This window comes from Scardinius erythrophthalmus (genome assembly GCF_964197995.2).
Source record: "Scardinius erythrophthalmus genome assembly, chromosome: 9".
NCBI classification, from domain to species: domain Eukaryota; kingdom Metazoa; phylum Chordata; class Actinopteri; order Cypriniformes; family Leuciscidae; genus Scardinius; species Scardinius erythrophthalmus.
This window is the reverse complement of record NC_138229.1, coordinates 23,334,271-23,590,316: the sequence shown is the minus strand read 5'-3', so window position 1 is coordinate 23,590,316 and position 256,046 is coordinate 23,334,271. Positions and strand designations below refer to the sequence as shown.

General features: G+C 37.0%; 18 protein-coding genes across 28 annotated transcripts in view; 10 read left to right on the top strand and 8 right to left on the bottom strand.

Moving 5' to 3' along the window:
* The first annotated feature begins 3,551 nt into the window (after window positions 1-3,551).
* On the top strand, window positions 3,552-7,731 carry agxtb (alanine--glyoxylate and serine--pyruvate aminotransferase b). Of its 2 annotated transcripts, none has more exons than XM_081373907.1 (11): window positions 3,552-3,890; window positions 4,562-4,754; window positions 4,840-4,904; window positions 5,032-5,132; window positions 5,453-5,523; window positions 5,615-5,699; window positions 5,816-5,914; window positions 6,006-6,075; window positions 6,638-6,733; window positions 6,826-6,954; window positions 7,042-7,731. In XM_081373907.1, the coding sequence occupies exons 1-11, from the start codon at window positions 3,636-3,638 to the stop codon at window positions 7,147-7,149; spliced, it is 1,272 nt and encodes a 423-aa protein (XP_081230033.1). In that variant the 5' UTR covers window positions 3,552-3,635; the 3' UTR covers window positions 7,150-7,731. The 2 variants fall into 2 exon arrangements, with proteins under 2 accessions (XP_081230033.1, XP_081230034.1); XM_081373908.1 differs by having other exon boundaries at window positions 3,577-3,890; window positions 6,826-6,965; window positions 7,042-7,480.
* LOC308695725 (F-box only protein 15) lies at window positions 7,334-13,716 on the bottom strand. The gene is made up of 10 exons (XM_081373906.1): window positions 13,550-13,716; window positions 13,358-13,462; window positions 12,049-12,153; window positions 11,755-11,988; window positions 10,440-10,637; window positions 10,230-10,356; window positions 9,075-9,157; window positions 8,841-8,974; window positions 8,337-8,458; window positions 7,334-8,059 (listed from the first exon to the last, which is right to left on the bottom strand). The coding sequence occupies exons 1-10, from the start codon at window positions 13,666-13,668 to the stop codon at window positions 7,793-7,795; spliced, it is 1,494 nt and encodes a 497-aa protein (XP_081230032.1). The 5' UTR covers window positions 13,669-13,716; the 3' UTR covers window positions 7,334-7,792.
* Window positions 13,717-16,406: 2,690 nt separating this feature from the next.
* Window positions 16,407-19,019, top strand: thap4 (THAP domain containing 4). Of its 2 annotated transcripts, none has more exons than XM_081375276.1 (5): window positions 16,407-16,562; window positions 16,823-16,976; window positions 17,057-17,166; window positions 17,255-17,358; window positions 17,519-19,019. In XM_081375276.1, exons 1-5 carry the CDS (start codon window positions 16,538-16,540, stop codon window positions 17,633-17,635), a joined length of 510 nt encoding a protein of 169 aa, XP_081231402.1. In that variant the 5' UTR covers window positions 16,407-16,537; the 3' UTR covers window positions 17,636-19,019. The 2 variants fall into 2 exon arrangements, with proteins under 2 accessions (XP_081231402.1, XP_081231401.1); XM_081375275.1 differs by having other exon boundaries at window positions 16,808-16,976; window positions 17,519-19,011.
* On the bottom strand, window positions 18,838-23,164 carry bokb (BCL2 family apoptosis regulator BOK b). Of its 2 annotated transcripts, none has more exons than XM_081375274.1 (5): window positions 22,989-23,164; window positions 22,529-22,788; window positions 21,887-22,015; window positions 20,204-20,367; window positions 18,838-19,562 (listed from the first exon to the last, which is right to left on the bottom strand). In XM_081375274.1, the coding sequence occupies exons 2-5, from the start codon at window positions 22,761-22,763 to the stop codon at window positions 19,443-19,445; spliced, it is 648 nt and encodes a 215-aa protein (XP_081231400.1). In that variant the 5' UTR covers window positions 22,764-22,788; window positions 22,989-23,164; the 3' UTR covers window positions 18,838-19,442. The 2 variants fall into 2 exon arrangements, with proteins under 2 accessions (XP_081231400.1, XP_081231399.1); XM_081375273.1 differs by having other exon boundaries at window positions 18,840-19,562; window positions 22,529-22,801.
* A 5,992-nt stretch (window positions 23,165-29,156) lies between these two features.
* Window positions 29,157-38,949, top strand: stk25b (serine/threonine kinase 25b). Its single transcript, XM_081375267.1, has 11 exons — window positions 29,157-29,570; window positions 29,980-30,210; window positions 31,205-31,261; window positions 31,390-31,498; window positions 31,622-31,779; window positions 32,075-32,260; window positions 32,727-32,872; window positions 33,047-33,155; window positions 34,183-34,254; window positions 34,412-34,548; window positions 38,403-38,949. The coding sequence occupies exons 1-11, from the start codon at window positions 29,541-29,543 to the stop codon at window positions 38,440-38,442; spliced, it is 1,275 nt and encodes a 424-aa protein (XP_081231393.1). The 5' UTR covers window positions 29,157-29,540; the 3' UTR covers window positions 38,443-38,949.
* Window positions 38,950-39,434: 485 nt separating this feature from the next.
* On the bottom strand, window positions 39,435-55,144 carry septin2 (septin 2). Of its 4 annotated transcripts, none has more exons than XM_081375268.1 (13): window positions 54,987-55,144; window positions 53,864-53,905; window positions 53,584-53,698; window positions 50,453-50,539; window positions 50,137-50,260; window positions 45,875-46,009; window positions 45,626-45,743; window positions 45,446-45,547; window positions 44,392-44,537; window positions 44,007-44,129; window positions 40,932-40,995; window positions 40,748-40,839; window positions 39,435-40,477 (listed from the first exon to the last, which is right to left on the bottom strand). In XM_081375268.1, the coding sequence occupies exons 2-12, from the start codon at window positions 53,885-53,887 to the stop codon at window positions 40,774-40,776; spliced, it is 1,104 nt and encodes a 367-aa protein (XP_081231394.1). In that variant the 5' UTR covers window positions 53,888-53,905; window positions 54,987-55,144; the 3' UTR covers window positions 39,435-40,477; window positions 40,748-40,773. The 4 variants fall into 4 exon arrangements, with proteins under 4 accessions (XP_081231394.1, XP_081231396.1, XP_081231397.1 ...); XM_081375270.1 differs by having other exon boundaries at window positions 44,046-44,129; XM_081375271.1 differs by lacking the exon at window positions 54,987-55,144 and adding an exon at window positions 54,034-54,837 and having other exon boundaries at window positions 44,046-44,129.
* A 6,446-nt stretch (window positions 55,145-61,590) lies between these two features.
* On the top strand, window positions 61,591-62,268 carry LOC308695603 (transcription factor Sox-14; the record flags this gene model as incomplete). The annotated part of the gene is made up of 1 exon (XM_081373788.1): window positions 61,591-62,268. One exon carries the CDS (start codon window positions 61,591-61,593, stop codon window positions 62,266-62,268), a length of 678 nt encoding a protein of 225 aa, XP_081229914.1.
* A 1,987-nt stretch (window positions 62,269-64,255) lies between these two features.
* Window positions 64,256-65,723, top strand: cldn18 (claudin 18; the record flags this gene model as incomplete). Its single annotated transcript, XM_081373787.1, has 5 exons — window positions 64,256-64,472; window positions 64,838-65,002; window positions 65,150-65,294; window positions 65,396-65,494; window positions 65,612-65,723. The coding sequence occupies 5 exons, from the start codon at window positions 64,256-64,258 to the stop codon at window positions 65,721-65,723; spliced, it is 738 nt and encodes a 245-aa protein (XP_081229913.1).
* A 519-nt stretch (window positions 65,724-66,242) lies between these two features.
* hfm1 (helicase for meiosis 1) lies at window positions 66,243-81,527 on the bottom strand (the record flags this gene model as incomplete). Its single annotated transcript, XM_081373786.1, has 39 exons — window positions 66,243-66,861; window positions 66,935-67,023; window positions 67,188-67,218; window positions 67,464-67,518; window positions 67,657-67,929; window positions 68,005-68,088; window positions 68,218-68,318; window positions 68,423-68,505; window positions 68,668-68,774; window positions 71,883-71,969; window positions 72,302-72,466; window positions 72,568-72,671; window positions 72,764-72,921; window positions 73,179-73,262; window positions 73,436-73,521; window positions 73,689-73,823; window positions 73,983-74,080; window positions 74,188-74,235; window positions 74,329-74,435; window positions 74,540-74,631; window positions 74,790-74,870; window positions 74,978-75,025; window positions 75,111-75,244; window positions 75,376-75,470; window positions 75,786-75,931; window positions 76,045-76,146; window positions 76,251-76,294; window positions 76,649-76,737; window positions 76,825-77,025; window positions 77,127-77,282; window positions 77,380-77,457; window positions 77,535-77,686; window positions 77,815-77,947; window positions 78,025-78,095; window positions 78,528-78,569; window positions 78,829-79,079; window positions 79,218-79,437; window positions 81,224-81,336; window positions 81,457-81,527. 39 exons carry the CDS (start codon window positions 81,525-81,527, stop codon window positions 66,795-66,797), a joined length of 4,281 nt encoding a protein of 1,426 aa, XP_081229912.1. The 3' UTR covers window positions 66,243-66,794.
* Window positions 81,528-82,449: 922 nt separating this feature from the next.
* Window positions 82,450-99,635, top strand: znf644a (zinc finger protein 644a). Of its 4 annotated transcripts, none has more exons than XM_081375263.1 (6): window positions 82,450-82,698; window positions 86,081-88,703; window positions 89,509-90,036; window positions 97,420-97,545; window positions 98,333-98,435; window positions 98,630-99,635. In XM_081375263.1, the coding sequence occupies exons 2-6, from the start codon at window positions 86,105-86,107 to the stop codon at window positions 98,820-98,822; spliced, it is 3,549 nt and encodes a 1,182-aa protein (XP_081231389.1). In that variant the 5' UTR covers window positions 82,450-82,698; window positions 86,081-86,104; the 3' UTR covers window positions 98,823-99,635. The 4 variants fall into 4 exon arrangements, with proteins under 4 accessions (XP_081231389.1, XP_081231388.1, XP_081231391.1 ...); XM_081375262.1 differs by having other exon boundaries at window positions 89,506-90,036; XM_081375265.1 differs by lacking the exon at window positions 97,420-97,545.
* A 620-nt stretch (window positions 99,636-100,255) lies between these two features.
* Window positions 100,256-105,771, bottom strand: lrrc8da (leucine rich repeat containing 8 VRAC subunit Da). Its single transcript, XM_081375266.1, has 2 exons — window positions 105,451-105,771; window positions 100,256-104,186 (listed from the first exon to the last, which is right to left on the bottom strand). Exon 2 carries the CDS (start codon window positions 104,182-104,184, stop codon window positions 101,698-101,700), a length of 2,487 nt encoding a protein of 828 aa, XP_081231392.1. The 5' UTR covers window positions 104,185-104,186; window positions 105,451-105,771; the 3' UTR covers window positions 100,256-101,697.
* A 1,769-nt stretch (window positions 105,772-107,540) lies between these two features.
* On the top strand, window positions 107,541-115,026 carry gtf2b (general transcription factor IIB). The gene is made up of 7 exons (XM_081375261.1): window positions 107,541-107,694; window positions 108,711-108,817; window positions 108,917-109,050; window positions 109,135-109,281; window positions 113,306-113,435; window positions 114,002-114,283; window positions 114,380-115,026. Exons 1-7 carry the CDS (start codon window positions 107,678-107,680, stop codon window positions 114,511-114,513), a joined length of 951 nt encoding a protein of 316 aa, XP_081231387.1. The 5' UTR covers window positions 107,541-107,677; the 3' UTR covers window positions 114,514-115,026.
* Window positions 115,027-115,092: 66 nt separating this feature from the next.
* Window positions 115,093-140,793, bottom strand: pkn2a (protein kinase N2a). The gene is made up of 22 exons (XM_081375260.1): window positions 140,379-140,793; window positions 136,039-136,330; window positions 126,567-126,721; window positions 125,453-125,582; window positions 125,218-125,363; window positions 123,521-123,749; window positions 122,761-122,943; window positions 122,534-122,643; window positions 122,294-122,437; window positions 121,988-122,063; window positions 120,530-120,689; window positions 120,316-120,433; window positions 119,925-120,061; window positions 119,761-119,848; window positions 119,009-119,100; window positions 118,735-118,911; window positions 118,584-118,646; window positions 118,144-118,220; window positions 117,926-118,068; window positions 117,088-117,195; window positions 116,924-117,004; window positions 115,093-116,811 (listed from the first exon to the last, which is right to left on the bottom strand). Exons 1-22 carry the CDS (start codon window positions 140,397-140,399, stop codon window positions 116,608-116,610), a joined length of 2,934 nt encoding a protein of 977 aa, XP_081231386.1. The 5' UTR covers window positions 140,400-140,793; the 3' UTR covers window positions 115,093-116,607.
* Window positions 140,794-142,122: 1,329 nt separating this feature from the next.
* lmo4 (LIM domain only 4) lies at window positions 142,123-146,152 on the bottom strand (the record flags this gene model as incomplete). Its single annotated transcript, XM_081373785.1, has 5 exons — window positions 142,123-143,326; window positions 143,479-143,575; window positions 144,390-144,642; window positions 144,846-144,856; window positions 146,040-146,152. The coding sequence occupies 5 exons, from the start codon at window positions 146,150-146,152 to the stop codon at window positions 143,162-143,164; spliced, it is 639 nt and encodes a 212-aa protein (XP_081229911.1). The 3' UTR covers window positions 142,123-143,161.
* A 7,420-nt stretch (window positions 146,153-153,572) lies between these two features.
* Window positions 153,573-164,502, bottom strand: hs2st1a (heparan sulfate 2-O-sulfotransferase 1a). Its single transcript, XM_081375351.1, has 7 exons — window positions 164,038-164,502; window positions 158,115-158,347; window positions 157,689-157,774; window positions 157,169-157,307; window positions 155,766-155,863; window positions 155,527-155,684; window positions 153,573-155,444 (listed from the first exon to the last, which is right to left on the bottom strand). Exons 1-7 carry the CDS (start codon window positions 164,159-164,161, stop codon window positions 155,218-155,220), a joined length of 1,065 nt encoding a protein of 354 aa, XP_081231477.1. The 5' UTR covers window positions 164,162-164,502; the 3' UTR covers window positions 153,573-155,217.
* A 470-nt stretch (window positions 164,503-164,972) lies between these two features.
* On the top strand, window positions 164,973-169,834 carry selenof (selenoprotein F). The gene is made up of 5 exons (XM_081375350.1): window positions 164,973-165,099; window positions 166,055-166,222; window positions 166,481-166,544; window positions 166,782-166,831; window positions 169,183-169,834. The coding sequence occupies exons 1-5, from the start codon at window positions 164,989-164,991 to the stop codon at window positions 169,312-169,314; spliced, it is 525 nt and encodes a 174-aa protein (XP_081231476.1). The 5' UTR covers window positions 164,973-164,988; the 3' UTR covers window positions 169,315-169,834.
* An 8,719-nt stretch (window positions 169,835-178,553) lies between these two features.
* Window positions 178,554-229,975, top strand: fam110b (family with sequence similarity 110 member B). 2 transcript variants are annotated; one of them, XM_081374107.1, is made up of 4 exons: window positions 178,579-178,684; window positions 209,231-209,321; window positions 227,443-227,624; window positions 227,707-229,975. In XM_081374107.1, exon 4 carries the CDS (start codon window positions 227,770-227,772, stop codon window positions 228,961-228,963), a length of 1,194 nt encoding a protein of 397 aa, XP_081230233.1. In that variant the 5' UTR covers window positions 178,579-178,684; window positions 209,231-209,321; window positions 227,443-227,624; window positions 227,707-227,769; the 3' UTR covers window positions 228,964-229,975. The 2 variants fall into 2 exon arrangements, with proteins under 2 accessions (XP_081230232.1, XP_081230233.1); XM_081374106.1 differs by having other exon boundaries at window positions 178,554-178,684; window positions 227,443-229,975.
* A 23,305-nt stretch (window positions 229,976-253,280) lies between these two features.
* Window positions 253,281-256,046, top strand: part of cyp7a1 (cytochrome P450, family 7, subfamily A, polypeptide 1) — a 3,146-nt gene continuing 380 nt past the window's right edge. The window contains exons 1-6 of the mRNA XM_081374188.1: window positions 253,281-253,413; window positions 253,892-254,132; window positions 254,216-254,820; window positions 255,064-255,194; window positions 255,295-255,473; window positions 255,596-256,046. The exon at window positions 255,596-256,046 is cut by the window's right edge and continues 380 nt beyond it. Coding sequence (XP_081230314.1) covers window positions 253,331-253,413; window positions 253,892-254,132; window positions 254,216-254,820; window positions 255,064-255,194; window positions 255,295-255,473; window positions 255,596-255,895 — 1,539 coding nt within the window. The 5' untranslated portion in view covers window positions 253,281-253,330 and the 3' untranslated portion in view covers window positions 255,896-256,046. The remainder of the gene's footprint in view (window positions 253,414-253,891; window positions 254,133-254,215; window positions 254,821-255,063; window positions 255,195-255,294; window positions 255,474-255,595) is intronic.

Here is a 256,046-nt window from a genome sequence, read left to right as displayed (position 1 = left end):
CGGGGACATGCTCCCCCGCAAGAAAATTTTGTACATTTTAAAGTTAAATGCATCAGTCTGGTGCACTTTGAGAGCTCAAAATTAAGAGCTTCAACGGGCTACAACCATAGACTGTAAAAAAATGGCTTCAACCCATGAACTGTGCACAAAGAAAAAGCATTGACTTGTACCTAGACATTAAAGAGGGCTCAAACATATTTTTTATTTATGATATAGAGTCTCAGTCTACATTAAATTATCACTGGTGTTTTAGGACGCCAAACAATTAGTATAATAATATAATAATGATTTATATAATTATTCCTATGACATAAAATAGCCTATAAACGTACTGTATTAAATGAAAATGAATATTTCAAAAGTATATTTTACATTACACTATAGGAAAATTACAATACTTTTGTCCTAATGTCTTCTTCACTTGCAAGAAATAAACTCTTTGATCGCGTGAGCAAAGTGCGCACTTTTCTTTAAATCACGCAGCACAAACATAATGCCTATATAGGATACTTAAAGTCTTGTGCTGTTTTATAAAGCACAAAACCATATCACGGTTTCGATTTTAGTTCGTTGGCAAAATATAACGCTAGAGACCTTTATGTTAGGCTATACATTTTACATCTCATGTGTATTGGGAAAAGGGAGAAGAGCGAGTTCGGCAAAAGGCGGATTCGAACTCGAGTCGAACGCGTCAAAACTTTGTTGTAAGCACCTCACGCATGCTCCAAGCCCCGTTCACTGTTCTACATTCTCGCAGCAACATGAATTGCAAACACACATGTGACGTGGTTTAAACGGCTAATTAATCATTCAGAGAGCTTGAAATTTTATTTTTGAATACAAAAAAAATTACCGAGGTCCGGACCTCGGTGAAATCATAGCTGGCTACGGCCATGACTAAAGCTAATGCAAGGGCTAGAAATCTATTAATCTTTTGCTGATACTTCCTTGTCATCATGGCGATCGGAGTTCACGGTTGCATAGCAACGACAGACGCCACGGGACAGCAAGCGCTTGTGGAAAGGAGAGAGCGGCGCGCTCGCGCTTTCCACTTGTTTTTACACATCTAGAGAGACGTTGTTGATTGTTTGAGCATGTGACTGCACGTTTCTCCTTGTTTTCTGTTGTTATGCGCAGCATATTTCCCGCGCGCACAAACACAGCCACAGACAATTAATTGTTCGGTTAGCGAAGAAGACCGAATGTATGATGCATAGGCTAATAACCTTTAGATCCCCCCCATGTGACCCATGTAAGCGGTGGAATTCCCTCCCAGTTTAAAGAACGAAATTCAGGCCCTGCATTTATTAAGGCAAACCTAGTAAAAACTAATGCAGTCTATACACTGACTTGGCAGCTCTGTGAAATGTAATACAACAGTGCCACCTACTGTCTAAATGCATTAACACTAAAAGTCTGAGTTGAAACCTAGACATAGGTAAATGGGTTTGTCAATTAGCCTGAAATAAAAAAAAATTAAAACAATTCAGATCTTGTACATCCTCACCTTGGAGTCACGAGTTAATGTACAAAGTTTGGTTTCGATACGTGACAGCGTTCCTGAAATATTAACTACTTCCTGTTTTGGCGACTACGCCGCCGATTTCGTTTGGCTGTGATGGGCAAACGCTTCCAAAAATCAAAAATCCTTCTAGTAACTTTTGTGAGGCTTAGTCCAAGGAACATGTACGTCCAGTTTCGTGAAGTTCGGACCAAATTTGTGACCTGTGAAACTTTAGTTTCGCTTTCTGTTCAATCCACTATGGCGGACGAACGACATGGACTTGTGATGTCATCTTCGCGAGCAACTTACACCGGTACTGACCGAACGTTTTAAAGTTGGAACGGTGTCTCTGTCTCAAAGGGCCTAGGCGCAGGAGCTGGCCAAAATTTTTCTCCCGGGAATAATAATAATAATAATAATAATAATAATAAGAAAACTTAAGAAGAACAATAAGTGTGCGCTTTCAGCAAGCACACTTAATAACTTCAATGGACTAAAATAGTTTTAACAGGACAGCCCCATCTACTGGGCAGCTGACATCATTCTGCTCACTATTGCACAAGTGGATATCAATGTAAAATATACTCAATTTTTGAATTAGCATTTGAAGGTCAACCACGTCAATATGGTCAATATGCATTGCATACATGTCTTGTCTTTCACAAAAGCATGGCAAGAGTTGCATCTCTCTTACTCTGGCTTGTGAAGTGGGTGTTGACCCCCACCACAGTGCAAAGGGCACACAAGGGTAAACATTGCGTTTCCACTTATTTACTGTGCAGACTAATTATTTACTGCAGGATAAGTGATGGGGACCAGTGCTCTGGTCAAAGTCCCTGTTCTGACATCAGCATCTGCTTCCTATGACACAAGACTGGTGTGTTTTTGGAGAATCAATGTGTTCTGAACAGCTAGTTTTGTACAGAGTGAGCATTTTAGTACTGAATGGGAACAGCACCATCTATTCATGTTAACACTTTGCTCATTCATTTACAAAAATGATAAAAATTAAAAATAGCTGAATATTAAATATATTTAAACTCACAAAATGTAGTAACTAGATACATTATTACATTATATAAATTATTCAAATGCAAATAATATGGAAAAACTAGTTTGCAGTTATATACTAAGTCTTAATGTCGTGTGAACTTTCTAAGTAGCGCACCAGTTGCCCTTCACTGTACTATTACAGACATTTGTTGAAACAATTCTGAAAAATTGTAGTTTCTTTTAAACACTGAAATAAAACCACATTAAAAATTGAGCATCAAAATAACAAAATTGCTTAAAGTTTGTAAACTGAAATATCAGAATTATATGTGCACCAGCCATATAACATGCTCTGAAGATCTAATGCAATGTGCTGCACAGACCAAGTGAGAGACAAATGAGATGATTGCAATGTTGTTCACGTGTGTTTGTTTACAACCAATCGACTGTACTGAGCTGGTAAACAAGCGGACAATGAATGAATCAATAGAGCACTTTGTAAAGGATGTAAACAAAAACTCACTTTTGTCTGTTTGATAAAACATTTATGGGCAAATATGGGCCTTATTACTTCTACATATTTCTCTTTACCTGAAGAGGGTATATAGAAGTTTTAAACTAACTAAACCAGCATCAAACTCACTTATCTCTAATCTAACATTCTGAATAAATATAGGCTAGATATCCATTCAAAATATAAAATACTGCATTTAAATCCCTGTCCACCCATTGACTGCAACATTGTAATCTCTCAGTACAGTGCGGTTCAACTTTGTGAAAAAGTTCAGATAAACACCTGTGCTCTGTTTGCGTATTTGTGTGAGGTTTCAGGACACTAAGGGTTCAAATATCGAATCAAAGGACGAAAAAACTCAACTAAAAGACACACAGCCTTATATAATAATACAGGACAGCTTCTCGATCATTGTGCTACTACCACCCTGTTCTATTTTGTTACGCTGTTCAGAACATCCCTACCCCTAAACCGTTATACCTTGTTTGGAAGATGAAGGGCGGGGGGATTCTGTGCCAAAAACATGACGCATGTTGCTCTGAGTTCCAGGGGTCAGAGACCCGTTAGTTTAAAATGGACGAACGCAAAGTTTTGTACTTTTAACGAACTGCAGAGAGAAGAAACATGATGCCAAGGACTGTCCTATCCAGATGCGCGCGTTTGGCGAAGAAGGTGCCTTTGGAATGCGCGCGGTCCACCAAACACAGCGTCCACCGCGGGATGTCCTCCGTGACCATCCCTCCACCGGCGTGCATGCTCCGGCCGCTCGAGGCTCCATTCCGGTACCTGTTTGGACCAGGACCCTCCAATGTGCCGCCTCGTGTTTTAGCGGCAGGGGGGAGACCTATAATAGGTCATATGCACTCGGAAATGTTTGAGGTAAATTTTACGCTGCGTTTTTGCTCCAACGCATTTTATAACTTTGATATGGGCCGATGGCAAATAAGACAGTCTAGGTTTAAAACGCTCGTTTAAAGTTCTTAGAAATGTATTTTTTGTAATCATGTTGGTTTCATACATTTTTATAAATCGTTAATACCATTTAGCCTAAAACTAATAATTTATGTTTAAAATGATTTCATGACTATAAAAACAACTTAAGCATTATTTTCAAAAACGTATTTAAAACATTTTTCAAGTAAAAAACAAAACAAAAACATCTTCAAATATTTATATTCAAAACGTCCTTTTATAAAAAAATACTTTATTATATAAATTATATAGTATTTTAAAACACAAAAGCAATGAAGCATTTAAGAAATGATCATTTAAAAAAAAAAACATCCCAAACTACTTGTGCCAACATTTCTTTAAGAATGTCAGCCTGTTAAAGAGACTTCTGGACAGAATCTCTGGGCTGCTTCACCACCTATATCTTTTACTTTTGTTTGGATTTTTCAAAACAAAACAAAAATCTAAATAATCAAGTCATTTTAATATATTTTTAATCATTGATTCATAGATCTGAGCTGCCTTTGTGGAAACTATTGAACTCTATTGAAACTATTGTTTTGAAGATTCTAACAGTCAATGCACACATTTTGTCATAGATAATGAATGATATGAAGAAAGGAATCCAGTATGCTTTTCAGACCAGTAACAACATGACTCTGGCCATGAGTGGCTCTGGCCACACGGCGATGGAATGTGCAGTGTTCAACATTGTGGAGCCTGGAGAAAGTGTTCTCGTTGCCATCAATGGAATCTGGGGAGAACGAGTTGCAGAAATCGCTGAGCGGATGGGTATGAATCTAATAATAATGTCATCCCATTGTTTGGTTCTTTATCTGTTGATGAGAGCACACTTTAAACATCTTTCTTTCCATAGGTGCAAAGGTTCACACCTTGGTAAAAACACCCGGAGGACATTTTACAAATGCAGAAATTGAACAGGTTAAAATGCTTACTTCATACGTAAATTATAAGTTTCCATTGCATATTGTTTCTATTATGGCCACCGTATGTTATATGACTAGCAAAGCAAATCACTGCTCTTTAACCAACATTTGTCATTCTACAGGCTCTGGCTAAACATAAGCCGGTTCTCTTCTTTCTCACACATGGAGAGTCATCATCTGGACTGGTGCACCCAATGGACGGCGTTGGTGAAATGTGTCACAAGTAAGAATATTCAACAATCATTTAGCTTAATGTCTGACTTCTATAGTACTATTTTTCTAAAGATGTTAATGATTCTTTTTGAGGTCTGTTCTGAAGATTTTATGATTGGCATAGGCTTCACTGTAGAGATTCACAAATCAACTGTCAGGAGTGTAAAACAACATCATAAACATAAATATCTGGCTACTGGGAATAAATGAGGTCCGAGGAATGTTAAAATAATGTAAAGGGAAAATAAAAGGTTAATTAAAAACACGATTAAGTAGTTTTGTGTTCTGTATTGTCCACTGATGTGCTCTTGTGTGGTTTTGTTTATACAGATACAACTGTTTGCTCTTAGTGGATTCAGTGGCATCATTGGGAGCTGCACCAATTTTAATGGACCAACAAAGTGAGTGGAAGACCATTTGATCATGTGCATATTCTAAATCTCTATGTAAAAGCCTGTGGATTAACATAATGAATCCTCTTTTTCTTTGTAGATATTGATATTCTGTATACTGGATCCCAAAAAGCCTTGAATGCTCCACCCGGCACAGCACCAATTTCATTTAGCGAAAGAGCATGGTGAGGAGAGACGTGTGAATATATATACATACGAGTATGTTTTTGCACACATAGAATCATTCTACCAATTAGTGGAATCAACTTATGTTCTTTATTTCCCCTCAAATGTGATATAGCCATAAGATGTTCAACAGGAAAACAAAGCCAGTATCCTACCTCCTTGATATGACCTACTTATCCAATTACTGGGGCAATGATGGCAAGCCAGACAGAATGTAAGTATGGTAAACACAAACAGTTTCTCTTGCAAGACTCAATAGTTGATTGAGTGAAGGATTGCGTAAAACTAACTGAACTATGTTTCAGATATCATCACACAGGACCTGTGTCTGGGTTCTTTGCCCTGAGGGAAAGTCTAGCCATCCTTGCTGAAACGGTAGGGGCTAGATATATAACACCTAGCTGGACATAATTAATCTTAGATGCTTGTTTTCTTTACTATAACAATAACAGGCTTGGTGCTTAGATTTATGAAACTATGATATTACATGCACTGCCATTCAAAAGTTTGGGTCAGTAAGATTTCCTTTTTTTTTCTAATGCTCACCAAGGCTACATTTATTTGATCAAAAATACTGTAAAAACAGAAATACTATGATATATTATTAAAAAATTCCAGTCTTCAGTGTCACATGATCCAGTTCAGAAATCATTCTAATATGCTGATTTGCTTCTCAACAAACATTTATTATCAGCTCCTTATCAGGATTATTTGATAAATAGAAAGAGAAATCTTTTGTAATATTATAAATGTCTTTACTGTCACTTTTGATCAGTTTAACATGTCCTTGATATATAAAAAAAAAATCTTACTGACAGTAAACTTTTGAACAGTAGTGTTTATAGGTTACAAAATATGGCAGTTCATACATTTAAAGGATCTTTAATGAGTAGTATGTGATGTCATGGGGTTCATAATTCTTAAATGCCTGCTCAAGGGTCTTGAGAACTCGTGGAGGCATCATAGAGAAGTTGCAGAGTATCTTTGGAAAGGCTTGGAAGACCTGGGCTTGAAGCTGTTCATCAAGGACAAGGTAACTTTTGTTGTTGAATTCACTTGCTAATTCTGAGAATAATAATATACCCTAAAAGAGAAAGCAGTTAAACTATATTCCCATTTCCAAAGGATTTGAGATTACCCTCAGTAACCACCATTGCCATCCCTGAGGGATATAACTGGAAGGAATTGCTGGCTTACATCCTGAAGCATCACCAAATAGAGTTTACAGGAGGGTTAGGGCCCTCTGTTGGCATGGTGAGTAAAAGGTAGTCAACAAGACATAAGTGCACAACAACACATTCAACTACATACTGAATAATTATCCGCTGAACTGATTTCTAGGTAATGCGGATTGGACTCATGGGATACAACAGCAACAAGGCCAATGCTGCGATGGTTCTTGCAGCTCTGGAAGACGCTTTAAAGCATTGTCGAAAGACCAACGCCTAAAGGCAACCTGTTTACCTGTTCATTTTTGCAATTTCTAATGGTGATGCTTGTAGTGTGGATATTACACATTAATGTAAAGGGAGAGCTATTATATATGATGTTTTCATGACGGCTGGTATAATGGAGAAGATTTTTAGCTGATTCTAAATTGTGCCTCCATACATCAATCAAAACCAGCCGTTTTGAACAGTGTTTCTCAATGTCCTTTTAAAGTTTTCGAAAAGCATCACTCCAGCACTTGAATGACCTTCATAAAAACATTACTGAGAAATAAATCATTCATACAAATTCAAAATTTGATTTTAGTTACACAGTAAACATGATGTTCACACACCATTGTGTTATTGATTGTCTTAACTGAATTTACTCTACTTCATGAAACTATGAAAAACTGGATGCCAAAAATGAACAACTTTTACCAAATTTAAATTTAGCACTCTGGCATTTCCAGACTAAACAACAGTCCTTGAAACTCAACAACAACAAAAAATGTCAGACTTAAACATTAACAAACTGACAAAGAGGCACCATTTTCATGAATAAGAAACGAGAAATAAAATCATCTTTGGATATTTACAACTCAAAGCACTGGCACAATCATTCCAACTTTTCTAAATGGAAACAACCAGATATTGCAACATTTTCAAGATTCTCCCCCAAAGCGCCTTTTCACTTTTGCTGCTGGGAACGAAGTAATTAACTGCACCAAAAAGCACTGCTGAAGGTCTTCCATCCACACAAAGGTCATTTTGACCCTTCCCTCCACATCGTCGTATATGATGATGAACTGCTCACCTGCGTATTCCAAGTCCACCAATCTGAGCTTATTGCACATCTTAACAGGAGAACTCACACACCAGAAGGGACGCTGAGCCTCATCCAGAACCGTCAAAGTCATCATACAGCAACGCTAGATGGGTACAGCAAGTAAACATTAATACTTTTCGATAAAGAAGTAATGTTTAAGACATGCATATCTAAACAAAATGCATAATAATAAACAGGGCACACTTGTCTATTACAACGCATACAGTAAGTCTTCAGCATTTTGCCCCATTCACACACAGCATGATACCTACCCATCTCTTAATAGAAAATATCCAAATAATAGCATGTCAGCACTAACCAGTCAGTTCCAGGGAGAAATACAGTCTTGAGTGTAAGAATTAGGAATCAATCATAGGTACCTCAACATCTCCCTGCAATCCCTCTGCTTGCCATGGGACGCTGATCTTTGCCACAGGCTTGTGCTGAGGCACATCAGCCAAATCAATGGCGACCAACTGCACATAGTCCCCTTGAAACGGCGCTGTAAAGCACAAGAGCAAATGTGCAAACACTGATATTATTCATATCATCTTATTTAAATATCAAAATCTTGATCATAATTCGTTGAAAATACATTTTTTAGCGCAGTTTCGAGTTCTAGCACATCAGACACTCCAATGAAATTAAATGCGTGACCATAAAATGGCGTGAGCTTAAAAATATTTAGAAATATATAAAAATATTATTGAAAATAATATTTAATGATACGTTTTGATGATTATTTATTTATTTACTATGGTAATAAAACATTACAATTATATCATTTTATTTAAATATCAAAATGTTGATCAAAATATGAAGTTTTCAGTTTTAGCACACTTTTTGAAATTGTATATAGTTACAAAAACGAACTATATATTTACCTCTGCTGATGTAAAGTGGGGAAAAGCGCTGACACATGATTCGCTGAAGTGGATTGTGAAGCACAATGTGCAGGGTGTATCCATGTCGTCCATGGTCAGAGTCCAGAGCAGTGTCAACCGTGGGGATGTAGGGACTATTGATGTGAACGAAGAAACTTTACATGTTAAGGGACTATACGTTATCAACTTCAGCAGCATACTAAATAACCCTAATGCCCATTAAGAGTTCAGTACCAAAATGATGACCCAAGGAGGCTTCTTTCAATCAGTTTGTTGAAGTGAAGGTTGACCATGACAAAGGCAATTTTCCAATTGCCCTGCAAACACCACCAATGAACATAAAATAAAAACAACATGGATAAAACTTCCATATAGACGTGAAGTTAAATAATGTTTGCAATAACAATATAAAGTTTATTTTCTAAAAGAAAATCTGAATAATTTATATTAGGGATGCACCAATCAATCAGCCAATAGATAATTATTTTCATGTTATGCGTGATAATGGCTGATATTCAAATACACTACGCTATTTTGTCTAAATGACTGATTTTAATTTTAATGCTGTAAGTAAATATAGGCATCACAACATAAAAAGGTACAATGTAAATAATGGACATACATTTTTTGATTTGCTATGGATTCTATTTAACAGTGTTATTAAATAAGTTAAAGCTGCACAATTCTGGAAATTTTGTTTAAGATAGAGGACTCAATTCTCCCATGATATTGAATGGACAACTACACAAAATAACTTGCCATTTACTAGGTTCTGACAAAATGTTGATGTCTATTTTAAAAAAATATTTATTATTTAAAATAAATTAATCAGTTTGAATAAACTGAATGAATGATTCAGTGACTCATAACATAAAGGCTTAATACAATCTTAATCTTGCATAATTGATACAATCTTTATTTGAAGCATCAAAGTACTATCACAAACTGATTTACTCTATTTATCCCAGTACTTCAGTAATAATTTGAATTATCTTAACACGTAAATAATGATAGTTTGTGAAGCTGTTTCAATTGCAATTGTTTTATCTGGGTCAGCGGAAGCGCCAACACATATTCATGTGATCGTACTTGTTGTCAAAGGTTTAATAGACATTGCTGAATTGTAGTAAATTAGGAATAAGATCTTATGGGTGTTTGAATCAAGATCACAATCTTTTAACGATTAATTTTGCAGCTCTATTATCAGTATTTTAATAATCACCTTTAAGTGAGCTTAGATGATGGCATCTAAATGTAAAATGGGAAATGCATAAATAAATATCAAATATTAACCAATCTGGTAAAAAATATGGTACAGAAATACTGTACTGAATTGTGCATCCCTAATATACTGAAATTATCTGAATTTTGCTAAATATATCACCATACCCGCCAGACTCCGACAATGATCCCATTATTAAAGCGCAGCAACTTCACAAGCTTGTCAGCACCAAGGAATGACCAGTGTACACTTTTATCAAAACTTGTCTTGTGAATCAGAGAGCGCCACCTTGGCCTACACATAAGAGGCATTAGTCAGATGAGGGTATGAATGTATGAGCGTATGCATGCTTCAGATTTTTCAGCTGTGTTCCTTACTTGTCTCGTGAAGCTGGTAGAGATGGACCCATTATTCCATGAAGCTTCAGGCCATTAAGACTGCTCATGAACGGCCAGACACCACGGTTCCAGTACACCGTAACCGATGAATCTTCAAAGAAAGTGTGCGTCTGCTTAAAGACACTTTCACGTCCATTCTTACTTATGAGTGTGATCTCCCACTGAATGTGTAATCTCCTGTAAAACAAAGTAACCAAATATGTAGTTCCTCGTTTTTACTAAGGACGTTCCACATGTCAAGTCTGACAGATGCTCTAAACTTTATAGACAGACTAACAATTGTTTTAATCAATACTTTTTTTAAACTTGTATTCACCCTTTTCTACTTCAATAGATTTACTCTATTTAGGTTAAAAAAATGCATTTACTTTTATTTGTCTCTCATATCATAGCAAGCGCAATACAGCATAGCAAGACATATATTTTAAAATAATACATAACTTGCAATGCTATATGAGGCATTCCAAAACAAAGGAAATAAATGAAAAGAAACAATGAAATTAAATGTCTGACCATTTAGACAAGTTTTATTTTACTATACAAAAATAAAAAAGCTGACAGGAAAAAAGCATACACTGACTACAACATAATCAGTTATTTATATTTCACTGGTTCTCTCTTGTTTTTGCATGTGTTTATTAAAAAAAATATTATGACAGCCTGGCTAAAATGATGTCCGCACAACTTGGTATGTTTATTGCATTATCACAAATAAAACAAATGACTCCAAGCGCAACTATGCAATATGATTACAAAATCTATAAAAAAAAGTTTTAATAATATTTAAATAAAACGTGATTATGTAAATGACTTCACTTTTGGCCACTACTGAACAAATAATATTTAAAATATTTAATAATACATTTTATGTTTTTGTGGTGAAGCAATGCTTATTTATTATTGTAATAAATCATATTAAAACGATTACAAGTATTCTGCATGTTTTTATATCTGTTATTGGACATACAAACATTAAACAAACAAACAAAAAAATTCCAATAAAAATTGGAAAAAAATTATATTACTCAATCTCTACTAAATTTTAAATAACAATTTGTTGTTTCATAAATGCTTTGCTTAATGTGTGTTACTTTGTGCTATTCCCACTTGGTTTGATATTTTGAGGCATTCATACAGTTTAGGTGTGGCTAAAGTGCTCAGTTACTTTTGGGGTCTGCTTTAGTTCTGGGTAATATTAAATATGTTATGCAGGTAATGAAACATGCATTTGTGGTTCCAAAAGATTTCTTTTTCTGTCCTGTTCAAAGAAAAGCAGTGAGTACTCATTTCCTACCTGAGAACATGCTCTGTAAGAGCTGGCATGCCCGTGTGCGGGTTCATGTGTCTTAGCTCCGTTTTCCACGTGGAGTCCTTGCAACCAGCCATCTCCTTGAGTAGCAGCTTCTTCCAGTATCCCGCAGGTTTCTCTTCCACACTTGTGCTGCTCACGGCTTCTGTCATCACGCTTCCTCTGGGTCTCCAATTTTTCTTCTCAAGCTGAGAAGCATACAACACAGACCACAGAGCACTGGACATCTATGTTAATATATATTATTCCTTATTCAAATTCTTTATATCATGAACTCACTTGCTGCTAGCCAGATCATGAAACCGCTTGTTGACAAAGCTGATATTGAACAGAGAGGAGGCATCCAGAAAAGAACAAATCTTCAGGATTATCTCAGAAGGCAACCTGGACAAACAAGGAATAGTGCAGTTTTTTGTATGATGAAAGACTTATAGGCCTGGTTTCACAGACAAGGCTTAGATTAAGCCAGGATTTGGCCTTAGTTTTAATAAATGTGCACTAGAAACAATGTCAGTGACAAATTTTAAGATATGTCAGTGCAAGTTACTTTCAGTTTAAGGGGGCCTATTATGCAAAATTCACTTTTACATGGTGTTTGAACATAAATGTGTCAGCAGTGTGTGTATACAACCACCCAATAATGGTAAAAATCCACCCACTCCTCTTTTGTTAATCCACATAAATCATAAGCCATGTCTCAGAACAAGCTGTTTGCAGATTGTAGCTTTTGTGATGTCACAAATGCTTAGGCCTCTCCCACAACTGCTGACGGTCCCTGAGTGAGCTGTACACAGTCCTCCATGTTTATCTCCTTGATAGAGCATTTAACAGCGGCATTCAAGTAAGACATTTATTTTCATTAAAGCTACTAAAGTTATTTATTTGATTTTCTGTTTTTCTTTTGTTTGATTCATTTTAACAGCATATTACACTGCTTCCACTTTAATACACAGATCTAATATACACTTGTGATTTCTTTACTTGCTGTTTACATTCACATACATATTTTGTCATCATATGTTTATGTGAACTTTGTGTGTTTTTGACATAACCTTGTGTGTATTTCACAATTTAAGTGCAATAACACTTGAAAGAACTAGTTTAATACTCACAGGATGCGCCGCCTGCCATCCGCGTGCTTCGGATGTGTGCGCTCAGAAAACCATAAATAAAGAAGTTTAGACTGATATGGCTTTAAAACGCATGCAGATGATAAACTTTCATGATGATGAAAACTGCAATATCATGTGAGCGTGACTGTGATAGAGATGATAATAAAAACCAAACAGATGTTTTGTTAGTTTTTGACAGAGTATCAGAGGCACGAGCTGTATAGGCTCCGCCCTCTTCTGGTAAAAAAACAACAACAACTAATTTGCATTTTAAGTTATGAAAACAGCATGTTTTTCCTTCCACTCAAAAATGACAGACACATTCTGGGGACACCTGAGACTTTTAATACATCTTGTAAAAAGTGGCAAAAGGGCAAAGGGTCCCCTTTAAAAAAAAAAAAGCTCAAACACGCATTTTAACGGACTTGGTTGTCTGTGAAACTGGGGGAATATGTATAAAATATTGATTAACTTGCCTATCGAAGTAATTTCCACGGCTGCCCCAACCGCACTGTTCAAACTCAGACACAGTTTTACACGGCTCACGTTGCAAATACGTCGAGGTGTTGCGATCTCTCCGCCTATGCCAAATGGAAAATAAGCATTCAGTCTATGCCATTAGCGAATTAGTAGCCCAAAACAAGTTTGTAAATAATTCAGCTGTCTACCTTCTTGCACCTTCAGCACGAGCAGTTTCCCCTTCCTGAGTCTCTCCGAGCGTAGTTTCTTCATCTTTCCCGTGGCCTTGTCTTAAACGTCGGAGAAAATCACTAAGACCAGTAGCCATGATGACTTCGAGGCGTTTGAACTCACTCGCATTACTGATAACCCGACTGATAACTTAACACACTAGAGGGCAATATAATATATTGAAGAGATACCGAAGACAATGTTTTATTTTCAGTTCAAATGTAACTGATGATTTTTTAATTAAGTTAAAATTAAGATATTAAACTAAAATATAAAATGTAAGATCAAATTAAAATCAGTTTAACCCTTTCATGCATGAATTCTGTTAACCTCCGGATTTTCCCCGTGTTTTTATTGCTCTTAGGGCATGAAAAACAAGATTCGAAATTTAATTTTTACACATATTTTTCAGAGAGATTTTCAGATGTCCACTTGAGTGGACAGCATGCGTTTATGGTTTAAAGTCGAGAGATACTGTATTAAACACAGTAATAACACAGCAATATTGTGTGTATTTAACAAACCAATCAATACAATTATAGGCTATATCCTCCTGAGACCCAGGGGAAAAAAATATTTATTTATTTATTTATTTATTCATTCATTTATTTATTTATTTATTTATATGCATCACATTTAGAGCTAGAAACAAATGGTTAAAAAAAATTAACATTATATTTTATTCATATGTTATGCTATGTACTATGTAGTGGACACCAGGACTCCGTTGTTTAAAAAATAAAATGACATGAAATTATATATATTTTTTCAATTATAAATTATATAGGCAAACATTATTATTTTTTCATTCACCAATCAATTTTTTTTTTTTTTTTTTTGTATAAAGATGATTTCTCAACTGCAGTGCTTGTCAGAATTATTTGCCTCCTTGGTAAATATCAAGGATGGCTGTAAAAAATAAATCTGCATTGTTTATACTTTTGATATTTTATTAAAAAAAAAAAAACGCAAAATCTAACCTTTAATCCAATCTAAAGTGTGTGTGTGTGTGGGGGGGGGGGTGTCACATTATGAAATAAATGTTTTTCTCCAAAACACATTGGGAACAATTATTTGCCCCCCTTTTTTAAATACTTTTTGCAACCTCCTTTTCCCAAGATAACAGCTCTGAGTCTTAAAAAAGTACCCCATGTGTAAAATGAAATACCCTGCTGTATCTTTAATGCTGTGGGTCCAATTTTACGCCAGAGGTCCTGGACATCTTGTTCAGATACATGGCATCATGGATTCGATCAAATACCAACAGATAAAAAATCAAAACCTGACAACTACTAAACATACCAAACTCTGATTCCATCAGAGATCTCTACATGCAGCCTGCCGAGGTACAACTGTGGAAACCCAACTCAGATGCTCCCTCCAGTGAACCAGAGTATGTCAATTTACCCTTATTAGCTGATAATTCTGATTATGTTCAAGATACATTTCTAACATAACTCTATCATACCTCTGAGAAAACCTAGCGATCAGGTGTTTTCAATCTCATCTGAAATGAACAGTGCATGTCGGGGGTAACGCATTACAAGTAACATCCATTACGTAATCAGATTACTTTTTGATCTAACGAGTAAAGTAATGCGCTACAAGTAACGTGCATTACGTAATCAGATTACTTTTTGATCTAACGAGTAAAGTAATGCGCTACAAGTAACGTGCATTACGTAATCAGATTACTTTTTGATGTAATGAGTAAAGTAATGCATTACAAGTCACATACATAATCACATTACTTTTTTATGTTAATGCAAATTACATTCGAATAGAATATTTATTTACAGTCAGAAAAGTTACAGCAGATTAAGTATTTTCAAAAACAACAGTCACAGTAATAGTATGACTTGCAGCCGAAATATAGCCATTATGCATGAGGTCTAGATGATTAATCAGAATATTCCTCCAATCTAAAATCAATACCTGAAAAATTTAACTGTGGTATGACTCATTAGATATTGCTTGATGCTACAACATTTTATTTATTTATTTTTAACTGCAAGAGTCTCCTAGGTTAGAAGGAATGGGTGGATATTCTGGAGCAACTTGGCATTTCTGACATTGGCCATCTTGGTTGGGGGGGGGGGGGGGATCCACACACAGCGGCTTGCCATTTGGTGACAATGTAGGCCTATAGGTCAGGATGATGCACCACTAGAGGTTGATGTGCAACCATCAAAACCCATGCTAATGCAAGAAAAAGATTTTTGAATAGTTGTCCACTGTAGTGACATATGAAAGGGTTAATGGTTTTAAATCGTGTGTCTGTTATATTGGATTCTCACAGTTTGATATATTAATGACCCTCATATGTTTTAAAATTACTGCATTGCTTTGTGCTACAGATATGTTTCTTCTATAAACAACACATAAACAGCTTTGCTTTCTTTTATTTTATTTAAATATTTTCTTTTCTTTTTCCACGAAGAAGCCTTTTAGGGCTGTCATCACCAACCCCGTGTTTTAAAAGTAAAAAGAAAAGTAATAGTAAATTACAATTATTTTAAAATTAAAGTACAAATTAAAGTAAATAAAATGTTTTTAATTTCGTTATGTATATTTTTACGTTTTAGCTTGACAGCTCTATTTATTGGTTTTTAGTCTTTTCATTCATTAATTCATTCATTATTTTTTTACAATTTCAGCTATTTGCAGACGAGCCTGAATCAAATTGTATTACCAATATAATATGTAAATATACATACATTTTTACTGTGCTGTATGAATTGCGTAGTGGAGGAAATGTTTTCTCCAGTCTTCTTCAGCTTGATTCCGCGTCATCATCAGAACGCCTAATAATAACTACATCTCCCAGAGTTCTTAGTATCTAATCAGGAAGTAGATACGCACTGTGATGGCAAACAGATATAGTAGTTCAGCAGCCGCAGCGAGTAATACATTTAGTGTCAATTATACAGTTAAAATTTAAAGTTATTTGAAATTATTCAAGCGGAATGTCATGCCCATTCAATCACTCTGGTAGGACAACATGACGATTACATTTAAATTAATAGACACCTGATTTTTGTCTTATTTCTAATGGCTTATTTCTAATGGCTTATTATTTCCGAGCGGTCGTTTGTAGATCAAACGTCAAATTTGTTATAATTAAAATGAATCAAGCATTAAATAAACTGCAGGTGCATCAGAATGTGACCGTGTCCGTGAACATAATTTACATGCAATTTACGGATAAGCGCTCATCGATCTGATTTAACCCGCAGCCTGTGTTTCCGCAGCGGAGCTGAACCCCGCAGTGCTGCCGCTGGACTGGCTCCTGGGAACCTGGCAGTCCGATGAGCCAGGAGAGGGCTCCTTCCCCTCCATCGCACCTTTTCGTTACACAGAGACTCTTCATTTCTCACACGTAGGACAGCCCGTGGTCAATTTCATGTAAGTAACAAAATAAACCAGAGGTATTGCAACTCAGAATGCAGTGCAGACAGTCAGCAAGTTGTGAACTTTTTCTTCAGGTTTAATGCATTCCATGCTGAGAGCAAAAGGCCTCTTCACAGGGAGTGTGGATTCATCAGGCTTCAGCCGGGCACCAACAGGGTGGCTTTCATCATTGCCCAGAACTCAGGTGTTTGATTCATAAAAACGTTTAGGTTCATCTATATTACGGCATATCTTTTCTTTTTTTTTTAAATGTGTATCAATACCTCTTTCAGGTCTTGTGGAAATTGAGGAGGGGGAACTCACTGGACAGCAGCTGACTCTACACAGTGCTGCCCTGGCTAGAACATCTTTTGCCAAGCAGCCTCATGTTCAACAGGTCTCATAAATCAAACTGATTGACTTGTGCCTTGTTAGATCAATGAAACACTAAACTCTACTGTAGCAATATTTTTATACAGAAAATGTGGCATGAATTGTGCTGAACTAGTGTACCTATTAAAACAAATGTTTGATTAAGAATTTTGATTTTTGATCAGATCTCCAGGCACATCCAGTTGAAGCCGGATGGAAGGCTGGAACAGACCGTCTCTATGGCACTGGAAGGACAGCCTCTGACGCAGCATTTGCACATCACTTACCGCAGGACTGATTAACTATCTGTCACATGGGAGGAAGATGTATTTCTGAAAAGCACTTGGAAGTAATGTACTCATTTGACCTAAAATATTGATGGCTTATATATAGCAACCTGCAGTTGATGGCAATATATTTGTGACTAAGAATGTTATCTAAAGTTATAGATGTGATCTGACCTGTCTTACCGACAAAAAAAGCTTTGCAAATATTGTTACAATAAATAAAGGGGTATAATGTAAAGCAACCACATTAAAGTCTAAAAAATTCTTTACAAATTTAAATTGTTTAGAGGTAGGTCATGGCAAAGTCTCTGAAGAAAATGCTGTTCGTTTTCACGTCTATTTCACAAATTGAATAATAATCAAAATATGTCACATCACATACATTTTCTCTCCAGTAAAACTTAACACTAAATGTCTTCTTTGATATGTTTAATGGTAATTCAGGGGGATGCATTAATTCACTTAAAGACTCAATAAAGCTCTTTACCTTTTGATGAATTGTCATGGCATTTCTACTAATCGTGAACAATAATTTAAAGAAATCAGTTAATAGAGATTGCACTCACGATGATAAGGTCAATAAAAACATCCACTCTGTAATATCGTTCAAATGTTTAGGGTTGTACATTTTTGAATGAATGTAATACTATCATTCAGCAGGGATGCATTTATTTAATCAAAAGTGACAGTTAAGACATTTATAACATTACAAAATATGTCTAATTCAAATAAATGCTGTTCCGTTGAACTTTATTTTCATGAAAGAATCCTAAAAAAAAAAACTATCACAGTTTCCACAAAAATATTAAGGTACACAACTGTTTTCATCATTGATAATAATAATAATTGTTTCTTGAGCAGTAAAACAGCATATTACAATGTCTCTGAATGATCATGTGACTGAAAACTGGAGTAATGATGCTGAAAATTCAGCTTTGCTAACACAGGAATAAATTACATTTACAATTTTAATACAATAGAAAAGAGTTATTTTATATTTGAATAGTAATATAACTGTTTTACTATATTTTTGATCAAATAAATGCAGCCTTTGTGAGCATAAGAGAATTCTTTCAAAAACAAAACCAATCCGATTTCACCAATCAAGTGAAATTAAAATACTATTTTGTGACTTTAGTGGTTCCTGGGCACAAAATAATTTCCAGGCTTTTCATGACTTCTGTAACCACCTGTGTGTAAAAACTTTGAATTTCTCTCTCAGTGCCAACATTAAAATCTTTATTTAAAGATGTATACAGCTGGTGACAACAGTGTTACACACACACACACACACACACCACACAAACTGTATAAACCGAAAGTGCAAAGTGTCACTCCAAACATCATCTTAAGCAGTTTTGTACAAATAAAAAAAAAATCTGAACATTGTCAAACATTTAAAAAGTTTCACTCATGCCACAGTTATTGAGTAGAAAATCTCAGTAGAATGAACCCATGCAATGCATCTTCAGCACGAAAGGAGCTCCTTTACCTGCACACCTTATTTCAGGGTCATTTTAAATTAAGGAAGACAGATATTATGTAGCTCCACCAATGAATATAGCAGTAACATCCCCTCTACACAATATCAGCTCATAGTATTTCTTTCACTCTATGTTTAATATTTTAAGGAAAAGTATTTTAAAGAAATAATAAAAAGTAAAAGATGATTAAGGTGCAGTTAAACCTGGGTGACGTGCTATAACCTTTGTGAGGGGCCGTTTGCTCCCCAGGGCTTCACAAACAGTACAATGGTCCATTCAAATAGTTCTGGGATGGAAAGATTCAGTTCTCGGTCAACAGGATGACTTCCTGCACAAGGTTACTTCGTCAGGTAGATGTACATGGTCTTTATGAATTCCCTCCATGTTAACAGAGCTGTTGATAACCAGTGGGCATGAGCTCTAGAGTCTATGTTCACCACACATTTTGAAATGTCCCCCTGGAATGAAAGATGAAAAGAAAACATTTTCATTTGACACGCTATCACATACCATTCAAAAGTTTAGGGTCAGTAAGATTGTTTTAATGTTTTTTAAAGAAAAAAATACAGTAAAACAATACCATTATTAAAATATAAAATATATTTTCTATTTTATCAAATTTTAGAATGTAATTTATTCCTGTGATGGTAAAGCTGAATTTTCAGCATCATTTATCCAGTCTTCAGTGTCACATGATCCTTCAGAAATCATTCTAATATGCTGATTTGCTGCTCAAGAAACATTTCTTATTATTATCAATGTTGAAAACAGTTGTGCCGTTTAATATTTTTGTGGAAACCATGATACATGTATTTCAGGAATCTTTGATGAATAGAACAGCGTTTATTTAAAACAGAAATCTTTTGTAACATTATTCTTGCTGAATAAATTTTAAATTAGGGTTACTGACCCCAAACTTTTGAACAGTAGAATGTAGTATGCTATGCTCAATGCAAGTATGAAATTGCAGTAGCACAAAGAAAATAATTAGATGCACTTTTAACATTTAGGTAGCAATACTTGATTTCCTCATATGGCCTCTAGAGGTCAGGATCAATCTTGGTTTATGCAGAAGGCAGTACAGAGAATGAACACTTACCCATCCTCCCCTCTTTTTGAGCCATGGGACCATGCTCCTACGTGCAAATTCTCCTAGACTGTCCACAATGGTGTGCACCATGTCTGGATGGCCCTGTCGCACACAGTCCACCGCCAGCCCAGCAGCTACAGCGTAGATGGCCACCACTTTGCCCCATGTGATCCCTTGAAAGTAAAAGCAATTCTGTGAGAAGAAGAACCAGACGGCTACCGAGCTATGAGCACCTCAAACTCTCTCTTGCTTTCGCATTAATCATACTAACGTTTTAGAAATGAAATTCCTAAATAATTTTAAAAACAGTTTATAATGAGAATTCAGTAAAGAATCAGCAAATCCTAGATTTGCTCATATCTAATGCAAATTAAATGTCAATGAAAGAAATCAAACCATTTTTTCTCCACAAAATATAAATATTTATTTATGCTCTTTCAGTCAAGAGTGTCTTCAGAGGACATTTAAATTAATAAATAGTTTATATATACCTTAACTATATACCTTAAAGCAAGTTGTAGTTATTTTAGGAATGGCAACCTCCAATTCAACACAGACTTTCCACCATGAAACACATTTTAAGTATAAAACAGGGCCAGATCTAAGACAGCATCTAACAGTTTAGATTCGTTTCCTTGAAAATCTACTCGACTACATAGAGGCGCAGCTCTGCTGTGCTGATGATGTAACAGGAAGGCTAAAACCATTAAGTCTCAGCATTAACACACTGTCGTGCTTCACTAAAGATGAGCCAAGAGTCAATTGTTTACGTTCCTTCATCTTCAGCGTTCATTTAAGATACTCACAGATCTATACCTTACTATAGAAGATAGGTTGTGAGAAGATTGTCAGGCAGAGTAGAATGATGTTGCCATGGTTTTGGGCTCAATCACAACCACCATGCACATCAAGAAGAAACAGAACCAAGATAAAATATGTGACCAAATATGTACAGAGAGAAGAATGTGGGTATGTCCTTTTTAGGGGTTTTTCCATGTTCCGAAAAAAGACCACTGAAGAACTTGTCATTAAACCACAAGAGATGTTGATGATCAAAGTGGCCCACTCAAAATACACTACTGAAATAATAGGTTAAAGTCAATCGCTCTTCCAGTAAAGACAATTTTACTGTAATTTAATAAAAACAAACATAATGAAATTAATGCCCTGAACTGTTTTTTTTTAAGCTTAAACTCTGCTTAGGCTAACATTGCTTCATTTACATTTGGAACAAATCCAACCATCTCCAAATTCCCACCATTTATAGGAAAGATGCCCTCATGTGCAGTTTTTTTTTGGTCCCAAAACAGCCTCAATTATGAACAGAATATAATAATAGTAATAGTATAAATAATAATAACAAAAATAAAAATAATAAAATACTTTAAAGTCACCATGAAATCAAAAGAGTTTTTATGGAACGTTGCAGTATTTATTATAAATGATTTAGCCTACTCATGACATTTTTTTTTTTTTTCACATGCCCTCGTAAACTTTAATCAAAATAACTTCCCCTTCAACTTGAAACGACTTCTCTTCTCTGATGACATGTTTCTCGGCACAATTCTGGATGGACAACATTTCATATTTTCATTTCATTTATTTGAAAAAACAAAAATGCAGGGCCAGCAAGGTCATGCCCACAAACACTGCCTATGAAACACCTGTTAAAATGTCTTCAAGCTCACTTACCCATGGCTAGGATCTCTGTTGCTACAGAGAGAAACGCATCTGAAACCACAGCCTCGACTGCTACACTGATGTTCAGCTGCTTTGCGATATTACGATACACATATGGGCGCATACACTCCAGTTCATCACCTGTAAAACAAAGCAAAACCTGTCAAATGTCTTAAATATGCACAATGAGAGGGACAGGTGTTGTCATAATTTACTGATCATATCATTTTTTACAGTGCAGCCTTGATAAACTCTTGTTATAAATCACAGTATAAAATTACAACATTAAAGACAAATTAATCCAGACCCCAAATAAAATAGAGATAAACAAGAAAGAAAGAAAGAAAGAAAGAAAGAAAGAAAGAAAGAAAGAAAGAAAGAAAGAAAGAAAGAAAGAAAGAAAGAAAGAAAGAAAGAAAGAAAGAAAGAAAGAAAGAAAGAAAGAAAGAAAGAAAGAAAGAAAGAAAGAAAGAAAGAAAGAAAGAAAGAAAGAAAGAAAGAAAGAAAGAAAGAAAGAAAGAAAGAAAGAAAGAAAGAAAGAAAGAAAGAAAGACTTTTGATTTTCACATATTGATGTTATGTCAGATGATAAATACTGAAATAGCATTACACCTGTTACGAGCATCAATTCACACTCACTCCTGTTTCTCTTACCCAGTTTTAGAAGCACCACAGATACATCTATAAGAGCACCGTGTGGCTCGGGCAGATCTGGCTCAACTTTTGACCAGCTGAATCCTTCCCTCATGATTCTGGAGTGAATGAAGTCTATACAAAGTTCCTTGGACTGAGAGACGAGCTCTTTTTCCGTGTGAATCCGATCAAACACCTTCCTCTCCGCGGCGAACACGGTCACGGTGGATCGCTCGAACACGCTCATGTCCCGCATGTTTGTTAGGCACGAGCTGTGTTCACTGGACAGGTAGCCTACATAAACACCCCACAGACTCCACTAACAATACGAAGCGCATTTTTACGACGAAAGTTTAGACAAATTAAATATGAAACAGGTTCGCCGAAACGTCAAGAACCAATCAGGAAAAACAAATGAACAGCCCAAACTAAATTCCCTCGCTAACAAATTGATCAATCGACCAACTAACGCTCCGCTTACCGATTTGATCCTTTCTCATCTTCAGTGTCTTTTCCATGTTTCGCACGACAACCTACAATGTTGAAATGCACTTTCAGTTACATTTCCATCGTTCTGTCCGAGGTTGCTGTTTGCTTGTGCCCTGGATCGGACACTTGGAAGCGATTTTTCTCTCTACCTGGAACGCTTAGGTAACCACTAATGAACGGCTTAGTCCAAATATAAATGGGATCCTGGCACGGCTCACAATGCTTTTAGTCCATAGAACTACTATATCAAATAATATCAACTCATTCATATCCTAGGTATCAAATGAATACAAAAAGAGCATGCAACATTATTATTAATAACGTAAAAATCACACTCATATTAAAAGAGGAGACTTTTATCAAACAGACCCAGGCGTGAAGGCTTCCCATATAATAATGCTCATTTCATGATTCTTTCCTAAGGATCAGTGGGAAGTTCATTCATGCTTTGCTCTATAGTGGTGACCATGTAGGCTAAGTTATTATCTGTCTATGTTTAGCGAGCTAATCCTCTCACTACAAACCAACACAACAGTTTAAAGTCCTATGACTCGTGAATAGACCTCAGTGTGGATGTGCATATCTTTATCTGAGTCATATTTCACATAATGGTGACAGTGGTAATCCCAGAAGACAGTTTAAAATGTATCAGAGTTAAATTGCAAGTCACCTTCATTTCATTAATTTCATCATGTTTTATTCATAGTTGGCTTATTCACTGCATGCCATACTATAACTAAAATAATGTAATCTCACTGATAAAAGTATAGGCTACTTGTTGCGTGGATTCAGTTTATGTTCAAACAGCAACATTACACGCTAACTAGATAAAAAAGTGAAATCATAATCAACCACCCCTTTAAGCCTTATCTATTAAGACAAAAGCAACAGCAATACTGCTTAAAACAAACAGCAAAACAGAAAGACTTATTTGCCATGGATGCACGCATTGCGCCAAGGATCTGTCTTCATCCATTTTGCCACCAGTTGATTTGTGTTCAAAGAAAATTATGAAAAATCACTGAACTTCACGACACGTGACCCTACAAGAGTGATTACTAGGCTGTCTGTCAGTCTCACCCCCAAACGTCACATACTGACGCGTCTTGACCAAACGGCAATATACGACGAAAAGGGTACCCCTAAAACGTCCGTATGTGACTATTCGGGTTATGGGTAGGTTTAGGTATGCGTTAGGGTACAGCTAAGAGGCGCTGCTGGTGCGCTTATGTCTTCGTCTCATATGGACGTTTTAGGGGTACCCTTTTCGTCGTATATTGCCGTTTGGTCAAGACGCGTCAGTATGTGACGTTTTGGGGTGAGACCGGGCTGGTCTGTCTGTCACCTGCAAAAATTAAATCACGTGTTAGAGATGAAAAAAATCATCCCCTTGTAAGAACTGATTTTCCTGTTAAAACAAAACTATAGATAACAAAGGCAGAGCACAGAACCTTGTCCTGCCCAAACTTATCTCATTGTCCCCTTGTTTGACTTCAACTCATCCCCCCTCTCCCTCCTCAAGGAATGTCTATTTAACACATATGGTGCATCTTGAGAATATGTTGTTTTTCCTTTTCATGTTTGGTGTCATTTTAAAGGGCACAGTGCGATTGGTAAAATGGTCTTAATTTCATTGCAGTCATTGGTTTAATGAAAAAGATTGAGAACTTAGGGAAATCCTGTTCTTCTCTCTGGCTGATATCTCTTTAGGATATCTCCAGAAACCAGGTGCTACCCCCCTGGGGTACATGGATTGGCCCAAACAACTCTAAACAACATTTGCTTAACCCCCCTTCTGTTCTGATCTGGTATTTAAGGCGAGGGAATATAATACACTTTGGGACTCTTTACCAGGATCATCCCCCATAGTGATGTTTCAGTGCTTTCCTGTTGGAAGGCTCTGACACATTACTGTGTCTTTGTCAGGAAAACATTACTTACTTTTAGAGTCATCTTTGAGTAAATGATGTCATGTATTTTTGAATTGGCTTTTAATAATTTACTTCTGTAATTGGCATGATTTTTACCTGACAAATAAATGTTAACCTTGATTTATTCTGCATTCTTCTGAAATCATTATTTCCAGTAGATTAATGTGCAGTCTGGTGTTTCCGCAAATCTTTGTCCAGGATAGATCAAACTGAAGGCACTATGAATGGAGCATGGAGCACATCTTAGATGACCTTCTGATTTCTGACTATCTCCTGACTTAGCATGTTGTACGCTGCAACTATTATAAAAGATTACACCTATGGGTCTGCAGTGAGCGGCTGCATAGGGTAAAATACTTGTACTGCACCCTCTGACTATTTCAGGACTGGCTAGTTTGTGATCGTGAGCGCGCAGTCGCGACGTGACGTCTCAAAGCGACACTAGGTCCATATTGAACGAATAATTGAAAGTATGGGATAATCAGAATAATCAAAGATCTAAATTAATTCATAATCAATATTTATGAGTATTTTCTAATCAGAAATACGATCTAAAATTGATTATCATTTGAAATTGGAGTCAGATTACGCATAGAGCTAAAGTAATACTAAAACTAAGTTCCAATAAATTAAGTGAACTTCACTGGATCGCTGAAAAGACATACACGCTTTAAACCTTCGCCAGGCTGTTGGATTCCGTCGTTGGGCCAATGGGTGGTCCTTACACCCTGACTGACATTACTACTTTCTACTCAAGGACCTTGACAGAAATGTAGTGGAGTAAAAAGTATGATATTTGTCTTTCAAATGTAGTGAAGTTTAAGTTAAAAGTTTCCAGAACAAATACTCAAGTAAAGTACTCAACAAGTGTACTTAAAGTGGTGATATAATGCCCTTTTCACAAGATATACAGTATTCAAGTAAATGTACTTTGTTACTGTCCACCTCTGCTTTTTTTATGGAATATTGCAGTATTCTAAATGATTAATCCCTGCACTTCATCATTGTTTTAAAATTCATGTTTATTGGCTCGAGGGCGGTACAAAGTGTCACTCCTGAGATCACAGCAATAGCAAACCACAACCAACAATCCAATCAGTTCCCGATGGACAAAATCAAGTCCCGCCCTACATTTTTTCAAGTTTACAGAGATGTCTCTTTAATTCATTGCATCCATTATGTTTTATTCATTTGGCTCATTCACTGCAAGCCATACTACATCTAAAAAAATGTAATCTGACTGATCAAAAAAGTACTTTTTGTGTGGATTCAGTGGGTAGCAAAACTGCTTGTTTTGACAGATATACAGTACATTTGATATTAAATTAATGCAAACTATAATTCATAGACTATTTGGTTTATCCTGCTCATGCACCAAGTACTGTGCATAGCCTGTTTGTACTGTATTTGTCGAACATACATTTTTTATGCAATCACATTATACTGTTAAAGGAGTCCTATAATGCCATTTTCACAAGATGTAAAATAAGTGTCTGAAGTCACCAGGGTGTGTATGTGAAGTTTTAGCTCAAAATACCCCACAACTAATTTTAATAGCATGTTAAAATTGTCACTTTTTGAGGGTGAGCAGAAACCATAGCAAAAATGCACTGTTTTTGTGTGTCCCTTTAAATGCAAATGAGCTGCTTCTCCTGGCACAGATTGCTTGCGTTAACAGCTCCGATTACCTCATACAGACACGCACTAAAAATTTCAAAAACTTTTTGCTTTTATGTTCAAACCGGAGTCGGACAAAGATAGAAAAACTCAAGAAGTGACAACATGTATAATGCAACAGGACATTTCTGAATGGTTAGTTGATGAATTTATAGCTGATGTGGAGTTAACTATCTTCTAGTCATTGATTAGCATATTCCGTCATGACAATCTATAAATTGTGTTCCCGGGGGCAGGGTTTATGAAAATTTTAGGGTTAGTGATGTCACTAACCCTTAAATAAGTTCATTATAGCCCCCACCAACCGTTTGTTGTAGTCCTTAAAAAGGTTTTCTGTAAAATAAAAGCTCCCTTTGCTTTGAACTTTGAGCGTCGTAAATTTGCAGATGTTGTTTATGTTCCCGATGGATAAAATCAAGTCCCGCCCTACATTTTTTCTTGTTTGAAAAGCCGTTTCCCTCAGATTTATATCACAACAGGGAAGAAAAGGCTATCACAACCTCCATTTCATGCTGACTTTAAAGTCATCATGACATCAAAATGGACAATTCTTGTTTTTTTTTGTGGAAAATTGCATTCATTTATAATAAATTTATACATGAACATCATTCTTTTAAAAAAATGAATATGCCCTCATAATCTTTAATCAAAATAACTTCCCCTTCCTCTTGCAGCGGCATCTCTTCTCTTCTCTGATGATGTGTTTACTGGCGCGAGGGCGGGACAACCTGTCACTCACGTCGACCAATAGCAAACCACAACCAATCAATTCTAAATGGACGAAACCAAAGTCCTGTCATAAAATTGTTTTCTTGTTTGAGAAGCCATTTCACTCAGATATACTTCACACGGAAGGAAAGAATAATTGCAACTTCTGTTTCATGCTGACTTTTACGCTGGGATCCTTCTGAAGGATGCAGAGCAGCGAGGGCGACATGCAGCCACAAGGTTTGACCATTTTTCCCTTATTTTACTCTTATCATTAGTTCTTCTCTTGTTTAGAAATTATAGCATCAATCCTGATTTTGTCCTTACACCGTGATTACTATCTGCAAAATTAGGCATTTCATTCTAAATAATTTTTGCAGCTTGTTGTACATAAATGCTTAATTGTTTGTTGTCTTGCTGAGAGGAAGTTTTGAGCTCTGAAATTTTTTGTTTTCATGTTTGTTAAAGTGCCCCTATTATACTATTTTAAAGTTTGCTAATGTTGTTTTGGAGTCTCCTACAACAGGTTTACATGCATCAAAGGTCAAAAACTGTTTCATTTTCTCAAAATATACGTTTGCACATCACCACATTTTCAATGATTTTCAAACAACTCGTCAGATGAATCAATCTCTCTAAATCCCTCCTTTCCGTGAGCTACTCTGCTCTGATTGGCCAGATGGCTCAGTCTGTTCTGATTGGTTTACCGCGTACAGCGCGTGTGTCGAAAACAAAAACGCCCTTTGCCAAAACAACGTCAGAACGGCTTTCTACCCTGTAAATGACGTCGATTTTGCCATATAAATCCTAGCGTGAGTACAATGATGATGAAATACTGGAAGAACTAGTTATTCAACCCGAACCTCCATCGAGGACGACTCGAGCAGGATGTTTCTCAGTGATACACTTCTAAGTTTGAGGTGCATTATGAGATGTTGCAACTGTAATTCCTCACCATCAGCATTAACAATGCATGTAATGCACTAACACCAAGTGCATGTCCATCAACAAACCAATTATTTTTATTTGTACTTATTTATTTACCGAGTATTTTTTAAATGTATTGCGGTGAACGTGGAAACTATCAATAACAGTGCATTAGCCGAGCTCTAGCATGAATGACTGATAACAAATGTTGGTAAAACAAATCTTGCTCCATGCTTAATCTTTCCCCAAAGTAGTGAGAACGACAAGACAATCTGCATTAATTGACACAATTTTAGGTAGTAGTGGCCTACAAACTGATTAGCATAAGTATTTCAGTAAGACAGTGATAACGTGAGTTAGCCAGTTAGCAGGAGACCAACACAATATAAAACTAAAAAAAACTAAGTATTTTGAACACCATCTTTCAAGAGCAAGCGGTTTGCGAATCCTGCATTGAACTCCGAGATTTGAGAAGCAGTCGTCAGTAAAATAAAGGGAACACAGCAAAAGTTTAGGATTAAACTGCTGTGATATCATGGTAAAGATGAATTTTAACACTGATTCTTCACATGCTTGTCCTTTGGCAGTGAAAAAAAAAATGGCTTTAGCTCACATTGTACAGCGTCTTCTCGGGCGGGCAATATGCTAATGTTTCGCCTTGACGTCACAAAGAAACGGCTTATGACTCGTTTGAAAAACGATTCATTTAATTGACTCAGAGTGGACTCTTACTTTTTAAAGACAATAACTTTATATACGGTGCTCTTTCAGATTTAAAACTTTGCAGGAAGTTTTCATTCACTTAGAGCTATGTTACACACTACATGAAAGGTCATTTCAAAAATCCGTAATAGGGGAACTTTAAATTCTTTCCCTGCTGCCAGTATAACTACAACTCCCACAATTCCCCGTTCCTTGAATCAGAAGCCGCGCATGCGCTGTGGCTCCAATTATTTTGTTCTCCCGCAAGCAATAAATGAAGAGTCGCCGGAACGTGCGTTGATCAAGACAAAACAATTACAAGCGGAAAGCGTTTTTCTCGTACGCAGATACTTTCATACATGGAGTCACACGACACCTAACTGTCATTCTCGCCAGGCTGCGGGGTCCGCCATCAGGGGATTGGAGGCCGAAAACACGGTAGACGAACAGGACATGAAGAGGTGTTTTTCTATGTAAAAGCTAGCTAGCTAAGCAGGGGATCGGAGGAGGAACAGCAAAGCCTTGGAAGAGTTTTACAGCACCCCTCCTTTGGCAGAAAGGGCTACATCTGCTCTCATCCACACCGACCTGCTGTTAGGATGGCGCACCTCCGCGACATGCAGAACCAGGTAAATCCTTTGCCCAGCCGAGTCTGTTCATCATCAGGACGATTAATCTCATAATCAGTAAAACCACAGTGATGTTTAGTGAGCCTGTCATGACATGTCTCGATTTAGAGTAATTGACTAAATTGAGGGCAGTCTTGACGTTATATTGTGTCTGGGTAACTATTTTAATGCAGATCCTTTGAAAGAAACGTCTGTTTTTTGTTGTTGTTTTTTTGTTACATTCCATGTAATATCTTAAATTTAGTTGTAAATATTATTATATATATGTAAGTGGTTCATATGTTGCTCATAGTAGAGCATCCTAAAGGATGTAATGTAGTCTACAAGGGTCCATAGTAAATGCTCACTGATTTTCTTCTACACCTTTCATTGAATCTCATATCACAACTCTACTGCCTCTCTCACACAGAATTCCCGGCTTGACCCGGAGGAGTATTTCACAAAGCAAGAGCGCATTGGGAAGGGGTCTTTTGGTGAGGTCTACAAGGGCATCAACAATCGCACTAAAGAGGTGGTGGCCATCAAGATCATCGACCTGGAGGAGGCGGAAGATGAGATCGAGGACATTCAGCAGGAGATCACGGTGCTCAGCCAGTGTGACAGCCCCTATGTCACCAAATACTATGGCTCATATCTGAAGGTACACTCTCCCATTGTTTGGGATCTCAGGCGTGTACAGACAAACAATAGTAAGAGTTTTTTTTTTGTATGTCATTACAGCATCTTTTAATATCAACATGAAATCACTTTCTTAATGCATGTTGACATGATTTATTAATGCATTATTCCAAAGAAAAAAATTATACCTTTTTACAAAGGATGTAAAGTTATGTTAACCAATGGCCAAATTGCTAGGTTTCTACAAACTGCAAGGAGATCTGTGTAATACCTGGATAGAGATATCTGTTAGCATTCCCCATTCATCTCAATTGCACTTGTCTAGTATGGGCAATTTTTAAATGTGTTATATTTACTACTGGATACTCTTTTCTGCTGCCAGGTTGTTTTTAGCCATCACCTTAAGTGAAATGTCATGTTACTAATGACGTCAAGACAATGCTGATTTGCTGACACACAATCTGCTAAAATATCCTGAAATATTTGGGATTCAGTGTTGCTTGAAAAAATCTCCAATATCAATTTGAATGGCTGTCAAAAGCTAAAATATGCTCCTTGCTGCTCAATGGTGTAATAACTACATCTGCAAACATTGAGCCCTTTTCAAACTCACTTTTAGTAAGTAATGTCACTGTTTATTTATTTATTATAAATCTGCTTTATGTTGACATAGATGCAAAATACCATATCTGTCATGATTTCCGACAAATTCTTCTGCACCTTCAATCTTAAAATGTTTTCACAACAATTTTGGGTACCCCAAAAACACTTTACTCAAGAGTTAAACGTTAAAGAACCATATTTTCTCACTCTGAATCTCATTTTCTGCTGTTGTGCAATGAAAATTGTTCCATGGATGTTAAAGGTTCTTCACAGAACCATCTATATGCCAATAAAGAACCTTTATTTTAAGCCACATACCTACTGGAGTCCTATTGAAATATGAACACTAAATACAACAAATGTCATGTGACACTTTAAGAAATTGTGCTCGTTGTTTTTGCCCTTATCTATAGGGAACTAAGCTGTGGATCATCATGGAGTATTTAGGAGGCGGCTCTGCTTTAGATCTTGTAAGTAGAACAACAGTGGCTCTTCAGTTATGGGAACGTTTTCATGCGTATATTCATGTGATCATAAGAGCCTTCAGCTTTCGACTTAGAAATATAATTTGTCTTCTGCTTTCCTCCACACGTCTCAGTTGAAACCAGGACCGCTAGAGGAGACGTACATCGCCACTATACTGAGGGAGATTTTGAAGGGACTGGAATACTTGCATTCGGAAAGGAAGATTCACCGTGATATCAAAGGTGTGATAACATGCACGTCTGCCTACTCGAATCAGGCCGGCTAGGGATGGCTTCAGATTTAATCATTTGCTTTGTGTGAAATCTGAACTCTGTGCTGATGATTCATGTTGTGTCTTGTGGCAGCTGCCAACGTGCTGCTGTCTGAGCAGGGGGATGTGAAGCTGGCAGACTTCGGGGTGGCGGGACAGCTCACAGACACCCAGATCAAGAGAAACACTTTTGTGGGAACTCCTTTCTGGATGGCTCCAGAGGTCATCAAACAGTCTGCATATGATTTTAAGGTGCGGAGATCCAGATAAATGGTCGTTTCTCAGCGTGCAAAAGAACAACATGAATATTAATGTCCAAATGTGTCTGCAGAGCTGTGAAAACACACGTTCAGCACTCTGGCAGAAAGGCTGGAGTGGTAAAACTGTTCCCAAGCATTCAGCTTTCTTTCTTTTTTAAGTGGTAGGCATGGAAACCAGTCACTAACAGAGTTTACATTTTAGCGTAGTAGCAGCTAATCATATACATAATTGTATAATATCTAGTTGAGATCAGTGAAGACTATTTGGTTTGCTTTTTTGGCTGCAGGCAGATATTTGGTCCTTGGGAATTACAGCTATTGAACTAGCGAAGGGCGAACCTCCAAACTCCGACCTGCATCCGATGCGAGTGCTGTTTCTCATTCCCAAGAACACTCCCCCGACGCTGGAGGGCTCCTACAGCAAACCCTTCAAAGAGTTTGTGGAGGCGTGCCTCAATAAAGACCCTCGCTTTGTGAGTATTTTTGTATTCATTTCTTTTACCCAAACTTTTAGTCTATCACTGTTTCCACAAAAGTGTTAAGCAGCAAAAAACAGTTTTCAACAGTGAAGAAATGTCTCTGAAGGATCATGTGACACTGAAGACTGGAGTAATGATGCTGAAAATTCAGCTTTGCATCACAGGAATAAATTGCATTTTAAAATATATGAAAATAGAAAACAGCTCTTTCTTTTTTTCAATATAAATATTTTTTAACAATATTTCATCAAATAAATATACAGCATTTGTGAGCATTAGAGACTTAACCCCCCCCTGGAATTATTACTTTTGATTGGTAATGTAGCTGGAATATAGCACACAACTTGTTAAAATAAATGACCAAGCTCTAACTGTAGACAGACATCTCACGATTTTTGACATGAGGCGGTAAAAACATTGAGCATCCTGAGCAAGGCATCACTATTCTGGTTATGTGCAGCGTCCCACCGCCAAGGAGTTACTGAAGCACAAATTCATCACACGCTACACCAAGAAAACCTCCTATCTGACGGAGCTGATCGACCGATACCGCCGCTGGAAGTCTGAAGGCCACGGAGACGAGTCGAGCTCTGATGATTCTGACATGTACGTCATCCATCTGTCCATCATAATCCACATACTCTACAATCAATAACGGCCCTCTAATTCATCTTAATGTATTATTCATTTCTTATTACTTGAGCCCTGTCCTTTTAATTAGATCTCTGGTGAATTGATCTTCATGAGTTATAGCCTCTGTTTCTCCTCGTACTTGAACAGGGATGGCGATAGTGATGACAGAGACCAGTGTCCCATATGGACGTTCCCCACAGTCCGACCCAGCTCCATGAACAAGCTCCAGAAGGGCTACACAAACACAGACTCGGAGGTGAGGATTCCAACATTTCATATTTGGTTTAGAAATGCATCAGTTTGGGTTGGCCTGTCATTGTAGATCTTATTTTTTTTCTTTTTTTTAAAGGAAGAAAGTTCATAATACCAACATTTTAGTTGTGAAATTTCACTATTCATGATACAAATTTTGATATCACAGCAAAAGTAAAAAAAAGTTCAAATTAAATAATAATAAATGAAACAAAAACATTGATATGTTTCATTTTTCAAAGATGCAGCATTGCTTCAAATGTTTCATGTAATTATTCAAATAAATGAAGACTAGGTAGTGTTTTTCTTCCGGGTTTCTGCAAATATAAGGTCACAAAAAGTCTATATATGGAATTGCAGAATTCTAAATCATAATTTTGTGGGGTCTTACATTTGATGACATGTTCCAGCTACGGCTGGTAGGGACTACACGACATTCCTCCCGGGTTAGTGACATCATGAACCCGAGAATTTACATAAACCCCACCCCCGGGAATGTGACTTATAGATTATCATGACAGAATATGCTAATCAATGACTAGAAGATACACATAAGCTGCATAAATTCATCAACTAACCATTCAGAAATGTTGTCTACATGTTGTCACTTCTTCTTGAGTCTCTCCATATTTGTCTGACTCTGGTTTGAATGTAAAAGGCTTTTTGAATGTAAAAGGCTCTTTTTTTTTTTCAAGGTTTTTGAAATTTTCAGTGCATGTCTGTGTAAGGTAAAAGGACAAGAGCTGTTGTAGCTTTTATTTTATAAAAACTAAACATATTAAAAAAATTAAATATTGACAAAAACAACTAAATTACTAAACCGTACACTAAAGTTGAAATGAAACCAGAAAAAATATTACAAATAAAAAATATGAACAAAAACTATAATAGTATATCAATAATACTGAAATAACACTTCAGTGTACCTGTTTTACACCATTTTATTTTCAGCATTAACCTTGTACTGAAGCACCAGTACTTTTGACATCCTTACATGAAAGATAATCTTATGGTTTGAATTTGTTTTATAGGCGGCTGAGACGGTAAAGAGGCAGCCCAAGTCACAATGTTTGTCGGCGCTGGTCTCTCCCATCTTCAGAGAGGTAATAATGCACAATATCAAACTCATCCTGACTGGAGTTCTCTCTGCAAGCTTTATGCTTTTTATCACGGTGGCAGCAGATAATGCCGCAGTAAAGTAATAAACACTGATAAGCTCTATATTTTATAGAGTTAAATGTAAGTCAATCTGTTCTCCAGCTGAAGGAGAAGAGAAGGGCATGTGGAGGAGGAATGGGTGCCATAGAGGAGCTGGAGAATGCCTTCAACCTGGCAGAAGAGTCCTGCCCTGGCATCTCTGACCTCCTGGTCACACATATGATGGAGAGAGTGTGCAGGTGAGCAGATCTGTGCGAAGAAAAAGAACAGTGGTATAGAATATATGCCACTATTTAGGGCTTTTCACACTGCTCTTAACCCTGGGTTATCATCGTTCTAAACACTACTTTTAACCCCACATAAAGGAAAGTTTCACACTTGTAATTGAGAAGCAGGTTTAGCACCGGTGTTATGAAACCTTGCTTTGCAGTGTTAAGCCTGCATTGTGGTGCCGAAGTTTAGAATGTTACGACCAGAGATAGAAACCCAAGACTGCGACTAGGGACTTAAAGGGTTAGTTCACCCAATAATTAAATTTCTGTCATTATTTACTCACCCTCATGACGTTCCAAACCTGTAAGACCTTTGTTCATCTTCAGAACACAAATTAAGATGAAGTCCGAGAGCTGTCCGACCTCCCTATAGACAACAACGCCACTACCACTTTCAAGGCCGAGAAAGGTAGTAAAGACAGCTCTTGGATTTCATCAAAAATATAAATACATATATTTGTGTTCTGAAGATGAACAAAGGTCTTACAGGTTTGGAACGTCATGAGGGTGAGTAAATAATGACAGAAATTTCATTTAAGTTGACTTGACTTGGATTGTGACTCGAGTGAAGTGACTCTAGACTTGACTTGGAGTTGAAGACAGAGACTCGTGAAAAACAAGTCATTCTGGTACAGAATTCCCGATTACGTTCTCGTTACTACCCCATATGACAGCATGAAACACAACATTTTAATATTCATTCTTAATTCATTAATTTCCTGTCAATATGTGCTGCAGCAAACACACCAAGCCAGCGTTATTATATACGCGTGTGACGCATCTGAAGGCACCCATATTCATCACCCATTGGAAAAGAGCTGTTATATAAATGAACAACAAACAGTAACAATATTTCCAAGTCTTAAAGGTAGGGTAGGTAGGATTTTTATAAAAAACTTTTTTTCAAATTTGTTTAAACTGTCTTTATATACCAATACATAATTAAAATGTAAGTGCTCTGAAAAAGAGAGTATAAAAATCGAGTGACTGTAGACCTTTTAATCTGCAATAAACACAGCTCATTATTTCCATTCGGGACGAAACAATTTATTGGTTTGGGCGACTGTCACTCACTCTCGCAACCATGGCTACCACCCCTGTTGCTAGATCTGCCCATATGCGCGCGCACCCGTTTGATTTGAGGAGTGCAAGAGAGACGCGGAACCTACGAAGAGTAAAATTATGGCAGAGAAAGAGCATTCAAAATTCAAAGCACCTGCATATGCAGTCAGCGGAGACAAACAAGGCAAAAACTACTTCCTCGGACCCTGGTTGCCCGCACTCTTGAACGACCTCCTCTGCTTCGCCCTCGACCCCGGACCTGTCCTCAAACCGACGATGCGGTACTTGTCACCGGAGTGTAACGTTAGTCCTCATCAGAGTCAACAATGTTTTCATCATGGAAACTCTTACATGCAAAACACCATAAATGTTATGAATCTTACACGAAATTCACCTTCATCACAGTGTAACTGATGGTAATGGAAAAACGTGTATCAATGCAACCTGTTTTTAGCTTTGCCTTATAAATATAGCTTGTTACCGAATCAAACAAAGTAGGCTATATTTTTTACTTTACCAGTATCGATATGCTAGCTTGATAGTGAGTACTAAAAGAAATCTTATTTGTTTACATTCATAGTGATAAAGTTAGGTATTTTATTACATGTGATTCGGACATGATGTCACTCCCATGCACTGCGCTCCTTCCTCTCCACTCGTCTCAGGTAAATAAATGCGTCTTCCAGCTGAGCCTGAGTGTTTGGTGTCGCGCGTTCATGTGTTTTGGGGGCGTGGCTTTGGAAGGAGCTCAGAAGGGAGGGGGTGGAGTGAATGGAAATAATGAGCTGTGTTTACAACAGTCGTGAGAGGTCTACAGACAATCGATTTTTATACTCTCTTTTTCAGAGTACTTACATTTTAATAATGTATTGGTAAATAAGGACAGTTTAAACAAATTTGGAATGTTTTTTTTTTTTTTAGAAAAATCCTACCTACCCTGCCTTTAACTTGTGATAATCTGCGTGTTCGTGTCATTTAATTTGAAAAGCAATTAATCCGAAGGGGAGCTGCGGTGTTGCACATCTGTCAAGGGGCTTGCTTACTGTCCATTTTCATGCTTTTTCCCCAATTATTTACTACCATATATGCATATAATATCCAGATTTATCAAGTTAACTTTCATATGGACTGGACAGACACTTTCATTCACATTTTATGACCCTGTCCAACTCGTTTCCACATCAGTTTGTTGAGTCAGGGTGCATTATTATATCGCCTTATCACAAACAACACACAGACGGGAATGTTGTTCTTTGTGTTGTTTGCTGTAGCACTTGTTTATACATGGGTTTTGTTACCGCCGGTGCACACTGGAAAACTACATTACCCATCACTGCTTGAGAACTACAGCAAACTACGGCAACTCAAAATATACAGCACTTTTTTCTCCCGAGGTGACTGGCCCTGCTTTCCAAATGGTAAAATGTTATATGGTTTGAAAGTAATAGTTTTTGATTGTGAATAAAAATTAAATGATTTATTGAAGTGATACTTTGTGTGCTTTATTAGACATTTTTGAAGTAGAAATCAGTTTTGATAGTTCAAAACACTGGTACTTACAAAAAAGTGCTGGGAAACTGAGGCGTTTGAAGCTTTCATCAAATTCGAAACTTAAAGCTTTTAACACAGTGCGCATTAGCTACATCTGGTGGTTGGACTTGTTTTCGCCGCCATGTCTAACAAATCATTGCGGAGCAGAGGATATACGGTTTGAAAAAGCACATGACCAAACAAAGCTTCGGAAGTCCGTGACATACAAGAGTGGAATCAATCTGGGATCAATTCAGTTCTAAATTAATTTGTGCTAATGAGACCACAACTCATGTCATGTGTAGCCTGGTCAACGGATTCACATATTGATCATTTGATATAAAATATACAAGTATAATTAATATTTGACTTGAATAGTTGAAAAAATATTTTGAGTGAGCGGTTTAACCCTTATGTTCTGTAGACCCCAGCTATAAAACATGATTAAATGCAATAGAGGTGTGACGTGCATTCAGATTCTGTCTGGTGTTAAGGTTACATTTGACTCAAAACTATTCTACCGAATCCCAAATAAGTGTACACACACACAGCTGTTAGTGTGTCTGACGTCCCTCGAAGTGACGGGATAATCATTTCCCTTTTATGCATCAGGTGGGGTCACGATACAGCAATTTTTTTCAAACCAGCTCTCCCGACTTTCTGATACTACATGACGTTCGAAAGCTTCAAAACGTCATCAATCACGTGGTATTGTCATTTCGATACAAGCATCGGTAGAGTGTGTGATACAATAGTGCTTTGAAAACTGCGTCAGAGCATCGGGGCCCCCGTATCAACCATCCCATCACTAACAAAAACTAGGAAAACTATTGCTAAAAATAGACTTGAGACTTGAATTGGACTCAAAGACTTGTGAACATGTCTGGTTCCGACTAGGTGCTTAGCAACCAACAACCAATCACGTGCTTCATATTCACATGCTTTGGACAGTCACAGAAACTGTCTCAGTGTTTGAGGGGGAAATGTCAAATAGTGACTGAAAGTGACAATTGGAGTAAAGAGGAGACCGTTTCATTATTACATTCTAGTCTGAAAAGTCCATGAATACCCAGGAGTAATTGTTAACCCCGGGTAAATTAGAAGCAGTGTGAGACGTGATGCAAGATAACCCAGGATTCCTTTTACCCAGGGTTTACAAGGACACATGGTTAATTTTTGTAATAAATGTCATATTCTGCTGTAAAAAAACTCCTCTTCTTTTGTATCAGGTTTGCTCTGAATGGCAACACCAAACCATCATCACGGTGAAGCCCCGCCTCCGCTGCTGCTCCTCCCTCCTTCATCAGGACCACAATACAACTGCCCATCCTCCACCCTCTCTTACTCCCAGAGAACTTTTAATTAGTTATGATTAAATATTTTTACAGTTTTCTTTATAGAATGGAAAGTATTTAAGAGAAAAAGCCATGTCATGGAGCGAACTGTGTTTACCTGTTAGATCAAAATCCTATTATAAAGTGTTTATGGAAACAATGTGTTTGTGTGGTAATTGGTGTGAATTGTGGTAATTACACATTTGTCAAGACCTCTTTAAATATTTAATGAAAATGATACAATGTGCATCATAAAGTAAGGTTCTCAGGTGACATGGGGCATTTACAGTTATATTTATGAATACATGTAGGGGAGTCTAAGGTCTTATATTTATCTATAACCAAAACTTATACAAAACTATGTATGGTTGTGGAATATTAATGTTAGCATTGTGCAAAAAGCAAGCATAACACAACAACATTACTATTAAATAGTTCCTGTTATCAAACTGTTGAGCATGAAACTGCTCAAAGATTTTATTTTAGTTATGCTCAGATATCCTTTATTTTTAAGAAATGCTCAAATGTCCTGTTTTTACATGCGCTCAAATTATATTCCAATGGTTCTGGATCTTGTAGCATCTGTGTTCTGTTTCTCAATCCGTATCACGATACTGTCCTCATCTGAGCTCGAGCCCATTAATCCATGTACTGTAAATAGGTCAGGCCTCTCTCACATTTACACTTTCAATATTACATAACCTAATTTGATGCGGAAAGAACGATATTACTTAGAAAAACTTCATTGGTACAATGATTTGTTTCACGACCTCTAGTGGCCATCGAGAGTTACTGTTTTATAATTAGGCCACCATTTTGACAAGTCCTTTATGACCTTCCTGCTAAAATCACCAGCAAATTGATATCTGAACAACCCCCAAAAAAGTAAACCCCAAAAACTGTTTAATACAAAATGTTAATACAAGATTATAGACAATAATGGTTTAATAGAAAGTTTTCAAGTGAAACTGGAATGTGGGCAACTGCCGTTTTCATGGCCAAATATGGAAAGTAAAGCTCAACTGTTTGTTTGCTTTTGTGTAACAGATATAAACCCACATTTCAGATATTATTTCATTGTAACATTTGAATAAGAAATTATTTATGATATAGAAATTTGCTTTAACCACAGGAATAAGATACAAGTTTCAGCCATAGATCCCAAAAGAAGGTAACAACTTGGCATGCATCAATGTCAGAGCACAACAGCATATTTCAATGTATCCAAATGTCCACCAAGGAAATTTTACATTACACTCATACCAGAACAATGTCTGACAGTAAATACATGACAGTATTCACTCAGGTACAAATAGAAATAAGCAAAATGAGCATTAACATCAGAGAAAAACTTAATCTCCTTCATTAGATGACATAGGGAATGAATCACGGGTCACAGTATAATGTTTTGCATCCGTTAGGGGGCCATTCGACTGAACAGCAAATATATTTCAAGACTTCATGCAGGGAAAAGAGAAAAACCTCCTGAATAGGAACAGCAATCTCTCTGGCAATACTTACAAACAGTATAAAATGATTTCTCCAAAAACATGGTGCAACAAATGCCACTGTGACACTCAAATTCAACAGCTGCTTGTATTTTCACAGTGTTGTTTAGCTAGACAGGATAAAGTGTTCTGGAGCTACACTACTACTAAAGCTGCTCTTCAGTAGAATTTGGCTCTTGTAACAGAAGAAAAACATACTTTTATCTTAATTACTGATGGTTGTTCTTCATTTTTGGTTACTGGAACAGGAAAAGAAAATGAATATTAGCAACAGTATTTGAATAATAAAAAAAAAACGTTAACACTGCTTAAAAAAATTGGGGGAAAACCCTCATACAAGATTGAAAGAAACTAAGAAAATGGCAAGCAAGATGGGCTAAGGATCAGTCTCTCCACATTTAGCAACACTTCCTCTTCTCGTTCTGTGTCTGAATGGGTCAAGCTCGAATCACAAGTCGGCATCTATAAGAAATACAAACAAAAACAATCTCCCTAATTGCATATTTTATACCAAAAATAAATCGCCAATTTTCTCTAAGACATAAGTGACTCAATATTAAATTATATTTCAAGTTATGCAACATACATAGATTTGCATAAAAATACATTTACAAAGTAAAAGTCTAAAAGGCAATAATATCAAATATAACATCAAATGTTGAACAGCAGCTCAGATTTTTTGGCATGGCTTACTTGCTTGCTTTAATGTCTGTGTTTGTAATGTGCTCTTACCGTGTTTCTCACAGGTGTGGGCCGTCTCATTCATCTCCCTGCTTCTGCATCTGCGCCTGCATCTTAGCGATCATCTCCTGCATCCGCCTCAGCTGAGAGAGACACACAAACACAATCACACACTGAGCTTCACACTCAAGCAGTTGTTTAACAAGTTCAGCTTGTTTGGTTTGAGAGACTGTACCTCAGCCTCCTTCTCCTGCAAGATTATATCCTTGTCCATTTCCTCTGGCTGCTCCGGACCCTTCCTGCAAAACACAAAGCAGGTGTGAGGAGACGCACACACAGCTGTACTGAGCAGTGAAGTTTAATAAATTATCATTTATGACACAGATCTCAAAATTACTTTATTCTGTTGGCAAAACTAAATTTCTAGGGCTGTCAAATGTTACAAAATTATAATTGAAATAAATGCCATGTAGCTTAAATCAATTATTCAGAATATCGTTAAATATAAAATCAATTTAGATAATTATACTTTATCATAAGATATTAAATTATTGTAGCAGGCATATAATTATACACATAATATATATAAATATAATAATATACACGTTATATAAACACAAACTTTCATGTTAGAATCGATTAATTGTGTGAAAAAAAGATATAAGATATATATATATATATATATATAAAATTCTTTTATTTTTTTCACATATGTGCTGGGCAACGATTAATCGCATCCAAAATAAAAGTTTGTGTTTACATAATATATGTGTAACACACATATACAGTGAGGAAAATAAGTATTTGAACACCCTGCTATTTTGCAAGTTCTCCCACTTGGAAATCATGGAGGGGTCTGAAATTGTCATCGTAGGTGCATGTCCACTGTGAGAGACATAATCTAAAAATCCAGAAATCACAATGTATGTTTTTTTTACTATTTATTTGTATGATACAGCTGCAAACAAGTATTTGAACACCTGAGAAAATCAATGTTAATATTTGGTACAGTAGCCTTTGTTTGCAATTACAGAGGTCAAACGTTTCCTGTAGTTTTTCACAAGGTTTGCACACACTGCAGGAGGGATTTTGGCCCACTCCTCCACACAGATCTTCTCTAGATCAGTCAGGTTTCTGGGCTGTCACTGAGAAACACGGAGTTTGAGCTTCCTCCAAAGATTCTCTATTGGGTTTAGGTCTGGAGACTGGCTAGGCCACGCCAGAACCTTGATATGCTTCTTACAGAGCCACTCCATGGTTATCCTGGCTGTGTGCTTCGGGTCATTGTCATGTTGGAAGACCCAGCCTCGACCCATCTTCAATGCTCTAACTGAGGGAAGGAGGTTGTTCCCCAAAATCTCGCAATACATGGCCCCGGTCATCCTCTCCTTAATACAGTGCAGTCGCCCTGTCCCATGTGCAGAAAAACACCCCCAAAGAATGATGCTACCACCCCCATGCTTCACAGTAGGGATGGTTTTCTTGGGATGGTACTCATCATTCTTCTTCCTCCAAACACGTTTAGTGGAATTATGACCAAAAAGTTCTATTTTGGTCTCATCCGACCACATGACTTTCTCCCATGACTCCTCTGGATCATCCAAATGGTCATTGGCAAACTTAAGACGGGCCTTGACATGTGCTGGTTTAAGCAGGGGAACCTTCCGTGCCATGCGTGATTTCAAACCATGACGTCTTAGTGTATTACCAACAGTAACCTTGGAAACGGTGGTCCCAGCTCTTTTCAGGTCATTGACCAGCTCCTCCCGTGTAGTTCTGGGCTAATTTCTCACCTTTCTTAGGATCATTGAGACCCCACGAGGTGAGATCTTGCATGGAGCCCCAGTCCGAGGGAGATTGACAGTCATGTTTAGCTTCTTCCATTTTCTAATGATCCAACAGTGGACCTTTTTTCACCAAGCTGCTTGGCCATTTCCCCGTAGCCCTTTCCAGCCTTGTGGAGGTGTACAATTTTGTCTCTAGTGTCTTTGGACAGCTCTTTGGTCTTGGCCATGTTAGTAGTTGGATTCTTACTGATTGTATGGGGTGGACAGTTGTCTTTATGCAGCTAACGACCTCAAACAGGTGCATCTAATTTAGGATAATAAATGGAGTGGAGGTGGACATTTTAAAGGCAAACTAACAGGTCTTTGAGGGTCAGAATTCTAGCTGATAGACAGGTGTTCAAATACTTATTTGCAGCTGTATCATACAAATAAATAGTTAAAAAAATCATATATTGTGATTTCTGGATTTTTTTTTTTTAGATTATGTCTCTCACAGTGGACATGCACCTACGATGACAATTTCAGACCCCTCCATGATTTCCAAGTGGGAGAACTTGCAAAATAGCAGGGTGTTCAAATACTTATTTTCCTCACTGTACACACATATACATACACATACATACATACACATACATACATACACATACATACACATACATACATATACATACATATACATACATACATACATACACATACATACACATACATACATACATATCTTATAGTGATAATAAAATAAAATAACATTTTATATGCCTGACAAAAATGTAATACATCTTTTATCTCACAAAAAAAGCGTTCTGATGATAGAAAAATAAGGGGCAGTAATTGTTTATTTTTGCTAATTTTGTAAAAACAATTTATATTTATATATATATATATATATATATATATATAAATTTGAATTGACAGCCATTGAAATTACACAGCAGATTTACATTGTGATTGAACAAAAACGGTGAATTAGTAACCCACTGGCAGAGTGTTTTGCGATGCAGAGTTTAGGTAAGAAGGAAAAGACAAACCCAAGTTAGTAGTGCAAGCGTGTAACAAGCTGAGCAGAAAGTTACTTTGTGAGTATTTGTGTGAGCGAGAGTGAGACAGTGTTTTAGCAGTGCTAGCGTCAGGCTGAAGGACAGGTGGAGCTGTGACTGAGCTCCCAGCAGTACCTCCCCCTCCTATCCTCTGATGAACACAGATCCCACAGCTGCAGATCCATGAGACTAAGTCAACACAGCACACATTACAACTCAAGATTTCATCTCTCTAGAGGCCATGGAAGACAGTTTATTCAGCTTAAACCAAAGCTGCTCTTCTCCTTTTATTTTTGCTATCTGCTGACTGCTTATGTGTCTTTAGCAAAAATGAGAAGTGACTATGTAAAGTTGTGCTATTTCAATACATCTGCTTAGTCCTGCCAGTGTTGTGATTTTCAAATAATCTGACTAAACTCACAAAGCTCTGCTTTTTTATGGAGGTTGAGGGAGGAGGTGGGGAAAGACAGGCAGAGCAGTACGTACGCAGGCGACAGAGGCAGAATGTAACCATGGGAGGACAACCTGCCGCCTCGTTTGAGGCGCTCCGAGCGGAAGTTCTCATAGTGAAGGTCCTGAGTGACTTCCTGCAGGTCCTGCATGTGGGTGCTGCACAGATGCCAATAACCAGCATTAGACAATAATGACAGTGACTGAGGATAAAGTACATGATCTTAGATTGAATATGAGGCTGAGAGGGACAGAAGTACAGTCCATTTAATGTTTAAAGGTACAACTCTTTTTTTCTTTAGCATTAAGTTTTGTTGACTCCAGAGTGATTGACTCCAAGCTTCCTCACAGCCTCATTTTCATTTGTGTAAAATCAAGAATTTTAGAACATTAAACAGAAGATAACTTAAAAGTTATTCACATTAGCATGGTGCGAAGTTTAAGGAAGTCATTGTGTTCTGGGTTTTCCACCTCCACCACTCCCCATGGATACAAACGCCCTCTCACTTTCTTCCCTTTAGCCTCAATCTGCTGGTTGGATCCCACCACGGCAAACGGTATACTGGCCTACAACAGAAAGACCACAGGAAACTTATGACAGAATGCGGCCTTGCTTGGATGCTTAGTTTAATTTCCTACTCTTCAGGAGAAGAGTAAAAAAAGATGATAAAAAAATCATTTTCTCACCCTCATGTTGGTCTAAATTTGCTTGACTTGTGTTCTTCTAGTAATTCTTTTTCAACATTTAGTCTGTTCTTCACATAAATCTACAATACGACTTTGAATATAGTAAACAAATCATATGGCCCACTTTTATGATATGCTATCATTCATTGTTTTGGGGCAGCAAGTTATTTATTTATTTATTTAAGTCTTATGCTCACAAAGGCTACATTTATTACAACAATACAATTTAAACAGTAATATTGTGAAATATTATTACAATTTAAAATTAATTTTCTATTTTAATATAGTTTAAAATGTGATTGTAAAGCTGAATTTTCCTTCATTTTCCGCCACACGATCCTTCAGAAATCATTCTAATATACTGATTTGCTGCTCAAGAAACATTTATGATTATCAATGTTGAAAACAGTTGTGCTGCTTAATATTTTTGTGAAATCTGTTATATTTTTTTTTTATTTGATGAGTAGAAAGTTCAGAAGAACAGCATTTTTTTGTAATATAAACCTTTTTTGAACACTGTTGTCTTTACAGTCACTTTTGATTGATTTAATGAGTATTAATTTCCTTTAAAAAAATCTTGACCCCAAACTTTTGAATGGTAGTGTATTCATGGTGCTTTTGTGTTTTTTGAAGTTTGAAACCAGTTTTAAAAAAAAAGTTTATGCTTTTGTGTTCTATATGAAAAATACTCAAGTTTGTCATCATATTCTCACCTTAATTTTGTTCTAATTTTAAAGTTTGTCTGAACAGTCTCTTTAAATTAAATGAGAAAAATAAGACCCACATACCTTGAGAATCCTGGTCTGCTCTTTGAAATCTTCATCCTCGTCGGACTCAGCATCAGGGAGGTGATAGATCTTAATGCCGTGCTCATCAATTTCATCCAGAATCTAGAGCACGTAAAGAGATGCATATAGCCAACAAGACTTGTGATCAATCCATGTTTGAAAAGAAATCTGAATGCTTACTCTGCGCTTGAGTCTCTCTCTCTCCCTCAGCGTCAGTGTATCTGCTTTAGCAATAACAGGAACAACATTCACTTTGTTGTGAATGGCCTTCATGAATTGGACATCTAGAGGCTTCAGTCTACAAAATTGGAACATGAGACAAGGAAATCAGCCATTTAAACCCAGACAAGAACTATGCGAACACTTAAACCTACAACAGTGGAAGCTGTGATAAAAAGTGTCTCAGCCGAGTTAAATATAAGATCTCACCCGTGACCCAGAGGGGAAATGAAGTAAAAGCAGCAGTGCACACGGTTGTCCACAATGTGCCTGCGGTTGAGTCCGCTCTCGTCATGTAGGTAGCGTTCAAACTGGTCATCGATGTATGCGATGATGGTGTTAAAACTTCCCAGGAAAAGACAGAGCATCTCTTTAAACACTTACAGAGACAGTGATTTATAAGCAACAGAAACATTTAAGGAGTTTGTCAAATATAGATTTAAAAAGCTCCATCCAAATAACAAATTAAAAAAGTGCAGAACAAACTGTATGAATGATCAGGGATCTTCAACTTTAACCACTTCAGATCCTTCTGAAGGATATACAGAGCAGCGAGGGCCACATGCAGCCAGCAACAGCACATGGTTTGACCATTTTCCCCACATTTTACTCTTATTATTTTTTCTCTTGTTTAGAAATGATAGCATCTATCCTGCTTTCTCCTTATTACCACGTCGTGATTGGGTGGGCCATTTCTCATCACCCAATAGGAATCAGTACATTTCATTCTAGGTCATTTTTGCAGCTTGTTGTTCATAAATGCCCTTTACCGGGGGGAAGTTTTGAGTTCTGAATTCTACATTGTCTTCATCACTCATCTCAAAAGTTCAAGGCAAATTTGATTCCTCATGATATAACCCCTTAAAAGAGTCTCAACCTGAAAAGTACAACAGTCAGGATCCAAAAGTAAACCATCCTATTCAAAATCCCCAAGAAAAACTACTTAAATATTCTATGAACAATCAACAGTAAATAAATAGTTTTTTTTTATATTTTTCATTGTCATTGCAATGCATCAAGAGATTATAGTTCTTTCCCGATGCTGTTTATCAATTCAAAAAAACACAAAGAATGGACTTGCTAACTATATAAACAGTAAAATTAACGAACCAACTATGATTTAAACAACAGTTCAAATAAAAGTTTTACAAGTCAAGTCAAGTCAAGTATATTTGTATAGCGCTTTTCACAATACAAATTGTATCTAAGCAGCTTCACAGTATTAAATCAAAATAGCACAACAAGGTTTGTTTCTAGTGGAAAAAAACGTCCACGTTTGATAAGGCTGATCAATAGTATTATTGATTGATTAAATTAAATTAAATATCCCCACAAGTGTGTATAAAGACTTTTTTTAAATCCCACTGGGGAAAAATGAATGGGAAAAATACTTCTGGAAACAAGGCCTCTGAAAAAGTGCGTTGGGCACTGTTGCACTCTATAACATCTATGTGAAAACAACGAGACATGAAAAATGCACCAGGCCTTCAAGAAAAAAAGGCTAAAGCGATTTTAACATGCATTGTAGAGATATATTCTATGACTCTGGTCTGGTACAAAACCAGGGCATTAAAATGTCAATTTTCACTTGAATAATAGTTATGTGAGGGCATACATTTCCTTTTTCAGACATGAGCACTTGAATATCCTCTCTTTGCTGTTTTTGTGCTCAAGTGGGTCAGGGAGCAGTCAGGAAGAGGTCACACATGTTTCCTGTCTCACCACTTCCACACTAGCAGAACAGCATTCCCAGAGCTCGAAAAAAAAGAAGGAAAAAAAAAAACACACCTCTTCCTCCATTCCTCTCTCTAGTCTTTGTGTCTCCTACCAAAGACCGTCTCCAATTTACACTATCAAGCGTCTCTTGTCAACTAAAGTTCTCTCAAAGAGAAAGTTCACCCAAAATAAATCTCTAATCTATTCAACCTCACACCATTCCAGATGTTTAAAACACAAAAGAGGATTTAAATAAAACAATCCAACAATCCATCTCTGTGAATACACTACTGTTCAAAAGAAAAGTAATTTATAATTTTATTCAGCAAGGATGCATTAACTAAAAGTGACAGTAAGGACATTTATAATGTTACAAAAGATTTCTATTTAAAGCTCCAGTATGCGACTTTGGTATTTGACCACAAGAGGGCGCAGTTTCCAACAATAACAAAGGCGAAGCTTGATGACGCTATGAAGGAGGTGACGATGGGAGATGTCGTTTTTAAAGGTGAACTAAGTAACTTTTTTACCTTAACTGAACAGCTTCGGAGTCATTGGAATGGTTACATTACTTATTTCGGGTTGAATGGTGGTCTTTTCGCACCCCCCTGGTGCCCGTGAGCGGAAAATACGCACTTGCAACTTTGAGCCGGCGGGCCGCCGGCCGCCGCGTCAGGAAGTCTCGCGTGATATCAGGTCTCGCGATGTAAACAATTGCTTTACGGCCAAAAGAAATCTGCTAAAATGCTGTCATTATTGCGCTCCCTCACGCTGTCCGAACCCGAATGAAGAAGACGTTTTAAAGAATGTCCCATCTGCTTTGATGTCGTTGATCTATAGCCTCCGGTGTCCGAGAATCGCCTACGAGTTTTTACAACAGTGTTTTCAAATATCTATTCCGAAGCTGTGGGGGGAGCTCTAGAGAGAAACCTGCGAGCAAAAAGCGAGAATACAGCGAAGAAATCCCGAAGTTACTGAGCCCTGCTTTAATGCGTTTTCACCATCTAGCGATATATCTACATGGAATTAATGAATCATGATCACGGATGAGGTAATTTATTCGTTTTTGTATTACCTGTATGTCTGATCGTATTATTTTATGTCATCATAATTAATGAACAGCAAGGAACGTGAAATGTTATGCTATATTATCCAGTTACAACATACAGCTATTTGTCAAATGATTTGTTTGGTTAATGTTGTGCAGTTTTACGTTTTTATGGTTAATGCCGTGTTGTTTAACGTGTTCAAACCAATATCTAAAAGTAAATTTGAACGAACATTTGCAAGTAATGACTAAATATATTTTTTTAACATCATATCCGATTGTATTTAATTGTACTGCCATAATCTCGGTCACCACACGTGATAAAAAGCCTTACCAAAGTACAAAGAGCAATATAACTTTATTTATAAGTGCTATTATTGACAGTTGCATGTCTTACCTGTCTCAATACACTCGCGAGAGAGTCTCTGTCAAGTCCAAGATTGACGCGCAGCTCTCTCCATCTCGAAAACGCCTGGCCAATATTTATCCGGGTTTTATTCCTCAGTTTGTCACACAGTCTGCGTGTATCAGAATATGGACGCTTTCGTTTTGTTGGCACTTCAATACTTGCCAAAGAGTTCGTGATCCATAACAGCTATAACCATACAGTCTATGGCTATAACGCTTTAACCACCACTTCCGCATTTGACCATGCGATATTCCGGTGTGGTGGGTCATATTTTTTATTTTATTCTTTTTTTTATTCTTTGTCAGACGTCTTTATTGTTTATTGTGATAAGAAAAAAAACCTCAATGAAGTTGTTGTAAAAAAAAAAAAAAAATCTGGTGTGGTGGAATATCCTATCACATGGTCCACACCGGAAAAAAAGGATAGAGCGGACATTGCGTCACTAAGGCGCGACATTTCTTTTCCGGGACGGCCAGTTATTTAAAATCGGAATTTCTCTGAAATAAAAAATATTTGGATACTTTTGAGATATTGTAAGTACACAACTGGAGGAAATATATCACACTGTGCAAGTTATTTTTGGAAATTTTATTACAAAATTCCTACATATTGGAGCTTTAAAATAAATGCTGTTCTTTTAAACTAACAATTTTTATTTTTTCCCGAAAAAAGTATCAAGTTTTCACAAAAATATTAAGCAGCACAACCATTTTCAACATTGATAATAATAATAATAATAATAATAATAATAAATGTTTCCTGAGCACCAAATCAGCATATTAGAATGATTTCTGAAGGATCATGTGACACTGAAGACTGGAGTAATGATGCTGAAAATTCAGCTTTACCATCACAGGAATATTTTTATGTTGTAATAATATTTTGCAATATTACTGTTTTACTGTATTTTAATCAAATAATTGCATCCTTGGTGAGCATCAGAGACTTAAAAAAAAAAAAAAAATCTTACCGACCCCAAACTTTTGAATGTTAGCGTACATATAAATGCCAGTGAATGGACACCAAAGGTCCAAAAAGCACACACAGCCATCGTGACTAATCATTACGAGCTCAGTGAATATATCACAGTCTTCTGAAACACAACACTAGGTGCGTGTAAGAAAAATATCAACCTTTTTCTTGCATTACATGGACTTTTTCATTTTTGGGTGAATTGTCCCTTTTCAAAAAAAGAGCATTAAATGGGGAATCAAGCCAAAACCACACAACATACACAAAATGTATGATGACTGTATTTGAGCTGAGCGTATTTTTAATGACCATCAAAGCAATTCTCACCAGTCCTGGCTGTTGATGGCGTCACCGTATCCAGGCGTGTCGACCACAGTGAGACGCAGCTTCACTCCGCGCTCCTCGATCTCCACCGTTGAGGCCTCGATCTGCACCGTGCGCTCAATTTTCTCTGTACAACAAGAGCACATGTAAAAGATACATCAGGAAAGGCTCAAAAAACAAGGCTGAGGTCCAACCTTCTGTGCAAAACTGCCTCATAAATATCAGGCCACTATTTTTAGCCTTCCCCATTATAATGTTTAAAAACCTGAACAATATTCTATAACATCTGCTGTAATTTCGTCAGTGTTGAAACTCTCACCTGCAGCACCAGGAATGACCCTCTCAGGGTAGAGATCAGTGAGGAACAAGCTGTTGATAAGCGTGGACTTCCCCAAACCCGACTCACCTGAAAACAGAAGAAGTATTAATGAAGAAACATTAACTCATCATATCAACTACAAAAACACTTTGACAGGCAGATTGTGTTTCTCTACGCAACTAACAAACAGCAGAACGTCAAAGTGTTATATGCAATCATCAGGGGCCTCATTTATAACCGTTGCGTACGCACAAAACAGGCGTGCGCCACTTCCAACCGCATAAATTGTGATTTATAAAAACAAACTTGATGGAAAAATTTGCGCACCTGCACGCAAATTCTGACCCATGCTTACGAACATTTGAGACGGAGCAGTTTGGCGACACCGATGGTGAGCTGAGGGACTGACGGCAGATGAAGAAAAAACACTTAAAATCTTCTTTATCCTAATCATAAATACAGTGCATGTTCACAATAACATTTTAAATAAATAAAAGAATGATTTTAACTATGTTTTACCTCTGATATACACATTTAGATTAAATATGCCATTCTCATTAATGGAGTTAAGCACTTAAATTACATGAAATCATTACCGAGAAGTTACAACATTTTTTGTATTCAAATAAATAGAAATATTTGTAGTGGATGCAATGGTTTTGAACACTTCTCTTGTGCATTCTGTTTTTTAATTTTTTTAACTACAACGAGGATTGCTATGGTTATTTCAGGGTAGGTGACTCATGTGCGCACAATCTTCCGCTGACTGGGATTTATAAAGGGAATTTTGCGCAGGTTCTAACGCATGCATGGTTTAATAAGTCTGAATATTTTTGTGTGTACGTACGCCATTTTTGGCTTTCGGGCGCACGTACACTTTTATTAAGGATCCTACACACAGTTTTATAAGTAAGACCCCAGATCCTCGAGTCAGTGTTTTTGTTCTCTACGTCTCAGTCAAGCTGTCTTCCATCATTTGCTGAAGCTGTGCAGCAGTGAAAGGGCTCGCGGCTGAGGTTCTGCATTCCTCTGTGATTTATTTTAAGACGATGGGATGACTGTACAATGGGCTCTGCTGAGCGGACTCCCGGCCACCCTCCCCCCACAGCAGATCTCATGTGTGTGTCAACACTCACAGGGCTGATGGGAGAGTCCGATCGCCTTAAAAAAAACTACGATTCATCAGCGCTGTGCTGCTGCCAAAGACTTTTGTTCCCACAGTCACTTTCACTACACAATAACAATTACACTAAAATATAACATTTTCCTTCCAAACATGGAAGCTGCTCTCACTGATGTTTCTAAAATGAGACATTTCTCCATATGTTCACATACAGAGTTGTATTAATGCGGTCTTCACGTGTTATCGTAAAAATTTTCTTACTTCCCACTTCTGTAGTCGTGATTATGAGCTTGTCACGTTCAAGTGCTTTGTTGTCAGATAGAACAGGAATCATGGAGGTCACCAGGTTTATTGTTGCTTATTTATTGGGGAAATCTTATTAAAGCCAAAATTATATTTAGCGCCTCCGTTTGCTTACAACCATATTAATATTTACCACACTATTTAGATAGTCAGCTTGCTCACAATTCTTGAACTTCGGTCAAATACAGGCTATTTTTGCTGTGTATTCAAGGCTCAATGCTAAGGATTTTTTTCACTGACCCATTTTACTTACTCAGCCAAAATTTCACTGGCCCCACCAAAAATATAAATAAATAAATAATAAATGTTATTATTGTTTTAACCCATGTATTATTGTATTCTAATAAATAAGCCTCCAACATTTTTGACACCAGTGAAATTTCACAACTCTTGCTTTTAATTTCAATACCACAGCAAAAACTACTATAAAGTTCAAACATCAGTGCAGAATGCAGACAAGTGAAGAGTCAGTAAGAAAATAAGAAGAAGAAAAAAATACAAGCAACAGCACAAAAAAACAATACAACGCAACAAAGATACACATTTAATAAACAGTGCTTTAAGTTTTTCAGGTAGGTCTAACAGCAGTTAATAAAACTAGTAAAATAAATAGTATTGCTTAGTCTTCACTGTAAAAATTAAATATAGGTTAATCCTTGTTAATACTACAAAAGATGTTCAGTCAAGATCAGTGAGTGATTTTCTTTGTCTTTTGTTGGTTGATTATGACACAAACAGCATTTAGGTATATTAGGCTGCTGTCACAGAGACTGAGACTCGCCAAGACGGGCTTTTTGACACTTTATGTATATTTGTCCATGCAAGCGCAAGAAGACGTGGATAAGAACTCCATTCACTTAAAAAAAAAAAAAAAAAACACACACACACAAATGTTTGACTTTCTTTTACGATTCAGCACTGGCCCAATCGGGCAAGTGGCAATTGTCAAGCATCTTTTACGCTGACCCCGGGCCATCAGGCAGCCCTTATTGTCGAGCCCTGGTATACAATATGCTTCAAATTGTTATTCAAGTAAATATGCACTACTTTAATAAAAAGACAAGCCACTGCAGCTTTTGTGGGAAAAAAACTAATAAAGCATACCAGTCACAGCAGCAATCGTTCTCCCCTCTGCCATGTTTAAAGTTTATGGCCTGCCCAACTCAGAAATCCAGGTATCAAAATTATCTCAGAATTTTCCAGTATTAAATACGAGTTGAGAGGTTGTTCATGTCCAATTTCCGAAGAGAAATCTCGTATTTACGATAATTCTGATAGCATGTGAAAGCAGCATAAGCTGTAGGTTTTACATTATTATTGCCAGAAAAAAAAAAGAAAAAAGAAATGGATAAAAATGCTGTATAGCTTACAGAGTCTTCAAAATACAAATAGTATGAGCAAAAGGTATAGACTAATTATTTTAGAGAGATTCATATTTTTTACACAGTAGAAGATCAGGGGAAAAAAAATCTACCTAATTCACAACAAGTGACTTTGTTCTTAACATGAGTCACTGTATTATGGTTGACATAAACAAAAATTATTCGAAATATTTAGCATAGAGAAATTATGTAGATTATGTAATTACATTTGTATTTTCATTTTATGAAACCAAAAGTTGTTCAAAAGTCTCATTGGTGTATAATATTGGTAATATTTCCAAGTTTATCAGACAAATTCAAAACATCACATCAGTGCTACTTACCCACCACCATGAGAGTGAACTCAAAGCCCTTTTTCACCGATTTCCGGTGTACCTGGTTTGGCAAATTCGCGAACCCCACATACCCAGGAGTCTCTGGGTTTGTAAACTGTCCCTGCTGATCACAAGAGAACAGAACAATCGATGAAGACGCTCATTTAAAAAGTCTTACTACACGGCTCACTTAAATACTCGATTCTCTCAAAACCATTTCTTTGCACATCAACTCCACATAAAACCCAAACCCTGTGCAACATCCACCCGTCAGCTCTCATTTCCTTACCTTCAGTTTTTCAGCTTGAGACATTCTGAGCTTGGTCCAAACCTGCAAAAATAATATCTTTAGAAACCAGGCTTATTTACAATATGAATGTAACCACATTATATGAGAGAACAAATTTAAGTGTTAAAAAAAATGGACCATCTTTATGTCGCAGAACGAGCTGAACCTACATGTACGAGAAAGCCGTTGATAAAGTGAAAAGTTTCACAGCTCTACAGGAACAGGAAGTCAGTTCCTGTCTGCGAGCATCAGTCTCACCACAAACCTGCACCAGCCATTTTAAGAGCACTAAAAGCAAGGACTTGTTTACTCCTTTTAATTCAAATAAAGAAAGTATATTGTATTTTGTTGAATGCAGTGAAAGAAAGAAAAAACTCTTTGAAATGGGGTCTTTGAAAAGGTTATGGGCCTTTGAGTTTGAATATTATTGTGGTGGACATTGGAGGCTCTTGGAGTCAAAAAGGCTGAGCATCACTGATTTAGACGTACATATCCTTGTAGAAGTGAAACAATAGTTTGAGACATGTTTGGGACTCAAACATGATGGAGTGCTCCAGGCATGATGATAAGAACTCGAGGGCACACAGAGACCATATAAATCAATATAAATCAAACGTGCAGAGTAAAGTTAGACATTGATGATACGATTTAGAGATAAAACGACTGTTTGTTCTGTACTCTGAAGTGTAGTCTACTCTTTTTATAATAATCCACAGAAGTACATTATAAAAACATGAAATGGTTAGGACTGATATGATGCAATCAATGGCAGTACAGTTATTCGTACAGTACAGCTCTTTTTAAAGTAACGTTTCAGGTTTAAAGTAGCTTTACAAGTACCAACAAACAAACAGAAAACGACTGGCAAGGAAAAACATAACGTTTGAATCTGTAATGCATAACAAAGTGCGTTTTGTTGTCGTGGGATGATGCAGGATTGTGGTGGTTTGATCTCTTTCTCGCGCACTAGTGACGATGACACACCTCTGATAACGAAGCTCATTCACAGAGGTTAAGAGTGAGTGACACGCTAATCTTCGGAGAAGCAAAAGTCACGCATCGGAAAAAACCGGACCTGTGATCTGAGACACAGAAATAAAGTGAATAAAATAATTAGATATACCTTTCAGACGCGGAAAATCTTGAATTTGGTACTGCAGGGGGTTGAGGAGTCGAACAGCCCAAATTCCTGAGATTCCGGAACTCTCTCTGACGCCGCCAGCGAAAGCAAAAATGTGAAGTAAGAAACTTTAAAGTCGCATTGCTACAAAATAAAAGTCCCATCACAGATGAATGTAAATGTTGTTTACAGTCTCAGAATTTATGCACAAACCCGTCCCATTTAAATTGTTATTAAAATCGGGCTATTAGCCTACAGTTTCTGTGCATTTGATTTCTTCCTCTTCCAGATTTCATTATATGGAGGATTTTTAATAAAAGAAAAAAGATTTTAGCTCTAAATTTTGTTTTAATTATAAAAAGTTTTTCAACAACTGTTTCTTCAACAGAACATTTATTTCAGTAAATTCTCTGGATTTCATATTGTAAATTTTTATTTCATAATTCAATATCCAGGGACGGATTATGATTGCAAGGGCAATTATCTCCAAAGGCCACCCAATTTAATTTCACTTAATTCCTGGTGTCAGAATTATATGAAAATGTGGGCACATTTTGTCTTTGTATTCTGTGTGGTTCAGGAGACATGAAAATCGGCATTTTTCACCACTAGCACTGACATCACTTCAAGATGGCCGCCAAACAAATCCCATGGAACATTTAGTTGACCTCGACAACATCAAAAATTCTTACCTAGACACCATTAGGGTCCCAAAAAAACAGGTTACAAAAAATGTCAAATGGGTACATGGGAACCTGTTTCTCCTGCTAGACTAGTGCTGAGGAATGTGATCCTGATAGTGCAAAGGAGAGTGAGAGATTTTTCATTGGCCGGTGGAGAGACACCGGACCTCCGAAACTTCCAGGACGGCAAAAGTGTAGGTTTTGTAGTGTTGAAGAAACTAAGGAACATTTGTTCTTAAGGTGTTTGAGACTCTGAGTTCTTTTTAAGCTGCTTGATACTTGGTTTTAGGGTTTTGGTGAGGTCTTCACCCACAAAGTTTTTATTGGGGGACTCAAATACAAAGTGTCGATAGAGGAAACGTGTGTTTATTAAATTATTTAATTGGTACGGCAAGGCTTGCAATGTGGAAAACAAGGTAAAATAATGAGTTGGAACTTGGTTCAACAGATGCAGAAATAATGTTGAAGTGTATGGTAAAATCGAATTTTCATATTATAAAAAAACTGATTAATAATGTTGAGAGTTTTTCAGAAATTTGCGATATTAATGAGGTTTTATGTTATTGATGATCGAGTTTTAGTTTTTACTTTTTACTTTTAATTTTAATTGTTGTTGAGGTCAAATGATACAGGTAACAATGGTGTCATAAATCCTGGATTTAATGTAATAATAAATATCTGTTTGTGTAAGTTGAGGGGTCACAACACTTCTCATAATGGGAGTGGGGAAACGGATTTCGACAGCTGTCAGATTCCGTTCCCCCCATGTTTCTTACACAGTGAGGTTCTAATATTCATCAAACTGGTGCTGATTAATTGTCCCTGAAAGTTTAGTGGTCTGTGCACTGGTGTTTAGCATTGTAGGGCTTTGGGTGACCCAAGTTCAAATCCCGGCTCATGATTTTTCTTGATCCTATACTGTGCTATCATAATAAAAGGCAAAAACTCCCCATTTTTTTCTTTAAACTGATGCCAGTTAAGCTCCATCCACACACAAAATACAATCAGCATTTTTTAAGCCAATACATCAACACCTCTCATGATGGGATTGGGGGATTGGATTCTGACAGCTGGTTTGTTTGCCATGGATTCTGTTCCCCCCATGTTTCTTACACAAACAGGTTATAATAGGTTTATAAATGATGCTGGTTAAGCTCCATCCACACACAGAATAGAATAAACATCCATTAAGGCACTACATCAACGCCTCTCATAATGGGAGATTTCGACAGCTGGATTGTTTGCTGTCAGATTCTATACCCCCCGGGTATACCCCCCAGATTCTAAGTTCTCATTAAACACTGTTTAACCCTCAGGTGCTCCTCATTTGGCTGTAGCTCTTATTATCTTCCTGGTCAGAAGTGACCAGACACCTAAAAATTAAAGTTCCTCCACCCTTTATTCTGTATTTTGAAAGGATTTGATGATACTTATTAATAGTTATGGAGTATTTATGGTTAATTTTTGAAAATAATACAAACAATTTTTTTTTTTAAATTTTTCACAATATTTTTTCAATTAATGCAGTATTTCAGATTGACATAGAGACTAGGCCTTTTAAATCCAATTTTTTTATTATTATTTTTTTGCATCACGAAATCAGATTAGCGCCATCTGTTGATAGAAAATAAAATAAAACATGTAATTTTATGTTTTTACCACTAGATGCCTGTAAAGTTCTCTATGGAGAGGCTTGTGGATTCTCTAGTTGTTTTTGGACAAAATTACTTACTTTTAAGATGTATGTACTTTGTACTTATGTATGTATGTACTTACTTTTAAGATGTTGAATGTTTTTTTTTAGAAATTCTCAAATAATACTTTTGTCAAGGTTTATAAAAAAAATAAAATGTGAAGTGTACACGTTTTTGCATTATTAATACTACATTCAAACCTGAATACAGAGAAAGCATTTTGTTACAGGTAACATTACAATTCAATAAAAAATTTTTTACAAAAATAAACTAATGCTTTATCACAGCTTGTTATTATTTATATTATTATTATTAATAATTATAATAATAATTGTTATTATTATTAACAATTGTTATTATTATTAATAATTATATTAATTATATATATAATAATTATAATTATTAATTATGTTATGTTTTTCACTATTCATTTCCTATGGTCGGACTCGGTCATTTTTGACCGAAGAGCAAAAGTGTGACTATTTTTTTTTAGGACCACTTAGCCAGCTCGAATCATGCCCTCAATTTTTTTGTGTGTTCACATTCCTAATGCCATAAAAGTCACCAAGTTTCTTGTGATTTTTAAAAATTCAAAACAGATCATTTTCCGGTCAACACTGCCGAAGAGTACCTGAGGGTTGGCCCTGATAGCCTAGTGGTCTGTTCACTGGAATTTACCATTGTTGGGCTATTGGCGAACTGAGTTCAAGTCCCGGTTTGTGGATTTTTCTTGATTCCATAATGTGCTATCATAATAAAAGGCAAAAACTCCTCCTAAAAAATTATTCTTTAAACTGATGACAGTTAAGCTCCATCCACATAGAATCAAATTTAACCCACTAATGGAAAATGTAATTATATAATTGATTTTTCATTTTCATTTTGCACCAACGTTGCACAAATGTAATGGAAAATGTAAATTTAAATACAGAAATGCATTGCCATTTTACATATTGCATTGCCATTTGGCATATTACATTTCAAATTGAATATTGCTACCCAAATGCTTCCATACTATACAAGGTCTTGTCAAAGCAACTAAAGCTTTGACAGAAGCTTTGAACAGTCAAAGCTTCTGTTAAAGCAAAAAAAGAAAAGTAGTGAAAATAAATAAGACCTTCTGGATTGAACATTTAACTGTAATGACATGACACTGATATGTGACCACCAAAAAACTGCATCTCTGCATTCTGTACATCCCCCATCAACTCATACTGAGTAAGTATTGCAATGCTTACAGGGCACCTTTCACTAAAAAGCTCAGTTTAATTTCTTAATCTTTAGCCTGCATTTAGTGCTTTTCGCAGAAATGCCTTATTGCAAATGTCTCTAACTGACTGCTGACTGCTGTGATTTGGGGCTTGCAGATAGGCAGGCAATAATGTCCTCCCGCTTTATCTGCAGTATTAATTTCACAGGCGTGAGAGAGTGCCTTGGGATAGATCAGGACACCTCTCAGGATTTGAGCTGTCTCCTTCATTCCTCCAACACATTTTAACCACTAATATTTCCATGAAAGGCTATTAAAGCAAAGCTTGACTTCTCTCAAATATGATTAAAATAAGCACAAGCTTTATCCCCCAGAGCAGAGGAAATCTGTAGGATTGGTTTTCAAAATGCACCACTTGAAGGTGTCACCATAGTTCTTTACCACACCGGAAAAGGTCAGAGGTCTAAATATCTCTATTTACAAAAACATACAGAGAAGATGTTGAAATTGCTTGAAATAATTTTTTGTGATGTCAATTTTTTTAGATAAATCATATCAGAAGTTTTGCACCTTTGAAAATTTCCACCTATGCAATGCCACTAAAAACCAAAGTGACACTTTTGAGAGAGAAAAATAAATAAATAAACTTTATAACTATATAATAACTAACTGCATACGTGTGCACACCCCTGAACTAATACTTAGTAATACTACTCATACCCTAAACTAACTTAGTTTTAATTGCTGTGTTGACTTTTTATATCCACTGTATATCCATATTCATATATGCAGTGCATTTAATTTCTAGAAGAGTTTTTAACTTCTCTCTTTTTCTCATCTTTCCATCTCATTTCTGTAGGCTGTAACCTATCAAAAATGTGTTTTTTTTCTCAAGCGCTGCATTTTCCGCCTAATCCTTCTAAATGTCTTCTGACATTATATATAAAAAAGAAATGGTATTTTGAGTCCTATAGTGTACAGCAACACTTTTGCTTGGAGGAGAAACGGATTATGATCAATTTGTGATTTTGGCGACTAGTCTAATCACGCGTATTGTCATATGCACTTAATTTAACTCCCTGAGAGTATACAAAGCATCTGAATATATTCATATATTGAATATGACTTTTTACCTGCTGCAATGGTCAAATATTTTTAGTTAACATATTACACATTTGATTACTCATTTGAAACCTAAATCAATTACATTGTTTCCATAGATAGTTTATTTTTTGGATTTATTAAAAGATAGGTGTAAATTTAGAGGTGTATGCTAAGCTCTTTTCATCTTTGTCATTTGAGGCAATGAAAGAAAAAAGCAGGATATAGATTTGATAGCTTTTCAATGGGCATATTATCTACTTGTAAAAGGCAAATAAAAAAGCAATCAGCTTCACAGCATGACCAGTGCCTCCCTGTGTCAGAAATCCCTCAGTGCAGAAAATAAAATCTCACGCTGGACACAGCAAATCCCTAGCTGTCCTCTCTCTCATTTATCTGAACAATTCACACAAGCAGTGGGCTCGAGACATAGGAAGGCATCTTTTCCTTGATATGCCATTATTCATGGCTAACATGCTTATTCATGGCTATAGGCATTAGCAGATGTTCCTTTTTGAACATAACGCAAAAACAATCTTTAGACTTCAGTCATTCTCATGCACTTTGCATACTTACCAAATCACAACTGTAAAACAAAAACAAAAAAGCAATTGTTACCAAAAGGGGAAATTCAGGAAATGTCTTGATATTTTTGTATTTTTTCCCCCAGCGCATCAATCTTACATCAGTTTATGATGAAAACAAAATTCTGATGTAAATATGGAAAGCATTGTTGTTGTTTTTTGAGAAATAACTATCTTCTTTATTTCTAAATTCCTATTTGCCATACATGCATTTGTAACAGCTATGCGGATAAAAAGCACAATATATATATATATATATATATATATATATATATATATATATATATATATATATATATATATAATTCTTGACTTTTAAAAACAATCAGTCACTAGTTCAGCTATAGCAATGCAGGTGGAAATTCATTTGATCAGCTGTGAATTGTGAATGCATGCATGAAGATAAAGTATTATATCAATTATTAAATGAATGTAAAATTTGTGAAATGTGAAATTTTCTACATGAATTAGTTATGTAAATGAGATTTTTTTTAAATGAAAGAATATCTAAAAACAGAAAAACATTCTGTTTAGATGAGAAAAGCAAATGCTTTAAAAATGTAAGAGATTTTAATCATCAAATAATCTAAATTATTTTATCATAGTTATGCAAGTTTTATGAGCTCAAATTAACTGACAGACAACATGAAATGTTTGTACTTTTAGAAATGTATTCAGTCTCCAGAAGCATTTGAAATGAACTGACCAAGGCAAGAAGGTGATTAAAAGAAAAAAAAAAGAGCTATAAAGGAAATTGTCACAGCAACATTCCCTTATGCATTCATATAGCTTTCAATCGAAACTGCTGATAAAAAAAAAAATGTTATGCCTATGACAGCTTTTGTGGTAATTAGCACCAAGGTAAGATCAAAGTTGTGTGTGTGTGTGTGTGTGTGGCGGCGGCTTACCTAAACTTTTATAAACAGCTTTAACGTCATTTTAATTTCATTGAGTCCCCTTTTTGCAGAAATCATTGGTTTTCTGGTGTCATTGTAACTGTATTTGTCGCTCACGCGCTGATTGGGCGCGAGGTGGTCATGTGTCAGAGCGCGCGCTCCTCGCTGCAAAGCTTTCTTTGAAACTCTCTGCTCTTGACAGAGATTTAAAACAAATATCTCACAAACCAAGAGGTCGTTCACACACACACTTCACTGTAAGTTGCAAAGAAATAATCCTGCCCTTCAAACAGCGCGTTCATTCCGCTGCATCTCCGTGAAATAGACTTGCAGAACACATCTCTATTCACCAGAGGATCCCTCTCTTTCCACACATGATTTAAATAGCCTATACTTTCAAGTGTTATAGCATTTTTTCTTCCGTGACGCAAAGCAGCAAATGAACTTGAGGAACATGGTGAAGCAGCCCACGGAGCACATCAAGAGACCAATGAACGCGTTCATGGTCTGGTCGCGAGGTCAGAGAAGACAGATGGCACTGGAGAACCCAAAGATGCACAACTCTGAGATCAGCAAGAGACTCGGTGCCGAGTGGAAGTTGCTCTCCGAGTCTGAAAAAAGACCTTACATCGACGAGGCCAAAAGACTTCGCGCCCAACACATGAGAGAGCATCCAGATTACAAATACCGACCGAGACGCAAACCTAAAGGACTGTTGAGGAAGGACACGCTGTTGTCTTTAGCGCTTCACGGCGAGCGAGACTTTCAAAGCATCTCAACTTTGACCAAACCACGACCTCTCCATTCAGCTGCGTCCATGCAACATCATTTCATTGAGCCGATCCGATCCAATACTGCTTTCCAACATGAAAAACCTGCCATAACCCCTGGCCCGATGGCTTTTTCTCCAGCTTTAGGCTATCAGAGTGGACACAGGTGCATCGGGAGTCTGGGATGCCCCGGTCAGTACGCGCACACTCACCTGTCCCCTGCAAACCCCGGATACCTGCTGCCCTGTAACTGTTCGCCCTGGTCTTCTTCCAGTCTCACACCTCCACTTGCCTACATAGTGTTTCCAGGTATGAGCAAGACTGCAGTGAACTCTACAGCGCTGTGACTCAGGCATTAAGATGGGATTAATATCGCGGAAAGTTTTTTTTTAAGAGAGAAGCCGACTATTTTTTCCTGTTTCTCACTTTAAGGTCAAGTGCATCTTAACAGGCAAAATTTTCATGAACATTTAGCCTATTGAATGGACAGCACTTTGATTATGAATTGTATATGAATAATTAGATAGTAGCCTATTTGTTAGTTGTTTTGACATTTCACATTTGTTTTCATTGATTCATGAAGCCCATGTGATCATTGTAATAATTATAAATGATAAAATTACTTAATGCTCAGAGCCAAAGATTAATTTTAACACAATCAAATGCCATGATTCGAAGTCATTTGTGTTTTGAAAATTTTACCTATATATGAATGAAAATGCAGTTAAAGACTCTTTCAAAGACATTTTCTACATGCTCAAATGCCAAAAACAACATTAAATATGAATAAAAAAAAATGTGTAAAAGTGCAGTGTCTAGCAGCAGCATAGACATATTAAAACACTTGTTTTAAAAGCTGCTCAGCTTACTGTATACATAATGTTATACAACATCATGTATAACATTATGTTAATTTGATCCAATTACGAAGTCATACCTGTCAATTAATTCAATAAGCCCTTTGAAGCCGTGCATGAATTTACAACAGCTGGGGCGTTGTTAGAAACCACCTTAGCTGTTCTAAATTAACTGTAAATCATGGTTTCACTGGGCTTAGCCTATATGGTCTTATGGTTTTATGATTCATGAATTATATTCAGGCAACAATCCTCTAGTCTAAAGCTGTGATTGAAATCCTAAAGGAAAAAAAAACGTATCAATAAAAAAAACTTCTCAAATGCAAACAAATTGTCTGTTCTGTTTGTTTGTGTGTGTGTGTGTGTTTGCATTCCCTGTTTTCAACAAGTGCAGATTTGCATTTGTGTGTTTGCCATAGTTTGGCACTCTCTGCCCTGTCTATTGTAATAAATTTTACAATTTTTCGAGGTCAAAAGAACTGCCTATAGAGCTCAGAGACAGGATTGTGTCAACACACGTCAGGAGAAGACAGCGACAGTGACTGGGGGACTCATCAGAGTCAAAGGAAAGCTCAACACAGCAAAATATAGAGATCACCTTAATAAAAACCTAGTCCAGAGCATTCAGAACCTCGGACTGGGCAGACCTGGGTTCTGACCGGGGGAAATGACCCTAAGCACACAACTAAGACAATGCAGGAGTTGCTCATGGACAACTCTGTGGATGTCCTTGAGTGGCCCAGCCAGAGCCTGAGCTTAAACCCAACTGAACATTTCTGGAGAAAGCTGAAAATGAATATGCTGTTTATGTCTGGAACAAATCCAAATGATTAATTATAATAAACAAGACACAACTGCAAAATATCACGCACAATCATGAAGGTGTTCACTGTTTTTTCATAATTTTATCACGTGCGTCTTACCACATGCAATTAAATGCTATAAAACATTTTTTAAATCTTTGCACATTCCATTTATAATGTCTCATATTTTGTTTTCTGTCCTCATAAATGTAATTATTTACTCACTGTTATCAGCCTCTTTTCATCATCTGCTGATTCTTCATGCATCAGTATTAGTAAAGTATGAAGCAGAGCAACAGTCAGAGAGATGAAAGAAAAGCAAAGCAGAATTAATCTTGAATTAAATGTTTCAATATGATCTAACAATTAGGTGTGCAATTTAAGGCCTGTCTGACCTGTTCTTAGATATTACACACCAAGTGACCTCAGGTATATTTGTGTTATTAATGCTCAGACAGACTATGACTGTCCAAACTATCCTCCTTTTATGTTTCTGTTAGAGGTAGGTGGAACTATGACCACTCAAAGCTCATTACAAGCATCACTTTATGAGTGTGCAAGTGAGCCTTCACACTATAAAAAGCAGTCTCACCCTGTCCAGCTTCAGTTAAACTCAACGGTTGTCACTATCAACTTCACCAGATCTGTAACCGAGAAACGAAGACAGAAGCAGAATGAGTGCCGCCGCGCTGCAGACCACAGGTTTCGTATCAGGCGTCATCGGTACGACTGGAGTTTTTGCAGCCACGCTTATGGATGTCTGGAGCGCCAGAAACCAGGAGCACAAGGTAACTTCCATCTACACTTATAAGGGCCTGTGGAAGGATTGTGAGGTGTCCAGCTCTGGATTTGCTGAGTGCCAACCTCTCTACAGCCAACTGAACTACTCAGGTGGGTTGAGATTTATTTATTTTAGATTGAGAGATTTTCTACAAACCCAAACTGCACATCAACGTTTATTTCTAAACCTCTCAATGCACCTAACATTGAGTTAAATTTGTTCCAGAACAGGTCATTCATTTCACCAAATGTTTCTTTTTGTGTGTACTACTCAGTAACTGCTAGCCGAACAATGAAGGTAGATAAGCAACGTGAAATTATTTTTATATGAATATACACTTTTTTTTGTCTTTGATTTTGTTGTCACCTGCTCTAGTCCATATTTAACAATAATATTAGGTAGAAATCAAACTCAAAGGCACTAATGACCCTCTAACATCCTGTGGTTTTTCTTTTCCGTTTGTTTTCTTTTTCAGGACTCCTTCGGGCTGCAAGAGCTTTGATGGTAATAGCAATTTTAGTGAGTGTGATCGCAGTTTTCATCGGATTCTTCTGCTTTAAGTGCCATAAAATGAGATGTATGGAGTTATCGACCAGGGCCAAACTGATACTAAGCACAGGGATCCTGTTTATCATTGCTGGTAAACAAAAGCTTATTCATTACTCACTAACTAAACCCCACTGATCTATCAGTTATTAAATACTATTAGGTTTACAGATTAAATTGTTATTATTACAATAATTCCCATTATAATACACAAGGTCCATATAATCTTTGTTCTTTTCAGGCCTTTGTGATATTTCTGGAGCATCAGTGTATGCTGATCAAATTGTGCCTAGTTTCATGATGACCCAATACGAACAAAAGCATGGAGAGAAGGGAGGGGTACAATGTGTGAATAACCAAGGAGGAACTGATTCATTTGCTTCAGGGTAAGATGAAAAACCATCGATTTTTCACCGGCAAATGTTCAACGGGTGTCTGTTATGTGCTGATCACATCACTTCCTGTTTTCTTTGTTTTGAATGGTTAGGTACACATTTGGTCCCGCCCTCTACATAGCCTGGGTAGGAGGAGCTTTGTTACTCCTGGGAGGAATTTTGAAGTGCATCGCATTCAAAAGAATGCAAATGTAAGTTGCTGCATTTTAAAGCGTAACATAGACCTTAAATATTAGATCTATCTATCTATCTTTCTTTCACTTGACACATTTAGTTGAAATGTACTAACTAGCATGGTTCCATTTTAGCAACACTGATGTGAGAGAAGGATATATTTACAACGCCCCAGCCCAGTGCAGGACAGTAGATGAAGAGTGCCCAGAGAGTGTCCAGAGAGTCCAAGGAGAACAAAGAAATTAATGGCGGGGCGTTTTCCCAAATCACGTCATGCCTATATATAATGCCTTGCTCTGATGACCTGAAGTCAATTTCTTCTGTGCTGTTTTCGATAACTGCAGTAAAAATGTGTTCATTGTTTTTTAATGTCTCTATTGAAAAGTCTTGATTGTATATGGGTAAATTGGTTAGATAAGGTTGGAATGTCACAGGTGTTTAAGATTTAACAACAAATCACTCTAAATAATTTGCTGTTTGGAATTACAATAAACTTTTGCCACAACTGTACTTGACATGTAGCAGCTAAATTGTTTGGCCTAGCTCAGAGCAATTTCTTACATTTACAGAGACTGGAGAAGAAAGGAAAAAGAGGAGTGTCCTGACAAACTATTCTCAAAGTACCTTACAGCTAGCTAAGAAAGGGACATATCATAGACTTTTATTGTTTTTATATAGCTAATTAAAAAGTCTACCCTAACCCAATTGCTAAAAGACAAATGTGCATTGATAGAATAAAAAACAGAGACAGAGACGCACACTTTTCTCATTCATTCCTGACTTTACCATTTTGACAATCTATTTTCATTTCATGTGATATTTATAGATCAATTTTCCAATATTTTTAGTAAAATTAAGAATTTTTAATAAAAAAATAAATGTAACCTTTATTTATCCAGGTTAACTGTTTAGCTCGAAACTGAGAACCACTTATTTACAAACATGACCCGGCCAACAGGCTACAGGAATAAATAGGAACACATTGTACAACTGTACACACATGACGCATGAAGAATAAATGAAGAATATCATTTAAGAATAAGATTAAACATATTTAACATCAAAATATAGTACAACCTTTTTAAAACAGATAGAAAGCTCTCCAACATATAACAACTTGCTGAAATGCAAAAGAAAATAACTATTTTGTCATTGTCTTTTTGCCATTCTATTTCACATTAAAAATTTTGCTGCAAATTGTCCATAAAGTGCAGTTAAACCAAGAACGTCTTTACACCAGAAAATAAACAAATGGCAGAGGAACTTGGAGTCTTTACAACGCAGTGCTAAATGTGTCAGGAATCCTTCACAACAACTCTAAAAAAGGCCATCAAACATACCGAGAAAAACACTGGTCTCATTGCTGATGTCCTCTGTGTGATCCCTGCAATTATTAAGCAATGTTAACATTGTAAACTGGTAATATGATAACTAAAGTTAATTATTTCTTGCAATACCTGCTAACAGGTGTGTTTTCCTTTAAAGCCGCATCTGTCCTTGAGAAGAAATCAAATCTTCTTTGGACTGAAGGTGTTTTGGCTTGACTCTGGTTTGAGAGGGAGTTCATACAAACTTCTGAGCGCACAGCCTATGAAATGAATTATAAAACTAGCGATTTGCAACTGAAACACAATCATTGTGTGCTTTCTATGGTACCATATTCATTTTGAAAAGTTTGAGGGAATGTTAAAAGTATTTATGTATACTTACAGTCTGGGGTGTCACAGCCATTGGTAGGATCCTGAAAAAAGTAATCATATTTTCAGAGGCATAAGGCCAAAAGCAAAGGATAGTTCAGGAGATAGTATACAGTAACATAATGCACCCTCTGCACCCTAGAATGATTGCTCTTGAATCCCTATTAAACAAGCTTTTAATCAGGGGAAGTGGGTGACTTTGTGAGTGATATTAAAAATGCCCCACAACATCTATTTCTGCTGAACTGAAACGTGAATGAAGAGGGAAAAATGATCTATTTTCAGTTACCTTTGTGGCAAGACTTCAAAGGTTTGGGCTGGACATTGTGAGGCTGAAGTCAAAACTAAGACAACAACAAAAAACATCAATGAAGTTTTAGCATTTAAAATTTTACAGATTTACAACAATTTTCAACGATTTTTACAAATATCTGACATACAAAAAACATTAAAAAAAAGACTATAAAATGAGTCCAACAAACCATAATTTGTAGGTTGATCATGGTCTGTCACCAGGTTACATATTTTGGATTCATAGCACACCTCACTAGCATCAACCAGGTTACCATCGTCAAAATCATCCCAATCATTCACTCCCAGGTCAAAGGTCACATCCAGGGAACCAGACCAGAGGTTATCAGTGTCAGTACTGTGGTCTGGGTTTGCATGGACTGAATAAACAGTGGCTTTATTAGGACTAACTCTGTGCATCTGTCCATCGTTGCATGGCTTGAACTGACTGTGAAGCAAAACCCCTGAAAATATGACGGCACTATTATTATTATTATTATTAATATGAGGCAAACACCAGAAGCTCTAAAGTACCATACTTTGATGTAAAGCAGAAGGTGGAGGATGTTCCAATGCTAGGTCTCCAGTTTCAGAATAGACGTCTCCAAGCTCGTCATTGTAACCTGTAAATAGTTTGACAACTGAAAAATCAGAGTTCTGATATTTATAATTAAACTCTAACCTCACATTCACTGTAACTGCTGTATTTTCTGTCAATAAACTTGAGTGTATGTGAATCAGAGTAAACATACCATCATTGTATGATGACCAATTCTCCTGTGGAGTGACAAAACTGGCCTCTAACTCCTTGATTTCATATGTACTTTGAGTGTAACACTGACTTCCCTCAAACCTACAAGAAGGAATGTCAACTTTAGAAAATAATACAATATCAACAATGACAACTTCATCAACAATAATAGGGCAACTTTTGTTGTCAGCAGAAAACCAAAATACTTCTTGGCAGCAGGCAGTGTGTCTTTGGGTTTGTATGAGAACTGCTGCATGCTTACAGCTGCTGTTCCATTGTTCATCATCATCTAAAGGGAAACTCAAGAAAATTGGATTGAGACTTTGACACAATACAGTGTATCTTACAGAAATAAATTCTAGGCATTGAAGTGTACTATTATTAGACTATATTGAATCATATGTCTTCTGACAGTTTTGTACATGTAACCCTTGATAGTCGGAATTCTGACCTTCAAACGTTTCACAGGAGTCTCACAGAGTCTCTCATTTCTCATTTTTAGATTGTTAAGGTACGAGGAGAAAGAGGACTGAGCCCTTTTAACGACTCCAACTTTGCCTAAAAGGGAAACAAGGTGATATAGCAGCACAGACAGTATCTGTTTCCACCCACATATTTCCGATAAGAAAATCTGAATTTGAACCAGCAGACTGATATAATTATAATTATTATAATATATAATTCTAATATATTAGGCCTAATATAGACGCGCTCAATCCGAGGGGCGGATAAACGGCTGTCTTTCAAATTCCTTGCTTTATTCACAAAAGTTTTATGCGATATTCCAATTTTGCACATAAATTCACAACTTTGGATGGAAACATAACTAATGATATGGAGCTTATAATATGACAAAATTATTTGAATTTGAATTGTGTAAATTTGAATTATTGACAAGTGTAATCTAACAAAATTGAATATTGTGTGGAATTTTAAATAGTTCTGAATTTGATTCCTTTTAAACGAATATTAAACATTTGAAATTTAACGAATTGAAATGTTTTTATGGCTGAATTTTATAGACATGTTTTTTCAAACAGTTGTTGTTTTGTTCTGAATTCTTAGACTGCAAATATCCATTTTAAAAAAATACAGATTCAAGTTTTCAAGATGAAGAAGAAATTCGGAACTTCAAATAGATTTTTCTAAAATTCAGATCTTACAGAATGTAGGTCACAGGTCATCCACAGGGAAGAGTATGGCGGAAAATCAATGCCTAAAAGAATTGAGCGTACAACTGATGCTGGCGTGTGCGGTAAATGACTTCCGCGAAATGACTGTTTTTGCTTGCTCTAACACTTTTATTTTTGGCATTCGAGGGGCGGTACTTACTGTTTTAATAACCTTGAATGTCATTGGTTACTTTCTCTTTTTCCGGAAGTCAGTTGTGATTGGACGCCTGTCCCAATGACCCATAATTTACTTGACTTGAGACATGAGACATCACTTATTTTGTTTTATTTAATGTGGTTTATTAATGTGTAATGCAGGGGTCACCAAACTTTTTTCTCTGGGGGCCACATTATCGTTCCTGACTGTGATGGGGGGCCGGGGCCGGGTCAGCTATATAACATAGAATTGTGACCCAGACCAAAATGACCACCAGCAGGCCTCATTGTGTAGTAGAGATTACTAGCCTGGCACAGCCATCCCCACTACTATATCCACACTACTATATCAATACTAGTGGTTTGCAAAAGTTGTAATCGAGTCTTCACACTTTGTTTTATTTAAAGTTATTCTTCACAAATAATCGTTGGTCCACTGTTCTTTGAAAATTCTGCACTCTCTTTTAGGGGTGGAACGGTACACAGAAGTCACGGTTCGGTTCATTCCTCGGTTCAGACATCACGGTTGGGTACAATGAAGGGAAAAGCAAAACAAAAATGCAGAAGGCTTGTGCATGTCTCAGGCTAGACCACCAAAAGAAAAATAAATGTCTTAAGCCTTGTATTTTTTTAAAAATAAGTTTTATTAATAAAGTAAAGGCATAGAACCAGTTTATTTGTAGTGCACTGACAATAGTTTTATATAATTAGTTCATTAATTCAATTAATAAAAATACCTTGATATGGTTGGTAATTGTAGCCTACCTGAATTAATTGAAAATAAATCTGCTACATTTCAGATTAATATATTTGTTTTCCTTAAAAATTTAATTAACAGTAACTTAAACACTTTGCAGTTTGAATGATGTCCTGCATAAACTAAATGACGGAGTATGTTTTTATGTTTCCACTGTTCGATCTCGGCCGCGCCACACACACACACACACACACACACACACACACACACACACACACACACACACACACACAATATAAGTAAACACTTTACGACTTTCCGATAGCGCCCACACCTCTCTCTCGACATATTCCAGCATAGCAATCTTTACACCGCAGCCTGCTTCAGAGCTTCAGAGCTAAGGCGGAGCTACAGATTAGGTGTCCCTAAGAATCCGCGTATCTAACAGTAGTTCCGCATTATATTAATTAAATTGCACGCAAGTTTTATTTATTTTTATACCGTGTATTCTCCGTGTAAATGTATGCACCAAACTGTGACGCCCGTACCATGACGTACCGTCCATGACGACTTATGGGGATTGCCTCATAGGGCCGGTTCAAGTAGTGGGGGGCAGAGGGGCTGGGCTGAGTCGGCCCGCGGGCCTTAGTTTGGTGACCCCTGGTGTAATGTGATTAAATGCATTGCTAATATAGAATAGATTCTTACCAGACACTCTATTAACAGGAAGTCTTACTAGTGATTGCATTGTGTTGTTGAGAGATATTGACAGACTGTAATGACGCATTTCCATGGTTATTAACATTGTAAATCTACCAACATTTTTATAATTTTTAACGTATTATAAGTGGTTTATTATATTTTATATTAAATGTAAAAGGGGTTCTGGCTTCTCAAGTTAAGATACAGAGTACAGCATGAATTATATCTTCCAAATGCCTTTTAAGAATTTGCAACAGAATACAGAGGAACAAAATTAAACCCAGCAAATTATTAAACCCATCTTAAACCCAACGACTGAACAAACGATACAAGGATTTCTCTTTAACTACCACCACTTTTGCGCCAGAAAACTACTGCAGTGCAGCCAAAATGCTCCGTTCGACTTTTCTGAGATCCTCTACTCTTCCCTGTGGATGACCTGTGACCTACTTTCTGTATGATCTGAATTTTCCATGTTTTGAATTTTAGAAAACTGAATTCGAAGTTCAGAATTTCTTCTTCATCTTGAAAACTTGAATCTGTATTTTTTTTTTAAACTGGATATTTGCAGTCTAAGAATTCAGAACAAAAAAATAGCTGTTTGAAAATACGTTCAGCCATAAAAACATTTCAATTCATTATATTTCAAATGTTCAATATTTGTTTAAAGAAATCAAGTTCAGAACTATTTAAAATTCCACATAATATTCAATTTTGTTAGATTACACTTGTCAATAATTCAAATTTACACAATTCAAATTCAAATCATTTTGTCATAGGGCAATTCCACGCAAAACTGTCACATCCATAACGCCAGCACAATGCCATTGTATTTAGTTGGCGTTATGGATGTGACAGTTTTGCGTGGAATTGCCCCATATTATAAGCTCCATATAATGACAGCACAATCCAGGATCATCTAGAATCTCTCATACTCACAGCACTCGTGTCCACAGAGCTCCTTGTTTTTGCAGAGATGATGGCACTGTCTCGTGTTTGGAGCAAATTGATCCATGAAGAGAATGCCTACATTAAGTTAAATATAATCTTTGAAAGTGTCAAGCATTTATTTAATTCATTTAGTTTCAGCAGATTAATCAGACCATTTATATCTAGTATTAACATTCATCTCGGGGGAAGATCAATCTGATCACACAAGTGGTCAAAGAAAATGTCTTTAAGATGCATGTTACAACCATGCAAAATATTTGATGTGTCTCACCTGCCCGCTTGTGAAATGGATGCTAATACCAGGTATAAACAGGGCAACTGATTTTCTGAAGTCACAAAGTCTAGTTCAAAAACATTGTAACTATCTGAGGTCTGATTAAATTGTTGTTGTTGTCAAGAAGTCTGACCTCTGTCTGAAGAAGTGTGAGTTGTCGACGTAGGGCCTTGTCTCTTCCCTGTGTCGAGAATCCTCTGCACTTTCCATGTAGGGCTCTTTCTGATGCAGGACTCATCTCCAAACCTCTTTGCTCCTGAGTAGTAAGCCCTGTACTCCTGCTGTACGTCCAGGCCCACTACACAATCAACAATGATTAATTGTTCTAAAATATTATCAGATAGAACAGATCAATCTACATGTAGAAGTGGTTGCCAAGCATTGGCTATGGCCACTGACCATATTCAGAGCTGATCAAATGAATGCTGAGCTCCTCTCCCTTGGGTGTTCTTGTCACCTCGATTCTCTTTGACCAGCTCCCAGACCTCAAGAGCATTGTGTCCCTGGAAAAATAAATGATGCATCTCTTACATATTTAAAAAAATATTTTTTTTAAGATAACTTGCCAGTGATTATTAAATCACATAGATCTTACATGATTTTCTGCTGGAAAACTACATTATTGTCACAGTCCCCAATAATGAGAGTTACATGATGATGGTCTGGTGCTGTCCGTTTCGATGCCAACTCCATAAAATTCTGCAAGTTCACTGTGACCACAATCTCTGCTGTGGACAGACTGTATCGAGAAATCTAGAAAAAAAATTGATTATATTAAATTATATCTGAAATTTTAAAATTATGATGGCTCAATCTGCAGTTTTTTTAATCATCATTAAGATTTGGTGTGAATATGTAATGAAATTCTGCTTAAAAGGCTATTTAAAATTTTATAAGGATAAATTACAGGTTGTCAACTTTCCACAACTTTATTCCATGTCAACTACCCAAGTATGAGACTCCAATGTAATTATATATATGTATATATACTGTATATATATATACGTTACCTGTTCCAAACTAACTTCATATTTTGGAAGCTTGCTGACAGCTTCCTTAATCTGGTTCCCAAATGGAGGGTGTCGGTTCACAATCTGGCAAAAAAAAAAAAAAAAAAAAATAATAATAATAATAATAAATAATAATAATAATTATTATTATTATTATTATGTGTCAGTACAATTAGTATAACAGAAAGGGACATCATAACATCATCATGAATAAATGTATTACTTCTAAACAATATATGTAGGATATTTTGGCTTACTAGCTCTAGTTCTCTGGGACTAGTCAGCTCAATTTTGCTGAATGTTGTAAGCCCTGCATTCACCATAGCAGTAGCGAGTTGTAATCCTAGAAAAGAAGACTCCAAATATATAAACACATTCATCTGTCACAACAAATATACTCAATTTTAATCAGTAGGTTCCATTTATTCACTTTTGTCTCAATTAACAAAGACACCACTTATCCTTTTTTAATGATGATACAGTATATAACTTTTAGATGTGCTCCCTGACCTATCCTCTCAAGCTGTCTGGAGACGTAAGACGAGTTCTCCCACAGTTTAGCTCGAAAACATTTGGCAAGAATTAAAGAGTTGAGTCGAGCTGAAAAATTCGATTTGGAGTGATGACTGAGAAACTCAGTCAGATCTGGCAGAGATCGAAAACAGTATTTTGTTAATTTTATGCTAAGTAAAAAGCGGCATGAGAAAGAATTGTACATTTGCAATTACATGGCCATATCATCATCAGACAGACAGAATAAAAGCTTAAATAGAGACATTACACAAGATTATGTTAGTAACATACATCTGCTGACTCTATTTCCATTTCTGAATATTTTTCCAGTGTCCTGTATGAGTCCAAACTCCTGAATGGGGATGCAGCTGAGCTGAGCTTGAATTAGACTAGGATGAGATTATAAATGCATGCATAAATAAATAAATAAATAAACAAATATGCAGACCATGGAATAAATAGTACATTCAAACAGTAATAGCAAGCAAGACCTTACCAATTCACTTTCATGTCATTACTTTTGATCTTTCCTTCCATAGGAAACCTAAACAGAAAATATTACAGCTGACATTCTTTTTAGTCCACCTATATACAGTACGTTAACTATGACAATTAGGTAGTTAAAGACAACTTTGACCTGATGGTGTTTCTGTTCTTATCCTTGTTCAACATGTTCAAGGTTTTCTTCTCATTTACTCTCAGTTGCACATCACTAAATTCTTTACCCTTCGATATCATTTCAATCTATAAAGTGAGAAAAAAAAAATTTTTCTTTCATTATATGTTGTTATGAAAAAGTAAACAGCAATGGGTCAGGAAATACCGGAAGAACAACAATGCTTTCTTACCAACTCGGGTAAAGTCTCTGTTCCAGTCACCCTACTGAACTGACTTACTGTGTCAAAGGCAACACAGTACCTGGCCATGAGTTTTCCAATCTCTGTGTGTGAACATTTAATTTATGTTCATCTATATTCATTTATTTATATTTCATTTATGTCAAATTGGTAGAGTCATTAAAATACTTATAAAAAGAGAAATGGAGAACTATATAAACTTTTATTTTATTTTTATGGGAAAAAGAGTGTTATCAGTAACCTGTGGGCTTGATGTTAATGTCTTCATCCATGGTAATCAGGTTAAAAGAGGCCAAAGAGTTGAGGTTCTTCAAGCACAGTTCTGAAACACAGTGTAAATCGTATTTACACCACAAGTTCCTCAGTCTAGAAGGTTTTTCAAATGAATGATTATCAACTGATTTAAATCAGCTAATCGTTTTTTCATACCTTGTAATTTAGTCTCAATTCCACATTTGTCAAGCTCAGGGGGGAAACCTGTAACAAAATATGATATTAATAAAAACAGCTAGTAGCACTTTTGATGATTATAACTTTAGAGTGGACAAGGTTTAGGATTTACCGTAGTGCTTGGGGTTTTTTAAAGCACGGATGTACAGGAAGGTAGAGCGGATCCAGTCTAGAGCCATGTTCACATCAGATATAGTGTGGAGAACTATCTCTGCATTCAAGTGCTCCACCAAGTTTGTATGCAAGCTGAAAACAGTAATTCTGTTGTACTCATCACATACATAGATAACACATAAATCAACTAGCCTATATCATATGTTTTGGGAATATAAAAAATCCTCTAAGACTGAACAAAATGTGTTTTAGATGGTATACACCTGCTCTCTATGCTGTCTATGCCACTTAAGAAATGTGTGTATTTCTCCTTCGTCTGAGACCGGGTCATGATCACTGCAGTCGCTGTCGTATCAAACTAAACAAAAACAAAAAAGCCAGCATGTACTGTAGTCTCAATCTTAATACTGTAACAGCTCTATGTTTGCATTGCCAAGTGAAATGTAGCCAAATTGCTTGACTTCATATTGCTGCAGTGCTTATGGAGCAGCCACTTATTTTATATTTAATATATGTATGTTTTGATAGGTACATGTCTTCCAATTGAGTAAAATATATGTATTTTATTTCTAGATTATTATTATAACCTATACACATAAAGAGTTCAGAACACCAGGAGAGACCTCCTGAAGTCTCTACTTAACAAGTCATGCTCTGTATTTGTTAGCAGTACCTGTGGTCTGCCAGCTCTCCCAATCATCTGTAACAGGTCAGCTTCACTGTACTCTTCACATGCACCACCAACATAGTGCAATGTGGATTTGATTACTACAAGATGGGCTGGCAAATTCACACCCATGGCTAGGGTGCTGGTTGTAACTGAATAAGAGAAAAAAAGGGTTTCCTATGAAGGCTTTTGTTTAATAATACATTATGTACTGAATAATGAACAATCAAAAGTAAATGAGTGAAAATATATTTACAGAACTTACATAACACTGGCAAGTCACCAACTGTAAATGCTTTTTCAATCAATTTCCTGTCTGACACATCCATGCCAGCATGATGATATCCAATGCCACAAATAAATATATCTGGAAGAGAAATAGACGAAAAAAATATAGTTTACCTTCATAAAACAGTGACCAATGTATTCATCAATGTCGCACAGCAGAAGAAATCTCATTATCGTACACACCTCTGAGTTTTGCATCAAGCAGAGAGTTTGCATATTTCATCAGTCTATGAAAAAGAAAAGTTAAACTAGGAGATGTACACATCTCAAGAGTAATCTTAAAAGTACAGTTAATATCTGGCAATTGAATCTGTGGAAGTTCAACAACAATATGCTCAAATATGCATTTAAATCAGAAGTGTCCAAACTTGGTCCTGGAAGGCCACTGTCCTATAACTCTAACTTGCCAAAACACAACTGCCTGGAAGTTTCTAGTATGCCTAGTAGGACTTTGATTAGCTGTTCAGGTGTGTTTAAATGGGATTGGAGTTAAACCAAATATGTTTGATATAAGTGGCAATGTTTCATTTATTTCAAAATGGAAATGTATATTTACATCCTATGTAATGTGACTATAGTACCTTTGTTTGTGGTCAATACTCATATTGAACCTGGCATCCTTGGCAAGCACAGCAGCAGACTGTTGAACTCCTTTTCTTGTGGAGCAAAACTGTTAATTTCAAACAAATGTATCATATCACATTTTTATTTTAAAATACACAACCCAACACATTTGCATTCGCAAAGATTCACTTACCACAAGGGTTGGCTTTTGATCAGAGTAGGTCTGAATAATGTTGGCCATTTTGTAGTTGAGAGAAAGATCAAACTTAAATTCATTCTGATTACTTCCACAGGGGAACCCAAGCACCACTTTCCTCAGCTTCACTGGCCTGTGACTATCATCCATCTCCAGACAAGTGGCAGGCCCTGACTCATCCGAAAGCCATTCAGATACCTTCAAAATTGTAGAGAACAGCACAGGAATTATCTAAATGAACCTGAACACAGATAAACAGATTTATTTGAATGACTTTGGTACTTCATGAAACTACGTACGTCGCGGATGTTTGGGATGGTAGCTGAGACAGCCACAAATCTCACAGATGCTTTTGATTCTGGATTTACAGCTAGGTGGTGCGAGTGCATGGTTTTCATTCTGCTGACCACAACCTCAAGAGTCGCTCCACGGGTTTTGTCTTTCACCACATGCGCCTAGAGATGGTACGTAGACAAAAATGTCATGGATTAATTAACAAAAGACTGCAATCAATTTTCAAATACAGATCACATGGGAGTAAATAAATCAGACCTCATCAATGAGGAAGAGACGAACAGATGGCAATAAACAGTTATCCTTCCACCTCCTTGTCATGCTGTCCCATTTTTCCTTTTAAGGGGAAAAAAACGTTCACACCTGTTGGAAATATGTTTGATGTCTAGACTGTACCATATGTGGCAACTTACTGGAGTTGTAAAAATTAGATGAGCATCCTGGATTTCAAAAATGTCATCAATTTCTGTGTCTCCAGTTAACTCCTTGCAGTTTAGTCCAAGAGGTCCAAACTTCTGTTTCCAGTCTTCATATCGTTGACTGCAAAGAGCCTTAATTGGTGCCACTAAAGCATAAACCAAAGAATGTCAGACCGTATTTGTTATAAATTACTGAATAAAATATCTCCAATAAAAATGCTTAGTTTATAATCCTATTAATCTTAGATAATAATAATTATCGTTTGTAACTCACTGTACACAGCTCTGACATTGTGCCAGGGCTCAGAAGCCTCAATCAGTAGTCGAACAATGGCCAGCTCAAAGAGCACCGTTTTCCCAGAGCCCGTGGGAGCACAGGCAACAAAGTTTTTATCGGTGTACAGAACCTGAAATAGAGCAATAATCTGCCACATACTGTGTTTATGAACTTTATATTATACAGATATAAATGCTAGAGACTTACATCATCCAATGCCTGGGACTGCACATAGTTAAAGTAAGGGAATTCTTTAAACACATTCCTGAATTTAGCAGCTACACGTATATCAAGGAAAACAATGAACATGCCATCATTCACACTCCAAAGGTATAAAAGTACATTGAAGAAGACTTACATGAATGATTTAAAGTCCCCATGAAATTAGAGTTTTCCTATATTTCTTATTGAAACAGGAACTTTGGGTGTGACATATCAAATAACTTGTCCTGTTTAATCTGACAAAAATATGTGTAGAGCAACGTGAATCATCAAAGTTTTTTGATCTGTATTCCCAGATGAGAATCTTTTTCATGTGAATATTGTCTAAAAGTTCATTTTGTCAGTGTTTAGGAGTACACTAGCATTTAGTTAAGCTCAATGCTAATGAACATGGATTAAAAGCCAGAAAAGTCTGATTCTGATTTCATGAGGTCCTTAATAGAATTAAAACGTATTTATTATCAGCTGTGCTGAATGGAGGAGGATACGAATTTCAGAGACTGAGCGAAGTGTTCCTTTTCCAGATGACCCTTTAAAAACAGCATCAATATTAAAAACTGGACAAATATTCAGTCTAACACTAACTGTTATCTATGGAAATTTCTTTATAGTTTTTCTATGAATGCCCTAAAAGACTGCATATTTTACTTTATTAAACCATACAAAGATTTACCTTCTGATAGAATAGCTGGTTAATGTAGTAAATTTGTGGCAACATGGACTGCTCCACATAACTAACTCTATGTCATGGCATTACAGTTAACTTATAGTTCTATAGTATTATATTACCTTCAAATTCTGCAGGTTCGAAACCAAGATGGAGATTATGGTTTGTTTTTGCAGGTACATCACATGTTTGTTCTGTTTGGGCCAAGCCAATAAAGGGACTACAGGTACCAAAAGCACGTGAAGTCTGTGGGCCGCTGGTTGTCATAGCACCCTGACCAAGGAAACCAGTGTCATTTGTTGTTGACATCATATGATTTGGGATACCGTCTTCACCATTCCCTGAGATCCTTCTTGAGGGAGCTCTGAACAACCTATGTTTATAACAAGGACAATAAAGGAAGTTTGCTTACCCACTTATTGTTCTACTGCCAATATCCATTTTAAAAACAAAGAACTGCTTGTTACACCAGCAAATTTTGTTAACTCAGTCAAGATGCAGCAAAGACTACCTAGTCTTGAAGGGAGGAGCACTGGCAGTAGGTAAAGGCCTCGATTCCACAAAACCCTTCATGCCGACAGCCTGATTTCTTTCTCTAGAGGGTTCATGGGTCCACAAAACAGATTCCTCCAGCTCATATGATTTCACAGTCTGACCTTGGACATTTTCATTAGGATTGTGAAATGGTTTTTGAGCTGGAGCCAGAAAATTCTTCGATCTCTGAGAGTAACCTTCATAAATAAGGAAACAAAAACATAACAGCTTTTTTGTCATTTGAGTCACTACAATCTCTAATAAGAAATGGAAGTGATTAAATTTGCACTCTAAACTAGCAGTTAAATTTGTTGTAAAATTTGTAGCAATATAAACCTGTACCAACAAATGTAGATACAGACATTGTTTACTAATATTTGTCATGAAAGTACGATAATAACCCGTTTCTCACCATGGATTTTTTGCATATATGTATGTATGTACGTGTGTGTGTGTGTGTGTGTGTGTGTGTGTGTGTGTGTGTGTGTGTGTGTGTGAAAAAGGAAGGACACCATATTTCTATGGTTTTATGTATTAGGAGAACATAATAATTAAAATAATAATATCATCTGATCTGATCCTTGGCAGACAATTTTAATCCCTTGTCTAAAAATTAGGCAAATACAACCTCAAATGTCTGAGATCAGATGCAATGCTCATCACTGCAACCTTTCATGCCACGATCTTAATATAATGCCACATATCTAATTGCATTGCTATAATTATCATTTTTCAGGAGTAGTTAACATTCAAGTGTATTTGTATAGCGCTTTTCACAATACAGATTGTATCAAAGCAGCTTCACAGTATTAAATTAAAATAATACAACAAGGTTTGTTTCTAATGGAATTTATTGATTGATAAAATTAAAATTAAATATCCCCAAAATATCCCCATTGAGAGCAGTAATAGTAAAAACGTGCTAAAAGTTTTCGAGAGAGTTCCACATGTTATCCTAGCTATTTCATATGCAAAGCTGTCAGCCATTCACAGCAGTGGGTGTTTACACTGAAGTCTCATAGCAGACATGCCCCTTCAAACAGAAACAAGAGGGCTATTATCAAGGTAGGAAAAATGCCTTTCATTTCTAAATTATGAAAAATTTTGAAGTAAAAATCATACTAACATTATAAGTGCACCCCAGGAAACACTAAAACAATGCAGTTCATGACCCCTTTAAGTATTGCCTTTAGAATTCGAATCTAATTTGAATTTTGCTAATATTTAAGAAAGAAATTCAAATTTAGCTTTTCATCCATTTTGACAGCCCTACCAACCTCAATGAACTGAAGCAATGTTGTAAAGAAGAGTGGGCCAGAATGATGCAAGAGACTGATACTATCATACAGAAAATTATTCCTTCAGCTTATTGCTTCTAAAAGTGGCTCTACAAGCATTAATCACAGGGTCTACTTAGTTTGTCACCCATGGCTTTTCAATTTTGACTTTATTTTTATTAAATAAATAATGACACAGTGTAATGTCATTTGTTGTTGTTCATCTGAGGTTGTATTTATCTTATTTTAAGGCCTGCTAACGACCAGATGATTTTTATTATGTTCTGATACGTAAAGCCATAAAATTCTAAAGGGTGTCCTTTGTTTTGTGTGTGTATATATATATATATATATATATATATATATATATATATATATATATATATATATATATATATACATATGTGTGTGTGTGTGTGTGTGTGCGCTGTGTATAATTATTTTGTATTTATAAATACCCACATATGCATGTATATAAGATATATTTGCATATATATACTGTATATATATTTATACATATAAATATTTTATATATAAATAAATAAATAAATGTGCATTTATATATACAAAATTATCATACACAGTACACACACATAGCCTATATTATGTAAACACAAACGATTATATAAATATGTTGATTAAAAACGCACATGATATGCTTAAACTACCCAAACCTTATTTTAGCTTCAATCCAAACAAGACTCACTACATGAGGAAAGGTGTGCTGCCTCTCCCTGGATGTCTTGTGTTGCAGGTATTTGTGATAATGAGGGTGGAGCATCAAAGATCCAGGAGCCTTGTCCCTGACATAATGGTTTCCTAAACAGAGGCATACAAGTGCTGCTATAAACGTAATAACCAGTTTCTCAACATTTATTAATTCATTCTCAGATATCTGGCGTGTCTCAGATCAGGTATCATGTGTAAAGGCCTACTCACACTTTCTGAATTACTGGCCTGTCATAAAACAGGTTATCCAGAGACGAAACGCCTTCTTCAGACTCTAACATCTTGTAGGTGTCATTGAAATCCTAAAAGAACAACTTTAATATAGATAATGGCGACATAAAGCAGCTATAAACCAATACAATATACTGATGTAAAGCGAGTTATTTACTGTGAACCCTCGAGTTTAGCTGTTAGCCGGTAGGCTAATGTTTCTCCGAGTGAAACCTGCGAAAATAATTAGCTAAGTTAATCGCTTAATGTATGCGGTGGAATGTCTTGGTACACTTTGTGTGAACATAAATAGTAAAGTGACTATTAAAAGTCTAAAAACATAACATATATGTATATTTTCATGGATTGTATCTAATAAAACAACATTTTGTGAGGAATACTTTGTAAATGGCGTTCTCGTGAAGGCGGCAATCGAACCCGCGAGGCGCGAGCCAGTCTATGGGCACGAGCTGTGAACCGTCTGTGTCTCGACCAAGGTCATGCAAATCATCAGTGCGACATTAAACATTGTCGTTTTATTACAGAGACCAGATAATATCAACAGGAATACTCTTTGTAAGGCTCTACACGCTGTATTTTACGGAATTAAATAACAGAAAGCTACAATATTTTAATTAAATTAATAAATGTAACGCCTTTTACGTTCTTTAGAATGATAGCTGCCTGTCTGACTAGACCTATTTTGGGGAAACACCATTGAAGGAATTTCTTGTGTTTCCCCAGTTCAAACTTGATGTGCATATGCATTCATTATTTAAGATAAATCATTTTACTGTGATATACCGTGCTATGAGCGTTATTTTATTCAAAATAACTGATTGAGAGTGCCATTGTAATTATTTCTGCTTATCTTCTTCTGTTCACTTTACCGTCAGTACTTCTACTTGCCACCTATTTGGAATAGTCCACTTTTTGTTTGGGGGGCATTTTTTACAGGACTCATACAAATTATTAATTTTCTCCCGATTAAACGTATTCAGTATGTTTTTCTTGACTAAAGTTTTATCACAAATAAGTAGCTGCCTTTAGGCAATGATAATATCAACACTTTTTAAAATACATGTTGTCAAGTTTTTGGAGTCCCCCTCAATGAGGTGCGATGCCTTTGTCTGTGGACCATCGAGCAAATATGGCGGCTTCGCAATAGATGGAAAGCTTGAGCGAGCAAAAATGAAATGATTTCAGTTCAGTTTTATTGTCCACAATCGCACCTGCAGAAAGGTAGGCTAAAATTCATTTGCCAACAACATTGAAAGGTGAAACTATCAAAGTGTCCCCAACATTCTTCTACGGGCAAGTGTTTTTAAGCTTGATGTTGAACATAATGGGCTTGATTGCTACCTTGCTAGCACACTCTCATAGCACACTCTCATGTAGTAACAGCAATGCCTTAACAGAAAGATGTCAGAAATATATTTCAAGTTATTAATGCACGTAATTCTCGATTTGCACAGCCAGTTTGAATGATTAAAAATGACTGTTTGTGAGTAAATTGGTTGCAGGGTTGAAGGCATTTGCTGTTTTGTGAACCACTAATTATGCAATATACAGAACTTGATCCAGAAACATATAATGTGCTGTTTAAGAACTGCATCACAACAATTATATATCATGACAACTGTTAAAACTATTAACGTGTTATTTAAACTATTCATGTGTTATTTATACATTTAGGCACAGATGTTTTCCTAAAGATTATTTTCTGAGAGCATGTGATTTTGCATAACGTTGTCACATAAAGAGAAGAGATTGTAGTGATTTCCCGTATCTGTTGGTGATTCTTTGTACATTGTTGTCAGGTGTTTTATATTTTATTTATACTGTGTCTCATAATGCACATAAGCAAAGTGAATTCCTTCCTATATCTTGTGTGCACATTGTAGTGGTGTCCTTGTTCCTGCTCTGTATCAGCCACAATTTATAATGCACACTCTAATGTTATTATAGTATTAAGCTAAAACTCTGCCTATTTGTAAATGTCATTTCCGCTATCATGGTCTTGCATGCAATTTAAGCATGCAAGATCAACCAGTTAGGGGTGCTTACCACAAAAATGCATGTACAATAGGAATGGATTGGCTTACTAAACTTATACATGTTGAAATTTTCTTTGAATTTTAATTATATTGTTAACCAGCTGTCAAGAGTAGCTATAGCTACAGAAATAATGTTTTTTTATTAGTAATAGTAGTAGAAGTTTTGTAGTAACCTGGAAGTGCACTTATATAATAGCATAATATATGTATAAGTTAAATACAGTTATGATTAAGTCCAGTTATAATGATTGTTCATCACCCATGAGCAAAACTATCATGTACAAATGTGAATGGCAAAAACATATTTAGCCTCATTCAGACTGTCAGTCCTAACCTGATTTTTGTGCATATCCGATTGGAATCTGATTGTATTTAGTAAGTGTGAGCAGCAAAATAAAAATCACATGAAATGCAATTTTTACTAATCCGTTTTGAGCTGCATTCATTTGTGATTTTTAAGTCCTAGGCTATTCAAATCACATTTCTGGAAATCTGTTTCAGTCTGACCGCTCGAATCGGATTTTGCGTAGTTTGTCATTTTCTCTCACCACGTAAAAGGTAACCGTTTTGTTGTTGTTTGCATATGCCTACCAATGCAATGTAATTGCCATAGAAACCAAGGAAAGGAAAGGAAAACGAAAGAGCACCACACAGGACAAATCAGATATGAACAGTTGCAATACACAGTGTGAACAGTCAATAATTTAGATAAGATTCCAATCGGATACTCAATTAATCGGATTTGGACTGACATTGTGAACATAGACTTTGTTACCCATGCACTGTTAAGTCCATAAAGTGTAGGAAAGATTTACGTTGAATTCAGTTTACATTTCCTCTGTTTAATTATTGTTATAGAAATTATATGTAGTTATCTGTTTATTTTTAAATCGTTTACGATATCAAATTCAATTTGATCCAAAGTTACTTAGAGAGTAATACAAGCAGATGTGATTTAGTTTAATATTATTCAGTGAAAATAACTAGGCTACATCTTATTACTGCCATATACAATAGTGATATTGAAGCTGAAATGTTTGAAGCTGCCACCATTTTAACAAAAATCTAGTCTTACCAACATAGCTAGTTAATGTAATGTTACCTTGGTGACTACATCACATAAAACCAGAATTGATCTACTGCCTATGCAGATATAAGCCTTTTGTATAAATTTCTTAAACAACATATTGTGGGCTAATAAAATGCAGCAACAAATTTACGATCTCTTCAGTGATAAACAATGGCTGATGTTGATGTCTGTAGATGTGTTTTAATAGTTTTAAAGGGTTAGTTCACCCAAAAATGAAAATTCAGAAAGGTAGTAAAGACATCACTAAAGTAATCCATGTGACGCCAGTGGTTTAACTTCAATTTACTTGAGTGTTGCACGTTCACGCAACAAGGTCTGCTCTCACGTCAACACAACACGCATGCGTCGTGCTGTTGTCATGAGCGCATTGGAGAATGGAGATTAATATTTGTAAATAAAGTTTTTTTTTGTTTGTTTTTTTCGCAAACAAAGCACTCTCGTCGCTTCATAAAAGTCACTGATTACTTTTATGATGTCTTTACTACCTTTCTGGGGCTTGAAAATGGTAGTTGCATAGCTGTCAATGGAGGGAGAGAAAGCTCTCAGATTTCATTAAAAATATCTTCATTTGTGTTCCGAAGATGAACGAAAGTATTACCCTTTATTTACACTGCACACATCTTTGGCGCATTACGGCTCTGACATGGCCACCATGTGGTCGTGGCCACTCCTGTCAATGCTTGTGTTTATACCAGCCGCGCCACAGAATTTTTCAGAAGTGTCCCAGAAGCGGCTCTCCGCGCTGCTTCGCTATAGATACGTGCCTGGTCTATTTTTGACGGTTGCTGCATCCAAGCCGTACAGGCACTAATGTGAAATTTAGATACAAGATAATTGAGGATGTATTTTAAACAACTAAAAAAACACAGCTAAAATGTATCATCCATGTCGTTCATAACTGGACTTTTAAGCGTATTAACATTGCCTGTAGGCTACAGCACAACAAAATAGGACATAATTAACAATAACAATAAACACAATTAAACTGGACAAAACATAACCATTTAGCCAACTAACCCATGGTAGAACCCCAAAAATCAAGACAAAAAAACAAAACAAAAAAACAACGTCGGACATGCTAATTTCGTAGTCTCGCGAATCCAGTTGCTGTGCTTCTGAAATGCTCCTGGTGTGAGTTGGCAGTGCATGGAGCAGGGAACAAAACCTCGTCGGAGCCGTAATGTGTCGCAGACGTGTGCAGTATAATAAGGGGTTACGAGTTTGGAACGACATGAGGAATTAATGAAAGAATTTTCATGTTTAGGTGAACTAACCCTTTAAGTAGAATTTTACAGAAAGTTTCCAAAAATGTGGTAAAATGCTGTTGCTGGAGCGCTTGAAATAGTAACCAAGAGAGGATATAAAGTAGCTGTAGGGTTATTTAATTTTTAATATCTCTAACTTAACATGAATTCATTTATATATTGATTTTCGTGCTCATCTCATGTTTTTTTTTTTGTTTTTTTTTTGTCCCCAGAAACGGTCCTTAGGACTCCTAGGAATGTCTGGTTTGAAGGAGAGTGCCAAAGTAGAGGAGAATGACACCTCAATGTCAAGAATCTCTCAGGACCTTTTGAACAGCGAGACATTCTCTGCAGAGGGGGCTACACCAGGTCCATCAGTGCATTGTCCTCAAGAGACCATGGCACTACTCGGTGACCAAGGAGACCTCCTGACCAGTGTCGGTTTTATGGACTCCATTTGCTCAGATGGCCCAGCCAAGGCTGCTTACGTCAATGGATCCACCTCACCCCATATATCAGATGAAATCTTGTTGGATATTTCAAAAAATGTACCAGTATTCCTTCCCAAATCATTACAAGCTCAGAATTCTGTCACAACCAACGTCCACTTTGAAGGACCTGATCCACTCAGAAAAGAGGGGGAAATAACAATCAGGCAAACGTTGACTGCGGAGGATGTGGAGAATAGGGGTATATGGGGCTTTGATACTGAATCTCCAGAAAGTTCATTAGATAATTATGATGATGGAAATGACCTTAGCTGGAATCCCCAAAGGGAATTTATGAAGTTCCTGTGGGATGATGATAACGGTCTAGAAATGGAGGAAAAACTGTCCCCTGTTCCTTCACCCATCAACCATAAAAGACGAGTTCCGTCACCACTCAGCCGTAAAAGAAGAAAACGTAAAGAAAAATTGGTCTTAAAAGTCGATCCTTCAGAGGACCTATACTCTGATTTGAATTTTGATTCAAAAAAAGATCACCCAGGTGAAGGAAGCCGGACAGAGTGCAGTCCTGTTAAGAAGACACGTTCCCCAAGAAAACCATCCAAATTAAAGTCACCCATTGTAAAACATACAAAGTACTTAAATGGAGCTGCTGAGGCAGTCAAACACCTGTTTCCCAAACCAGCAAAAAAAACTATTAGCAAGACTCAAAAGATGGGACTGATTAAAGAAACTTTGCCATCAGACTCTAGGGAGGAACCAACTTTTTTTCAGCGTAACAGTGGTTTTAAAGAGAAATCGCTAGAAAACAGACAAAGTACAGGTAATAAAGATACAACTAGTTCAAAGCCATTCATATGTAAGGAATGTGGACAGTGTTACCATGATCATAGTTCACTGTTAAATCACGTAAGTGTTCACCGGGGCAAGCGACAGAAAATTATGGAAGAAATAAACGAGTTGCATCAAATTAAAGATGAAGGTAAAGATGCAAAGTTACAATGCCCCCAATGTACCTTTGGAACGAACTGTCCGAACACCTTTGTGCAACACGCTAAGACCCATGAGAAGGACAAACGATACTATAGTTGTAACAAGTGTGATTTTGTTGAAATGAATGAAGTTGAACTGAGACGCCATTTGCTTCATAAGCATGGCATCAGTGGTGCTGATCTTACTGTTTGGAAATCAGATGGATTTCAGGAGCGCAAAGTCAATAAATCAACATGTCCAATTTCTTACTCCTGTTCTGTTGAAAGAAAACCTAAAGACACCATTGGAAATCATGTTAAGGCTTCATGTCAACCGCATTTTAATGAAGAACAAGCATCCTCACATTCCCTTGACAGCAGTGATGAAGAACTATCGCTAACTGAACAGCCGACCTCTGTTTGCAAAGTTCTTACTTCATGTGCGAAACCAACAGCAAAGTCACCAAAATTGTCTGTGAAGCTCCGCGCACCAGACAAAAACTTGTCGTCTGATCAGAAGTGCGGTCTATTACGAAAGAAAAAGGTGTGGACGCACAAAAGTGTCCAAAGCCAATCAAGACTTGACAAATCAATTCACACACTTTTATCCAGAAAGAAACCTAGTGACCAGAGTGCCTCAGAATGCAACACTCATCCTGATGGAAGCAGTGCAACAGAGTTTCTTGACAATTCCCTCAATTACTCTGGAACAGGAACTAGTGTGTCCCCCTCTAAGTGTCTGAAAAGATCAGCTCATTCTAAAGAAGGGAACACTAAAATAACATTTAAGTCTGATGGAAACGTTACTTGTTCAGATGTTGGAAACTCATATTATACACATTTAAGTTTGGAAAAGCAAACATTGAAGAAGTCACCTTCCAAAAGGAAAATGTCAACTCCATTCCACAATATGCAGGGCCAAGATATTCTTTTAGATTTCCCAAAATGTCGACAAAATTTCAAGAAACCTGAAACATCCAAGAGGAGTAAAGAATTGATCAACAACGTTGACTTTATGTGTGATTCTAATGATGATCTTAGACCTGAAGAATGTGAAATCAACAAGAAGGCTAATGCACGTTTTGTAAGAAAACAGACTTCACCTGCAAAGGCAAGTCTTGTTGCCTCAACTAGTCACTTTAAGAGAAATCACAGTTCCCTGAGGATGTTTTCTGTCAAAGATGAATACAAGGAAGAAGAGATCTCAGAGTCGATCGCCACTGTAAAGCGTGAAGCGAGCTCAGATGTTGAGACAGATCTGAAGGCTTGTCCATACTGTCCTGCTGTATTTGAGTCAGGAATTAGCCTCTCTAATCATATAAGAGGACATTTGCACAGAGTGGGCCTGAAAGCACGCCATTCTGTATCTGCAGCTAAGGTGACTTCTCTTGACAAAGTACCTCCAGTTCGACGACGAAAATTGCCACAAATCAAAACAGGTGATGCTTCTCTTGTACTTGATAGTCTTGTTAATAAAATCAATTAAGGTAGTAGTTATGCAGCAAAATCTTTAATTATGAGATAATTGGCCAGAAAGTGGTGCTACAATAAGAGAATTCTCTGAAATACTTTTTCATACTCCTCCTAGCTTGTCATGCCAAATTGCATAAAATTGGTTGTGTATTTGGTCAATTATAATTTTAGTAAATATGTAGACAAATTGATGTTTATTGTGGGTGCAATGTCCAAATTTCAGAGTGCTTATGTATGTATAGCTTTATCATAAACACATCAAGATTTCTATAAGAAAATAAAAATGGTGTATAAATGTGTACACCATCCACAACACATTTAGAATAATAATACCAGCCTCATGTAATGGTGTGAAGCGCTCAAATCAGACATACTCATCATTAGGATGTTATAACAATTCAAATGAATGAATATAATCATTTCTGATTGAAAAGCCATTAGTATATAAGCTGTTGGCAAATACAATTTTTCTTTGAGGAGTTCCTGTGATAGCACCTTTTATTTTGCGGTTGCTGATGTTTCACTTCTCCAAGCTGTTTTTCGGTGTCCTCATGCTGGCCACATGTACTTGATTTGTTTACAGCCAGGAATGGTCGTGGTTTAAAATTCCCTCACAACCGGTGTGGTGCAAGTTAACTGACATGCAGGCTGGTTAATCTAGATGTTTTCAATTTTAGTTTGGACAAATTTAATTGGCTTTAATGTAATAAATATTTGTTGTAAATTTGGCTGATTACATGTGGTTTCCCTTTTGCTTTCTGATCCCAGCAGAGGACACATCCCAGACTGATCATTCTGCAGAGCTGCCAACCGACTGCCTACAGACAGAGCTCATCTGTCCTCTCTGTAGGGAGTGGTTTGACAACAGGACTGGGCTGTCCAATCATGTACGAGGCCACCTGAAGCGACTGGGCAAACCTACTTCCACCGCATCCAAATCTCCAGTCATCATATTGAAAGAATTGATGCGCGACAAGAAACAGTTTCAGATGAAGCTACAGGTTCTTGAGAAGAAGTGCCGTGCCACCAAGTCTTTCCATCCTATTAGTTTGAATAACGGACTAACCTTCGCCTCAACTGTCAAACGGCATAGAGATAAGGAGGAAAAGAAAAGGATAGAGATTAATAAAGGCTCACCACCAAGTGATCTGATTGGAATTTTGAAGAAAAGAAGAGCCCATGAAGAGACCAAAGCAAAGCACTCATCCCACATGGCGAGAAAGGCTCTCCTTTTATCTTCAGGCAAAGACTGTGGCCTTGAGATACAACCTTTCAAAGCAGTGCCAAATTCACTAGAAGGTAACGTTTCATTTGTTCCACTGATCAACTGTAATGAAGCTGAACAACTCCTTGAAGGGACTGTTCTTGCAAAAAAAAAAAAAGGAAATTCTGTGACACTTTGTTCAGTCTTATGTTTGACTAAACCCATATGCTTGAAATGCAGAAAAAGAACAAGCATACTGGTTTGGAACAACATGAGGGGGAATAAGTAATGTCAAAATTATAATTTTGAGTGGAACTATCTAAACATGAAGAGATTATACACTCATTGTTTAATCAATAATGAATGTTTCAAATGTAGCTATAATTATTTAAAATGTAAGTGTATAACTTTTATTTTCACTATAGCCATACAATTTTGTCTGCTTTATATACTTACTATACACTAGTGTAGTATTTTATGTAAATTACAAATATTAGGCTTCTCCAAATGTAGACTGATATGGAAGTAAAATAATGTCAAATGTTTTTGAAACAAAAAGCCTGTTGAATTGCACTACTTGGAAAAAAAAATAGGCATTGCATTAACCATGCTTGCATTTTAAGGCATTGTATTTTTAGGGCTTGCATTTTTATGGGCTGAAATTCAACATGGTTGAATATTTAAGCTGTGAATATTTCAATTAAAAACATTTCAAACACATTTTCATTATTAAAAATTCAATAATCCATATTCACCTTTCATATTTCACTTCCAAAATATTCAAACTGTTTAAAAATACAACCTATAATATTCAACAGGCAATTTTCGGTCCATTTTATTTCGTTTTGCAAATTCGCTTCCACAAATTCAGTGGTTCAAATTCGACAGTAAATTCAACGGAACTGCAGGAAAAGCAGTAGATTACCGAGCATACTCTCCATCTGCTGTTAGTCAACCTCACCAGCAGGTGGTGCAAAAGCGCTTGTTGTTGACGAAGACCAGCAACAGTTAGAGCAAGCCATTCATTCATAAAACTCATTTAACAGCAATGTAAGTGTATTTGTGATTATTATGACGGCGGTTTTATGTTAAATTCAGTGTCTTCACGGTTACTTTCCCGGTTACTTTACTTTTCTCTACCGTAAACGAGATTAATGTTATTCCCCGATGCAGATATACAGATCTAATGTTACATTTTTGAGGTTGACATATATTTCTCTTGGTTGTTTAGTAGCCTTAACTTTAGATTGTGGCGATGTGCTGCATGCAGGCTATTAGGGTTTCCCTCAATACTTAAGGATTCCCCAGCTGGACATATAAAACGCTTAACGTAGCTTAATGGACTAATTACAGTGATATAAAAGACCAAACTCGCAGGGGCAAGCAGATTGAATCAGAATAACGCGCAAAGTTAATGCTGAGCGTTTCCCAGTGATAGACTGGCATAAGTTGGCTTGACGTTGGACATTCGCACATTTAGGGACCGTCTCTAAAGTGTATACGACTTTGGTATACACGTTTCTAACTTCAATAGCATGTGAATAGAGCGACTTACAGTCATAAAGCCAACTGTAAAGTGTTCATGTAGTGTCAGGCATACTGCGCACCCTTTGGATTTTTTATATTTATTCAAATAAATTAAAGTTTGCTATTGAAGTTAGAAACGTGTATGCCAATGTTGTATGCAACTTTTGAGACGGTCCCTAAATGTGCGAATGTCCAATGTCAAGCAAATTTTACATTTATTAGGCTACATTTAGTCATTTATTTAGCAGACGCTTTTATCCAAAGCGATTTACAGTTAAACTAACAATAGGAGGACAACAATATGCAAGTGCTATGACTCTTCCCAGTTTAAGCTAATGCAATACATGTAGGCATAGCCTACTATATGTTACTATACTATATATATATATATATATACTGTAGAGAGAGAGAGAGAGAGAAAAGAGAAGAGAAAGTGTTGATTTTATGCCAGTAGGCTATATCACGAAACGCTCTGCATGAAACTTTGCGCGTTACGTTCATATTCTTAGTCCATCTAGCCAATGTAGTTAGCCTGACTTCGTCATACTCATATTCTAGTCAGAATGTGAGTCTGATACCGCTCCATAGAGATTTGATTATGGGGCGTGTCTCAACCGAACTAGGAAAAAAAAAAAACTCTGCACTCAATTGGATAGACCTACAACCAATCAGAGCAACGGAGTTAATGACGCATGTTCTTCATTCATATTTTCAACCAACAAAATGTTGCGGGCGCGGCTCTCTGTTCCTCTTTTAAAATGAATGCGCTGTCGATATCTTCTATAACAGACGCGATGGCGGAATCGACACATGATGTTTCATAAACAAAGTTCGGGAGGAGCACGTACAAATAATCAATCCAATATCAACTTGTCATCAAACAATACCATGTCTAACGTTACCGAGGAAGCATATTCACTCTGTCAACTTACCTAACAACACTCCTTGACAGTTTTTCAGCATCCCTCGGTCCCTCCACCACCCCGAATCCTCACTCTTGTCTTGTTCTCTCACAACCAGGAACACGGGGGGAGTATGGCTACCGAGCCCACAGCCCTCTCCTCGGACAGCACGTCAAGTCAAGTCATCTTCATTTATATAGCGCTTTTAACAATGTAGATTGTCTCAAAGCAGCTTTACAGAGATAAGCGTATAATTTAAGGTAACAGAGATTGTTTCGGCTTTACAGCAGAGTTAAGTTATTTCCATCTAAAGTTAGTTTTAATTAATTTGGTTCCGTTGCAATGATCATTTGTTATTAAATTAGGGGCCGCTAAGACGACACCATTCTCTCTACACAGACTTTAAACGCGAACCTGTGAGAAACGCTGATGGCGGTCACATGCGCATTTAGAATGGGTTCTATAGTTATGTGCGTTAGAATATACGCAGGTTTGGAATTCCCTACAAGCCAAGCCTAAACAAAATACTTGTCTTTCCTTATAAATTTGATAAGGAATTTTATTTTATTTGTTGCTTTGGGGTAGGACCGCAAGACGAATTTTCCCGACAACGCCTTATCTGTAGAGTGGTAGTGGGATCCTCCATAGGGAGAGACTAGTTGGCACTTCAGCACTGCGTTGTCATCGGTCCAGGTGAAGGTCCTTCGTCAGATCTGGATACGGCCTGGATCCGGCAGGCTGCAGGAAAAACCTTGGGATAAACACAGACACTAAAATTAGCGTAGATGCCATTCTTCTCGTGATGTAACGAGTACATCAGGATTTTTGGGAAGTGTTCCCGGTTCCGGCTGACCTAATCTATGCAGCATAACATTAAATTATAGAAGTCTATAATGTATTATGTGAAAGCTAGGTCAAAGAGATGTGTCTTTAATCTGGCTTTGAACTGACAGAGTGTGTCTGCTTCCCGGACAATGGTAGGAAGACTGTTCCAGAGTTTTGGTGCTAAATAGGAAAAGGATCTACCGCCAGCAGTCGATTTTGATATTCTAGGTATAATCAACTGGCCGGAATTTTGAGATCGTAATAGACGTGACGGACTATAATGCGTTAAGAGCTCGCTCAAGTACTGCGGAGCTAAACCATTCAGTGCTTTGTAAGTAATCAGCAATATTTTAAAATTTATGCGATGTTTAATAGGGAGCCAGTGCAGTTTTGACAGAACCGGGCTAATATGGTCATACTTCCTGGTTCTGGTAAGAACTCGAGCTGCTGCGTTTTGGACCAGCTGTAGTTTGTTTATTAAGCGTGCAGGGCAACCACCCAGTAGAGCATTACAATAATCTAGCCTTGAGGTCATGAACGCATGAACTAATTGTTCCGCATTTGTCAATGAGAGCATATGACGTAATTTAGATATATTTTTAAGATGGAAAAATGCAGTTTTACAGATACTAGACACGTGACTTTCAAATGAAAGATTGGTATGAAAGAGCACACCCAGGTTCCTAACCGACGACGAAGACTTAACAGAGCAGCCATCAAGTGTTAGACAGTATTCTAGATTATTACGTGAGGAAGTTTTTTGTCCAATAATTAGAAACTCTGTTTTTTCAGAATTTAGAAGTAGGAAATTACAAGTCATCCAATTTTTTATATCCGCTATGCATTCCGTTAATTTTGTGAATTGATAAGTTTCGTTAGGTTTTGAAGAAATATAGAGCTGAGTATCGTCAGCATAACAGTGAAAGCTAATTCCATGTTTCCTAATGATATCTCCTAAGGGTAGCATGTACAGAGTGAACAGCAGCGGTCCTAATACTGAGCCTTGTGGTACGCCATACTTAACCTGTGATCGATGAGACATCTCATCATTTACTGCTACAAACTGATAACGGTCAGATAAGTATATTATATATTAATATATTATATTATATTATATGTTATTATATATTAAACCATGCTAGTGCATTTCCTGTAATGCCAACATAATGTTCTAATCTATTTAAAAGAACGTTGTGGTCGATGGTGTCAAATGCAGCGCTAAGATCGAGTAACACTAATAGAGAGATACAACCACGATCGGATGATAAGAGCAAATCATTTGTGACTCTAACGAGAGCTGTTTCGGTACTATGGTACGGTCTAAATCCGGACTGGAAATCCTCGCAGATATCATTTCTTTCAAGAAAGGAACACAGTTGTGAGGATACTGCCTTTTCTAATATCTTTGACAGAAAAGGTAGATTCGAGATCGGCCTGTAATTGACTAATTCTGAAGGATCAAGTTGCGTTTTTTTAACAAGCGGTTTAATCAAAGCCAGCTTAAAGTTTTTTGGTACGTATCCTAGAGACAAAGACGAATTAATGATATTAAGAAGAGGATCTATGACCTCTGGAAGTATTTCTTTCAGTAGCTTAGTCGGTATAGGGTCTAACATACATGTTGTAGATTTAGATGATTTAATGAGTTTAGTAAATTCTTCCTCTCCTATAGCAACGAATGAATCAAATTTTTCCTCAGGGAGACTACAATGCACTGCCTGATGCGATACTGTAGTAGACGGTTGCATAGTTATAATTTTGTCCCTGATATTATCAATCTTATAAGTGAAGAAGTTCATAAAGTCATTACTGCTGTGTTGCTTGGAAACTTCGGTGCTTGAAGCTTTATTTTTCGTTAGTTTAGCCACCGTTTCAAATAAATACCTAGGATTATGTTTATTTTCTTCTAATAGGGTTGAAAAATAAGCAGATCTAGCAGCTTTTAAAGCCCCTCTGTAAGTAATTGAGCTCTCTTTCCATGAAATGCGAAATACCTCTAGTTTTGTTTTCTTCCAGTTGCGCTCCATTTTTCTGGCTGCTCTCTTAAGGGCCCGAGTGTGCTCGTTGTACCACGGCGTTGGACTATTTTCTTTAATCTTCTTTAAGCGCAACGGAGCAACTGTGTCTAAAGTGCTGGAAAAGAGAGAGTTAAACGTTTCTGTTGTAATATCTAGTTCTTCTAAGCTATCTGAGATGCTGAGATGATGAAACTGATTAGGAAGATTATTAATAAAGCAATCTTTAGTAGCAGAAGTGATAGGTCTCACATATTTGAAACACGGAGTCGGCTTTGCAGCCTTGGCTAAATGCAAATTACACGAGACTAGATAATGATCTGAGATGTCATCGCTCTGCTGCAGAATTTCAACGGCATCCACATCTATTCCGTGTGATAATATTAGATCTAGAGTATGATTACGACGATGAGTAGGTCCTGACACGTGTTGTCTAACTCCAATTGAATTTACAATGTCTTTAAATGCCAATCCCAATGCATCTTTTTCATTATCGATGTGTATATTAAAATCACCAACAATTAGTACTTTATCTGCAGTCAATATTAATTCTGATAGAAAGTCCGCAAATTCTTTGATAAAGTCTGTATGGTGCCCTGGTGGCCTGTATACAGTAGCCAGCACAAATCTCAAACGTGATTTATCGTTTACACTATATATTTTTACATTAAGCACCAATGCTTCAAAAGAATTATATTTAAAACTTGATTTCTTAGTGGTTTTGAAACTATTACTATAGATTACAGCAACACCACCCCCTTTGCGTTTCAGACGAGGCTCATGTTTATAACAGTAATCTTGCGGGGTTGATTCATTTAAAGTAATGTAATCGTTTGGTTTTAGCCAGGTTTCTGTCAAACACAGCACATCTAGGTTATTATCTGAAATCATATCATTAACAATGAGTGCTTTAGCACGTCATATACGCATTTATTCTATCTGACTTATTTGTGTGAACTCGTGACATCTCATATAGCCAACGCATTTATTCTATCTGACTTATTTGTAAATGTGAACTCGTGAAATCTCAATTCTCCAGCTGCAGTCGTCTTTGTTGTAAACTAATTCAAATCAAGCGCTCTTTGGTGACGTGGGTGATTACGTAACCGCAGACCATCTGTCCATCATCGATTAAAACCCGCCCTGGCAATTTGATTGGCTCGGCCTTCTAGGAGCCGAGCATAATTACTCCTCAATGGATCGAGTCCAGACCGAACTTCCCGACCAAAAAATGTTGTGGGCGGGGTTCGGGCTGGCACCCAGGCTACAATATAGTAGCCTACAGCCTACATCCCCAATAAGGTGCGAGTTTGGTCTTTTATATCACTGTATTAGTCCATAAACTACGTTAAGCATTTTGTCCCGACGGAAGGGGAATCCTTGAGTATGAGGTATTGAGGGAAACCGATTATAATCCTGTTCATGTAGAGAAAGCTGATGACATGTAGGCTACACAGGGAAAGTAACAATGAAGGTATTGAATGAAACAAACACAGCTTTTGTGTCTTTATCATCTTTTCCGCATATATACTGACACGATAATCATTTTCATTTTATGAATGAATGGCTTGCTCTAACTTTTGCTCTGTCTTCGTCAACAACAAGCGCTTTTGCACCACCTGCTGGTGAGGTTGACTAACAGCAGATGGAGAGTATCTCGGTAATCTACTGCTTTTCCTGCAGTTCCGTTGAATTTACTGTCGAATTTGAACCACTGAATTTGTGGAAGCGAATTTGCAAAGCGAAATAAAATGGACCGAAAATTGCCTGTTGAATATTACAGGTTGTATTTTTAAACAGTTTGAATATTTTGGAAGTGAAATATGAAAGGTGAATATGGATTATTGAATTTTTAATAATGAAAATGTGTTTGAAATGTTTTTAATTGAAATATTCACAGCTTAAATATTCAACCATGTTGAATTTCAGCCCATAAAAATGCAAGCCCTAAAAATACAATGCATTAAAATGCAAGCATGGTTAATGCAATGCCTATTTTTTTTTTCAAGTAGTGCAATTCAACAGGCTTTTTGTTTCAAAAACATTTGACATTATTTTACTTCCATAGACTGATCGCTACTGCTAAATGATCCTTTGATGAAAGGCCTGAATTTTAGTGGTTTGAACATAAAGAGTACATTAACAGTGTATTACAGTACCTATAATGACTATAAGTGTTTCATTTTTATGTGTTTTGTTTTTGTTACAGAGAAAAGTGAACTCAATAGAAAAGTTTGCGTGCACTGTAATGCCACCTTCCACAGTGGTGTTAGTCTCTCCAATCATTTGAGGGCATATGCACATAGAAAGAAAAAAGCTCTTCTGGATGGAACTAGTACGCACCTTTCTTTCCTTCTATGTAAATGCACCTGTGTACTTGCATTTGACTTCTTGTTCTACTTTCCTAGGGCTTAGATCTTGCAGAATGCATGTCACATGCTCACTTCCTTTACTAAACTTTGCTTTGACTCTTCCAATTTCTCATAAAAAGAGTAACATGGAAGTAACTTAAAGGGTTAGTTCACCCAAAAATTTAAATTCTGTCATTATTTACTCGCGCTCATGCCGTTCCAAACCCGTAAGACCTTCGTTCTTCTTCAAAACACATATGAAGATATTTTTGATGAAATCTGAGAGCTTTCTGTCCCTCCATTGACATGAACGCGAGTAATTAATGACAGAATTAAAATTTTTGGGTGAACTAACCATTTAAGTAATGTAAACATTTTGAATAGTGTTTTTTTTTAATAATAATTACTAGGATTATTCAGGTGCTTTTAGTAGCAGAGATTTATACGGACACCTGATGGTTAATCAGATTGTAGTTGCTGCACTATGCCATTGTAATAGTATTGTTATCATTTGATTATTATTATTTTTTTCACAATCAAATGCCCAATAATAGAGGGTTACTGAGATAAACTATTCGGCTGGTCATGTGAGCCAGCCACCACAAGGGTAAGACTTTATTTGTAATGTATGGAATAAGTGCTTTAACATATTTTGCTAAACATTAAAAACCTGAGAAAAAGCCTTCAATGTTGTTATAGGTTAAAAGCATATGGTGTGCTTTTTAAATATGTTTGTGTAATTTCTAATAAATGCATTGTTCATTATTGCAGCTTATGACTGTAAACAGAGAAAGCAAAGATCAAGGTCTGGGTCAAAGAAGAAAATGTACCCGCTGCTGCACAGTCCAGAGGAAATCTACAGACTTACTTGCAGGTAACCTGTTACAAATATATAAATGCATATTTAATATAATATTAAAATACATATTTAACATGAATATTATGAAATATATATTGTAAAGCATGTTGTATATTGTAAAATTATTATTGTCTAGTTGTTTTGTTTCTTGTTTTTCCATTCTTTTCACATTTGTCATTGCATCATTGTGTAATTGTTTCCACATGCAGGTTTTGTGACCTAGTCTTCCAGGGCCCTTTGTCAGTGCAGGAGGACTGGATAAAGCATTTACAGAGGCACATTATGAATACCGCTGTACCGCACACAGGGGCTGGGATGGTGGAAGTCACCTCCTTCCCCAAGGACTCTTGCTCCAACACCGTACCACAGGCACAATCTTCAGTGATGCAAACATCCTCATGAGCCCAGGAACACACAACACAGATTGTCCTTGAAATATCACTTGTGTGTACATTGTTTGGTTTAAATTTTAGATTGCCATCAGTAAGGACTTCTGGTTTTAATCTGAATGAGGATCCATTCTTACCACAGACCGCTTTTTAGATATTGTTACATTGTGCTGGTGTTGTACATGGTCAAAGAACGTACAAATGGTGGGTGAATATGTTGAGATTTCAGTGGAACTCACCTCCAAAAGACAACCTTTACCTCAGATGCTTCTCACATTGAGTTTAATCTGTCATCATCACAGACCTATGCTCTACAAAAACTGAAATGATTATGTTTATGGATTTTATAACAAGCCATTTTAATTTGAGAACAAACACAATTTTGTCTTTTTGTTGTCCCATCCACGAGCCTTGGAAGGTGCACATATGATGCATATGTGTAAAAATGTAAGTCTATATATTTACTTGATTCAAAAGTTTAACTCATGCCAACACATAAGTCATTGTGTAAAACATCCTGTTCTATTGATATTTAGCGGTTCAGACAGTATGCATGTCATAACTCCCTGTTTACACCGTTTCCGCTCTGGTAACATTTTGGTTTTTCACTTATTACCCTGTTTTGATTTTATCTTAAATCTGTAAGTTTGCCACGTGTGCAAAACAAAAAAAACAACAAAAAAAAAAAACATTAACTGTTACTTGTGTAGGCCATTTTTTACAGTTCAGATATTTTTGTGTATAAACCTTTTTAGGTAATTTATGTGAAAAATGTAAATCACTATAAACATTTTTGCTGTTCAGAATAAAATGTTTTTGTCGTCTTCAGCTTGTTGGTATGTTAAGCTATGAATGGAACTTACTTTGTAATTGTTGATATTAACAGATTACACCACATAATTTGCATATTGCCAACAGTGCTAGCAGATGAGTCTAATAACCTAGATAATCAAACGACCTTGTGAAGACACTAGTGATACTGGAATACATGCAGAAAGCAAAATCATCCAGTCATGTGAAAAACTTGTGGTTTTAACCAGAAGTTTGGTTTCAACAAGTTTATGGGTATATAAATTCTCCTAAGTAGGTTTCCCCCCATATACTTCTTTTTTCTTCAACTGAAACATGAGCAGAAGGGTCCTAATTATCACATTGAAGTAACTGAAGGGCTCTGTGTCTTGGGCAAATTTTTCCCCAGCTGTAACTACAAACATGGTTATAAAGGTGTAGAAAAGTCTTGGGGAAACAACAGCAAAGCCAACAGGAAGGGGGTGGGCAAATACTCAATAAACCAACGTGTTTGAATTTGAAATAAGGCGGCAGACAAGTTGAAACAAGTATGAAGGCAAAAGTGTAGTATTTAAATACTTGAATTTACTCAACTAGAGTGTGCCTGTTTGAAAATCAAAAATCAAATCAAATAGAGCACAAAAAGCAGAAGTCAGATTCTCGTAAATCAAGTTAATTTAATTTGTGATATTTGCAGGTATCGTTCTTTGTAAATATCAGTTTTTAGTGCTCAAACTACAGGTTGAAACCTTTGTACCATTGTACTTTTAAAACACTGTAACACATATCCAAACCTAGTTTATACGCAACATTTAATAATAAAAATCAGAAAACGGAAAAAAATAAGACATTAATAATTACATTGCAAAGGGCAGTATTACCAGATGTTCTTTGCCAAGCATGTGGCATATTCTAAGATAAAGTCATTATGACAATGCATAAGTAAACCTCGAGCAGCTTCACAAGGTCACTGTGGTTGTAATCATGAAGTGCAGCATGCGCATCCCCCCCCATCTGGCATTTCTTAGTCCTTGATAGGCCTCTTATCATCACAATACAGCAAAAAGAAAATGTATGTTTCACTGTTAACAAAGGAAATTCAAAATACATTCTCAGACTCAAAAGCGTGTTGCAATTTTGCAGTTATTGCTAAAGAGAACGTGAACTTTCATAACGTCTTTCATCATGTCAGATCATGTCTTTTAGATTTTATAAAATGTTGATAAGCACTGCTCCTAAACTAAATCGTAAGAAATACATGATACGTATAAAAGCATTTTGTTAAAAATTAAGTTGGTTTTCATAATTAAAGACTTTGCTGAAAACTGCTGCTAATAGACACTTTTGAAAATTTAGGACATTTAGGATAACTACTGACCTTTATACATAGTTCACCAAGAAATGGTTATTCTGCCATAATTCACTCAACCTTGTGTTGTTCAAACTGTATGACTTTCTATCTTTTGCAGAACATAGAAGTTTTTTTCAGTCCATACAATGAAAGTCTGTGGGGTAGAATGTTGTTTTGGGCCCCACCGATGGACAAAACAACAGTAGAAACATTCTTTGAAATTTCATCTTTTGTGTTCCACATTAGTAAGAAAGTCATACAAGGTTGGAACAACATGAGGTTGAGTAAATGATGACAGAATTTTCATTTTTGTGTGCACTATCCCTTTAAAATACACATCAGTCTGCATATTAAATATAGTAACTTAAATGTATATAAATAACAATAAACAATATACAAGTAAATGTGTAACAACATAATTTAAACTAAACATACCTGTGCTAATAGGCAAACAAAAGCAAACACAAACCTGTTATTTGCAACGTTCCTGTTATATTTTGCAACAAATGTTTTTGCTTCCTGTCTTTGAGGCCCATTTCTAGAACATATGTTGATGACATATTAGCAGGTCCTTGAAATTTCAGCAGATTTCCAAAGAATTGAAATGTCCATCATTTTTAAGAGTGTCCACATTCCGCCCCTTGCGTGTTCATTTACTAAATATATTTGGCTAGTTTGATTATGTTTTCATCAACCGATAAGAGCGAATTATCATTAATAACGCTTAAACCCATTCTGAAGAGTTCCATTAGTCACTACTGATACTTTCCTTGACCTCAAGAGGCAGTGTGTCAAAAAGATGATCCTCCACGAAGAGGAGGTTTTTCCGAAGAAGGTGACACTGGCCAAGCTGAAATGGAAGGCAATCTAAGCAGTTCCCTTTGAGCTCAAGTTGGGACAGCTGAACTAACTGCCCAATGGACTCTGGGATGGAGGTGATGCTGTTATGACCCACCAATAAAACCTTCAGTTTGGAACATTTAAACAGTTGATTAGGCAGAACTTCTACCTTGTTCCCTGTGATAGCAAAATGTTGAAGGTTGTGAAGGTGTCCAACCTCCACTGGTATACTTGAGATGGAATTGTTGCTGAGGTCAATGTGCCTCAGTTTGGGCAGATGAAACAAAGCTGGGGGAAGGGTCTCCAGTTTATTGTGACAGATAATGAGGGACTCCAGACTCTTTACTAGGCCTATCGATGGTGGAATGGCAGTGATCTTGTTGTACCACAGCTTGAGGCACACCAATCTTCTTAGGTGCTGAAAGCTGATGATTTCCTCAATGGTCCGGATATTGTTATTCTTCAAATCCAGTTCTTGCAAGTTAGCCAAGCTAAAGATGGCATGGGGGATCCTCTCCAAATCACAGTTCTGGAGATCCAAATCCACTAGGCTGGTCATCTTCTTGAGACTGTTCAGTACCAGTAACTTAGTCCCATCATTGTGAATCACCAGTTTGACGAGATGTGGCGACAGCTCTGTTAGATTTGTGGGTATTTTGTTAAGATTGCTTTTGAGATACAATGTCCGCAAGTGTCTCAGATCTCTCAGTGACTCCAAACCAATCATCTTGTTGTGTTCAGAGTTCAAGTTCCCAATCAGGTTCAGTTCCTTGAGGCTCCTCAAAAGATAAATCCACGTTGGGATTTCTGCAACATCAGTAAACTTAATGTGAAGGCATCGCAGATGGTCGCGGAGAAAAGTGAAAGCGGATTGTTCGACTTTAGCAGGGCAGTTATATAGATGTAGTTCCCGTAGGTTGGTCATCTGAGAAACTTTGGCTGAAATTCTGACCTCAGGAATAAGCTCCAACTTGAGGACTTCCAGATCGGTGATGTCAAATACTGCATTAGGGAGTCCTGACAGCATAAAGAGGTGAAGTTCTTGTTCATCTTGAGCATTGGATGTCACATGCTGACGTAGTTTTTCAAACGTCCACTCGTGGTTAAGGCTAATTTCTCGTAGTTTGTTCTCACTGACCTCGGAGAGAAATACACCAAATCGCTTGGAGTACAGCTGATCATATTGGTCGACCATGTGTAGGAGAAACGCAAAGTCATTCTTGACATCAGGAATATCGCTAAAGCTACTTTCCTCTCTGACTTTTTCAAAAGAGTACTCCTTAAGAGGTCTCCTGAAGAGCCAGTAGAGTGTATACAAACACACCAGACCATAGAGACATATCATGGCCATGAAGGTGAAGAGAAGTTTCCTTAACATGAATGCCATGTTGTGTGTGCAAATGAATCGATCATACCCGGTCAAACTTTCGATTTTAGGATAGCATATATGGCAGAAACTGATATGTGCGGCAAATGTAGACGTATAGCTCAAAATCAAAATGATCTTCAGTGCTTTTATTGCTGTCTGAGCTACATAGAGTTTGTAGATGAAGTCACTGTCTTCGATGTGAGCTCGAAATTTTCGCACTTTCTCAAAAAGCGCCTTGGCTTGTTCTCCATCTTTTTTGTCTAAGGTGGTCAGGCTGGGAGCTTCTGCAATGAGCTTTTCGGTAGGAAACTGTACCGTTGGAGTTTCCATTAAAGGAGTAGACTGACAGCTGTCCTCTGAGGATACATGTTTTTTGTAAACCGCACCGCTTGTGAACCTTTGCTTGTTTTCCTCAGAATCTTCACAAGCGGTTTCGGACAAAGCTTTCGTCGTCCATGGCGATTCAAAGCACCGTCCCAAAATGGAAACAAAGTGTTCAATCTTTGAGCTGGTCTTTGGGTATTTGAACCAAAAATTGCTGCTTACCATCAGCATTATGGTGTGTATGAGGGCAAGGTAAGGAAAATATTTGTTATACCATGGTAGGGCATCATGGTAGCACATTTGGTTGACAAAAATATACTGCTGATAGTCCAGGTTTGTTTTACGTCCTCTGGGTTCAGGTTGAGACTTCATACCCTCTCCTTTTAAGGGGGTAGATTGAGTGTTAAGAAGTTCATGTGCAACGCTGTCAGGAAGGTCTTTAGTGGGTGTGGGTGTGGGTGCAGTCTCCAGAAGTGATGTGGAACATTCTGGTAGATTTTGTGCTTCCTTAGGGTTTGTGCTTTCCTCAAGAATGGGAAGACATGCCACTTGGTCTTTGGATAACTGCATAGTCCCAGAAAAGATGGCTAACATCAACATTATCACCCCAATATAATCCATGAACACATCCCACCATGGTTTCAGAATACGGTAGGTTGGCTGGATGTCATTAAGGGAGGCAACTTCAGTGAGACTAAACATCCCTGTAATAAAGAGCAGTGCAGTCAGTGCATGTTTGAACAGAACTAATTTGAGTCTTTAACTTCATGTCTCAAATGTTAATGATGCGCAGTCACATTTGTTTAAAATAAACAAATACCATATTTTAAAGAGTAGATTTACATTTAGCAGATTCTTTAATTGAAAGAGACTTATGTACAAATGTGTATATAAATGAGTGAGTAAACCAGAGTGCATACACTGACTGTGCAGTTTGCACTATTCGTCAAATACCTGCTAGCCACATGTGGCTTCAAGTTACAACATGAAAGGTCCGAACCATCTCAAGAGTGTGTAATGTTTGAAATGGCACTTCACTGCAACGTCTTACATGTTCGTGTGGCATGAAAAACACGTGTCCATACACTTTGGATATGTTTTCTGATTCCAGGTTAAAACATTTTTAGCAGCCAATGTGGTATTAATATCCCAATTCTGTTTATAAACGTACTCCTAGTGGCATGCACACAATTCGAGTGCAGCTTTATTCGTTGCCTGCTATTTTCTCAGACTGTTGCCTGAGAAATAGAGTATGGAAACACATGACAGCTGTTAATCATTAAAATGGTCTGTGTTAACTATTTAAGGATTTTAAGAAATATACAAGCTAATCCCATTATTCTGATTACATAGCTGGTCATTCCATAAAATGAGTGCCTTATGTGCCTTTATTTTGAAGGCATAGTGAACTTTTCAGGACAATTTCAGGCTTCCTCCCTCACTTAAATTCATATTTGTTACATTTGTCAGTAGAGGGCGATCTTTAAAAAAAAAAATACAGAAAACTAGGCTATGTTTTAATGAAATGTCAATTAAATTCTCCGTCTAAGGAACACCTTGTAGTGTCATGACAGCAAAAGGACAAATGGCTAATTTAACTACAAAACCGACAACCATGTTACTATTTTTAAGTAATTAATTCATTATTTTTATTAAATTATTCTTATTATTAAACTTTTTTAAACAACCTTTTCAGAATGGAAATGGACCCATTTAATCGATGACCCAGTAAATGGAAAACGTTTCCAGGTTGTTCTCAAATGGTAATATCAGGCTATGATACGTCTTAAAATAGAAATATTCATATTCGTATTTGCACAGTAATACGATGTCAGGATCTACATTTAAGGTAGATCGAGTCTAAAACGCGAAGTGATCTAACATAACCTGCAACCCCAGGGAATAATATTTCTAGGAAGCAGGAAGAAATAAGCCTCAAAGACCCAGATAGTAAAGCGGTCTACTTACTGTCTCTGCTGGTGTTTTCACTGGGATAGAAGAGCACGCACTGTTATCGTTGTCATATCGCTGTAGACGCTAGATTTGACAAAAGTTGACGTTGAGCAGGAAACGGACTACAAAAGTCAAATACACAATCGCCACCAAACAATCTTCTTTCAGCATAGTAATGTAATGTCCGTCAAGGACTGCACACTCTGTCCACAGAAGTCTGAACTCGGCGAGAGGTTTAAAACACGCGATTCTTTGTCCGACTTGCTCCGACTTGTAGTTCAGCAGTCAAAATGACGAAGTTGTTCCGCTCGTCAACTGCGTATCTCATTGGACGGTGACTGCGCAGCGTTTACGAACCCACCGGATAAGGTGAATTATCTCCAAAAAGCCCTTTAGCCCAGAAGACGCGCCCTGTACAAAAAGCGTTGTCTTACATAAAGGTTTATTTTCAATTATAAGTGGAGTCTGTGAAATATTACAATTCTGACAGCCATTACCATTTAATAATTGAGACTAACCCCGTGAGCTCATTCTTCTTCTTTTTTCTTCTTTCTTTCTTTCTTTTATGAGGAAACTAGGACTCAGTGCAGCATTGTTTGGCTGGCACAGGGTGCAGGAAATGTCTTGGTAAAATCAACCCACCCTAAATGTTTTTTTTTCAAGTTTCAGCTAGTTTGTAAGAGGAACATAGCTTTATTTTGTCTGGCTGAATCATGAACACGCTTGTTTTTCTTCCTCTTCTGTCATTTATTTTTTCCGCCCAGTGTTTTGGATGCTTTTAATCATTCTTTTTCATAAAATAACATGATATTTATATATTTATGGCATGCACATTTATTTTCATGGACAGAAGCCCAAGGCAATGAGGAATGACATATAGATTTCTATTCTTTATGCAAGTGCAGCACATGAAGTTGCCATAAAAGTGTCACTACCTGTTTATCAGTGCATTTGCATCTATAGTGCTGTTGAGTGTCATTAGAAAGATGATCCCTTTAGAGAGATATGAGTGTTCTCACCATGGATGGTTTATAAGAGGGCCCAACCCTTGGTTTTTGAGAGCACTACAAATGGAATTAAACCCATAATAACTTTGTTTGACACATCTGCATTATTAAGCTAAATGATTCATGAATTTAGGGATGGTATATAATCCTCAAATAGGAACTTTAAAAGCCTTGCCAGTAAACAGCAGAAACGTGACCAATTGTTTTAAAATGAGACAAATCACGTGCATTTTCCATTGTAGTCAAATAAAGCCATGTGCCATTCTGCACTTGTGTTATGTTTCAGTCCATACAATGTAGTTTATTATTCTGTACTATTTAAGAACACATTAGAGGCAAATTGTAGGCCAGACTCAAACATGTCGGTTGAGCTATAATTTATGAAATTTTAACTAGGCCTATATTTTAGATTGTGTGTGTGTGTGTGTGTGTGTGTGTGTGTGTTAAACCTTAAAAGTCTAACCTGCTTCTTCTGGGACTGTCACTTGTAGTTTATGCATACTTCCTCCATGAATATTTTTTATTAGTTCGTTTTAGATTAAATTTAAACTTTTACAACCCTAATTTTAAAACAAAGAATTTTATTTGAGGAACATAGCTAATCAAATGTGAAATTTTAAAGGGATGGTTCAATTTTATCAATACTTACTCACTCTCAAGTTGTTCCAAACCGGTATTCTTTCTTCTGTTGAACACAAAAGAAGGTATTTTGAAGAATGTTGGTAACCAGACTGTTGACTTTAGCCATTGATTTCCATAGTAGGGAAAAAAATACTATAGTCAATGGGTGCCGTCAACTGTCTGGTTATAAACATTCTTCAAAATATCTTCTTTTGTGTTCAACAGAAGAAAGAAACTCATGCAGGTTTGGAACAACATGAAGGTGAGTAAATTATGACAATATTTTCCTTTTTGGGTGAACTATCCCTTTTACATGATCAAGACACCTTAATTGAATTCCTGGAATATCAGATGAAGAGGCTGCTTTATCTGAAAATATTACAAATTGAATTCCTGCATTTAAGATTTAAATTGGCCATTTGAAACTTCCAATTGTTAAATTGCCACATGTTGTTGACATGAAAAAATTGCCGAATCATAAATTCGTAAGTTTGTCACTTGTGGCTCTCCGTCTCCGCCGTGTACACGTGACTTAGAAAACCTATAAATAGGAGTAGCCGGCGTCCATTGTGTTCACCATAGAGTCACTGCCGTGGACAACAGATACTAACAGTATGGCGTCAACGAGCCGGTGAGTTTCATTTCTGCTAGTTTTGGTCCTCCTTGATATCAATTGTAAACGTATGGCATAGATGACCTTTGAATCTTTCCGGTGTGGGCCTCTATACGCTTTTTGTCGAAGTTTGTTGTCATCGTGACGTGATGCGTATAAAGGAGGTCTTGGGAAATGAACACTGTCATTTTCTGCTAGCGCATGTTGGCTAGCCGTTCGCATCTCATGAAATAAGACAAAATGAGGGCAGCAAGTGATTTTGAAAGACTAGCCGTCTGAGTTGTTATTTTAAATCTGCGTGGAAGGTTGAGATATCTGTCAAAGTCGAACCGAATAACAGTCGTCACAGAGCTAACAGCGCTAACCACACACGTACATTAGTTAACAAGAGGGACACTTGAAAACTCTCAGGAAGTGATGCCGATTGATTATTTATCCAATAAATAATGCTTTTTATCTGTGGTAACTCATGTCTGGGTTGTAGAGGCCACAACATCTGCTGTAAAAGTCCAAGCCTCCCTTTAGTCCACTTTTTTTCTTTTTTTTTTTAACAGCTGGAAGATTATATTTTGCTATTCTTTAATAGTAAATGAAGACGTTATTGTGTAGTTGTAGAGTTTTTAATTATGGATAAATTATGAAACACTCAAAACAGATTTTTTTTTAGTTTGATATTTTATAGATCTACAAATAGTAGAACAAACCCTTAACTGGGCATATGGGATATTCAAACAGTAGTAGTAGTAATAAACAGTATATTGGATAATTGGAATAAGTCTGGTTTGCAGTATTTAGAATTGCATATGTACTCTGTGGTTCTGCTGTGTTTGAAAAAATGATGCCGCAAGAATTATCTCTAATTAATTTAGCCTATATAATTAAAAAATAAACTTTTCTTTTTTTATATGCACCTGCTTTAGAAGAATGTTTGGGCATCTTCCTGTACTGTTTACTGTATCCTAATCCACAGACAAACAATTGTCAACAGAGTTCATGTAGATTTTTCCTGACCTTTGGAATCTTGTCTGTTTCAGTGGAGACTCTCTTCCCAAGGTGCAATGCCCCAATCACCCCGATGCACAGCTGGTGGAGGACTACAGGGCAGGAGACATGATCTGCCCTGAATGTGGCCTTGTAGTAGGTATGAGTTTCCACCTGAATATTAGAGCTTTGAGTGTATGTTTTTTCATCGCTGACTTAAACAATAAGACGATAAGCGTGCATTTCCTTTCTTTTGCAGGTGACCGTGTAATTGATGTAGGGTCTGAGTGGAGAACGTTCACCAATGAGAAAGCAACTAAAGACCCGTCTCGTGTTGGTGACGCCCAGAACCCTCTCCTCAATGGAGGTGACCTCACCACCATGATCAGCAAAGTAAGGAACTTGTTTACCTATTGATTTTGTGTTTTGGTGTTCCTGTCATGCTTTTTTAAATATATTTTCCTTATGCTATTTCAGGGAACAGGTGCAGCGAGCTTTGATGAGTTTGGAAATTCCAAGTACCAGAATCGGAGAACCATGAGTAGCTCTGATCGAGCCATGCTGAATGCCTTCAAAGAGATCAGCACCATGGCCGACAGGATCAATCTCCCCAGAAACATCATTGTGAGTGTTCCAGCCTACTGTTATTGAATTAGAGGGTAACGTAATTATGCAAATAATGTTAACTTAGCCTAACTAAAGCCTAAACTAAAGAATTATGAACAATAAACCCAAATAACTACATCTTAATTATGCAACCTATTTATTTCTATCACATTTATACATGGTATAAAAAAAAGTTTTTTTTGTAAATCAAAATTTGAGTGGTTAACTTTACATTTGTTGTTTATAAGCTGCTTTGTACATAACACCTTTTTCAAATTATTGAAATACAGAATGTAAATTAAAAATAATTTGCAAAATTCTTAATTTCCATTCACTATAGACTCTCTGCTTTCTGCTCACTGATCTTTATATATATAGATAGAGATATATTATTTTTGATATGATATACAGTGAGGAAAATAAGTATTTGAACACCCTGCTATTTTGCAAGTTCTCCCACTTGGAAATCATGGAGGGGTCTGAAATTGTCATCGTAGGTGCATGTCCACTGTGAGAGACATAATCTAAAAAAAAAATCCAGAAATCACAATATATGATTTTTTAACTATTTATTTGTGTGATACAGCTGCAAATAAGTATTTGAACACCTGTCTATCAGCTAGAATTCTGACCCTCAAAGACCTGTTAGTCTGCCTTTAAAATGTCCACCTCCACTCCATTTATTATCCTAAATTAGATGCACCTGTTTGAGGTCGTTAGCTGCATAAAGACACCTGTCCACACCATACAATCAGTAAGAATCCAACTACTAACATGGCCAAGACCAAAGAGCTGTCCAAAGACACTAGAGACAAAATTGTACACCTCCACAAGGCTGGAAAGGGCTACGGGGAAATTGCCAAGCAGCTTGGTGAAAAAAGGTCCACTGTTGGAGCAATCATTAGAAAATGGAAGAAGCTAAACATGACTGTCAATCTCCCTCGGACTGGGGCTCCATGCAAGATCTCACCTCGTGGGGTCTCAATGATCCTAAGAAAGGTGAGAAATCAGCCCAGAACTACACGGGAGGAGCTGGTCAATGACCTGAAAAGAGCTGGGACCACCGTTTCCAAGGTTACTGTTGGTAATACACTAAGACGTCATGGTTTGAAATCATGCATGGCACGGAAGGTTCCCCTGCTTAAACCAGCACATGTCAAGGCCCGTCTTAAGTTTGCCAATGACAATTTGGATGATCCAGAGGATTCATGGGAGAAAGTCATGTGGTCAGATGAGACCAAAATAGAACTTTTTGGTCATAATTCCACTAAACGTGTTTGGAGGAAGAAGAATGATGAGTACCATCCCAAGAACACCATCCCTACTGTGAAGCATGGGGGTGTTTTTCTGCACATGGGACAGGGCGACTGCACTGTATTAAGGAGAGGATGACCGGGGCCATGTATTGCAAGATTTTGGGGAACAACCTCCTTCCCTCAGTTAGAGCATTGAAGATGGGTCGAGGCTGGGTCTTCCAACATGACAATGACCCGAAGCACACAGCCAGGATAACCATGGAGTGGCTCTGTAAGAAGCATATCAAGGTTCTGGCGTGGCCTAGCCAGTCTCCAGACCTAAACCCAATAGAGAATCTTTGGAGGGAGCTCAAACTCCGTGTTTCTCAGCGACAGCCCAGAAACCTGACTGATCTAGAGAAGATCTGTGTGGAGGAGTGGGCCAAAATCCCTCCTGCAGTGTGTGCAAACCTGGTGAAAAACTACAGGAAACGTTTGACCTCTGTAATTGCAAACAAAGGCTACTGTACCAAATATTAACATTGATTTTCTCAGGTGTTCAAATACTTATTTGCAGCTGTATCATACAAATAAATAGTTAAAAAATCATACATTGCGATCTCTGGATTTTTTTTTTTTTAGATTATGTCTCTCACAGTGGACATGCACCTACGATGACAATTTCAGACCCCTCCATGATTTCTAAGTGGGAGAACTTGCAAAATAGCAGGGGGTTCAAATACTTATTTTCCTCACTGTATTATAAATTAATGTTCCTTTCCACCATGTTTCACATTGACACGCTCCTTATGATGTCGGCAACTCGTGTATCTAGAATTCTGAGTTTCCCCACTTGTAAATAACACTCACGCTGTGTCCGAAATCACATGAGTAGGTACTACATTTGATTTTGAATTTACTTCGTGGCTGTTAAAAAAATATGTATTTGTATATAGTTGGGCTGGGCGATATGGCCAAAAAATCATATCTCTGTATTTTTTGGTTAAATGGCGATATACGATATATATCTCGGTACTTTCTACGTTTTTCTATTTTGATAAAGAAAATATGGCCAATGATATCCTACAAACAATGTTGATATTGAAGGAAACAAATATAGTGAATGTAATGTAGGCTATGCAATATATTATGTGCAAAAAAGTGGGTGAAGCAGGTGTAATGATATGACGCAGCACCTGAAAATAGGCTACCTTCCGTCAACATAACCAACGTGACAACCTGCTTGCACAGGGAGCGTTGGAAGTTACCGAGCTGGGGACTATTTTCAGGTGCTGCGTCATATCATTACGCCTTCTGCACTCATGGTACGGCAGTAAAGTTTCTTGATTATTACACAGGAATGAGAGTATAGTTCCTAGTCATATCAGCCTAGAAAATCGCAACTTTACATTTTCCGTCGGTCTTAGTGCACGATGTAACTACAGAAGAGTCAAGTTTTAAATAGGAAAAATATTGAAACTCTTTGGTAATTTTTTTGAGAGAAATGCTAATGGTCCACTTCAATGATGTATTTTTTTTTTTTACTTTTATTACAAACTCTTGTGGAGACAACAGCAAAAGAAAACAGGCAAGGCATCAACAAAATACAAAATTAACAATGAAAAAAAAAATTAATAATAAATAAATAAATAAGGCTTTGTTCTCAAATAAATAATGTGTTACAGGATCAAAAACATTTCTGCAGCATAACAAATAGCTTCTACAGTTTGTTTGGAATCTTTAACAAGGTTCAAGGAGGAAGATAACATACGAAGTTCATTTTTAAAACAGTTTACATTTGGCAATTGTTTTTTTCCATTTATTTTTGTGAATGTGGTATTTACCCATAATGATGATAAGGTTAATCAAAAGTGAAGTGTCTCCCGTCAGTTTAGAATTATAAATAAGAATATCTTCGATTGAAAATTGTTCAAAAAGTTCCCTAATTTTATTATTCAACCAGCTATGGACATCTTGCCAAAAATTCCTACTAATTGAGCAAAGGAAAAATAAATGTTCTGTTCGTTCTGGATTTTCATGACAAAAGTCACAAGGGTCAACTTCAAAGCCAAATCTACCCCTCACTTCAATGATGTATGCTAAGCTATGCTAAAAGTGGTACCGCCAGACCTGGAGATCGGCTGAATGGATTCAAAAACGGTAAAACTCAACTGTTTAACTCTGGGGGAGTTGTAAAATTTTCCAAAAAAAGTGGAGTATCCATTTAAACTTGTTAACTGTATCTTACCAGTTATTTTGAAGCCATTAATATAAGCTTGTCATGTTTAGGACAAATTGTACTATGTACTTTCACTGCAGCAGCTCACACTGTGTCCTCCGCTATTTTTCAGATGTGCCCGTATCAAACTACTATCGATATAAATGGTATTGCCTCATTCCATATCGTTTCTAAAAAATATATCGCTACATTACAAATTCGATATACCGCCCACGCGCCCAGCCCTACTATATAGTATGAATTTGCGTAGTATGAATGAAATTTGGCCATGTTGTTACTGTAACCTGGCGTACCAGCGTCAGTTGCGTCACTTCACTTCCATTCATAAATCCCCTCCTGTTGCCTCATGGGATGGTAAAGTGGTCATCGAATGCGCACTTCAGTATCTCGGCAGAAGTAGTTGGTCATCCAGGGACTTTTCGCCTACTGTTTTTTGAATACTATGTGTTCGGACATACTACTCTTTTGGCGTACTGTTTTTCTCATACTATATAGTAAGAAAGTATTACGATTTTGGACACAGTGTCAGTGAAGTGGCTCTGTTTAAAAATGGTTTTCTTTGTTACAGGACCGAACAAACAACTTGTTCAAACAGGTTTACGAACAGAAAAGTCTGAAAGGCAGAAGTAATGATGCGATCGCTTCGGCCTGCCTTTACATAGCGTGCAGACAGGAGGGCGTCCCTAGAACATTTAAAGGTAAAACCTGCATTTTTTTTTGGTTACACTTTATTTTAAGTATTTTAAGTATATATTTAAGTACTGTGTAATATTATTTAACAACGTACTTACTATAGGGTTAGGGTAGGATTAGGGTTTGGTTGAAGGTTAGTTGCATGTAATTATGCCTTATTTACTGTTATTACTATGGTAAGTACATGTCAAATATGTAACAAGGACACTGTAAAATAAAGTGTTACCTTTTTTTTATGATGTTGGTGATTGATAGACTAATTTACTGAGCTTTTGACATGAAATCATTATATTAAGTATATAATTCTTTTCTACGTTAAAACATTTGCTCCAATCCCATTTTAATATGCAGAGACAACTATAAGTGAGCCATTTGTAGGTTAATTCTGCCAAAAAGTGTGAACACTCTGGTTTTGTAACTCCATTTGGTGATGCAGAAATTGAGTACTTTACCTTTAGGATTATGCTATTAACTGAAAATATTATGCTTTATGAAGATATTTAGCTATTAATATTTAAGAAGTTCTTGATATACAAGTTTGTTTAATAATTCATATCTCCCTCCACCCCAGAAATCTGTGCCGTGTCTCGGATCTCTAAGAAGGAGATTGGCCGTTGCTTCAAGCTTATCCTGAAGGCTCTTGAGACGAGTGTGGACCTCATTACAACCGGCGACTTCATGTCACGTTTCTGCTCCAACTTGAGCTTGCCCAAACAGGTGCAAATGGCGGCCACTTTCATCGCCAGGAAGGCTGTGGAGCTGGACTTGGTTCCGGGGCGCAGTCCAATCTCAGTGGCAGCCGCAGCCATCTATATGGCCTCGCAAGCGTCTGCCGAGAAGAAGACACAGAAAGGTAAGAGAAAACAATCCACTCGCATATCGTGATGATAATCAAAAACAAATGGGTGTTTGTGTCCTTGATATGTGAAGTTATTTTTCTCTCACGCAGAGATCGGGGACATTGCTGGAGTGGCAGACGTCACCATCCGTCAGTCTTACCGTCTCATTTACCCCCGTGCTGCCGATCTCTTTCCTCCCGACTTCAGATTCGACACACCTGTGGATAAACTGCCTCAACTGTAAACACCCATGTGCCCCACTCACCGCTCTTTGTACTTGCAGAATTTTTGCCCTTTTCTCTTTGAAATTTGCTGTGAAGGCACAAGCCTTTTGAAAAGACAATAGCAGGGATTCGGCAAAGTGCAGAAGACACATTCCAAGATTAAACACAATTACAGGCTGTACTTTCATTTGTGTGTATATAAATTGTACACATGTCCAAGTGGGAATTTGATTGGTGGTTCCAACTGGGCATATTTCTTACTGTAACATTTTCTTTTCTAGGAAATTATTTTGTTAGCTTGTTTGCATTATATTTAGTAACTTAAATAATGAATGCTTTTCAGAAAAGCATGGTGAACATCTCGGAAACCCCCAAATCAGGTTTACAAATACCTTGAGATTTGAAAGTGTAACTCACAAATGGTTTTATTTCCCTCTTTTTTTATTATATGAGGGGAACGGTATGAAGTGGAAGTTTCTGTTTGTGTGTTTCTGTACTCACAGTTCAGTTATTATAAAAGTTTTCATGAAACACCAGAGAATCCTTTTTGAAGTGACAAATCATTTCAGTAGGTCTACAAATTGTCCAGAAAGAGGCTTAAAACGTACATAATAAACATTTAATTTTTGCATTTGGGATGGCTGACAGTTTTAGCAAAACCTGTTATTTACATCATTGTCAAGTCAAACTTCACAACTGTACCATTGAAACATTTCCTTTGCATCATGCTTAGACATAAGTAGTGGATAGAAAACCTCTGTACAGTCCATTTTCCCCTACAGTTTAGATAAAACATGAATATATTAGACAAAAATTAGTGCTTCCAGCTTGATAGTGTTCATGTAGTGTGGCCTATAACACACCAGATTTCAAACTGGTATCTACCCCTCCATTTGGATACACCTATGAAGCTTCAGGTGCATGTTTGAACATCTAGGGTTATTAGTATATTCATGTTGATATTTAGTGTCTAGCATGGATTCCAGTCTGTCATGACTCATGTCCATCATTTATGAGTTTTTTGTGAACAAAAGCCTATGAAATGGAAGAATTTCAGTAGGGAACAACTAGTGCTAACTCAACAAATGAGGTAATGTGATTGCCTATTACACGCACACACTACCATTCAAAAGTTTGTGGTCGGTAAGATTTCTTTAAATGTTTTTGAAAGAAGTCTCTTAAGCTCACCGAAGCTGCATTTATTTGATAAAAATACAGTAAAACTGTATTTTGAAATATTACAAGTTAAATAAGTTTTCTATTTCAATATATTTTAAAATGTAATTTATTCCTGTGATGGCAAAACTGAATATTCAGCAGTCTTCAGTGCTATGTACATTATTACTGACCCCACACTTTTGAACGCTAGTGTAAATCCACTGACAGCTTAAGTCTGGTTAAAAAACAATAACATGAGGCTTAAACTTGACAAAAATAACTTAATGAATGAAAGAAGATACATTTCCTGTTTCAGAGCACAATGACATGTACATATATATACTGTATATATATATGACGAGTTGTTATTATGGTAGTTATCATTTGCAGTTTTCATTGTAACTAGAATCATAATGAACTAATACTGTACTGTACTTTAGGGAAGAGTATAGACTATTGCATAAAAATGGCTAGATGTTTTGGTAATGGTGGCAAATTGTACATTCACTGGATATCAGATACCTATTATCTCGGTCTATGGCTTTAAAATACTTTTAAATAATTAACATTGACATTTGACAGACTTTTTTAACCAGTCACATTGTAAATGCTTCAAATACAAAAATATCAAAATCAAGGCTCATCCTTCTCAGTGTAACTGATGAAATTCTGTGGCCTACTGACTTCCACAACACTAGGGGGTGCCAGTAAGGCACCCGATCACATGGTTCTCATGAGCTGTGGTTAGTTGTCAGTATAGTTAAAAACTATACTGGTCAGTTCATGTTTTTCTCTATCAGTGCTTAGGTCCAATCATCTCTGATGAAATGTCAAAACAGAAAAGAGGTTGTGGTATTCCTAAAATAACACTGAAAACAAAATGGGGGATATCAGCAAATGGTCTGGTTCACATTATCTGCATCTGTGTGTGTAGAGGGAGGGATGCCGACACACGGCTAACACCAGTCTGCAATATAGTCAAAGTCTACAAACAGGTCCTGCTCGTCCTGGTTTAAGTGCCGGGGTTCTCTGGGCGGTGTCAGCACTGGATCCTCTGAGGTAAATTCATCGTCAAAGTTACTAACGTCACTGGAACCTTGGATTATGGGTACAAATGGCGGCTTCACTTTCTTTGCTAATAGTCCATCCCAGTCAATATTCTGGAAAAAATAAGGTACAAATAATATTTATATTCAGAGAGAGAGAGAGAGGTAAAAAAAAAATCTTGCAAGGATTGAAACAGTATATGTAGCCAGATGTTTCGGAACTTACCCTGAAGAACAGATGTTTCTTCACATCCTGTGCGTCGCGTTCACCAGCTCCAAGTCGTCGCTCTGGATTCCTTCTCAATAACTGTGTACAAAGTGAAAAAATATTAATAACGAGACTGATACTCCTACAAAATGTGTCTACACTTGGCTGCTCCTGGTACCAACCCTTCTCATAATGGAGATGGCCTCCGTTGAGAGGAATCTTGGGTAGCGAACCTCATCATTTACAATGCTGTCAAACACCTCTTCTTCATCATCACCGGGAAACGGAGACTACGGAAACATGAATCCACTTAGTCATACAGAATGCCTAAAAAAAAACCTAAATCTACAGATGACCAATGATTGATATTGATTTCACTTTCACACTTATACATTTGCTTGAGTGTGAACATTATTTTGTTGGTTGTCTTCTTGTCTGGTTTGTTTTCATGTGTCAAGTAGTGTCACAACGTCATACACCTTGAGCAGAATGATGGTTAAGAGGTACACTACCGTTTAAAAGTTTGGGGTCAGTAAGATTATAGTTTTATACTTTAATTCAGGAAAGACGCCTTAAATTGTTCAAAAGTGACAGTAAAGACATTACAAAAGATTCCCATTTCAAATAAATGATTTTCTTTTGAACTTTCTAGTCATCAAAGAATCCTGAAATGACCAAAGAACAGATTTCACAAAAATATAAAGCAACACAAATGTTTTCAACGTTGATAATTATAAGAAATGTTTCTTGAGCACCAAATCAGCATATTAAAATATTTTCTAAAGGTGAATATTTTTCTGAATATTTTCATGCGACTGAAGACTGGAGAGAAGATTTTAAAATAAGTTAAATTATAAAACTTCTTTTAAATTGTAATAATATTTCACAACATTACTTTTTTTTTTTTTTAATAAATGCAGCCTTGGTGAGACTTCTTTCAAAGCATTCAAAAATCTTGCAGACCCTTATCTTTTACACAATAGCATATTTGGAGAGATGTACAAGTAAATGAGCTCTGACCTCCCCGACAAGCATCTCAAAAATGAGCACGCCGAGCCCCCACCAGTCCACTGCACGCGTGTAGGATGTTTCGGTTAACACTTCAGGAGCCAGAAATTCTGGAGTGCCACAGAAAGTGCTCGTTCTGTCCCGGTAACCCATTCCTAACACAGAAAGAGGTAGAACATGTGCATCTGGTGCTTGTACAGAGGGCAACACAAAAACAAACATACCCTTACCTTCTTTGCAAAGACCAAAGTCAGCAATCTTGACAAATCCCTCTGTGTCAAGCAGTAAGTTATCCAACTTCAGATCTCTGAAGAATAAATGTATTAATCCTCAAATAAATCAATGAAAAACAAACATTCTTGTCAAAATTTGAATAGTTAATAGCCCCGATATACTAGTGGTGAAGTTCTTTTTCATTCTTTACTTGGAGGTAAAAAGAAAGTGACCATACATCCTAAAGTGCATACTATTTAATACGTCATCGCCACGAACCAATGGTAGTTCGAAGGCGTTTAGCAGTTGGAGTGAACTTTTCTGGATCGCTTTGGCAAGCCGTTTCAAACTACAGAAACAAACTTGGTTTTGACCTGATTTTGTTTGAAATGGCGTCACACCAGTTTTGAAGTATATCGGGCCATAAGTACAGAGCACCACCAATTTTTCCACATACCTGTATACAATCCTGTGCTCATGTAAAAACTGCAACCCCAGGACGACACAAGCTGCATAAAACCTGCAACAATCAAGAACAACAGAAGATGTAGTGCTGATAAAGGCTTGATTACAACCATCTTAAAAGGCACGACTTTTGTGTCACTCACGTGGCCCGTGGCTCTGAAAACACATCGGCGTGAATGTGCATCATGAGGTCTCCTCCTGCCGCATACTCCATCACAAAACACACATGCTCCTTGGTCTGGAAACACGCAAAAAGATTGACCAGGAACGGGTGCCGCACGCTGTTCACAGTCTCGAATATCCTCTTCTCACACATCAAACTGGGAAAATAGGAAACAAGACAGGATCAAATAAGCTAGTAGTTGATATATGTTGCTCACAAATGATCATATATAAAACTTTGGAAAAAAGTTTTACCTTTCAACCTCATCACGGGCAACAATATCTCCTTTCTTAAGGGCCTTGATGGCAAACATTTCACCTGTAATACTGTATTCTGCTAGTAACACCTAAGGGAAAAGGGAAAGTGATACAGATGTAAGATGTTTTCATTTTCTGTGAACTGAGTTTGCCTTTCACCGCCACTATTTTGGGTATTTGTCAGGGCACCAAAATGTGTTGCTAAGGTGATTTCTGGGTGACTATGATCTGTCACAGAAAATAAATCCTGGAAAGCCTGATCACTTAATAAAAAGGTTAATAGCAAAAAAGAAGCGATGTACGAATATTAAAATTCGATTTTTTTCATGTTATGGACAATAACTGATAAATGGTCCATATTAAATAAATAAATAAATATTGTTAATTTAACAGTGTTATTAATTTATTCGTTCTTTTTTAAGATTTTTAAGTCGTCTCTTAAAACCCATTTCTTTTCCTTGGCTTTCAATTCACTGTGAGCTTCTGTCATAAATATGTGGTTTGCCCTGTGTTTCTTCGTTTTTTGTGTTGTTCAGCACTTTGGTCAGCTGTGCTTGCTGTTTTTAAATGTGCTATATAAATAAAACAAAATTGAAACTTGAAGTGGGCGTAAGATGACGATAAAGACATTCTAAAAACAGAGGAAAAGAGCATGCACAAAAAATGCCAAAGTATAGTAAATATCCAATAGTACTATTGCCTTAATCACCACTATAACAAAACAACTTTAAGCATGAACACCCTCGTACCTTTCCAAAATGTCCCCGTCCTAACACTGCAACACATTTAAAGTCTTTAAGACTGAAATGAAACTGTTCTTCCTCTTCTTCTTCCTCCCTAAAACAACAAAAGACCTTCAGTCAAGTGTCTATTTGTTAGTACAAGATAAACATATGAACTATAAAAAGTTCACCTTATTTCTGTGTTCTTTTGAAAAGTTATGAGCTGTAATGCTGACGGTTGAGTCTCACGTTCCACGACTTCCTCAAGGTCAGACTGAACAATGATGCTATTCCTGTCAATTCGGTAGTCAAATGCGGTCAAAGTGTCCTGTAAAAGAAAAAAAGACATTCTGTTTATACAAGATGAGACTGGATCTTTATGTTAATAAAAGTAACGATGAAGGGATTTCCTATTCCTTTCAAATGCAAGGGGGCAGATGAGAGACTGAACATGAATTATATGTCTGCTTCAGATCTTTATCCTCAGTCTTTTAACTGTGCTTTCAAGGAAACAGATGGCATCAATTCAGATGCCTGGGCGGCTTATCTCTACCACAACCACATGATAGCGTGTGATGTTACCTGTTCTCGCTCTTTGTTGGGGATCTGGTCCTCAGGCAGGACTTCTCTTATACTAACAGGAGAGTAAGGCTTTGGTGTAGCGTCTTTGTCAAAGTCCAGTTTTGCCACTATTGGGTCACTAGAGAGGCCAGACAAATGCAAACAGACACATAAAAGCACCACCTAGACAAAAGTGACTTGTTTACCAGTGTTAGTGTGAATTGTATGTTCATACCTCCTCAGAGCAGGGGTTCCTGGGAGACTGCTATGTCTAGTCTCAGCAGCCAGCTCGGCCACTTGAGGACTAAACGAGTTATTGGGAGAGGGAATGGCCCTCTTCACCAGCCGGCCCCAAGTACCGATGCTCATCTGAGGGGCCCGCAGAAACGTTCTCCCTACAGACATGGGAGATGAAAAGAAATACGTTCATCAGACCCCTATAAACCCCTTTACTTAGAGATCATGGTTATATAAACAAGAAGCTACAATGACAATAACATAACTTGCACCAAATGGTGTAAAGGTGCAGGAGCAGATTTGGGACTGAAGCCCTGGTCTGTTGACAGGTGGGAATAAAACACTGTCTTGCTTTATTACAAGCAGTGTAAAAAGGCACTGCATTTATAATTGGCCCATTATGAGTTATTTAGGTTGAAATAACCTTTTTTTGGGGCGATTTTTGATTTACCCCTATCAATTGATGAGGATTTCAGTAAGTGGTGTCCAGTTGTCATCTTGTAGGTTATTTAGCATTTTTAATCAAATTATGTGTAAAAACATTTAAACTTTTTACAGTTCAATCAAATAAAAAATCAACTTTATTACTTTTGTTTCATCCTTCACACTGAAAATGAAATGTTGAGTCTTTGAGTGTATTGCATTGTGGGATACACTACAATAATTGTTGAATATTACTCTTCTTGGCAAATGTAGTAGGCCATCTGGGTTTTTATTCTATACATACAAGCAGGTGTTCAAATAGAAATTTTAAATATGCACTACCAAAAAAAGGCCACAATTTAATTCTACAAGTCTGGCAAAAAGTCCTGCAAAGCTATTTTACCAATCGTTTTTGGTGCAAGAAACCGTTTTTTTTTTTTTTTTTTCTGAGGCTAGCAGATTTTTCCAATTGTTTTCAATGGGAGCGCCAGTAACGTGACAAGGCTGAGCGTTTATTTTTCTCGCCATTTTTTTACTGGTCATCGAGAGTTGAAGAATGTTCTACTTTGGGTAAAATGCAGCACTCATCCCTGTCACTTTTTACTCAGCTGTCCAATCACAGAGCAGGAGGGCCGGGACAAATAAAACAAGACCAAAGCCACATCCTGCTTGTACAACGGCAAAAGGTGACAACAAGCATAATAAAAAGCATACCAATTTAAAACAACAGCCAGAGAAAATACTTTACATTTTATCGAAATTTCTATATAGAAACAATACAGAAACAAACTATCTGTGAAACGAGATAATAGCAACACTTCCGCAGATATTACGTATCATAGCAAGCAAAGCGTCTCGACTGGAAAAAAAAAAATGCTGCGCTGCCAAAGCACTCTCAAGTGCCCACAGCTGAGCGCCTGACGTTTTCAGCTGGCTTAAAAACGCTTTGGTGGACACAAGGCCTAAAGGGTCTGATGAATTGACAATTACAAAAAAAAAGTCATAATACTCTATGTAGTGGAGATGCGCTCACCTTGTTGCTTTGAAAAGATCTTCTTTTGCCTTTGGAGTTTGGTTCTTCGCTCAATGACCGGATTAAAAAAGGTAACCTGTAACAAAAACGGCTTTTAGACCAAGCTCTTTAAATTAATCAAATTCCACTTCAGATCTACTAGGCTCAGTTTCATTAAAAAAGCAAAGGTGGGAAAACCTGCTCGGGGTTTCAGGGGCCACTGAGCGTGAGGAATTCCTCTGACTTTCTCACAGAGCTCCAGGCTGCTAATCAGAGGGCTCTTTGTGACAAAGTATTGATCGCTGAGAGACAATATTGTAAAGGTACCTCTGCAAACAGAGTCCCTTGTGGCTCAAGGTAAAGGCACATTCCATGCCGCTGGTTGTCCAGGAAGTCCTCCAGTCGCAGGAATTTCACTGCACAAAGAGACCGCCAATCTCTCCAATACACCGAGATCTCCAGCTCACGAGACTACGGCACACAAACATTTGTCAAAGCATATAGAAACAAGATGCAGGAGTGTTTTGAATGTATCGTGTTTAAATAAACATGTACTGTGTGTTTTACCCGGTCTAGCTCTAACGTAAACTTCTGGTCCCACGACTGATTACTGACGGGTTTCCAACTGGTCTGACCAACTACAGTGTTGTCAAGCTTCAGAACAGCACTAATCTCATCTGGAGTCAAACAGAAACAGATACACATATTAAGCTCCTCAACTGGCACAGTTGTATAAACTCAAATAAAAGGCGTGTGAAAAGCCACTTGAAATAAAGCACTAAGAACTACTCAACTGGACAAGTCATCATTTTTGGAGAGATTTCGAACGCTGGTTCCCCTGCGGTTCCCACGGCTCATGAAAGAGGAGCGCGTTTCACTGGGGCTCCAACCGGGCAGCGGCACCGATGTGGCTTTTGACCGTCCAGGAACACTGTCTAACAGGTCCTGACATCCCATGAGTCGAACCTCTAACTTGCCTGTTTTAGTCAATAACAGTCACCATTAAAAAAACACTGCTGTTCATGAGTTTCTGGTTAGTATGATTTTTAAAAATCTTTTTGAATGAAGTCTCTTCTGCTCACCAAGGCTGTATTTGTTTGATCAAAAATACAGTAAAAAATGTAATATTGTGAAATATAATTTTGTTTTAAAATAATTGTTTTCTATTTTAATATTTTTAAATGGCAAAGCTGAATTTTCAGCAACACTACTCCAGTCTTCAGTGTCACATGATCCTTCAGAAATCACTCTAATATGATGATTTGCTGCTCAAGAAACATTTATTATTATCAATGCTGAAAACAGTTGTTCACCTAAATCTTTTTAAGGAAACTGAATTTTTTTTTTCAGGATTCTTTGATTAATAGAAAGTTGCAAAGAACAGCATTTATTTGAAATAGAAATCTTGTATAAGATCATGCATGTCTTTACTGTCACTTTTGATCAATTTATGCATCCTTAATGAATAAAAATATGCATTACTTTTTTTTTTTAAAAGTACTGACCCCGGTCAGTTTCATTTAACATATTAAGCTAAATCTACGTGTTAGTCACCTGTGAGTGCAGCTGGTTTGGAGCTGTTCTGGTTCTTGACAGTGCTGTTGTGGTTCTGTGTGGATATGAAGCTCTGGCGGGGACTGAGGGCCGGAGAGGACATGAGCGATAACTCCTCCATGATCAGACTGCTCTTGGGGTGGTTTTTCGGAAGCTCATTGAGTCTCTGCTCCAGGGAATACTTCAACAAATCCAGCTTCTGATTGGACTCATTGAATCTGGCCTGGGCCTGGATTTCACAGAATTGCAGCAGAGGACTTAATGACAGTTATATGGATGCACAGGTGAACCTTACTTTGTATATGGTAAGCTGAAAACAATGGCAGTAAAAGAATAGTTCACCAGCAATGTTGTTTCAAACCCGTTTAATATTTTTGACATGGAACATAAAAGGAGAATTTTCATGCAGCTGTTTTTTTGCATATAATTCTGGTCCATCTGGTTGTGAAGTCTGACTTAACGCATCAACATTTCCGGGTCCAAATGCTCTATCAGATCCCAAAAGCAAACAAATGGAACTAAAATATCTCATGGTGTGCAGTAGTACTCAAAAAAGTCTAACTTTTATCTTCATACCAAAATCTCAAATGGCCACGAAACAAGAGACAGTAGTGTACATCGTGAGTTTTTAAAGCTTAGCTTAAAGGGATAGTTCACCCATTAAAACTTTGTCATGATTTACTCACCCTCATGTTGTTCCAAACCTGTATGAATTTCTTTCTTCTTCTGAACACAAAAGAAGATTGTTTGAAAGAATAGAAGATTGAAAAGAAGACAACCAGAGAGTTGTAACCAGAGAGTTGACGTTAGCCATTGACTTCCATAGTATTTTTTTCCTACTATAGAAGTCAATGGCTAACGTCAACTATCTGGGTTGGAACAGACTTTTGGATACAGGTTTGAAACAACTTGAGGGTGAGTAAATGATGACAGAATTTTCATTTAGGGTGAACTAAATTTAAATGAATTTCAATGAAATGAAAATCAATTTGAACTTTAAATGTGTGCTATAAATAATTAAACAGTGCTCATATACAGCTGTGGAGATAGCATTCTCACTTGGAATGGAGCAGAGGCTTGAACCTGGAAACAGTATTTGTTGTGCCACAACTTAACAAGGAGATAGTGACCATGTCTGTCAAGAATGTCTGTCAAATTTTATCTGATTTTTATTTCACACTAACATGCAAGCTTACAAATTAAATTAAATTATATTATATTCTTTTCTTTAATTTAATTTGTAATCTTGCTTGTCTGAAATAAAATATTTTATATTTTTTTTTTATAATTATTATTATTTTACACAATTAAGCAACCTTAAAAATTATTTTATTTTATTTCACCCATGGAAGCTTACAAATTAAATTGTAACCTTGCTTAATTGTAAGTGTCAAATAATATATATATATATATATATATATATATATATATATATATATATATATATATATATATATATATATATATATATATATATATATATATATTCAATTCAATTCAATTCAATTCAATTCAATTCAATTCAATTCAATTCAATTATATTCTATTCTATTCTATTGTATGTCAAGCTCGTACACTGCTGGTGGTCTCTCTGACCACCTTGTTTTCCAAGACTGCAAGGGTCAGGAGGTGAAAACTATAAACATGTTAAAACTTAAAAATAGTGTTAAAAGTAATGACAATACAGTTGAAGATACCTCTGAGTGCGCCCTCTTCTCAGCCAGTTTGCCAGAGCCCAACAGCTTCATGACATTCTTGGCCCCCTCGGCCACAGCGTACTCTATCCGTGTGTGATGGCAGAGCTCCTCCACCCGCAGGTCCAGCGGACTGATGATGGGTTTGGCTGCACCACAACGCCACAAATATATTTATTACTTTGTGTTTTGTTGAACTGTGACTGTTAATGCTGGAGGAACTACGTTTGAGTGTTACCAATGACATCATTGTTGTCGAAGCTGAGCTCGCTGGTTTGACTGGCTTTGAGGATCTGCATTCGGATGAACTCAATCTTTGTTTTGCTGTCTTGAAGCATCTGCTGTGCTGTTGCAAGCAGTTTCCTGTCCTGTGAAGTCAACAACATAGTCATAGAACAGAAGTCATGCAAATACAGATACAGATTTTATGTGATGAAATGTTGTTTGACAGGAAATTATCTTCCTCATGTTTTTTATTTTCACTTCACTTTATTAGACACTCTCGTGCAGGCTGGTCAAAGGCTAAACATATTCCAGGGACTGCGTCCCGTCTGACAGACTGCGAGAAGGAAAGGCTTCCATTTACAAGTCATTTCCTGGTTGACATCAGCCCTTGTTTAATTTCCCATAGGGCTGCACTGTGCTTCAGGCCTGTTAACACTCCACATCCTGACGGTGTGTGTGTGTGTAGTCAGAGGGGATAAGCTCACCGTCAGCACCACTCCTGTGGCCAAACCTCTCAGGAAAGCTGCACTCTAACATGACATTAAAAGAGAAGCAGGAGTTCTGGGGTCCGTGTTTCTAACAAAGTGAATTTAAATGTATTTTATGTGTTGGCCTTTTTTCCTTGCTCATACACTACCATTCAAAAGTTTGGAGTCAGTAAGATTTTTTTATTTGAAAGAAATTTATATTTTTTTCAGCGTCAAAAGTGACAGTAAAGACATTTGTATTGTTCCAAAAGATTTCTATATCAAATAAATGCTGTTCTTTTGAACTTTCTATTCATCAAAGAATCCTGGAAAAAAAATATGACTGTTTCCACAAAAATATTAAGCAATTGTTTTTAACGTTGATAGTAATAAGTAAAGTCTCTTCAGCAGCAAATCGGCATATTCAAATGATTTCTGAAAGATCGTGACACTGAAGACTGGAGTAATGATGCTGAAAATTCAGCTTTGCATCACAGGAATAAACGTTTGACTGGTTGTGTGTGTAGGTTGAGGGCCAAAAGGGGACTATAGTGTTCTCTCCTGTGCTTTGTAAACAACAGAGTCCTGGATTCTACATCACTGGAAAAAGAGAAGCCTCAAGCAAAAAGAGTCATTAAATAAAACCAAATGGTACATTACCTTTGAGGAGCCATTTGAATACATCTGGATCATGTTCTCAGCCCCCTGCTTCACCTTCAACTCAATGTCGTTCTGTTTTTTCAGAGCCGCTAGTCTGCTGCTGCTGGTGCATGTTCGTGCTTCACTTTTGGGGCTGTCCAGTGTAAGAGGGCACTCTGGGAAACAAATGACAGAAAGTTATCCAAGGAAAGACTTCCTGGAGCAACCTAGAGTTAAACAGATCCCAAAAATGAAAATTCTGTAATCATTTACTCACACTTCGTCATTTGTAACCTGCATGACAGAAGGTATTTTGAGAATTATTATTTTATTTTTTTAATACAATGGAAGTCAGTGGACAACAATGTTGTTTGGTTGCCATTGTTCTTCTTTTTGTGTTCCACTAAAGACAGTCATACAGGTCTGAATGACATTAGGGTGACTAAATGATGACAGTTTTCATTTGGGTGGATTATCTATTTAAGTGTCTTGCTCAAGGGCACAATGGTGATGATGGATATCCCCTGTGGGAGGCTTAAACCCATTTTGTTTAGTGGACCATATCTTCAACTACTTCTCCACACAACCACCACCATAAAGGACCAATTGAATAATGATCATTTCTTTGGGTCAGAAGTCAGAAGCTGAGTAATATGAGAGCAACAGAAATTAAGTTTCTGTAGTTTTCTGAGGCGAGTTCCAGATTTTTGGCTCAGCCACAAATAACAGGAACGATGTTGCAACAAAAGCACCTGATTCTTTGTTTGACCTTTGAGAACCTTTAAGAGTCACATTTAAAAGCTGCACTAATCCAAGTATGAATATTTATTTTATGCTTTGAATTAATTTGTCATTATTGGTGCAGCAAAGTTTAAAAAGCGGTCCATGTGGTGAAGCACTCTTATGAGTGTGACTGCATAAGTCTTGCAGTTTTCCAGGAATGTTTTTGTGTGGCTGTGATGAGGGACTGCGAAAACTGAAATTATTTCAGTGAAGCACAGCACTACTTTACATGTCCAGACTAGAGAGAAAAAAAACTCCCCCACCTCTATAGGCAAATGAAACCAGTTAGACTTCTGCTAATAACAAACAAAAACAGCTTTCACTAAGGCACTTTATGTGACTGCAAAGCTGGGTAATATACAAAATATGGTAGCAGGCAACACACACACAAAAATATATTTTTGATAGCATCAACTGATGCTATAGACTTCAACAGAAATAAAGGCAAAACAGTTTTTATTTACATGAAGCACTTTTCTCTTAAATCAACAAGGTTAAGGTTCTATGTATTAAAGGCAAAATAAATCATAAAAAAAATAAATGTTAAATAAAAATCTCCCTTCTATTCATTTAGCAAAGCCTTTTTTTACTCTGTTTTACTCCATTGTTTTGGCAACAATGGAGTCGTCAGACTGAAGAAAAAAGTTTGGGGTCATTAAGATTTTTTTTTTTTTAAGAAATGCATTTTTTTCAGATATTTATTCAGCAAGGATGCCTTAAATTGAATAGTGACAGTAAAGACATTTATAATATTATTAAAGATCCTGAAGTTGTTTTTTTTTAAGTTCTATTATTCATCAAATAATCCTGAAAATAAATGTAACATGGTTTCCACAAAAATATTAAGCAGCACAACTGTTTTCAACAGTGATAATAAATTCCTTCTAAAAAGTGTAAAAAAACCCTCAATGCTTGAAAATCATGTGCTGCATAACCAAAACATGATTACATGCCAAGATAATAGCAATCTTTTTTTATTATTACATGACATGCAAAAAAGTGCACCTTCCTCAGTGTTCACATTCTTTTGAAACATTTTATCTTTATAAACCATTTCTAACATATAAACACGTGTGTATTCAATAAATCAATAATAGACCAGTTACTCAATTGACAATTACCCAATATCCGAAAAGGAAGGAGAAAAAAACAGCTTCACAATATAAAAAAACTAGACTAAAAGTCTTCATTCAAACCATGTGGTTGTATCAAGACTAAAAATCCATTTGCTTTCAGTTTGTAATTATTTCTGTTCCATATTCGAGTTACGATGCATCGGAAATACAATACCTATTCCTAAAAAACAATTCATTAACTGTATGATTTACATCTGTGAAATGTCGAGCAACTGGTTCTATTTATAGCACTTCTGTGTTCATTAATATGGAATCCCAGCTGATGATTGGTCTTACCCACATATTGAAGGCCACAAGGGCAAGAAAGTAATTATATATCACATTTGTTGAACAACAAAAAAATAAAATGTCTGATTTCAAATTCCTGTTTTTTAGAATAGCTAAAATTCCTTTTTTTATGTCACAACAAGCCAAACAATGTTTGCATGGACCTTTGATTGTTTTGAAAGCATTTCAACAGAAGTGGTATTGGTATGTACCAAGTAATCACATAAATTTCTTCCCCTAGAATACACAAACAGAGGTCCATCATTGACCTTATTCACAGTGGCGCCATCTTTGATTTTTAATGGTAATGAAAGCGAGGCTGTGAGGGACAGACATACATCTCTTCATTGGTTTGTACTGTTATTTAATGTGTTTTTTGATTGTTCTGCTTACGAAACACTGCAAAAAATACTTTTCCGAGAAATTTCAGTAGACAAAATTCCCAGACAATATTATGAGCTGTGGAAAATGACAAAAGATCTAGGAGCTTTAAACAGCTTTTTACAGAGGATGCCATTGAAAGCACGGTAAGTCTATTCCTCACAGCCTCGCTTTCATACCTGTCATGGTGCTGCTCTGATTAAGATCTATTAAACAATTTATTACATTTCTCGCTTGTGTTTAAAATATGACTGTTTTTTTAAAGATGTTTTTGACATATATACAGTGGGGAGAACAAGTATTTGAAACACTGCTGATTTTGCAGGTTTTCACACTTACAAAGCATGTAGAAGTCTGTAATTTTTATCATAGGTACACTTCAACTGTGAGAGACGGAATCTAAAACAAAAATCCAGAAAATCACATTGTATGATTTTTAAGTAATTAATTTGCATTTTATTGCATGACATAAGTATTTGATCACCTACCAACCAGTAAGAATTCCGGCTCTCACAGACCTGTTAGTTTTTCTTTAAGAAGCCCTCCTGTTCTCCACTCATTACCTGTATTAACTGCACCAGTTTGAACTCGTTACCTGTATAAAAGACACCTGTCCACACACTCAATCAAACAGACTCCAACCTCTCCACAATGGCCAAGACCAGAGAGCTGTGTAAGGACATCAGGGATAAAATTGTAGACCTGCACAAGGCTGGGATGGGCTACAGGACAATAGGCAAGCAGCTTGGTGAGAAGGCAACAACTGTTGGCGCAATTATTAGAAAATGGAAGAAGTTCAAGATGACAGTCAGTCTCCCTCGGTCTGGGGCACCATGCAAGATCTCACCTTGTGGGGCATCAATGATCATGAGGAAGGTGAGGGATCAGCCCAGAACTACACGGCAGGACCTAGTCAATGACCTGAAGAGAGCTGGGACCAGAGTCTCAAAGAAAGCCATTAGTAACACACTACGCCGTCATGGATTAAAATCCTGCAGCGCACTCAAGCCAGCGCATGTCCAGGCCCGTCTGAAGTTTGCCAATGACCATCTGGAGGATCCAGAGGAGGAATGGGAGAAGGTCATGTGGTCTGATGAGACAAAAATAGAGCTTTTTGGTCTAAACTCCACTCGCCGTGTTTGGAGGAAGAAAAAGGATGAGTAAACCCCAAGAACATAATCCCAACCGTGAAGCATGGAGGTGGAAACATCATTCTTTGGGGATGCTTTTCTGCAAAGGGGACCGGACGACTGCACCATATTGAGGGGAGGATGGATGGGGCCATGTATCGCGAGATCTTGGCCAACAACCTTCTTCCCTCAGTAAGAGCATTGAAGATGGGTCGTGGCTGGGTCTTCCAGCATGACAACGACCCGAAACACACAGCCAGGGCAACTAAGGAGTGGCTCCGTAAGAAGCATCTCAAGGTCCTGGAGTGGCCTAGCTAGTCTCCAGACCTGAACCCAATAGAAAATCTTTGGAGGGAGCTGAAAGTCCGTATTGCCCAGCGACAGCCCCGAAACCTGAAGGATCTGGAGAAGGTCTGTATGGAGTAGTGGGCCAAAATCCCTCCTGCAGTGTGTGCAAACCTGGTCAAGAACTACAGGAAACGTATGATCTCTGTAATTGCAAACAAAGGTTTCTGTACCAAATATTAAGTTCTGCTTTTTTGATGTATCAAATACTTATGTCATGCAATAAAATGCAAATTAATTACTTAAAAATCATACAATGTGATTTTCTGGATTTTTGTTTTAGATTCCGTCACTTACCTATGATAACAATTACAGACTTCTACATGCTTTGTAAGTGTGAAAACCTGCAAAATCGGCAGTGTATCAAATACTTGTTCTCCCCACTGTATATGTGGTACAACATAACATCAACAAATTTTTCTTTGTTTTGGAATATTTAATTGAGACGTCATCTAAAATATTAACTTTCTCCAAAGACGACTCCAATCACTGATTCTTATATCCACGTGCTAAAAATGTATCATTACATTTTACTGACTCAATATCTAAGTCTGTTCTATTTGATCAAATAGGTCTTATTCTTAGGAACTGACTATAGGGTAAACCCTGTTTTAGTAGTCACTACTTGCAATGGGCGGTTTCAATCCGTCGGTTTTCTATGTACCGTTGTCGATAAGATATGCTCAACTTTAAAAACTTTAACGTCCAGACATGGGAGCTCACTATCGTTGTTTTCCATATTAAATTTAATTGAACCACAAAAACAATTCATATATACATGGAAAGACTGTAGTTCCTTCCTTGAGCCTTTAAAAAGTTTGAAAAGAAATGTTTCTTGTATGCTTCATATTAGAATTTCTGAAGGATCATGTGACAATGAAAACTGGAGTAATGATGCTGAAAATTCAGCTTTTTCATCAAAATTGTGCCTCAAAATGTGCCTCTATAAACAGTCAACCTCAAACAATACGAACCATAAATGAAATTTAAACCATTTAATCTGTAGTTAAAGGATACGGTAACATCACAACAATCCCAAAATATAACATATCTCCAAAAATGCATTGATGTAAATAAAACTGCTACATAGGCAACACATATAAATTATGAAGGTTGCTGAGGTTCAGAGAGGAAGCGAGAAGGTTGTCTGTGCTTAATAAATCTTCACAGAGCACCTTTGTGTGGGAAGCACATGTTAATGATGAACAATTGTCTTTTGTTGAGCACCTGGAGAATCCTTACACAAGGCATAAACACAGATGCCTCTGTTGTGGTTATTATAAATAGAGTCCGCGGGTAAGAGAATAACGCACACACACAGCAGATATTACTAACCTACTACAAGGAGACTTAAGAGGTGCTTAAAAGCAGATTATAGGCCTTTAACACACTGGACTAGCAATTCATTTCCTACAGGTCAAAAGACGTTTGCTTATAAAGCTTATAAAGGCTAAAATATTAAAAACTGTAATATTAAGACATTATTACAATTTAAATAATTGTTGTCTATTTTATTGTATTGTAAAATGTAATTTATTACAAATGAATTTTCAGCATCATTAGTCTTCAGTGTCACATGATCCTTCAGAAATCATTCTAATACACCGATTTGCTGCTCAAGAAGCATTTATTTTTATAATCAATGTTGAAAACAGTTGTGCTGCTTAATATTTTTTCTGGAAATTGTGATACACTACCATTCAAAACTTTAAGACAAGTACAAAATAATAATAATAATATAATAATAATAATGATAATAAATATAATAATAAATATATAAATATATAAATATATATATATATATATATATATATATATATATATATATATATATATATATATATATATATATATATATAGCACCAACAATAACTGATAACGATTGAGCAGTAAATCAGCATATTAGAATGATTTCTGAAGGATCATGTGACACTGAAGACTGGAGTAATGATGCTGAAAATTCAGCTTTGCATCACAGGAATAAATTATATTTTAAAATATATTCAAATAGAAAACAGTTATTTTAAATTGTAATAATATTCTCACAATATTAGTGTTTTACTGTATTTTTGATCAAATAAATGCAGTCTTGGTGAGAAAAACATTTAAATGTTAATTATTAATTAATTTAAATCTTAATAATCTTAATTATTGCAAACTTTGGACCGGTAGTGTAAATGCTATACGGAAAGTCCACTGTCTGGGCTCCAGTCCTTACAAGTGCTGAGCAACAGAGAGCACGATTACATCATCAGTGAGGCACTGGCACGCTGTTCTTGCAGCGGCATCTGGAAGCAGATCTGCTGACTTCTGCTCAGTGGACAGACACAGACTGAGGAGGTCAACACAGAGGTGTGACACACGGCGACATTCCTCTTGCGCTGAGTCACCAAACAAAAGCCCCTTCACATCAGATAAGGTTTCCATGCCAGGCTAAATCTTGTCCCATATAAGGATGCAGTTAGTAGAGCAAGAGATTTGACCAAACTTCTGGCAGATATCTTCACCATAATATATAATAGTTCAAAGAGGTTTGCTCTGTAATCATTCAGTTTAGATGAACTGTTACACCTGTATTGTGTTAATGTGCTCACATATCTCAAATGTAAAACCTATTTATTATCTTCAAAGCAATCAAAAAGTGCTTTGTGGACACTGTGGAGCAAGGCATTTTTTCAAAAATAGCAACAATAAGGATGGCCCACTGGAAACCGCAAGACTGCACCATTTAATATTTTTTTTTATGCATTTCTGATCAAATAAATGAAGCCTTTGAAATTTTTACAAATATTACCCGTACCAATATATTGTACAATATAAAGAAAAAACAACAACTATACTATTATAATTTAAAATGACTATGAAATGATTAAAACATACAATTGAAAAAAAAAAACATTACTTAAAAAGTTTTCTATTTTAATACATTTTTAAAATGTATTTATTCCTGTGATGTCAAATCTGAAATTTCAGCATCATTACTCCAGTCTTCAGTGTCACATAATCCTTCAGAAATCATTCTAATATGTTGATTTGCTGCTCAAGAAACATTTCTTCTTATAATCAATGTTGAAAACAGGTGTGGTGTTTAATGTTTTTGTGAAAAACATGATAATGATACATTTACTTTTTCTGGAGCCTTGATGAATAGAAAGTTCAAAAGTATTTTGAACATTTATTTGAAATAGAAATATTTTGTAACATTATAAATGTTTTAGATCAATTTAATGCATCCTTGCTGAATAAAAGTTTTTTTTTTTTTACTGACCCCAAACTTTTGAACAGCAGTGTCTATGTGTATACACACACACACACACACACGATATATAAGGTTGTATATAATGATTCAACCCCCATTGCAAATCAGGTTTATTGGCAAAATTTACAGACGTTCAGCTGTTTGCAATGAACAAATCATACAAAAGTAATTGAAATAGATCAACGCAACAAATGTTTCCCCAAATTCAACTGAAAATGCAACTTTTAATGACTTCTGCAGTCTCAAAATTATTCATCCCCCTGAATAGAATGCCTCACAACAGCACAAATCTGTAAAACAGGTGTTGTCTCAAGCACACCTGACCTGATGCAACTAATCAAGGGCTTCATTAGTTGCACCAGGTGTGCTTGAGCTAGAACACATGAAATATCTGAACTAGCTAGGGCCTTGTCCACACTAAGGCTATGTTTACACGGAAATGATCTAAAGAGAAAACGCAAAAGTGGCGTTGCGTTATCACTTTTTATCTGCGTGCATATGGTGATGCAAAAGTGTGTGAAATTCGATGTAGTATGCACTCCAGACGGCTAGGTGGCAATGTGAAACACTGCCACACAACAACACCAAGTCTGCGTACTGCGCCGCATCTGTCTGGCAGACTTTTGCGTTTTTACCCTTTAGACGGGAACGCGACGGTGGAGTGTTTTTCAGATTTCCACTCTGGAGGGTGGTTTCACTTTTTTGCGTTTTTAAGTCCCAAAAACGCCGTCGCCGTCTAAATGAAAGGCACATCTGATTAAATATTTTTACGTTTTCACCCGTGACAATCTCGTGTAAACAGGGCCTAACACGTTTTCGTTTGAAAACGCATCTTTTTCTCTACATTTTGGCCTTACGTCCAAACTAAGAGTGTTTTTAGCAACGAAAACAAAAGCTTTTTGAAAACGCTCTCCAAAGTGGATACATTTCTAAACTACATTTTCGCATTGTAATGTGGACTGTGAAAACGGAGGTATTTGAAAACAATGATGTACGTTTAGTCATGTGACACATATTGAACCCATAGATATTCATGTATATACCGGTCTTGTGCCTGTTATGTGCTGTTCAATTTCACACAGTGGCTAAAATATGTTACTTTCCACACTCTTCATATCACTCTCCTGCAAAGATGACAGAAAATTCACTCGCATTTGCTGTCCTGCGGCAAAACATGAGAGCAGTTGCGTTTTAGACCAAACAAATAATGGTGAGTGAGTGAGACCTGGACACATGAGTGAATTGTGAGATATTTTGCTAAATAAAATTATCCTGCCAGAAGAATTGCGTGATAACTTGCTGTCTTGTTGTGTCTGTATCATCTCAGTGAGCTTTTATGGGGGTTTACGCATGCGCTGTAAGGTGAATTTAGCGTTTTCCGACGTTTCAGTGTGGATGAGAAACTTTTGGAAAACGCTAGTGTGGACGGAGAGCGTTTTGAAACAAAAACTCAGTTTTCAAATCTATCCGGATTAATGTAGACGTAGCCTAGTTTTGTTGAGTGTCATATTTGACTGCATGTTAGTCAAAAGAATGGTCCAAAAAATTAAGAGAAGATATCATCATCCTTCAGGAAATCCTAGGAGAAAACTTCATGCCGTCAGTGAGGAAGCTGAAGCTTGGGCGTCAATGGACCTTCCAACAGGACAATAATACCAAGCCTACCTAAAATTCCACCAAGGCTTGGTTGCAGAAAAAAGTCTTGAAAGATTCTACAGTGGCATCACAGTCACCTGACTTGAACCCCATAGAAAATCTCTGGTGGGATTTGAAGAAGGCGGTTGCGGCATGCAAACCCACGAATATTACTGAACTGGAGGCCATTGCTCATGAAGAATGGGCTAAGATACCTCAGAAACGCTGCCAGAAGCTGGTGCCTGGTTATACATCTCGTTTGCAGCAAGTCATAACAGCAAAAGGGTGTTCTTCTAAGTACTAAAGATGCTTGCCATGAAGGGGTTGAATCATTTTGAGACTACAAAAGTCATTAAAAGTTGCATTTTTAGTTGAATTTGGGGAAACCACTTGAAACATTTGTTGTGTGAGCTATTTCAATTGCTTTTGTTTGATTTGTACATTGCAAACAGCTGAAAGTCTGTACATTTTGCCAATAAATCTGATTTGCAAAGGGGGTTGAATCATATGGGGCGCTGCAGACAGTTGAAGCTTACTTATGACAGCTTTGCTCATACCTAAGAGAAGATCCTCTGGATCCTTTACCACAATATGAGCGTTGAGTTCCTGAAGCTCTTGATGCAGCTCCTCTAACTTCTTGTTGGATTTCTTGAGCATATTATCAATATATGCCAGTCTCTTTTTTTCTGTGGTGACCTTTCTGAGGTTCTCCACCCCCTCTTTAATCTTCAGCTCTTTGCGGATCTCCCTCTTGATCTGCTCCTTGATTTCATCTAGCTTCTGCTGCACCATGGTATCAGACAGGTCAAGGTTGTGCCCCAGGCCCAGCTGCTCCGAAACCATGTGAGCCTGTACAAAATAAAACTTTTATAGTCATCACAAGTAAATACAAAGCTTTCACATAAAGGTCTTTTTTTCCCATTCGAAAAAATAAAACAATAAATAAAACATTCTTAGTCAACACATTTATTTTGATTGATTGATGATTAATTTTTGCTCACAGTAACACGAGTCATTATATATTGCATTCAAATCTCCCAGTGCACCCTGCACACAAACCCCATAAGCATGAACGAAAACACACACAGGTACACATAAACAAAGAAACACAGTATCACTGACATCAGCAGGGAGGATAACTGGTCTGAGTGGGTGAGCCAAATCCTGCTTAGCCCAGCTCTTCATGGGCTCATGACAACATGTAAGAGAACTGACACAGCTCCTCTAATCTTCCTCCAGGGGAAATTGTAGCCATAAATAAAGATTCAAAACAAAGTACTGAAAACTTTCAGCAGAATGTGCTCATTCAGGTCTAAGGGAGGATGAAGGCGAAGTTCGTCAAATATGCACAGACAATTAGAAAAACATCTGATTTTATATATTCATATACGGCCGATATTAATGTCAATAACTAGCCTAATTTTCATTTATGACTGAAAATGTTATAATTCAATACCATTTTGAAAATATACTTGAATTTAGGCATCAAATTATAATGTACATCATGAAAAATGGATATTTCATTTATTTTGAGATTTGCTAAAGACAATTTACATTAAACAATAATATGAGTGTTTTAAAAGATTAAAGGCAGGGTAGGTGATTTGTTCCACAACCATTTTTTGTTATGCTGGTTGAAAGCGTTAGCTAAGTTAAGTGGTCTAAATCAATCCATGTTGCTGATGATCCGATGCTTTTATGATGCTTCATTAAAAAATGCTTGCTGTTTTCTCAATTTTATTAGTGTGTTCATTTTGTTATTGAGTGGAAAACGTGCACATATTTACATATTTAAAGGGGTCATATAATGGTACATGGCATGCACTTTTACAAGTTGATTGTACTGAAATGTGTGTTGGCAGTGCCTGTACACAACCATCATAAAATGATAAAAATCCATCCAGTGTTTTTTTTTTTAAATCATCTTATATGTTTCCTCCCATCTCAAATCAAGCTGTTCGATTTTGTGACGTCACAAAATCGACGCCCCTCCCACGATGGTTGATTGACAGCAGCGTTTCAACACAGAACCGCCCTTGCGCCCTCGTGAGCGAGCTGTCAATCATAGCACGCGCCGACTGGCGCGTTCATTGTTGATAAGCTGGAGCACTGAGTAGAATGGCGTCTAAGTGATTGTGGTGTTCTGTTCTTGGGTTAATAACGAACACAACAGTCATTTTGATGTTCCTAAATCCGTACAGCTGAAGACGCAGTGGCTGAGTTTGTTTTCGAAGGGAATATTCCCCACGATCAACGTCAATGCTTTCATGTTTGCGCGAATCATTTCACACAGCAGGCTGCTTTACAAACGAGGGTCAGTATAAAGCTGGTTTTGCTAAGAAGCTGCTCCTGAAAAAAGGATCGGTACCAACTATTTGTGTTCCTGCAGCACCTCCAGAAGAACTGAAGTGAGTGTAACGTTTTATTGACCTTTATAATAATCTTTATATTAATCTTTGCAAATCGCTTGCATGCTTCACGATGAATGCGGCTATTTTTACACTCAGGTACATTACGGCATGTTTTCTATGTATGACGTTCTCAATATAATTCATAATCCCATGTTTATAATGAACAACGCGTTATGGTTATTATTATTTCAAACAGTGTACGCACAGATCAGAGGGGCGGGGTGAGCAAAGCTCATCATCATTTAAAGACACATGCACTCAAACGGCGTGCTGAAAACAGAGCTGTTTTTGACCAGGTAAAATTAGTGTTTTCTTACAATACTAATGAGAATTTTTAATTAAAGTATATTACAAACTTTTAATTTAGACCCTAAAGAATCATATTAGCTTGTGCAAAAATGACATTATATGACCCCTTTAAACTTCGCTCTGTGGGGTGTCGTCGGATGTTCGCTCGCAGTATATCGCTGGTCATGTATTTCGACCTTTGTTTTACCCCTAAACGAAGAATGAAGAAGAACTTCGCCGTGAGTATATACCGTATTTTCCGGACTATAAGTCGCACTTTTTTTCTTACTAAACGTCAAGCCTTAATAAAAGTAAATCTAAAAGTGAAACTGAGCATGCACATTTAAATATCCAATTTCAACCAATAGGCTACAGATCAAATAAAATCTCTCTAATATTAGCAGATAATCAATATGGTACAGATATTATGCTTCATTAATCTGAATTATGTTGATTAAGATTTTCCTGTAAGTTATAACTAAAAGCAAAACTGGGCTGAATCTTCTGAAATTTTAGATTTGGTGACCCACTTGTTTATAGTCTTCATGCATGACTTCACTGTCTAAAAAAATAAATAAATAAAACATAACTAGCACTATGCTCACACGTACAGTACTGACTCATTGGTCAACTGAAGGTCATAGAAAAGCAACTTCAGTACTTCATTTTAGTTACTATAGGAAAAAGCCAGTTGCACCTTATCTCTTCCTTGTACCGCCAGCTGTGCTACACTCAGGACAAGTCACACACACACATACAAAATCAACATTAAAACAGCATAATAAAATAAAAAAGTCATTAATAAAGTGCTTTGCTTATTAAACTCAAACTGATGGGGTGAAAATCTCCCTTCATACACTAAAGAGAGTCTTAAAGAGCACTTTAACGAACTACAACCTCATCAGACCTCTCATTCACCACATGAAACCAAATTATGCAGCATTGTCTCTTCCACTTTCCAGAATACTCTTGGACTTATCAGTTCTGGGAACAATGCTGATAAAACATGTTTTGGTAACAACGTTGTCATTTCCAGTTTAAAATAGCTGAAAAACACACAATTCTGCTCATAAACTGAATACACTCGGCAAAATGAGTCTGCATGGGCATGGTTTTGCATACCAGACAACTAAATTTTCAAATCAGATATCATGATTATGTCTGTGAACAACTACATCAAAAGTGATAGGCTAATGGGTGGATTAAAAAAGTAACTATTGTAGAAAGGGTAAAAGTCCATATCTAGAAGTCTTCCACAAAAAGGCACGTTATAATTTGAGTTATAATGGATGACAGCTCATTGCAGTTATTGAAATGCCACCCATTGCCAAAAACATTATCTTGACATTTAAGACACTTCAAAAGCAGATAAACAGTTTATAAAAAAAAAGAAGAAAGAATTTAATTGGAATAGTTAATGTATAAATTGTTTCGTTTGTTAGTTATGTTACCTAACAAACCACTTAGGGTGTTAAAAGATGTGTGTACATTGTAAACACATTCAGTTTATCTTGATAAAGTTTCAAAGTTAGAAACAAGACTGCAGTTCAGCACTAAACAAAAAGACAAAAAGCAACAACCAAATAACTACAAAATGATTTGTAGAAAACGTTTCAAAACAAGCAGAAACCACGAGAACAGAACTTCAAACTATACTTCCCAGTAAACGTTATACTACGCCTCAATTCCAGGAATGCTGTGGTGGTAATAATGTTGGAGGGCGGCAGTGGACTTAATACAATACTGTGTATTAGCTTTATTTAAATCTGTTTTAGGTTTTGTCTTCATCCCATTTTGCAGTCTAACGTTAGTTAGGCAGCTCACTGAGTTAGGTTAAGACACAGCCAGTGGTTTCAATTCCAATCCATCAAAACTCCGTGTTTTCCAGTTGGCAACGCCGCATAAACCAGTCCAATTTTAAATGGAGACGATACTATGACTGCACGGGAGAAAATCCATGCTCTAAACTCCTGTCATAAGTATTTTTCATGCCCCGTTCCCCGTTCTCCCGTGTCATGAGCTCTTCGGCGGAGGGAGAAGCTCGTCCCAAAGGAAGAAAAGAAGTGGTTTGAAAGTGCGCGAGAGAGCTGCGCTTACGGCGCATACTATGTTTGTGAAGCATAAAAGTCGCCGTGCACACTTTACATCATTCAAGATTATTTTCATCAATATTGCACAAGATAACAAACTTTTCCTACCTGCATGGGATCGGCGGCCATCTTGGTTGTGAACTCTTTTGAATCAAACTCTGGGGAAGGGGAGGTGAGTGAGTCACTCCCAAAAAACAAGGCTGTTATGTTTCCGTCTCAAGCGAAAAGCTCTTGATTTTTTTCCGTACGATCATGGCCGGGAGACGGAGGGGGTCCCATGGTTGAGCTGAGAGTTTGTTGTAAATGTAGGGGTTTAAACCCAGAGCTCATGGCGGAGATCCGCGCATTTGGGGTGAACGTAGAGTTCTGCTGCTGCTAAAATCGGAACAAGGCAAGGGGAGGCGGGTGGCAGAACGACCCAAGTGCAAGTTTCTGTTCCCGCACCCATTCAGCCACTGCTAGTCCACCCTCGATCATGTGATCAATAACAGCTTCATCACTAACACAGAGGATTCAACACAACAGTCTAGTTCTACAGGAGCAGCAACTCTAATTATATCAGGACTTAATAGAGTAAATATAAGATTTTAAGTTTTGCTAATTTTATCTCCCTGCACTTTGTTAAATTGGTCGTCAAATGCCAAAATAACGCTGCTCCCCAACCCCTTTGCAAAACAATAACAAGACAGCAAAGTGTTACCAGACCCACCACCCGAGCAGCATTAAAAGGCAATAGTATCCCTCTCCGTAGAACATCATTTGCCCAAACTGCCTTTTCAGTAAAAGAGGAGAAATTATGGAATTCTCTACCAGACCACTTGAAATGTATTCCAACATTACCCACCTTAAAAAAAAAAAAAATTGTGGCTAATTCAGGAACAATATTTCTCTCATATTTAGTTTCTGCATTGTGCTCTCTCTCTCTCTCTCTGTATATTTTTTTTCCTCTCTTTTCATTGCATTTAATTTAATTTGATCTGTATCTCATTTATAATAATGTTAGTCTGTATTTTTATTTTTAACTAAAAGCCCTGTAGGGACAAGTGTTATGAATTAGCTTTAGCTAAAAACACTATGATACATACATCAGATGACTGTTTAAGTTTCTCTATGTTTTTTTTGTATCTGTCCCTATCTAAATAAACTTTAATAATAATAACTGTATTCAGAAATAACACTTTTTTGGGTGATTTTTACTTTACTGCGATTTATTTTGTAAGAGCAGCGCAACAAACCAAGCTAGGGTTTATTTTATTGGAGAGGTATATTCATTATGCACGGACTTGTTATGTAGAAGTAACAAAAAATCGTTCTATCGCAGTAACACATTATATAATTATTTTGAAAAACAAATCGTTCTGTTTTAAATTATTCTATAGTAAATTATTCTGTTGAACTTTCTATAATGACAACTTGGGGACCAGGGTGACTTTAAATAATTTAAATATTAAAATTAATAAATTTTCCCCAAGTAATCCTATTTCCTTTTCAACGTTTTTCACCCTCAATAACGATTTTTATTCAAGAACGTACAGTTCTTGAGACTTCTGGAATTACTAAATTATGTTTGGTGGGGATGTCTTCAAATAGACTTAGATTTGACTCCTTAAAATATTTATTTGACATAACACAATACTTATTGCATAGAGACTCTATAGAAGTAACCGTCATTCTATTGTGAGTCTATAAGGCAGGGCCACATTCTTTTATTAGGACTTATTCTTTAAGGACTTATGCTTTTAAAGCAGTGCAACGCATTCCTTTGTGATTTATTTTTTAGGTGCATGAACAACATTCTGTATTATTATTTATATTTTTTAACTGGTAAATTAATGACAATATAACCAGATGTACTATATGCAGGAGCAGCAACTTTTATTTATAATGCTTCAATTTTATAGTAGCATCCAATGTATTTTAGTTTATGGCAGGACATATAAACTCATTTAAAGGACAAATCCTTACTACAGAATAATGAATCAATAATACTCATCAGAAATATGGACTGATAAGCATACAGAAGTACATCAATCATTCTTCTAGGCTGCATGAGTCACAAAAAATATCCATATTACAATAATTACAGATAAGGACATGATGGAATGGTGATCTGAATGCATAATTTAATGGATTAATCCTGCACATAGCTATCATATTAATGGTTGCTTTTACTGGAAAATTCTCTTATCTTTTAACAAAGGCTTATTTACAGGCATTTCTTAAGTTACAGAATTTCACTTCAGCCAACAGAGGGTGGTGTTCTCCATGAATTTCTGTATTCTGAACAAAGCAACACACTTTAAAGATTGGTACTTTATAGCAAGCTTAAAATTAATTAAAAAAAAAACAACAAAAAAAAAAACAACATTATGCTCTCCAAGAGATCATCTGGATTGTGGTTTTAAAAGATACAGAGTACATGGGCTCTCTGGATGCTGCAAGAATTGATTTATGGACAGGTTAATTGCAGTGATACTGTAATTGCAGACCAGGAAGAATATCCGTATCATTACCAAAAGATAAACGTCACTCACACACCCCAGTGGAGGATGATGCATTTTCACTGCCTGAAAGTGAAGACTATTTCAAAACTAACAAACACCAAAACTAAATTGCAGGTCCACAACATATAAGAAAGGTCATTCTGTGCAAAACCAATTCATAATTGATTATGATACGCAAGGATGCTCGCTGATATTGCTTTTATAGCTCCAATGGCTAACCTCATTTAAACTGCCAGATATTACCATATACGTTGAATTTCCACAATATTAGACCTTCACAAAATAGACTGTAGCTGACAAAGCAACTACTGGGTTATATGAGGTCTTGAATATGAAACTAGGAGCTCCATTAGTGTCTCTTTCTCAGAGCTCAGCAAAAAGATGAGCTCAGGACTTGTGTTCGGATATGTTGTGCTCCCTGAGTGAATCCAAGTGGTCGTTTCGGTGCACACAAGCTGTTGGCCTGTCCCGTTCACAGTACAGTTTTCCATTCGCATAGTGAAAACGGTCACCAGGTAGTAGCTGGTTATGGCAGATAGAGCATACAAAACACTACAAGAGCAAAGAAAAAAATTCAATGAAGAAAACATATTACAAGGCACGCCGCACCCCCAAAACACACTTCAGCATATAAACTAGGAGTAAAAATGTGGATCATTTATGAATGAACTATTTAAATAGGTCAGTTTAATAGAGTAAATTACCTTGACATGGAAAACATTGCCCTGTGCTCGCATAACCATTTCATTTGCTGGGATAGACTTGCTGCAAGTCCTGCAGGCTCCGCTGTTACCAAATAATCTGTAGTGAATATCATCACAGATGTTATTTAATAAGCAAGTCATTAGTCTTTTTTCCTCTTTCACAAACACAGAAAGCCATTTACAGCTTTTAAACCTACTTATTACATTCCTGTTTGAACTTTTGCCCACTCTGTTTCCCAATTTAAAGGGATAGTTCACCCAAAAATTAAATTCTGTCATCATTTACTCACCCCACTTGGAACAAAAAGGAAGATATTTTTATTTTTCAATATCATAAAAGAAAAAGTCAATGGGGTACAGTGTTGTTTTGGACCCCCATATTGTAGGGACAAAAACTATACTAAAGTATTTTCAAATTATGTGTTCCCCTCAAAGGAATACTCCACACAAAAATGAAAATTCATAATTTACTCACTATCATGTCATTCCACACCTGTTTGAATTTCATTCTTCTGTGGAACACAAAAGACGATATTTTGAAGAATGTTGATAACCAAACAGTTTCGGTTCCCATTGACTTCAATTGGATTTTTTGCCCATACAATGAAAATCAATGGTAACTGAAACTGTTTGGTTATCAACATTCTTCAAAATACTGTCTTGTATGTTCCACAGAAGAATGAAGCTGATACAGGTTGGGATCGACATCAGGGTGAGTAAATGACAGAATTGTCATTTTTGGGTGAACTATCCCTTTAAGTCTATCATATTTTATGTATAACAGTGACAGAAGACTATATTAGACATACAAAATAACTGCTTTCATTTAATCTAGTACATTTGTTTGCTCAGGATGTGAATGACGGTAAATTATTAAGGATGAAGATAAAGTGTTGTTCCGGTAGTCTGACCTTATATAGTCACTTTTGCACAGGATCAAGCCACGCTTTGTGAAACACGATGAGCCAATTTCTGCCAGCTGGGCTTGGCAGCAGGAGCACTTGAGACAGTGGCAGTGCCAGTATCCATCCAAAGCAAACAGGAGGAAGCGGTCCAAAATCTTGCATCCACATCCAACACACCTCTTCCATGCCAGGGCCCCCATTCTGACATGAGGCGGTTGTGTATTACAAGCAGTGTTTACCATAATAAATGGGTCATTACCTAGAACAGAGTGAATGTAAACTGAACAGATGTTTCAATTATAAAACTGCACAAGAAACACAGACTGTATTCAGTAGATAAGTAGGCAACACATTTATTTAACCAATGGGCCTCTATCTGTATGACACAGACAGATAAACAATCTTCTTAAAGTAAACAAGTTCACACATTTATACTTGTTTGGCACAAGCATGCGCACTTACCTTCTTCACAACTTCCAGATCATTTCACAGGCTCATAAATACAGAGCAGAGGATCGCGTTCAGTCTGTCAGCTCGGATAGACGCAGACGCCGGACCATATCTTGTCTTTAGGCAAAAAAGAAGAAAAAAAGAAGAAGAAATGTCACGAATAAAACTTCATTTACTTACATTTAAACCAACTCTCGTTGGCATATCATCATGAGGTCTTCGCATTGTAAGTTAACGGCGCTGTTTACACTGCTCGGTTACCAGACTTCAATCCCCTTTAAACATCCGTGAGCTGACGTCAGGCGCGCTTCAGCCAATCAGCAGTCACTTAAATTTTGGTCTCGCGCTGTAGCAGATGCAGTATTTTAATGCTGCATTATTGATCATCATTTGGACTATATGTAATGTACTATTTAAATTTTAATAGTAAATTACAAAATTATCTCGCAGAAATAGAATTGTCAAAGTGACTTTAAGTTTAGAAGAAGTGCCTCACATTTCTTATTCGGAGTCATTTACAATGGAGCCTTAATCACCCAACACCGGCACACACACACAGCGTCATGGCCAAATCACTATGAAAAGAAACCTTGACAGCAGTCTGATTGGGAGATAATAGAAAATCATCCGTGAGAAAAGGATCCTGCCTTTCTTATCATCTGTCTGTCATTTAGCCATGATTACCATCAGATTAAATACAATCAAAGCAGTTTGGTTGAAAAGTGGTAGTCATGGGAACCAAGGAAAACTGTTTATCTTAATTCAAACATGCGCACTCTCTAGATTACAGAGATGTAGGAGCTGAGAGGGAGGAAAGAGGGTTGTCTTTGTTGGCTTCTGTCACTCATTATGGTGTATTATGTCACTATTCAATGCAGAAAATTAGTCTCTGATGAATTAGTCTCTAGACAAAGACTAAGAGTAGCTTAGTTTTGATATATTTGCTGTTTGCTTTGAGGAACTAAAACCTAACTTCAGGTTTGCTTCTAATATCTGCAAACTGTTGTATGAGAAAAGTGCATTATACTACCATTAAAAAAACTGTTTAATTTACATTCTAAAAAAAGAAATGCACAGTCAAAGTACAGTGACAATGTTTTAGGTGTTACAAGATGGCATATTGGTGCCTGTATATTTTACAATTTTAACCATACATGTTATTGAGATATAAAGTTAATATAGGAATCTACTTGATCTGCTTTTTACCTCAACATGTATGTTAAAACAGTTGGCACAATAGAAAGCCACATGATGAATTCAAGTTCATCGTACATGGCCTGTCTACCAAACATGGCCAATACTCGTATATAGACGGTCATATACACAACGACAACACACCATCAGGGCAACACACGACACTATAATGAAATAAACAATAACTGAAAATGTAACACACACACAAAAAAAAACTTATGCACAACACTGATTATCAGAAACAAGAAGAGCAAAAATTATATACAATATAATCATAGACTGTAAAAAAAAAGTTGCTGCCTTAATTTTTTAAGTTCAATCAACTTGGATGTTTAAGTCTTTTCAACTTAAATTACATTAAACTGACTTTTGCATGCAGGGACTTCTGGGAATGTCCTTTAACTGTTTTTCACTGTAAATTATAATAGCAAATCATAGTTTTTAGTATTATAGTATTTTACAGTAAAATTACTTATCACGTGATGTTAAAAACAATTCGATTTTCAAGGTCACTAACAATTCATCAATTAACTGTTTTTTTTTCTATAAAATGTAAACACATGACCATGAATTTGCATGAAGCCAGACTAACCTCAGCACAAATGTAATTATCAATGTACATGAGCTATTATTTTTTTCAGCCCTTATTGTTGGTTTTGCCTGTCCCCCCCATCATTATGTTTTTGTAATGAGGTCACAGTCGTTGATAATGGCGGCGCGCAAAGTTTGAAATGTGTGTGGGAGAGGGGGCATAATGGAAAAATAAGTAATTTTCTCCACATCTCCATTACTTTAATTGTTTACTGAGCAGAGGCATGTTGTGATGTTCCAGGTAAAGCACAGGAGTCACATTAACAAAGAGTGTGAGCTGTCTGAACATTTACAGTTAGATAAACATCAGATGGAAACCGTGAGACAGAGGCCTCATTATTTAGAGCCGGAGACGATGTCTTTATAGCACAAGATTTTCATTATTGCTCAATAATTAAATCTGCGAAACATTTGACAATGATGTGCGTTACTGTCCTGGTGATTAGAAGAACATTTCCAAACAAATCTACTACATTAGCCTACTTTAGCTGGTTATTTTAACGAAACAATTTCCTCTAATTAATGTATCCTTTCCCCCACTGTAAAAAAAAATCCCGTAAAAAAACGGTAAATCTCTGGCAGCAAAGTTTCCAGACGGGTTCTGTTAAATTACAGCAAATAACCATTTCACAAAATTACAGGCAAAAACCGTAAAAATACAGAATTGACTTTACGGTCAAAATTAATTAAATTACAGTACATTACTGTTAATAATGGCTTATTAAACCGTGGAAAAACAGATAAATTATGTCAAATTACATAAAAAGAACATTTAACTTTAAGGTCAAACTGTAAATTTAGGGTTTTATAAAGTTATTTTATAATAATGCTCTGTCTATCTACAATAATTATCTTTTAATATATAGTTTTTCTGTGTAAAATAACTATGAAGTTATGTATAAAAATGTAATAAGTACATAAATTCAAATACAAAGTTTGTATATTTACAGTTTTAATTTTTTGCAGATCCAGTTTCACAACTTTGACCAATCTCTAATTAAGTACTTAATAATAGCAAATGTACAGTCAATTTCTGTTAAATTAACTAAACATACAAGTACGGAATACCTGCACATTTACAGTATTACTCATTAAACAAACATTGAACATCAAGATATGTGAATGATAGGAAATACAGGCTTAGTATATCATTTAGAACATGTAAAAATATCCACATTAAAAGACAATTGCTGTATGCCTTTATACTCTAATATAACTTATTTCAAACATTTACAATTACATTTTATCCAAAGTGACTTAAAATTAAGAGAACAATAGAAGCAACAAGTGCAGTGACAAATCCGAGTTAGTGTAGCACAGTGCACATTTTTTTTATTAAAACAAAGATTTAGTATTATTGGGTCAAGTGTTTATGAAAAGATGGATCTTTAGCGGTTTCTTGAAAATGTGTTGAGTTGGGCAGGTCATCCCACCAGCAGGGAACAGTCCAGGGAAAGGTCAGTGAAAGTGATTTTGTGTCTCTTTGGGATGATGGCACCACAAGGCGCCGTTCACTTGCAGAACACAAGCTTCTGGAGACACACAGATCTGAAGCAGTGAGTTTAGGTCTTGCTGCAGCATCTGGATCAGTTGCAGAGGTTTGACTGATGCTGAAAGAGCTGCCAGGAGAGCATTACAATAGTCCAGTCTGGATAGAACAAGAGCTTAGACAAGGAGTTGTGTGGCTCTGATAGGAAGGGCCGGATCTTTCTGATGTTGTATAAGGCAAATCAGCAGGATCACACAGCAAGGTTGGTTTGGCTGAAACCATAAGCAGTTCTGTCTTGGCAAGGTTGAGCTGAAGGTGAAGGTCATTCATCCAGCAAGAATTTTCCATCAGGTAGGCTGAGATAACAGTCAGATCCTCTGGCTGGAATGAAAGGTAGAGATATGTGTCATTAAGTGATAGGAAAAGTCATGTTTCTAAATGACAGAGCCTAGTTACACTACAAAAAAAAAAAAAAAAAAAAATAGATGGGTGGAATCTAACACAATCGTGGTCTTACTGTAGTAAAACCAAACCTTGTGCAGCTCCAGTGGCCTCACAAGGATCAAAAGAATATTCACATGGGAAAATACAGTATAAAACAAATTAAATGTTCTGCCACTTTTAGTGCAATCACATGGAATCAGATGACTCAGCCATTACAATATTTTAAATTACTTCTTCCCATACCTTGTTTGCCATGGTCATTCTGCTTTCCACTTGACCTGAAATCACAAAAAAAAAAAAAAAAAAAAAAAAAAAAAAATGTTTTAACAACTCAGTATTACATTTACACATGTCAGAATATGTTCCACTGGGACAATGCAAAACCTCAAACGACTATGATCTGGAAGCTGAGCAGGAAAGGCTAACAGTGATGTTTTGAGCTGAGACACCTAACGTTAGGGGTGTAACTTTCTGTTCATCTGGATCAATGCAATTTTCATAACCAATGATCAAAAGTATCCTATGAAAAAGGCTACTATGATGACCCCAGGTCATCCAAAATGTAGATAAGTTCATTTCTTCATCAGAACACAAACATTCTATCAACTTTTATTTTATAAGCCTAATATATGCACATGTATGCATTCTATAGCTAACGTTAAAACTTGCAGGTAAAAAAAAAATCTAAATGAATATATAACCGTGTATGAAAATACCATATGAAAAGATAATGCAGGATTTAAAATGTTTTAAAACGACATGATGACACCAATTTAGTAGATAAAGTGAGCGTTTCTTTGACTGCTCGTACAAACCGCTTTTTTTTCAACATCGCGTCATTTTACGTCACACAAGGGAGATGTGTGCTGTGCTCTGCCGCAGCTCAGTGCAGAGTAGGTTGGTATTCAGTAAGAGCGGTCGTGAGACAGTGTGTTTTCAGTAGTTTTTGTATTTCAATTTATCATCGTCATGGTAAATTTATGTGTTTGTGGAGCTTGCAAAAACTCCAGCCTGTCAGGATATCGAGTCCACCGGTTTCCTAACAGGAAAAAGGACGGTGCTATCTTTCGTGCCTGGGTGCGGGTTGTGCAGGTGAAGAGACGGGATTTCTCTTCCGCGTCGGCTTCGGAAAACGCGGTCGTGTGTAGCGTTCACTTCAGATCGGAGGATTATCGTCCCGGCGATATGATGGAGTTCAACATGGGATACCGAAGTAAGAACCGGGTGAGACTCAGAGCTAGTGCGGTTCCTTCAGTGCACGCATCTTCGGGTTCTCCCGCTGGATGTAGGCGCGAGCACAACATCAACTGGCGGAACGAAACTGAGCTAACAGTTACTCGTTATTGTGTTTGTGTGGACCGTTTATCAGTTTGGACCAGTGCAGCGCGAGCCTGATCAAGCAACACTGTAGCCTAACTGCGAGATCCAGTAAATAAAGAATTCGCCACTGAAGTAATAACATCGCTGCGAGATCTAGTGAGAAATATTCACATTTCTCCGTTATTAACGAATCAAACAGCGCTGACGTGAAAACCAGGAATAAACATTGTGCAATGAATGAACGAACTATCCAGTGTCCACAGATCAGCAACATTCACCATGGCTTTACTGTAGTAACACTAACTGCAACCATGGAAGTTTGGCATTTTCCACTAAGGCCCAGTATGCATCCACCTCCCTGCAACACTGACTTTCCTCAGCTGTAAACATTGCCTCGCATTTCCCACACAAGCACCTATGGAACAAAAAATGTTAGCAGGAATAAATATCTCTCTGTCTCTCCATGAGAAACTGCTAAGTTATATCACGTAACGTTAGTCTGGGCGGATATTAATGAGCATGACAAACGCCTGATCAAAGCTTAGTTTCTGTTATTGTAAGTTCCAATATGTTCTGTCTAACATTAATCCTGGCCTGTCCCTGCTCTCTTGGCAGCCTAGCAGGCTGATAATTGTATGGCTGTGGTCCGTAAACAATTTCCTCAGCGTCCGAAATGTCATTGCAATCCATATTTCCCTGTTGTTTGAATCGACCGCTCTCCCTCGTGCTACGTCACGACTCTCGCCCGTCACGCCCATTTTCAGATGCGGAAGTAAAATTTTCTCACAAAAACGACTCCAGAAGCCACTGTAGCATATTTATAAGTTTTTTTTAAAGAAAATCTAGTTCCTACATTATTTTTCTATACATTGACTTGTTGGGTCTTCTAACCTGCAAGTTGCTCTTTAACGTTACGTTACGTGTTGGCAAGCAGATGCAGCCAGAATATGCAATTTATCATGTTGTGTTCATATTCTAGTCTACTATCGCGTATTAACGAACATTTTATATACAATTAATCGGACCTGTAAACGGATATGTATAACATGTCTACGAAAGCTCGCGTTAGGTCTTTTGAGGTGTGGGTTCAACTGATCTTTCTTAAAACAGACGCATGCTACATTTTCAGTGTTTTGCCCTCCAGCTCTCGCCTGTTAACTGAACATCATTTAAGAATGCTAACGTTAGCTTGAAAACTGTAAACTTAACACAAATGGAATATAAAATATCGTTCACATCTTACCTCAGCCGGTGATCCGTTGGTATGATGTCCGCTCGCTGTGACGAACAAGGCTCACTGAAAAGGGCGTTATTTCCGAAGAATCCAAACGGACTGACTAAAAACAGCTCCTGCTCACGGCTGCTCTTGACGAATACGATTGCTTTGAACCACTGATCTCACAATCCACTTCAAGAGAGTAGACTGAATTCAAATCTCCCGCTTGCCCAAACTCGACTGATCAGCTAACGTTAACCATTGTGGGCGGGAGTAAACAGCGGAAATGAATTTGAATCTGCGTCATCGCGCGCGCACTCAAACACACACACACACACACACACACACACACACACACACACACACACACAAAGCCCTAAATGTGAAGCAACGGAGATTTGGAAAAATATTCATAAAATATACATGAAATTATGGGAGAATAAGACAATGAAATAATGATCAAAATGAGTATAAAATAAAATGTGAAATAAAAAATAATTCAGGCCTACTGTAGCCTATGTAGGGTACTGTATGTACAAATCACAGTCTATGGTACAAATACTTTTATTTAACCTTAAAAAAAAACTCACTTTAACCTCCACATGCTTAATAATCTGTAAGGAAAACATATTGAATAGATGCTGATTTCCGCAGATATACCTTCTTTTCTTTGTTTTCTAATTTCACAGAAAAAATCTGTAAAATATTACTTAATAATTTCTGTAAAATTACAGATAACTCTGTAAAAATACAGACAAGTTCCTTTTAAAAAACGTAAAATTGCTGTAAAACCAAAATACAAGCAATTACCTGTAAATTTAACAATGGACCTTTAAATTAGAGCAAATGCCTTTTATTTTACAGATATTTGCTGTATAATGACAACACGGTAAAATTCTGTAAAAAAAATACAGACAATTACCTGTAAAATTACACTTTTTTTTACAGTGTGACTATAGCCAACAATTATGATGTTCATTAAAAATGAAGGGAAGCTGGACTGTCGATCAAACACATAAAGGGATTGTTTGAAAGGCCCTTTATTTGTTGCTGTGACAGCTCAATCACCCATCATGATCTAACCGGGGGGAGGTAAAAACCCGCCAACAATGACCATCAGAGGCTACAGACAGCCCTTCATTTGAGTGCTAATTAGAAAAATTATATCTCTGAAAGGCAGCCTGGTATCTGTTCCCAGTGTGTTGAGAGAGACAAGCTAAAGAGACAACAACGAGTTAATAGAAAAATTAATTATTTACACTATTATCTAGGCCATGCCATTGAAAGAATGACTCAATAATGCTTTAATTGTGTTGCTGATTACATTTCCACTGAGATGGACTCAAAAGCATATCAGCCCTCTGATGTTTATTAATTGTATGTGCCCTGATGAGATAACAGGGATATTGCACTGGTGCACATCACTTCTTGAGCACATCTCCTGTGTTCATGTCAGCGGTGAGCTCCTCTGTGGAAGAAGAGAGGTTACAGACCATTGGGTCATACACAGTTATTCTAGATCAAAGAAGTTTATGGTGGTTAAAAAAAAGATTTTGTTTTTTTTCCTCAGAAAAGACATGCATACACCACCGTGCAAAAGTTTGAGGTCATTCATTCATCAAGGATGCATTAAAAATATTGGCCTTTGAATCTAAAGGTGACCTTGATACCGATGTCACTTTTAATACATTTGCTTGAGTGTGAACATGAATGTGATTGTCTTAGTCTGTTTTCACGCGTGTTAAATAGCGCCACAACGTCATACGCCTTGAGCAGAATGATGGTTATGTCGAACGCTATACCGTTCAAAAGTTTGGGGTCAGTAAGATGAGATTTTTCTTTTTTAAAGAAATATATTCATGAGCGATGCATTGAATTGAATCAAAAGAGACAGAAAAGATATTTATAATGTTCCAAAAAGATTTCTATTTCAAATAAATGCTGTTCTTTTGAACTTTCTATTCATCAAAGAATCCTGCAAAAAATCTTCACAGAAATATTAAGCAACTGTTTTTAACATTGATAGTAACAAGAAATGTCTCTTCAGCAGCAAATTAGCATATTAGAATGATTTCTGAAGGATCATGTGACACTGAAGACTGGAGTAATGATGCTGAAAATTCAGCATTGCCATCACAGGAATAAATTACATTTATAAATTGTAACATTTCAAGATTATACTTTCACCACATTTATTATCACATGAATACATGAGACTTCTTTAAAAAAAAAAAATAAAAAATTTTAAATGGAACCGATCCCAGACTTTTGAACAATAGTATAGGTTTAATTTGTGTTTTTAGTTACAAAAAAGACAAAGCATATTAAAAAATAAACAAATGAAGTCTAATATAATTTTCTCATATAATGAATGTACTACTTCTGATGACCCTCCATATATTTTAGCTTCTCTTGTTTTTGTTTTTAATAGAAACAGACTGTGCCATTTTATCAAAATTATAATGATAACAGAGAAGAAAAAAACTAAACAAATCAAGCTCTTTTTATTATAGCTGACATATCCAAAATCAATCTGTTTTTAAATCTACCTCAACAATGTCAGCAGAAAAGAGCAAAGCTCCTGAAGTCTCATTTATTTCAAATGAAAAAAAAAAAAAAAAAGAATAAGAGCAAATACAGGCTCACATGGTGGCACTGTGAAAGAAAGATAGTAAAACTGAAAGCTATAGTTTCATATACAGTACAGATTGGTTTTGATTATCTAAAAACATTCAAAAGATCCTGTAAAACCTCAAAATATATATATTTTTTAGTAGCAAGTGATCATTTATCACAAAGACCATATTGTTCTACTCATATTTTGTCTTGGAGATTTTAGAGGGAAATGTGCAATGCAACACCCATTTCATGCACAAACGTGTGGATAGTAAAGATCATGTACACAGAAAAACTGAAATTGTATAATAAACTCGAGAGACAAATTCCCATTTTCAAAAAGACATCAGTTCCACTCTTGTAGAACTATTAACAACGCAAGCAATTTCATATGATGGTTGCCCATTTCCACATTGATGTTGATAATGGCTATCTATGCAACTGTACCAACATTTTTACCTTTTTACACGCTGATATGTCAAGTCATATTTACACTGGCTGTGATAACAGCTCTGTGTCACAGGGAAAAAAAGGCACAGTCCCAATCAGTTGAATTAACATATTTAAAGTCTATGATCTTTAAATCATAAAGCAGCAAACTAATGGTATTTTGCCATGAGAGGCTTGACAAGTCTTTGAAATAAAGTATGTTTGAACAATATGTATAAAAAACAAAAACAAAAAACAAATTGATAATTCAGTCATAAAATATGTAAAATCTTTTCACAAATTTGCTGCTTACCAAGAACCAGTAACAGTACAACGATCCACATGCAGATCTAGTCATTTTTGTGTTTGTTTTTATCTTCAAATTCTTTATCCTCCCACATTTTAATTTTTGGTCCAACTGTAACTGTAATGACCAGTATTTACATACATATTAGATAAAAATATATTTTCTGAAATTGCTGAAAAACTGCAGGGATGAACCCCAGGCAGAAGGTTCTGATTTTAAAATGGCAAACAGCAATTGTGGATACATTTGAAAACAAAACAAATCTGATCTGCCATATTAAAGGCAAGATATATGCTAACAACGTAAAATACATACATCCACATCACATCTGTATAACATTCCATAAACCGTATTTTAAAAGTCCAAGAAAAAGTACTCATTTTACTATGCTGAAAAAAATACTATACTTTCTCAGCTTGATAAAGAACTTCAAGAATGTTTAGTAGTCATCTGTACTCTTTTTACACTTTAAAATAAGATGTAAAAAGCCCCAAAACAGCATCAATCGGTCAAAAAGTAAAAAACAAATCAAAACAATAACCATTAATGTATTAAATAAGGATCAAAGAAAGAAATGTGACAGCACCTGTATAAAACCCAAATGGCCAAATGGTTGTCTAGAATAATGAGACGAACAAGACTCTTCCCTGTGGCACATACTAGATTCAGCTGTTTGAAATGTACATATCCAGATGGAGAAGAGTCAGGCAGAATACACATATCAATGTAATGTGTCGTCCTCCAGTGTTTCCGACCACAGCATACAGCGTTTATGGTCTCAGGTAGTCTTTGGGTAGATTTTCTCGTAGAAAAAGTTCTGCGCCAGTAGGTAAAGCTCTCCGTCTTTTTCTCTCACTGCGTGAGCCCGAACGTACTGGAATTGCTCTAGTGCAAACTCATAAAACTCATTCTCCATTTTCCAGATGTCTGACTGCTGCAGTCTGGCTATTGACTCTTTAGTGGGTGGCTTCTTTTCACTCGTTTTCCTTAGGTGCGATTTCTTCCCTTTAAAAATGGACAAATAAAAGTTGATCATTTTAGTGTGAATGTTTTACATATTCACTTAAGAACTTACATTGCATCATACCTGTCCGAAAGAGCTCTGTGGCCCCTTTAAAAAAGCGAGGAAGTGCCGCCTCCAACATCATAACAAAGTCTTCCAACTCCTCTGTCACCCCAACTAGCATATATTCATTCACCAGGTTGTATTTGGCTTGCTCCAAAGCCCATTTGCTGCCAATGTTCCTGTAAAAAAATTATTAAGATGTAACAAGAGTCCTAAAAGTGACATTCCCAAAATACGCACAAAGACACTAAACGGCCTACCAGCACTCAGAGTAATGACCACAGAAGAAGGGAATCTGAAGCCACAGTTTCTCTGGAGCACAGTCAGATCCTCCAGCAGCAACACACTCATCAAACGTCTGAAACACACGCAGATCGTACAGTTTACAAATAGACTTTCTGGGTTCAATATTTCATAAGACCAAAAGTTAAGCTCAATTGACAGCTGTGACAAGCAGGACGGGGCCGAGAGCCGTGGGAACGGAGCGAGTTTCCGTTTTTCTCAAACTGACCCCTAGAGTCGCTGTGGAGTACTTGTAATTAACGTTACTGTCGTAAATACCACTCACGCAGAGTCGTCTCTGCACTCTTCCGACCGCGCTTTCTTCGGCGACTCTGCCATGATTCACGTCTGAAATGCGTGCTAGTGTCTTCCATAGAGGTATGTGACGTCGTGCCGTAAAGCAAGTCGTGATTCTCGCATAGTTAGTCGGGGTGCCACCTCTCAAACTTGCATTGCTGGTTTTGCCAGTGGCGTCCCCCCCCCCTGCTTTGCTAATGGGATGATTCGCCCTACTACGAGTTTGTTTACCATCAAAATGATTTTGGAGCTGTTATGAGCATCACTTGTGCGCCACACCAGTCTCCAGTACCACGGAGGAGCTCCAGAAGTATAAAAGGAGGAGTGACGCCAGTGAAGGATGAGAGAGGACCAGGCCTAGGACATTTATGTTGTTCTATTGTTACGCGGCAGTCGTCCATGAGCGGATGTCGCTTGACTTTCGCTTTGTTGTTCGTTTATTTTTGGGATTTAAGTTTATGTTGATGGTTCGCCGGTTCCCGCCTCCTTCTTTCCTGAACTTGAACATTGCTACACCAACAGCAAAAAAAACTGAACAAAAAAACAATTGTGGTAAAAATCATGGTTACAGTAACGCACTTAATAAGGTATTGTATTCAAAAATTAAAATATTTTAAATGGCATTTATAAATCTTATATAATAATATATAAATAGATAATACATATGTGATAAATATAAAATTATATTTTAAAATATGATTTATTAATAACATTAATATTATTAACTATATGTATTAATAATATATTAATATTATTATTTTATCATATTCTTTAACACCAGAGCTTTTGTAAAAAATCTAACTTATAATAAACTAATTTTATAATTCAATAATATTTTAATTAAAATGTATTATTAATAAGATTAATATATAAATGTTAGTAATATTTAATGTATTGATAATATTATTAATATTAATATATTTATAATAATATTACTATTATTTCATTTTTTTCAATTACTAGCACCATAACTTGTTTTGTGAACTTAAACTTCAGTACCTTATAGTCATGAAATTCAGAGTAATTAAAAATAGGCAAAACAACTTTAACTCTTGAACTCCCAATCCAAAAACACCAGACTCACCTTTTTGTCTCCTTGCTTTCTGCGTCGTAGGCCGGGTCTGTAGTCATCACCAAAGCGCAAGAAATAGTAGTAAGACACCAGACGCTCAATGGGGTCCCGGATAACATTTATGTAAATAGGCTTTTTCTTCACTCCAAATCTGATGAAGGGATGGGAAAGGAACTGTCAAGCTCTGTATTTCATGTATCATTCCTAGTAAATACATTGTATTGGTACAGTCGGATTAACAGATGTTTTTGGCATCAAGGTATGATTAAATATTTACTTTGTGTATAAAAGTATGTGAATTTGATAAGATTTGTAAAAGATACAGGGAGACCTAGAAAACAGGAAACTAGTAGTAACAATATGTTTGTTTCTTTCAAAATCAGATGCTAGAAGCGTGCTGCAATTATTTTCAGAGCCACCAGGAGTCAGCAGGATACTTTTTTTTTTTTTTTTTACAATGAAATACAATGACCCCAACAGACTGAGGGAATTTCAATTTGCACAGGGAACGACGAGAGCCCATAATACACACTTGGTGAAATCCAGGAAGGAAACATGTCCGTGGTAGAACGCAGGCTTCATCTCCTTCCATAATGTCACATTCTTTACAAACCGTACCTGAAACATTAATAAATAATGTTAAAAAAATCAAATAAATCACTTAAGAACATGCTCTGAAAAAAGAAGAAACAATTCAAAAGGTCAACCTTCTTAGAAATTCATGAAATGAAATTTACCCATTTTAAGTCCCCTCAAGCCTCATGATCCCATGAAGGCTCCATACTATAACATCTGCTGTATTGCTCTATTAAGGAAATGCTTGGTGTAATTTAGAAGATGTTTGCGAGAATTTGAATTTTGAGAACAATTGGATCCTTCCAGCATTATAATCTGTTGTTTGGATGGCTGTAAGCGGGAGGCACTAACAGTGAACATGCACAAATGATACACAACTGACCTGATCCTGAAGGGACATGACAGGATTGTTTTTGGTGGTATTGATGTGCAGCACATGGTAGTGGTTCTTGTTGCACAGGTCATAGGCGATGTTGGTGAAGGAGGTACTGGCTGTTTTGGGCACTCGGTTGTAGATGACCACCAAATCGTCCTCCTTTACCATGGCCTCCTTCGCCCCCTCTTGAATGTGCCGTTGCTCAATCTCTCGTACCTCATGTCTGGCAATGGCTCGTTCTGCAAAGTAAAGGGAGAGATATTTAAAATATCAATATATATATATATATATATATATATATATATATATATATATATATATATATATATTTTTTTTTTTTTTTTTTTTTTTTTTGCATAATTCATTTAAACAAAATACTGCAAATAATCCTGCCATATACCAGATTCATACAGGAATATTGATATCTATTTATATACTGTATTATTTTTTATAGATATTTTTCTCTTTTTATATATTATACACAGTAACACTTAAAAATGTTAAGCAGCAACAACTGTTTTCAACATTGATAATAATAATCAGAAATGTTTCTTGAACAGCAAATCAGCATTGAATGATTTCTGAAGGATCATGTGACACTGAAGAAGTAATGAAGCTGAAAATTTAGCTTTGCATCACAGGAATAAAGTACATTTCTAAATATATTCAAATAGACAACATTTATTTTAAATTGTGATAATATTTCACAATATTACAGTTTTTACTGTTTGATCAAATAAATGCAGCCTTGGTGCTATTAGAGTAATGCAAAGTACAGTGAATTCATGAACAAAATGTAGAGGTTGAAACAGAAAGGTCCTATGGCCTTGTAATCCTAGTGAGACCTTGAGATAGAACTTTTGACAGTATACACGACGCGGTGACAGAAGTGTGTGAATGTGAGCTGGGGAACGGGCAGCTGCTACCCTGAGGTGATGATGTCAAGCCAACCACGGCACATTCCCGCTCAGCTCCGACTGCTCTCGAGTCTCTAACCATCACATGTGGACAACTGGCATCGCCCATGACAACAACTGTTGCTATGCCATATTATGATGTCAGACTCTCCCATGACAACAGAGAATATCTTCTCACTCATGCAAAAAGCATTTTGTTATTTTAAAATTGAGAAAAAAACAAAGACTAAACCTAGAGAATAAGAAATTGCCTCTGACCTACATTTTTTTTACTAGTTTTTGTGTGTGCAGAGCTGTAATGGAAAATGTTTCTGAGGTAAAAGAGTCGTCAGGGTTCAAGCATTTATGGGTAGACGTGACTGTTTCACCATCTCATTACGGGTGCAATACCCAGCCTAATGTAATAATTTAATTGCACGTTAATGAGAAAAACACCCTGAACCATTGCCTATTTCCTACATGATGGACACACAACTGCTGCTTTATGCTGAATGAAAGCGCTCATTTAAAAACAGACAGGCGGCAAGAGGGCCCTCAGGCTGACTGTGTGTAACTGATGCTATGACTGTAGACATTCACTTCTATTGGCCTTCTCTAATAAGCACATCTTCACAAGTAACTTATTAAATCTTACTGTTTTTTCTTGTACCCTGAAAACATTACTTGAAATGAATTTTTGCAGTTGCTGTAGTGTTTTTCGAGCAATTCACATTTACACTTTCCCTAAGAAAAGTAATAAATATGTAACAAACCCAATACTCAAAAACACATGAAAAAAATAATGCAGTTCATACATACAATGTCTTGAATACATCTCTACTAAGATGATTACGTTTATAAATTCTAAATGATTTATATTTGGTATTTTATTGGGGACATAATGATTCATGATATTTGTGGGGGGGAATTATTATTCATTAAAATGTAAACTTTTGTCAAAAGCTTAAAAAAATCATATAAAAACATATTACATGTGTAAGCAACGATATTTAAAACTTTTTTTTAAATCAAAAATATTGTTTGCTTTTTTGTCACTGACCCACTTAGAGACAATACAACGATCTAATACAATTCATGATGTGAAATGACAGTGCAAAATCTGAGTGTCTTGTTCCAGTAAAGGTCAAAAATAATAAGATGAGCGAATGAAATTTAATATCTACAAGTGTCAAGCTGCTCAGGAGGGGAGGAGGATATATGGCAGTCAGCTGCCAAACCTGACGAGTTATACTCAGACTGATGTCTTTTCAATAGGCAACTTCAAATCAGGTTACAGTCTTTCCTTAGATAGAACAGAATAAATCCAGTCAGATTTCCCTCTGAGAGTCTCTACAACATGGAGGTCACTGTGGGGTCATTTTTATGTTCAAGCTTGAAGAAAGTGACATTATCACATTTCCAGCCTTGGTAGAGTAAAGGCTGAGTGAGAGAAATGCAGTGCGTCCCAATTCGCATACTATCCATCCTAAATAAATAGTATTTGAAAATAGAATTAGTACGTCCCAAATCGTAGTATGTTGAAATTAGTGTTCCAAAGATACCCGGATGGTCTATTATTTCCGGCTTAACATTCCGGCTCTAACGGCTAATATTGCCCACATATTGTACCATCCGGAATAGTACAGCAGCATTCACAATCACATCATGCAAATGTACCGAACTCTGACGTCAATCGAACCCGGGTGCATGCGCACTAAAAGTGCTAGTGTGAAAGCACTCTTAAGTACAAAAGAAAAACAGACATGAAGTACGTCCTGTGTACAAACTAAGAGGCCATAAAAATCGACCAAGAAATGCAGGCAGATGTATGCCTCTGGTATTCAAGGGGGCTTTGAAGTTTTAATAAACAGTTAGTAAAGCATTAAGTTTATAATCTGCCCCAGGTTATGTACCATCTGGTTATACTTAGTGAGATTTGCCATGCATAAGTAAGATTAGTATAAAGTGTGAGCACATTACCACTCATTTTTCAGTTTGTTTGACCATTAGGTTGAAATTATCATCATCACATGTAGACTAAAAGGTTTTTATATGTCTTTCAGTTGACTCATAAATTTGTACAAATTTACATAGAGGTATTAGAAAAATGTATGCAACAACTTATAACCCTGACAAAACTTAATGTCACACATATTTTAGGTTTAGGAAAGATTTTTCATTTTTACAATTGATCAAAAGTGACACTAAAGACATGCATAAGAATACAAAAAAATGTATCACGGTTTCCACAAAAATATTAAGCATGCACAACTGTTTTCAACATTAGTAATAAAAATAAATGTTTCCTGAGCAATGTAATGTAATGATGCTGAAAATTCAGCTTATCCATCATAGAAATTAATAGCATTTTAACATATATTCAAATAGAAAACACATTATTACTGTTTTTACTTCATTTTTGATCAAATATGACTTGATCAGCATAAGAGACTTATTTAAAAAAAAAACATCTTACCAACCCCAAACTTTTGAATGGCAGTGGTTACTTTATATATAATATTTATTAGTTTGATAAATTATCATAAACATAAACTTTTACATTTTACATACATTTTTAGTATGTATAAAGACTACAATAAGTATTCGTTTAGTTTACGGTATGTCATCCACTGGCTAACGTAACTTAACTAACGGTGCTTTCAAAGTCTTTAAGCTTCATAAACACATGGCTATTTTGGATCTAAAAATGTACAATAGTCAATGTGTTGGTGCCAAGCTATAAGACATGGGCTTATGTTCTTTCACAGCCTCATCAGGGCTAAAAACAAAACCAATTTGAAGCGTTTAAAGGGAATCCCAGAACTTCCATTAGCAAATGGCAAACTACTATCAGGTTAGATATCAAATAACTTTTCCGATGCTGATGAACCGTGAAAGTGTATGTCAGCTGCCATCATTAGAGAAAAACGGAAAAATAATAAATCAACATTTCAAATCGATGTGACGCATGAAAAATAGTCAGAAAACACTCCTGAAATTGAGGCACATAAAACAGTTCACACTTGATATGTACTAAAGACCCCATTTGTTCACAGTCAAACAAGACAGGATGACAGTTTCAAAAACATCATCAATTCATGCAGTGCAAAGACTGACAGCTTTCTCCAGGTCTAACCAGATGGAAAACCTTCCTCTCACCTTTCTGCCTGTTATCGGCTCTCTCATATAACTATTCATAGAGCAAAAACCTGTTGGTTGATGTAACTCAGCGTGGATGGTGGGAACCAGCTAACCTAAATAACAGCTTGCCAATTTGTAGTGGAAAGAACATTGCTTATTCGAACAAACAAAGCATTAGCCTATAATAACTTGAGTATAGCACAGATATATCTCTGTGAAGGTGCTGTGAAATATGATGATGCAGAAGTGATGTGTTACAGTCAAACTGGTGTAGCATTCAGAATAGCCCGTACAGGACATGAAATATAGCCCATATCCGATCGCTCTATAGGCATGTGCGTTTGACATGTCTCACTAGTTAGACATGTGGCCTGTGTTTGGAATTACAGAAGCACTCAACCAAAATACAAAAGCCCAGTATTGACAAGTGTACTTCACAGATTTTTAAAATAACTGATCTTGTTCTTTTCAATCGATTAGTTGTAATGAGGAGAAAACATTGTAGATAATTACAACATCGTCAAATATTTATAAATACATTTATTATAACATTTTTAATAAATCTGCCAAAATCAAAATCAGTCTTCATCCTGAAGATCCCCATCTATATTTCAAAAGTAAATGCGAAATTCTTCTTATTAAGCGCAAAGGTCTATATTTTCTGTGGCAGACACAGCCATGCAGTGCAAGCTCTGTCACATACACTACCATTCAAATTTAGTTTATTTTACACACTTTAAGCATGATCGTATCGCATATTGCATTATTTAATGGGTTATCGCATATCGCATTTTTCTTCAATATCGTGCAGCCCTAGTTTTAATGTTTTTGAAAGAAGTCTCTAATGCTCACCAAGGCTGCGTTTCTTTAAAGAATAATATTGTGAAATATGAATACAATTTAAAATATCTGTTTTCTATTTGAATATATTTTAAAATGTAATTTATTCCTGTGATGGCAAAGCTGAATTTTCAGCATCATTACTCCAGTCTTCAGTGAAATCATTCTATCTATTTGCAGCTCAAGAAACATTTCTTATTATTCATTTTAAAAAATAGCTGTGCTGTACATTTTATAAATCTTTAGTAACACATTTTTACTGTCAATTTTGGTTAATTTAATTCATTCTTGTTTAATTAATGTCTTTTAAGAAAAATATTACTGACAGGTTTTTATTTTATTTTAATTTTTTTGGAAATTCCACTCATTTTACGTAGGTCCTGTTAATAACAAGACACACCAGAAAAACTAATGGGCTGTTGGATTTAATATGCATTTATGGTGATTTTATGTAAGTTCTTCTGGCTTTTGTGACAAGAAGGTGAAATCAGTTTGAAAGCACCATGTAGTCCCAATTCATTGTCAATATTTATAATAATTAGTGCTGTCATGTTGTTATATCGGACAGTGTTATATCTGACCCATATTGAGTGAGGGGCAAGGAAAAAACGCACGGTAACTCTAGCAGGAGAATCCTGCCAAACATGTTGAATAGATGAATCCAAAAAAATGTTGCTTGTATTTTCTTCAGTTGATTAAAAGCCTGTGTTGTCCCAGTCCTCATAATCTGTTCTGATACAGTAGTTTGATAGTGCAAGTCAAGAGATACATGCTTCACACTGAAAATATCCATTGCACAGAACTAGGTGAGTCAAAACTGATATTGGATCTCGCTTGAATGAAAATGCAGCTGCTGCCTGAGACATGATGGACCATGTAGTCCAAACATACCCACGAATGCCCATTACCTCCCTCAAAACAGCACTGAGGACACAAATCACACTTTTATAAAGTTGCTTAATGATCATGTTAACAACTCGGAGCAATACGACAGACTACGCTGATTTTTAGCCAAGAAATTATTTCAAAATACTTCATGGAAAGACTCTTACCCAGCTTCCCCCGTGACTCCTCAAGCTTCTGAATTTGGTTTTCCAAAAAGATCATCGCAATGGCGAAGGCCAACAGAGCCAGGAGCTGAAACTTCGGCGGCATCTTTAACCTTAAAAGCCCCATCAAAAAATCCAGCACAGGGAGGACATACCGTGACCGAGAACTTTATGACACAGTTCTATGGATGCAACGAGCAGTGCTGTTATTTCATGATCCCCATAATCAGTCCTCGAACATAAACACAGCGAACTGCTCTACAATGGACGCTTACTATCCCAACAAAAACGGTTAGGCTTATATTGTATACTTTGCTGCATGAATCAGAACAGCTCAGACTCTACCGTACTTGAGTAGCAGCTGTAGTGAACGTTCAGTTGTTGTTTAATCATGGGAAGTAAAGGCACGTGTTAATGCGCATGCGCAATCGCCGGGTGCGTTTGACGTCAGGCGGTCAGCTGTCGCTCTGGAGAATCTCACTTCACTCCTCTACATAACAACACGTCATATTTACCTATAATATATTGGTATATTTACATATACCTGAACGTGTATACATGCAGATATTTTCAATTAAATATTTTAATATTTATTGCATATAATCAAGCAAAAGCTCACCTATAAAATAAATCCCCATAAAGCTATATTTCATTAATCGTAATGTGTTATTTCATACACTTAAGTCTTGTGTGGAGAAACAAAATATGCATATAACACATCTTTCATGCCATAAGGGCTTGTTGAATAATGGCAATGTTATGGTGTATAAAATACAGTCACGTTTGTCCAAACAATTTTTTAGCCATTGTACTGTTAAAGTTCAAAATTCAAATAAAAAAGAGGTTCTAATCTCACTTTCTTCCTTAATTAAGGTAACACTTATGATTATTATTACTAAACTGATATTCTTTGGTTATGCTGATACTTTTATTAATTAGCTGTCGGTGTAGCGTATGTGTTTGACGCACTTCCTGTTCCTGCTGAACCCAGCGACAGCGAGAGGAAAAGAAACACTCATGGCGGGGGAAGTGTACCTGCTTTGGTTACTGCCGTTATTACAAACGGTAGGTTAATGAAACACATCTGTACACTTTCATCTTTGAAAGTAGATATTCAACAGTGACAAGGAATACACACGTCTTTGTAAAATCTGGGCTACTTACGTTAAGTCGATGGTTAGCCGGCTCGCTAATGTTAGCTAATGACGTGGCCCAACTGGCCGATTCTGTAAATAATGTAAGAGAAATCTTCAGAATATCGCAGATTAAATTTCTACTCGTGACATTGACTAACTTGGCACCTATCGCAAAAAATGAGAATGTTTTTTGCATTATCTGTTATGATTCGATTTTAAAGCTGTTAACTAGTTTAACTTAACGTTACCTGCAAAAAAATGAACGAGTAACGTTACATTGCATACAGTAGCATGGTTATTTAGCTTTAAAAATTGAAATTACAGTAATGTGAAATATGTATTCCTTTATGTTTACACAATTCTTCCCTCTCTTGGGGATTTCTCGAGATCAGCTGGGCTTGCAACTAGGAAGCAAGTTCACCAAGTGCTATTCCACAGATTTGTCCTGTGTGGAGAAAAATGCCTTAAGGGCTTGTTGATTATATTAAGAAAGGACAATATTATGGTGTATAAAAAGTTCAATTCAATCACGTTCCAGGTCCAAGCTATTCTTAAGCCTTTGCAATTCTTCTCAAAACTAGGAAGCAAGTTCACCAAATGTAGAGGCGAGATGTGTCACTCACCAACTATAAACAGTACGCTCTTGTTATCATAGCTGTAGCCAAAGGTTGCAAAATTCATGCACCTGTCCTTTACCCTCCATTTGCCTTTTTCTTTGACATTGCATTTGACGGTCATTAAAATCAAAGTGAACAGCTGAGAATTTCCAACAGGTTTAAGATGTTGACATAAAGGTCAACTGCTGTTAGTGCTTAGAGAATTACATCTACTGCTTGTTTTGAGTGTAAAGTGTTTTAATTGTGGTGTCATTCCTCTCGGCTCAGCTATCTTCTTATGGAGCGGAGCTGTCCTCCGAGGCGTGCAGGGAGTTGGGCTTCTCCAGCAATCTCCTGTGTAGCTCCTGTGACCTCCTGGGTCAGTTCAGCCTGAACCAGTTAGACCTTCCATGCAGCCAGTGCTGCCAAGAGGAGGCTCAGCTGGAGTCTAGGAAGGTGAGTTCTGCTTCTGTGCCAAATGACAAGGACATTTCCAACCATGAACACCGAGTGCTGGAGCTTTAATGAAGCTTTCCTGCTGTTTTAATGAAGCTCCCCCCCGCCCCAACAATGAAAAATGGGTGAAACTTTTTGTCACAGCACAAACATTTAGATGAAACGAGCTAAAGGCCACGGTTTGCTCTCATATCACTTGACTTTAAGTCATTATATCACCCATATTAATGTGCTTTTGTTATTTGATTTCTTTGACAGCTCTACCCAGGAGCCATCCTTGAGGTCTGTGGATGAAAATTGGGGAGGTTCCCTCAAGTCCAAGGTAGATTGAGGATTTGGCCTCAAATATGAGTACCTGCTACTTCAAACTTAATATTTCTCTATGATGATTGTTCAAAAATGGCACAGCGTTATAGAAAAATAAGCCATGTTTATTTGGGTGTTTTTTTTGTAGCACCTGTTACAACAATTCAGCTGTTGTGTAGCACAGACTTGCAGAGTGTTTGCTTTTGCACACTTGTTACAAAGCAGTAATTTTTGTGACCATATTTCCCTTCAGCTTTTGTCAGGAGTGACAAGCCAAAGATGTTCAGGGGGCTTCAAATCAAGGTAATTATTTTTTGCAAAATATTTAAGTTATTAAACATGGCCATTATATATATTAAAAAAGTTATACGTTCAAAAAGTTTGGGGTCAGTAAGTTTTATTAAAGAAGTGAATGCCCCATGCCGCAAATATGCATCACATTCATCAAAACTAAACTATAAAAGATTAAAAAATCATCTATTTAAAAGGCACAATATGTAACTTTTTTGCTTTAAAAATAGCAAAAATCACTATATCTGTGTTATTTATTTTTTTTAGTTGTGTACTTACATTATCCCGACTGTTTCCAACAACTTTCAAACCAGGAGAAATTTGTAATTTAATTCGAGAAACGTCCCGTTTCTTTATTTCCGTTTTGTCGCCGCCAATGGCGTCATATCCGCGTTGTCCCTGGTTTCCGCTCGTGCTGCCATAGCAACCAGAGCTATGAACCAGAGCCGTCTGATAGTAACCAAAGCGACTGACGTGGACAACTTTGTAGTTCGCAATGTCTATTTGCACGCTGTTGTTGTTTCGTTCAAACATTATGGACCATGGCAAGCAGACTTTGGATAAAAAAAAGGAGAACTAAAACGAGAATCAATATCAGCGCGGTGTTTTCGAGATGCCTAGAGCTCCCAGTATATAACAGTATATAGACAGTATATAAACGAGAGCTCCACGTCCGAGACTTCGACCACTCCTACGTGTATTAAACAGGTGAGCACATTTGCATAAAACTGATCAATGTTTTATAGTTCAACAATGATAAAATGTCAGAATATGATCTGTATGTTATTCTAATGTTGATCTAGGTTACTGCTAGTCTCATACAGACAAACTAACACATTAATTTCAACACATTCAAATGCAGTTTAGTGTGCTAGTGTAATGTTAGACCAAGTGAAACAGCGCTGCGTTACCTCACAAGTTTAATTTGTCTAATAAACTGACCTGTGAGTAGTAATTCTGCGTGTAGTTTGGTAGAATGAAATGCCCATATTCTTTTATATCCGCGGGACTCGCGCCGCGTGTGGAGCTGATAGCTGTCTCTTAGCAATCCCGACCTGCTTCGTATCACAGTCATGATAAAAGCATCAATGTATTCAGTCATCCATAAACATTATTAGATCGGTCGGCTTGACGTTGACGACAAGATCCATAGTTCTTAGCAAATGTTGCGTCATCAATCTACACCTTTGTTATTGTAAATAGGTTAGCGACCCCTAGTGCCGAAAAATGCCATACTGTACGTTTAAATAAATGCTGTTCTTTTTGGACTCTATTCATCAAAGAATCCTGAAAAAAAAAAATGTGTCATGGTTTCCACAAAGATATTAAGCAGCACAACTGTTTTCAGCATTGATGATAAATGTTTCTTGAGCAGCAAATCGGCATATTAGAATGATTACTGAACGATCATGTGACGCTGAAGACTGAAGAAAAGATGCTGAGAATTCAGCTTTGCATCAAAGGAATAGGCCTAAATTACATTTTAATTCTTTGCCATTGATGGAAATTTTCGTCATTTGGGAGAAAGGGCGCTGTTATATGGTAGGGGGTGCTGTGACACATCTTCTGAAAGAGTACTGATTCTCCGGATCAAAACAAGTGTGAAGCAGCAGCAGAAAAAAGCAATATAGCCATATGTAAATAATGCAATCATCAACATTAAACAGCATCATTATATCAAAACTGCCTAATGTTACTGAATGAAATGTTGAACCAGGATGAGGGATAGGACTGAAAGTTTAGGAAGTGTTGAATGACTCGATCTACTCCATCTATGTTTTGATCATCGTTCTGAATCCAATCTGGATGTAGTCAAATGATTGATTTTCTCAGCTGTTTGCTCAATGTTGCTTTTTTGCAATGAAACTTACCCACATTCAAGTGTTGATAAAAAAATAATTCACAAAGCTAGAATAAAAAGTTTTTTTTTGTTAATAGTAGAGGGTCGGTTCTTTCTTTTGATATATTGCATGTTCAGATATTCATACAACAAAATATTCTGAGGGCAATGATATTTTTGTGAAAATGGTAAAAACCAAAAAAAGGCTGTGGCTGGCAACTTAAAAAACCCGCTGGCGGGGAAAGAGTCAATGTATTTAAAAAGAAATTAAGTTATTTTAATGTGTAATATTTCACAATATTACTGTTTACTGTATTTTTTTTAACAAGTAAATGCAGCCTTGGTGAACATGAGACTTCTTTCAGAAACATAAAAAAAAATTCTTACAGGCCCTAGACTTTTGAACAGTTCTGTGTATGTTATTTGGTGCAAAAATAACAATATTTGTCAGAAAAGAATATTAATATTATACGTGGCTTAAACACTGGTTAATTCTAGATGGCTTTTTTTGCATTTCTTCCAGTATGTGAGAGGCTCGGACCCTGTACTAAAGCTGCTGGACGATAACGGGAACATTGCTGAAGAGCTCAGCATCCTCAAGTGGAACACAGACAGCGTTGAAGAATTTCTTAGTGAGAAGTTGGATCGAATTTAGAGTCCCCATTTCATATTTTTCACATTTTCTTTTTTTTTATATATAAATCGCAAACTGAATCAAAGGACCACTATTCATTTTTGTGCTCAATGATGGATGTTAAAAAACATACATTTTGAATTGGTTTTGTAAAAGCCGTAGCTTCTGGTTTGGGTTTAATTTATCAGGACATACTGTACTTATTTTGAGTTGATGTTTCTGCTACATTTTGTTTTTGAATTGGTTGATGTGCTGTGGCCTTTTATACATCTTGTGTCTGAGTGAAAGAAGTGAAGCGTGTTGAATGTGCTGGTTTGGTAAAGCTTGTCTGACTCCACGTAGCTCATGCTTTTGTAGATTTGCACGTTAGTGAAGGCCTGACAGTAAACCAGTCCCTGGGATGTGAGGCCTGAAGACCCTGTGTAACTCTCTTAGCATGCTGTTATGGTGGAAATCTCCAAGATCTACCCCAGTATGAGAACGTGGAATCTGTTCATTAAATGTTTCATTAGTGCACGCACAAATAAACCTGTTTTTCATATTAATGTTTTTGTTTGACTTTATACATTTCATAAGTAAATGTGTGAATGGTTTAAGTGATATTGCTGTTCATGATAAACAACTAGATTTAATTCTTAAATCACTTCAAGTGTTGTTTCAGGGCATTTTGCGGAGGTGTTTAGGTAAATCTAAGAGTTCTACTGTGCACTGATGAATGCCAAAATGTTAGTTAACTAGATTTTATTACAGTGTTAGAGTTAATTAGTATAATTCTTTGTCAAATCTTCCACATATAGGGTGTGCCTCCAATATACAGACATTTGGAGCAGTAACATTTGTCCTGTGACATTTGTATTTTCACCACTAGATGTCAGCAGACGTTTTGGTTGTATTCTCTTGTTGGACAAGTGTGGAAGAGATTCCGATTTCACAGACTAGGCTTAAACCCAGTCCCAGACTACAACGTTTTAACTGAAAGCAACTTGCATTGATCTTATGTCAGTGCCTTTGCTTTGTCTCAAGATGTACACCAGTAATGTTTAAAAAAGCTACTTAAATGTCCTAATTGAACTAAGGCCTATGGCCTAATCTAAACTGTCTGTGAAACCAGGCCAAAACATCTAAACTATATCTAATTCTAATTTAATAGTCATTTCATTTCACATGCAATGTTACAGAAATGTCAGCCTAATCTAACTGCCAACAAAACACTAATTTAAGGACACAAAATTTTAGAACCTGTTCACAGTGGATAAAGTTTCTTTGTCAGTTAGAAAGACTGATAGGCAATAAAATATACATTTTAAAAGATATATGTCTGGTTTCACATACAGGGTTTAGATTAAGCCCGGATTAGGCCTTAGTTCAATAAGAACACTTAAGTAGCTTTTATAAATGTGCCCTAGAAAACAACAACAAATGGTGTGCTTCTTGAGCCAAATCAATGGTACTTACATTTTTAATATATGAGGTGCAAGTTGCTATTAAAACAGCTACTACATGCATTTTAGTCTGGGACTAGTTTTAAGTCTTGTCCGTGAAACCGGGGGATATAGTTTATTTATAATAGATAGATACCCATAGTTCAAATTGAAGTGTTTTGATTTAATAACTTGAATACTTAATAAATCAATACTTATTTCTGACATGACATTCTCACAAATCCAGAAATTCTAATAAGATATCCAGTAGGCCCAGATTAGATGCATATATACACTATTATAGGAGGTTGGAACTTTGAAAACACTTGATTGTTGAAAAGGTTTCAGAGCCAGCAGATGACATATAAACGAACAAATTTTTTTTTAAGCATTTCTACATAGTATAAATGTATTTGTAATTTTATAGTGTATGTGTTTATAATAATGGTTCATTCATTCATCAAACTAATAAATATTTGTACATTCCCATCATATACACTACCATTCAACCGTTTGGGGTTGGTAAGATGATTTTGAAAGAAGTCTCTTGTGCTCACCAAGGCTGAATTTTTTTTAATCAAAATTAAGTAAATATGAAATATTATTACACTTAAAATAAATGTTCTATTTCAATATGTTTCAAATGTAATTTATGCCTGTGAGACGGCAAAGCTGAATTTTCAGCATCATTACTCCAGTCTTCAGTGTCACATGATCCTTCAGAAATCATTCTAATATGCTGATTTGCTGCTGAAGAAAAATTTCATTATTATCAATTTTGAAAACAGTTGTGCTTAATATTTTTGTGCAAACCATGATAATCTTGATAACATTATGTTTTACTCTTACTTTTGCATCCTTGCTGAATAAAATAAATGATTTCTTTCAAAAAAATCTAATCTTACTGACCCCAAACCTTCTAACAGTAGTGTACATTTCTTGTAAATATTTAAAGTAAATTTGTATAGTCTGCAGATGTCAGCAAATGGAAAGCTCTGAATCACTGATTAATGCCGCATGTTTGGCACATCATGCTGCTCACAGATTTACACAATGTGTTTAGAGTCATTCTTTTTTAATGGGTCCAAACAGTATTAGTCATCAGTTAGTCACCAGTTAGCAATGAAATTACAAGCACATTTTGATAGCCTGGTTTTGGACAATTTGCTGAGCCATTCATCTATTTCCAGAATGTACCATCTTTGTTTTTCTAAATCTGAACTTTAAAAATGACTCAACATTATTACTTTTCCCAGTGTAACAGCAATCTCTTGTGGAATTTACTGTGAGCGAGTGCTTTCTGATCTACTTTTTCCTCATTCCCACTTGCGTTGCTTTGTCCATGCCAACTGTACACACATCTTACTGCTCTATGTAAAATGATTAAAAATGTTAAGATAAACAGAGTTTGTTAAACCATCAGGATCAGGAATCTCATACAAACGTCATTCTAAACTAAATGCACAGCATAGCCTAACATCTGTAAGGATTGGCCTTCTTGGTACAATAAGGTTTCATTTGTTAACTACTTTAGTTAACAAGAACTAAGAATGAACAATACTTCTACATCATTTATTAATCTTAGTTAATGTTCATTTCAACATTTACTAATAGACATTAAAATCAAAAGTTTGTAGGTAGGCTATTTGTTAAAGCTGCAGTACTTAACTTTTGGCGCTCTAGCGGTTAATAAACAGAACTGCATGTCTCTTGCGGAAGAACATTGTAGCCGGACGAGTCACGCCGGCACTGGGCTACTCCGCAGCAGTACGACTCGAAACAGTCTAAAATAGTCCGAATATAAACATTTATTATAGGTGGACCGTAGTGATCCAGGTCAGGATAAGACAAAACACGGTTTGGAAAATGGATTAATGATGTACTCGCTCATTTTAGATTTTTTGGCCCTGAGTTCAATATGGGCAACCCCCTTTTTCCTGAGCATGTTATTGGCCAAGGCTTTCCGTCCCGGGCAAGAGCTTCTCATCTATTACAATCCTCTATAATACACAGACAGCATCATAAAGCCAGTTTTTTTCACGGATGATTGCTTTTAAAATATTTTTAAAACCATGGTTTAAACCATTTTGCCCAAATAGAAAAAAAAAAAAAAAAAAATCAGGTAGGCTACAGTAGGCTACCTTTAACTTTGGGCTAGTTAATGCACCGTGAAGACACAACGACTGTATTTTTATTAACTAACATTAGCAAAGATTAATAAATAGTACAGTAATAAATGTATTGCTCACTGTTAGTTTATGTTAGTTAATATATTAAGCTAACAAATTAGACTGTATTGTAAACTTTACAATAGCCTATATAGCCGAGTCTAAATAGCTTAATATATTTATCATAGTTTTTTAATTAGGGGTAGCTACAATAAGACTTCTTGTAGCTACCCCTAATTAAAAGCATATGAGAAACTTTGGTGTTATCGAGTCCCACAAACAGGTAAGGCCTATATAAACACTGAACGTCATCGAGGGCAGGATGTTACTAAAGTTGCTCCAAAAGCATGCACAAAAGCAATACGCTGTCTGTCACGAATTATCAGTGTGCGTGGGAAAATTGAACTTATTCTCACTTTTTTTTCCCCTCTCAGGATGAGTAAAAACATGCTAGCCCTCCCGGGGTCCAGAGAGGCAGTAGTTGTGGCAGATCAAGCAACACAGCACTTCAGACTCTCCTCCTCATCTCTGATGAGTTCCATATGCGCTCCGCCTGCAGTTACTGCTTCTCAACATCATAGCACATTTCTTCCAGATTTCACCTCATTATCTACTATGCCCCTTTCATCCAAAATAATAACATATGCAAGCACACACACAAGATGTCGCTCTATCTATAACCATCCACAGAACGTTTCGTGGGGTAGGCTATTCCTGTATTTCAGTTATTGTAATCTATCTATAAACAAAATTTTAATAATTTTAAGGATTTTAATGGCATTTCATGATTTTACTCCAAAAACATAGTATATTATCAGGCTACATATATATTTGGCTTTAATATTTGTATAGCCTAATCGTTTTATAAAAGCAATAAGAGAGGTGTGCCGTATATTTGTGACCCTGGACCACAAAACCAGTGTTTGACCTCACATGGGTCAGTTTGTTGAAATTGAGCATGATTATGATTATGCATCATCTGAAAGCTGAATAAATAAGCTTTTCATTGATGTATGCTTGTTAGAATAGGACAACATTTGGCCGAGATACAACTATTTGAAAATCTGGAATCTGAGGATGCAAAAAAATCAAAACATTGAGAAAATCGCCTTTAAAGTCGTCCATTTATGTTCGCAATTGTGCTGCATTCACTCACAAAAATAAATGTTTTATATATGAACGGTAGGAAATTTACAAAATATCTTCATGTAACATGATCTTTACTTAATATCCTAATGATTTTCGGCATAAAAGAAAAATCGATAGTTTTGACCCATACAATGTATTGTTGGCCATTGCCACAAATATACCCGTGCGACTTGTGACTGGTTTTGTGATCCAGGGTCACATATTATTTCTTGTCCACTTGGTGAGATGTGCAGTCGATATAATTCTGTCATTATAAATTCTGCGATAATGTTAATGATATTCAGCAGCACCACTGTTTTCAACTGTGACAAGAAAAGTTTCTTGAGATGATTTCTGAAGGATCATGTGTCACTGAAGACTGGAATAATGAAGCTGAAAATTCAACTTTTGCCATCACAGGAATAGATTACATTTTAAAATAGAAAATAGTTATTTTAAATTGTAATAATACTTCACAATAGGCTATTACTTTTTTGATAAAATAAATGTAGCCTATAAGAGAACACTGAATGGAACATTCATACAAAAAAAGAGCTCTTTCACCCCCAGTTGCTCATTGCACTTTTGTCCAAAATGTGGAACACGCACATCACAGCCAATACTCGGAGAGGGTTTCTCTCAGAGGAACATATTTTAGGATTAAGCTACACAAAAACAGCAAGTCCCTCCAACTGATATTGGCACAATATCAACACCCCTTTGACCTCTTTACACTGCGCTGTGAGCATAACCCGAAAACGACCTTTGTTCAAAACATCAAGTGGGGCTGACTATATTCACTGATTCTGATTTTTCCTGACAAAGCCTCGCCTGTCTCGGCCTAGTCCATCGAAGTGATGCATGATGCACAGGATAAAAGCTTTTTTTGTGCTCAGTATCGCTGAATAAGAAATTCTGACTCTCTCATCCCTCACTTTTCCTGTTTCTCTATCCATCTCTGTATTTCATTGGGCTGTTTCAGTCTCCTGATGGGCTGCTGTTTCAGATAATGCTTCCTTCCTGCATGAAGGCTTGTCGGTGTTGTCTGATCAGTGCTGTTATGAGAAATGTGAAATGGAGCAAAGCATAAACAGCCAAAATGAGGCTTTCTGTCTCTAGAATGCTCTAGTTCTTCCCATTCCCCGTTTATGGTTCAGTTCAGGTCTTGGTTTCCTTTCCCTCCTGATCTTGACCTCATGCGCATTTATTTTTTGTTATGTCCTCAGATTCAAGGTCTTATTTTTTTCATTCCAGTTGTGGGAACGGTTCGACATTGAGCTCTAGCTGCAATCCCTTTGTGTAATGAGAGCAAGAGATTTTGTGGATGTGCCAGTGCTCAACCAGTCTTTATGGAGGGTGGTGGGAACTTGACCTACATAGTGTTTTGGATTGGTTGCAGATGCTGCCTGTTAAAAAGGGAACCTGCAATTGATTCAGCAAATGCTGAGGAACCACCAAGCTTTGTCTGTCAGACCTTTAAATGAATCCCAGAAGTCATTATTGATATTGATTGTTCAACACTGAGGTAGCAAATTAATCCAAAAGCATTTCATTAAAGACTGCATATAAACAATTAAGCTGTATCATATTTCATGAGGTTTGGTGGCTTTTCCAGACTAAAAGGCATAATTTCACCAATATCATTCAGTATTCAGGGATGCAGAGGAGCAGACTGGTGTCAGTCTGCATAGCTCAGTCTGTGGCCCAGAAGGTGGAACAAAAATTAAGCAAAGGAAAGCACGGCTCTTTATGGATGAAAACATTGTTCTTTTCTCCAAAAGCATGACTCAGTGAGAAACTACACTTTTGCGGTTTTCCAGCGGATTTGCCACTCAGTCCATCTTGCATGGATACATTTTCCATGGATTTAAATCACATGAGTATGACTGTTGTTGTGGTATGCACTTAAAAGTAACTTGAAACTCATCTTAATAATCAGATAAATTGGTTTTATATGTTTTATATATTATATATTTTTTGTGTGCATTAAATCGCCCTGATACATCAGATTTTTTTTAAATGTTTTTTGTTCTGTTTTCATTTTATTATTGTAGAAATAAATGTAAATTATTTTATAATTTTTCTCACTCTGTGTTATGCGATGTTGATATATATATATATATATATATATATATATATATATATATATATATATATATATATATATTATATAGATCACGTTCTATTATTGTTATTGTTCAATTTTCCCTCTCATTGTTGGTTACCATGGTTTTTTATCAGTTACTCACACCTGTTTCCCTTTAGTTCATTACCTTGTGTATATATTGCCCCAAGTTAATTGAGTTCATTGTCTGGTATTGGATGTGCTTTTGCAAACTGTTTGGTTTACCTTCATTTGTGGATATCACTCTTTTAATTAATAAAATAACTGCTGCATTTAGATCCGCTTCACCTGCCTCATCTTGTTCTTCAGCCTGAAACGGTGTAATATTTATTTATATTTGTAATTATATATATTTTGCATCATATATTGCATCATCATTCCATATCAGTTCTTTTATGTTTATATGTGAAAGTGATGACATTTTAAAACAGGCATTTAAAATTTCCTAACATTATTTCTGCAATTGTAATTTCTGCTCAAGTGCTTTTATGCCACATAATGCAGCACTAAATTGTACATCCTTTTCCTGGTATCTGCCACTTCAGATGGAGTTTCATTGCCTTACAGTGTGAAGATAAACTGCAATAAACTAATACTGTGTTAGACCAAATCAGCTTAATCTTAAAAAATCACTATGAATTTCAGGAGCTTGGAGTCAAGATGTGTGATAGAACTGGCGGCTGGTTCAAGAGTGGGTCATCTAGGGCTTTGCCTCATGGGACTGGAGGCTGAATGTCACTTGTAATCTGCTCTCTCAGTGTCAACACAATGTCTGGCGGCTCCTTCAGCGCAGCGTGTACTTCTCTTGGAACAACAAACACACATACGGAGAGCATATGCTAATGCCTCACTCAGCATTTCCAATGAGCGTATTGATGATTCAAAGCCTGATAAAGAAAGAAAACATTAAGCGAGTAAAATGAAGATACATATGGCATCATTCCATATCAGTTCTGATGTAAACTCATACAGTGGGACTTTTGAGATGAGGTTCATTTTGTTTTTTTGTTTAATTAAGCATATGCATTATTTCTTAATAATTTCATCAAAAGGATTTCACACTGTATATGATTTCAACAATTGTTGATAGGTCTTGAATTTAGTGATGTAAAATGATGTTGAGTCTGCCTCTGCCTGACAACAAGAATTCCAATTTTCAGCTCAGTTTAGCTGTTGCTTGGTAACAGGAAGGTCTGTGAAGTGAAATCCCTCAGAAGCCTGTGCTGCGAACAGTCCCCCTTTGAGAGGGAAATATCACTAATATCTCTTAATGTCAAATGTTTTTCCTCTTTGAACATGATAAGGGAAAGATAAATGATTAATTAGTTCAAGAGATTTGGTTACATGTATTGATGATTGAACTGAATGATGAATAACCACAATTTCAAGGACTTTATTGAGTAGTTCTTCAAATTAGCCAGTTAAAGCATGTGATTGGAACAACAGCAGCAAATGTTATATGACAACATTATAGATTCCTATACATTTTTCTTCTTAGTGAAATAGATTTTAGTAGCCTATATGAAGAGATACGAGTAGATGAAAAATATCCTCTAAACAAGTTTCATTATTCAGACAAGTGAACAGAAATGTTGCAGTACTTTATCTAGTCTTCAAAAATCAAGCTTTACTTGAACTTTTCATATTAAAGAGTTTATCACATCTAAACCTATAGGTGGCGTGACTCGTGCAATGTGTCTTATAGGCTTGATGCCAGACACATTACAGAAATTAATATTGGCTCTATATAGCCCTTATAGTAAAATAATAATAATAATAATAATAATAATAATAATAATAAGCATTTTCCCATTTGCAATTTCATGTTGAAATTGGCACTTAAACCAGACGTAAGTTAATTAAAAAAATTTTTAATTAAATAAATAAATAAAAGTAGCTATAGGTAACTATAGGTATAAACATTAAGGAGTAGCAGCCTAGTAGCTATATTAAACTATTAATAACTCTCTCATACAAGTTTTTTTTTTCTTTTTCTTTTTTTCGTAAAAAATATTAAAATACAGTAGACAGAAAACGGAAACACTTGTCCAAAACATTATTAGGTTTAACACGAATATTTTTACCCAGAGGTCAAGTTCATTATTTATGCTTGACATTTCATGTAACGGACCACAAACTGCGCTCATCAGCTGAATGTGGTAAACGTAGCGGTCCCTTTAAGAAAATTGGACAGCAGTATTTTGAAAACAGGGGTGAACTGTTATTTTAAACCTGAAAAGTCACTGAACAAAGGGTAAATTTATTGCATATGTAATCTTTGTGTTATTGAATGGATTCAATTTACCTTTACTGTAAAACTGAGGATCAGCTAATCATGTTAACGAAAAATTATATAGTTTGTTTGACCGTCCACCCCTCTTTCACACAACGGTCTATTCTGGATCCAAGGCTCATGATGCAGTGGGATTCAATAGGCTGATACGGTGCTGCCCAACGCAAGGTTTTCAGCTCCAGTCGACTGTGAATGAGCACGGAAATATACTGCAGCATCCTCATTCATTTTAAGTCTTCACGCGCAGATCATAAAGGTAAGTTCTTTGTAGTCAGTATCATTTTATTTCACGCTGTATTTAGGATGCGTCAGTCTCTGTTTAGACCTCAACAGCCCATTCAATAACAGTCTAGCATCCCTCACCTATTGTTCCAACTCCAGTCCAGACATCCAAATTCCATGGACATGGACACTGCCAATGACATGTTGCATGTGATTGTACTGTGCTGCGTTTATCTTCAGGGAATTTGATAAGCAGCATATCTGAAGAACCATTCTCTCAATATTGCTAGTGTTTGCATTATAATCTTCCTCCTAACTGCATTTTGCAGTAAATCTCGCTGTTGTCATGAAACCGCATGGATTACAGATCAGACGGACAATACGCTTGAAGTAACAACTGGCTTCCCCCACCACATATTACTTTATTTTCTCCATTGTAACTGTCTGATAATGTAGGCTATATGTATGAGTCTGGATTCCTGTAATGTGTTGAGCGGGCTATTGATTATCTACCAGGACTACTAATGTAGTTCCACTCCAGCATGCCAAACACATAGACACATACATTCCTTGTTCTTTCATCCCCCTCCTTCTGCATCCCTCAAAATTTGTCCTGTTTTAAGATGTTGCTTAAATGTCTTGGATCATTCTAAGCTTCTAATGGAGGTTTGAAGGGAATCAGACAAGCAGTAATGAGAGCTTGATTAAGTCATTCAGATATCCAAGTTTTGACAGGGTGCCTGTCGTTGCAGTCTAAAATGTGGCACTGGTGACCTGTTGTGTTTTTAAGTACTTGTATAAAATACAGCTGCTCAAACCACCAGATTTAAAGGCTGTTTGACTGAAGTATGCTGTCTGTTTGGATTAGGATAGCCTAGCTGCTTAAGGGGTTGGTCATAAGGTTGGCTTACACTTGCATCTCAAAATTCTTGTTTTGAGCATTAGTCATTAGCCAAAAGCTCACTATTATGCCGTCCGGTTTGAGAAACCACAGACTAATGCTTGTTTTGAGCACAAGAAACTGCCCGTCACTTTTAAATACCATCTCTTTTGGTTCCCTCAGAAAAAATAGTCAGTTTAAACTCAACTGGTGGTGGGTCACAGGTCGTGGATAGCAGGGAAACAATGCTGGCATAGTTAGGATGAAAACATAAATGCGTGAAATGGAAATTCACCCTATCTGTTTTCTGAATGCATGTTATTGAGCTTATTATGAATGATTTATCAATACGTATGTTTCATAGAAAAAAAAACCCTGGTAGTTCTTAATCAAAATGTTGATCTTCTGTTGAAACGACAGACTTCTCTCTGTTGACGTATGCTAGACTTCTCCAATCATTTAGTTTGCTTAAACCCACCCCTTTCCTACAGTCAACTCGAGCTCACATTCAGGTCTGCCTCCATCCAATAAACAATAGAACCAAGTCCCAAACCAAGTTTTTTCTTTTGCGACAAGCCGTTTCAATCGGATGTACCTCACAATATGGAAGACACAATCTGTCAATATTTCCATTACATCGCAACTTTAAAAGAGAAGAGAAAACATTTTTGAATGTGTCTTATCTTAAAGAATGTGTGTCCAGTCAGACTGTGGTATTTTGTCACAAATATGTCATATTAATATTTTTACATATTGTTGGGCTTATAAAGTTCCTGGTAATATTAAGACATTACATGTTTAGTTTAAGAATAGTTTTGTTATTTTATTTTATACGATAAACAATTTTGAAGTGAGTTGGGTCGCCAAAAGCTAGGCTTTGAAACAAAACCACTGGTTTAGGTAATGTAGGGAGTTTCTTGCACAATTCTTGATTAACTTTATACCGGTAATTAGGCTGTTGTCTCTTTTTACATTTTGATTACAAGCCACATTGCATCAAACCTATAGAATTCGGTAATAACACAACAGAAATGTAGTGCACTGTCCTTCGGCGGTGTAAAGATGGGATGTGGAATGAAAAGCTCAGAGCTGGAACAGTGTCATGGGATTGTAAAGCCATGATTATATGAGGAATGCCATGATGACTTCAGCAGAGATGCGGAAATGAACTGCGTTTAGAGGTAACAGATGAAAATGCAGTTAGAGTTTTTTTGTCAGCACTCCTCTCAGGGCTTGTGGAAATCAAGTTCTTTATTACAGTCTCCTCTTTGGCTGAGGAATTGTCTTAAAAACAGCAGAGCAGTCTATGAATAGCTGACAGATTTTGACATCATATTGGCATCTTGCATTACATGGTCGAGCCAGCTGCGATTGGATCATAATTTAAGCGGATGATCCAGTGGGTCATTCAGGGTGAGTTTTGTTGTTCACATGTGGAAAGTCTTTTCAGTCTTCTCACAGTATGAACGTGAGTCACAGGATAAATCATGAGAGTAATTAAATCCAGTAGGTATATCAGCTTTTCAAATGCCTTCCTCTTTAGCAGAGAGTGAATTCATTCAACCATGTTTTCTTCAAGACTACCTTCATTCAGCCCAGTTCATTTGTGTCTGTGCAGTCCCTTTATACCTTTATGTAAGTAGGCCTATTTGTTAATATAAAATCTAAATAACAGTTTACTATAAATCTATAACAATCTAAAAAAACTTTTACAAAAGGAAAGCACTTTCAGCCAAAGCTGCTGAAACTTAGTCAATCCCTTATAAAGAGTAAAATCTTGAACGCACTGAGCCACATCCATGAAGACCCCTGTTTTGATGTTGCGTCTGGTTAATCTGAAGAGCGGAAGATGGGAGGATGCGGACATACCCATGTGGCCATGTCTCAAATCATAATGATGTGTCTCAGATTAGATTCATTTCATGTCATGGAAAAACTTAACAACACTTTGTTATGGATATGGTAAAAGCAGTCAAACTTTCAGCAAGATGTTACGAATTTCATAAGTTTTGAGAAAAATCTAATAATTAGGACTGTTGAGTGGTATTTTTAATAATACCATATTAATTACTTGATATGCCAATTAATTAATCACAATTTATCTGTTGATTGCATACCTTTGTATTAATATTTCCTATAAGAAAAGCCACAAAATTAAGAAAATCCAAAGGTTAGCCTACTTTATTGCGGCCACAAAAGCACTGAAAAGACATTACAAAGAGCCAGTATATTGCTCTTTTATTGTTTTATTTACATATCATTGAAAATAACACATCAGCAATTAAAGTCAATATCAGTCCATTTTGAAAATGAGTTTCCAATCTGTCTGAGGTAGAATTTAAAATTGAGTAATTATCAGCAAGTTTGTTTACAACTCACTTGTCTCATATGTTTATGTCTCAAGTCCTGCTGACCCAGATTTCCCAGATCTTAATTTCATAATTCTTGTTACCAATTTCAATATCACAAAAAACAAAAACAAATACTAGCCTACTTTAAAATAAAAACTAATTACAAGCAATAGGACAACAAACTATTACAAGCAATAGACCTACCTGAAACGGTTAAAGCACTAGAAATAAGAAATACTAGCCTACATAAATTGTATAAAGTAATCAAATGTATTAAAAACACTGCATATCATCACTGTGTAAATTAAATATACATTTATTCTTATTAAAATGAGACAAAAGTGATTCAGTTCTCTTTTTTGTTGTTTGATTAACATTAATGACACTGACGACAGCAGGTTTATTAGGCTGCTGTCACTTTAAGATCGAATGCACGGTTCCTATTACATGTGTTTTCCTTCTCAACTGTTTTTGTTCATTTAAGACATAAATGACTGTGTTTATGAAGTTTCTTGCAAAGACGGGCATTTTGACACATAAGTATTATGTGAAACTGCTGAAGCCCAATTAGGTGGCAAAAAGAAGTCAGTTCAGTACACTGTCAGAAATAGGAGTAGGAGTCCATTTCTGTCCCCAAAGGTACAATCTACAGTAACGTACCCCATAGGGCTTATTATTGGACCTCAAGGTACATATATGTACGTTTTTAAGGGTCAAAAAGCATTAAAAGGTACATATATGTACCATTTCTTTCTTTTAAAGGTTAAGGTACAATATTGTACCCTTGAGGGTACAGCCCCAGTGTCAAGCCATTGTACCCCTAAAGGTACAATTAAGTACTTTATTCTCTGAGAGAGTACTCACATGCTCTATGAGCAGCGGCTTAATATGTGTGAGTCTTTCAGACAGTGCTCAGAAACCATCTTTTTGTCAGAGCGCGCACATAGCGAAATTAGTTCTCTTTCCCTGCTTATTGCATTGCAATGATTAAAAAAAACTTTAAACCGCAGTGCTTAAAAACGCATGCAGTCGATAAGCTTTCATGACCACACAGCACAGCAATGTCACGTGAGCGTAACAACGATAGAGACGACAGTCCAAAATTTCTACCGGTTAATCGTGTCTACCGGTATATCAACGACCATCCTCACACTTAAATGTGTTTTGATGAGATTTAAGACAAATCAAAAAAAAATGTACATGGCCTGTAGCTTTACTGATTTCACAACAAAACTAACTGGTTTGGATGCCCCCTGACCGAGTAGTTATTAGTGGTGATGAAACACTTTTGTGCCCAGGTTGCGTTATTGTGGTTTCATGTTGCCTTTGTATTGTTTATTCTCCAGGGGTGGTTTAGGCCCATCTGTCTGATTCTTCACATCAATAGGAGCCGCAGATGCATAGCCTGACCCCCAGCAGGCCTTTGTAATGTGCCTAGGCGTGGCGTGTGTTTGTGTCTGTGTGCATGCAAGAGGGTACATAGGCTCCATACTCGCTGTTTTGTTCAGGACATGCCACCGGTCTGTTTTAAAGGGTCCTCAGTAGGTTGCGTGTTAGTCACAACTGACAGGTGTCCTGTCAGCAGAACCACCGCTCTTTTGCGTGCATGCATTACTGTCCACAATCTGATTTTTCAGAACTTGACTATAATATTTTTTTTCCTGCTGATCCAGGTAGATCAGTAGTTTAGATTAGTACTTGACTTGATATTTTCAGTAGCCTCACTGCAATAAATGATACGTTTTATTTTTAGCAAAATATATTTCATGTATTAGAAAGAAATTTATTTAGTTTTTTATTAAATATTAAGGTTTATTTATGAATCAAATAGGGGTACACCATATATTTGTACTATATTGGTTATTGGCTTATTTTAATTAAAGGAGTACTATTATGCTCATTTACAGGTTCATCATTTTGTTTATGGGGTCTACAAGAATATGTTTACATAATTTAATGATAAAAAACTCATAATTCTTCCTATAATTTACATTGTTGCAGCATCTATTTTCTCGCTCTCTTTTAGTTTCGATTTCTTTAAAATCCGCCTTCTGAAAATCGCAGTCTGCGCTGATTTGTCAGCCGTTTATGATTGTCTAGCACTTACATCATGTATCTGAAATGTAACGCCTCTAACAATAAACGGCGAGTATCAGGTCCGTATGCTTCCTGAGGTGCTGCGAACCCTACGTTAACCATGGTGTCAGTTTTGCCGAATCAATTCGAGCCTGAGCCCGAGCCCGATAATGACAGTCAAGAAAAACAAGTTGATCAAAATGAAACAACTTTCGCAACCACGATTTGTGCAGGACGTTTCACAGTGGTAGCCTAATTCTTTATTTTATACCTCTCTTACATTACAGATGGGATGTTATAATTGTCATCTGACCTTCAGGGGCACAGGAAGTAGGGGTGCTGTTTTCACAGGTTTATAAACGCACACAGCACAATTTTTATAAAGAAATCAATACATTTTAAATCAGTAAACCTTCAGTAAGGAATTTAACTATGAATTCTTAGTGGGCTACAAACCTTTTTTCAAGAGCAAGAGTGCTGTTTTCCCCAAATAGCATATTGCAAATATTATATTGCATTTTAGACAGATACATATTGTCTGTTTTTTTGTGCTTCTTCAATGAAAGTATTTCCAAACAAAGCCACATCAGAACCATCTCTGAGTAGTCTCGCGTAGCCGACCTTCAGACTGACGGCTGAAGGTCTGGAATTCATAGCAGCTTTCTTTGGCCAAGGCCCGCCCATAAGGCCGTTTGACCGACATGTCAAACTACCAATTACAGTTCGTTTTGTTCAGCGTCACGTTTCGGGGCGTGGAAATGTCCCCACAACAACAGACCGGCGTGCAACAAGTCAGTCAGCATAGAAAATCAAAGAAGGAGAAGAAAACCAAGCAGTAAGTCATTGATCTGTTCGTGCACGTATACTACGTTTAGCTGATCTTGATAAATGCTCATTGTCACTCATGTAAACACAACAGTTTTTCTTCCGCAATCACACGTCTGCGCTTTGTTTCCCGGCTGACCGAAAATAAACGCGACACTCGCGCCCCCCGGAAATCCGATAAAATTCAACCAATCAGATGACGACTTCGACATTCCTGAAGTGTTTCCAGTTAAGTGTACCATATGCATCAGACGTTTAGCCAACGTTCCGTGGGCGTGACGTCTGAGGCTGAGACTATCTCTGAGCAACATGTTTCGTTCAGGAAAGAATCAACAATTTGAATGAATGATTCAATGACTCACTCTTTAAAACAGTGACTTGCTGCCACCTACTGGCAGGATTCATTATTGTTTATTTCCTGTTGCTGCGCAGGCTCGTTTATTGCATAGACAGTATAAGAAGTGGTCAGAGACATCTCATTGGAACTCAATTGAGACAAGTGAAGCCCATTTTTAGCGTTTTTTTTTTTTTTTTTTAGCACTTCCGTTCCTGACACGCAGACTCAAACCGACTCAAACTAAGCTGACAGATGTAAATCTTCTAGTAGCTGTGCGTGCAAACTGCCAACGTTAATCTTGCAGAGACGGCGAGCTTGAGCAAAGAGTTCTTTGGCGTGAGTGAGCAGGAGTAAGTATTCTGATTAATTATTTTGTATAGTATTTATTTTAAAATGTTATTCCCTTGACGTCCCCCCGATTGCCTGCGAGCTTCTCCTCCTGTCTGTACGGTAATCTCTCTACTGTGCGACAGAGAGTCGAGTGGTTATGACGCAATCGTTATTAGCCTGTTTTTACAAAAACTGTTTCTACGGGGCCATAAGGTAACATAGAAGGTAATGGAGCCCTTTATACATTGTCGTGTTTCTTTAGAAATAAATAATGGACAAATGGAGTCTTTAAACGCCTCAGATGTAAAGTTATTCGCTGTCAAAGTGACGCCAAAATGAATGGGAGTCAATGGAAATGCTAACGCAAGTGAAGTTCTGCTACAAGATGGCGGCACGCGGATGGCTTCAACTTCCGGTTGATGTATTACCCGCCTGGTTTATTGCCTGCAAAAAAACCTCAATAGCCCTTTTTTGAAATGGCGGATTACAAATACATTCCTTGTTGCATATGAACACAATCTTCCCGTGCCCCCTGCCTGCATCGAACAGCATGGTTCAGAATAAAAATCGTGAGACATGTTAAAAATATATTTTAACTACTGTAATTTCATCTGCCGTAGGAGGGCCGCAAAAAGGAGGTTTTGATTCGGGGTGGAAAAAAACGCATCTCTTGGACATGGTGACAACACACTACTAACGCAACTCAACCAGGCCTCGCGCAAGCTTGCAAAATTGGTTAATAGCAAAACTTGAAAATAATGTGGCTACAACCCCAATTCCATTAATCCATTACTATGGTTTATTGCTTTTCTAATGTCCTGTTTTAGGCTGATGGATTTTGCGGCCCTTTTCTTACATAACTACTGCAGACATTTTACAGGGCCTGTTACTAAATATTGCTTTGATATTACAGAATGCATCAACAAATAAAATCCTTTCGCAAGCACAGCAGATCAGGCCTTTATTGAATCTCTCAGCACTTATTCCAGCTCAGGACTTGGCGGCCTATATCATAGAGAAACGTGATTGCATCTTGTCTACAGGCTCTTGAGAAATATTTTTGCAATTAAAGTGTCCCAACGCTGGGTCAGCTGAAGGAGGATTAAGGCCACACTGCTGCGAGTGTGAATAGCTCAACAGAAGGTGTTGATGAAAGCAGCCCTATGGAGGTGCTCCACAGCAGATGGCACACACACTGGGAACTGATGTTAGGTGCCAGGTCACATTCCTTCTACCACTTCCGGAGAATTATTAGAAATCATTCAATATGTCTCTGCCTGGGTGATTATCTTTATTTGAGTCAGAATTATAATATCCTGCTTTTATTGGCTAAGAGGTGATGGATATGGAGCAGGGAATAATTGCCACTGTTGTAAAACACTTCCCTCATAACTCATTTCACAGCAGTTGCTTACATATTGGAATTCTTTCTAATATATGACAGTCACATATAAGGATGTTTCTCCAACTATGGGCATTTTCAGCCTTTGTGGACTTTTAGAAACACACTTCTCAAACTAAACTTATTTAAATGTCAACTAACAATAGCTATGTTTCCATCCACATGTTTTTATCCGAATTAAGTGATATCGAATGAAAAATGCTTTATGGAAACAGTAAAATTCGATTGAATTTCATGAATATCGACTCAAATGAAATACGTTCGGTCTCATCGGATTTTATCTTGATCGATAAATTATGCGATAAACGCTGATGGAAACTGTAGATGGCGCGATCCATTTTGTCTAGCAAAACTTTGTTCGCAAATGTTTGCTTGAATGTTGTGCGATTCAGTGCGAAAATGAATGGAAACACCTTAAAATGTCTCAAATCAATTCGATATACCAATTTGATCGCAAAACAGCATGTGACGTCATTACGCACAGGTTTTTATTCGCTTTAAAGCCGTTGGATGGAAACACACTTTCACCAGCTTTATTCGCATGATTTTTTTTTTCCAACCTTAAGATAATTCTATTGACAAGTGGATGGAAACTTAGCCACTGTCTAAAAATTTAGTTTTTTGTTCATTGCAATTCAGGTAGAGAATATTTTTGAAAATGGATTATCGGAATTAAATGGCTCGTCCTTTTCACCCTTTGTTTAGGTTATCATAGTTTTAAAAATGTTAATATTTTTATGATGTAAAGATTTAATGTCCAGGTCTGGAGAAAAATAAAATATAAAGCCATTTGAAAAGTAGCAATCAAAACAAAAGTTGTAATATAAATCAACCCCTGGGACCTTTAAGTGTCTGTATTAAAGAAGTGCTTATAAATGTTTAATCATCAGTGAAATATGAAATGTTTAATTTATCATTATATTACGTTTGAATGTGAATTATGTAAATAAGCAGAGTGCATTATGTTGAGTTAAAGTAATTAACTGCTAGACTCTGTAAGGTTTGTCTGACTGCGGGATTAAAATGTGACCCAAATCCTCTGGACAGGATGAAAAGCATGCATGAACCTGCGATTGTCTTTGTATTTAGGGAATGGGCTCTTAATTACGCAGTTAAACATACCATAGTGGTGTTCTGTTGACGGGATAAGATCCAAGCAATTTCTGAGATGAAGGAAAACATTTGGTATTGTGAGGTTTTTTTAACCTGTTATTTCCCATATTCTTTCATGTTTCAGTCTCCATTCAGACATTATCAACAATAACAATAGGATTAGCCTTACATGTGTTAGAGAAGCACAGTCACCCTCCATTTTAGGAATACTAAAGGGTTCATCCTAAAATGAAAAATCTTCCCATCGCTCAGGTATTAGTGCTGTATGTCTAGCGGAATGAATAAAATGTCTGCAGTCTACATCATCTGCCGTCTTGCATTCACATGACTGCTTTGACAGATATCAACAATAAAGGAATTTAAAAAAAGAGAAGAGGATCGGCGAATAGTTGGGAGCATTGGCAGAGGGCCAAGCACGACGCTCAAACGGTGACCTATTTCATGTCGTCCAGAGTGTGCTAGACTAGAGAAGAGATGAATTACTGTCTCTGTTGCCATCTCATTTCAGGTGCTTATTTATTTGTGCTACATTTTGGAATATTTCTCTTTCAGCAATGGGTTACGTCAACTAGTTGCTAACAGCTGCTGTACATTATGCATCGTACAGTATCCTTTTGATGACCCTCATGTTATGCTATGGGCTGTTATGTGATGGGGTGAGATTGTTAAAGTGACTACTAGCTTGTCCGCTGGGCACCTAAATACATGGTGGTGTGTACAGTTAATATACCCTGGAGTTTGTGTAGATGCGTAAATCATTTAGTTGGCTTGAGTCAATCCTGGCCAGGGTAAAATTGTGCCCAGCCCCCAGGGTCGGTTCAAGTGGCAGTGCATTAGCACTCAAACCAAATGCCAATTCTCATGGTGGCACATCCAGTTCTCTCTGGTGGCACAGTATTGGCAGAAATGCATATGTTGCCTGAGAACAAACATCCATTTTTTCTTTCTTCTATAAATTTGTGAACTTGCCTTTTTATTTTGAAATTATTAAATATTCTATACCCAATCCTTCGAAAAGAACTTGAATAGTTCCCCCCAAAAGTAGAATGGTCATAATTTCCTTTCCCCTGATATTGTTTCAAACCAAGTTGCATAAACCTCTAGTACAAGGCAGACAAAAATTCTTAAAGACGGTTCATAGCTTTTTTTTTTAATCAGTTCTATAAAAACATAGATTTTCATAGAGTTGGCCTAATTTGACACCGGAAAGTAAGACTGACTGCCGCTGACAAACTGCTAGTGGGTCATACTAGAACTTAAAGGTCCCGTTGCATGCGATTCCATGTTTCAAACTTTAGTTAGTGTGTAATGTTGCTGTTAGAGCATAAATAATATCTGTAAAATTATAAAGCTCAAAGTTCAATGCCAAGGGAGATATTTTATTTAACAGAAGTTGACTACAAAAAACGGCTCGATTGGACTACACCCCTCTACATCCTGCATTAGTGACATCACCAGAACCGTTTCTTGACTAACCTCCGCCCACAGGAATGCTCCCTCAACTCTACTGGCTACTTGCGCACTTCTTATAACTTAGCCTACTGTGTTTACTCAGCTCTTACGGTGATTTTCTGAAGTAAAACTGACGCTTCATCTTTTGTGTGGTGTACAATAAACTTTATTAAACTCATCAGTACATGTTTGATCATCATTCAGACAGCAGACTTGTAGGCTATTAATAAATAATGGATACATAGCCTACAAGCAGATGACAAATACGTTATAATAACCGTAATTAAACTACTAAACCATACCTGTTTCATCTCTATACAGCACTCTGACTCTGTAGGCATTATTGTCCGACTCGAAATGAACGCCGTTACAGAGAGTTTCTGATATTATCATCATTCCGTGAGATGAATTTTTCCTGACAGACTGAGCACGAGCTCATGAAGCTCCGCCCCCTGTGTCGTCCAGCAGCACATCATTTGCATTTAAAGGGGACACACTGAAACGGCTCGTTTTTCTGAGCCCCAAAAAATGTCAATTTAAACATGCTGTAAAAAATGATCTGTTGGGTATTTTGAGCTCAAACTTCACATACACACTCTGGGGACATCAGAGACTTATTTTACATCTTGTGAAAAGGGGCATAGAACGGGACCTTTAAGACACTGTCTTAACATAATGGCTTTGTTTATGCAACCGGTCCCTGTATGACTTTCTTTCATGAGTAGAACTCAAAAGGAGATCATTTAAAGGTAATTTTGCATTTTGCGGAAGAACATTGTTTTAGTTGTGATTCGGCTCTGCGTGACTGTGCGGATTAATATGGTTATTCTACTGCTCAAAAAACATCCACTACTAGGCATAAGATATATAACCAGTTTAGATGGTTTAGATCTCAAGCTGACTAGCTGAAAACGTTAGCTATACCCATTAATAGACATGGTACTTCCTTGAAAATGAATTCCAGCACAGCACTACAACAACCCATTATGAAATAACACTTCACAAAAGATAATGATTTACAATGAACTCAAATTAATCAGTTCTCTTTTTTATGTCAAAAAGTACCAACTTTTCATATTATATTCAGCATTTTGGTATGAAAAACATACAAAACAGTGGTGGGCGGTTCTTATCTTTATGTTTATTGCATTTTCTTCGAGAAAAATTTTACCTGCAAGTTACACTTTAACTAAGACGAGTTGATACATACCTCTCGTCTCAGTGCGTGCACTCAATCGCTCTGGTGCGCGGCGACACTTTGATAGCACGTAGCTTAGCCTAGTTCATTCATTAGGGACCAAACAGAGTTGGATGACTTTACACCATCATCACATCCCTGATTATTTTGTATATTTATGAAGCCATTTTTTCTTGTTGGTTGGTCATTAAGATGTTTGTGATTTGTAGACTTTTCTTGTGTAAACATTTGGCTGGATCTAAGGACATTACAAAGGCCTCCAGGGAGTCAGGCTATGCTGAAAAATAAATTATACTGACAGATGTTAGGCTAGGTTTCACTCAGTTTTGTTTCACAAACAAGACACTTTACAATATTTGGATTGGTTCACAAAATGGCAAGTGAAAGTTTTCAACACAGCTCCAAGTGACTCACTAGATGTTGTTAAACATTGCATGTGAATCACTGTCTTTGGGTGCGTTTACACTTGGCATTAACATGTGATCCGTGATCCGATCAACAGATCGGATCATAAGCCAATCAGGACATGGTGCGTTTACACCTCTCCACATCAAGGGCCTTCTGTATGTGGATAACAGATGGGATCTCGCATTCCCGCGAAAAAAAAAAAAGTTGATGCAAAGTCGACCTGAAGTGGTGGGTTTTCTTTTAAAAACAAATCTCGCAAAATGAGGAGGATGAAGAGGCTGCAAGTACTAATAATGTGGATAGATGCCATAATGGAAACGGTGCAGAGAAACATATGGGTCCGAGAACGTTGCCAGCTGTGGTGGGAAAAATGCGCGTTCTTTACAGAAAATGAATGGTTCTGCAACTTTTTTGCGAAGGCAAAAATGTCAGTATATTTGCGATGTACTTCACACTCGACTCTATCGCAAAACATTCCGATCAGAAGCGCGTTTACACTTGTCTTTTCAATATCTATGTGGACAACATCCGGATACAGGTCACATGTTAATGCAATGTGTAAAAGCAGCCTTTGATGCCAAATTTTTTTTTAACTCTTAACCAACTTACTCCTTTCAGTGCTTTACCTTATATAACATAATAAACCTAGAGATGAAATTGCTTAACGATTCATCTAAATCTCAGTATCTTTCCTCTCATTGGTTACCGTTTGTCCAAAGGTCATTAAAAAGTGTCCATGTATATCTGTTTTTTTTTTTTTTTTTTTACTGAACTCTCTGTGGGCAGTGAGAGCGGTGATGACACTGTAATCCCATTGAAATCTGGCCTACAATCTCCACTGATGCGATTAAGATGTTTCTCAGCTCTGTGCGGTAGGCGCTGCTTCAGAGCTACAAATAGGCAATGTTTCTGTGGGCTTAAACACGACCTATACATGGTCCTGCAACAACAAATTGCACTTTCATAAAGTCTTCGTTATGACTAGAATGTTTTTTTTTTTTTTAAGTGAAGATTAGGGTCTTCCCACTTAAGGAAAGAGGGTAAGCAGTTCAATGTTGGCCTGTGATTAAGGAAGGCAGTCAGATTGTATTAGACTAATAGCATTTGATTGAGAACTAACTGCCATTCTGGCTGGTCTATCCAGTCAGTTGTAAGATTTCATTAAGTTGGAAGGACAATATCATTCTGCTGCCACTGTTTCAGGACTAAACCCGGCAATGAAGTATGTCAAAAGATGTGTACTGTGATTCTGTGCTTCCTTGTACGCCAACTTTGGAAATGTGTCATCTCTGTGTGGATTTCAAAGGAAACTTCATCACGTGAGTATCTTGTGGTACTTTAACATACTCAGTTCTATAGTAGTATTATTACAAATGAACGCAGAGTTCCCAAAGCCGTACTAAATATTAAAGACTTTGTGATTCAGGGGTGAGCAGCAGAGATGCCTGTATTATTGTCTGTCTGGATGGATGACTGCCAGAATTAATCTCTTTATAAATGACCATGAAAGGATTATTCAGATTCAGACCCGTTTCATATGGAGAGCAATAAATCACCTCAGCAAGCGATAGGAGTTTAGCGTTTAACAGACCCAAATGAGGAAATGCAAAGTCCCTTAATGATGTATAGGGGATTTCTTTGATCGAATTAACAGCTTCTGGTTGGGGAAATGAATATCTTTCCAGATTGCCTGATGTAAATTGACGTAAAAAAGTAAAAACTATTTAAAAAATATATTTAAAAACTTTTTTTTGAAAATGACAAATGTATACACTCTTAGCACATGTGTTCATGGTATAAGGAAAATATGTTTTATACACTACACTAAAAGTTTGTGGTCAGTACGATTTTTGAAAGAAGATTTCTTTGAAAAAAATGAATACTTTTATCCAGCAAGGACATGATAGAAAAAGGCTGGAAAAAAATATATATTTCAAAATATTTATATTTCAATAAATATAAATCTATTTCAAATAAATTTCAAAAAAATGTTCTTTATTTTCATCAAATAATCCTGAGGGAAAAAAAATCCATCACAATTTCTTAAAAAATAATAAGCAGCACAACTGCTTTCAAAATGGATAAGAAGGAATGTTTCTTGAGCAGCAAATCAGCAATTAGAATGATTTCTGAAGGATCATGTGACTCTGAAGACTGAAGTAATGATGCTGAAAATTCAGCTTTAGGAATAAACATTTTAAATATAATAGAAAAAATAGAAAACAGTTATTTTAAATTGTAATATATTTCAAAATATGACTGTTTTTACTGTATTTTTTATAAAATAAATGCAGCCATAAGATACTTTTTTCAAAAACAATAAAAAGTCTTACTGACCCCAAACTTTTAAATGGTAGTGCATGTTAGATTTTCCTTTATCTTGTGCAGTCTGATTTGTCAATGACCCACTATTTCTATGTCAAGCAGTCATACAGTCTTAATGCATTTATCTTGTGGACACACTTGAACATTTTGTATGGAATCCCTGCCTGATAACACAGTTTTTCCATGTGCATGAGGACCGTTGAGTTTAGATCGTTTCTTTTAATGATGTAGGTCCTGTGATGTTGTGGAAACTTTGAAACGGCATCAAACACATCAGCAACAAGCTGCATGTTCTTTCTCTGTGGAAAATACATCCCCATGTACAAACGCTTTCTGTACTCTCAGCATGTTCACACAGTGTTCAAGAAACACGACTTGGAAAAAGGTGAAACTGCGCTTATGGAGGGATTAAGAGCTCTGACTCACAGTGGCCTTCCTCTGAGCCAACCTTCCCCCATACTGAGACGACGCGAGAAACTTCCACAGGCCCATGCACTTTATATATGTCGTTCAGCTCTAGTGCTGGATCATTTACATCTGAGTCACATTTAGTTTTATGTAGCCAAGTAAGCTACATATAGTAAGCTACAATAGTAATTGATAAACATGGCTTTATGATTTACAATTCACCATTATGAGCTGAAGTTGTAGCTTGAAATGTACTTTTTAGCATGTATGCAGGAGTAATGTCGCATGATGAATTCATACTTTGACTAAATTAGCACACACTATAATCCAGTCAACAGACTCATTTAAAGGAGCTGTAAGCAATATTAACTATTTTGCTAACCCATATGGAAGTAAAATAATGTCACATGTTTTTGAAACAAAAAGCCTGTTGAATTGCACTACTTGAAAAAAAATAGGCATTGCATTAACCATGCTTGCATTTTCATGCATTGTATTTTTAGGGCTTGCATTTTTATGGGCTGAAATTCAACATGGTTGAATATTTAAGCTGTGAATATTTCAATTAAAAACATTTCAAACACATTTTCATTATTAAAAATTCAATAATCCATATTCACCTTTCATATTTCACTTCAAAATATTCAAACTGTTTAAAAATACAACCTATAATATTCAACAGGCAATTTTCGGTCCATTTTATTTCGCTTTGCAAATTCGCTTCCACAAATTCAGTGGTTCAAATTCGACAGTAAATTCAACGGAACTGCAGGAAAAGCAGTAGATTACCGAGATACTCTCCCTCTGCTGTTAGTCAACCTCACCAGCAGGAGGTGCAAAAGCGCGTGTTGTTGACGAAGACAGAGCATTCATTCATTAAATGAAAATCATTATCTGTGTCAGTATATATGCGGAAAAGATGATAAAGACACAAAAACTGTGTTTATGTTTCATTCAATAACTTCATTGTTACTTTCCCTGTGTAGCCTACATGTTATCAGCTTTCTCTACATGAACAGGATTATAATCGGTTTCCTCGATACCTCATACTCAAGGATTCCCCTTCTGTCGGGACAAAACGCTTAATGTAGTTTATGGACTAATACAGTGATATAAAAGACCAAACTCGCACCTTATTGGGGATGTAGGCTGTAGGCAACTATGTGCTCGATGGACTAAGATGAACGTAACGCGCAGTTTCATGCAGAGCGTTTCGTGATATAGCCTACTGCCACAAAATCAACACTTGATCAATACTAACACTTTCTCTTCTCTTTTCTCTCTCTCTCTCTCTCTCTCTACAGTATATATATATATATATATATATATATATATATATATATATATATATAAGCGTCTGCTAAATAAATGACTAAATGTAGCCTAATAAATGTAAAATTGCCTTGACATTGGACATTCGCACATTTAGGGACCGTCTCAAAAGTTGCATACAACATTGGCATACACGTTTCTAGCTTCAATAGCAAACTTTAATTTATTTGAATAAATATCACAAATCCAAAGGGTGCGCATTATGCCTGACACTACATGAACACTTACAGTTGGTTTTATGACTGTAAGTCGTTCTATTCAAATGCTATTGAAGTTAGAAACGTGTATACCAAAGTCGTATACACTTTAGAGACGGTCCCTAAATGTGCGAATGTCCAACGTCAAGCCAACTTTATGCCAGTCTATCACTGGGAAACGCTCAGCATTAACTTTGCGCGTTATTCTGAGTCAATCTGCTTGCCCCTGCGAGTTTGGTCTTTTATATCACTGTAATTAGTCCATTAAGCTACGTTAAGCGTTTTATATGTCCAACTGGGGAATCCTTAAGTATTGAGGGAAACCCTAATAGCCTGCATGCCACAATATAAAGTTAAGGCAACTAAACAACCAAGAGAAATATATGTCAGCCTCAAAAATGTAATATTGGATCTGTATATCCGCATCGGGGAATAACATTATAATCTTGTTCACGGTAGAGAAAGATGCTTGTAGGCTACACAGGGAAAGTAACCGTGAAGATACTGAATTTAACATAAAACCGCGGTCATAATAATCACAAATACTCTTACATTGGTGTTAAATGAGTTTTATGAATGAATGAATGGCTTGCTCTAACTGTTGCTCTGTCTTCGTCAACAACACGCGCTTTTGCACCTCCTGCTGGTGAGGACGACTAACAGCAGATGGAGAGTATCTCGGTAATCTACTGCTTTTCCTGCAGTTCCTTTGAATTTACTGTCGAATTTGAACCACTGAATTTGTGGAGGCGAATTTGCAAAGCGAAATAAAATGGACCGAAAATTGCCTGTTGAATATTATAGGTTGTATTTTTAAACAGTTTGAATATTTTGGAAGTGAAATATGAAAGGTGAATATGGATTATTGAATTTTTTATAATGAAAATGTGTTTGAAATGTTTTTAATTGAAATATTCACAGCTTAAATATTCAACCATGTTGAATTTCAGCCCATAAAAATGCAAGCCCTAAAAATACAATGCATTAAAATGCTAGCATGGTTAATGCAATGCCTATTTTTTTTTCAAGTAGTGCAATTCAACAGGCTTTTTATTTCAAAAACATTTGACATTATTTTACTTCCATAAACCCACACCAGACTTGGACAAAGAGTGGAGGTTTTGGCTGCCTAGCATGGTTGAGTTAGCCCACGCTGGTAGATGCTGTAACTACACCATCTGGACCCAAAAAACTTTTGTTTTCCACCGACAGCTATTTAAAAGTTGCCATGTGCACTGACGGTTTTCCAAGCACCATCTAAATGGTAAATATTTCATTATATTATAGTAGATGTTTTGAGTGACCAAATTGCTGCTATTCTTGTTACAACTTGGGAAAGAAGTGATTCATTGAGATGAATGGCAATGCTAACGGATGGCTGCAAAGGTATTGCTTATACTAGTCGTCTTTGGGGAGCTAAGCTCTCTCATCCAAACACTCTCCTTTTCACTGAAATCACAAAATAAAATATCAAATATGTGACATCTTTTTGTAAGTCGAGCAAGATTTTGGCTCATGATCTCTTGCACTTAAGGCATGAAGTATACATTGGCTCATGCTTAGGTGGCGGGACTGAGTCCCCCTAAGACTGTAGCCTTAAAGTGACCCAAGGATACTTTTATCCAGGTATTACAGACCTCCTTGGACTTAGCCACTGAATTAGACCCCCCTCTCTCCAAAATCCCTCCCCGTTAAGACATGTTAGCAAAACCATACAAAATGACTGTCAGGCACAGAGCTCCACATTCTTCTGATTGGCTAAACTACAGCAGTCAGATTTTTTTTTGATGTCAGTCTTTGATATGATGCTTTATGCACTGGTGCAATTTATTTATAACCTTTTTCCTTCCAGAATGTTTTTAGCAGCATAAAACATCAGTGTCAACATGGAATTATGTTACCAGGGCAACCCAGAATGCCTTATAACAGTGACTGGTGGTGACTTACTTACAGGTGTTCTGTGCGTCGTGACAATAATGAAACCATTTTGAAGGGATAGTTTACCCAAAAATGGAAATTCTGTTATTTTACTCACCCTCATGCCTTTCCAAACCTGAATAACTGTCTTTCTTTTTTTGGAAGGTATTTAACAGAAGGTATTTGAGAAATGTCATATTTTTTTCTCTCCCGATGCAATGCATATCAATTGTCCCCAATACTGTCTGGTTACCAACATTCTTTAAAACGTCTTCTTTTGTGCTCTGCAGAAGAAAGAAAGTCATGCAGGTTTGTAACAACTTGAGGGTGAGTTTATTGGCTGAACTGTCCCTTTAAACCATACTGTTGACAAAAATGTGACAAGAAAAAAATAACACAGCTAGATTGTTAATAATGCATCATCAGTGTTTTTGAAAATGAAAATTTTTAAAGAAATATGATAGTTTCATATAATCAAATGATAGTGAATAATGTCAGGCATTGCCGTTTGATGTTAATTAACTCACTCAAATGTACCTTATATGACATTAAACAGATTATGCACAACATAAACATAATTTTTAAAACTTGGATCTGCACAAAAAGAAGCAAATGAACAAGTGCTAGTCAAAATGTGCAACTCTTGTCGTGAATGCGCTCCTCTGTAACAACATGGTAAAAGCATGGACAACTAAACAAAGAATTCAAAACAATCTATTACAATAGTGTTCTCATTATAATGTTATGTATATGACAGATTTGTGCTGCACATTTTGCACTTAACTGGAAATTCATTATCAAAGTGATTCCAGGGACAGTTTCACTTCAGTTCTTCGTTCTGGTCCGCATGCCAACGCTATGTGGACCTCAAGTTACAGCCCACAGTTGCGCCATAACCAATCAGAAATTATTTTTTTTTGAAGTCACACGAAAAAATTATTCATGAGTGGTCATCACTGTCTGTTGAGCATAAGTACTCATGCCAATTCCTACCAGTGACTTGCAGCAACAAAGTTGGAGATGGTGTAAACTGGGCTGAAGGAGTCGGTGCACTTGCTCCATGAGGTCATGGAAGAGGCTATATCTGACACCGCGGTTCATGTTTATTGTTCCTGCCATGGATTTTTAATTGGACAGAGCTGAGTATTCATTGTGTTTTCCATGACAGCGGTTTGCTCAACTGTGTTCCTCCACATTCAGGGAAGAGTGTGGTGTTGTGCTGAATGCTCTAGTTTTTGAGTAAGAAGGCATATTGAAGTTAAGGTTATGATGATGACTGTGGTTTTAGTGAATAGACTGGATGAGGTCTGAATCCACAGCGCCTTTATCCAGCCGGTCCACTTATTAAAAGAACAGCAGTATCAGGTTATCTTCGAAAGATTTAGTTTATGAAAATTTAATATGGCTGATACACGGCACCGGCCTCAGTCCTGCCGCTGCTGTCCGCCGACACAAGCAGCTGGTTGAGGGACTGTAATTAGATTAGAGAGAGGAGTGGGTGGCAATGGTCAGACGAGTGTGTGTGTGTGTGTGTGTGTGTGTGTGTGTGTGTTTGTCTGCTGGTGTCACAATCACGCACACGGCTGATGTCACGACTGGCTGGCTGTAATCCGGCACCCTGAGTTGTGCGGCCCATTCTGCTGATGCTTCGATGGTGTGTGATACATTACTCTTGCCCTCCTTTATCAGTTTTTGTCTTTCATTCGATGCATCTCGTTGTGTTTGGGTAATTGCTTTGCATTTATTATTTTCTATGAGCAAACACAAGCTGAGGAGAGATCATTTAATTCATGACTAGGGCCAAATGGAATCAGCAGACTTTTTTTTCACACTTTCACACTTTGCATTTTTCACATTTTTTCATTTTTTTTTCCCCAATACTCCTTGATACTGATTAATTTTGTATGATATAAGGTGAATTAGTGTTTGTATCATGTACTCTCACATTCTTGTTCTTTCTAACCTGTCATATTATGTTATATTTGCATTTACTTTTTCATTCTTGTCAGGGCTTAGCAAAAAGCCAAAAATATTATTTTTAATGATATTTATATGTATCATGGTGCTGTAGCATGGAGCTGATGTGGACAAAAAAAAATTGATTTACATAGATAAAAAGGTTTATTATAGCCATTTATTATTTTATACCAAAGGCATCATATTGAAATAAATAATTATAACATGCATGTCAATAAAAACATTTGTTTCTATACTACAAAATTATTTGAAATACCATAGCATAGTTTCTTGCACTTTAATGTTCATGGAATGCATTCATTTTCACACAGAATAAATAAAATAAACATTTAGAATTGATTTTATGAAAGGATTGACCAAAGACTGCCTAAATGTTGGATGTATTTCAAGATCGATCAGCTCATCCCTATTTTTAATGTCATCTGATAATTCATGTGTATAAGTAGGCTATATCAGATAATTTTCTCTTTTCTTTATTTTTTTAACCTGTCATATTGTTGTCATTTCAGTGGGTGTTTGTGTTTCTCTCTCTCTCTCCCTTTTGATATGTTATGAGACATTTTGGGTAGCTGAGAGGGCGAAGCAGGGATCGGGAACACGCTGAAGAGTTATTTTTAAAACTGCCAGGCAAAAATTGCTCTGAGTACAATTTCAATGCACTTAATTCCCATTATTTTACCCAGCATTCCTCAGTAATGATGGCGTAAAGCATGATGAAATACTGATTAGCTGGTTTATATGATGCATGACTTTTGTTTCTAGTAAACAGAGACCTAAGTGCCATTATTCATAAGAGGATGTTATCCATCACCCAAAATATCTTTCAGTGAGTTCTTGAAATCAGCCTGAATGGGCAAACACACTGAGGATTATACAGGCACACGTGTCTCAGCGTGCACACGTCGCTGTTGCATCCGGATTGTTTTGTTTCCGTCGAGTCTCCAGCTGGTTTTCACGTGGCATGGCTATTTGATATTCCATCCATCATTGATTTATCACAGCTTTACATAATACCGGCACTGTGTATGCTAATACTTCATCAAAAATGAAAAACATTTTACAAGCTTAATGTTCTCTTTGAAATCTGAGATACAGAATATTTTTTTTTACTGTTTTTTAGCTCTTTTTCACTTTGCACAGGACTCAGCAAAAATGACTACTATTATTATTATGATTATTATAGCTCAGCAAAAAAGTATTATTATTGTTATTATTATATTTATCATGGTACTATAGCATATTAACATAAACATACTAAAACTAAAGTATTGTAACAAACATTTAATGAAAAATGTAATGTAATGTATTTTCTTCTGCCATATTTAAAGGTACACTATGTAAATTTTCGCCCTCTAGTGGTTTAAAAACAAAACTACATGTATTTTGCGGAAGAACATTGTTTTGGTTGCACTTCAGCTCTGTGACTGTGTGGATGAATATGGTTCTTTCCTCATAACTAAAAGAGAGAGAGAGAGAGAGATTAGCTTACTGCTCATAAAACATTCACTATCAGGCTTAAGAGGTATAATCAGTTTAGATGGAAAGGATCTCAAGCTGAAACGTTACTGTAGCTATAGAGCTGGTAAGTCCCGCCCCTTCCGCAAAACCCCGCTGGACCTCAAAGTTGAAAAACCGTCAATGCAAGTGAATGGGAGAAAATAATTATTTTCTGGTCCCGTTTGAATTGTGCCATGAATGTGAACATATGTTGTCTGTGAATTTTTTATATAACTTTTCATGTTACGAGTTTGACAGTATATGGTATGATTCTTCAGCTAGCAGTTGTGGAAAAGACATAACGAGAAAGACTACATGTCGCCTATGTGACGTCACCCCATAAAGTTGACTTACCCGTGGTTTTCACCAACTTCAACGATTTTGTCCTCTCCCTGAAAGAAGGCGATGAAGTGCACCAAAGACACAGCCATGTTTAGCGGGATCCGTGAGCTAGTGTCCGTGTGCGAGTGGTGGTGACGTTTCAAACGCGTCGAGAGTTGTAGTCCACAAAGTGCTCTCACACAAAGTCTAACCGTATCAAACTTCTACCCGCTAAATTGTATCATTCTTTACAAGAAAAGTTATATAAAAAATTCACAGACAACATATGTTCACATTCATGGCACAATTCAAACGGGACCAGAAAATAATTATTTTCTCCCATTCACTTGCATTGACGGTTTTTCAACTTTGAGGTCCAGCGGGGTTTTGCGGAAGGGGCGGGACTTACTAGCTCTATACCCATTAATAGACATGGTACTTCCTTGAAAATAAATTCCAGGACAATGAATAATTAAATGACCCTTCACAATAGATAATGCTTTACAACGAACTCCGTTAGAGAGCTACATATGGCAATTTATCTGTTCAATACAATACCTGTTGAGTAATAAAGGATATTAAAAAAAGTATTGACCAAAGACTGCCTAAATGTCGAATGTATACATATTTTAAGATCGATCCGCTCATCCCTATTTCATGTCATCTGATAATTCAGCTTTAGGATAAAATACTATACCTATACTTTTAAAAAAATAAAATACTATGGCTGCACGATTAATCGCAATTTACATGTAATCGCATTTAAACCGTTTTGGCTTATCGCGATTATGAAATCGCAAAGGCTGCGATTTTTATTTATTTTTTTTTTTATGCGCAGCTTGTCATTGATGTACGGCTCTGTAAACGCTGCTCCATCTGAAAGCACTGTGAGTTTGAGTCACTTATAGCGTGCATTTGAAAAGCAACACGCGTCAAACATCTTTCCAAACAACATTTAATAACATGCTTCTACTCCAAACTCACTTCATAACGACAGTTGAGCATCCCTCTGTGAGATGATGTGGCTTCTTACGCAGTCGTGTGGTTATTAGTCATGTTTAATCAAAGCGTTTCAATCTTCTGTTTATTCAGCTGTATTTCCTGTAATGATGTACGTTATCGTACTTCTGCGGCGGGGCATATTTGGTGTGTGTGCGTAAGAGCACCCTCTGGTGTTCAGATGTAGCAGCATTTACTACCGATCAACCGTGCTGCACTGACAAGCTGCGCATAAAATAATCGCATTATTCGCAATAAAAGTGGGTGATTCCCCAGAGGTTAAAGATTTAGCTGCTCCATGTCAACCTTTCTCGCTCGCACACCATACGCGTCAAAACAGCCTGAGCAACTTTTCTCTATTTACGGATATGACTAGAAACGCACAGGCGAGTGATGCATGTACGCAATTTCCTGTAACAACCATCCCATCAGGCCTAATACTATAAACACCTATAATAGGCGTATAGTAGTACCATAGTGAATCAGGTTAAGACAAAAACACATTTTGGAAGATTGATGATGTATTGACTCATTATTTGAATTGTGTTGATATTGAACAAAAAGTGTTACATTGTGTACCTTTAATATATATGGTACAAATATTTTTTTACATTATTTAATTTTTTGTGTGTGTGGTGGGAATAGACTGGGCAAACAGACATTTTTTTTGAGCCCTTCCTGGATTTACCTTTAGACTTCTGTCTTTTGACAAATCTGAAAAAGGTTTTTTTTGCAGGGGTGACACGGATGGTGTTAGGTTCTTTTTTCTGAGTTACTGGAGCATTGAACAGCCCTTTAGCTGAGTTTACTATGGAAAAGCTTGTGCTGTAGTCTGTGCCCTTGGCCTGTGCATGAGAGATGAGTTAGGCCGGCTGAGCCTTGACGAAAACTTTAGAGATCGTGAGGCAGCAGACGGGCACTGCAGCGATCCTTACTCAGCACAATGTCCTCTCTCTGTCTCTCCTCCCACCCTTACATTTCCAACGTCTGCTGCTGTTCTGATCCTTCCCCATACTCCTGTGTCCAACCTAATAATGAGGAGACTGCATATCCTCGTTCTCTGTCTATTCGGACGGGACTAGTTTAACATGGAGAGGTGGGGTAAAGTAATTATTACCAGAGCTTCTCTGTGATTTTAGTCCCGTCCGAATGTGCCATTTCAGTAATGATTACGGACAATAGCCCTATTCGGACGGGACTAGTTTAACATGGAGAGGAGGGGTAAAGTAATTATTACCAGGGCTTCTCTGTGATTTTAGTCCCGTCCGAATGTGCCATCTCAGTAATCATTACAGACAATGTCAGTAAAGATTACGGCGACTTTTACCTTCGATAAAAAGGTCCGGAAAAATGACCTCAGGTAAAACTAATCCCGTGTGAATAGACCCGCTGTAAATATGTATGTAAATAATTCGTCATTTCCTGTTTAAAAGTAGTTTTTCGCGGTTTTTCCAAGTATGGAGACACTTGAAAAAGCATTCAGTTGCGTTCTAGACGCTGGGACAAGTCTGTGGCAAAACACAAATGTTTTCATATTCCATTCAGATCAGAAAGATCGAAAGCACTTGTTAGAGCCACGAAACATCTTTTAGCGTTAGGTAAGTGCCTTTTACCTACACAATCCAATCTGAAGTTAATTAATACAATGTTCGACCGGACATAAATGTTTTATATATATAAATATAGGTTGTTTGTGCACGTGATATCAGGAAGCAGCATAATACACACATGACGACAGGAGGGTGACGACGATGCGCAAATCGAGTTACCCCTCCCACTTCTGCTAATTTTACTGAGATATCTTATCCATTACTATTACAGACTACCTGTGGTAAAATTACATTACTCCATCTACCCTTGTAAAGTTAATCCAGTCCGAATAGGGCGTAAAACAAACAGCGGCTTACCTCAAATTCCTTCACTGCCCTACTGACGTTCTCATGTCAGTCTGATAGGGTTTTGTATTGATGCCATTCATGATTTTGATGGATAAGATAACGTTGTATCTTCACAAATTTACAGATGTGCAATGACACAAACACTGAAAAGGGCTCAACACATATACACGGGACGCTACCATTCAAACATTTAAAGATTTTTAAAAATGTTTTTGAGGAAAGTCTCTGATGCTCAAGGCTGCATTTATTTGATCAACAATACACTAAAATGTGATATCGTGAAATATTAATACAATTCAGAATAACTGATTTTCCATTTTAATATATTTTAAAATGTAATTTATTCTTATGATGGCAAAGCTGAAATTTCAGCATCATTACTTCAGTACAAAAACATATATTTTTAAATGAAAATGATGAAAATACAGTTTTTCCAAATTCGCCCGTCATTGGCGTAAAGGTATGTTAGAAAGTACATTTTCGACCTTGTGTGCCAGAAGCGTGTGTGTTTGTATGTATGCCGTTGCCTCCCTCTCAGTATGAGCTCTCATTAAGCTGTTCTGGGTGCCGGCCCATAGCTTGGCCTCTTTCTCAAAGCGGACCTGCTATGGAAGGATGTTTTAATGAAGAAACGCTCCTTGTTTTCAGCTTTTAACATACTTACAACAATCTTATTCATCTCCCTCCTCAAAGGAGGCCAGCCTCTCCCACACTGGCCTTGTTGGTAAACAAAAGATCCTGTGCAAAAAGCCACCACACCTCCAACCCGTTTGTCCCCATCGGGGCCTGTTTCCTCAAAATAAACCTCAGTGTGTGGCAATGCGTATGTTCTTTTAGTGGCTTGGGACTGTCCAGCTTTCCTGCAGGAGCGCTTGAATTAAAGAGAGTCTCTGTAAGTTTGTAGTATTCCTTTTTCCCAACCATCAGATGTCCCAAGCGAAGCAGGTATGGATTCCATATGAATTGCTGAATGGTTCCTTTTATGTTTTCACTGTGCAGCTGGATGGACCTTTTTGTTTCCTTGTTGAAGTTACAACAGCCTCTGCAAGGTGGAGCTTCTGATTGGCCCTCCAGCTCCATTCAAACCATAACTTCCTCTCCTTTAGTGAAAGATCTCGTCCGACGTTCTCTGTATGTCTCAGCTTCTAGATCTGTACACTGTAAAAAATTATATGATCAATAAGTTATGACAACACATGTTTTTACATCATTTTAATGCAATTCTTTTTTTCTTTTTTTTTTTTGAAGTTTAATATAATTTAAGTTGACGACTTAAACATCTAAGTTGATTGTACTTATAAATTTAAGGAAGCACCTTTTTTATGTCAGTGTAGATCAGTGGTTTTCAACTGGCATAGGTCACAGCCTAAAAATGAGTTTCAGGTTCTGGTATGGACAACAGTGATAAAATATTGATAAATGCAAATAATATTTTATTTTTATTAATATTTTTCTTTAAGATAAGAATATAATATTTTTTAAAAGAGAGGATAGTATCTAGAGGGGACAAAAGTAAAATGGTATTATTTACATTTAGAATTTTTTTTTGTAAATATAACTAACAATATTATCATTCATAATTATCTGATAGCGAATTAAACGGGATTAAATAGGAGAAACTGCTTCCCATATTTTGTTGTTGTTGAAATTAAGCTTAAGTATGAAATTCATTTATTATTATTATTATTGAAGTATTTTGTGAATATAATTTTGTATTAAGTTTTTAGTTTTGTTCTTTGACACGATAAACAATACTGTATTGGGTCGCCACATGATATCCAGAAGTAAAATCTGGGTTATGAAGCAAAACCATTTGCCAGCCACTGATGTGAAGTCTCCCTGGTGTAGCATGTTTTCTCATTAAAACTGGATGTTTGAGAGAGACTGATGCTGCTGCTGCTGGTGGCAGAAAGGCATGATGGGAGTGCCATCAAAGACAAGCAGCATCCAAGGTGAAGAGTTTGTGTGTGCATGAAAGAGACACACTGAACATAAATAGCACTTGCATTCAACAGTATAATGTATTCTTGTGTCTGGCTGATGAGCGCTTCACGGAGCTGTTTTTTAATGTCTAGAGTTTTAGTTTCCACTGACGTCTACAGATCGTCTGTAGTTTCAGGGATGTTACTACGATCGTTTGTTACATCTTTGTTCATGTTTCGCAGCATTTCATTCTCTGTTGTTCTTTAGTTTCATGCTGAAGTGGAATAGTAAGTGAGTGTTGTAAGTTAAGTTGACACTGTTGGCTGTAGATTTGGGAACTGACTCACCCACATGCTGTTGTATGTGATTCATGGCTCGGGACTTGTTTGTAATGATAATGCAGGCTTTGGTGTTTGCTCACAGATAAATGAAGCTGTGAAAGTCGGCGGTTGGCTCTGTGAAGAGTGCCGTCTGCACGGAATGCCAAATGACCACGTGAAAAGCGAAGGCTGTCTCTGTGCTTGAGTAGTAAACCAGCTCTCAGCGGGATTTATGTTCTGCTACTAGAAGTTTCTAAAACATGGTCACCCCTGACCCTAGAATGCACGACTAGTAAAAAACTATATGAATGCATAAATAGGGTCAAAGTGACCCCTGCTAGATTTGCTGGTTTTCTTCAATTTAGAAGTGAAGGCATCCTTTTTTTTTTTTTCTTTTTTTTCAGTGAAATTACCAAAGTCAGCAACACAGTCATCTTTTCTTCCATTTTGTGACGTATATCCGAATAAAACTTTTCAAATGAGGAAAAAATTTAGGGCAGGACTTGAATTTGTCCATTGGGAATTGATTGGAGTTGTTAGATCATTGGTGCTTGCTAATTTAAATTTTTAAAAATAATGATGTGTGCATGGATAAATTAATTATAATAAGCACTGCAATAAAATGAGAATTGTCCATTTGATTCCATGGTGACTTAAAATGTTTCAGTAATGCTAATTTCTAGTTCCCATATACATACAATAAAAAAATACTTATTTATTTATTTAAAAAACATATTATTAATAAGAATAATTATTAATGATTTTTATTATTATACATATTGAAATAAAATCAATAAATAAAATATTATATTTTATTCAATTATTTAAATAAACATTTTACTCATATTCATTTATTTCAATATCAGTTGTTTTCTAGAGCAAAAAAAAAAAAAACATCTGATAAAAAAAAATCTCATTCCACCAAAGCAACCCATATGGATATGTTGGTTATGTCTGGACACACAAATATTATTTGATCACTTGCAATTAATAGTGTGGACAATCTGCCTAAAAAAATCGGATTGGCCTGCAGTCTGAACAGCCTTGTTTGTTTGTTTACCAACTTCTGACTTATTTCTACTGAGAAATGGGCATTGTAGTTGTAGTCGCTAAATATTAGCATGGTTATTATTATCATCACTGTCATACAACAACCAGGTGCACTTCCTCCCGCAGTGCCAGTAGATGTCTTGCATCGTACATCTAGTGAGACACCCAGTCCTGTCATGCGTCTGGATCTGGACCAGTGAATGTCTGATGTGAAAGGAAAGGCAAATCCACCATCTTACTCCCAGGAAATTCCTAGACCCATTGGTTATAGGCCTACTCTTAATTGTTTTTGTACGCTTCTCAATGTAGATACCTTTGGGTTCAGTTGATGTCTCAGTGGTATAGGCAAGGCAAGGCAAGTTTATTTATATAGCACATTTCATACTCTATGGCAATTCAAAGTCTTCTTTACAGAAAGGAATTAAAATAATCACAAAATAAAAGCAAGGAAAATTAAACCAGTTATAAAAGAAATTAAAAGAGATATATGAAACATTTATAAAATGAATTAAAAGAGTAAAAAGATGATGCATAGATTGAGAAACTTCTCATCTGGCAAAACACCGGTGTATCATATTTTTCACAACTCCCAGTTTTACACTGAGATTTTCCCATGGTGATTACACTGTGACTGTGGCGTTCTTTCGGCAGTCTGCTATAGTATAGTTTGCTCAAAGTGCGTGCAATGTGAGGAGGATCCAGCTGACTAAATGGGTGTTTTGTTCCTTCATATCATTAATCACAGCATTAACTGCGTTGAATTCTCTTGGGATGGATGACATAATGAATATGCCGGTTTGATATCTCATCTGTGTGTCTTGATTAGTCTGAGGAAAGAATTTTTTTTTTGGAAAATGTCAACAAAATGGATCGATAATGAGGTGATTCTGTATTTCTAGTTTTGCTGTCAGGTTGTGTTCTCTGACTGAGGTGATAATGTGGTTACTGCTTCATTAAAGTGCTAAGCCCCGAGCAGCGAGTTTGTACCGGGATTTTCTCATTACTTAGATGTCCATGTCTGGTGGAACTTCCCCATAAAATGATAAACTGTAGCCATGCAAGCCTGCGAAGCTCCAACATCTGCTGCTTTCTGTAGTGTCATGATGATTCATTAACACAGTAAAAGGGAACATGCAAACACTCATCATCCACTCTCTGTATTTATGCGGCTCACTTATGTCCTTACAATCGCAGTCTTAGCTGTCTCGAAATAAGAGATCGGAATCCAGGCTGCGCTGCTCAACATCGCCAGGTTTAAAATGGTCTTTAACCCCTTATAACACTCATTTGGTCATCTTTGAAAAACTTTTTATAGAGCATTTTTAAAATCAACCTTGGTTGACCAAAGTGCTGTACATGAAAGTAAAAGGAATAATAAGAGCAAGAAATACATAAAAGTTACAGAAGATTAAAAGCACAAGAAAAAAGATGAGTTAACATGGATTTAAATGGGCCCTTAATCTAATATATTAAAAAGTAATATTTAATATGATTAAATATTAGGCTACTTGTAAATATTATTATTTATTAACATATAATATGATATGATATATATAATATGATTTGATATAAAAAAAAAAATTATAATTTATTCATATTATTTAGTGCTAATTAATATTGTATATTATTAATATAAAAAAATATTATTTTAAATAATACTAATTTGGGTAACAAGGTTAGAATGAAGACACTGTCAACAGTAATATTTGTCAAAATTCTGGAAATGTAATTAACTGATTGACTTTTTTTTCCCGCCATGCTATAGAAATTGTTCTAACTTCTAATGTATTTTTCTTTACTTTTTATTATATATAGTTTGGTTTCTACACAATTTCTTACACAACTCCTGGTTCTCATTCCTTAGTATTCCTATTTGTATTATTTAAGGTGTACATGTCACACAAAAAATCCCTCACCCTGGTTCTTTACCATTGTTATTATGCAACAACTTTTTGCATTGCTTTCTCATTATCAGAAAAACATTGAGTTTACTGTTCACTGATTTGTGATGGCAGCATCTTACCTGCTGTTTTCTCTTGCCTAGACGTCACCCCCACTGATAACCTGCAGCATCTGGAGGACAAGAGCGGCTCGGACAGCAGCTCGGAGCCTGTTAAAACCTGAGCCACGCAGAGGTTGGTTACTTCATCTTTCATCTTCTTAAATGAAGCCCTTCCATCCAGTATAACTTATAGACTACTAGTTAGTTGTAAAAACTATACTTTGAACAACACTAGCCAACCAATTGTCTATACACCAACAAACATTTCATATGATATCTGCAGTGCTGGGGGCAGAGAGTCTGTTTGCATTCCCAGGTCCTGCTAATGTGTTGTGTTTGTTGTTGTGTGCGTTAGCAGATGTTCCTTCACAGAAACACAAGAGGTACCTGAGGGAGCAGCTTTTAGTGCAGGAAAAGTTTTTCTCATGTCATTTCCTCTTAAGCGAATGGGTTGTACAAGCTGACACATTCCCTTTGATCATTAGTGCGTAAAGTGCGTAACTCAGTATGTTCATCTGGGTAAAGGCAATGATGAAATCAATGTGTTCCAGAATCCAGACTCACTAACAAGCCGGTAAAATGTAATCGCGTGATGTTTGGAATGGAATGCCATTTTTCCCATTGTCCACAATCTGTTAACACAATTGATGAAAAAGAGAATGAGAATTTGGGTGCTTGAGTCAAGTCATCTGTGGTGTGTCTAATTCTCAGCAGTTTGTTTATTATAATTAACCTGAGAAGATAATCTTTTCAGACCGACTGCCTTACAAAACATGTCTGAAACGGTCTCCACCTACAGTCATGTTAGGAACAGCTGCCCAAGACTGCTAATCCATCACATTCAGTCACACTGGACATTTGTGAAACAATACTTCATTTTTGTTTTGTTTGGTTTTCTTTTGTGTTTTGATTAAATTATGTGTAATTGCAGACTGATGTAGTTTGAAAAATATGGAAGCAGATCAGTCTCAATATTAATTGATCGGTTCATTTCTGTGTGTTTACTGAAGTTCGAGATCAGTTGAAGCAATAGTTTATTAACTGCTGTTTAGTCCACGTGTGAACATAAACATTTATTTTTAGTACTGGGGCCCGTTCTTCGTACGTCGCTAACTCAGTTAGCTGGATTTGATTGTTGGGGATTTGGCATGATCTTGGATTGTTTGGTTCTTCGACGCTCATCCTGGACTTGCTGTCATAGCAACAGGTGCGCAATCTTAAACCTGCTCGGGAGCAGGCTTATTTCATGTTAACAGGATTAGACTGCGGCTTCATAAGCGGAGCTGATACGGGAAGTCCAGCGCAGCGCGATAGTGCACTCTCCGAGATATATATTTTTTCTCGGGACTCGTGAGATTGTTGTTTACATTATTAATTTGTTGGAAAAGCACATTTATTTTCGACTTGTCGGAGTCGGGCTTTAACTAGGCTACAGCACAAACTGTTTGCATTGCCCTAAGATTATTTGCGAGTGGCTTTCCTTTACACTATTGGAGATGCGGAGAACTTGATGGAAAGTGCTGTCTGTCGTGTCATTCGGAGTTTACCTGGCGCTTTTAGGTTTAAGAAACAGTTTTAGGTTTTTTTTTTTTTGTGGAATTTCCAAGCCACTTAAGACCCAATGTTGTAAAGCATTTTTTTTTAAAGCATTTTTTTTTTTTTTAGGCTATCATAATTTTTTATGAAGATCATGCAATCATGACCATGGTCCATGCCGATTACAGTATGTCACTCAGGCTTCACTAACGTGATTGGTAGACTATAGGCTATAGACTGCCATCAAGACCTCAATAAGGGGATTATGTGAACAGAAAGAGGGTTCACAATGTAAATGTGCAGCCCAGTTACTATTGTGATTCTTAATATTCCAGATTAGTAATATTATATAAAAACAAAGAAAGAAGGCAGTTGACTAAAATCTTCCATATCACAAATGTGAAAGCAAAATGGCCAGGGTCTGTGCATGACTTAAGCATTTTCAGAGATTCACATTTATGCACATTATTTGAAAGTGGTAAGAAAAGTTACACAATTTAATATATCAAGCTCACTGTATTACATACACTTATGCTGATCCTAACAGAACTGCATTTTTTCATAGGTGATTATGACATGTTCCTGCCTGCAGACAGGTGTTTTATGACCCCATTGACCCAAACCAGCAGTTACAATGCAGCTCTAGCCAGGACAAGGGCACACAATGAAATGAACTTTGGCTAACTAAAGGGAAGATGTCAGTGTCTGAAAAGTCTGAGGGTTGCACACCTGACAGGGCCTGTGACATGTTGCATGTGCCATATTACACAACATTGCCAAAAAAACACACTTTTCATTACATGTTTAATAAAATACAAATATGCTTAGTTCCTTGAGTTTTATTTCAGTTGTTCTTTGTAAAGAAAAGCCAGTGGTCAAGTGCCTGCAACAAGTGATATTAGACACATGCCTCATGCAACAAATAAAAAGGAAAAGTTGGCTATACACTGCCCACCTGTAGCAGGCCTGCCTATGTCTCCTCTGTCTGTGCAGACTCTTCTGTAGGCCTTTCTGTAGATGTGGAATCCTGCAACTTATATTGCAGCCATAAAGCATACAAGTATATATTAAGTAAAGTTATTTATGCGCTTGCAGGTAGGCTAGTTCCTCCATATGACAGTTATCTGAGAAGGTTTATTCACTGTCTAGTGCAATGGAAACAAATGGACATTATAAAGTCTTATACTTTATTTATTTTGGAAAGTTAGAAAATGTCCACTTACTGCACATATTTCAGCCACCACTTTCTTGGGAACAGATACAAGTGTTAATATTTTTACATTAACATAACATAGGCCTAAGTTTATCAGTTTTCACTTTCACAAGTCAAAGCAATTCATCATTCAAGATTTAACAGTTGAAATGACTATACGGCCTTAATTTAATGCAGCAAAAATTATTTTACAGTGTAGGCTACTAAGATCTTTTCTTTTCTCAGCCTTTTTCTTGGTTGCTTTTATAATCTGACAACCATTTATTTAACAGTGCCTTTTATAAAAGAGACTATATAACAAAAAATACCATTATGTAGAATATTTTTGTACTTCACTTTTATTTGTTCCCATGTTCTAGTGTGGTGACTCTGACATTACAATGCACAAAGTAATTATGCAATTATTAAAATACAAAAATATAGGCTAATAAGTGATAAAAACATCTAACATGGCCACTTCTAACGGATTTAAATTGTCTGCTACTTTTTGCCAGCCCTCTCTCCTGGCTTTTGCAGACTTTGAGGTGTTCCCTGGCGTTTTAATTAAACATTAAAATTCCGAATAAACTTTGACTATTAGTTCTTGCTCTGCTAAGGAGAAAAACTGAGCGCGCTCTTTGGCCACGCCCACGCTGAGCAGCCAATAGCAGCGTTGCTGATCAATGTTTCTACTATCGATACATATCCCCTTTTAACCAGCGCATGAACGCGCAATTATCTCAGATGACTCAAACCAGCTATACTAATCATATCCGGCAAGTGTGTTCGAAGAACCGAGTTAGCCAGATCATGATTAGCACAATGATATCATCTTGGATGTCTCATTTGATCTCGGATGTTTTAAGCAACGTACGAAGAACAGGCCCCTGGTGGATTTTCATGTCCTGTCACACATTCAACTGATGATGATGATAATGTAATGACGTTCATACACAGGATACATCTATGTTTTGTTTTAAGCTGCATGTATTATGTAGTTTTATTGTTTCAGATTTCCGAGACAGATGATGTATGAAGTTGCAGACAACCAGTTCTGTGATCTTACCATTCCTACTGTAAATCTTTGAAAACAGTCATGTCAAGTCAAGTCATCTTCATTTATATAGCGCTTTTAACAATGTAGATTGTCTCAAAGCAGCTTTACAGAGATAAGCGTATAATTTAAGGTAACAGAGATTGTTTCGGCTTTACAGCAGAGTTAAGTTATTTCCATCTAAAGTTAGTTTTAATTGATTTGGTTCCGTTGCAATGATCATTTGTTATTAAATTAGGGGCCGCTAAGACGACACCATTCTCTCTACACAGACTTTAAACGCGAACCTGTGAGAAACGCTGATGGCGGTCACATGCGCATTTAGAATGGGTTCTATAGTTATGTGCGTTAGAATATACGCAGGTTTGGAATTCCCTACAGACCAAGCCTAAACAAAATACTTGTCTTTCCTTATAAATTTGATAAGGAATTTTATTTTATTTGTTGCTTTGGGGTAGGACCGCAAGACGAATTTTCCCGACAACGCCTTATCTGTAGAGTGGTAGTGGGATCCTCCATAGGGAGAGACTAGTTGGCACTTCAGCACTGCGTTGTCATCGGTCCAGGTGAAGGTCCTTCGTCAGATCTGGATACGGCCTGGATCCGGCAGGCTGCAGGAAAAACCTTGGGATAAACACAGACACTAAAATTAGCGTAGATGCCATTCTTCTCGTGATGTAACGAGTACATCAGGATTTTTGGGAAGTGTTCCCGGTTCCGGCTGACCTAATCTATGCAGCATAGCATTAAATTATAGAAGTCTATAATGTATTATGTGAAAGCTAGGTCAAAGAGATGTGTCTTTAATCTGGCTTTGAACTGACAGAGTGTGTCTGCTTCCCGGACAATGGTAGGAAGACTGTTCCAGAGTTTTGGTGCTAAATAGGAGAAGGATCTACCGCCAGCAGTCAATTTTGATATTCTAGGTATAATCAACTGGCCGGAATTTTGAGATCGTAATAGACGTGACGGACTATAATGCGTTAAGAGCTCGCTCAAGTACTGCGGAGCTAAACCATTCAGTGCTTTGTAAGTAATCAGCAATATTTTAAAATTTATGCGATGTTTAATAGGGAGCCAGTGCAGTTTTGACAGAACCGGGCTAATATGGTCATACTTCCTGGTTCTGGTAAGAACTCGAGCTGCTGCGTTTTGGACCAGCTGTAGTTTGTTTATTAAGCGTGCAGGGCAACCACCCAGTAGAGCATTACAATAATCTAGCCTTGAGGTCATGAACGCATGAACTAATTGTTCCGCATTTGTCAATGAGAGCATATGACGTAATTTAGATATATTTTTAAGATGGAAAAATGCAGTTTTACAGATACTAGACACGTGACTTTCAAATGAAAGATTGGTATCAAAGAGCACACCCAGGTTCCTAACCGACGACGAAGACTTAACAGAGCAGCCATCAAGTGTTAGACAGTATTCTAGATTATTACGTGAGGAAGTTTTTTGTCCAATAATTAGAAACTCTGTTTTTTCAGAATTTAGAAGTAGGAAATTACAAGTCATCCAATTTTTTATATCCGCTATGCATTCCGTTAATTTTGTGAATTGATAAGTTTCGTTAGGTTTTGAAGAAATATAGAGCTGAGTATCGTCAGCATAACAGTGAAAGCTAATTCCATGTTTCCTAATGATATCTCCTAAGGGTAGCATGTACAGAGTGAACAGCAGCGGTCCTAATACTGAGCCTTGTGGTACGCCATACTTAACCTGTGATCGATGAGACATCTCATCATTTACTGCTACAAACTGATAACGGTCAGATAAGTATGATTTAAACCATGCTAGTGCATTTCCTGTAATGCCAACATAATGTTCTAATCTATTTAAAAGAACGTTGTGGTCGATGGTGTCAAATGCAGCGCTAAGATCGAGTAACACTAATAGAGAGATACAACCACGATCGGATGATAAGAGCAAATCATTTGTGACTCTAACGAGAGCTGTTTCGGTACTATGGTACGGTCTAAATCCGGACTGGAAATCCTCGCAGATATCATTTCTTTCAAGAAAGGAACACAGTTGTGAGAATACTGCCTTTTCTAATATCTTTGACAGAAAAGGTAGATTCGAGATCGGCCTGTAATTGACTAATTCTGAAGGATCAAGTTGCGTTTTTTTAACAAGCGGTTTAATCAAAGCCAGCTTAAAGTTTTTTGGTACGTATCCTAGAGACAAAGACGAATTAATGATATTAAGAAGAGGATCTATGACCTCTGGAAGTATTTCTTTCAGTAGCTTAGTCGGTATAGGGTCTAACATACATGTTGTAGATTTAGATGATTTAATGAGTTTAGTAAATTCTTCCTCTCCTATAGCAACGAATGAATCAAATTTTTCCTCAGGGAGACTACAATGCACTGCCTGATGCGATACTGTAGTAGACGGTTGCATAGTTATAATTTTGTCCCTGATATTATCAATCTTATAAGTGAAGAAGTTCATAAAGTCATTACTGCTGTGTTGCTTGGAAACTTCGGTGCTTGAAGCTTTATTTTTCGTTAGTTTAGCCACCGTTTCAAATAAATTCCTAGGATTATGTTTATTTTCTTCTAATAGGGTTGAAAAATAAGCAGATCTAGCAGCTTTTAAAGCCTCTCTGTAAGTAATTGAGCTCTCTTTCCATGAAATGCGAAATACCTCTAGTTTTGTTTTCTTCCAGTTGCGCTCCATTTTTCTGGCTGCTCTCTTAAGGGCCCGAGTGTGCTCGTTGTACCACGGCGTTGGACTATTTTCTTTAATCTTCTTTAAGCGCAACGGAGCAACTGTGTCTAAAGTGCTGGAAAAGAGAGAGTTAAACGTTTCTGTTGTAATATCTAGTTCTTCTAAGCTATCTGAGATGCTGAGATGATGAAACTGATTAGGAAGATTATTAATAAAGCAATCTTTAGTAGCAGAAGTGATAGGTCTCACATATTTGAAACACGGAGTCGGCTTTGCAGCCTTGGCTAAATGCAAATTACACGAGACTAGATAATGATCTGAGATGTCATCGCTCTGCTGCAGAATTTCAACGGCATCCACATCTATTCCGTATGATAATATTAGATCTAGAGTATGATTACGACGATGAGTAGGTCCTGACACGTGTTGTCTAACTCCAATTGAATTTACAATGTCTTTAAATGCCAATCCCAATGCATCTTTTTCATTATCGATGTGTATATTAAAATCACCAACAATTAGTACTTTATCTGCAGTCAATATTAATTCTGATAGAAAGTCCGCAAATTCTTTGATAAAGTCTGTATGGTGCCCTGGTGGCCTGTATACAGTAGCCAGCACAAATCTCAAACGTGATTTATCGTTTACACTATATATTTTTACATTAAGCACCAATGCTTCAAAAGAATTATATTTAAAACTTGATTTCTTAGTGGTTTTGAAACTATTACTATAAATTACAGCAACACCTCCCCCTTTGCGTTTCAGACGAGGCTCATGTTTATAACAGTAATCTTGCGGGGTTGATTCATTTAAAGTAATGTAATCGTTTGGTTTTAGCCAGGTTTCTGTCAAACACAGCACATCTAGGTTATTATCTGAAATCATATCATTAACAATGAGTGCTTTTGAAGTAAGCGATCGAATATTCAGCAACCCAAGCTTTAGCATTTGCTCATCTGTATTATAGCTGTTTTTTATTTGTTGAACATCAATTAAATTTTTAACCTTAGTTGGGTTTAAACGTTTTTTGGATTTCCAAATTCGGGGAACAGACACAGTCTCTATATGATGATATCTAGGTGAAAGAGGCTCTATGTGATGGGATTTATCTGACCTTGGTGACGCGAGGCCGCTAGCAGACAGTCGGTTAAGCCAGTCTGTCTGCTTCCTGACCTGAGCCCCAGATTGTCATGTTTGAGCTCTAAGACTATGAGCCATATTACTAGAGAGAAGAGCAGCACCATCCCAGGAGGGATGAATACCATCTCTTTTCAACAGGTCAGGTTTGCCCCAAAAACTTTTCCAATTGTCTATGAATTCTATATTATTAAGCGGACACCACTTAGACAGCCAACCGTTAAGCGAACACAATCTACTAACTATCTCATCACTCCTGCGAACAGGAAGGGGGCCAGAGCAAATTACAGTCCTTGACATCGTACTTGCAAGTTCACACACCTCTTTAATATTAATTTTGGTGATCTCCGACTGGCGGAGTCGAACATCATTAGTGCCGACATGAATAATGATCTTAGAGAATTTACGATTAGCATTAGCCAGCACTTTTAAATTTGCTTTGATGTCAGGCGCTCTGGCTCCCGGCAAACATGTGACTATGGTGGTTGGTGTCTCTATTTTCACGTTCCGTGTAATAGAATCGCCAATAACTAGGGCACAATCATTCTCAGTGGGTGTTTCACTGAGCGGGGCAAATCGATTTGTTATGGTAATCGGAACGGAAGAGTGGTTTTTAGATCCGCGACTAGAGCGATCCCTCACTGTCACCCATTTGCCCGGCTGCACAGGCTCTACTTCAGCCAGAACCGACTCATGTAAAGTGTGCACTATTCTATGCGCATCCAAAACATCTAAAGCACTAGCACTCTTACTATCCTCAATTAAAGTTTGGATGCGTGTTTCTAATTCTGAAATCTTCTCTGTCAACCTAACTGTCTCCTTACATTTATCACATATAAATCCTATATTGTCGACAGAGAAGCCTATACTAAACATGTGACATGAAGTGCAAGTGACAATAACAGGACAAGACATTACTCACCGTGTTTGTTGAGTGATTCTTACTCACCTGAGCTTTTTATGAACTCAAAGGCGCGGACGCGCGAGAGAAAAATAAATAAATAAAATAGCTGAGCGCACGGGTGGCGCGTTAACAGGCTAGCGAATTACTAGCGTTTTGTGCTAGTAGTACTAATAACAAAAGCTAGCGATGTCAGGTTAATCTGAGATGTTGGGTAAAATGTAGTAGTATAAACAACTAGAAATGGTAGTAAAATGATGGTTCAAAACAAAGAAATATATGGCTAAGACGGAGCTTATCGCACCGAATCAAACAAACACACTCATGTTGTCATGTTGCAAGCCATCCATTTTGACAGATGTTTCAACAAGATTTTGAAAGTGATGCATTGTTACTGTATTCATCAACTAATGAAACCTTATTCTAAAGTGTTACCAATATATTAAGACATTAATACATAAATATAAAGTATAAAAGAGAATAAAGAAACAACATGCATTAAGATGTTTGTGACTGCTATCCAGATGTCACGCCAAAGGCGAGTAATCCTGAAAAATGCAGAGAAACAACAAGTGTAATAATTTAACAACATACACAAATTGCACAAATGACAAATTAACAATGGGTGCTCTTAAAAATAGGTCTATTCACTATTTAAAGAACAATCTCGATGAGGCCAATGCTAAGAGTGCTAATGCTAAGCTAAGAGCTAAGAGGTACTGGCCATCCAGATTGTTTTGCAATCATTTGCGTGATTGTAACTGAGAGAGAGAGAGCTGTCTGAGGGGCTCTGTCTGTATTCTGTACCTGCAGCTGCAGCTAAATTACAACCAAAGAAGCATCATTTCTTCTTCATTTTTGACACAATATGGGACATCTGATTAAACACAGCACTTGCTTACATCAGTTAGTAGTTCATAAACTATTGCTTCAACTGATCTGGAACTTCAGTAAACACAGAATGAACCTATCAACTGCACATACCTGGGCTTAGCCATGAACTGTGGTCAAAAGCTGAAGATGTAACATGAAGGTAGGCACGCCCTCACGTGATTATGATTGGTCGATTGATAAGCTTAAATCTAATTGGCTAAAGAGTACGACTGATCTGTGAAGGAGGAGTGGCTGCCAGGAAAGTCTAAAAACACAAATCTGAGGTGATTCACACGTGAATGGCGATTTGCACATTCATATTCAAGGATAAACTCGTACATTTTAAACATTCGAAGGTTTTTGTGCACAGTTGTATATCTATGAATTGTGTTTTGCATTTGTGAAATGTATTTTATGAATATATAATTTAATTTTGCGCATGTGAATTGCTTTTTGTGAATATATATATATATATATATTTTTTTTTTTCACGCACGTGAATTTTGTTTAATGCATGTGAAATTGTCTATGCATGTGTGAATTAATTTTTTTGCGTGAATTCATGAGACTGATCTGCTTTCATAGAAAAATATGTCAAGAGATCTTAAATATGTCTTCTTTTCTTTTCTAATCCGTTACTATCAATCTTTTTTATTTTTGAACGCAGGAACATGTCCCGTGTGAACATGTCCCGTGTGAACAGTGCGTCGAGTTTCCTGTTGTTACAGATGGTACTCGCATTGTTAATTTTTTTTAAAGCGTTATTTTTTTATTTTTCGATTATTTAACTAACCGCCCTTATAATTATCTTTAGAATATAATGCAATATCATGATGAACCATGTTAACACATACGCTGAGACCGTAAAGTGATCCAATCCACAGCATCAGGATCACCAAGCCAACTGAGGCCATCCTCAGTTCTCCGTCACTGCTGTCCTCTCGCTGCTCCTTGAGTAGCACTAACGGGATTATTTTTTTCTGGGTCTGGAACAGATAAAGCATTAAGTGCACGAGAGCTTAGGGTCTTCGCTGAGGACACCATTTACTTTTTTAATGGAGGAGTCTGCTGTGGGTTCCTGATAGTTAGTGTACAGTATAACTGCATACATGCGCTCATCATTCATTCATTATTATACGGGTGATCAAAGCCCGTAAGCTTTGGGTTGATGAGGCATGAGTAAAGTCATGAGTGGTGAGATTTGTCCCATGAGCTTTAGTACAGGATAATCTGAGTCATGGCTTTGCTCTTAACGAACCTCAGTCTGGGTTAATGTCCCTTGCATCCGTTTACATCAACTAGATTAACTTTATTCTCATTCACTCAAAGAGCTGGTTAGGTAGTTATTGCTGCAAGAAACACACACAACAAAGCTGTGCTAGAACATTTATATTCTCCCAGGGCATGTTACTCCAAGCGCTTGAACTACTTCAGATACGTAGAACAAATAGATTTGCAACGGTCGCTTTTTCGCATCCAGTGTGGACAGATTCTAGCTTTTACGGCGCAATGCGGCGGTGTTGCTTTTATTCTTGTGAACTTATGTAACCAAGGTCCAAAATTAACACTCACGGAGTGTCAAACGCTTCTCTGTTAGCATGGCCTTTGAAAGTAGTTTAAAGGCCATTCCTAGAGTGTGTCCCAGAGCGAAGGGAGCATATTTAAATGTGCTTAAAGTCGAAGTTGCTCTCTTAAGAATACAGACAAATGTGCTTGTGCTTTGAAAGGCTCACCTGCAGTCTTTCATGAGCCATAGAAGGTCATATTCTGGTTATGTGCACTTGTAATTTAGTGTTTTGTAGACCTTCTCAAAATAGATGCGCTGTTGCTACCTGTGCCTGCCAGGTAGCCCTCGACAAAGCACAGCACGTCCTGTGTTTGGTCTGGATGTCAGAATGATGCCTTTTAATAGGTTTGCTATTTACCTTAGGCTTTATTTTCAGAGCCTTTCCTCTATCACAGAGCACCTTTGATTTACTGCAGCGGCATTGAGATCACAAAATATCCTTGAAATTGCTGTGGGCCTTCCAGTGCTAGTATCACAAATAAAATTAAAGCGTCTAGGACAAATATGTCTTCTGTCTGTGAAGACATGTGGAAGAAAAGACATGCACTCCGCACAATGTAGTGCGTCATACTTAAGATTGTCAGTTCATGATCTTCATATGTTACAGGAACATTAATCATTCATGACCAAGTCATTTATTTTTATATATATAATATATTATATATATATATATTATTCCCAAAGGATTCATAAACTTTCAAATTAATAAAACTTATACATCAAATGTAACTGTCTTTGAATCTTTTTAATTCTGACATAAAACAAGAACATTTAATAATGCATGCATAGCAGGGCTTTATTCCTAGAGCGTGTACATAAAGTCAGCAGGAGGCAAATGAATACAGTAACAATGCATCACTTTCAACATCTTGTTTGAACAACTGTCAAAATGGATGGCTTGCAACATGACTGTTTTGAAAGAATTACAGTAGGAATGGTAAGATCACAGAACTGGTTGTCTGCAACTTCATACATCATCTGTCTCGGAAATCTGACACAATAAAACTATATAATATATGCAGCTTAAAACAAAACATAGATGTATCCTGTGTATGCACGTCATTAGATTATCATCATCATCAGTTGAATGTGTGGTGGACAGGACATGAAAATCCACCAGTACTAAAAATAAATGTTTATGTTCACACGTGGACTAAACAGCAGTTAATAAACTATTGCTTCAACTGATCTCGAACTTCAGTAAACACACAGAAATGAACCGATCAACTGCACATACCTCTGCTTAGTATGAACTGTGGTCGAAAGCTGAAGACGTAACATGCAGGTAGGCACGCCCTCACGTGATTGGTTGATTGATAAGCTTAAATCTTATTGGCTAAAGAGTACGACTGATCTGTGAAGGAGGAGTGCGCTGCCAGGAAAGTCTAAAAAATTCACACACACAAATCCAAGGATAAACTCGTAATTTTTAAAAATTCGAAGGTTTTTGTACACAGTTGTATATCTACGAATTGTGTTTTGCATTTGTGAAATGTATTTTATGAATATATAATTTTTGAACTTGAACTTGAACTTGAACTGAGGCTCAACAGCAAATCTGTCACATCCCGTTTAAGAGCGTCAAAACAAAATTTATTGTTTACATTTTTTTGATAAAATTTGAAAACGTGATTTTGTGATTAAAAGTTGACAGAATTTGAAAGCTGAGACTTTTTAATATAAGTATTGTCTTTTTTGTATGAGTATGCGTTATTGTTGCGTATCAACATGAGACATTTTCTTCACACAGTACACTCTTCACAGAGTCCTAGTCTGACACCTTTTTCCACCCCCCTTTGATTGACAGGATATAATCGGCCCTGATCATTGGCTGTTTTTTAAACAACCGGTTGATGGCCAATTTTGAAAATAATGTCCTACTTCCAATAACAGGACAAATGGATTTAGATAATTTGTTATCATGTGTTCATTGTAGACAAGCTTCTACACAGTCGAATAGACACTGTGTGACACTACGACTGGCTTGGTGGCTTCTATATATGATATAATTATGTAACAAGAGCTCTGGCACATTCAGACACACACACACCTGCTGTGACGGTGGGCCCATGTCTGGATGAGTGACAGGAGGGGAGAGCCAATGAGCTGCTCTTCCCTGAGGGCCAGGGCTCATCTGCTGGCTCCATGAGTCTCTAGTCCAGCCCACTGCTCACAGCACACAACCAGCTCTAATGTCACAGCCCGTGCTGCTGCTACTGCTGCTGGTGTGAGCGGATAACATATGGACACCAGAATCAACAGTACAGCTGCGGTGTAATCTTATGAAACTATTGCGAACATATGAATATTTACAATATTTACAATCGGGTCCAAAAGTCTTGTTTCCATTAAAGCTCAAAATGCTTTTAAGATAATCTCAAATCAACCTCCTCTGCATGTGCTTTTATGACACTGATAAGGGTTGTATATTTTTTTTATATATATAAAAAATTCTTTATAAATTAGTGTTTTTATGTAAAAATGGGATTTTATTAGGTTATTTATAAAAAATATTTATTGGTTCTAAATAATGCTAACAAATAATTTTGTACGTATTCTTTTATATATATGAAATATTTAGTAAGAAAATGTTTTGACGCCAAAACCAAAGCAGGTTAATAAAGCAGTTTTGCTGTGAAGCAGGATCATACAGTTCTTCTCACCCTGAGAAATGTAACTAGAGGACGAGCCTTTAGGCAAATGTGATAAAAGGATTTTTGCTGAAATTCAATCTTCTCTTTGTTTTATACATGATTTTGTAACCCAATACTCCCAGCGGGACATCGGTGCTTAATATCATCTCAGAGTTGATAAACGCAACAGACTCGTGAATCTAGTAGTAACGTAACGCACATCTACGAGTAGGATGTTTTTATATTGTAGTTTGAAGCAGTCAGGTGGCCTTAAAGCAGTAGTTTTCTTTTCTTTTTTTTGTGTCAGTTTTGGTTTTAAACTGCCTGAGTAAAAAATTGTTCGCGTGATCATCATGTGTTTGGGATTAAAAAAAAAAGTTTGGCCTCTCAGACAACAAGATGGTTTTAATGGTGGTGTTGCTACATTGCCAAACGGCTCAGCTGATGTGGCGTATTTTCTGCACATTTCTGTGATTTTTATGACCCGAGGCGCACTGGAATGTGGCTTACGTGGTCATAGAGTATAACACTGGTTCAGCTGAGAGAACATTCCTTGCATGGGAAACACACTCGTTGATACAGATGTGCTTTATGATCTGCTAGCTGTACGTAAGAAAGCATAAAGACCTCATGAAATAACAAGCAGTTTTCTGTCCTTTTGCTGAGTGCTGACATATCCTTGCCCTGTGCTGACTTGTTTCCTAAACAGCAAGTTAGGTTGTTAGGGTTGTATAGGTTATATCGGTATATGGATTTGTTTTAATAGCTTTTAATTTATCTTTTAGTTTGCCACAGCTTTGAACCATGATTAGCAGTTTGCTAGCCAGAAACGCTGATATTTGGGAGAGGGACTTTCTGATTCTAGAGTTTTTTGATCGGACAAAAATTGAGTACAAGATCAATATTTTACACTATCAGAATTCATCACTAGACCTTGCACTTTCTTTAGTTCCACTGACCTGCGTCTCACAATTTTAACTCACAGCATACTAACAGTATATTGTATCCATGCATTAGTCTTAAAGTGACAGCAGCATAATAAACTACTGTTAGACCTACCAGGAAAACCTGAAAAGCACTGTAAATTTCATTTGTATGTTTGTTCTATTGTATTTATTTATTTGTGCTATTGATTGTAGTTTGATTATTTGTTCTTTTTTTATTAATGGCCATTTACTTGCCTTTTATAATGTTCAAAATTGATATTAGTTAGTAGTTTTGGCTGTGGTATCAAAATTGGAATCGAGAATTGTATTGTAATAAATAAGATGAAATTTCACAAGGATACATGTGTCAAAAACAACAAAAAATAATAATCGAAAGTATATATAGTAATATTAGTATATATTAATATATAGTATAGTGTATATATATATATTATACGTAATAAAAGTTTAATCGAAAATCGAGAATCAAATTAAGATCAAATTAAGAATCAAATTGGGACATCTGCTTTGATACCAAGCCCTAGTGTGTATTTATATTTATAAGAGAGAGAGAGAGAGAATTTATATAGTGTGAGAATATGTATATATATACTCTCGCACTATATAAATTCACACTAAACTGGATTAATAAATGCTGTAACATATTGCTTATTTGTTAATTAATAATGCCTAATGCATTAACTGATGTTTACAAATTGAATCTAATTGCAAAGTGTTTTCAACTAAAGCCACAGAGTTCATTGTGGTCTTTTAAGACCAGAAAGGAATATTTACTTTAGTACACACATGACAGGTATGTTTCTGATAAGGGCGTAGGATCACATATGCAGGGAGGCCTGCATGTAATACTGATCGTGTAGGAAGTCGTTCTAATATCCGTTTTACAAATCGCTGTTTCATTTCAGCAGGCCAACTCACAGGGATGGTGCAGTGAGGTAAAGGGTTATTCTTACATGGACGATAAGGGTGAGCGGGTGCGTTGAGAAAGCCGTGGGGATTGTCTTTGGCTCTGATAATTCAGAAGGGCTTTGGAGGGAGATGAAATGATGTGAGATGGCTCTTGGCTGGAGTCCCACAGCTGGGCTTACTCTGTTTTGGGGGAGGGGGCTACAGCACTCAACACAGAGGATTAAAGGCGACTGGGTTTTTTTTCTTTGCGGGGGCGTTTGGGGAGATCGTTACAATTATTACTCTCTACATGACCCGTGTTTTAGTATCCTCTGTGTTCTGTAATTATGTTTGAAGAGAAAGGCCCATTCCCCATAGCGGTTTAGGTTTATAATCATTGACCCCTTCCTGAAACATATAAACAGTCATTGTTGATGGCGTTATTAAAGAACACAGTTTTCATCACAGTCTGCTCATATTATGTCTAGCTAAATCATCAATAAAGTGACTGCAAAGTTGTTTGCTGTATATTTTTGTACTAGTAGTTTTTTTGTATGTGTGTGTTTTTGACCAGAAATATTTTGATAAGCTTTATTAAGAACATCTGTATGGAAGCTTGTTTCCGCCACTGAATAATAAATAAATAATAATAATTACGACTTTTTATCTCACAATTCTGACTTTTTTTCTCACAATTGCGAGATATGAAGTCAGAATTGCGAGATATAAAGTTGCAATTCTGAGAAATTAAGTCGCAATTGGGAGATATAAAGTCAGAATTGCATGATATAAAGTTGCAATTCTGAGAAATAAAGTCGCAATTGCGTGTTATAAAGTCAGAATTGTGAGATATAAACTATTCTGCGGTTAAAAATAAATAAAAAAAAGTCCGTCTTTTTTTCCCTTAGAATTGGACTTTATATCTCACAATTGTGAGTTTATATCTCACAATTCTGAGAAAAGATGTCAGAATTGCGAGATATAAACTCGCAATTTAAAGTCGCAATTGCGTGTTATAAAGTCAGAATTGCGTGAAATAAAGTTCTGAAAAAAAGAATTCTGACTTTATAATACGCAATTGCGACTTTATTTCACGCAATTCTGACTTTATATCTTGCAATTTCGATTTTATTTCATGCAATTCTGACTTTATTTCTCGCAATTCTGACTTTATAACATGCAATTTCGATTTTATTTCATGCAATTCTGACTTTATTTCTCGCAATTCTGACTTTATACAATTGCGACTTTATTTCAGGCAATTCTGACTTTATATCTCGCAATTCTGAGAAATTAAGTCAGAATTGCGAGATGTAAACTCGCAATTGTGAGATAAAAAGTCGCTATTATCTTTTAAAATGTTTTATTCTGTGGTGGAAACAAGCTTCCATACATCTGTGACGTTGTCAATTGCCACTGAAAATAAATTGCGACTTTTTGCCTCATAGACTTCCATTAGAAGTACGTAACCTTAAGTGTGTTGACAGCATGCCACAGATGAAGTAGTTTAAGTTGTCCTTTTAAAAGGCCATCTTATGCTGTTTTCTCCAATACTACCTCTGACTTTTCTAAGACTTTGCAAAGTCTCCATCTAATCCAAAATTGACCCTGGGGACATTTTAAGTGCTTGGGCGGAAAAAAAGTGCTTTTTGGTCCAGTGAGGTTCACTTGCTAATGGGAGTTTTTGTAATTAAATTATATGATATTTCTGCAAAGCTGATTGCTGTATAGAACAATACAATCCCTTGTGAGCTTGTAATCAGTGGATTTGTATGCCTGAGGTCGGGATGGACAGAAATGAAGAACTGTGTGTAATAACTCTGATATGGGTGCCATTGTAAGACAATGTTTTTCACAAGTTTGAAGTTACCCAAACCTTGTAATGGTCAACATACATTGTACTACAAAGTGGTACAGATATGCTATTTAAATAAGTGTGAAGCTATATAAGCAAGACAGCATAAACCTATTGTGCTAAAGACCCTAGGCATGTGAAGGCTTAAAATAAAACAGGCCTGAGCTCAAAAAAGAAACTCACTTCCCATCCTAGTAATGGCTATGCTGATGTTTATTTATTTTTTAATAATCTCTGCAGCCCTTAGATTGAATCAGAAGATTGTAACAGACTGTTGTGCCATAAACTGCTTTGTCATAGCAGTTTCCAGAACCATTGTGGCCGCCACCAACACTGTTGTCGAAGAACCTCTGTAATTACTTTTATTTATGAGACCAGGAAAGTTTTCCCCCATTTTGTGTTTCTTCCTCTCTTCAATGTATTTTTTTCTTGTCCCCCTGCAAACAGCCTCAGGGTTTTGGCAGGAACACGAATCCTGATCATACGTCTATATTTCTCTGTCTGCAAAAAGAAAACATGCACAGTCACACTTAAATTGCTGAATCATTGTTTCTTTGCACTTTTATGAGAATAATTTGCCTCTTTTGACTTATGAGAATATATTCATATAATTTTGTTATGAAATAATTCTAAGCAATATATAAGAAAGATGGCTTATCAAATTCTCTTGCTTTATTGGTTTATTACACAGACGAACAATGGTAACATATATAAATGTATCATATAAGGATAAACATTGCAGTTATACATAAGGAACCACAGTGCACTAGTGCATATAAATATGTCTATATTTAAAAACTTTCTCATACACACCCACCACCACCCAAATGTGTTAATTCCACTGATATTTAGGTGTACATGTGTTTCTATTAGTTGTTTTCTCGTGCTTACATCACCAGCCAACAGCATACCAGAGTCGCAGCTCTTCCTGTTGTTGCTAGGAATGTGATGTCACCTGCTCCTTTAACATGGTTGGTCCTTGTGTGTTTCAGGTCCTCAGCCTTGGCCAGGAGCAAATGAGCAGCGACAAGGCTTTTCCCCACAATCCTCTGGTGCTCCCTCCCAGCTGGCTGAGCCTGACAGGTTGTGCTGACACTGACTGGAGTTGAGTGCTCTCTTTTTCCGTTGTGCGGGGCCTGGCTGCGTGGAGGAAGCGGGGGCTAATTAATGAGCTGTGAGTATGAGGCCTCACTGCTGACAGCCAGTGGAGACGGGATTAATAGTCCGGTCATCTGGCTTGATGTGTGTGCCTCCAGGCTGCCCCTTGACGAGAGTCCACTGCGGAATCCACCACGGCGGCCGCCGAGAGACCAGCAGAGATGCCCACCGAGACGCTGCAGGCAGATAGCAAGCCCGCCGTCCAGGGTGGGGCCTTTGCCTCTGCTGTCCCACTCCGCATCCTCAACAAGGGGCCCGACTACTTCCGACGCCAGACTGAGCAAAACCCGAAGCGGTTGAGTGCCGTGGAGCGTCTCGAGGCCGACAAGGCCAAGTACGTAAAGAGCCAGGAGGTCATAAACGCTAAGCAGGAACCCATCAAGCCACAGGTACTGGCCAAGCCCCCTGTCTGCCCAGTTCCTGTCAAGAGGAATGGCGGTGTGGGATCTGGCTTGAAGGCCTCCAACAACAATGCCAAGTCGGACACCTGCGCAACCACCACCAAACGGGAGAATCTCAACCTGGAGATCCTGAAGAACATCTTGAACAGCTCCTCCTCATCCGAGGGGCCTGCCAAGGGGACATCTTACAAAGTCGGGGCACGCAGCTGGGCGCCGCATCGCTCATCCGAGCTGACGGAACCTGGATGTCGTTCTTTTACCGACTCGCTCAAGGTACCATCTTCCACGCAAGGTCGACACAGTCCACAGGGAGGCAACTTGAACCTGAGTCGCAGGCTGCTGGAGGAAAGGTCGTGCGAGGCCGTTGGTGAGCGCTCGACGCTGCATGCCTCCCACAGCTCCTCAGACATTCGCCGCATGTGCAATGGCAAGCCACTGAGAGCGGCCCGTAGCAGCAGCTCTTCCGCACCACCACTGCCGCCCAAGCCTAGCGCTAAGGCCTTGGCTGCTTGTGACAATGCACACCGCTCCCCTGAAAGAGAGACACTGGCCAGCACTGCTACAGAGTTGGAGTTGGGCAATTCTGTGGCCCGCAGGCCCTCTCTGCACCGCTCCAAATCAGACCTGAGCGACCGCTATGCTCGGGCCGGCGCAGACGTGGAGCGCTTCTTCAACTATTGTGGGCTGGATCCCGAGGAGCTGGAGAGCGTAGGTGTGGAAAGCTTTGCCCGAGCGAACTCTGACATTGTGTCGCTCAACTTCCGTAGTGCCAGCATGATCAGCTCGGACTGTGAGCAGTCACGGCATAGCAACGACGACCTGACCGATGAAGAAGACGATGCCGGGGAGCGTGTTCCCTATGGAATTTCTGCCGTTGAACGGAACGCCCGGGTCATTAAGTGGCTCTACAGCATCAAGCAGGCGCGGGAGTCTCAGAAAGTCTCCCATGTCTAAAAGAGGGAGCAGACCTCCCCAACCCAATCTGGACTTGGTACCTGCTTATTTTTGCAATCCATGCACTGTCTTTGAAATCTCTAAAGATTACATGGCAAAGCCTTTTGAGTTGACGGCTCTTTTTAGTCGGTTTTTTTGCATTCAGTGTTCGCTGTCTTCTGAATCTGCATGACTCCTTAGACACTCAGCCTCTTTGCGGCCTCAAGGTAATGCAGCTCATGTAGGAACCTCTTTAAAGATGGTTGCGTCAATGCCATCTCTGTGCTGAGAACAACTCATATTTCCTTTTTTCTTTCTGCCTCTGTCTATCAAACGTCTTGATGCCAGCACTTTTCAGGTGCTTCTTATTTCACTTGGGCGCACTGAGCCAGGAAGCCATATTGGTATGAATGCAGAGCTGCAGTGTGTTTAGACTTCTTTTGATCCTCTCTCTCTCTCTCTCTCTCTCTCTGTCACTTTTTTTTTTTTTTTTTACTTGTTCTTATGATGGAAATGAGCTGTATGTATATAAACCTCTGTGAATAGGCGCAGCAGAAGCATGTTTTAGTCTATTCTCGACATCTCCCCTGCCCGCCTTGTCTTGGTCAGCCTTGCACTGGTCATATTGTTCCAGCAGTAACACAACACCATTCAGCTTCATGTGGTTTGTTTTCACTTTGTCTGTCGTCCATAAATTTCCAGTTTTATTTTTGTGGTACTATTGTTTCGAAAGGTGTAAATGCTGTAAGAATATGTCTATCATTTTCAGAGTTGTCTGAAAAGCATTGTGTGATGACGAGTCTGCTATGTTCCTCCGTAGCTCCTGGTCTGTTTGTTCCCCCTTTGGGCTTGCATTGCGAGGCTGTGTGAGACTTTGTCCATGAACAAATCTGTACAACACTGTTGTTGCAATGACATATATGTTCGGTATATTGAAGTTTGAGCTGTTACTTAAAGATTTCATCAAATGTTTGTTCACATTTAGTTCTTTTTCATTTCAATAAATGGCTGATTTTGCCAACTTTTGTCATCAAATTCAAATGTTTGAATGTATTTTTCTGTCATGTATATATTTGATGCTTGAAGTGAAGCATAAACATTCTTCAAAATATTTAAATGTGTGTTCCACTGGGGAAAAAAACTCATACAGGTTCAGAACCACATCAAGGTGAATGAATGATGACAAAATCTTTTTTTTCTTTCTTTTTTTTTAACCATCTATCCCTTTAAGCAGTCATTTAACCAGCTCACACATTGGCTAGATAGTGAAAAAATAACAAAGGCCAATCATGTGATCCTCCCATTGCTGACCCTGAGAAAACAGCTGTCAAGTCTTGTATTCTCACAACCCTATTTTTGCTCTCTCATTGTAGCTCTTGTCTCTTTGCAGAGCATGGCTGTCTGCAGGAGGGTAGGTGCATTTAATTTAGTCATTTGTGCTGCTTGCTTTCTTAGGGCAAGAGGAAATGATCTAATTCATCACAAATGTTTAGAAAGTCCAGACCGCTGCAGTAGAGGCCCCCTCGGTCCCTGGAGCACCTAACTCATAAACAAGCTCAAGGGATCCATGGGTCACAAGCTGGAACACTTACGTGAAACCTAATGTTTTCACCCACTTTTCTCTGCAGTTTACAGAAAAGACTCGATGTAATCGAAAGCACTGAGCTGGTCTTTGTGGTAATTGCTAAGGCAAGTCTCAGTATAACTATTTCTCATACTTATTCAACTTTGGTGCACATTTAAAGTGCAGACATGAATGATACCTTAAACTGTGTGCCTTTATAAAGGAAAGGTGTGTTTTTGCTTTATTCTTGAACACATACCTGAGCCACTTGTAATGGCCTGAATACACACTCAAAGTGAAAGGTTCTTTATTGGCATCTATGGACCTTTAACATCCATTAACCTTTCTAATGCACACAAGATTAATTTTACAGGGAAATATTATTTAGATTATTAATATGTTGACAATGAAAAAATATATATTTTAAGAACTGATCACTGAAAGGTTATCATTTTCCCAAAAAAAAAACACCCTTGCAACCACATTGCACTGCATTAAAATACACTTAAAGTGACATTTCGTAGGTTATGCTGTTATCTTGAACAGCTTTTATAAGTGGCTGTTGATTTTAGTAAACAGAATAAGGCGTGTCTGTCATTTAAGCCACAAAATGGCTGCCAACTCTTGCTGTTCTGAAATTGAATGTGTTTTTAGGGTAATTATAAATGATGTGTGATAGCATTTGAGTGCCTGTTAAACAATATTTACACAATGCACACCCCCTCCCCTACTCCCCTTACCCCAAGAAATGTAGGATTAGCAAATCCTCCCTCCGTCTTTGCATGACATGAAGATAATTTCTCAGTTTATCTAATGACTAATGGGAGGGTTTATCTGTTCATGTGAGGAAAGCACAAGACTGTCGAGCTGTGGCGGTAAAAAAAAAAAAGCCTTGCTTTTTCCTATGAGGACCTGGATTGAAACAAAATGGCACCCCAGGCAACAATAAGGAGGTGAATTTAATTTTCCATTTTGTTTCCTGAAGTTACACTAATAACATCAGACCATCTCATGAACGCCTTCATTAATTTCCATCTTGCATGCCTGACAAAAGAGGCATTGATGAATGCCCTTTCTATAGCGCCTCTCTCTCTCTCTCTTTCCCTGGCAGGAGTGGAGCAGAACATTAGGCTATGAAAGCAAGCCATGTTTGAGCTCTGTCTCTCTCGCTAGAGGGATGCTGCGACATGGTTGTGGGGTTCATTGGCTGTGATCATTCCCCCTGCACGCCTCCCTCCACAACACAAAGGCAGCAAGTTTCTTCATCCCTTTGACTCATGCTTTTCTAATGCAGCGGTTTAAGCCTAGCGCTTTGCTACAGCTGTGAACTAGCATGACATTTACCACCGATTGCCACCTCTCTCTAAGGCCAGAGGCTCACAGTCATCATGTGGTGTCATAACAGGCTGAATGTGGCCTCGTTGTCCCTCTTTTGTTTGTTTTGCTATTGTTTCGTCTGTGGCGCTGCAGCATGAATAACCAGAGATTTCATCAGCACTATGTCTCCTTATAGCAGAATTGAAATAGAGGATTTTCTAAATGGCACTTTTAGTAAATTTTTACATTTGTATTTATTTAGAAGTGTCATGTTCATTAAAAGTGAAGGGCACTCATTTTTAAATCAAGTGGATTGTGAATGCAACTTTTAAAAAATATATATATATATATTTTTTTTGATGAAGTTGTACGATTATTGTAGGGAAAAAAAACAATGGAAATGCATGCTGATCTGTTAAGTTCAGTTGCAATTTAACTTGGTTAAATATAACCAAGTAAATTGCAAGTAAATAACATATTTTATTATAAAACAGATAGCCTACTGGCATTTTGCTTTTATGTGTTACACTGTCCTTAATGTGTGTGTGACCTCTCTTGTCTCTTAATTTGTTTAAGTACACATTTTTTTCAACACTGATTTTAATATATATATATATATATATATATATATATATATATATATATATATATATATATATATATATATATATATATATATATATATATATATATATATATATATATATATATATATATATATATATAAACATAATACTGGACTTTTGCTAAGAAGCCTGATCTTTATGCAGTCTCTGCATTGTTTTAGGCTATCACATAAATCAAGGAAAACTGGGCCAAAACCTCAAATTGAATAAGAATGCTGAAATTGAATGTGATAAGACATTGTGATCTTTTTTTTTTATCTTATTTTTTATATCTTTAACTTACTTTAATGGGTAAAGTGTAAAATTACTATTTCTTACAGCAGTCCCTTGTATTTTCATTTAGATTTCTCAAATCAAATCTCAGCTTATCTGTTTCAACAAAAATGTTTATGTTTATTTAAATGTCACATGGTGGTTTAGGGCTTACTTTTGTAGGACTTTAGGTTTCTCCTATACTTTTGTCAACAGTTGTTAATCAGGTTTTACCTTGTCAAGTATTTGAACAATACGAACAGCCCGTCAGAGCAAAATATCATTAGAAAGCATGTGGCGACCCATCGTTAAAATTCCAGTAGCTTGGTAAAAGCTTTGTCAACAACCTGCATTCACTTGTGTTCAGTCAGGAGAGTAAGAGGGCTCTGTGTGCAATGAATGCTCCTGAAATTGAAATTCAAATGGCAGCCCACAGCTAACCATTATCAGCTGCTCTAAGATTCATCTAGCCTAAAATAACTGAAGATGCTTAAAAGAGGGGGAATCTGAATTATAAAACATAGCCTAAATTGTGCTTATATATTTAAACAGTGTTTCTCATGTTTTTTAAATCGGTCTATTAAAAGTGTGTTTTTTGCATATTCCATTCACAGAAGCTATATCAGATTTCTAATATATCTTTAGCAGATGTCCTAACGTCCTCCCGTTAACTGAGGGGCAACATGTATTACCAACAACCATAATCATCTGATTGAAGGGCTTTTTCATTCTGATGAGAAATGCATAAGCCATTCATTTCTGAATACCTTTAATGGACATAATACTGAGATGGCATGCAGATGTGGTCATTAGTGTGATGCATATAGTGCCTGCATACAGTAGAAAATTGAGATTAAATAAAGCTTACTTGGGTCGTGTCTTTCTGACGGATCATGTGACACTGAAGACTGGGGTAATGATACTGAAAATCCAGTTTTGCCATCACAGGAATAAATTCCGTTTTAAAATACAGGCTATTCAAATAGGATATGTTTTTAAAATGTTGTAAAAATGTCAAAATATTACAGTTTTTACAGTATTTTTGGTCAAAAGCAGCCATTAAAGACTTCCAAAAGACTTTCAAAAACATGAAATTACTGACCTCAAACTCTTGAATGTTAGTGTATATGTGGTATTTTGAATAATGATAAGCCATTTGCCTTTTACACATGCTTGATGTTTTGACAGTTCCGTAATAAATATACTTTTTCTTGCTGTGTATCTCTATGCCTGATATTAGTTGTCTATCAGAAACTCATTTGATTTGTTCTTTCAATGACTTTCAGTGGAACAGAACCATTTCACAAAAGCGACACAATGCTTTTCTCAGGGACACAATGCACAAGTAGGTTTGTGGTCACTCACAGCACAGAGAAGGTCAGTCACGCAGGACTATAATTGACCTAAAAGCTTTTATTTCAGTTCCCAGTTCTGCATCAAACTCTTGGCACACAAAGAAGGAACACAAACCATATCTGGATCCTTAGATTGTTATGATGCACTGTATGTATGTTGCTAAAGTCGTATTTTAATTATATGCCCCCCCCCCCCCACACACACACACACACACACACACACACACACACCCAGCAAATAAACAAACAAGCTGTTGACTGGTTCATTCTAGGTGCTGGTGGATGCCATTCGTGCAATCATCATGCAATAACTGCATCATGATGAACACAGACTGTCCCCTAGTGGTGCTTTCTGTTTCCTACATGGGTGAAAATATAAATAGAAAAGCCTTTTATAAATCTAATTTCACATTACTAAACTCCAATGTTTTTATCCTGCGTTTAATGTTTTTAAATGTGTTCCCTTATGAGAACAAAATGCAAAACAGTTCACAGTTTGATAGTTCATTCAAAACATTACACACAGGGCCTAAAGGGGGCAGCATACACACAGAGATGATCCTCAACATGCAAGAAAGACACATGCTGTATGTTTTGGCTATGTTCACTAAGGAATATTAGCTTACTGAAAACTGTGCAGCATACAGTTCATAAAGTTTGTGTGAATTATGCAAATAATAAATGTATTAAACAGTAGTATGCAAAACTGCAAGAATTCTTTATCCAAGAAAAATCTCAGCTGATTTTATTTTTTGTCTGATCAGCCCAGTTTTGTTGTCTCAGTCATTGTCTTGGTGCTCATGGTTTGTTTTGACAGCTCTGCTGTCATCGTGGCATCACCCCCACCCTCTTGTTATTCCATTAAACATAATTGCTCACCTGTCATCGATTGACTTCCTCATTTATTCCCCTATTTATCACTTTCTTGTTCACTGTCTTGTGCCAGAATGTTTGTGTATGTTGCCTAGTGCTCCGGCCAGCTGTAATACCTTGTCTTGTCTAGTTAAATCGTGTTTGTGTCCTGTTTCGAGGCTGTTTTTTTTCTTTTATTTTTTTTTCTCTCCTTTCTCATGCCATCTACACCACATTGCCCTGCCCTGGCTTGCTTCCTGCTCCTTGAAATTGACTTCACTCACCCCAGCCTCTCATTCCTTCGCTCACCAGCGATCTCTCCATCGGGTGCCGGGTGCCGTGGTCTATTGAATGAATGAATGAATGAATGAATGAATGAGGCATTTATATAGCACTTTCATATGTACTACTGTACACCCAACGTGCTTTACAATTATATCAGGGGATCTCTCCTCAACCACCACCAGTGTGCAGCATCCACTTGGCAGCACCCAACTATTGTGTTATGTGTTCCTCCCGTTCTCCTGAAGGCTGCCTGGGAATTGAGCTGTCCAACGCCCTCTGCTGGATTTAATTATTATTTTTCTGTTGACTGCTTTTGGCCTTGTGTGCTATTATACTAGAAATAAACTGAATTTTGTTGTGCCTGCAACTGAATCTCACCCTGATTCCAGACAGAACAGTCTAGACGGACCAGGTTCGGACAACACACATGCCAGCATGCCACCCAGCTTACCATCACTTCACAGGAGGTTGAATTCCGTCAGCTCGGGTGGCCAACTCAACGCCCGTATTGAGGAGCTCCAGTGAGATGCCCTGGGAACCAGACCAGTCATTCCTCCTGCCCAATCTCCTCTCCACCACGAGCCTGAACCTCATGCTAACAGCCCACAACCTTACGACGGGGACCCAAACTGAATGAGGGGGCCCTGCATTTCAGGTTTCTTGAGGAGCTGGATGATGACATCCAGGATGAGAACTATGAGCTGCCCTGCGACCTGGATTCCTTGGTAGACCTGGCTCTTCGTGTGGAAGGTCGGCTCCTTTGCCGGCGCCAGCATCGGTCTGGAGGCTGGCGGAGGGCTCCTTCCGTCCCGTCATTGCCTCTTACAATGGACCCCGAGCCCATGCAGTTGGGGCATCTCCGTCTCACACCTCAGGAGAAACAAGATCACCTGGCACAAGGTTTATGTCTGTACTGAAGCCTGGGCACTTCGTCATCAAGTGCCCTTTAAAAGCCAGAGGAACCAGGGAATCCTGGTGGGTGCCTCTTCCTGTGTGAATTCCCCCTCTTCTCGCACCCTGATACCTGTCTCCTTCCAGCACAAGGGGGCGCCTCCAACTCCTTCTTGGCCTAGTGGACTCTGGGACTGAGGGCAATTTCATGGACAGTTCAGTTGCCAAGGACCTTGCCCATCTCCACCATTACCCACAGTACCTCTCGTGTAAGTCTTATTGTCTCTGGCAATAACCGTCAGGATATTGAGCTGTACTTGCTGAATTCCCGGGTGCCCTGGTCATCCTGGGGCATCCATTGCCAGTGCAGCACAACCCTCACGTGGATTGGTCTAGGAACTCCGTGTTTGCCTGGAGTCAGTTTTGTTTAGTGTCTTGTCTTGGTGCTGCCTCTTCTCCTGGCTCTGTGTGTTCTGTTTTGCAGGTGGAGGTAGTAGATCACCGGAGTCCCGGCGGAATACCATGATCTTCTTCGGGTCTTCAGCAATGTCCTTACCTCCTCACCAGCCATATGACTGTGCCATTGACCTCCAGGCACTTCTCCTCCCAAGGGTTGATTATACTCCCTTTCCGTACCTCATCACCACCTGCTAGGGCGGGGTTCTTCTGCGTTGAGAAGAAGCACGGCTCCCTGCACACCTGCATTGACTATATATACCCCTATAGGGGACTAAAGTTATTGTTATTGCACAGAGCACAGGTCTTCAACAAGTTGGACCTCCACAACGCGGAGGGGGATGAGCGGAAGACAGCATTCAATACCCCTATGAGACATTTGAATATTTGGTCTTACCTTTCGGTCTGACAAACGCTCCAGCTTTCTTCCAGGCCTTGGTCAATGTCGTGCTGAGGGACATGGTAAACAAGTTTGTCTTTTGTATCTTGATGACATTCTCATCTTTTCTCCTTCTCCACAGGTGCACATTCAGCACATATGAATTTAGCGGTTTAGTCCAAATTTTCTGAAAAGACACGATTGCTTTATATGATGAACTGATTTAATTTAAGCTTTTATTCACATATAAAAATGTACTCTTCAGTTGTGGTAAACAGAAGCTTAAGCATGTTCGCTTGACGTGCGAAAACCAATGAGGTTCTCGCGTGTCAAGCAAGTTCGGTTGAGCAGCTGTTATGTCCGCTGATATAAAAGCCGTCTCTTCAGAAAATTTGGACTAAACCACTCAATTCATATGGATTAGTTTTATGATCACTTTTTGATGCGTCAAAGCATTCTGTGGAGAGTACAGAAAGCTCTCAGATTTCATCAAAAAGACCTTCATTTGTGTTCTGAAGATGAAGCTTTACGGGTTTGGAACGACATGCGAGTGAGTGATTAATGACAGAATTTTCATTTTTGGGTGAACTATCCCTTTAATATGGACTAAGCCATCAAACTATCGCTGTAGCTAAATAAAATGCAGATAGAGACATTTTGACTGATTAAACATGAAGATAATTAACACACCATATGGTTTATCTGTGCTCTTCGTCATCTCTGGTATTTTCATAAGGATAATGTATATTTATAATGCACAAGAAGCTGCGCAGCATTATTATGATAACATTATTTGTTTTTGTTTTTTCACCACACTGCACCACACTTTTTTTTTCACCACACCGTTTTGAGAGCCTCATCACATAGGGCCTACATGTTTACACCTACATCGTTACCAAAGCAAGTAAGCAACTATGTTCAATGCGGATATGTTGGTTTTGTGTGGACACACAAATCTTATTTGATCACCTGTAATTAATAATGTGGACAGTCTGCCTAAAAGATCTGATTTGAGAAAAAAATCTGATTTGTCTGCAGTCTGAACATAGCCTTAGAGCTTTCTACATCCACCAAAGTTAGAACAGACCTACAGGCTGTTGCATTACTTGGACTTGCGGTTCAAAACCCTCAGGTTGTGTTCAGGTCATTTTGAAGCATTTTGACCATGCAGGAGCACAAAAGGTGTTACATGGTTTTAAATACCACATATAGGGTTAACTAATTACCTACAGCTTTCAAACTTGAGCTTTCAAACAAACTAGACCAATGACCAATCCAATCTAAACAACTGCGACCACTCAGAGCACCTTAGCACCGTTATAGCAAAGTATAAATCTCTTCAAACTTTGTATATCACTTTAAATGGCCAGAGTATTTACAATACCCAAGACTCATAATCTTTAAACTTCAAATCTCTCTGCAATCTTCCAAAGTATTAGAAGTACACAAAGCCTAAATAACCTTCAGATTTCAAACTAACTTTCATACAAGGCTTTGTCGAGCCAAAGTTTCTTGTTTATCTTGAAGATTGTTCTGCTTGGAAGACTTACAGATAAAATGACACAACGTTCCCACATTAGGCAAATCTGCTCCTACAACAGCACATACTGACATATCTCCCATTTAGCATCAAGGGCTCATCGAGTGCTAGAGCAGACGTTGTGTTCTCCTGAGGGACTTAGCTTTCATGAAAGGCAGAGGATTGAAAATATATGAGGGACCAGTGGATGACAGTCAGCAAACTGTGTAGACAGATTGAGGAGAGACTGAAAAGTAATCACACTGAAAAGGAAGTAATTCAGAACCTCTGTACCATGAAACCAGGTGAGTTCAGGATAAGACTCATCGGTAATGATGATATGAAGGTAGTCGTGCTGAATAAGAAAAGCAGAAGTACATGCATGCAACACTCAAACAATAACTTTATATAGATCATCAACAAGACTGAAACGTAGTGCTATAAAAGGACTTATTGGCTATTGATTGTATTGCGCTGGGATGGTCAATTTTTTATGTTAAGTTCAGAGTGGGATGCTCTAGTTCAGTGGTTCCCAACCCTGGTCCTGGAGTACCCTCAACTCTACACATTTTGTTTGTCTCTCTAATCAAACCTGATTCATCTCATCAGCTCGCTAGAGACTTCAAGACCTGAAATGGTTGTGTCAGATTAGAGAGACACCCAAAATGTGTACTGTTACTTCAGGACCAGGGTTGGGAACCACTGCTTTGGTTATTGTGTGCGGGTGACGTGAGATCAAATCAAGCCTATTTCCTGGACCCCATTGACTTTCACTGTATGGGAAAAAAAAGAAGAAAAAAAAAAGTCATGCTGGTTTGGAATGACATGAGGGTGAATAAATGATTATGCAATTTATTTATTTTTGGTGAACAATCCCTTTAATTTTGATTTATTTAATTTTGTTATTGTTATTTATTTAATTCGTTTTTTATTAATTTTTTGTTTTGTTTTCCTCAGATTTATTACTTTCATCATATTATTATATTCATTACTATTTTAGAAGAATTAACAAATGCTAAATTAAATGTAAAGTATTGTACAGTAAAAACTGTACCTGTATGTATGTATGTATGTATGTTTAATTTATTTAATTGTTAGGCTTAATTTTAATGTATCCAGCATGTTGCGTTTATAATGAGTTTAATGAATTTGTAGTTTAAAACATTTTTTTATCCATTATAGCTGGCTAAATGCAGTCTTACATTCATTCCTTTTTCCTGACCTGTGTGATAACTTCTGTTGTAAGATGTGTGAAGTAAACAGACAAGTACAATGTGAGAAAAGGGGAACAAGGCTGAGACATGACCCAAAACTCAATATACAAAACTGCAGCATGCAACCCAGTGTGACACAGCTCTGACAAACTCAACTGCTTCTGGCCTCCTTCACCTTCCTCTTTTGCATCAGATCAGTGTTGCCAACTATTTTCAAAGGAAAGTAGCTAACGCCTCCCCTAAAAGTCGCTAAATGTCGCTAGATGACGTCATACGTCAATTAGCATATTCATGACGTCATCGCGGCGTATTTGCGTTCTGCCTGCCTAATGTTTTTTCTCGTTAAAATCATGCTCACATACTGTATTTTAATATAACATACTATATTATACTATAATCAGGGCCGGATCTAGACATTTGGAGGCCCTAGGCAAAATTCATGTTGGAGGCCCCCCACCCCCAATAAAACACACTTGAAACAAATATGATTCCTAACCTTTTTATTTATACAACATTTAATTTTAAATTTAGTATATTTTTACTTACACAGTACATAAGTTTGGACAAATTACTATTTGTAATGTTTTTGAAAGAAGTCTCTTATGCTCATCAAGCCTGGATTTATTTGATCAAAAATACAGAAAAATAATATAGTGAAATATTATTACAATTTAAAATAATGGTTTTCTATTTTACTAGGCTATACTTTAAAATATATTTCTGTGATGCAAAGCTGAATTTAGTGTCACGTGATCCTTCAGAAAACTTTATAATATTCTGATTTATTATCAAATGTTAGAAATGGTGCTTAATATTTATTTTATAACATGTGATACTTTTTTTCATGATTCTTTGATTATTAAAAAGTTGTTTTAAAAAAGTCTTCAATATCACTTTTATAAATTTAACACATCCTTGCTGAATATTCCTGTTTTTTTTTCTGTATTTTTGATCAAATAAATGCAGGCTTGTAGCATAATAATAAACTTCTTTCAAAAACATTAAAAATAGTAATGGGTCCAGACTTTTTACTGGTAGCCTATCAAACTTTATCTAAGCTAATCTCTTTTTTTGTTTAATGAAGATGTTATTGTTATTGTTGTTATTTTGCTGTTTTATTCAGTTTATTCACAGTTCCAGAATACCACTTCAGTAGATGAACATCATGAACGTGCTTTTATCATTTTTCTGCGTTATGGGCAGGATTTTTCCCTCCCATTTAATCAATATTGACTGCAGATATTGTCATATTATTAATATCAGTAATATGTTATTATGTATTGCATTGCTACCTTAAATATGCTATACACAAATCAAGTGGAAGAGAAAGACACGATCGCTACTGAGCAGGAAAAAAAATCTAAACTAATATTCCTATAGGCTATGATGTCAGGGTATTATCTAATCATCAGCATCAGAATATAGAAGATAGACCCATAGATATGAGATCCTTTATTTGAAACATTTAAAAATGTTGCAGTGTGTTGGTTTTTTAACTTTGAATACAAACGTCTTGTCTTTTACTTTTGTAGCTTTTTTACTAGTCAGCTCTGGACGCGATGTTATTCATTGATTGTACGCGCAAATTCAAAGCGTCGAGTCTGGGCACGTTAATGACGCTCGCGCGCTCTTTTAAACTCATAAAGCGGTGAATGGTTTTTCCAGAAATGACGCTGATCTACAGTAGCCCACAAGTTTATATTTAAAATACATTGCAATCACACCAAAATCGATGACCTGCATTACGAGCTGTGCTTCTTTGCGTGCCTATTTCTGCTTTTGCTTCGCACTCAGCACCTGATGGATGCGTTCGTTGACCGCCTCTGATCGCCTCTGACGTCCCCTCGGACTAAACTGGCTGGCGCCTCTACAGTCATGGGCTGGCGTTAATGTGACGTAATGTAACAGTCTATGGTTAAGATAAACATCGTCACTATTTTTAGTTGATTAATAGGCTACATTTTGAAATAAATTGTAGATAGGACATTTAATTTTTTTTTTTTTTTTTTTTTTGTCCCTCTGTCTGGGCCCCATCCCGCCAATCGGGCCCTAGGCACGTGCCTAGTTTGCCTTTGCGTTAATCCGGCTCTGACTATAATATAATATAATATGGCCGAATGTCCAATAAAGCTGTTTTACTATATTTTTTGTCAGACAATAGAACGAGTAGCTGTTGAATGACTATTTTTTTATATGTGTAAAATGAATTGAGAGAGTTCGGGAACCGGATGAACTAAAGCACTGTGATAGTGAGTATTACAAGTGATAAGCACAAGTAATAAAATAAAATGGTCAAACTAAATTCTTTAAATATAAAACAAAAGATAATAAGTCCGTCCGTGGAAACAACACTGCTCATTCACGTCTGTTCTGTGCTGCTGCTCCTCTCACAGCCATTCACTGAACAGGGTAGACGCAAAGAGAGGTGTGTGACGGCAAGGAGAACGCAAACCTCGCGCTCGCAGGACTGTGCTGGCAACATTTGGAGGTTACTGAGGTTTGTCCAAAAAGTAGCTAGATTTGTCGCTAGTCGCTTTTTTGAAAAAATGTCGCTAAAGGGGTCTGAAAAGTCGCTAAAAATAGCGACAAAGGCGCTAAGTTGGCAACACTGCATCAGATAGAGTCCCATCCAGGCGCGTAGCCAGTAATGGGCCAGGGCGGCACTGGCCCACCCACATAACTCACTGGCCCGCCCAGGCAAGTTTGATCAAAATACATTTTTAGTTTATTTTTATTATTCAAATGTATTTAAGAAAATATATTAATATAAACCTGATTTATTGTTGACTGGTGTGTGTGTTTAATTCTGTTTCCGAATAAAATGCGTGAAAGCCTCCCTCCGGAACGTAATTGGTTGCTATGGTTGCTAGGGGTTCCGAGTCCGACAGGCAGACTCTCTAGGCGGCGGGCTCTGGCGGCCTTTAGTTCTTTGAAAAATAACTCTGTGACTCTTTGGACTATGATGAGATCATTTCTGTTTTTAATACTAAACCCAGGCACTTGCATCTTGTTTTGTAGAATGAAAACAACAAAGGTAGGCCAGTTGTTTAACTAATTTCCTTAATTTTTGCCCGTGAAGTGATTTAAGGCGAGACACGGCAAAAACATCGGGTTTTTTTTTCACTGGTCAATTTTAAGATTTTGGGCTATTTGTCTTCTTCAATGCATTATTTCAGACTTGTGGTGAGAAAAAAAAATCCAAAATACACATTTAGGTCTTTATTTTACTACATTTTGTCTATTTGCGTCTGTATATTTCTCCTAAATTCAACAAAAGTTGGCGTTGTTAATCAATATGCTGCACCGCGATCGCTTTCTGCACCTGTCATAACACAAACACCGTTGAAAAGCTCTCTACTTTCTCCTGTACACAATGCTGTCGGAACCAAATATGGTAAATTCCTTTAATCAGCAACCAATCGTGAAAGTACAATGGGGCATTTAACTCTAAAAGCGAAATCTCATTGGCTGATATCAATTTCTGACAATATGATTCGTTCAGATGCATCACGTGACGTGCTCTGACATTTTGATGTGTGTTTTTGACTGTTTTTGACTGGGGTTCTGTTCAGTTGTTGGCCATAAATGCTGTGTTATAAGTTTTGATGTGTTTTAGGTGGTTTGTATTGTTGTTGCTGATGATTTGATAAGATATTGTGTCTGTAAATAGTTGTTTCTGCTAAAAAGTATGATTTTTTACATTACAAATCTTTAAATGCTGTTTTCTCAAAATTAGTTGTTTGTCATTCTCCAGAATAACTGAGGAAGTTTTATGGTAATATCTATTATTTTAAAATGTTACCCTATTCACCTGTCTCGCCTTAAAGGAGAACTCCGGTCAATTTTAACATTGAGCTCATTTTTTTGTACATTTGGAGTGCTGTCAATACAGAGAACAACGACAAAAATCGGTGTTGCCTACACCGAGTTATTCTATTTTTAAAATTTGCACCCTATTGACTTCAATGGGGCAAGTAGTAAGCCTGCTTTTTAGCCTCTTAACATCCTTGATGTGTCATTACAAGTGCACAGAAAATGTGAGTGATTCCTTCCGAGTGAAAAATTGACTTAAATGTTAGAAATATTAATAAAAATGAAGTTAATTCAGCCAGCGCTCATACCTCTGTTTACATCCTGTTTTCGGTGGAAGGCCATAGTAATCGATTGTCGAGTTCACGCGCGTGATCATAGGCACTAAACCTATGCGCGTGAACTCGACAATCGATTACTATGGCCTTCCACCGAAAACAGGATGCAAACAGAGGTATGAGCGCTGGCTGAATTAACTTCATTTTTATTAATATCTCTAACATCTACTGCAGTCAGATTCACCCGTGTTCACTCGGAAGGAATCACTCACATTTTCTGTGCACTTGTAATGACACTTAAAGGATGTTAAGAGGCTAAAAAGCAGGCTTGCTACTTGCCCCATTGAAGTCAATAGGGTGCAAATTTTAAAAATAGAATAACTCGGTGTAGGCAACACCGATTTTTGTCGTTGTTCTCTGTATTGACAGCACTCCAAATGTACAAAAAAATAGCTCAATGTTAAAATTGACCGGAGTTCTCCTTTAAGTTACTGGTGTGTTGTGTACTGTATAGCTGAATGCCTTATAGGCTATCCTACTGTACATTGTTTAGTTTAAATTAGTTGCAATTTTTTTGGCACAAAAGCTTAATTTCCACCAGGCTGCATTGTATATGGTTGATTTAACAGAAATTGGGGAGTGTGTTGTTATTCATTTCAAACCATGCTTATTAATATATTATTATTATTTACTTATTAATTATTATTTAAGTAATTTTTTTTCTAGGAAAAACTATTGGCCCACTCACTTTTTCACTGGCCCGCCCAAAATACAATTTCTGCCTACGCCACTGGTCCCATCTGGTGATTAATTATGTGTGACATAACATAAACATTGAATTAATTACACTGGATCCTACCACAAACATATTGGTATTGTTGTGGATCATTTCTATCATTCCCACTGTTATAGTGACAGTGCTGCTGAAATGTCCTGCAGAATATGTAGATACTGTATGCACAATTTATTAGGTTCTAGCCTTGACCTAAAGTGACAGATGCACTTAACTCTCTTGACTGATAATACTGTTGCTATAGGCAGCAATAAAAATAATACAAAACAGAGCAACTATGAGCAGATTTTTAAACGGTTTCAAAAATTTGAATCGCCACTGTGAAGGATGACAGGATAAAAATCGAATAAAATTCAAATAAATCAAATCATTTTGCTTTAATATTCCTCTATTCAGTGCCTGATAAATGCATTCATGATCTTCTTGCCAAAGTTGGATTGTAAAATCTGAGACCCTGTCATGAGTGTCTAATAAAACAGTGTGGTATAACTGTCAGAATAGGAGAATAAACTGGAATCTCAAAGTTTTAGAGATTTAGCCCTGTAGTTGAGTATTTTTGAAGAGGTCAGGGTTTACCTTTACCTATCTGCCTCATTTCATAGTTCAAACAGATAACATACTGACGTATTTACTGGATCATGAATTCAACATACAACATGGCCAGGAAAAATCAATGCTTGTGCAGAAATTCTCCAAATGTCTCTCTACTGTATACATGTCACAGAGTGCACTGAAATAAAAAGCAAACTGACCTTTAACAGATACACATGATATGGGCCGTTTTTGTAAAGAGAGTTGTTTTTGAGGCGATACGTTTGCATTGATTGTACATTTGGAGCACAATAAAATATAACTGATGTAACTGTTTTAGTGTTGAAAATTGATTTTGCAAAATTGTTCCTTATGTGTGTTATGAACGCTGATGTTGAAAGCAGGTGTTTTGGCTGATTTCAGCTGAGTATTTTAGGTTACAGGTGACAAACGTCCTTTTATCTACCATTCCAACTTCAAGGTTAGTTATAGTTTTGCTTTAATGATGTTTTCCTTTTATGGCTCTGTGAGAGTCAAAGTGCATATATGCGCTCAGTCACAGACATGAGCGCCGTGGTACGTTTACGTTTTTTTCATCCAGCAGATGCTATTATCCAAAGCAACATACAAGGAGGAACAGCAGAAGCAGTTTATCATAAGAGTCGATACAATGCAGGTTTCAAGTATAAGGTCGATTAGATCAGAAATTAAATGTGGAAAAAGAGAAAGAGAGAGAGAATTTTTTTAGTTAAATATATTTACATTTATAGTCATTATTTTATAGTTATTATATTAAGTGTCTTTGTTTATGGCTGTGGATTAGTTAAGTTCTTGCATTATAGAGCCTGTAGCTCAAACAGTAGAGCATGGCACTAGCAACGCCAAGGTCATGGATTTGATTCCCTTGGAATTAATTGAAAAAATGTATAGCTTAAACGCAATGTTAAGTCACTTTGGATAAAAGTGCATATGCATAAATAGTAAATGCAAAGTTGGACCTATAAGACATTGTAAATAATGCTTAGCTTATGGTTTTGAAATGAATTCAGTGATGTATAAATATATGATCAAATATAATTAAAATTAGCAAAAGCTTAAAGAACAAATATTTTGATAAAATGTCTTTCCTGTTCAGTTGTTTCTGCAGACTTGCAATGCAATTCATCTAGCTCTTTTTTCTTTTTTTCACTCTATTCTATTGTAGTTTGTATTTGGTGGTGTAAGAAATGCTAATGATTAAAACTTTTTCATGTGCATAATAAGCTGCAATTCTGAAAATATCATAAGCCAAGAATTTCTTCAAAACAGGTTCCCTTTCATTTCACAACATTCCTTGGCATCCGTTCAAAGTGACTGTTGAACGCAATGCAGAGTTTGTCTGGCTATCTCATCAAACAACAGACACATGCTCATGACCATTTGACAGGACAGGCTTATTATACAAGTTGGAGTACCAACTGCAGGACAAAACTATTGGTGCTAGGAAGTATGATGCTTCATACAGAGATTTTGTTCTTTAAAACATTATGTCTTGCCCCCGTGAGCCATATTCTGGAGTACATGTAACTTCATATGTGGTAGATTTTTCCCTAAACCTACTATCTGGGTCTCGTCTACAAATCGACGTCCCCTATCGAATCACTATCACTTGGTAGTAAGGTCTCTACTGTTCTTAACGCGATCCACACTATCACTTGGAAGTAAGGTTTCTAGTGTTTCCCTAAATAACTTGTTTCCCTAAACTACAGCTTACTTCCTGTGCAGGAATAATCGACAAACAGACTTAAGCAAATGTCCTTTAAATGCTTTAATCACGGCCAGGAGATCTTCCCGAGCAGTTCTCAGGGAATCTCTTCCAAGAAGCAAGGCCGGAGGATCTCAGACAAATTCCACTGAGAATCCCACCAGATAACACGGATACAACAGTTTTTATAGAATCGAGACAACAAATAAGATTATAGTGACTAACATGTCACCTTCAATATGATTGGTTCAATTGGTTCAAAAGCCCTAACCTTTCCCTCGCCTCGGTCACTGGCACAAGCAAAATTTGTTTTTGTGATTACTTATCATAAGGTTTGAGAACTAGTCATCTGTCTAGTTTCATTTCCCCTACTTGTTATTTATACACACAAGTCACAAGTTTTCCCCAGAGAGTTTGGAAACATTTAAAAGCATATGGATGTTGTTCCTGCAAGAAAAACAAATGTTAGTTGATTAATTAAAGTTGATTAATTAAAAAATCCATCACATATACCGTAAAAGTAATTATTTGAGCAAGCCTACTGTATATGTGTGATATTAAGTAGCAGTCTTTTCCTGTACTTGCTTGTATGAAATGCAGTAACCACTGACAATGTTGTTGCCAACTAAAGTTGGGATAAAATCCAGTGGAATGTGCTTCTCTTCACAGTCTCTGACGTATTATTTTCATTGATGTGATCTCAGGGCTATAGTTTCAAGTCAGTTGTGGGTATGGATAGAGATAGTATTCAAGCTAAACAATTGAATAAATTTATGTATGATAGAGATTTCACCAGCTAATTTCGAATTAGTTAAAATGATGTTACAACTCACCCTGTGTTACAACATGCATTACCCCATCTCCACTACATTGTCCTGTGTTGTATAATCTTTTTGCAGTCCAAGTGCTTTGGACAGTTATGTTACGACCCTCACCGTCTGATCAGCAATGATAAGTCTTTTTTTTATAGGTGAAAAGCTTTTAGATGTTATATAACAAATTAAACAAGGTGTCCTACTGATTCAGATTATATACAAAACCAGAACTTTTACTTTCTTACATCAAAATAGCTTTTGTTTGTTTGTTTATATTCTATTCTTTAAATATCCTTTTTATTTTATACTTTTTAAGAATCTTATCTTCTACTGTTACCTAATTTCCCTAAACCAGGGTTTTTCAAACATTCCCTTAAATAGTTCAGGCCTGGAGTCTTTGCTCAGCTTCACAAGCAAGAGTTTTCTTTTCAAACAAATTTACCCTGCACATAAAGTTTGTGTAAATAGCCAAAAGCCAAGTTGGATGGGCACTATATTAAACATATTCTTCTTTCTCTTTCCTGTATTTTACCTGTATTTTACCATTATTGGCCCTTATAATCAGTGATGGGAAGTAACTGATTACATGTAAATGGGATTACGTAATAATATTCCAAAAATTGTAATTAGATTATATTACATTTTAAAATACTTGTAACTACAGTAACTTTTCTATTGATTACATGATTAAATGTTATTCTCCCAAAAGCAGTAAATTATTCATAATTCATTCTATTTGTTTGTTATATTTTACATTTTTCTTTCTTCAAAAGTCTTCTTCAGAAGGTCTTCTAGGTTTATGGAATCACACACACAGACCACTAGTCATGTGCTGATCACTGAAAACTGAGACCCACACACAGGCACGGATTTAGAAAGCAGAGGTAACCAAATCTTGGAGGCCCCCCTCCCCTCTTGTAGGCTCATAGCCTAAACTAACGCATCATCTTAATTCTTAGAAACAGTAAAAGGAAGCTGTGGGTTTTTCTTTACTTTAAAACAAAACCATTTTCTCCAACTCCATTTCTTGTAATGTTAACTGTGACAGCAAAGGAGATCTATAATGCACTGTTAGACATTTTATCGTATTTTTGCCGGAACTTACTGGCAGCACTTACCGCAATTTAATTTTACAGTATGATGGCCTTACTGCAATTTAATTTTACAGTAAGATGCCCTTACCGCAATTTAATTTACAGTATGTTGCCCTTACCGTAAGTTCATTCTACAGTAAGATGCCCTTACTGCAATTTAATTTTTACAGTAAGATGCCCATACCACAATTTCACTTTACAGTATTATACCCTTACTGCAACTTATTTTTACAGTATAAAACAGTACTATTTTATTATTTATATTTTACATGAATGCTATTGAATTTAATAAATTCCAAAAAAGTGACTTGAGTCCATGTACATCAGCATATTCTTTATTCACTGTCACAATCAATTACATCCATTTTATTTTTTTTATTGTGATGCAACATTAGGCAAGGCAGTTTTATTCATATAGCACATGTCATACACTTTGGCAATTAAAAGTGCTTTTCACAGTAAGGAATTAAAATAATCACAAAATAAAAGCAAGGAAAATTAAAGTGCCCCTATTATGGATTTTTGAAAATGACCTTTCATGCAGTGTGTAACAGCTCTAAGGCCTCGTTTACACTGTAAGTGAAATGTAACCCAATTCCGATTTTTTGCTCATATGTGACACAGATCGGATGTGTTCTATGAACGTGTAAACAGGAAAAAAAAGGCATGTATTTGGATATTTTGAGATCGGTTTCAGGCCTCATTCATATGTGGAAATAAATCAGATATAAATCAGATATGTGCCAATTTATTTTGTGTAGGTCTCCTGCTAACTGGCTAACTCATGTTATCACTGTCTTACTTAAATACCTATGCTAATCAGTTTGTGGGCCACTATTACCAATAACTGTGTCTTTTAATGCAGATTATCTGTCGTTCTCACTACTTTGAGGAAAGATTAAGCATGGAGCAAGATTTGTTTTACCAACGTTTATGTTACATCAGTCAGTCACGCTAGAGCTCGGCTAATGTATGCACTGTAATTGATACAGTTTCCACGTGTTCATCGCAATAAATTAGAAAAATACTCTGTAAATAAATAAGTACAAGTAAAATAATCGGTTTGTTTGATGTACATGCACTTGTTAATGCTGATGGTGAGGAATTACAGTTGCAACATCTCATAATGTACCTCAAACTGAGAAGTGTATCACTGAGAAACGTCCTGCTCGAGTCATCCTTGCGATGGAGGTTCGGGTTGAATAACTAGTTCTTCCAGTGTTTGGACTGATATGGTAAAATCGACGTCATCGTTTGTTACTGTGTTTAGTTTATGGTGTAGGAAGTCACAGGCAAAAAACTGATCTGATCATGATACCTTTTGTGTGCAAATAAATTATTGTTAACACACATACACACAAACACTCATTAATTAATTTTATTTTAATTTAATTTAATCTAAAAAAAATTACACACAGTTAGTGGGGTCTTGGAGGCCCCTAGGCACCGGCCCAATGGTAAATCCGGCCTTGCCCACACAGCATTTCATCACTGCATTTACAGAAATCATTTCACATGTAAGAAGAGTTTTCTTTAGAGTTTAAATAAGAGTTTTTTTTTCTCAAAATTGCATAGTCAGCTTCTGATGAACACATTAATTATTATTTGAATTATTACTGTCTCTGGAAGGCTTTTGACTTTCAAACACATTAAAATGTACAAATTATGGGTAGGGATGGGTAGGGATTTGTTTAGGGGTAATTTTCAGACAGTAATGTTGTTCTAGGATCAACAAAATATGTCCATGTCTTACCTGGCAAAACCATCACAGTGGCCCAATAATATGGAGAATTTATCTAAAAAAAAAAATGCATGTACTTTTACTGTTCCTGTTTCATCAACACGAACTTGAACAAATATGGTATTTCCAAGACTTTACATATGGAGTAATGGCTAATGTTTAATAAAAACCTATTTTCAGTTCAATTCAATCTTTAAATGCACGTGAGAATAACAGCAGACATAAAGCTTATGAATGCCTTCATGCTATTGTGGTAGATTTTTCCCTAAACCTAACTTTCTGGGTCTCGTCTACAAATCGACTGTTTCATCGTCTACTCGTCTACTGTCGAAGTTTAGTCTATCTGGGTCTCACAAAAAAAAACAAAAAAAAAAACAAACAGAACATTGAGTCCATTTTCAAAGTTCCATTTGACCAAGGTTACATTAGCTGCGTTTCCACTGTCGGGCCAGGGCCGGGCCGTGCTAGTGCGTGCCAGGGCCAGTCGCGTTTCCACTGTCACTTCCGGGGCTTGATCGGGGCTTACTCGGGGCCAACGGCCAGGATTTCTGGCCCGTCGAATACCTTGGGCCAAAGCGTTTTTTACCGTTTGGAGACGGCAGCGCCGGATGATTCTGTCAGCATTAAAGACTTAAAAATAAAATAATTTAAATCGCGTTCATGTTTGAATGCCTTCTGTTTGTGATGCAAAAGACTATGCGCACTAGCCGTTACCATAGTAAACATAGTAAACGCTTGAAGATACGCATAGTAAAAAAAGGCCCTGGCCCGACAGTGGAAACGCGGCTATTGAGTCAAAGGTTTGTTAGAAGGTTAGTTCGGCTACATCCTAAATAAAAGGAAGTAAGAATTATTTCGTTGAATGGAAAGTTATTCACCATCAGACATAAAAATGGGAAGTGTGATAAAAGTTGATAATAAGTTTAAAATCTAAAGTCAGATTTCCATGGTTATTAACATAATTAATCTTATCTATAAAAAATCCACCGCACTATATAGCTGAGCCCCCTCACACTTTTTATTGGTATGTACATATGATGCTACATTTCACTTTTCAAACATTTTGTAACGGTTTGTGAGCTGAACAAACTATGAGGAAAGAGGCTCTCTGAGGATACAGTATATAGTGATTTGATTGCAGCAGATTGTTTGGTTTATCTGCAGTTTCAAGGTCAAACGAATGCCTGGCCATCACAGTGTTAATTATTAAAGTTGATGAACATGGCCTTCATCTGGACCTTATCAATAAAGTTAACTCATTTCAGGGAGACACGTCACACATATTAAGATTCAAACGGTGCTTTTGATAAGATCAGCAATACATTGGCACTTAAAGCTGATTATTGATCTTTTGGTAACATTTTTAAATAAGGTCTCATTAGCTGCAGGTCCATTAAATAATATCAACAAATATTGATTTGATTTTAATAATGCATAAGTGAATGTTGAAATTAACATGAACTTTGAGCTTTTAAATAATTTTTAAAATTTTACTTCATGTTAATAATGTAGCTAATAACATTAACAAATTAAACCTTATTATTGTTGCCGATCCATTAAGTTGGCAATAATACCTGAGAAGAATTTTGAATTCATTTTAATCTTAATTCTCAGAATGCTGCATGCAGGTGTAATAGATTATATGCCCAGAGGTAACAAAACAAGGTGTGTTAGTAATTTTCCATTCCTAAAATCATGTCTATGCTCATTCACTCTGATTATTTGTCTGATGAATGTCATCATATTAAACCAGCCTGAACAAGGCGGTTATTAAAATGTTACTTACTAGCTCATGTCAGTGAGTTTTTAAACAGGATGTCTGACTCTAAACTGACTGAACTCACTAATGCTTTTAGTTTTTCGGGCAGAGCACCAGTTACCAATGTTCTGTGACCGTTCATCCAGAAGTGACCTGTCACATTAAGGTTACAATAGTGTAAACTTCTAGTTCTTGCTTAACAAATAAACACTTTGCCAATTCATACAGCTTTTTGACCTCTCCTCATCACCAGGACAGGGAAATACTCAGAAGACCTCTGCTGAAAATATGACTAATCATTTGCTACACTTGCTCATCTGACACAATCAAGCTGCAAAACAGAATATAAATTATTTTAGACACAACTGGTGTAGCATAAGAGCGATATCATTTTTTAAAAATATATTAAATGTAATGATGGATGAGATTGTTTGTTTTAATTTGTGACACTGATGCAACCAATCTTTTAGTCATCAATAGATTTTGTGTCGCAATCAAAACATTGACTTAAAAAAATAGCATGTAGGCATACGCATTCGTTGTTAAAAACTAGTCTTGTTGTCTTCAGTTGACGTTGTCTGAAAGACCTGTGGTTGTGAAATATGGGTTTCTTTAGCAATATATCCACAGAAATGAATTTGCATATTTACATAGCATGGCTTTAGCATATCTACAGAGAATGGTTAGGCCATTGCTTCTTAAAAAACTGACACTTAAAAAGCATGACTTAATCGACATGTTTAAATTTTTTAAATGAGTTTCAGAGAGTAAAAAAAAAAAAAAAAAAAAAAAACACACATCAAAGACCTTGAAGCTGTTTCCCAACTTTGCAGTACTATCAAAGTACAGTCTACTGGCTCTCAGGTGGAGGTGTCCATGGACTCCGTTCAAGGACAAGCACACAAACACATATACACCTATCCAGGTTTTTTTTTCTTAAAGGTATCTGGCACGTTTTCAGAAAAAAAGTGTTGGAGGCAGTCATTAGTTGAGGTTACGTCAGGGGCAGTGGCTTGTGGTGAATCGTATATAAACAGGGCTAAGAGTGCATGAGTGCATCTTCAAGGATTACAGCCACACTCTAGTTCCTCCAGTTTTTGTCTCCCAGCAGTTATGATCTTAAGCATTGCCCTCATTTGGGCCATAGTGGTTGGGCTCTGTTGCTGTCTTTGGCTTATCACAGGAATACGCAGAAGGTAAATACCCACAGATCTGTGCAAGGGCGTAGATTTGGTTTGAACATTGGGGGGGTTGAAGTTTGGGTCTGCATATTTTTCATGTGATCATGGTATAAATATTGGGGGGGGGTTGTTATGCATAGATTTAAATATTGGGAGGGTTATCTCCCCCCCAACCCCCCTACAAATTACACCCCTGGATCTGTGACTAAAAGCTTCACTGATCTTAGAAACATCATGGGAATGGTGGGATTCGCATCTGTTTGACAACTGATGTTATGTAATGCTTAATGACTTGAACTCGCAGGGTACTTCTTAAATTAAAGATGTAAGATATTCAAAAAAAAAAAAAAAATCTTTGTATGGTATTGCATAGAATCAAGAGCAAGTTCTTTTAAGTTCTCTAAAACCTAAACTACATGACAGAACGTTTCTTGTTCTTAAACACTGTATTTATGAGCTGTTTTGTAATTGTTTGACATTGTGGGTGTTTCAGACAGCCCGGGGAGCCTCCAGTGGAAAATGGCTGGATCCCTTACCTTGGCTGTGCTCTTCAGTTTGGGGCAAACCCTTTGGAGTTTCTTCGCAGCAGACAGAAGAAATATGGTCACATTTTTACATGCAAGATCGCTGGGCAGTATGTCCATTTCCTTTGTGATCCATTCTCCTATCACTCCGTCATCCGCCAAGGAAGGCATCTGGACTGGAAGAAATTTCACTTTGATGCCTCTGCAAAGGTACTGGAAATAACTTTTGGATTATTTAACTACAAAATTAACTACTTAAGTTGACATATAATGACATGCATTTGTTCTTGCAGGCATTTGGTCATGAGAGCATGGATCCAAGCCATGGTTACACCACCGAAAATCTGCATCAGACCTTCCTAAAGACCCTGCAAGGAGACGCCTTGTCTTCTCTAATTGAGACCATGATGGAAAACCTTCAGAGCACCATGTTGCAGTCAGGCATGCTGAAGGCCGAAACTTCCAAGTGGCAGAGCGATGGTATTTTTGCCTTCTGCTACAAGACCATGTTTGAAGCTGGCTACCTGACCCTCTTTGGAAAGGAATTGGATGGGGACCAGAGCATTGCACGTCAGCAAGCCCAAAAAGCTCTGGTGCTCAATGCTCTGGAGAACTTTAAAGAATTTGATAAGATCTTTCCTGCTCTGATCGCTGGCCTCCCCATTCACGTTTTCAAGAGTGCCTACAGTGCTCGCGAGAACCTCGCCAAGACTATGCTTCACGAGAACCTCAGCAAGCGTACCAATATGTCTGACCTCGTATCCTTGCGCATGCTCTTGAATGACACATTATCTACCTTCAATGAGCTGAGTAAAGCCAGGACCCATGTGGCCATACTGTGGGCTTCACAAGCCAACACTTTACCTGCAACCTTCTGGACCTTGTTCTATATGATCAGGTACAACTCATACTCAGCCTGCATGAAACTGCACAGTAGTCACTCCCCAGAGTTATAAACCAGCATAGATAAATACAGTAATTGTAGTATGGAGATAAGCATTAGAGTGTTCTTGGAAAAGACATTTACTGTACCCATATGGAAGCGTTAAACTGTGAAACTGATCTATATTATTGTACACAACAGAGAACAGTTCAATAATGTACTTGTTAGGATGATGACAAAACTTCTGCTTGTTTTCAGGTGCCCTGCCGCCATGAAAGCTGCTACCGAGGAGGTGAGGCGAATGTTTGAAAGTTCTCATCAGAAAGTCGACCCCCCAAATTCTCGACTTGTACTAACAAGGGAACAGTTGGACAACATGCCAGTTCTAGGTGGGAAACAATTTGAAAATATCTCAACATTTATGTATTCAACATTCTTAACATAGCCTACCAAAAGGTCATGTGGAGTAAAGCTTCCCTGCAATTTCAGACAGTGTCATTAAAGAGGCGATGAGACTGTCCAGTGCGTCCCTGAATGTGAGAATGGCCAAGAGTGATTTCCTTCTTCACCTGGACAACAATGAGTCTTACCACATCCGTAAAGATGATGTAATAGCTCTATACCCCCCCATGATTCACTTTGATCCTGAGGTCTATGACAATCCTCTGGTGAGTATTATGTTCTTTGCTGGTGTTTAAAAGATAAATAGCAGCTTTCACCTGAGAAAAATATTTGAATTAACCTGTACATTTTATCTTTTATCTTTATCTTTTTTCTTTGCCACAAACAGACATACAAGTACGATAGATACCTTGACGAGAATGGGCAGGAGAAGACCAGCTTTTACAGAAACGGACGCAAACTTCGATACTACTACATGCCCTTTGGCTCTGGGGTGACCAAGTGTCCGGGCCGTTTCTTTGCAGTGCACGAGATTAAGCAGTTCCTGTCTCTGTTGCTAGCGTACTTTGAGATGGAACTTTTGGACTCTGATGTGAAAGAACCACCGTTGGACCAGTCTCGGGCCGGACTGGGTGTTTTGCAGCCCACCTATGATGTTGACTTTCGATATAGACTCAAATTTCACTAAGGATCTCACACTTATTTATTGACTGTTGACTTAAGCTGTAAATAATGTACATTTTGCATCATGTCCAAGTAGACAAATGTGAATTGTGTTTTCTTTCTATTCAATTTGATTAGAGAGAGATTTTAGGAAGTTTGAAAGGAACTTCAGAGCT

Coding starts and splice junctions, on each gene's coding strand:
- agxtb (XM_081373907.1), top strand. CDS start 3,636: ATGATGCCAAGGACTGTCCTATCCAGATGCGCGCGTTTGGCGAAGAAG. Junction 4,755..4,839: donor AGAAATCGCTGAGCGGATGG/GTATGAATCTAA, acceptor TTCTTTCCATAG/GTGCAAAGGTTCACACCTTG. Junction 5,915..6,005: donor GATGGCAAGCCAGACAGAAT/GTAAGTATGGTA, acceptor ACTATGTTTCAG/ATATCATCACACAGGACCTG.
- LOC308695725 (XM_081373906.1), bottom strand. CDS start 13,668: ATGGCTACTGGTCTTAGTGATTTTCTCCGACGTTTAAGACAAGGCCAC. Junction 13,463..13,549: donor CGTGCTGAAGGTGCAAGAAG/GTAGACAGCTGA, acceptor CATTTGGCATAG/GCGGAGAGATCGCAACACCT. Junction 9,158..10,229: donor TCATTGTCGGAGTCTGGCGG/GTATGGTGATAT, acceptor TGGTGTTTGCAG/GGCAATTGGAAAATTGCCTT.
- thap4 (XM_081375275.1), top strand. CDS start 16,538: ATGTCATGCCCATTCAATCACTCTG. Junction 17,167..17,254: donor CATCATTGCCCAGAACTCAG/GTGTTTGATTCA, acceptor TACCTCTTTCAG/GTCTTGTGGAAATTGAGGAG. Junction 17,359..17,518: donor AGCAGCCTCATGTTCAACAG/GTCTCATAAATC, acceptor ATTTTTGATCAG/ATCTCCAGGCACATCCAGTT.
- bokb (XM_081375273.1), bottom strand. CDS start 23,025: ATGGAAAAGACACTGAAGATGAGAAAGGATCAAATCG. Junction 20,368..21,886: donor AACAGAGATCCTAGCCATGG/GTAAGTGAGCTT, acceptor TTTACTTTCAAG/GGATCACATGGGGCAAAGTG. Junction 19,563..20,203: donor TCAAAAAGAGGGGAGGATGG/GTAAGTGTTCAT, acceptor CTTTCATTCCAG/GGGGACATTTCAAAATGTGT.
- stk25b (XM_081375267.1), top strand. CDS start 29,541: ATGGCGCACCTCCGCGACATGCAGAACCAG. Junction 30,211..31,204: donor ACTATGGCTCATATCTGAAG/GTACACTCTCCC, acceptor CCTTATCTATAG/GGAACTAAGCTGTGGATCAT. Junction 32,873..33,046: donor AGCTCTGATGATTCTGACAT/GTACGTCATCCA, acceptor GTACTTGAACAG/GGATGGCGATAGTGATGACA.
- septin2 (XM_081375268.1), bottom strand. CDS start 53,887: ATGTCTCAAGCTGAAAAACTGAAG. Junction 50,540..53,583: donor GTTCACTCTCATGGTGGTGG/GTAAGTAGCACT, acceptor TTCTGTTTTCAG/GTGAGTCGGGTTTGGGGAAG. Junction 45,548..45,625: donor GAGAGAGACTCAAGCGCAGA/GTAAGCATTCAG, acceptor TACGTGCTCTAG/ATTCTGGATGAAATTGATGA.
- znf644a (XM_081375262.1), top strand. CDS start 86,105: ATGTCTGGTTTGAAGGAGAGTGCCAAAGTAGAGGAGAATGACACCTCA. Junction 88,704..89,505: donor ATTGCCACAAATCAAAACAG/GTGATGCTTCTC, acceptor TTCTGATCCCAG/CAGAGGACACATCCCAGACT. Junction 98,436..98,629: donor ATCTACAGACTTACTTGCAG/GTAACCTGTTAC, acceptor TTCCACATGCAG/GTTTTGTGACCTAGTCTTCC.
- lrrc8da (XM_081375266.1), bottom strand. CDS start 104,184: ATGTTTAGTCTCACTGAAGTTGCCTCCCTTAATGACATCCAGCCAACC.
- gtf2b (XM_081375261.1), top strand. Junction 109,051..109,134: donor TCACCACCATGATCAGCAAA/GTAAGGAACTTG, acceptor ATGCTATTTCAG/GGAACAGGTGCAGCGAGCTT. Junction 114,284..114,379: donor CGAGAAGAAGACACAGAAAG/GTAAGAGAAAAC, acceptor TCTCTCACGCAG/AGATCGGGGACATTGCTGGA.
- pkn2a (XM_081375260.1), bottom strand. CDS start 140,399: ATGGCCGCCGATCCCATGCAG. Junction 126,722..136,038: donor TCCAGAGGATCTTCTCTTAG/GTATGAGCAAAG, acceptor TTTGTTTCCCAG/AGTGCCCTCTTACACTGGAC. Junction 122,064..122,293: donor AAGGGACTCTGTTTGCAGAG/GTACCTTTACAA, acceptor TTTTTGTTACAG/GTTACCTTTTTTAATCCGGT.
- hs2st1a (XM_081375351.1), bottom strand. CDS start 164,161: ATGGGGCTTTTAAGGTTAAAGATGCCGCCGAAGTTTCAGCTCCTGGCT. Junction 158,348..164,037: donor GGAGTCACGGGGGAAGCTGG/GTAAGAGTCTTT, acceptor TTTACTTTGCAG/AACGAGCCATTGCCAGACAT. Junction 155,685..155,765: donor GGTCATTACTCTGAGTGCTG/GTAGGCCGTTTA, acceptor ATTTTTTTACAG/GAACATTGGCAGCAAATGGG.
- fam110b (XM_081374106.1), top strand. CDS start 227,770: ATGCCCACCGAGACGCTGCAGGCAGATAGCAAGCCCGCCGTCCAGGGT.